At 49.8% G+C, this 209,752-nt stretch overlaps 2 protein-coding genes and 4 non-coding genes across 7 annotated transcripts; 3 read left to right on the forward strand and 3 right to left on the reverse strand.

Moving 5' to 3' along the window:
* Nucleotides 1-4,767: 4,767 nt before the first annotated feature.
* Nucleotides 4,768-162,822, reverse strand: LGR6 (leucine rich repeat containing G protein-coupled receptor 6). Its single transcript, XM_038749426.1, has 18 exons — nucleotides 162,623-162,822; nucleotides 128,323-128,394; nucleotides 124,764-124,835; nucleotides 114,669-114,740; nucleotides 81,281-81,496; nucleotides 68,532-68,603; nucleotides 40,597-40,665; nucleotides 39,077-39,148; nucleotides 38,738-38,809; nucleotides 36,296-36,364; nucleotides 35,148-35,219; nucleotides 34,099-34,164; nucleotides 30,533-30,604; nucleotides 29,331-29,402; nucleotides 27,225-27,350; nucleotides 22,098-22,285; nucleotides 15,687-15,767; nucleotides 4,768-6,098 (listed from the first exon to the last, which is right to left on the reverse strand). The coding sequence occupies exons 1-18, from the start codon at nucleotides 162,820-162,822 to the stop codon at nucleotides 4,831-4,833; spliced, it is 2,931 nt and encodes a 976-aa protein (XP_038605354.1). The 3' UTR covers nucleotides 4,768-4,830.
* Nucleotides 31,597-31,733, forward strand: LOC119931239. The gene has a single exon (XR_005452091.1). It is a non-coding gene; the product is annotated as a small nucleolar RNA SNORA7 (small nucleolar RNA).
* Nucleotides 71,853-71,990, reverse strand: LOC119931218. The gene has a single exon (XR_005452073.1). It is a non-coding gene; the product is annotated as a small nucleolar RNA SNORA7 (small nucleolar RNA).
* On the forward strand, nucleotides 120,119-120,255 carry LOC119931167. Its single transcript, XR_005452024.1, has one exon. It is a non-coding gene; the product is annotated as a small nucleolar RNA SNORA7 (small nucleolar RNA).
* LOC119931018 lies at nucleotides 124,369-124,506 on the forward strand. The gene has a single exon (XR_005451888.1). It is a non-coding gene; the product is annotated as a small nucleolar RNA SNORA7 (small nucleolar RNA).
* A 5,807-nt stretch (nucleotides 162,823-168,629) lies between the features above and the next one.
* Nucleotides 168,630-194,429, reverse strand: LOC119930631 (receptor-type tyrosine-protein phosphatase V-like). Of its 2 annotated transcripts, none has more exons than XM_038749167.1 (32): nucleotides 194,376-194,429; nucleotides 193,439-193,487; nucleotides 192,893-193,165; nucleotides 192,311-192,580; nucleotides 191,881-192,147; nucleotides 190,495-190,749; nucleotides 189,071-189,343; nucleotides 188,639-188,911; nucleotides 187,550-187,813; nucleotides 186,708-186,971; nucleotides 186,066-186,347; nucleotides 185,701-185,841; nucleotides 185,257-185,467; nucleotides 184,733-184,800; nucleotides 183,221-183,347; nucleotides 182,802-182,849; nucleotides 182,212-182,305; nucleotides 181,960-182,050; nucleotides 181,780-181,856; nucleotides 180,538-180,672; nucleotides 178,920-179,045; nucleotides 176,210-176,370; nucleotides 174,498-174,633; nucleotides 173,279-173,358; nucleotides 172,905-172,995; nucleotides 172,639-172,729; nucleotides 171,876-171,952; nucleotides 171,231-171,359; nucleotides 170,640-170,753; nucleotides 170,324-170,481; nucleotides 170,084-170,219; nucleotides 168,630-168,818 (listed from the first exon to the last, which is right to left on the reverse strand). In XM_038749167.1, the coding sequence occupies exons 1-32, from the start codon at nucleotides 194,427-194,429 to the stop codon at nucleotides 168,759-168,761; spliced, it is 4,875 nt and encodes a 1,624-aa protein (XP_038605095.1). In that variant the 3' UTR covers nucleotides 168,630-168,758. The 2 variants fall into 2 exon arrangements, with proteins under 2 accessions (XP_038605095.1, XP_038605097.1); XM_038749169.1 differs by having other exon boundaries at nucleotides 170,640-170,756; nucleotides 194,376-194,408.
* Nucleotides 194,430-209,752: the final 15,323 nt, after the last annotated feature.

The raw sequence follows: 209,752 nt of genomic DNA on the forward strand, positions 1-209,752 counted from the left end.
CCCAGGCTTCTGCTCTTTCCAGTAGGTAACTCTACTTAACTTGACTAGACAGAGGTTATCTGTCTACAAGACTTTCTCCAAACAATGCAATTCTCCAATGCCCTGCTATGGGACAAGGAAGATTCCGATGCTGGTGGTATCAAATATTTCTTTCTGCATCAGATATTTAAGAGACATCTATAAGACTGTGTAGAAAATACAATTGAGACTTTTTCCTCTTGGCTGGGTCATCACAGCACTAGTGCTTTGCACATAGTAAGCGCTTAATAAATGTCATTATTATTATTATTATTATTATTATTATTATTATGTTAGGAAATATATGGACAGTGTTAACAGCCATTGGAAAACGTTTAGTACACATTTACTATTCTTTTTATTTTGTTAATGATGTGCATCTAGCTTTAATTCTATTTGTTCTGACGATTTTGAAACCTGTCTACATGTTTTGTTTTGTTGTCTGTCTCCCCCTTCTAGACTGTGAGCCCATTGTTGGGTAGGAACTGTCTCCATATGTTGCCGACTTGTACTTCCCAAGCGCTTAGTACAGTGCTCTGCACACAGTAAGCGCTCAATAAATACGATTGAATGAATGAATGAATACGTCTCACTGGGCCATGCTGAAGGTTGCTTACTGACGGAACCCGCAGAGGCTCTGACCCCTCACCGCCCCCATCAAAAGATAAAACGGACCCCAATCCATCAATCCATTGATCAATCGATCAATCTATCCCTCATATTTACTGAGCACCCACAATGGGGAGCAGCATGCCTAGTGGCTACAGCCCAGGCCTGGCATTCAGAAGGTCCTGGGTTCTAATCCGGGCTCCGCCACTTGTCTGCTGTGTGACTTTGGTCCAGTCACTTCACTTCTCTGGGCCTCAGATACCTCATCTGGAAAATGGGGATTAAGACTGTGAGCCCCACGTGGGACAACCTGATTACCCTGCATCTACCCCAGAGCTTAGAACAGTGCTTGGCACATAGTAAGCGCTTAATAAATACCATAATTATAATCCCAGAGAAGCAGCGTGGCTTAGTGGCAAGAGCCCGGGCCTGGGAATCAGAAGGCTGTGGGTTCTAATCCTGACTCTGCCACTTATCTGCTGTGTGACCTTGGGCAAGCCACTTCACTTCTCTGGGCCTCAGTTACCTCATCTGTAAAATGGGGATGAAGACTGTGAGCCCCACGTGGGACAACCTGATTACCTCGTATCTCCCCCAGCGCTTAGAAGAGTGCTTGGCACATAGTAAGTGCTTAACAAATACCATCATTATTATTATTGTTATATGCAGCAAAGGGCGGAAGGCAAAATTAGGGCAAAAGTTTGGGAAGGGGGTATGCATAATTCAGCCTTTCTTTTTCCAGTACCACCCTCAAGCACCCCATTCATTCATTCAATCGTATTTATTGAGCGCTTACTGTGTGCAGAGCACTGTACTAAGTGCTTGGGAAGTACAAGTTGGCAACATATAGAGACGATCCCTACCCAACAGTGGGCTCACAGTCAAGAAGACTGTGACCCCAGACCCCAGGACACAAAGAGGAATTTCATCAAGAGCAAAGTCCATTTTGCCCATCCAGTCCAGCTCTGAGGGATGTTCCCTGGGTTCCTCAAGCAAAATAAGCAGTTCTTGGAGCTGTCTGGGCTTGCTCTTCCTATCTCCGGAGCACCTCTCACCCCACCGACCCTCCTCTACCCACCATAGGGAAGCCAAACCTGACAGGATTCAGGACCAACCCCCGGGAGGACATTCCAGCCAGCCGGCCCCTTCTCAAATCCCTCAAGCAGCCCTCATTCCTCTGCTGGCCCCAGATGCAGTGGAAAAGGGTTGCTTGGACACACGGGAGACTTCCGTGACATTTTATTATACCAAGGAATCCAAATATTTACATCCCAATAATGCTTATACTTTACACAACTGGGGAGGGGATTAAAAGTCAGAGAGGATACAACTGGGGAGGGGTTGGAATTAAACATCAGGGAGGCAGAGAGAACAGAACAGAGGTAAGTTACCCTCCACTCCCTCCTTCTCCCTGCTACAAGCCCTCTGGGCAAGAGGACAGGTGAACAGGAGCAACATCAAAAGGAAGGCCAAGGAACCCAGATGATCCCAAAATGAGAAAATCCAACCCTGGATCACAGAGGCACAACTAATTCCCCAACAGCCATGGGCAAGAATTTACCCTGCGTGTTGAAAGACAGAGTCCGCATACTGTGTATTGATTTCCTGAACACGAGCTAGGTCTATGGGGAGAGCGGCATTACCTTGTGAGGCCACAGGAAGCTTATATGTGTATATATGTTCCTGTATATATGTATATATGTTTGTACATATTTATTACTCTATTTATTTATTTATTTATTTTACTTGTACATATCTATTCTATTTTATTTTGTTAGTATGTTTGGTTTTGTCTCCCCCTTTTAGACTGTGAGCCCACTGTTGGGTAGGGACTGTCTCTATATGTTGCCAATGTGTACTTCCCAAGCGCTTAGTACAGTGCTGTGCACACAGTAAGCGCTCAATAAATACGATTGATGATGATGATATGCGAGCTATCACTTCAGAAAGAGCAACATTGTCTATGTGGGGTCGATCCCTCGCGCAATAAGCCATCAGGGCTGAGAGAAACAGAGACAGAGCTGTGACCACCCCCACCCCATCCCGCTGCAAGAGATGGGAAATCCCTTGAACACGGGAAAGATTCCCCAAAGCAAGAGACTCTAGCCCAGTTTGACCCTTTAGTCCCAATCTCCCAATAATAATAAAAACAATAATAATAATAATCATTCTGGTATTTGTTAAGTGCTTATTATGTGCCAGGCACTGTACTAAGCACTAGGTGGATACAAATTAATTAGGTTGGACAGAGTCCATGACCCACAGAGGGCTCACAGACTTAATCCCCATTTTACCGAGGCACGAAGAAGATAATCAACTCCCACATGGGGTTCAAAGTTGTAATCCCCATTTTGCAGATGAGAGAACTGGGGCACAGAGAAGTTAAGTGACTTGTCCAAAGTCTCACAGCTGACAAGTGGCGGAGCTGGGGTTTGAAGCCATGACCTCTGACTCCAAATATGCTACTTAACTCTAAGCCACTAAGCAAATGCCCAAATGTCCCCTAGGGTAGTCCTAAAATGCCTTCCCCAAAGAGCTGAGGCCTCAAATCTGAGTTCAGCTGGTGCTGGATAATTAGGGCTAGCCGAGCTGGAAGAGATCACACACTAAACGACGCGGGAGTCAAGACTGCTTCCAAGAGTGAAACAGCAGGGAGATCAGCTGCGCTTAGTACAGGGCTCTGCACACAGTAAGCGCTCAATAAATACGATTGAATGAATGAATGAATCAGCTGCTCAATCCATTGGACTTCTCTTTCTACTGAAGCTCCCATTTCCTGGCTCTGGGTATGATTGGGGACAGAGACCAGCCAGGAGGGAGAAACTTGGTAGACAGCTTCTTGAACTGAGAAGCCAACCTCCTGAGTTCTATGCTGCTCCTGACTTGTGTGATTTGGTACAAACCCTTCCCCTTCTCTGTTCCTCAGGTCCCCCAACTAGGCAGACTAATCTTTGCTTCTCTTTCTCTTTCCTGGAGGTGGAACACAGGGGAAGGAGATCACTTTGGGTAAGTGCTTTGAATTCCCTGGAGGATCCATGTGACGATGAGTCACTTTAATAAGGGACATGGGAAAGTCGCTGGAGGTCATGACGAAGACCTGGACCTAGAAGAGGGCAGAACATGGAGTGGAAGAAAGGCCCAGCTAGGGCTGGCAGGGAGTGCAAAGGATCACCACAGGAGAGAAAGAAGAAATGTCCCGAGCAACAATAATAACCATGGCATTCGTTAGGCACTTACTATTTTGCCGAGCACTGCACTAAGTGCTGGGGTAGATCTAGATAAGCAGGCCAGACGCAGTCCCTGTAGCACATGAGGCTCACGGTCTAAGTAGGAGAGAGAACAGTTATTTGATCCCCATTTTGCAGATGAGAAAACTGACACAAGGAGGTGAAGTGACTTTCCCAAGGTCACATAGTAGGCATATGGCAGAGCCAGGATTAGAACCCAGATCCTCTGACTCCCGGGCCTGTGCTCTTTCCACTGGAGACACATCCCAGGCAGGGAGTGAGGCTGTAGGCAAGAAAGGACAACCTAAATCCATTCCATTTCTCCCTTTGGGATATTCTAGAGGTGGTGCCAAGATGGGGGAGAGGATCTGGGGTTCCAAAACAGACAGCACACCCCACACCCTGTTGCTCCCTGTGTGTCTCCCTGCATCTCTGGCTCAGGACCTGTTCTGGTCATCCTTAGGGGTCCTCCATTCCTGTCACACTTACCTTCTTCCTCTTAATGATGGTGGGAGCTTCTGCGGAGATGAAGCTCAGTTTACTATGGGTTCTGCTTGAGTGTTCTTTGCCCAGCCTAATCATGAGGCAGGAATTGCAGCTGCTTCCCCACCCTATCCCAGGATCTCACCTGAGAGTCTGGTGGACTTCCTGGCCAGAGTGTCTGTGTCCTTTTTCATGTGCTCTGCAGGCCAACTTCTTCTCCCCCTTCAGTGGTAGGAGGTCTTCTCCCTGAGGCATATTAGCACCTGTTTTCTGACTACCCTCCTGCAACGTCCTCCTCTAAGGAAGCATGGAGGATGGGACTTGGGGTCAGACAGGAAGAGAGGAGCTCAGGCACCTAGACTGCCCGAGCATGGACCAAGGCCAGACCACATGGTTTTCTTTGGGTTTTATTTATTTAATAAGCAGCGATTGTACACAGAGAGAAAAGAGCCCCAGGACAGGGAGAGAGATGGAGGAGGTGAGGAAGTCGGGGTTATAAATGCGTGGTGAAAGCTGGAAAAGAGGGCCGGACACCATGGCCGAGGCTCCCGCTCCCTGGCACCGCCCCCTCTGCCACCAACAGCAGTTCTTCTTCAGTGAGGTGGGCCTGGGTCCCAGCAAAAGGGCTGCCCTCCAGCCCCAGAAAACGGCCACCCTCCAGCCCCAGAGTGGGGCCGGCCGGCTGCTGGCAGGATATGAGGGTCATTGAGGGGAAGCTGTAGGGCTCTAGGCCAGCAGGAGCCCCCACCCGGTGCTCCGGGGCCTCCAGAACGAGATTGATGTCAGAGAAGGCGACCAGAGCTTGGGTGGAATCGCAGGAGCTCTTCTCCAGCTCTTCTGAGGTGAAGGAGGGCAGGCCAGAGGCCCGGGCCCTCAGCAGTAGCAGCAGCAGCAGCCTAAGGTCCTCCCGAAAGTGTGGATTGAAGAGCAGGTAGAGCAGGGGGTTGAGGCAGGCGGGCAAGGGCAGCACCACGAGGAGGACTGACTTGATGACCTCGGGAGTGACGGGGAAGAGGTTGAGCATGGAGGAGAAGCTGAGGAAGGCCACCGGGCAGTAGAGGAGCCCGTCGGCAAAGATGAGCCAGGCCACGTGCTTGACCATGGCACAGTCCCACACCGCGTCCATGTCTCCCCGGAGCAGGTCGCAGTAGAGCTTGATGTAGGCGCCGGTGATGATGAGAAAGCAGAGGGAGTTCATCATCACCAGGGCCACGGCGAAGCCCAGGGCGGCCGGGCGGCCCTCGGGCAGCGAGTAAGGCAGGCACAGTGGGGAAGCCCCATATTCCCCGATGGACGACAGCGGCAGGGCCGCGGCCAAAGTGGCCAGCGCCAGGCACACCAGGGCTCCGGCCTTCACGCTGCCCAGGGAGGGAGTCTTCCCGTAGGCCCGCACGCAGGACACGGAGACGCTACACTGGACCGCAGCCAGGGTCAGGAGCAGCACCGAGGCCTCCGAGGCCAAGATGGCCAGGAAGCCGGTAGCACGGCAGCCCAGCCCGGTCTCCCAGCGGGCCCCGTACTGGGCAAACTGGCCAAAGGTCAGGGCGTCCACACAGGCCAGCACGCCGCAGGAGAGGCCCGTCAGGGTGTTGACCCCCGCGAGGGCGCCCACCACAAACTTGACCGGGGACAGGTGGGCCGGAGCGGCGAAGACGGCCAGCAGGACCAGCCCGTTGCACAGCACCGAGAGCAGCACGATGGTCCAGACGCCCAGGCGGATCACCCAACTGTCAAACAGGTGTTCACAAGGCTTGAAGGGTCCTGTGGGGGACAGTGGCCCAGAAGGGGGCCGGGGCCAGAAGAGACAGTTAGATTCCAGATGTGGTGGTCGAAGACAACTTTATAGAATCACCATTCCACTCAGCAGAGGCTCAAACATCTGATGCTCCATCACCTGTGAGTGGGATACCCTCTCTGTGGGCATTTTCTCAGCTGGCCCAAGTTGTGAACCTGCCTTTTCTAGCTCGTTGTGGGCAGGGAACATGTCCAGCTCACTCTCAGCTTCAAGGCTCTCCATCACCTTGCCCCGTCCTGGAATGCTCTCCCTCCACACATCCGTCAAACTAACTCTCTTCTTCCCTTCAAAGCCCTACTGAGAGCTCATCTCCTCCAGGAGGCCTTCCCAGACTAAGCCCCCTTTTTCCTCTCCTCCCCTCTCCACTGCCCCCCCCGCCCTACAAAGCTTGTATATATTTGTACATATTTATTACTCTATTTTACTTGCACATATTTACTACTCTATTTATTTTATTAATGATGTGCATATGGCTATAATTCTATTTATTCTGATGATTTTGACACCTGTCTGCATGTTTTGTTTTGTTGTCTGTCTCCCCCTTCTAGACTGTGAGCCCATTGTTGGGTAGGGACCTTCTCTATATGTTGGCGACTTGTACTTCCCAAGTGCTTAGTACAGTGCTCTGCACACAGTAAGCGCTCAATAAATGTGATTGAATGAATGAATAAACAAATGCTAATTCTGTTGTACTGTGGTCTCCCTAGCCCTTAGTACAGTGCTGTGCACATAGCAAGTGTTCAATAAATACCATTGATTGATTCCCTTGGCAATGCCCCCACTCTGGGGCATCCACAACAACCCTCTCTCTAGGCTCCAGGACCACCCTTTCTCTCTGCCTAGCTAAGGGCCCGTCTCTCTGATTTACTCCATAGCTTTCTATCATGCACTTGTAGTTCACAGTTTTTGCTACGCTGTAATCACTAGTGAGCTACTCATTTCTAACTAGCTGGGACCTACCTTTAAATTCTGTTGCTTCCCCCACCTTTAATTAATTTTAGTGTCTGCCTCCCCAGCTAGACCCTAAGCTCCCTGAGGGCAGGGATAATGCCTACCAACTCTATTGTTCTCTTCCCAGAGCCTACTATAGTGGTCCACACTCAATATATTAGGATTGATTGACTGAGTTACTGGCCTAGTGTACCTCAGTCTCAACCATCTCACTGCCAGCCTCTCACTCACATCCTGCCTTTGGCCTGGAATGATCTCCCTCTTCATATCTGACAAACTCTCCCCCACTTCAAAGCTTTAATAATAATAATAATTGGCATTTGTTAAGCGCTTACTATGTGCAAAGCACTGTTCTAAGCGCTGGGGAGGATACAGGCCGATCAGGTTGTCCCACGTGGGGCTCACAGTCTTAATCCCCATTTTACAGATGAGGCAACTGAGGCCCAGAGAAGTTAAGTGACTTGCCCAAGATCACACAGCAGACATGTAGCGGAGTTGGGATTCAAACCCATGACCTCTGACTCCAAAGCCCGTGCTCTTTCCACTGAGCCATGCTGTTTATTGAAGGCACATCTCCTCCAAGGGGCCTTCCTTGGCTAAGCCTTCTTTTCCTTTTCTTCCACTCCCTTCTGCGTCGCCCCAACTTGCTCCCTTTATTCATCACCCACCCCCAGCCCCACAGCCCTTCCGTATTTATCTGTCATTTTTATTTATTTATATTAATGAGGCTCCCCGCCAGACTGTAAGCTCACTGTGGGCCGGGAATCTGTCTGGTATATTGTTCTATTGTAGTCTCCCAAGCACTTAGTCCAGTGCTCTGCACACAGGAAGCCCTCAATAAATGCGATTGACTGACTGATCGACTGGATTCAGCCCAAACCTCCGAGCCAGCAGCCTCGGGCTTCAGCTTTTCCCTGGAGCCTGTACGAACTTTCAGGCCACTGTTTCAGGCTTTGACAACTTGCGGCCCACAGACACTTACTGGTGGCCGCTCAGCCGCCACCGCTCTTATCCCTGCTCCAGATCCCAGTCACCTCCTGGGCCTGGTCACTCTCTCCAATCAACGTCTCCCTCCCTGAGACAGCTGTAGCACCCGAGCAGAGGATTCATTCATTCAATCGTATTTATTGAGCGCTTACCGTGTGCAGAACACTGGACTAAGCGCTTGGGAAGTACAAGTTGGCAACATAGAGAGACGGTCCCTACCCAACAGTGGGCTGAGAAGGTTCCTCTGCTGCAGGGAAGAGAAGCAGCACAGGCAACAATGGCCCTGGTCCCCTAGCATGCCCCTACCCTCCCACCCTGAGGGCCACGGCCTGGCCACTGCTCGCTTTAATAGTAATAATAATGATGACATTGGTTAAGCGCTTACTTTGTGCAAAGCACTGTTTGAAGCACTGGGCACTGTTCTAAGTGCTGGAATAATAATAATGATGGTATTTGTTAAGCGCTTATTTTGTGCCAAGCACTGTTCTAAGCAATGGGGGAGTTACAAGGTAATTAGGTTGTCCCATGTTGGGCTCACAGTCTTAATCCCCATTTTACAGATGAGGTAACTGAGGCACAGGGAAGTTAAGTGACTTGTCCACAGTCACACAGCTGACAAGTGATGGAGCCGGAATTTGAACCCACAACCTCCCAAGCCCGTGCTCTTTCTACTGAGCCACAAGATGTGCTTTAGCATTCTACTTATTCATCCACAAGTCTGTCTTCCCACTCTCTTCTTCTCTCAACTGTAATCCCCTCTCTGTACTGTAAGCTCCTTAATAATAATGGTATTTGTTAAGTGCTTACTGTGTGCCAAGCACTGTACTAAACACTGGGTTAGTTACAAGATATTCAGGTTGGACACAGCCCATGTGGGGCTCACAGTCTAAATAGACAGAGTAGGATTTAATCCTCATTTTACAGATGAGGAAACTGAGGCACAGAGAAGTTAAGTGACTTGCCCAAGGTCACACAGCAGACAAGTGGCAGAGCTGGGATTAAAACCCAGATCTTCCGACTCCCAGGCCCACTTTTTTTCCACTAGGCCATGCTGCTTGTACTTCCCAAGTGCTTAGTACAGTGCTCTGAACATAGTAAGCGCTCCATAAGTACAATTGAATGAATGCTGCTTCTCTGTGGGCAGAACACATCTACCATCTCTGTTGTATTGGGTTCTCATTCCGGCTCCACCACTTGTCAGCTGTGTGACTTTGGGCAAGTCACTTAACTTCTCTGTGCCTCAGTTACCTCATCTGTGAAATGGGGATTGAGACTGTGAGCCCCACGTGGGACAGCCTGATCACCTTGTATCACCCCAGCGCTTAGAACAGTGCTTGGCACATAGTAAGTGCTTAACAAATGCCATTATTATTATTATTATTATTGATGTACTCTGCGCTCAGTATGTACTCAGTAAATATCATTGGTTGACTGATTAATTCTTCCCTCTATCTGTCCTATAATAATAATAATGGTATTTGTTAAGCGCTTACTATGTACCAAGCACTGTTCTAAGTGCCAGGAAAGATGCAAGGCAATCAGGTTGTCCCACGTGGGGCTCACAGTCTTAATCCCCACTTTACAGATGAGGCAACTGAGGCACAGAGAAGTCAAGTGACTTGCCCAAGGTCACACAACAGACAAGTGGTGGAGCCGGGATTAGAACCCACATCCCCTGACTCCCAATCCTGTGCTCTTTTCATTCATTCATTCATTCAATCGCATTTATTGAGCGCTTACTGTGTGCAGAGCACTGTACTAAGCGCTTGGGAAGTACAAGTTGGCAACATATAGAGACGGTCCCTACCCAACAAGCTCTTGCCGCTAGGCCAAGCTGCTTTCCTAGTATCTAGTACTTTAATGTCTGACTCTTCTCCCAGATCGTAAGCTCCTTGAGGGCAAAGGATGGTGTCTTCTCACTCCATGACTTTGGGCGAGTCGCTTCACTTCTCTGGGCCTCAGTTCCCTCATCTGGAAAATGGGGATTGAGACTGTGAGCCCCACGTGGGACCACCTGATCACCTTGTATCTCCCCAGTGCTTAGAACGGTGCTTTGCACATAGTAAGCGCTTAACAAATACCATCATTATTATTATTATTATTACTCTCCCAAGAGCTCAGTACAGTGCTCTGCACTGGATACCACGGACTGATAGATTAACCAGTCACAATACTGAGCTTTGGGGCCTGAAGGAGTTAAATAAAGTTTCCAAAGGGGCTTAACTTCCTCTCAGGGAGTGGCCTGTGTTTGGGAAGAAACCGATTCACTAAATAGTTCTCAGCCCAGATCCTCTAATGACTCATCTTGTGAAGGCTGAGTGAGGAGAGAGATTCCCCCACCCTTGTTCCAGTTGTGGGGTCAATCAATCAATCGTATTTATTGGGCGCTTACTGCGTGCAGAGCACTGTACTAAGCGCTTGGGAAGTACAAATTGGCAACATATAGAGACGGTCCCTACCCAACAGTGGGCTCACAGTCTAAAGGGGAGGCAGGCCAGTGTCCAGGGTCCCTGAGATGAAGGGATCTCAACTGGGGGCTTTCAGGACAGGACAAAAGGAGTTTAGGTGTTTGAGGAGCTGGTTCTGGTGCTTGAGGAAAATTGAAAATCCCCGGACTTCCATGTCTGGTGTGGGAGTTTAGAGAGCTGGCAATGTGCACACGCCTGGGATTGCGGCACGATAGAGAAGCCCCCTCCCTGCCTCTTCACCACACCACCGTCTGAACACAACCTGGTGGGATGCCAGCGTGGCTCAGTGGAAAGAGCCCGGGCTTTGGGGTCAGAGGTCATGGGTTTGAACCCTGGCTCCACCACGTGTCTGCTGTGTGACCTTGGGCAAGTCACTTCACTTCTCGGAGCCTCAGTTCCCTCATCTGTAAAATGGGGATGAAGCCTGTGAGCCCCATGCGGGACAACCTGAGCACCTTGTATCCCCCAAGGTATGCACCTTGCTTTGCACATAGTAAGTGCTTAACAAATGCCATCATCATCATCATCATGCCAAAAAGAGGGTCTCAACAGGACCACGACCCTGGCTCAGGCTCCTCAGTGGATTCTTTTTCCCTCGCTCCCAGAAAAAAATCAACCTATTCTGGAGCATTAAGTAAATTAAAAAAAACCCTCAATCAATCAATCATATTGAGCGCTTACTGTGTGCAGACCACTGTACTAAGCGCTTGGGAGGTACAAGTTGGCAACACATAGAGACGGTCCCTACCCAGCAGTGGGCTCACAGTCTAGAAGGGGGAGACAGAGAACAAAAACCAAACGTATTAACAAAACAAAATAAATAGAATAAAAGACTGGGAGCCCCACGTGGGACAACCTGATCACCCTGTAATATAATAATAATGGCATTTGTTAAGCGCTTACTAGGTGCCAAGTACTGTTAATAATTATAATAATGGCATTTGTTAAGCGCTGGGGGGATACAAAGTGATCACATTGTTCCACATGGGGCTCACAGTCTTCATCCCCATGTTACAGATGAGGGAACTGAGGCCCAGAGACTGTTCTAAGCGCTGGGGTAGATACACCACGCTGCTTAGGAGAAGCAGCGTGGCTCAGTGGAAAGAGCCCGGGCTTTGGAGTCAGAGGTCATGGGTTCAAATCCCTACTCCACCAATTGTCAGCTGTGTGACTCTGGGCATTTCTCCGGGCCTCAGTTCCCTCATCTGTAAAATGGGGTTGAAACCTGTGAGCCCCCCGTGGGACAACCTGATTACCTTGTATCCCCCCCACCCCCATACTTAGAACAGTGCTTTGCACTGCCTCTCTGTCCCTCTAAGTAATGAGCAGGTGTTCCCAATCTTCCTCTGCCTCATTACTCTGGTTAATCAGTCAATCAATCAGTGGTATCTACTGAGTGCTTACTGCATGCAGAGTACTGTATTAAGCACCCCGTAGAGAATACAACAGCTAATTCTGTCGTATTGTACTCTCCCAAGTACCAGTACTTCCTGTATGGTCCAGCATACCTGTATGGTATGCTAGAAGCAGCATGGCTCAGTGGAAAGAGCCCGGGCTTTGGAGTCAGAGGTCATGGGTTCAAATCCCAGCTCTGCCAACTGTCAGCTGTGTGACTTTTGGCAAGTCACTTAACTTCTCTGCACATAGAATAGAATAGATATGTACAAGTAAAATAAATAAATAAATAGAGTAAGAAATATGTACAAACATATATACAGGTACTGTGGGGAAGGGAAGGAGGTAAGATGGGGGGGATGGAGAGGGGGATGAGGGATTAATCTGTAAAATGGGGATTAAAACTGTGAGCCCCCCCGGGACAACCTGATCACCTTGCAACCTCCCCAGCGCTTAGAACAGTGCTTTGCACATAGTAAGTGCTTAACAAACACCATTATTATTATTATTATTATGATAGAGCACGAGCGTTGGAGTCAGAAGGTCATGGGTTCTAATCCCGCTCAGCCATTTGTTTGCCTTGTGGCCTTGGGCAAGTCACTTCACTTCTCTGTGCCTCAGCAGTTCTCTCATCTGTTAAATGGGGATTAAGACTGTGAGCCCCACGTGGGACAGGGACTGTGTCCAAACCAATTTGCTTGTCTTCACCCCTGCGCTTAGTACAGTGCCTGGCACATAGTAAGCACTTTGCATCAGCCTCCTCTCTGATCTCCCACCCAACTGTCTCTCTCTGCTTCAGTCTATACTTCACTCTGCTGCCTGGATTATCTCTGTACAGAAACCCTCTGGGCATGTCACTCCCCTCCTCAAAAATCTCCAGTGGCTACCAATCAACCTACGTATCAGGCAAAAACTCCTCACTCTCGGCTTCAAGGCTGTCCATCACCTCACCCCCTCCTACCTCACCTCCCTTCTCTCCTTCTCCAGCCCAGCCCGCACCCTCCGCTCCTCTGCCACTAATCTCCTCACTGGGCCTCATTCTCGCCCGTCCCACATCTTTCCCCTGGCCTGGAATGCCCTCCCTCTGCACACCCACCAAGCTAGCTCACTTCCTCCCTTCAAGGCCCTACTAAGAGCTCACCTCCTCCAGGAGACCTTCCCAGACTAAGCCCTATTTTTCCTCTCCTCCTCCCCGCCCCCTGCCCTACCTCCTTCCCCTCCCCACAGCACTTGTATATATTTGTACAGATTTATTACTCTATTTTACTTGTACATATTTACGATTCTAATAATTTTGTTAATGATGTGCATATAGCTATAATTCTATTTGTTCTGATGATTTTGACACCTGTCTACATGTTTTGTTGCCTTGTCTCCCCCTTCTAGACTGTAAACCCATTGTTGGGTAGGGACCGTCTCTATACTTTGCCGACTTGTACTTCCCAAGTGCTTAGTACAGTGCTCTGCACACAGTAAGTGCTCAATAAATATGAGAAGCAGCGTGGCTCAGTGGAAAGAGCACGGGCTTTGGAGTCAGAGGTCATGGGTTCGAATCCCTGCTCTGCCACATGTCTGCTGTGTGACCTCGGGGAAGTCACTTAACTTCTCGGAGCCTCAGTTACCTCATCTGTAAAATGGGGATGAAGACTGTGAGCCCCATGTGGGACAACCTGATCCCCTTGTATCCCCCCAGTGCTTAGAACAGTGCTTTGCACACAGTAAGCACTTAACAAATGCCATCATTATTATTATTATGATTGAATGAATGAACAAATACCATAATAATTATTATTATAGTAAATGCTCAATAAACAAAATTTATTGATTGATTACAATACAACAGAATGGTAGGCACGTTCCCTGCCCACAATAACCTTACAGTCTAGAGGGGGATGTCACAACCTCTCTGAGCCTCAGTCTCCCACCTCTTTGAAATGGGGAGAATACCCGCTCTCTGCTCCCCGTTTCTACAACTCCACTCCTGGAGGCAGAAAGTTTTGATATAAGACCAGGTCACATACATCCCTGAAGAAAAGGGGCTGAGAAATTCAGAATCTGCCACTCTCAGTCAGTCAGACAATCGTATTTACTGAGTGCTTATTGTGTGCACAGCATTGTACTAAGCGCCTGGGAGAATACAACACAACAAACATAACAGACACATTCCCTGCCGACAAGGAGCTTGTGGAATCTGCAATCCTAGAGCTGAACTCTCCTTTCCACTGCCTTCTTCCATCTTTTATGAAAGCCTTTTTAGACACTCTTGGGTTCAGTGACTTTGGGGACCTTTGAAATGACCTATTCCCCTTCCCCATTCAGTGGTTTCTTAGGAGAATCTGGCTTTCAGAAGCCAAATTCTGAATCCTCATGTCACCCCCCGACTTCAAAAATCTCCAGGGGTTGCCTATCAATCTTCGAATCAAGCAAAAACTCCTCACTATTGGCTTCAAGGCTCTACATCCCCTTGTCCCCTCCTACCTCTCCTCCCTTCTCTCCTCTTGCAGCCCATCCCACTCCCTCCGATCCTCGGCCACTAACCTCCTCACTGTGCCTCATTCTCTCCTGTCCCGCCGGCTACCCCCGGCCCACGTCCTACCTCTGGCCTGGAATGCCCTCCCTCCTCACATCTGCCAAACTAGCACACTTCCCCCCTTCAAAGCCCTACTGAAAACTCACCTCCTCCAGGAGGCCTTCCCAGACTGAGCCCCCCTTTTCCTCTGCTCCTCCTTTCCTCCCCATCGCCCCTACTCCTTCCCTCTGCTCTACCCCTCCCTCTGCCCCACAGCACTTGTGTATATATGTACATATTTATTATTCTATTTATCTTATTAATTATGTGTCTATATCTATAATTCTATTGATTTACATTGATGCTATTGATATCTGTCCACTTGCTTTGTTTTGTTGTCTGTCTCCTCCTGTCTAAACTGTGAGTCCGTTGGTTACGGATTGTCTCTGTTGCGGAACTGTACTTTCCAAGCGCTTAGTATAGTGCTCTGCACACAGTAAGTGCTCAATAAATGCAGGTGAATGAAGGAATGAATGAAAATAAACTCGACGGGGGCAGGAAAATTTGGATTGCCTACAGTTCTCTGATCTGGCACCTGGTACCGCCGGGAAGACAGGGCTCCGGGAACCTGGAGGAGGCGTCCATCTGGGAAATAGGCTGGGGGATCTGCCCCATCTGGGTCCAATACCTGCCACAAGCCTGTTTTCTAATCTAAGACAGTGGCTCTTGTCTTCCCTGAGTGAGTTTAGAGAACATTCGTAGTGCAGGTGGCAGTGGATTTTCATATTCTCTGAAGATAGGACAAGAGGCTTAAGTGGCAGCTGGATAAATTTAGATCAGACGTGAGGAAGAGCTGTCTGAAGCATCCTCTTCCCAATTCCCTCGTCCCCCTCTCCATCCCCCCCATCTTACCTCCTTCCCTTCCCCACAGCTCCTGTATATATGTATATATGTTTGTACATATTTATTACTCTATTTATGTATTTATTTTACTTGTACATATCTATTCTATTTATTTTATTTTGTTAGTATGTTTGGTTTTGTTCTCTGTCTCCCCCTTTTAGACTGTGAGCCCACTGCTGGGTAGGGACTGTCTCTAGATGTTACCAACTTGTACTTCCCAAGCGCTTAGTACAGTGCTCTGCACACAGTAAACATTCAATAAATGCGATTGATGAATTTTCCTCCTCCCTCCCACCACACGCAAATCTCCAGTCACCAAAATCTCGTGCTCAGCCTCTCACCTGGACTTGGACTGCACTGGACAGTGGGGTGCAGCTTGGAGTCCTCCATCTCCAGTTGGAAATCATCCAGGTCCAGGTCATCTGGGTGGGAAAAGGAGAGAGGGGGTCAGTCTCCCCTTAAATTGTCTGCTGTGTGACCATGGGCCTGTCGCTTAACTTCTCTGTGCCTCAGTTTTTTCAACTGTAAAATGGGGACCTAAAACCTCCTCTCCCTCCTACCTATGGAGTGAACCTATGTGGGACACGGACTGTGCCTGACCTGTTTATCTTGTGTCTACCCCAGCGCTTAGTATGGTGCTTGGCACATTGAAAGTACTTAACCAATACCAGTTATTAATAAAACTGTGGTATTTGTTAAGCGCTTACTTTGTGCCAGACTCTGTAATAAGTGCTAGGGTGGATACAAGCAACTCGGGTTGGACATGATCCCTGCCCCATGTGGGGCTCACAGTCTCACTCCCCATTTTGCAGATGAGGTAACCGAGGCCCAGAAAAGTGAAGTATCTTGTCCAAAGTCACACAGCAGAAAAGTGGCAGAACTGGGATTAGAATCCAAATCCTTCTGATTTCCAGGCTCATGCTGCTTCTGTGCCAACTCTGTACTTATGAACTCAAGAGTACCTCTAGCCCTTCTGCACATATCTATTAACATAGCCTGCTATTTAAGCACTCACTCATCTATGCATCCATCTCCTTCTCCCTCCTTTCTCTGAATTATTTTAGTGTCTGTTTCCCCTCCCTAGATAACCTGCTAGCTAGGCAACATAGCCTCGTAGAATGAGCATAGGATTGGGAGTCAGGAGACTTCAAGTTCTAATCCTTGATTTGCTGTGTGATTTTAAACGAGGCACTTAACCTCTCTGAGCTTCAGTTTCTCATCTAATACAGGGATAGACCCTGCTCTTTCTACTTCTTAGATTGTGAACCTGCTGTAGGGCAGGGAATGCATCTGATCTGATTGTCCTGTTTCTAACTCGGTGCTTAAAACAGTGATTTGACTACTAATAATACCACTGATAAATACCATTATTATTACTTTTATGGTTCATAGGCTCCCTGAGGGCAGGAATCACGTCTATTACCTCAATTTTATTCTTCCAAGTGCTTAGTGTAGTGCTCTACCCTCAAAAACTACGATTAATTGATTGACTGATTGATTGAAATGGGAACCCCGGACTTCTGGAAGGCAAAGGTCTGTGGCTAGACTCTCTGAAGATAAAGAGAAGTAATGTCAGGGGAGAGTGAGTGAGAGACTGATTGACTGATTGATTGGTTTTCCTCACTCTCAGAAAGAGCTTTTTCTTCCAGAAACCATTTTGTGGTCCAGAGAGCTAGTTTTCAAAGCCAAGATAGTCCTCTAGGCCTGCAATAACATTTCCCTTAACGTGACCATTCCTGCTATGGGGCCACTAATGATCAATAAATCAATCAATCAAATTTATTGAGCACTTACCATGTGCAGTCTGCAAGCTCATTATGGGCAGGGAACATGTCTGCTAATTAGTCTCTCCCAAGTGCTTAGTATAGTGCTCTGCACATAGTAAGCACTCAATAAATACCATTGATGGATGGATTGACTGATAGATTGCAGAGCACTATTTTAAGTGCTTGGGAGACTCCAATATAACAGAATTGGTAGATATGTTCCTGGCCCACAGTGCGCTCATAATCTAGTGGGGAGACAGACATTAATTTAAATAAATGTTGTGGATATGGACATAAGTGCTGTGGGGCTGAAGGAGGGGTGAATAAAACACGCAAATCCATGTTCAAGGGTGATGCAGAAGGAAGTGGGAGAAGAGGAACAGCGGGCTCAGTTGGGAGGGCCTCTAAGAAGAGATGTGCCTTCAATAAGGCCTTGAAGGTGGGGAGTGTGAAGGTCTGTCGGATATGAACAACAACAACAACAGTAATGGTATTTGTGAAGTGCTTACTATGTGCAAAGCACTGTTCTAAGCGCTGAAAGGGGAGCGGGAGTTCCAGACCAGAGGCAGGACATGGATGATATCCCAGGTGGGTACTAATAGAGAAATGGTGCCCTTGTCTGGACCAAAGCTGGGGTTAGGAATCCTTGAGTCTGGGATGACGAACTCCCTTAGGGCCTCCACAGCTCCATGTTGGGTAACAAACCACCATCAAACACCACCCCTCGCTTCACTTCTCTATGCCTCAGTTCCTTCATTTGCAAAATGGTTATTGAATACCTGTTCTCCCTCCTAGACTGTGAGCCCCACGTGGAACAGAGATTTGCTTAACTTGCATCTACCCCAGTGATTAGAACAGTGTTTGACATGTAATAAGCACTTAATACATACCATAATAATAATAATTATTATTGTCACTCCTTGTCAATCAATCAATCACACGGTTGATTCTTGTGTGAAGAATATTATGCTTGGGAGAGTACAATACAACAGAGTCGGTAGACATGGCCCCTGCCCACAAGAAGCTTATAGTCTAGAGGAGAAGTCATTCTTTGTCACACAATATTTTCACCTCCTTTGTATATTCTGGGCACTCAACAGCCACAGAAAAACTCAGAGAGAACATTCAAGAAGTTGGCCAAAGACCCAGAAAGACATCCCAAGTTTACAAAGAAAATTGGGAACTCAAAAGAAACACTGAGACGTAACCGCCCACTCAGGACTCTGGACTCGAGGCAACACTGTCAGGCATCCTAAACTGGCCAGAATTTCCTCGAGTTTTGAAAATCAGCAAGGCGTTTCAGATGAATCTTGGCAGCCTAAGGGCTCTCAGAGATAGGATGAGCTCATGTCCTGCTGACACCCAACATTATAAATTATTTACTTATATTAATGTCTGTCTCCCCCCTATAGACTGCAAGCTCACTGTGGGCAGGGAATGCATCTGCTAACTCTGTTGCATTGTACTCTCCCAAGTGCTTGGTACAGTGTTCTGCACGTACTAAGCGCTCAATAAATATCATTGATTGATGTGCACCATTGACCAGATTACAAGTTTTTGCCCTGACTCATGTCTTTGTTTCCCACCCTGCAAAAGTGGTGACAAACTCTATTACCTCACTTTCTCTCAGGGATACTGGGGGAAAAAAAAAATCGAAACTGACTGCCAAGATTGAAAAAAGAGGAAATGGACTGAAGCGAAAGCAAGAGAAAGTTCAGTTAAACAGGAAGGAGAACTTTCTGATGAGACACCAGAAAAGGCAACCAAGAGAGGCTGTGTGGCATCTCCATCCCTGGAGAGCTTTCAAATTAGGATCAACATCTGCCTGACCTGGATGATTTAAGTGTTCACCTGCCTTGAGACAGGGGGCTGAACCAGATGGCCTGGAAGTCTGAAGATTCTGTGACTAGGTATATAAAGAGAAGGCTGATAGAGAACCTAATAAATAGTCAAAGAGGGTTATTCCATGGGGTGTGGTAGTAATAGTAGAAGTAACAGAAGCAGCATGGCCTAGTGGAAAGAGGATGGGCCTGGGTGTCAGAGGACGTGGGTTCTAATCCTGACTCCGTCATATCTGCTGTATGATCTTGGGCAAGTCACTTAAAATCTCTGTGCCTCAGTTACCTCATCTGTAAAAATAGGGCTCAAATCCTACTCTCTCCTACTTAGACTGTGAGCACCATGTGGGACAGGGACTGAGTCCCACCTAATTAACTTCTATCTACTCCAGGGCTTAGAACAGTGCTCGGTACAAGCGCTTAGTACAGTGCTCTGCACACAGTAAGCACTCAATATGTACAATCGAATGAACATAGTAAGAACTTAACAAGTACCAAAATAGTAGTAGTAGTAGCAGCAGCAGCGTTTTTTGAGTGCTTACTGTATGCAGAACGTTGTACTGTGTTCTGGGAAAGAATTCACAGGTTGGAATTAGACACCATCCCTGGACCTCAGGGGACTCCCAGTTCAAAAATAAAAAAGTGGGGAGAGTGGACTGGTGACAGACGCATATGGAGAGATGAAACAATACAATAAGACAGCATGTGGACATGGACAAATGAGGAAAATAAAAACATGGTGATCGTCTCTCCCCTGAAGTCAGAACAAGAAGAACTGGCTGTAAGGCTGCCATAAAGAGCAATGCAAATAACTGTAAAGACAAACTTCCTGACAGGGAAAGCTGCTGTTGGACTGTGGGAACTGCGACTGACTGAGGTTGTGGATTCTCGTTCCCTGGAAATCCATAAGACCAGGAGAGACTCCCAACCAGGTGAGCCAGGGGCTAAGGCCACCTTGCATGATTGCAGAAGGGAAGGGGCTGACTTGGAGAGCCCTTCCCAGCCCCCAGTTTTTCTCTTGGAGTCAGGAAGTTGCCACAGAATAATCGTGTTAAATCCTTTCCAGGCAGATCCACCCCCATCCTCCACCTCGGCTCCAGGCCTTTCAATAGGAGCCAAGTAGAAGAAAGACCCTTGGGCTACTGGAAATTATGAAAGGCTAAGAGTCAGGAAATGACTCTTCAGGTCCCAACTCTGTCCCCAGGGTGCTAAGTGACCTTGGGAAATGTACTTACCCTCTCTGGCCTTTAGTTTCCCCTTTTGAAAAACGGTCCAGGAGGCCTTCCCAGACTGAGCCCCCTTTTTCCTCTCCTCCCCATCCCCCCCGCCCTACCTCCTTCCCATCACCCCCGCCCTACCTCCTTCCCCTCCCCACAGTACCTGTATATATGTTTGTACAGATTTATTACTCCATTTATTTTACTTGTACATATTTATTATTCTATTTATTTTGTTGATGTGCATCTAGCTTTATTTCTATTTAGTCTGATGACTTGACACCTGTCCAAGTTTGTTTGGTTGTCTGTCTCCCCCTTCTAGACTGTGAGCCCATTGTTGGGTAGGGACCGTCTTCATATGTTGGCAACTTGTACTTCCCAAGCACTTTGTACAGTGCTCTGCACACAGTAAGCACTCAATAAATATGATTGAATGAATGAATGAATGAAATTCCTGCCCTTCCCTGGGTGGCCTAGGTATGAAGAGAAATGGGGAAACTGAGGGGAAAGTGCTTTTGAAAACAACAGTGCCTTAGATGTTGCTGTGGAGAGTGTTACTGTTACAGGGAATACTCAGTGCATCAGGAAACCAAAGCCCTTCCTCTAAGGACACAAAACCCCCTCCATATGCTGGGGGTGCAGGGATTCTTTGAAATGCAACTTCAAAAACAAAATACAGGGCAGGGACTGTAATGGGTTGAGACAGACACGAGGAGAGGACCAGACGGGATATTAAGTAACTGCTCTGAAAGGGGAAAGGAAATCAAAGCTGGCCGAAATGCCACCTCCTGGCTTCTCTCTCAATGGCTCGTCCACTCCTACAGGAAACGCCCAGCCCCTGCTCCAGCTCTGGACTCTGGGATCCTAAGCCTCGTTGTTCTCGGGCCTTAATACTGGCGGAAAGTTTTACCTACAGACAGGAAAGTTTCCACTCTTCTCTCCAGCCCTGGGTGGGGGCGGGGGAGAGTTTTGTAGAGTCCAGGAAAATCCCCAGGGATGGATACCTGCCAGGTCTGACACCAGGGCAGGTCTCGGGGTCGGACAATCAGAGCTGGAGGGGGCAGAGAAGAAGTGGGAGGGGGCCTGAGTCATCAGGGTCTCTCTGACACTCTGAGGCCTCACCGTTTACCTCGGAGGGAGTCTAGGCTGTTCTCGGGGACCCAGTTGCATTAGCTCTGGGGAAAAGATGTCAAGTAATTCGAAATTCCTTCTAGGTACTTTCACTGCACATGGTTTGGATTCCTTCCAGTTCCCTTTTTTACACTAAGGCTTTCTCTTTTGCTCTGTTCCCTAATTGCACAAAGACGGCTCTCTGTCGAATCTGGGAGAGCATCCTCGCTGGTACCCTGCCTTCAGAAGGCTCACGCTCCCATGCAAGGCCAGAGCTCAAAGGGTGCAGCATTTAACCTGCTTGGGATGAGCCCTTCCTGAGAAACTGAGCACTGTTGTGTTCCAGAGTGTCGCGTGGGTACAATTTCTCTGTCCTTGGCCTGGACCAAGAATCTGAGAAGTGTTCTAAGCAATGCTCCCTGTCTCTCTTCACCTCCTTCCTTTCCCCCAGTCTTCTGCTTCATTTCCTCCAAGTAATGTCCGAGACAGCAGGACAGCCCTCAGCGAGGCCAAATACCGTGAGTAGGATGAACGTTATCACTCAGGCTCATTTCTGAAATTCTCTGAAGAGCTCATAGCACTTTTCAGACCTAATGTCCCCAGATGAAAGTCAGGGAGGCAGGATGCCATGCTTCATCCCTAAGGCGACGCTCTAGGAAGGGCAGTACCAGACCTGCGGTCCCCTGGGGCATGCCCTGGCCCCTGTTCTAGGATATTAAACCCACCACGTGGCCTAGCAGGAGGTCATAGACTCCTGAGAAGCAAAATGTTCCAGGCCGTCCCCATCCCGGCTGGTTCCCAAAGGTTCTCATCTCACTCACAGTGATTTTCGGCATGACTTGCCAGGAGGCCTGATGTCCTCTTTTGGGCCTCCTCCTCTTCTTCCTCCTCCTCTTCCTCCTCCTCCTCAGGGTTTAGGTCATCAGACTCCCACTGGCTCGAGGTCTTGAAGAAGCCGGCACAGACCCCGTATGCGCAGCACTGATAGGCGTATGGGACCTCCAGAACTCTGGACATGGAGACAATGAGAAGAAGATACCTAGCCTACTGTTGAAGTACTCTCTTATTCATTTATCCATTTTTAAGGGGATTTGTTAAGCCCTTAGAATGTGACAGAAACTGCGCTGAGCGTTAGGTCACATTCTAGTTAATCAGGTTGGACACAGTCCACACCCGATATGAGGCTCGCAGTCTTAACCCCATCTTATAGATGTGGTAAATGAAGCAGAGAGAAGTTAAGGGACTTGCCCAAGTTCCCACAGCAGATCAGGCAGAGCCAGGATTAGAACCCAGGTCCTCTAGCTCCCAGGCCCATGCTATTTTCACTAGGCCAAACTGGTTTTCTGAGGATCTTTTCCATTCTTGTCATAACTCTCTTTTTCCTCCTCATTGTAAATCATTTGGGATTGACTGTCTTCCCCATCAAAGTGTGAGCTTCTTGAGGGCAGGAATTGGGTCTTTTATCTCTGAACTTTCCAAAGTGATTAATAAGGTTCTCTGCAGACAGGAGGCACCCAGTAAATACTATATGATTGTTTGATCAGCAGGTGGTGGGGTGAGACCCTAGAGCTCTTCCTACTCTGGCCAAACTGTCAGCTTTCTCACCCCACCTGACTGTAACCTGCGGTGTGGAGGCAGCCCCTCAGCCCTGAGTCCTCCCAGCCAAAAAGCTGTGCTGTGGGGAGCAAGTCAGAGAAATCCTTTGAGTCCTTTAATACTAATAATAATGATAATAATGGTATTTTTAGGTGCTATGTGCCAAGCACTGTTCTAAGCGCAGGGGTAGAAACAAGGTAATCAGGTTGTCCCATGTGGGGCTCATAGTCTTAATCCTCATTTTGCAGATGAGGGAACTGAGGCACAGAGAAGTGAAGTGGCTTGTTCCATGTGGGGCTCACTGTCTTAATCCCCATTTTACAGATGAGGGAACTGAGGCACAGAGAAGTGAAGTGGCTTGCCCAAGGCCACACAGCAGATGAGCGGCAGAGACAGGACTAGAACCCATGTCCTCTGACTCCCACCCCCATGATCTTTCCACTAAGCCATGCTGCTTCTCTGTGGGTAGCCATCTACAAGACTCAAACAGAGAAGCAGCGTGGCTCAGTGGAAAGAGCACGGGCTTTGGAGTCAGAGGTCATGGGTTCGAATTCCGACTCCACCACGTCTGCTGTGTGACCTTGGGCAAGTCACTTAACTTCTCTGCGCCTCAGTTACCTCATCTGTAAAATGGGGATTAAGACTGTGAGCCCCACGTGGGACAACTTGATCACCTTGTATCCCCCCAGTGCTTAGAACAGTGCTCTGCACATAGTAAGTGCTTAATAAATGCCATCATTATTATTATTATTATTATCTCAGAAGACTGGACCCAATAACCCTGCTCCTCTCCCTTGATGCTAGAGAAGCAGTGTGGCATAATGGATAGACCACGGACCCGGGAATCAGAAGGACCTGGGTTCTAATGGCCACTCCACCCCTTGTCTGCTGTGTGACCTTTGGCAAGTCACTTCCTTCTCTAGGCCTCAGTTACCTTGTCAATCAACCAATCAATGGCATTTACTGAGCACTTATGTGTAGAGCACTGTTCTAAGTGCTTGGGAGAGTACAATGCAAGAGAATTAGCAGACACATTTCCTGCCCATAATGAGCTTATCTGTAAAATGGGGATTAAAACTGTCAGCCCCATGTGGGACATGGACTATGTCCAACCTGATTGGCTTTTAGAGCTTAGTTCAGTGTCTGGCACACAGTAAGCGCTTAACAAATACCATTAAAAAAAGGGCAACAAGGATTTTTCCCAGTATCCCCCGGTATTTTTCCCAGCTTCTCTACATGAAGATTCTCTCCAAGAGTTAAATCTGGGGTGTGGGGGTGGCGGGGTGAGGGGGATGTCTGAGACTGGCAGAGCTCCACTTCCAGCAATGGAAACTTCTTCAGAAACTTCAGTGTGTCCTTTCAAAGAAGCGGTCAGCTCTCCTGGCAGGTACGACCTTGTGACGGGATTAGGAAATTCTATCTTCTCCAAAATGTGCTTTTGCTTTAAGCCAGAGAGCCTGGTTCTGCAGCTTGAGCTGTGTTTACGGACTGACTTCCTCCTGGAGACTCCAGACTGCAGTCTGGTACCCAAAGGTGGGGTGTGTGGTGGTGGTGGGTGGGGGGAGGGGGGAGGGGGTGCGTGTGTGTGTGCACGCGCATGTGTACGTACATGCGTGTGAGTGTCAAGCAGTGTCCAGAATCGAGCTGAGTTCGGCCCAGGTGTTGGTGTCTCTCTCTAGAGAAAGTGGGGAGCCAGGAGAGACTGTGGTTGGAGAGAGCGGGATGGGAAAGGGCAGACGGGAGCCCTTGGTTCTGAGGGAGAGCAAGATGGGGAGTCTTGCCCCTTGTCTAGTCACCCAAAACTGGTAAGTGTGAAGTGAGAGATGGAGGGCTGGCAGCACAACTGGCAGTGCCACCCCTGGCCCAGGAGTTCTGAAGTGGAGCCTGGACAGCCGAACCTAGACAAGGCTCCCTTATCTGCCACAGCAGGGAATGAGCCCTGTAGGGAGAGGAAGGGGGACTTGAAGCTTTGTGCGGGGGAAGGTTAAGTTGAGAGCACTTACTTCAGCACATTTTTGACTTTAAACCAACATGCAATACCATGCGAATCAGAACCACTAGATCTTTTTTTTTTTTTTTAAGTCAACAGCTGAGACATTTTCTATCATGGGACTACAGTCCCATTCCTCTTCTCTGGAGAGCTCAAAGAACTTTCCTACCTTCAATCAATCAATCAATCGTATTTATTGAGTGCTTACTGTGTGCAGAGCACTGTACTAAGCACTTGGAAAGTACAAGTTGGCACTTCAGTGCCTTCCTCCTGGAGGTAAGGCCAGGGCAAGGATTGTGGAAGGGGTAATTACCCCAAAGGGGCACCCAGACATCTGGAGGAACGGAATCTTGGCATCCGGGTCCCCAGCCCAGCCATCTTTCCTGAGCCACCTTCCCTCTCCAGCCTGCCCTCCACCCTGCCCTGTGGGTGGGCAGAAGCTGTGGGGAGCTACCCAGGAAGGGTCGGTAGCTACCTGCTGCCAATTCGCCAGAGTCCCACCTCTGGCTCATGAGAGATGGTCCCTAGTACCCTCGCTGGCGCAGGCTGGCTTCACTGCTTAATTAATGCCCCCACAGTAACCTCATTAATCTGTAGCAGACAAGACCTGGGCCACACAAACTGAATTTACTGTAGGAAGCCTGGATGTCATTAGCTGGGACTGGCTTCTAAGAGTGTTTTCCACTCATCAGCGCCCGGGGCTTTCGCCTGCTTCCAGGGCTCCGGGGCCTGCATGCCGATAGAGCAGAGGTGCGCAGTGGTGGAATGGAGTGGTGGGAGGGGGAAGGCTAGCCCGGTGGGGGCTGCTGTGCAATGTTTCTGCACCGAACTCCTCTCACTTCCCCCACCCTGAGTGCCAAGTAGCATTCAGCCACTATTTCCCTCCCCATGGTCTCCAAATGTTCTGATTCCCAGGGAACATTTAGGCTGGGGCTGGGGTCAGTTCAGCCCAGAATTCTCAAGATACTCATGCCTGCATCTGTCGGTAGCTGCAGGGAGGCTGCTGCATTGATTCTGGGAAGCAGCATGGCCTAGTGGATAAGAGCACGGGCCTGGGACTCAGAAGGACATCTCGACTCTGCTACTTGTCTGCTGTGTGACCTTGGGCAAGTCACTTAACTTTTCTGTGCCTCACTTACCTCATATGTAAAATGGGGATTAAGACTTTGAGCACCATGGGGATTAAGGACTGTGTCCAATCTGACAATCTTCTATCTACCCCAAGCTCTTAGAACAGTGCTTGACACATAGTAAGCTCTTAACAAATACCATTATTATTATTATTCTGAGCAGCCCTCCCACTCTGGGGGAACCAGATCACTGTTCTGCTGGCCGAGGGAAGCATGGATGGGGGCAGCCAAGGAAAGGAGTTAGGAAGAGAAGTGTCTCAGACTGAACCAAAATCTTAGGCTCCCTAGCATGGCATTCTCCAGCCAACAGCCTGTGGGTTTGTTTCTGGCTCCATTTTGGACAATCCCAGTCAAAGGTCCCTTAGTCGGTGTTGGTGGCGAAGGATTGAGGGGCAGGATGGGAAGGATAGGTAGCCCCCTCCAAAGTATGGCTGATGAAACAGAGCTTCCGTTGTGCAGCCTCAACTGCTTGCATTGCCCTCCTGTCCCTCCCCATTCCCTTTCCTTCAGCCACCCAAAGCCCTCAGCATCCCAAGAGGAAGCCCTGTCCCCACTGTGGCAGTGTTTTGTTTTTTTGATGACATTTATTAAGCACTTACTATGTGCAAAGCACTGTTCTAAGCGCTGGGGAGGTTACAAGGTGATCAGGTTGTCCCACGGGGGGCTCACAGTCTTAATCCCCATTTTACAGATGAGGGAAATGAGGCCAAGAGAAGTTAAGTGACTTGCCCAAAGTCACACAGCTGACAATTGGTGGAATCGGGATTTGAACCCATGACCTCTGACTCCAAAGCCCGTGCTCTTTCCACTGAGCCACGCTGCTTCTCTGCTGCTTCTCTAAGTGGAGTGGTACAGAAAAAGCAGGAAAACACCTAAGACTGAAGGCTGATGCCCAGCAGTGGGGCAGGGGCCAGAGGGAGGGAAAGATCCTAGATTTGGGGGCACAGGACTGAGCTGCCCACCAGTTTGGTGAGCCCCACATTAGAGTGGATTCTCCTGGCAGCCAAACTCACCGGGGCTCAGACTTTCGTCCTCGCCCTTTCCACTCTATACTGCTGCTACCACAAGGAGTTTACCTCTCCCAACAGTCTCCCAACAGAAACAGCAAATTTCTACCACTCAAAAAGGCAGACGTGAAAGCAAAAGAGTAGGGACTCCTGGAAAGTAAAGTCTCCCGGGTGGCGGGAGAGGGGCAGCCCATCTATAAATCTGCTTCTGGCCCGTGCCCTTACCTCATCTTAGGGAAGCTGTCCTTGGAGAAGGCTTCGGAGAGCGCGGGGTTCCCTTTGAGCTTCAGGTGCATCAGGCCACTGAGGCCGGCCAGAGGGAGGGTGGTTAGCTGGTTGTCTGTCAGGTCTCTGGTATGGAGAGAAGGAAGTACACTAGGATTCAGGCCCCCTCAGGGAAGACCAAAGGCCCTACTCAGGCAGCAATTAGCCAGTTCAAACTTACAGAACTCCTCTCACTTCCCTCCCTAACCCTGCAGATTCTCCTCCCCCTACACACTACCCCTTCCACTCCCCACCAGTGCATGTGCTTCTTGACACTCTATCTACGCTCCTGCTGCCTTCATTTCCCCTTCTCCCACTCCCTTCTGCATCACCCTTGTACTTGGATTTGTACCCTTTATTCCCTCAGCCCCACAGCACTTTTATACATATCAAAATTTATTTATATTAATATCTAATATGTAATCGATATATAATATATAGATTATTAATATATAATATATAGTGATCAGTATATAATATATTATTAATATATTATATAGATATTAATATAATGTACATTGCCCCATGTAGGCTGTAAGCTTGTTGAGGGTAGGGAACATGTCTATCAACTATTACATTGTAATAATAATAATGATGGCATTTATTAAGCGCTTGCTATGTGCAAAGCACTGTTCTAAGCACTGGGGAGGTTACAAGGTGATCAGGTTGTCCCACAGGGGGCTCACAGTCTTAATCCCCATTTTACAGATGAGGTAACTGCGGCCCAGAGAAGTTAAGTGACTTTCCCAAAGTCACACAGCTGACAACTGGTGGAGCCGGGATTTGAACCCCTGACCTCTGGCTCCAAAGCCCGGGCTGTTTCCACTGAGCCACACATTGTACTCTCCCAAGAACTTAGTACAGTGGTCTGCACACAATAAGCACTCGATAAATACCATTCATTCATTCATTCATTCAATCGTATTTATTGAATGCTTACTGTTTGCAGAGCACTGTACTAAGCACTTGGCAAGTACAAGTTGGCAACATATACAGACAGTCCCTACTCAACAGCGGGCTCACAGTCTAGAAGGGCTCACAGTCTAGACAACAAAACAAGACATATTAACAAAATAAAATAAAAAGAATACAATAAAATACAACTGATTGAATGGATTGCAAAGGTTCATCTACAAACAGTCTGTTATCATCATCATCAATCATATTTATTGAGTGCTTACTGTGTGCAGAGCACTTGGGAAATACAATTTGGCGACATATAGAGACAGTCCCTACCCAATAGTGGGCTCACAGTCTAAAAGGGGGAGACAGAGAACAAAACCAAACATACTAACAAAATAAAATAGTCAATAGTATTTATTGAGCACTTACTGTGTGCAGAGCACTGTACAAAGTACTTGAGAGAGTACAATATAACAACAGACACATTCCCTGCTCACAACAAGCTTAGAAGTAAAGGGACAGAGAGGCATAGGGATTTGCCTGCCATCACAGAGCCGGTCAGGACAGAAATTTCAGAGCTTCAGGGCCTCAGTACCTCGTACCCAAAGAACTCACTGAAACCCAGGCTGTGGGGCTTGATCAGGAGGGTCCAGGTTATCCCTGGATCCGAGCCTTTCCCCCCGCCCCACCTACACGTACAAATGCAGGGAAACCACAGTGATATAGGCTTCCCCCTGCCCTATCAGAATGAAGAGGGTCAGACAAGGACAGCAGCCACGGAAATATACAAGGTGATCATCGTCAATTGTATTTATTGAGCGCTTACTGTGTGCAGAGCACTGTACTAAGCACTTGGGAAGTACAAAGATGGCTGGAGAAGGCTGAAGAGTTGGCAAATTCGGAGCGGGTGAGATTTTAGTGACACGGTAGGAGGCTGCTCTCCGGACGAGGGCCCTCCGGACTGTTTATCTGGTCTCCTTCATGTCAGGAGGCATGGCCGGTTGACTGATTAGCCAGGGCTCTGCCTCACATACTGACGGGGGACAAAATATTCACACGTGTTCCCTTCAGGAAACTGCTCCGGGTTGCCGGGTCTGGAGCCCAACCGGAGCCCCACCATCCAGTCCTGGGGGAGCGGGGAGAGGCCACAGCTTGTCTACTTACAGTTTGATGAGGGAGCGGAGGGTCAGAAAGGCTTCAGGGTGGACGGAACGGATGGCATTCCAACTGAGGTCTCTGGAACACAGAGGAGGAGCATCAGGATGGGGAGTGGGATGGGGAGCTGGGGCTTTGCGGCAGGAAAGGGAAGCTGCTGGAGCATCCCTGCCCGCTGGAAGGGGCATTGTGGGGTTCTGTGCCTCCCAGGGGATCTGTTTGGCTCTGGCTCACCTGGACTACCAGATGATGGCATTTATTAAGCGCTTACTATGTGCAAAGAACTATTCTAAGCACTGGGGAGATTACAAGGTGATCAGGTTGTCCCACGTGGGGCTTGCAGTCTTAATCCCCATTTTACAGATGAGGTAACTGAGGCACAGAGAAGTTAAGTGACTTGCCCAAAGTCACACAGCTGACAGTTGGCAGGGCCGGGATTTGAACCCATGACCTCTGACTCCAAAGCCCGTGCTCTTTCCACTGAGCCACGCTGCTTCTCTAAGGGGTGGGACTGGGGAGCGCAGCTGCCCTGAGGCCCCAGGGGTCATGATGTCCACTGGGGTAATGGTTTAAAAAGTCTCTTGTCTAGAATTGTGGACAAGAAGTTGGTTATGGGGTTAGGGGCATGATGGGCATGTTGGCCACCACCCATTCAGCTACTGACTACCTGCACTCCTAGTTCCCAGGAGGAGTGGGGGATCCTTTTGTGGTACCATGGGGCTGCCCAAGACTTTTGTCTGTGTGTTGGCATGTAGGACGCACAGGACTGTAGGTATGTGTGTGTGAGATTTTACTGTCTGTGTCTCCCACTAGATTGGAAACTACTTGAGGGCAAGGATTATATCCATTAACTACTGTACTCCCCCAAGTCTTTAGTACAGGCTTGACTGATTGACTGATTGATTGAGGGGAAGGTATAGGCCTTGGTGGGGGAAGAGGAGAGGGTGGTGGGGAGAGAGAGTGTGAGAGTAAGGATGAGAGAGAGGGCAAGCAGTGAGGGATGGATCCCAGACTTTGGGGAGTCTGCATTCACAAATCCATGCTGCTGGAAGGTGAGAGAGTAGGAGGGTGAGTGAGTGTGTGTGTGTGTGTGTGTTGGGGGGTTGATGAGGGAAATGCACACACATGTATTTCCTCTCCTTCCGCTCCCTTCTCCCAGGCCCCCACCCTTTGGCTTAAAGAGCAGAGAGGGAGGGGGAAGGAGTACTCACAGGGCCCGCAGAGCGTCCAGCTGTCCAAAGGTGTCGGCTCGGATTTCCCGAATCCGATTGTGCTGGAGGCCGCTAGGGAGGAAGAGGCCAGAGTGAGCAGAAGCGGGAGGAGGCTCTATAGGCCACGCTGCCCCCCGGCTGGAAGTGGCTAGAAGAGAGATCATGCGCTCCCATCCTGGCCAGAGAAGAAAGGGTCCGGGACTGTGGAAGTCACCCAGATTAGCCCTAGTAGAGGAGTATCTGGTTTCCTCGGGGAAATGGATCAAAAAAACAAAGCAAAAACCACTACCTGCAGCTCAACCAGGCCCCCAGGTCACTTCTCTAAGCCCTTCAGCTCCCCTCTCCCCTTTCTCCTGGGCCCCAAACCACAACTCTCCTGGGGCCCTGACCCCTAGCTCAGGTAGGGGTCGTTGCCTGGACAGATGATTTATTGATCCAGGCTCCCTTCTTCCCCTTCCATCCTCTCCAAGGAGGGGAGCCAGAGGGGACCTGAGGAGGACAGGAAGAGGTGAGAGTGCCTCAGGGTGGCCAGCAGGAAGCCAAAAGGGGGCACTGAATGGTGAGCGATCAGTTCATGGTTCTAAATCATTCATTCAATCGTATTTATTGAGCGGTTACTGTGTGCAGAGCACTGTACTAGGCGCTTGGGAAGTACAAGTCAGCAACATCTACAGATGGTCCCTACCCAACAACAGGCTCACAGTCTAGAAGGGGGAGACAGACAACAAAACACATAGACAGGTGTCCAAACCGTCAGAATAAATAGAATTAAAGTTATATGCAAAGATAGAAGTAGAGATAGAAGTACAGTGAATAGGATGGCATTAGAGGAGTGATATATTTAGGCTAGTTTGTAGTAGGAAATCAGATGGATTTTAGAGAAGTTGTCAGTTCTATGGTTCTGGGTCTCCCTTTGGGATTTGGATGAGGATCAGGATAGGCTGGTGAGTCCAAGCAGACCGTAGGTGCCTGAGGAGATGGGGTGGGTCCAGGCTGCAAGGGGGCGAGGTTTTGCTTGCTCTGCCACAAGTCCAAGGGATTAGCTCAGCTGTAGGCCACCTATTCCTCTCTCAGGATCGCACCTGGAGAGTTTTCATACTCTAGCAGTTTCGACTACGGGAGGGAGAGTCAAGCGGAGGCCTGTCCATTCCATTCCTGGCCTGGGTAGTGGCTAGTGAGTGGAAGGCAATCTGCTTCAAGCCAAAACTTCCCTGTGCTGGGCAGCAGCGGCAGGGGAGAGAGTCGAGAGTGAAGACTCGAGTTTACCACATGGAAGGAGGCAATGATAAACCACTTCTGTATTTTTACCAAGAGAACTCTATGGTTACACTATCAGAATGAATGCAGATGGAGGTGGGGCGTTCTGGGAGAGAGGTGTCCATGGTGTCGCTACAGGTCAGAGACGACACGACAGCATAAGACGAGACAAGGCCACCTATTATCCTGCTCAGGATATTCTTGAACTGATGAAATATTGAACTGAACTCCTCCCTCCTCCTGGGAGAACCGGAGCAGAGCCAGTCTCCTCAGAACTCCTGCCAATGGGTGTGGATCCCCTGAGGCTTGGTCTGACCCCAGCGCCAGAAGTGTGGGGCCCCTACCTGTTCTGACCTCACTGTCGATGGGCCGGGTAGATCCCTACGTGTGCCCGGCCCATGGGTTCTTCAGTGCCTGCCCAGGTGCCATCAGGACCCTGAATGAACCCAATTAGGTCCAGGCCCAGGGTTGGAGACTCCCCTATAAGTCACCGGGAGAGCCAAAGTGTTGTGAGTGAGAATGCTATGGCATACGTGTGCTAGTTCCCAAGTTGGATGATTTCAGGGAATGCTGGAACTCTAACTCTCAGCAGTCCTGAGCAGAAGTAATTCCAGAAGTGAGCCTGGACACCTTATGGTCTGGCTTGGGCTCTGTTCTGGTCAAATTTGGCATGCCCGGGCTGGCTGGGCTGGGATTGGGGAGGGCCAAACCAGGAGCAGTTTGGGACTGAGATGGCCTGGATTGATTTAGATTTCCAAGCCACTCAAGACTCTAATACAGAGGTTCATGTGTCCATGGTAGTCCCCGTGGGCTGCTGGGACTTGCAGACCCAGTGAACATACAAGGACTTCTGTGAATGCTCTATGGACCAAGGGGCTGCAGTGATGCCCAGCCTAGACAGGTCTGATAAGAGAAGGGGATTGGGCCAAGGAAATATGGTCCACACCAGCCTCGTTTCCATGAAACCAGGCCTTTTTTTTTTAACTTGGACAGTAAAGAACAAGTGACCCCGCAACATTTGACTCAAGGTTTCTGACTCCCTGTCAGGTATTTGGAGGACGGAAGGGGAGAGTGAGCATAGAAAGCAAGGTTCAGAGCTAAACATAGCTTACATTATACTCTCCCAAGTGCTTACTACAGTGCTCTGCACATAGACAGTGTTCAATAAATATGATTGATTTATCCAGGCACTCTCTCAGCCTCTGCTGGCTCCTCTGCTGCTTTGCTAAGAAAAGTTGGGAGGAAATAGAAGAGGGGCACGTCTCTTAGAAAATCCAAGCCATCTCCTTCCCTAGACAGCTTTAAGGCCAAATGGGACTCTCATCTTGGGGACCTTTCATTCATTCATTCAATCGTATTTATTGAGTGCTTACTGTGTGCAGTGCACTGTACTAAGCACTTGGAAAGTACAATTCAGCAACAGAGAGACAATCCCTGCCCACAGCGGGCTCACAGTCTAAAAGGGGGGTACAGTCCAGGTACAGGTACCAGGGATACCAGGGATAGCTACAGTCCAGCCTAGAGGCAGGAGGATGGACAGAATGCCCCTTGAAAGACCCAATCAGGCTGGGTGCCAATTTTTAAGAAACCAAGGTGTTAGTCCAAAAAGAGTGACATTTTCCAAGCAAGATTAAAAAAAAAAAACCTTTCTAGCATCTTGCCAGTTGTTAGTCTCATTATGCCTTGCATTTGTAGAGTGCTTTTTAATTTTTCCAAGGGGGCTTTCACATCTATTATCTTTTGATCCTCGCAGCATCCCTGTGAAGTACAGTGAGGCAGTTGCTGGTCTCCCAATTTTACAAGATGAAGAAACTGAGGCTCAGGGAACTTAAGAGACCCACATAAGATCTCCTAGCAACCAGGTGTCAGAGCTGCGACTAGGACCAGATACATACTGTCTCTATAGTAAGCTACACAGTCATGCTGGTCTTGGGAGCTGGGAGGAGTCCTCCATCCACTTGCCCCTGTGTGAGGAGCTGAGGAAACTGGTAAGGTGTGAAAACTCCCTGTGTTGCTGCTCAACCCCACTTCCTCCCCACAATGCCCTCAAGGGCTACTGAGGACAAATGAGATGGGTTCGGTCCCAGGAGGGCCCTTGAGCTTCATTCATTCTGAAAAGTCAGTGGGTAAGTGGAGCAAAAATATTCCCTCCAAAACAGTGCCAACTTTGCCCTGGAGCCCCTGTCGCCCTGTCCCTCATCCCCGTAGCTCCCCCTCCCCTCCACCTTCTCTCCCCTCCCAGGTTCACTTCGCCAGCCTGGCCTCATGAGGCTGAGCCTCTTGCTCCCTCCTTCCTGGATCCAACTCACATTTCCTCCAGCTTCTGACACCTGCGCAGGCTGGGCAATTCCTCGATTTGATTGTGAGAGAGTTCACTGCAGGGAACAACAAGGATAGGAGATTAGCCAGAGGGGGGAGTAGGGAGGGGAAACACTCTGGAAAACTGATCTGGCGAGGGGAAGCAGCTCAGATCTCCCCGCTCTGCAGCTGGGGGCAGTCCGGGGCCTCAGGGAGATCCATTCCCCACACACCTGACGCTTTGGCACCAATTTCCACCTTCATTTCCTTGTGCAAAGTGATTTCCTCGCATTAGACATGGGTTCTTCCCTCCCGTCACCTGCTAAACCAGCCTAGATGGTCACTGCTGCAGCAGGCAAGCCTAGGAGTGCCGAAAGAGAACTCGGGAGCTCCTCCGTGCTGGGCCAACCTGACAGGAGCCAACCATGTGAATCACGTGGAGAGGAATGGGAGTTGAGGAGCATTTGAGGTCGACAAGCAAGTTCTGTGCATAATAACATGCAAGCCACCCTCTTTCCTTTTAGAATCAAAGGTTCAGGCCCTATTTGCCCCAGTTCTGAAGAGCCTTTCGTGCTCAAACCAAATCAACAGAAGTGATTTTTTTTTAATAAACTATCTGTTAAGCTCTTACTATGTGCCAGGCACTGTTCTAAACGCTGAGGTAAATGCAAGATAATCAGATTGGACAGTCTTTGTCCCACATGGGGGGGTCACAATCTTAATCCCTATATTGCAGGAGTAACTGAGGCACAGAGAGGTGAAGTAACTTGCCCAAGGTCAAGTGACACAGCAGACAAGTGGCAGAGCCAGGGTTAGAACCAAGGTCCTTCTGACTCCCAAGCCTGTGCTCTATCCACTGGAATGTGCTGCTTCTTGTGATAATTTCTGGTTGCTACTTTAGGAGCCCCCAGGTGAATTATTAGCTTAGTGGTAGATTTGGTCCCAAGGAGAGAAGAGATTGGATCTGGAAGCCATGGTTCTAGTAGCAGCAGAACAAGACAGTGCCGGCCTGTGGACCACAAGTGGAGAAGCCCAAGGGTGGGGCGCGTGAAGTACTCACAGGACACGAAGTCTCGGGAGCTGCAGGCACATCGCAGAGGGGAGTAGCCGGATTCCTGCCCTGGTCAGAGTCCTAGGGGAATGGAGAAAAGACCAAGGGCGTTGACAGGATTCCAATAACAGGGCTCTCCCCAGCCCCCATATCTGGTCTGGTTCTCCCTCCCTCCATCTCCCCTTCCCTGGCACTCTGGATCTGATGGTGATGAAGGAGGGTGGGGTCCAGGGGCAGGTGGCATTGCAGCAGGGAGAGGCAGGGCCATGGGGGAACCATTTCTGTTGCCCAGCTTCCCCTGGAGTGGGAACAAGTCCACTGGATGCCCAGAGCCAGGAGAGAAAGGTCTCTGGCAACCTCTCTGGTCTCTGAGTAGTGAGCCTCACCACAATGACAATCCCTAAGGTAGGAAAAGAATGCCACATTCAGAATTCCCGGAGAGCTCCTGGGCCCAGAGGGCCTGAGCTGGGGGAAGTGGGAGAGAGGATTAGAGGAAGTCTGAGAAAGGATAAGCCCATTAGCAGTTTCAGGCCTGGTACAGACAATGTGTCCCTTCCAGCAGATGGCCTGGAAAAGCCAAAGGGCAGTTATATTTTCAGGCAGAAAAGGAAATGTCGCAGGTGTCCATCTAGATTTTGTCCTGTCCTGCAGCCTCCTTCCCAAACCCAGAGTCCTCAGTTGACCTATTCCCCTCATCGAGGGAGCTCAGGAACCAGGCCTGACTAGAAAAATCCTCAGGTGAGTATTGAGTAAAAGAGCATAGAAACAAAGACCAACTTCTCCCCCACTTCCCCCACAATTCCTGAAGACTAAGAAAAGTAATAAGTTGTCCGGAAGCTGGGTGGAGGAATAGCCAATCTTCCCCCGCTGGCCTCTACAGGGTCCCAGCTCCAAGCCAGCAGTGGGGGCTTAGGGGTTGAGAGGTCAGACTTTCATTCCTGACAATCCTGGGGGTTTGGGAAGAACAAGATGGGAAGTTCCTGCAGCAATTTCAGGGCTGGGAGATAGGGTGTGAGGGAGCGAGGAAGAGGCCTGATCGGCCAGCAGGGGAGACTGGGGCTGGGAGGGATCCTGACTAGCCAGGAAGAAGCCAGTCTGAAGCCAACGTTCAGGTGCTGAAAGAGGTGGGAGATGGGGCAGTGACAGCTTCCACTCACAGGATCTCCAGGCTGGTGGTGCCTTTCAGATCTGGGAACTCTCGGATGTCAGTTGCACTGTTCAGGGACCTGGAAAGAGATGGGAATGCACTCAAATGAGCTTCCTGATTTCCCGCCTCGGGTCATGCCTGGGGTAGGAACCCCAGTCCCTTCCCCAAAACCACAAACCCCTCACCCTCCGTCAACCCCCATGGGCCAGCTGAATTTGAGCAACAGAAGTCAAGGCTGGGTAGATCCTGCCAGTCATTGTCCAGGATACACGGGGCCTATGTAACCTGGGGGCTTGGGAGAAACTGGAGGAAAAAGAGAGGGTGGGCGGATAAAAAATGAGAACGTTAACCTTAAACGAAGAACAAACAAATGATCCCCCAAATGACATGGCTATTAGCTCCTCTGGTTTCACAAGAAACAGCTCCAGCACTTTTCAAAACAGGACTCTACCTCTGGAACCAGTAGAAGGGATTTCCTGGGGCTGATCCCATGTCAACAAACTGGGGGCTAACTGGGGATACTGGGAACAATGGGAATCCAGTTGAGAGATGGGGCCTCCCTGGTGCTTGATTACTTACAAGGGCAGACCTGGGCTCTGGGCCAGAGGTAGGTTTAGGAGCCTGGGCTGGGCTCAAAGGGAGTTTAAGACATTTGAAAGGAAAGAGATTTCAAAGGAACAGGGGCGCTCCCTTCCCGCCGGGCATCTTTGGCTGACCTGGAATAGAGAAGCTACAGCTGGCGAGAGGAAGCCTTGCTCCGGGAACCCCAGAGGACTCAACCCAAGCCCCGGAGGACCAAATCCTGCCCAGGCAATCCAAACCAAAGCATTCCCTCTCCAGCCAGTCAAGCCCACTCACCACCCTCCAAACTCCGGGCCACTGCCTGAGCCATTTCCTGGCATGCCACCAAACTGGATTCCTCCATCGCTTCAAAAATCCTCCAGGAAGACTTCCTACAGTAAACCCACCTATCACAGTCCCTCTGCTCCCCTCAGCTCCCCTCCTAATATTTCTGGATCTTTCTTCCTGTTATATGCCATTTAAATTCTTAATGCTTTTACGTTTTACATCTCAGTCACTTGCACTTTAAGTCTACTCCCATGAGTCTGACTGAAGTGCCAAATCTGGAAGAGTTGGGGGAGGATGAGGGAGTGATGAGGGGCAGTAGGTGAGTTGGTCATTGGGTTACAGCTTTTGGGGTGGCCTGCCTCTCTCCCTACCCCAGAAAGGAGACCGATAGAGGCTGGAAGCTGTCTCCCTGTCTCAACCTCAGTGGACAATTGGTGTCTTGGACCTTGCCCACCCCTAGCCTCAAGACAGGCTGCTTCCCAGCCCCAAATAGCTTCCATATCAGTCTCCCAAATCTTGTGAGTTTGCACCTACATTTTCCTCTACCCACCCGGTGAATGTGCTTGTGTGTCTACAGGTTTACCTCTTGGCTGCATGTGTGTGTTTGTGTGTCCACCTCCCTGGTCCTGTATTAATTTATTCATTCAATTGTATTTATTGAGCGCTTACTGTGTGCAGAGCACTGTACTAAGCGCTTGGGAAGTATAAGTTGGCAACATATAGAGACGGTCCCTACCCAACAATGGGCTCACAGTCTAGAAGGGGGAGACAGACAACAAAACATGTGGGCAGTTGTCAAGTCATCAGAATAAATAGAAATAAAGCTAGATGCACATCATTAACAAAATAAATAGAATAGTAAATATGTATAAGTAAAATAGAGTAATAAATCTGTACAAACATTTTTCCATGTCCACCGCCTTCCTGCCCCTGTGCCCACATTTCTCTCTGTGAACATGTGTGTGTTTATGTGTGTGTGTATGTCTACTTCCCTGCCTTATGTCTAGGCCTCTGACTTTTCCCAGGGCTCCCTTTCTCGGGAGTCCCCTTGGTTGAAATGAAAAGTTGTCACCACTGAGTCCGACAATGTTTTTTCACATCTCCCCAGTTAGACTGAGTTCTTCAAGAGCAGTAGCTGAGTCTTATTCCTCTTTCCCAGTACATTCAGAATAGACTGGTCATTTGATTGGTTCCATGACGGTTAAGACTGGCAGATCATCATCACCATCAACCGTATTTATTGAGCGCTTACTGTGTGCAGAGCACTGTTCTAAGAGCTTGGGAAGTACAAATTGGCAACAGATGTCAATCATAGGGGAGGCAGCACCATGTTGGGTCATAGTGACTCACGACTCGGGATTGGTAGAATTGATAGGATGTCCAGACAAATTCGTAAACCAACCAAACACCTCTTACGCAAATCATACCCCTGTCATGGACTGATCTGACTGACAATCCTTTAGCTTTTTGTGACTCTGCCAAGGGAAGAGAGGGGCTCTACTGGGGAAAACAGAGCCTCAATGGGACAGTGAGAAAAACGAGAGACAAGAAGGAGATGAGCCAACTTGGCCCCACCTTTCCAAAACCCAAGAGTCCAACTTACAGCGTGTGAAGCTTGGGCAGATCCTGGAAGGCCGACTGCCCCACAAACTGGATTGGATTGTCATAGAAGTGGCTGCAAGAGAACAAATCCTCTCAATTCATTCCCTCTGCCCCCGACCAAACATCTTTTCTGATGGACTGGATTGATCTTCCCTGGCACTCACCAGTACCAAGGAGAAACCAGAGGGTGAAGGGGACTGGGGTGGAAAGGGGGAGACCCACCCAGGGGCTGAGAACTTCCCTGGGGGGAATCTCTGGAAACCCGGATATTTGGGCAAGGAGTTTCCCCCATGTCCCCATCCCTCAAACCCCTTTCCCCAGGGGAGTTTCCAGTTCTTACATGGTCTGCAGTAATGGGTTCCCCACAAATGCCTTCTCAGGGATAGCTCTGATGTTGTTGTTATGGAAACCCCTATGAGAGGACAAACACGGAGACACTGAACAACTTCACCTCAGAAAGATTTCCCACAAGAGGAAAACAGAAATGAAGAGGTAGGGAAAGAAGAGGGTAAGGGCAAGAGAGGTGAAGAGTGAGGAGAGAGAAAGCATGGAGAAAGTGAAAGATGAGCAAAGAAGGGAAGAAGAGATAAAGATGCTGATCTTGTTATTCAAAGCAAAACAGAAAAAGATCTCAGGTAAAAAGTACAATCCTAAAAAACAGCTATATGCAAATAAATGCACATTTCTCTCTCACTTGTTCAAATATTCCTCCATGGAGAAAGGTGAATCCAACCTCAAGCTTAAGGTAACGGTAGGATAAACTTGATCATGATGATATCAACAATACCTTGGATAGTCACAGTGCTTTTATTTTTCCAAGATCACTTGTACATTAATGACCTCATTTTGCCCTCACAACATCCTTGTGAGGCAGCTATTATTTAACTGAGGTTAGGGGACTCACCTGCAATCACACATTTGATCAGTGCCTAAGTTGGGGACTAGACCCCAGGCCCCCTGATTCCCAGACCTATGCTCTTTCCAATAGACCACATCCCTTTCAATACACTTGTCCAGTTTGATCCCAGAAGTCTTTGCATGGTGCTCTTAGCAAATAACGTATATGGAGGCCCATAGGGTTGGACGCTCCCTGTCCGGAAGGTCAGCAATTTCTAGGATGCTAGGGAAGCTAGATGAGCTTCCTAGAGGTGGACTTCGGAGATTGGTGAGATCTTGTGTGGCGTCCTTGGGGGTGGGGTCCAAGGACAGAGCGGAGATGGAAGGAGCTGTTCAGCCAGCAGCCATTGGTTAACAATTTCTTCCCTCTGGGGATGGGTGAGGCATCACATGGGCAACTGGATCAAAGCTCGGATAACCTCTGGGGTAGTCCAGGGTCTCATGGCAAACCCCAGGCTCTTTCCCCGTCCCCACAAGTACAGTTCATGGTGCTGGAAGCCCATTAAGGGCCAAGATGATTTCTTGTGAGAGGAGATACTAAAGGCTCAAAGTGATGCCCGACTGTCCTTGGCTTTCCCCTTCTCCTCCAATTCTTCTCCCCCCATGCTGGAGAAGGGAGAACCAGGCACAGACATGGCCCCAGCACAGGTGAGGCCAGCCTCTCCACATCCTAGCTCTGGTGTGTGGTCCCCCATGATGGAAAGAAAGAATCAAATCCAGGTTCGGGAGGCCAGAGGCCTTTCTCCGGATGACACACAAATGTGGAAAGTTGCACTAATGATGTCTGCAAGCATTTACTCTCGCATTAGAGAACCAGAGGGGAGTTTTACAAGAAGCGTGGGGTTGATGGGGCGAGGTATACCCAGGAGCTCCCCCTGCATCCGGCCCAACACCTCCCGGAAGACTGGCCTTTGTCAGAATTAAGGGGACAGATCCGTGAAAAGTTTAAAGAGAGACTCTTACAATTCCTGGAGTCTGCTGAGCGTCCTAATGGCCACGGGAAACTCCAGAAGCTCATTATAATTCAGGTCTCTGGAAGGCAAGAGCAAGGCAGTCATTAGAGGGGAAGCTTAACAGAGCATGTCAGGTCCCAGAGAGATGGAAACTTGGCCATTAGGGTCGGGAGGAATGGGGTTTCCGACTTTGTGGATCCGGTCACCGGGGGCTGGAAAGAAAAATATAAAAAAGTCTATACACCTCTGAATCCCCAGGTTACATTTCTGCCTGAGGTATATCTCCCTCACCCTGCTGGGGAGATGGCCAGGAGTTAGGCTGCTTCAGAGCTCTGGAAAAAATCTTCACCTACAATATGTTTACTGGATGAGTTACCTTAAATTCATTTTTTTATAATCAAACTCATCTTCCTTCCTAAATCTTCTCTTCCTAACGTTGCCTATCTCTATCAACAACATTACTGTCCTCCCTGGTCCAGCAGCTCACAATCATGGTGTCTTGAACTCCTCTCTGTCTTTCACATTCCACACTTAGCCTCTCTCCAAATCCTGCCACCTTTTTTCCCTACAGTACTTCATGACTCTCCTTCTTTCTCTTCACCCCGACTGTCAGCTCCTTGGCTCAAGTTTTTTTCACTTCCTGGTTGGATTTCTGTAGAGGTGTCCTTCAGAGTAATAGTATTTACTGAGTGTCTGTTGGGTGCAAAGCACTGGACTAAGCACTGGATAAAATACAAGTTTGAGTATTAGACATTGCCTGTGTCCCTGCTACCTCCCCAAGGGGCTCACGGTCTGAGAATAGGGAGAGTTAGGGGACTATATATATATACATATATATATTTATTTATTTATGGCATTTATTAAGCACTTACTATGTGCAAAGCACTGTTCTAAGCGTTGGGGAGGTTACAAGGTGATCAAGTTGTCCCCCTGTGGTCACGGTCACGGTCTTAATCCCCATCAGTAGCATTTATTGAGCACCTATTGTGGGCAAAACTCTGTACTAAGCATTGGGAGAGAACAATATGGTAAAGAGATATGATCCCTGCCTTCAAAGAGCTTTCATTCTGGCAGAAACAGACTCTAAAATAATTTACAGATAAGAGGAAGAAGGTAAAGGGGATCTGTTCATGTGCTTAATACTAAAAATAATGATGGCATTTATTAAGCACTTACTATGTGCAAAGCACTGTTCTAAGCACTGTGAAGGTTACAAGGTGATCAGGTTGTCCCACGTGGGACTCACAGTCTTAATCCCCATTTTACAGATGAGGTAACTGAGGCACAGAGAAGTGAAGTGACTTGCCCAAAGTCACACAGCTGACAAGTGGTGGAGCCGGGATTTGAACCCATGACCTCTGACTCCAAAGCCCGTGCTCTTTCCACTGAGCCACGCTGCTTGGGTAATAGGGTATGGTTTTCTGGGTCTTCTCCCCTCTTCAGTTTAAATTACCTACAGTTGTAGGTATCTATCATCTTTCTAAAATCAGGTTGCCACATTTCTCCATGCCTCAGAACCCTTAATGGCTACCCATTTCTTCTCACATGAAACAGAAATTCCTAGCCACTAGCTGCAATCCATTAATGACCTGTACTGAGTGGGAAGAGCACTGTTCTAAGCTCATAGGAGAGTACACAATAGTAAGACACAAGTTCTCTTCCTTTAAAGAGTTTACAGTCTTATGGGGGAAACAGGCAAAACTGATTTACAGTTAGAGAAAGCTAGAGGAGGTACATGGAGCATGAATGAAGCACTCATTCATTCAATTGTATTTATTGAGAGCTTACTGTGTGCCTAGCACTGTACTAAGCACTTGGCCTGTACAATTCAGCAACAAATAGAGACAATTCCTACTCAGCGACGAGTTCCCAGGGTAAAAGGGGGAAGAAAGACATCAAAAAAAGTAAGCAGCCAAACACATTGAGATAAAACAGTGGAATAAGCAATCAGTCAATGCTATATATTGAACACATACTATGTACAAAGCACTGTGCTAAGCGCTTGGGAAAGTACAATATAAGAGAGTTGGCAGACCTGTTCCTTGCCCACAAGAAGCTTACTGTCTAGAGAGGCAGCGTGGTCTAGTGGAAAAAGCATGGGCCCGGGAGTGAGAGGACCTGGGTTCTAATCCCAGCTCTGCCACATGTCGGCTGTGTGACCCTGTGACATAGCCTCAGCATCGGTTAACTTCTCTGTGCCTTAGTTATCTCACCTGAAAAATGCTGATTAAGACTGTAAGCCCCATGTGGGGACTGTGTCCAACCTGAGTACCTTGTATCTCCCCCAGTGCTTAGAACAATAGTTGGCACAAAATAATAATAATAATAATAATAATAATAATAATAATAATAATAATAACGGCATTTGTTAAGCGCTTACTATGTGCCAAGCACTGTTCTAAGCGATGGGGGAGATACAATAATAGTAATAATAGCATTTATTAAATGCTTACTATGTGCCAAGCACTGTTCTAAGCACTGGGGGAGATACAATAATAATGGTAATAATGATGTCATTTATTAAATGTTCACTATGTGCAAAGCACTGTTCTAAGTGCTGGGGAGATTACAAGGTGATCAGGTTGTCCCACGGGGGGCTCACAGTCTTAATCCCCACTTTACAGTTGAGGTAACTGAGGCCCAGAGAAGTTAAGTGACTTGCCCAAAGTCACACAGCTGACAGTTGGCGGAGCCAGGATTTGAACCCATGACCTCTGACTCCAAAGCCCGTGCTCTTTCCACTGAGCCACGCTGCTTCTGTAACATGTAATAAGATGTAACATGTAATGTATGCTTCTGTAACATAGTAAGCACAGAACAAATACCATAATTATTATTGTTCTCTGCGCCTCAGGTACCCCATATATAAACTGGGAATTAAAGCTGTGAGCCCCATATGGGTCATGGACTGTGTCCAACCTGATGTTCTTATATCTACCCCAGTGTTGAGTATAGTGCCCGGCACATAGTAAGTGCTTAAAAAATACTATAAAAAATAATTGAATGTTCAGATAAATATATTCATGAAATATGTATGTATTTGAGTGTTGAGGACAGGATTCAATCAATCAATCAGTGGTATTTATCAAGCACTTACTATGAGCAGAGCACTGTACTAAGTGCTTGGGAGAGTAAAATACAATAGAGTTAGGAGAGTTTCCCTGCCCACAATGAGTTTACAATTTAGAAGAAGCACAAGACCTGCTGTGTGCCCATGAGCAACTTTATTTCCCCACCTTGAAACACATAAGTTTTAAGGTTGAGTTAAGTCTGATACGACTGGTTTAAAATGAATTATTGGGGAAGGCTTCCCGGAGGAGATGGTCTTTTTGCGCAGCTTTAAAGATGGGGTGAGCTGCAATCTGGCAGATTTGGGGATGGAGGAGGTTCTAGGCTGGAGAACAACATGAGGTAAGGCAGAGTCGGAGGGCTTTAAGACAGTCAGCCATCGTCTCCTTATCACTCTCTCTTTTCAATCCACTCAAGTTCACGTTCTTTGGTCATTCCAAACAAATGGTCTTACTCTAACTTGCTTCCAACAGCTTCATCTCCAACCCACTGCTATTACTTTTCTGCTATTAAAATACCCTCTCCTGTAGCACCGTCACACCACAATTCTCTCTGCTTTCAAAACCCACCTAAAAGTCACTTCCCTAATAGGCATTCCTTGACTAATTCTCCATCTACCTGATTGTACCACCCCATTCGTAGTACTACTATTACTACGAACCGTATTAATAATAATAATCACTGTGTACTTGTTAAGTGCTTGCTTTCGGCCGAGCACCGTACTAAGCCCTGGGGTAGATGGAATTCAAGCAGTGTGGGCTAGTGTAAAGAGCTTGGGCTGGGAGTCAGAGGGCCTGGGTTCAAATCCCTTCTCTCCTTCTATATCCCCCCCTGCACACTCTGCTCCTCTGGTGCTAACCTTCTCCGTGTACCTCGATCTTGCCAATCCCGCTGTGGACCCCTGGCCCTCTTCCTACCTCTGGCCTGGAGCACCCTCCCCGCTCAAATCCGCCAATCACCCTTCCCCCCGTCAAAGCCGTACTGAAGGCTCACCTCTTTCGAGAGGCAGTGTGGCTCAGTGGAAAGAGCCCAGGCTTTGGAGTCAGAGGTCATGGGTTCGAATCCCAGCTCTGCCATTTGTCAGCTGTGTGACTTTGGGCAAGTCACTTCACTTCTCTGGGCCTCAGTTACCTCATCAGTAAAATGGGGATTAAGACTGTGAGCTCCCCATGGGACAACCTGATCACCTTGTAACCTTGCCAGCACTTAAAACAGTGCTCTGCACATAGTAAGCACTTAATAAATGCCATTAAAAAAAAGGGGCCTTCCCAGACTAAGTCCCCCTTTTCCTCAGCTCTCTCTTCCTTCCGCATCACCTCGACTCTCTCCTTTTACTCTTCCCCCTCCTCCCTGCCTCACGGCACTTATGTATATTGATGCCTGTTTACTTATTTTGATGTCTGCCTTCTCCCTTCTAGACTGTAAACCTGCTGTGGGCAGGGATTGTCTCTATTGCTGAATTGTACTTTTTAAGCACTTAGTACAGTACTCTGCACACAGTAAGTGCTCAATAAATATGATTGTATGAATGAATGAATGAATGAAATCCTGGCTCTGCCACTTGTCTGCTCTGTGACCTTGGGCAAGTCACTTAATTTCTCTGTGCCTCAGTTACCTCAACTGTAAAATGGGGATTAAGACTGGGAGCCTCACGTGGGACACAGGCTGTACCCAAACTGATTAGCTTGTATCCACCCTAGTGCTTAGTACAGTGCCCAGCACATAGTAAGTGCTTAACAAATGCCATTAAAAAAATCAGATAATAATAATAATAATGGCATTTATTAAGCACCTACTATGTGCAAAGCACTGTTCTAAGTGCTGCGGAGGTTACAAGGTGATCAGGTTGTCCCACGTGGGGCTCACAGACTTAATCCCCATTTTACAGATGAGGTAACTGAGGCACAGAGAAGTTAAGTGACTTGCCCAAAGTCACACAGCTGACAAGTGGCAGAGCCGGGATTTGAACCCATGACCTCTGACTCCAAAGCCCGGGCTCTTTCCGCTGAGCCACGCTGCAGATCAGACACAGTCTCTGTCCTACCCGGGGCTTGCAGTCAGAGTGGGAGGGAAAACAAGCTTAGAATCCCCATTTTACAAGTGAAAAAATTGAAACACAGAGAGGTCACTAAAGTGTTTATCCTAGTTCTAGAAACATATATCTAGCCATCTATCTATAAACAGATCTTCTGGTTATTAACTGCCAAATTTTTTATTATTTCAATATTTTCTCTTACTCCTTTACATATTATAATTGAACTATTTACGTCCTCTTTTCTCACCCATTGTACCCCAAGTTCCTTAAGACTGGGATCCTTTCCTTCACTTCTTCAGTGTGTTTACTCCTTCAGAAGCTAGTAGGACCTGATTATCTTGTATTTAACCAGCACTTAGTACACTTCTTGGCACATAAATTGCTTAATACCACTAATTATTATTATGATTATCAGTGCAATCAATTAATACCATTATTGAGGGCTTTCTGGAGGCAGGGCACTGTATTAAGCACTGGGGAGAGTATGACAGATTTTGAAGATATGATCCAAGTTCTCCAGGAATTTACAGCCTAGCCAGGGAGACAGACCCAAAATAATTTAGAAAAGAAATATGAGTGCTTAGACAAGTGCTGAAATATAAGTAGGGTAGAATTCTGCAAACAGTAAGTGTTTAAATACTGGAGACGATAATGGGAAAAAGTATTGCCCAGTGGAAAGTACAGAGGCCTGGGTTCTAATTCTAACCCCTCCACTTGCCTGCTGTGTGACCTTGGGCAAATCACTTCACTCCTCTGGGCAACAGTTTCCTCATCTGTAAAATGGGGATTCAACACCTGTTAATAATAATTGCAGTTTTTATTAGGTGCTATGTGCCAAACATTGTACTGTTATATGCTGGGGCAGAATCAAGATAATCAGTTCCCACATGGGGTTCACAGTCTAAGTAGGAGGGAGAACAGCTATTGAATTCCCATTTTCCAGGTGAAGTAACTGAGGCAAAGAGAAGTTTGGTGACTTACCCAAAGTCATATAGCAGGCAAATAGAGCTGGAATTAGATGCCAGGTCCTCTGAATCCTAGGCCTACACTCTTTCCATTTAGCCACACTGCTTCCCTGTTCTCCCTCCTACTTCTATGAGTTCCATATGGGACCGGAGTTGTGTCTGACCTGGTTATCTTCTACCTACCCCGGCGCTGGGTAGAGTGAAAAAACAAAGTGCTTGGCATGCAGTAAGTGTTCAACGATTACCACAGTCATTATTGATCTTTGTGAAGCTAGAACCAAGCCTGAGATTCCAGAAGACTGTGGTGTCAGGTGGTTTTTTGCTTTTTTTGGTGTTCTCTTCAGTATCTCCTGCCATTTGCTGCATGCATAGTGGCAAAGAGGATCTGAGCAGAAGGAACTTGCCTTTGGTTTGTTTGGTGTTTAAGCGCACAGAAATCTTCCCAGCCTGAACTCCTTTGTTGCCGACATCCCCTGCACCTAGATCCTATTTCTCTGTATCCCCTTCCCCACCACACTGTCCACCTCCCAGTCCCTGCATCATTTTTCTACCAGAAAAAAAAAAATGAAACAAAAACCACTCTTGATTAGACTCTGTTTAGCCGTTCCTGGTACCAACCTGTGGGCTGCCCATGTGGCTCCTGCCCAGGGAGGCAGAATAGGACCTCAGCTCTGGAAATGATTCAGGAAGGGAAAAACTGGGAGCTCAGCTGTGGAAACCATCTTGGGAAGCCCTCAGGATCCCAATGAATAGCATTCCCCCTGCCCAGGTCAACCTATTAAAGGCATCCACACCCAAACTTTCCAACGGAGAAGGTTCTCAATGAGAGGGCGTGGGGACCACGTGGGGGCTCTTTAATGAGAGGCTAACTTAGCAGGTTTTGTGGGTAAATACCATGTTAACGCCAGCATAATGACAGGCTCCTTCAGATTAGTGGGTTATTATGCTTAATAGACCCCGCCGGTAATTACCACATAACCTGCACAGTGGTTAGGAGAACCGAGACAATAGTCTGCCAGCAATGGGCTGGGTAATTGGCGTTTAACTCTCCTGTCACTAATTACCCTATTACCCTCACATTCCCCTACTATTCTCTGGTAATTACTGCATAACCCCCTTTCTCGGGCAGCACACTTTTTTACACAAGTTATTGGACCTGATTTCAACCTTGAAGGCTAACCTTCTGTAATGCGGACAGGGGCTCTTTGGAGCGGGAAATGGGTTGTTAGGCAGCTGTTCTCCATCACCACCCAGGACAACATGAGAGGAATTAGATTTCAGAAGTAGTAATGTTACTTATGAGTACCTACTGAAGGCAATACACTGGACTAAGCACCTCTCTGCCAACAGGGCACTTACATTCTAACGGAATGCAAGATCTAGTTGAAGTAGTAGCATTTATTGAAAATTCACTTGAGTAGCACACTCTATGAGGCACTTTGTCCCCTGTCCACGAGGAGCATACACTCTGAGAGGGGAGAGAAACATACAGATACTTAGAACTATAGCAAGCTTTGCGCCTCCAATGCCAACCTATTCACTGTACCTCAATTCCTTGCCTATATCCTTCCTGGAATGCCTGGAATGCCCTCCCCTTTATATACAATAGTTCACCACTCTCCACATCTTCAAAGCCCTATTAAAATCACAACTCTTCCAAAAGGCCTTCTCTAAATCCTCATTTCCCCCTACTCCCTCATCCTTCTGCGTCACCTGTACCTTTTAGCACTTGATATTTACCTCAGTCCCATAACATTCTAGGCTGTGAACTCACTGTAAGCAGAGTATTTGTCTTATATTGTGCTCTCCCAAGTGCTTAGTATGGTGCTCTGCACACAGTAAGCACTCAATAAATATGATTGACTGACTGATTTATTTACATGTAAGTAATTGATTTTTATGTCTGTTTTCTCCTCCAGGCTGAAAGCTCCTATGGACAAGGATCATGTCTACCAGCATGGCAGAGTGGATAGAGAACGGGCCTGGGAATCAGAAGGTCATAGGTTCTAATCCCAGCCCCTCCAGGTGTCTGCTGTGTAACCTTGGGCAAGTCACTTCATTTCTCTGTGCCTCAGTTACCTCATCTGTAAAATGGGGAGTGAGACTGTGAGCCCCATGTGGGACTGGGACTGTGTCCCTCTCGATTTGCTTGTAACCACCCCAGCGCTTGGTATAGTGGCTGGCACACAGCAAGCGCTTAACGAATACCATAATTGTGATTATTATTATTACTAACTACGTACACTCCCAAGCACTTAGTAAAGTGCTTTGCCTTGCCAAAAAATGTTCACTAAATACCACTGACTGATTGAAATACATAAGGGGTGCTAAGGCAGGGTAAGTTCATAACTTGTACTTCCCAAGCTCTTGGTACAGTGCTCTGCACACAGTAAGCAGTCAATAAATACGATTGAATGAATGAATAAGTGCTGGATTTGGCAGAGGGGGTTATATGGCTCAGGGTGCTGGGAAATTAATGAGGGAAAGCCTGTTGGTGGAGATGGGATTTTAGGAGAGATTTGAATGTGGAGAGACCTGTGGTCTGTCTGATGTGGGGATGGAGAGAGTTCCAAGCTGGAGAAAAACCTTCAGCAAGGAGATGAGGGTGGAGAGTCGAGAGCTTAGGCATCAGGAAGGACATCCCAAACTGAAGGAATGGTTATTTAGCACTGTTCTCATCTCTGTTGTTACCAGTCCCTTGTTTTTTGTTTTTCTTTCAGTAGTATTTGTTAAGCACTTACTATGTGCCAGGCACTATACTAAGAGTGCTGGGGTAGAAACAAACTAATCAGATTGGACACGGTCTCCACCCCACATGGGGCTCACAGACTCAATCCCCATTTTACAGAGGAGGTAACTGAGGCCCAGAGCAGTTAAGTGACTTGCCCAAAGTCATACAGCAGACAAATGGCAAGGCTGGGATTAGAACCCAGGCCCTTCTGACTCCCCGGACCATGCTCTATTCATTCATTCAACCGTATTTATTGAGCATTTATTGTGTGCAGAGCACTGTACTAAGTACTTGGGAAGTACAAGTTGGCAACACATAGAGATGGTCCCTATCCAACAATGGGCTCACAGTCTAGAATGAGACAGACAACTAAACAAAATATGTGGACAGGTGTCAAGTCGTCAGAACAAACAGAATTAAAGCTAAATGCACATCATTAACAAAATAGAATAGTAAATATGTACGAGTAAAATAGAGTAATAAATCTGTACAAACATATATAAAGGTGCTGTGGGGAGGGGAAGGAGGAAAGGAAAAAGGGGGCTCAGTCTGGGAAGGCCTCTTGGAGGAGGTGAGCTCTCAGTCAACTCTATCAACAGGCCACAATTCTTGTCTTCTGCAGTAAATTTGCCAATATTCTTCATCTGCATGTAGATTTCTATTGCGGGGAGGGGCAGGAAGGGCACCTATTTCTAGAGTTCTCGCCTCTATTTTCCCCATCCCCCCCTCTCCAGTCCCAGTGCTTGGTGGTGCCTCCCGAGCCCCAGTTGAAGCGAGAGCTGTGGGAAGAGCCCTTTTGGGGACGAATTGAGTTCCCCAGTGCTCCCTTCCCTCCCCAAACAGACACTTGATGACAGAGTCGGTTTAATGGTCTTGACTGTCTTGGGGAAAACTCTGACACACAGACAGGTTCGGCAGCCAAGAGAATGCCACACCCTGCCCCTTTCTCCAGCAGCCTGCTCCCTCTATTCAAGAACAAAAGGAGACATTTACAATGCTTTTAACTCCAACTGGAAAACGCATTCACGGCTTTATAAGTCTATTATCTTTAACAACCTAGATCAATCCCAGGCCGATGAAGACTTAATTGTTCTCATGCTCCCAAGAGCTGGAGCCGGGCAGGTCCGAAGCTGAGCCACGGTGTCCTGATCCAAGGAAGAACCCATCAACCCTCTGTCCACAGCTGAATCTCAAGCCACGAGTAAACCTGGCTGATCCTCCGCCTTGTCTCCACCACTATTTCTGAGTAAATAATTTAGGATTGACTTGGAGAAGAACCAGATGTCAAAGTCATTGGAGAATCCAGGAGCAGAGAATAATAATTGTAGTGGAACGCGTTAAGCGGATTCTACGTGTCAAGTACTGGACTAAGCGCTGGTATATTAGCAGCGTGGCTTAGTGGAAAGAGCCCGGGCTTGGGAGTCAGAGGTTGTGGGTTCTAAACCCAGCTCCACCACTAGTCAGCTGTGCGACTTTGGGCAAGCCACTTAACTTCTCTGTGCCTCAGTTACCTCATCTGTAAAATGGGGATTAAGACTGTGAGACCCACATGGGGCAACCTGATTACCTTGTACCTTCCCAGTGCTTAGAACAGAGCTCGGCACATAGTAAGTGATTAACAAATGCCATTATTATTATTATACAAGAAAATCAGGTCCCATAGTCAAGTAAGAGGGAGAAAAGGCATTGACTCCTTATTTTGCAGATAAGGCACAGAGAAGTTAAGTGACTTGTTTAAGGTCACACAACAGGTAAGTAAGTGATGGAGTCAGGATTAGCACTCAGGTCTTCTGATTCCCAATGCATTGCTCTTTCTACTAGACTACTCTGCAGTTGCCCCCCCCCCCCCCCGCCCCAGGATAAGATACAAGCCCAGATTATTGTTTTCTAACACCTGTTCTCCAAACCCCTTTATCCCCTAACTGCACCCCCTCAACCACAAACACACATCCCCAAACCATGCAAATTACTCAGAACACCTGGTCTAAGGCAGGCAACCGGGTTTTCCCGAACTGGATTTTTCACGTGAAAATCTCACTGTGGTTGTGGTTCTGTAAAGGACAGAGTCGATACTTAGCTAGTTGCATAAGCCAGTGGTACATGGGTCATTGAGATGCATAGCTAGTCCAGATAGATTTTGAGCTCTGGAGGGAAGGGATGAACCTACCTACTCTACTGAACTTTCCCAAGCATTTAGTGCACACTTTAAGTGTTCAGCAAATATAACTGATTGATTGATTGGGGCTTGAACTCAACCAACTGTATTTATTGAGTGCTTACTGTAGGAAGAGCACTATGCTAAGTGCTTGGGAGATTAAAATACAACAGAGTTGATAGACATGATCTCTGCCCTTGAGTTTACAATATAGTGAGAAAGAGATGTTCAAATGAATTATAGGTAGGGGAATAAACAGTGTAAGAATATATTCATATGTGCTGTGGGGCTGGGAGTGGGTTGAGTATCAGAGTAATTATGGGGTGCAGACCCAAATGCATAGGTGATGAAGAAGGGAAAGAGGATGGAATGAGGAAGTGAGAGGTCAGTCAGGGAAATCTTCTTGGAGAAGACTTAATATTAGTGGAGTTTTAAAGATGGGGAGAGTTGTGGCTTAACAGACATGAAGGAGGAGGGAGTTCCAGATAGGAGGGAGAATGTGAGCCAGGGGTCATGGGTGAGAGAGATAAAACTGAGGTACAGTGAGTACATTGGTGTTAGAGAAGCTAAGTGTGCAGGCTGGGTTGTAGACAGAAGACCTGCGTTCTGGTAATGGGTCTATCATTTACATAATAACGATGATGTTTGTTAAGCGCTTTCTATGTGCAAAGCACTGTTCTAAGCGCTGGGCAGGTTCTAAGGTTGTTCCACGTGAGGCTCACAGTCTTCATCCCCATTTTACAGATGAGGTAACTGAGGCACAGAGAGTTAAATGACTTGCCCCAAGTCACACAGCTGACAATTGGCAGAGCTGGGATTTGAATCTATGACCTTCAACTCCGAAGCCCATGCTCTTTCCTTTGACACACGCTGCTTCTCTTAATAATAATGGTATTTGTTAAGCATTTACTATGTGCCAAGCACTGTTCTAAGTGCTGGGGTAGATACAAAGTAATATGTTTGTCCCACATGGGGCTCACAGTCTTCATCCCCATTTTAACAGATAAGATAACTGAGGCATAGAGAAGTGAAGTGACACCCAAATTCACACAGCAGAGAAGTGGTGGAGGCAGGATTAGAACCCACGACCTCTGACTCCCAAGCCCGGGCTCTTGCCACTAAGCCACGCTGCTGTGTGACTTTGGGCAGGCCACTTAACTTCTCTGTGCCTCAGTTTCCTCAGCTGGAAAATGAGGCTATGATACCAGTTCTCCCTCGTACTTAGACTATGAGCCCCATGGTAGGGGAGGGACTGTATCTGCCTTGATTAACTTGTGTCTACCCCAGTGCTTTGAACAGTGCTTGACACAACACGTAATGAATACCGTTAAAAAAAATCATTAATTTATCAGGAGTAGACCATGCAAGGGCAGAAAAAATATGCCTTCTGCTTTATTTTGACCTGGTCAAATACTTGTCAGAGTATGGTGTCCAGTTTTGCCCATCCAACTTTGAAAAAGGACTTAGAGAAATTAGAGAAGGGCCAGAGAAGTGCCATGGAGCTGAAGAGATGGCTAAGAGAAGCAGTGTTGCCTAGTGGACAGAGCATGGGACTGAAAGTCAGAAAGACCTTGGTTCTAATTCCAAGTCCCCCACTTGTCTATGTGACATTAGGCGAGTCAATTAACTTGTCTTGCCCCGGTTCTCTCATCTGTAAAATGGGGATTAAGACTGTGAGCCCCATGTGGGACAGGGACTGTGTCCTATCTGATTAACTCATAATTACCCCTGAGCTTAGAACAGTGCTTGGCACACCATAAGCACTTAACTAACGCCATTAAAAAAGAAAAGATGACCTAGTGACTAAGTCTATGAAGGGCTTTTATGTAGAGGAAGCTGACCAATTGTTCTCCACATCACTGAAGATTAAACAAAAGAAAATAAGTTTAAATTGAAGCAAGATGGAGTTTGGTTAGACACAAGGAAGAACATTGGAACGAGGCCCCCAAGGAAGCTGTAAACCTCCCTTCCTGAAGATGAATGGGAGCCACCTGTTCTAGGTGGGCTTATACCAGGGATTCCCAATAGAGGTGTGCTGGGGGAGAATGCTGGATGTAGGGTGTGATGGACATGATTAAAATATATGTTAGAGATCTTTATTCCCTCAGTTAGGATCCACTGTATATTGGGAGCAGGGTCATCAGGGAATTCAAGCATTTTCCTAGGGCCTGCAGTGAAGCCTCCACTCTTCCTGGGAAGAGGGACGAAGAGTAGGAGTTGCTGCCTGCTGAGTTTCTCCTCTGTGCTGCCCCTACCATGTCCCTTGATATCATCATCAATAATAATAATAATAATAATAATAATAATAATAGTAATAATAATAATACAGTGCCAGGCACTGTACTAAGCACTGGGGTGCATAGAAGCAAATCAGGTTAGACACAGTCCCTGTCCCATGTGAGGCTTACAATCTGAATCTCCATTTTACAGATGAGGTAACTGAGGCCTAGAGAAATGAAGTGAGTTGCCCAGGTCTCACAGCAGACAAGTGGTGGGGTCAGGATTAGAACCCATGACATTCTGACTCCCAAATCCTACTCAGAAGCCCTGCCCAGAAGCCCGCTGGGCCCTCCTCTGAGATAGTCCAACCCTGCTTTTGAGAAAAGATTTCTTTTGACACAGTGGGGTGAATTTTTAGTCAGATGTCATTCTTCACAAGAATCCCTTTTCACTTTATACTGCTTTTTTGGCCCTCAATTATTTTAATCTTTCCCTTAGGTCTTCGAAAACCACCCCCATAAGAAGAAGGGATGACTAGATGGGTGAAGAAGAAATGAGTATTTGATTAAAAGGAATGAAACGTCTCCAGCCTCATGGGTCTAAGTGACATAAATAAAAAGAGACAATCAGTTTCTCTATACTGACTTGACTTTCTCTGTAGTCAGGGATTTTTAGCATTGTTGTTTTCAGATTCAGTTCCATACTTCCAAATTTGTCTTGGAAAATGTATGGCAACAATCTGAAATGGACACTGCTCTTTTTAATTGAAGTAAATGTGCATCAATAGCAACAATACTTACGTCAAATCTGTCACACTGAAAGAAAATATTTGATTTAACAGAGCCTTCCTGATACATTGTGGGTGGGGGGTGGGGGGAAGGAGCCTTGAGGAGATAGGAATTCCCTGTCTTCGTCCCTCGGATTAGTCGATTCAAGCCCAGGTGGGAAGGATCCTTCTTTCCCATTGGCTAGAGGGGCTGCGAGAGCCCTCGGGGAGAGATTGTCTTCAAGCATCTGGGTATGCCCCATCTCTCTGCCATCTCCCACTCCACCCAGGGAGAGACTCCAACCTCAAATATTTGGTTCAATCAATCAATGTCGTATTTATTGAGCGCTTACTGTGTGCAGAGCACTGTACTAAGTGCTTGGGAAGTACAAGTTGGCAACATATAGAGACAGTCCCTACCCAACAGTGGGCTCACAGTCTAGAAGGGGGAGGCAGAGAACAAAACCAAACATATTAACAAAATAAAATAGAATAGATATGTACAAGTAAAATAAATAAATAAATAGAGTAATAAATACGTACAAACATATATACATATATACAGGTGCTGTGGGGAAGGGAAGGAGGTAAGACGGGGGGGATGGAGAGGGGGATGAGGGGGAGAGGAAGGAGGTTCAAACAAGCTGCTTCATTCTGGACCCGATGGCATTGGGAAGAACTGCCAGATGAAGAATTCCAGGCACCTATGCATTTAAGGCTGGGTTTATTCATGTCTCTCTATTGCTTTAATAGTGTTTAGGGAATGGGCGGTGGCCTTGACAAAGGATTTCCATGGGAATTGCCCTCATTTTTGCTATGCTGCACCACTTCCACCACCATTATCACCACACTCTATAGAGGGCCAAGAATTCCACCAGAGTGATTTCAAATTCACTTCTGAGCCACTGAGATGACCGCCGGATTAGTTTCTGTGTGGTGAAGAGTCATTCAGAAATGAGGTGCCCTAAAAAAAAGGGAATTCATTGGCTAGCTCTCATCTGGGTGTCCATCCGTGTGCCCTGCCTTTGTGTGCTCGTGTTGGAGTTTACCACAGCTGGTTTCCTCATCATAGCTAGCTCCTATTAACTGGGGGGAGCAGCAGCAAGGCACTAGGGCAGCTGGTGGCCTGGGCCTGGAGAGATCCGAGCCCTGAAGGCAACTGGAGCAAGTTGGGGGGAGAGGGAAGGGACAGGGACAGAAAGCGGGAGAGAGAGAGAGGGCTATTCTGGTTGAATGGAATAATAATAATAACAATAATGCTATTTGTTAAGCGCTTACTATGTGCCAAGCACTGCTAAGGATTGAAGGGAGTGTGAAGGATAGAGGAGAGGAGGAAAGATGGAGAAAGGAGAGGGAGAGAGAGGGAGAAAGAGATAATGAATCTTCCATTGTTCCATTGCAATTGCCCTGGCAACAAGAAGAGAGAAACCCTCTCTGAGCAAAAGCTTCATTCAGGACTTAGAACAGTGCTTGCCACATAGTAGCTGCTGAACAAATTCAATAAAATAAATATGGAAAGAGAGGCAGGAGGTGAAAAACAAGGCAGCTCCAGGCACTATAACAAGGGACAGCCTTTTTGTGAGTTGGATGAGGCCAGAGCTGAGGATTCCCCAATGACCTTTTCAGCCTCACACGCACTCCTAGGTGAACTTCACAGTGGTGTGTACTTCAGATATGAAGGGCAACTCTATATAGGCAGCCACCCTCCTGGGGAAATCAATCGATTATTGGTGCCAAGAGCTTGGAAAAGCACAATCTAACAGCTGGTAGATGCAAACCTTGCCCATAAGGCGCTTACAGTCTACGGGGGAAACCATCTCTATCTCTGGACTCTCTCTATAGGAGTCCCAATCGATCAATCCATCAATGGTATTTATTGAGTGCTTACTATTTGCAGAGAGCTGTACTAAGCATTTGGGAGAGTACAGTGGAATTAGCACACACAGTCCCTGCCCATAATGATTGTACAATCCATCACATAGGGCACTGTGGGAGTCTGGAGGGGCCTGGATAATTTCCGGCCCCCAGTTCCTTCCTGCCACCTCACTCCCAGGTTGGTTTCAGAAACAGCTGGCGGGGGTGTCTGGGTCTGAAGGAGAGTTTGGAGCTGACAGCCTGGCCTGGTCCTCCATAGCTGTGGGGAGAGGGAGCTGGCATAAGGAGCCGCAGGCTCACGGGCCACAGCCACCACCCGCTGGGTGCCAGCATGTGGGGGAAGGTGGATGGCACCACATGCAGCTGGAATGTTTTCCAGCGTGTCATGGTCACAGAGCTAAAGGTTTCCTGGATGGGAGGTTCAATTTTCTGCCTGTTAAGAGCTATTAGTGGTTCTGCCGGGGGAGCCAAAGTAAGGGAATTATATGGAACTATAAATTCCTCCATATGCCACAAAACCCCACAAATTTGCAGCTAATAAACCCACAAATGCAGAAAGAGTAGAAATTGGAGAGGGGACAGTTTTTCATTACTATGGTCCCATGGGGAAGTGCCATCCACTCCAAAAAAGCTTCCTCTCCACCCCACTGGTCTTGCAACTGGGAGGACAAGAGAACAGAGCTCCAACTCTCAATGGCCTCCAACTCAAGTGTGAGGGCTGCCTGGGGGCAGAGATTCCTTCTGCCAGGCACATTGCCGGAGAGAGCTAAGGCCTTGGCTGCCCTCTCTCCACAGGCAACTTTCCAGGCTCCATTCATGAATGGGGCCTCCATTCACAAATGACGGAACTAGCTGGTGAGGTTGGTAGAGGGGCAGGTGTATTGAAAGAATCTGGATGTGGAGAAGAAAATGCAGAGGATCAGTATCACAGAAGGGAATGCAGTGTCTGGGCTGAGTCGTTGGACTTTGACTTCCATGGCTAGTGGGAATATATATAATGTGTATATCTATGCTCTCTCTCTCTCTCTCTCTCTCTCTCTCTCTCTCTATCTGTTATTTATTTATTTATCTATTTATTTATTTATATGAATGTCTATCTCCCCCTCTAGACTGTGAGCTCACTGCGGGCAGCAGTGTGTCTGCTCTTATAGCATACTCTCCCTAGTGCTTAGTACAGTGTTTTGCGCACAGTAAGCGCTCAATAAATACCACTGAATGAATGAATGTGAGCTGGGTCCCTGGAGCTGCTTGTCCCTCTAGACTGTAAACTCATTATGGGCAGTGAACCTGTCTGCTAATTCTGTTGCACTGTACTCTCCCAAGTGCTTAGTAAAGTGCTCTGCATATAGTAAGCACTCAATCAATATCTCTGATTGATTGATTCTGGTCAGGAAATGGTTTCTGGGTCAGGCTGCTGGGCTTGGGGGGCAGAAGAGACTGCTCCAGAAAGCTCTGTATTATGGAGGCGGAAGCATGGGACTGGATTTCAGGTCCAGAGCAGTTCCCCCCCAGTCCCAGTCCCCACAAGCAGAAAGTGGGGAAAGTCACAGGAAGTTCTCCACCTGAAGGCAGCGGAGGTCCGGAGAAGTCCCCAGGAGACCCCATGTCCTACATTCCCTGAGGGAAGTGTGGGTCTTTCTGAACATTCCTAGAAGTCCAGGTGATGAGTCTGTGGGCCTAGGATATTCAGTATGGTATGGGACCCCCAGAGCAGGTGGTTCTGTAGCTTAGCCCCCTACTAGAGGACCTGGAACTAACTTGGTGGCCTCAAAGGACCCGGAGTCTAGGGTCATTCAGATTGGGTCAGATTCTGGGGGTGCCTTGGGCTGCTCTTTTCCAAAGCAAACCCAGATGTGGGTTTGCTCAGGATCAAATTCATTTCCTGCACTGAACAGACACAGCCACTGATCGGATCCAACACACACTTCCAGCTCCAGCTGGACATCAACTCTCAAGGACCATTAGTAGCCCCTGGATACCCTGGGAACTTCATCAGAGTCAATCCCAAAGATGAAACTGGCTCTTGGGGACAGGGATGGGCTGGAACTGGTCCTCCCTCTGGGCCAGAAGCAAATTGTAGGGGGTGGGAGGGGTCCTTCTCTACTCACCACTTTGACTGCCCAATGGAACTGCCTCCTCTCTGCGGGGGAAGGGGTGGCAACCCAGACCTAATAAGGGCAACTGGGAACTCTGGGCAGTTTCAGGTACCTGGCGGGGACGGGGGAAAGCAGGTTATGGTTCCAGGTGGCCAATCCACACTCCTGAAGGAATGAACCCATCCTGAGCCAGGCCGGCCCCAACGCAGCAAGGAGAGAACAGAGGGCTGATGAGAGTTTGGTTCATCAGAGTTTGGTTCATCCCTTTGGCTTCCTGTGCTACCACCATAGAATTTGAGAGGCAGGACCCCAACCATGACAAAGGGAATGCTTACACGGGGAATACTCCAGTCTGAGTTCTCAGGCTAATGAATGGAGAAGACTGGTCACCCCTGGGGGATGGGCGAATGCTCACGTGGGGAATACTCCAGTCTGAATTCTCAGGCTAATTAATGGAGAAAACTGGTCACCCCTGAGGGATGGGGTGAGACCAACAAGGGGGAAAGTGATATGGGGCAAGGAAAAAGGCAAAGAGGGGAAGGAAAGAAGGAGAAGGGGATGGCAGTACTTACTTCTGCTATTCATCAGTAGGCCCAGTCGGCTAGACCATACCAGCCAGCTGTCCTTCCATTGGGCTCTGGATGATGGGGGCCAGACTGCCATAACCCAGGTAGCAGAAGACCTGAAGGTAGTTTCAGGTAGTTTCCAGAGCATGGCAGCCAGGCCCCCAATGCCTGAACTGTGGGGAGGGGACAGAGGAAACACTGGCAAGGCCCAGGAAGTGTTGGAGACTTCCAGAACAAGCTTTGGACTCGAGCAGTCACAAGTCTAGACTGTGAGCCCACTGTTGGGTAGGGACCGTCTCTATATGTTGCCAAGTTGTACTTCCCAAGTGCTTAGTACAGTGCTCTGCACACAGTAAGTGCTCAATAAATATGATTGAATGAATGAATGAATGAACTGGCAAACAGTCCGGCTGCATCTCCCCTTCCCCTTTCTTCCTGGCTCACTCCGCCACCCCGACATGTGATCCCTCCCATCAAGCATCTCAGCTAAGCTTCTTTTTTTTTTTAGGGGACAAAGATTCCAAAAAGCCTAAAGTAGGAAGCAGGGCAGACCTTAAATTCTCTGGACCGTCTTGCCTAAGGCAGGATTGGCTGATCACCTCACCTATGCTCCTACCCCCCAGGTGCCCAATAGTGTTTCACTAAGTGTCTTGTGGAAATTCTGGTGATGGAGGAGGGACCACCCCCTTCTTAAACCTGCTGTAGTGACATTCCCCACTACATACGCCCTTCCTCTCTGGGAGAAGAAGCAGTGTGGCTTAGTGGAAACAACAAGGGGTTGGGAGTCAGAGGACGTGGGTTCTAATCCCAGCTCTGCCACTTGTCTGCTGTGTGACATTGGGCAAGCCACTTAACTTCTCTGTGCCTCAGTTACCTCATCTGTAAAAAGGGTATTAAGATTGTGAGCCCCATGTTCGACAACCTGCTTACCTTGTATCTACCCCAATGTTTAGAACAGTGCTTGGCACTTAGTAAGTGCTTAACAAATACCATGAAAAAAAAGAGGAAATAGGAAAGTCCTCCTTCTTGTTAGCTTGTCAGGATGAGGCACCTGCTTTGGGTTATTGCTTGGGCTTTCAATATCCTCAGCAGGCTGGTCCAGAGGCAGCTGAACCCTGGGCTGAACTGGTCACCATGTTCAGGCCACCACCTCTCCTTGGAGTGGAACAGGCAGAAAAAAAGAGCAAAAAGCCAAACAAAAAAAATAATAGAAAATAAAGCCCAAGTCAGGGAGAAACCCCAGGCTGGTCTGGTTTCTGTGAAGATGGTGGAACCTGCCGGGACTCTGAGTTTCACTGGAATTGTGGGAACGTTTTCCAGACAGCACTATTGTTATGGTTGAAACGTTCCATGGAAACAGGCAAATCTTTGTCTTTGGGGGAATGTGGCCCAGGAGGAGGTTTTACATGGTATGTAAATTATTATTTTGTAGGGAAAGAAAGAGAATTCTAGAAATTCCTGTGTAGTATTCCTCCCAACACAGGCTTAGCTTGCTCCCCCAGCATTCTGTCCTGATTGGGAGCTGGAGCTGGGGCCAGAAAGTCTCTGTTCTCACCAGTGATGGGAGCTTCTTTTAGGATCGAGGAAGATCCCACAGGCCAATGTGGTTCCAATTGTGTTTGATTTGTTTAATGGGGTTATAATGAGGCTCTGAGATTGCAGATCAAGGGTGGGGGAGGGAGATCTGAACACAGGCCTCCATCACCTTCACCCGCCGCCAACCCAGGAAGGGATGCAGGCCTCCGTGATGCCCCTGGGAGCAGCGTGGCCTAGTAGATAGAGAACAGGCCTGAGAGTCAGAAGGACCTGGGCTCTAATCCAGGCTCCTCTACTTGTCTGCTGTGTGACTTAGGGCAAGGCACTTTACTTCTCTGTGTCTCAGTTACCTCATCTGTAAAATGGGGATTGAGACTGCGAGACTGTGAGACTGTGCCCAAGGTCACACAGCAGACGTGGTGGAGCCGGGATTCAAACCCATGACCTCTGACTCCAAAGCCCGGGCTCTTTCCACTGAGCCATGCTGTGAGTCCCACGTGGGACAACCTGATCACCTTGGATCCCCCCCAGCGCTTAGAACGGTGCTTCGCATGTAGTAAGCGCTTAACAATTGCCATTATTATTATTATTATTGTTATTATTATTATTATTATTTCTCCTAAGGGGGGTACTGACAGCCCTACCTTATACGGGTGAAGAACCCAGGGATGTGACATCAGCCACCTGATGCTGGGCAGGTCTGTACTTGATGTCATGGGTGCCATTTGGTGGACTACGTGGATATTGTGCAACTCTAAAACATTTTTTCGGGAGGACCCCTGAGCCCTTGACTTGCTTCAGAGCCTTAATGCCACCTTCCAGGTCAGTGTGAAGTCTGGCATTGCATCTGAGCTGTGGAACTTGCTGGCAGAAGCAGGAGTGGAGGAGGCCTACAGTCCAGAAATGTATATATGGAACCAAGAGTGCCTGATGCAGTAACGTAACCAGACAGGGACAGGCCACAAGAAAAGTGGGCTGTCCCGGATAAAGCTGGATGACTGACTAGCCTACTTTCACCTGCGGTCACCTCATCCGATCCCCTGTCTCTGGGCAGGGCTGTACCATGCTGAGCCTGGACTATGGAGAATCCCTCCGGTTCTCAAAGATCTCCTGCCAAAGAGGTGCTGCGGCCTTCCTCAGGGACCCACGGCATGGTCCCGCAAGCTTTCGTCGTCAGGCTTGGCTCAGCCCTCAAGCTCTCCTGCTGCTGTAGTGATTGTTTAGCCCACAGTGGAGCTGGAGAATGGCCAAGGCCACTTTAGCCCTAGGAAATAAGGGCAATTATCTAGGGCCTTGAGGGAGACGCCCTGGCTGAGAGCCAGTACGATTCCACTGAGCGTGGCTCAGTGGAAAGAGGCCGGGCTTTGGAGTCAGAGGTCATGGGTTCAAATCCCGGCTCCGCCAATTGTCAGCTGTGTGACTTTGGGCAAGTCACTTCACTTCTCTGAGCCTCAGTTACCTCATCTGTAAAATGGGGATGAAGACTGTGAGCCCCCCGTGGGACAAGCTGATCACTTTGTAACCTCCCCCAGTGCTTAGAACAGTGCTATGCACATAGTAAGCACTTAACAAATGTCATTATTATCATTATTATTATTATTCCCTTCCCCTCCCTCCTGTGCTCTTAGCCCAGCACACAAGTGGCAGCAGACAGACGTGTGTACTCTAGATAATTCGTTTCTCTAATAATCTTCTCAGTGTACCTCAAACTCATTTACATCACTGCCAACCCCTTGTCTATGTCTTCCCTATGGCCTTCCTTCCCCTTCAAATCTGACAGACCACCACTGTCCCCCACTTCAAAGCCTTATTCAGATCACTTCTCCAAGAGACCTTCCCCAACTAAGCCATTTTCCCTACTCCCTCTCCCTGCTGCATCACCTGTGCACTTGGATCTGTCCCCTTTAAGCACTTGATATTCACCCCATCCTCAGTCCCACAGCACTTTCGTACACGTGAGTAACTAACTGTAATGTCCGTTTCCCCTTCTAGACTGTGAGTTCCTGGTGAACAAGGAACATGTCAACCAACTTTATTGTACTGTACTCTCCCAAAAGCTTAGTACCTCATCTGTAAAATGGGGATTGAGATTGTGAGCCCCATATGGGACAGGGACCGTGTCCGACCTGATTTGCTTGTAACCACCCCAGTGTTTAGTATAGTGCCTGGCACATAGTAAGTGCTTAACAAATACCACAGGAATAATAATAATTATTATTACTTTTTTCTGCACACAGTAAGCATTCAGTAAATACCACTGATTGATTGATGTAGGAAAGGGAGGGAGGAAGCAAGCTTGGAGCAGAGGAGTCCCCCCTGCCCCGAGCTGTGTAAACCCAGGGGCCACCAGGATCTTAAAGAGGGGTTGGGAACAACTAGTTTCCATCTTCAGCAACTAACCTTCAGAGATCTAGAGACTGTAAGCTTGTTGTGGGCAGGGAATGTGTCTGTTTACTGTCATATTGTGCTCTCCCAAGCAGTGTGCTCTCACCTGTAAAATGAGTATTAAATCCTCCTCATTATAACTTCGACTGTGAGACCATTGTTGTGTAGGGACTGTCTCTATATGTTGCCAATTTGTACTTCCCAAGCGCTTAGTACAGTGCTGTGCACACAGTAGGCGCTCAATAAATACAATTGATGATGATGACTGTCAGCCTCATTTGGGAGAGGGACTGTGTCCAACCTGCTTGTCCTGTATCTACCCCAGTGCTTAATACAGTGTTGCTTAATACAGTGTCTGGCACATAATAAGCATTTAACAATACTTTAAAAAAAATTGGAGATACTTGTGTGAGTGCTCACCGTTCTTAGGGCCCTTGCCTCCAGAAGGAGAAGATAAAGAGAAATGAGATAATGATAATTATATTAATAATTCTTTGAATTTGTAACAGCATTTTTATTTTTGCCAGATACTTTCTTATCAGTTATTTCATTTTGCCTTCATTTCATCCCTGTGAGGTAGGTCTTATTATCCTCACCTTATGGGTGAGGGAACTGAGGCACAGAGAGGTGGTTTACCAAATGTCACCCTGCAGACCTGTGGTAGAGTTGGTATTATAATTTAGGTCACCTGACACCCACGCTCATGATCATTCTACTGAAATACAGGAAGTTGGACCTTTTACCATCTTTGTCCCCCGAGGCATTCTAAGCTGAAAGAGCATGGGCCTCGGAGTCAGAGGACCTGGATTCTAATACTGGCTCTGCCACTTACCCGCTGCATGACCTTGGGCAAGTCACTTCTCTGTGCCCTGGTTTCCTCATCTGTGAAATGGAGATTCAATTCCTGTTCTCCCGCCTACTTAAACGATAGGCCCAATGTGGGACATGGACAGTGTTTTACCTGATTATCTTGTATCTACCCCAGTGCTTAGCACTTAGCAAATGATTAAAAATGGCATTATTATTATTATTATCATCATCTTCTACCTCAGAGACCTGTATTTCTGTGACATTATATGCTTGAGTTTAAAAGCAATCACAGTGACAAGCAAAGTAGGGACCACGTGGAAGTGAAGGAAAGCAACAGACCTTTTCTTCAATTGCTGGTGACAACGTGACCTGCTCTGCTGACCTCCCATCTCTCTGTGTCCTCTCTTCAACTTCTTAACCATCCATCCACTACCTAGTGCTCCAATCCTCCTCGCTGCCCAGAATGGGGTGAACAATCTCCCAGAGTTATTTTCTTATGGTATTTGCTAAGTGTTAACTATGTGCCAGGCACTGTACTGAGCCATAGGGTAGATACAAGATAATCAGGTTGGACACAGTCCATGTCCCACGTGGGACATAATCCCCATTTTCCAGATGAGGTAACTGAGGCACACAGAAGAAGCGGAGAATTGCTGAAGGTCACACAGCAGATATGAGGCGGAGCTGGGAATAGAAAGAAGGTCCTTTGATTTCCAGGCCTGAACTCTATCAAGTGGGCCATGCTACTTTCGAGAGCATCTCTGTATCACTTCTTGTCACCACTTCCTGCCCACTGCATCAGGGAGCAATCGCTCCCAAATCTAAATTTCCCAACGAGTGGGGAGATACTGGCTGATGCTGAATAGAGATCTCCAGATGTTGAGTGCCCTTGAAACATCTGGAAAAATGCGATAAACATTGGAGTTGAAAAGCTGAGAAACTGGGGCACTTCAAGTTCCCTCTACGATGGAAGGCTCAACCAATCAATCAATCAATCAATCATATTTACTGAGACCTTACTGGGTGCAAAGCACTGTACTAAGGGCTTCGGACAGTATAATACAATAGAGGAGGTAGATACGATCCCTGCTAACTTGAAGTTTACAGACTCGAGAGGGAGAAAGACACTGAAATCATTTACAGAGAGGGAAAATGGGAGCATATAAGGATGCATATAGAAATGAATTTCTGCTGGGCACATCAGCTCAATGGTCAAGATCCTTACTCTGAGCCACAAGACCTGGGACCCCAACAAGTTGGATCTGGGCACCTTGCATCCTCCCCACTGGAAAAGCAGTGGCTCACTGGCTTGAGACCTCTACCAGTCCCCATCACTCTTTGCTGCTCTGGAGGGAGAGCACTGTGGGGAGTGGATGTGAGTATGTGTGAGAAGAAAGGGAAGAGCCTGGCCTAGGGAAAATAGCACTGGCCTGGGAATCAGGAGACCTGGGTTCTAATCCCGGCTCTGTCTTTAGCCTATGTGACCTTGAACAAACTGATCGATGGCATTTATTGAGCACTTACTATGTGCAGAGCACTGTTCTACGCAGTTGGGAGAGTACGATACAACAGAATTAGCAGACACGTTCCCTGCCCATAATGTGCTTAATCACTTAACTTCTCTGTGCCTCAGTTACCTCATCTGTAAAATGGGGAGTAAGACTGTAAACCCCTCGCGGACTGTGTCCAACCTGGTGAGCTTGTATTTTGTACTTAGCACAATACCTGGCACATAGAAAGTGGTTAACAGAAACCATAAAAAAAAAAAAAACTTAACTTCTCTGGGCCTCAGGTTCCTCATCTGTAAAATGGAGATAAAATATTTATTCTCCTTTCCTCTTAGACTCTAAACTTCGTGAGGGACAGGATATGTGTCCGATCTGCTTATATTTAATCAAGCGAAGTAGTCAGTAAAGTTCTTGGCACATAGTAAGTGCTTAACAAATATCACTATGGAACTGGATTTTCCCAGTAGTTTGGTACAGAACATAGTAAGCACTCGATATACACCATTGATTAATTGACTGTGGGGAGCATGTGTTCCTGGAAGTGTGGAGGTGAGAGGATGTGGTTGGGCATGAGTGTGAACATGTGGGTGTGGATGTGAGCATAAACACATGAGAGTGCGGGTGGATGGGTAAACCAGCATATGTGTGTGTGTGTGTGTGTGTGTGCATGCGCACGCACATGCGTAGTGGATTCACACCCTCGGGTGAAATGGCTCAGCGCCATTCTGAGATCCTAAGAGGAGTCTGGAACTGGAGCCAAACCACAGAGCGGGCCTGCGGCTGTTTGATCTTCCCTTCTGTTGTTGGAGATGAGAGGGAGATGTCTAAGTGGGGGAGATTTAAGGGGCCTGCAGGCAGAAAGCTCCTTCCAGGTAGAGGCTCACATGAAAAGCTTGGGGCGTTATGACTAGGGAGAGAGACTTTTCAGTGTGCCAATTATGCAACAATTAAAGAGGTTTGAATATCGCTTTTTTCTCCTTTTCTTCTCCCTAGTGCCTTGTTTCTCTTTAGCACCCACTTATCCTGCTGGGGTCCGCATCCTGGACACAACAAATACTCTCAGGGAATGGGGGGGAAAAGCAGACATTTGCTTTCTTTCCTCCAAGATCAAACATTTGGGGAGACCCACTGGCTAGGGTGGGGTGACCGGTGTCTGGTGGGGAGGGAAGCATGATGAGAGGGGCTGGATCTGCCTCCGGAAGACAAGGAGGGAGGAATCAGGAGAAGAGAAGTAGGGGAAACTCCACTTCTCCCTTCTCTGGGCCTCAGCTTCCCCAACTATGGCGTGGTTTTGGGGCTGGGCTGCCCTCACTGTCTCATGTCTCTCTGAGCAGCGGGGATCCAGGGTATGATTAGGGAAATGATTGGTCTGTAATTAAACCAGGGCGAGCTCCATCAAAATACACTCTGCCTCCATCCAGCAGCTAATTGGAAGGGAATTAGGCAACCGGCTGCAAGGAGCCGGGTGGTCTGGGGGAAGGCTTAGTACCTGAACACCAATACAGAAGGCCAGTGCTTTATCTGACTTTCCAGGAGTTCCATGGAGAGGTGAATCCCCATGGTTGACAAATCACCTCTCGGATTCAGGAGGTGCTTTCTTGGATCCTTGATGAGGTCTCACCAACAGAGGCTGGGAGCTGATAAGCTCCATTTCCAGATTTGGAGCCAGAAGCTCAGAGAGGTCAAGAGATTAGCACAAGGGCACACAGCGTAGCCAGGAGTGGACGTGAGGCTGATGGGAACTTTTTCCTCTGCTCAGTGGGTGAAAGTGAGCAAGTGGCAGGCTTCCCTGATGCTCTAGGAGGATCCAGGGCAGGATCTTCTGGGAACATCGTCAGCATTCCACCTGCCTAAGGTGAGCCCTCTTTTCATTCCTAGAAATGCCCTTTGGAACTGAAGCATCTGGGTGGGGGCTAGGCCAGGACCATCACAGTTGCTATAAAGGGCCCTCTCATCATCAGTCATCATTATCATTAACGATATTTATTGAGCACTGGCTATTTGCTCTCCTGCTAAGAGAGAGTTCACTCTGCCATTTAGCTCTCCTAGGGGACAGTTCATCTCCTAGCCCCTTCCAATTTCATATTTTTTAAAAAACCCTCAGCATGGGAGCCACAGCTCTTTGTCGGCAGGGAGACAGACAGTTGGATGGATGGGCAGGCCAACAGAGAGCAAGACTGATGGGGCTCGTGGGGGAGATGGGGCCCAGGTTGGGTCATTCCTGGGGAGTGACTGGCTGCCCTGCCTCGGGTTTGGGTGGCCTGCAAGTTGTCCTTTCAGGTGGCAGGCCCAGGGCCCTAAGAAATTTTTCCCTCTTCATGAACCCAACCCTGATATGATGACTGCTCCAGAGGGCCAGAAGCTTCTTCCCCCAACAATCCCACCAGAGCCCGAGTCTCCTCTCCATCGTTCATTCCCAGAACGTGAGTCTGTCTGTCTGTCTGACTCTTGCTCTCTGACTCAGCTGGGGCTGGAGATATCAGGAGGAAATGAGCCTTGTCTAAAGAGATTTCTGTTCCCTCTGACCTAAATGCAAGACATAGGACAAACAGCATGTGAATCAGCACATACCTGTATGTAACCATCAGCTCCGACACTTTCTGTAGTTGGCCTGCAAGACTGGTTTGAACTCTCATTCATCCCGCAGGCTTGATCCTACTGTCAGCCTGCCCGGGTCATTCCTGGAGAGTGGCTAACTGCCCTGTCTCAGGCCTGGGTGGTCTGCCTGGTGTCCTTTCAAGTGGCAGGCCCAGAGGCCCTAAGAAACTCTTCCCTCTCCAAGAACCCAACCCAGATTTGAAGACTGTTATTCAGCCCTGCCCCAGCCTTCTCTCTTCTCCAGGCTAATCATCCCAATCTCTTCTGCCTAGCAATCAATCAACCAATATTATTTACTGAGCACTTAATGGGCAGAGCGCTATCTGGGAAGCTCTTATTTTCCAACATCTGCCTACATTTTTATTGCTCTCTCCCATTATAGACCTGGAGAATTCAGACACCCAGTTTCCAGTTCCTACAACCATCCTGCATCCCAGAAAGACCATCCTATCCCCCCAGGGATGTGCATGGACTGAAACCAATTCATAAACTGTAAGAGCCTCCTGGAGAAGGGACCCTGCCCGGAGGCTGAGAGGCACCAGTGCCCACGAGCTAGGCTGGCTTCCCCTTCAGAAATCTCCATCCTCGGGCCCCTCCCCAGAGCTCAGAGCCCTGCAGGGTGACACTCACAGTGTCTCCAGGTTGTGGAGTCCTTCAAAGCTGTTGGTCCCCAGCCATCGGATGCGATTGTTGTGGAGGTGCCTGCCAAACAAGCCAGAGATGAAGACACAAGGTCATTTCTGTCCATTTGAAAGTCTATTAGAACTCAACTTGCCCAGGAAAACCCCAGTATCCCTTTACTTCTTCTGAGTAACTCAGCAACTTGTGTATTTCTGTCAATCAATCACTTGTGTTTTGTGCATGTTTCTGTTTGATGAGGAGATGGACGGGCAATGATTAAAGATTTTTGAGGAGTGGGAAGATATGGCCTGAACTTTCTTGAGAAAAATGATCCAGGCAGCAGAGTGGACTGTGGACTGGAGAGGGGAGAGACAGGAGGCAGGGAGGCCAGTGAAGAGGTTGATGACTGCATCAGGATATGCAATCGAGGCAGGATATGATAAGTGCCTGGACCAGCGTGGTAGCAATTTGGGTAGAGAGGAGGGAGCAGATTCTGGAGATGTTATGAAGGAAGAACGGACAGGATTTGTTGACAGACTATCTGGGTTGAATCAGAGAAATGAGTCATGGATAATGCCAAAATTATGGATTTCTGAGACTGGGAGGAGGTGGTTTTGTCCACAGTGATGGGAAGTCAGAGGGAAGACACAGTTTGGGTGGGAAGATGAGGAGGTCTGCTCTGGTCATGTTAAGTTTGAGGGTTTGGCGGGACACTATGCTGTAATGTCTTGAAGTCAGGAGGAAATGCGAGATTGCAGAGAGAGGTAGAGCTGGAGAGGAAGACTTGGGAATCATCTGAGAATACATAGTAGTTGAAACTGTTGGAGGGAATAAGTTCTCCAAGGGAGTGGGTGTAGATGCAGAGTAGGAGGGTACACAAAACTGAGCCTGTAAGGACTCCCGCAGAGGGTGGGTGGCAGAGGAAGAGCCAGCAAAAGAGAAGCGGTGTGGCCTCGTGGAAAGAGCACGGGCCTGAGAGTCGGAGTTCTCATCCCAGCTTTGCCACTTGCCTGCCATGTGACCTTGGTCAAGTCAATTAACTTCTCTGTGCCTCAGTTATGTAATCTGATTAAGGCCGTGATCCCTATGTAGGGCATCTATGTCCTATGTATATTAATGTGTAGGAACTGTGTCCAGCACGATACGTTTATGTACATGTAGGAACTGTGTCCAACATGCTGTGAAGCAGCGTGTCTCTGTGGAAAGAGCACGGGCTTTGGAGTCGGAGGTCACGGGTTCGAATCCCAGATCTGCCACATGTCTGCTGTGTGAACTAGGGCAAGTCACTTAACTTCTCTGAGCCTGTTACCTCATCTGTAAAATGGGGATTAAGTCTGTGAGCCCCATGTGGGACAATCTGATCACCTTGTATCCCCCCAGCGCTTAGAACAGTGCTTTGCACATAGTAAGCGCTTAACAAATGCTACCATTATTATTATTATTACCTTGAATCTACTCCAGCACTTAGTACAGTGCCTGGTGCACACAATAAGCGCGTAACAAATACCGTTTAAAAAAAGAATAGAGAGAGACTGAGTAGGAGTGGCCAGAGAGGTAGAAGGAGAACCAGGAGAGGACAGTGTCAGTGAAACCAAGGTTAGCTAGCATTTGCAGGAGATCACAGTGGTCGACAGTGACGAAGGGCTCTGGGAGGTCAAGGAGGATTAGGATGGAGTAGAGGTCACTGGATTTGGGAAGGAGGAGATCATTGATGATCCCTGAGAGAGCAGAAGCTAGATTGGAGGGGATCGAGGAGAGAATTGGAACAGAGGAAGGTGCAGACAACTCGCTCAAGGAGTTTGGAAAGTAATGGTAGGCGAAAGATGGGGCAATAACTGGAGGGAGATGTGGAGTCAAGGGAGTTTGTTTTTTTTAGGATAGGAGAGATATGAGCATGCTTGAAAGCAATGGGAAAGAAGTCACTTGAGAGTGAACAGTTGAAGATGGCAGTCAGGCACTCAAGCAGCTCTGTTCCGACCTAACCTCGCTAATCCCTAACTACAACCAACACCCACACTTCGCTCCTCCAACCTCCACCTGTTTACTGTACCTCGATCTCATCTGTCCTACTGATGACCCCTTTCCCATGTGTTCCCTCTAGCCTGAAATTCCCTCCTCCTTCATATTCAACAGCCACCGCTGTCCCCATCTTCTTAACCTTACTAAAATCACACCTCCTCCAAGAGGTCTTCCCCGACTAACCCCTCATTTACCCAACTATCCACCCTCCTTTCTGCATTATCTGTGCACTTGGGGTCTGTACCCCTTATGCACTTTGATTTTCTCTCCATCCCAAACCCACATCATTCTTAAGCACTCTAATACTCCATCTCCACAACACTTACGTACAGATCCTTAATTTTAATGCCTGTGTCTCCACTAATCTGTAAGATCCTTGAGGACAGGAATCATGTCTACAACTCTACTGTATTGTACTCTCCCATGGACTTAGTGCAGTGCTTTGCATACAGTAAGCGCTCAGTGAATGCCAATGATTAGTTGATTGATCGACTCTTCCTTCATTCCTATTTATTGAGCTCTTACGGTGTGCAGAGCACTGTACTAAGCGCTTGGAAAATACAATTCAGCAATAAATCTTCCTTCAAGGGAATGATCTTCCTTTAAGGGAGCTGTTTCAGGACTACCTCTCTGTCATCCTGAAGATGCTGAGGGCTGGTGGTTTTCTCCTCCCTCCTCCTACTCTCCTCCTCTCTCCACCAACTTGGCCGCAGGTTAGGGCCCTTTACTTTAAAATTAAGGGTGTGGGGTGGGGGTTGGGAGAGGAAAGTGGAGATAGGGAACCTGGAGACACAAGGTGGAAAAGTTTTAGCCCAATACTTATTCCAAAGGGATGAGAAGATAGTGGAACAGCCTGGAAAAGCACAGACCTGGGAGTTAGAGAACCTGAGTTTTAATCCTGACTCTGCCACATGCCTGCTGTGTAACCTTGGGCAAGTTACTTAATTTCCCTGGGCTTCAGTTACCTCATCTGCAAAATGGGACTTTGATACCTGTTCTCTTTCCTGCTTAGACTGTGAGTTCTGTGTGGGACAGGGACTGTGTCTGACCTGATCATCCTGCATCTTCCCCAGCACTTAGAACACTCTTGTCTTGTGCCGTTGAGTCATTTCCGACCCATAGCAACACCACAGACACGTCTCTCCCAGAACGCCCCACTCTCCATCTGCAATCGTTCCAGTAGTGCATCCATAGAGTTTTCTTGGTAAAAATACGGACGTGGTTTACCATTGCTGCTTTCTGCGCAGTAAACTTGAGTCTCCACCCTTGACTCTCTCCGATGCCGCTACTGCCCAGCATGGGTGAGTTTTGACTTGTAGCAGATTGCCTTCCACTCGCTAGCCACTGCCCAAGCTAGGAATGGAAAGGGTAGGCCTCTGCTTGACTCTCCTTCCCATAGCTGAGACTGTTAGGGTACTGAAAACTCTCCAGGTACCACCCTGAGAATTTAGAACAGTACTTAACAAATTCCATAATTACTGGTGTAGGAAGGGGGGGAGAGAGCAGGCCTCCTCAGAGCTCCCAATGGTCCCAGACACGTGGGGAGAGAGTGACAGAGGCAAGGAGGCACCCAATCAGAAGGAGATGAGTCTAGTCCTTAGAGTCTCAATTGTTCCATGGACTTCCAATGGACCTGTACCTCAGTCTACCAGTATCAATAGCATTCATTGAGAACCTATTATGTGACGAGCTCCATTCTGGGACCCTACTGTGTGAAGCAGACTTTTGTTAGGCACTTGAGGTAACATATAATGGAAGTGAAAAGGTAGCTTCTTCCCTTTAGGAGCTTCTAAAATATAATGGAGACTGAGTTCTTAATTTTTGAGTGAGTGAAGTGTTACAAACAAGAAACCCAAGTGAATGAATCAATAAATCACACATGAACAGATTCATCCCTGTGTGCTTAGGTGGCTAATGGGGTGGGCTGACCAGGGAGGAGGAAGGATTGAAAATTAAAGGCTCTTCTCTCAGAGCTCCCAACTCCCATGCCTGGACTCTCACCCTTAACTCCTTGCCCTGCCCCTGACACCGACCAAGCTTACTCCCAAGAGGCATAATAATAATTATTACTCTATTACCCCATTTCTGCTATACCCTATTTCTCTATTTCTCCTATCTCTAGTCTATTTTAATGCCTGTCTCACCCTGTAGACTTTTAGCTGCTGTGGGCAGGGATCACATCTATCAGCTCTGTTGCAGTGTACTTTCCCAAGCTCGTAATACAGTGTTCTGCCCACACTAAGTGCTCAATAAATACTACTGATCAATAATAATGGTGGCATTAGTTAAGTTTTTACTATGAACCAAGCTCTATTCTAGCACTGGGTGAGGTACCAGTGAATCAGTACAGACAGTCCCTGACCCATATGTGGTTCGCAGTCTAAGCAAAAGGGAGAACAGGTACTGAAACTACATTTTACAGGTGAGGGAACTGAGGCACAGAGAAGTCAAGGACTTGCCCAAGTTCACACAGCAGGCAAGTGGCAAAGCCAGAATTAGAAGTCAGGTCTTCTGACTCCTAGACACAGGCTCTTTCTATTAGGTACCACTGCTTTTAGGGAATGAAGGTGGTTGAGGCCTGGTGACCCCAGAGACCCACCCGACCATGATGGATTCAGGAAGCCCATTTCTCTCAGGCCGGGGAACAGCTGGAGGACACACATGACTGTGACTCCCAGTGAGTGGGGAAGGCACTATCGGCTGGGCCCACTCCAGGCCCTCAGCCTGGTCTCCCAGCTGAGTGAGCAGCTCCATATCTCCCCGGGAAAGGATCACAGCCACCATTCTTGCTTCATGAGACACTCGCCTTCAATGCCCCTGGACCGAGATCAAAGTTGGACACCAATAGGGCCCCCCTCAGCTGGCGGGGACTGGAGAGCAAGGAGCTGCAAACAGCTTAAAGAAATTTCATGGGCCGTCATGGCTAGGAGATCTGATTTCACCATTTGCCACAGATCAATGGAGCTCATCAAATGGCCCACAGGGGAGAAACAAATTGGGCCGGGCTGCTTAAAGGATTGGGTTCTGGAGCTCAGGAGAGGCCAGGCTTGGGCTGGCAGCAGAAAAAGCTTGAATCTCTCCACTGGGCCCTGAGAAGGGAAATCTCTCTTCCTTATGGCTGTGCTCTGCTCCGGATGGACTGGGTATAGACCAAGGACCGGAGCCCAAACACCTGGTGGAGAGTTGGACTCTGGCAGGATGTCAGGAGGAAGAGGGCCCTTTCTTCTCCCCTAGCCCAGGCAGCACCACTGACTGGCCAGGATAGTATGGGGGCAAGGATGAGAGGATGAGCCATGAGGGAGGAGGAGGCAAATTACTGGACTCTGAGTCCTGGATTCCAGATGCAACATGCAGAGGTATATACCTTTTCCCACACCCCATTGGCTTCTTTTCTCCCCACTGCCCTCAAACCCCGATTCTGGATGAAAGCTCTGATTTCTACCTGGCTTCACCCTCCCTCCCCACCTTAGCCTTTTCCTCCTTTGCCACAGGGCTCCAATCAGTCAATCAATGGTATTTACTGAGCACTTACTGTATGTAGAGCACTGTACTAAGCATTTGGGAGAGTACAGTATAACAAAGATAGTAGACATGGTACCTGCTCACAAGGAATTTACAGTCTAGAGGGAAGACAGACGTTAATATAAATAAATTACAGATGTGCACATAAGTAAACTTCCACCCATCCCTCTTAGAATCCATTGCCATGTCCCTGGTTGAGGTTCTGGTCACTTTATTTGCAGGCAATAGTAATCTATCAATCAATGATATTTTTGGGCACTAAGGGAAGCAGCTTGGCCTAGTGGAAAAAATATAGGCCTGGGAGACAGAGGGCCTGGGTTCTAATCCTGGCCCTGATGCTTGTCTGCTTTGTGACCTTGGGCAAATCACGTAACTTCTCTGTGCCTCATTTACCCCATCTGGAAATTGGGGATTTAGACTGTGAACCCTAGGTGGGACAGGGACTGTGTCTAAGCTATCTTGAATCTAGCCCAGCACTTAATGTGATGCCTGACACATAGTAAGCACTTAAATACGATTAAAAAAACTCAAAGAACAAACAAAAAAACCTTACTCCATGCAGAGCACTCGATTCAGCATTAGGGAGCATTCAATACTGCTGGACTCCCATCCTCCAGCCCCTCCCCACTCAGAGCATCCTGTAACCACAGCTAAAATCCCCCTCCCCACGTTGCTTCAGCCACATCTTTCCCCTGCTGCCGGTCCCGAGTGGTCTGTCGCCTTTCCACTTCACATTCAGACATCTGACTGTGACCCCAAAGTGCCCCATCAGTCCCACCCTCCCCCATCTCTTGTCTTTTCTCCTCTCGCTCCAGATCATCTAGCAGCAACGGTGGCAGCAGCTGCAGCGGCATTTTCCGAGGACTTACTAGGGGCAGAGGGCACTGAGCTGGGCACTTGGAACATAGATCAATCTATGATGGCATTTATTAAGCACTTACTATGTGCAAAGCACTGTTCTAAGTGCTGAGGTGGTTACCAGGTGATCAGGTTGTCCCACGGGGGGCTCACAGTCTTAATCCCCATTTTACAGATGAGGTAACCTGAGGCAGAGAGAAGCTGAGTGACTTGCCCAAAGTCAAACAGCTGACAAGTGGTGGAGCCGGGATTAGAACCCACAACCTCTGACACCCAAGCCCGTGCTCTTTCCACTAAGCCACACTGCTTCTCTTTACTACTACTATCAATCATATTTATGGAGTGCTTACTGTGTGCAAAACACTGTACTAACTGCTTTGGAGAGTACGATATATCGATGTAACAGACACATTTCCTGTCCACAACAAGCTTAGTCTAGAGGACAAGCTTGCTATAGCAATAATAATAATACTGATAATAATAATAATGGCATTTATTAAGCGCTTACTATGTGCAAAGCACTGTTCTAAGCGCTGGGGAGGATACAAGGTGATCAGGTTGTCCCACGGGGGGCTCACAGTCTTAATCCCCATTTTACAGATGAGGTAACTGAGGCCCAGAGAAGTGAAGTGACTTGCCCAAAGTCACCCAGCTGACAGTATTTGTTAAGCATTTACTACGTGCCAAGCACTGAACTAAGCACAAGGATAAGTCCAAGATAAGCGGATCGGACACAGTCCTTGTCTCACAGGGGGATCACAGACTAACGTAGCTATGACTTCCACCTGGTTGGGGGAGGACGTCCTCAGCCCCAACCCTCTTGACCGGTGACGTCTCCGGCCAGGAATCTGCCTCATCCTGCTTCCCAGCTGTTCCAGGCCCCTCTCCCGCAGGTGGTGGCTCTCCAGTCCGGGAAAGGGAATTAATTTTATGGCTGTGGCTAACGTCCCGTGACCCCCCACAAGCACACACAGTCCCGAAAGAGAAGAGTGGGAACAGTGGATAGGGCAGCCTTGAGAGCCTACTGGAAAAGTATCCCCCGAGAAGCAGCAGGGCTGCTTGAGGGCAGCTTGGGGTCAGAAGCTGCCTTCAACTCAGGCTCCTCCTCCTTTATTAATGATGGCATTTATTAAGTTCTTACTATGTGCAAAGCACTGTTCTGAGCACTGACAGTGTGATCAGGTTGTCCACGTAGGGCTCACAGTCTTAATCCCCATTTTACAGATGAGGTAACTGAGGCATAGAGAAGTTAAGTGACTTGCCCAAAGTCACACAGCTGACATATTTATTACTCTATTTATTTATTTATTTTACTTGTACATATCTATTCTATTTATTTTATTTTGTTAGTATGTTTGGTTTTGTTCTCTGTCTCCCCCTTTTAGACTGTGAGCCCACTGTTGGGTAGGGACTGTCTCTATATGTTGCCAACTTGTACTTCCCAAGTGCTTAGTACAGTGCTCTGCATACAGTAAGCGCTCAATAAATACGATTGATGATGTTGAAGCGGCAGAGTCAGGATTTGAACCCATGACCTCTGACTCCCAAGCTCATGCTCTTTCCACTGAGCCAGGCTTCTGGCCCTGTTTTCCCAGGCTCTCCCAAGGAAGAGTCTTCAGCCGATTGTTCCAGTAGAAGCATGTGCTTGGTTGGGGTTAGAAAGATTTGGGGTGGGCCTGACCCACCTGGTTCTCTGTAGCAGTATGGCTCAATGGAAAGAGCCTGGGCTTTGGAGTCAGAGGTCATGAGTTCAAATCCCAGCCCTGCCAGTTATCAGCTGTGTGACTTTGGGCAAGTCACTTAACTTCTCTGTGCCTCAGTTACCTCATCTGTAAAATGGGGATTAAGATTGTGAGCCCCACATGGACAACCTGTTCACTTTGTATCCTCCCCAGCGCTTAGAACAGTGCTTTGGACATAGCACTTTAAAAATACCAAAATTATTATTATTGTTATTACTCTCTTCCCAATCCCCCGGCCCCTCACATGATCTTTTTCCTCTCCTTCTCCCCATCCCCCCGGCCCTACCTCCTTCCCCTCCCCACTGCCCCTGTACATATGTTTGTACAAATTTATTACTCTATTTATTTTACTTGTACATATTTACTATTTTATTTATTTTGTTAATGATGTGCATTTAGCTTTACTTCTATTTATTCTGATGACTTGACACCTGTCCACATGTTTTGTTTTGTCGTCTGTCTCCCGCTTCTAGACTGTGAGCCTGTTGTTGGATAGGGACCGTCTCTATACGTTGCCAACTTGTACTTCCCAAGTGCTTAGTACAGTGCTCTGCACACAGTAAGTGCTCAATAAATGTGATTGAATGAATGAATGACTCTGGGTGGGAAAACTGAACCCTCTCTGCTCACTTCTGACCCTGCCAGGAGCCTTGAAGAGCAAGACTTTTTCCGCAATTTCTGCCACCTCCTTTCTGTGATTCTGACACACAAGTTCCTCGCAGGAGGCAGGCCTGACAAATTCCTTTGTCTACTGTGTGACCTTGGGTAAATCACTTCACTTCTTTGTGCCTCAGTTACCTCAGCTGTAAAATGGGGATTAAGACAATGAACTGCACATGGGACACAGACGGTGTTCCCACCTAATTATCTCATATCTATCCCGGCACTTGGTACAGTGCTTGGCAGATACTAAGAGCTTTTTTAAACGGTGTTTGTTACGTGCTTACTCTGTGCTAGGCACTATACTAAGCCATGGGAGAGATACAAGCTAATCAGTATGGAAAGAGTTCAGATCTCACATGGGGGCTCACAGCATTAATTCCCATTTTACAGATGAGGTAACTGAGGCACAGAAAAGTAAAGTGGCTTGCCCAAGGTATACAGCAAAGTGGCAAAGATGAGATTAGTACCCAGGTACTTTCTGACTCCAAGGCCCATGGGACCTACTTCTCAAATGCTTAACGAATACCATTTACAAAAATTCCCATGATGCTGGGCCACCCGAAGGACCATCCAGGGGGCAAGACCCAGAGAAAAGGGAGTTTCCAAGGTCAATGATGGGGTCTCTAGGGGCAGGGCAGGGCTAGAGTTGCTCTCCATCCACTTATGCCTATGTATTCTTCCAGCACATGGTACATTGAAAGCACTTGATTGATTGACTAATTGATTGACTAATAAAGTTAGTGGGCACCAAGCAATTTTCAAATGTCCTCTGGTGTAGCCAACCTTGTGGGGAGTCCTTGGATGGCTGTGACCTTCAGGAGGCCTTCCCAGACTGAGCCCCTTCCTTCCTTCCTCTCCCCCTCATCCCCCTCTCCATCCCCCCATCTTACCTCCTTCCCTTCCCCACAGCACCTGTATATATGTATATATGGTTGTACATATTTATTACTCTATTTATTTATTTATTTATTTATTTATTTTACTTGTACATTTCTATCCTATTTATTTTATTTTGTTGGTATGTTTGGTTCTGTTCTCTGTCTCCCCCTTTTAGACTGTGAGCCCACTGTTGGGTAGGGACTGTCTCTATGTGTTGCAAATTTGTACTTCCCAAGCGCTTAGTACAGTACTCTGCACATAGTAAGCGCTCAATAAATACGATTGATTGATTGATTGTGACATTTCCTCTAGACAACAGCAACTGCAATCTCGTTGATGCCTGAGTTCGGATTATGGAGTGACACCCACCCAACCTGTTTGCCAAGCATCCTGGAAAGCTCTAGATCCTCAAGACAGGCACAGCCTCTTTTCCTACCCCCTCTCCTCCTCCCCAGCTCCCTTCCAAGATTTGCTCCTGAGCTCATATTCTGCATATGGCCACTTTGTCCTGCCTCAGATACATCAGGAGTGGTCGTGAGTGATGGTTGAGTTTTTACAGCCCGTCCCCTTCGTACCCAAGCTGGGCCTGAGCTTACTAGGCTTATGAACAATGGAGCCCAGACAGAAACCTGGTTATTTTTGGAATGAGTCCAGGAGCTCCGAATTTTCAAAGTCAGCTTGTTTCGGTTGTCACTGTGCCAGCCTCAAAGGACAGAGGAGGCAGAGACCTTGGCTCCCAGGACTCAGATATGGCTGATGGAGGCCCCTAGGCACAGGGTCCTTGACCCCTAAAGATGGGCTGTTGGAGGCCCTTGTGAATCAATGGTTCCATAACCCTTGGCTCACCCTTCAGGAAGGCACTTAAGGCCTAGTCCCAGTGGTGAGGACAGGAGAGACCTGAACAGGGAGGATGCCCTTCTCTGCCACTCCCAAGCCTGCCACTCAGCATACAACTGAACCTCAAGTTTGAAAGTTTTGGCTAAATCACCTGCCCATACTCTGCCATTCACCAGGCTCTGCCCACTTCCCCACAGGGAGAGGGTGGTGGGAGTCTGTGGCAGGGTCCTCTCCCTTTCTTCCTTCTGGGGGCTTCCCAAATGGCACCTTGGTGCCTGCCACTAGAAGTAACACATCCCAACTGGCCCCGGGGTGCAGTCTGCCTCGTTCTCACCCCTGCCAACAACAAGTCCTGCCCACCCTCCCAAATCCTCCAAGGTTCTGCCAGTGCCATACCACGGTCCTGAAAAGGAGCAGGAGATACGTCTCAAAGTTCTAACTTGAAATGTTTTAAATCACCAATGCCCAACTGAAAACCAGTTTGTTTTTGTTGTACCTAGTTCACAGGGCAGCCAGGGCCTGGGCAGCCCTCTGTGGAAAAGCATCTTTGAGCCTCAGTCTCCACACCTGTAACATGGAGCTCATTCCCCATGGTACTCCAACCCTTCCAATGTGGGGAGAGGAAGGGATGGGATGGGATGGGGGCAAATCATCAAACATACTGAATTCCCAGGGTGAGGGCTAGAAATCCCTGGGTTCCGCAGGGATACCTTACACGTTCCCGAGCCGTTTCAAGGGGTAATTAGTTTGTAACGCAGAGTAATTACCCATGACCTCCAAGCCCTTGGTAATTGCCCTTGAACTTACCACTCGGCTCTGAGCAATTAGCAGTGCACTAATTTGCCCTCTGAAGTTCCCACTGAGAAGACAGAGCTCACCGAGAGTCCCCTATTAATGCAAGGGATGCTATCTCCCACCTAATTACCCTGGCTGTGTGCTTCCATCTAATTACAGGCACTGCTACGCCAGACCTGGGCCGTGTGCCTCACTATCCCCGCTCACAGGATGACGTCCCCAGGATTGGCTTCTCCCCCTCCGCCACAGTGCTGGGAGCTGACAAGCCGGCTGGGATCAGGGAGCCCACTTTCTATGCCCACACTTGACTTCTGTTGCTCCTTCCTCTTCAAGGATGGGGCAGGCCGGACTGTAGAATGACACCAGAATAGTCCAAACTCTTTGGAAAAAGGAGAGATCAATTCCACACATGTCATTCTGCCTAAAAGTCACTCTCTATCTTTGGATCTCTTGGGGAAGAAGCTTGTACTTTGGTACTGCATCGAGTTGAAAGGTGGTTTCTTCCAAGAGATTATCTCGATTTAGATCCAGACCATTATTTAAATTATTTCTGGTTTTTAAGGAAGGTGAGTGTGAGACTATCCTGATGCCATCAATCATCTGAACTTCCACAGCAACTTCCTGTTAAAGAGCCCCAAGTATTTCCACATCTTTTATCCCGTTTGTCCTCCCAACATCTTTATGATGCCATCATTCCTCTTTTTACAGATGATGACTTTGAGGCCCAGAGAAGTATTTGCCCAAGGTCACAGAGTAATAATAATAATAATGACAGCATTTATTAAGTGCTTACTATGTGCAAGGCACTGTTCTAAGTGCAGGGGAGGGTACAAGGTGATCAGGTTGTCCCACGGGGGGCTCACAGTCTTCATCCCCATTTTACAGATGAGGTAACTGTGGCACAGAGAAGTGAAGTGACTTGCCCAAAGTCACACAGCTGACAAGTGGGGGAGCTGGGATTTGAACCCATAACCTCTGACTCCAAAGCCCAGGCTCTTTCCACTGAGCCATGCTGCTATAGAGTACAGCTATAGTAACGGTAACAACACCAATAATAATAATAATTGTGGTGTTCGTTAAGTGTTTACTATGTGCCAAGTACTGTAATAAGCCCTGGAATAGATACAAGGTAATCAGGTCCCACATGGGGCTCAAGTCTAAGTAGCAGGGAGAGCAGGTATTGAATCCCCATTTTGCAGATGAGGGAACTGAGGCACAGAGAAGTTAAATGACTTGCCCAAGGTCACATAGCAGGTATGCGGCAGGGCCGGGATTAGAACCCAGGTCCTCTGACTTTCAGGCCCGTGTTCTTTCCAGTAGGCCACACTGCTTCTTAACAGTAGAGTTGATGAGAGAGCCCGGGCCTCCAGACCTCTAGCAGAGAGACATTTCCAAATGGGCTTGTATCGGTGGCCCCGTTCGGAGTGTGTGGAGGGAACTTACAGCACTACCAGGCTGGTGAGGTTCTGAAAGGCGCCGTCGGGGATGTGGCTGATTTGATTGAGTGCGAGGGTCATGGCCTGCAGAGCCGGGAGGTTGTTGAGGGCCTCTACGGGGATCTCTGTCAGGGCGTTGTCATCCAGCCACAGGTGGCGGAGGGAAGGAAGTCCCTCAAAGCTCCTCTCGGGTACCAGGGAGATGAGGTTGGCATCCAGGCGCCTGGGGAGGGAGGGGGAGAGAGAGAGAGAGAGAGAGAAGGAGAGAGAGAGAGAGAGAGAGAGAAGGAGAGATGAGCCCAGTCCCACTCAAGGCTGTAAGCTCTTTGTAGGAAGTATACATGTCTACCAACTCTGGGGTACTGTACTCTCCCAAGTGCTTAGTACAAGGCTCTGCTCGCATTAAGCACTTAATAAATACCACTGATTAATTGAATGGGGCTAAGGAAGGTATTAAGGCACCTTGGAGGAGGGTGCATGGAATGGGTGGGGCAGGATGAGGAGGCGAGGCCTACAGCAGGAGTCAGAGGGAGTCAGAGGTCATGGGTTTGAATCCCGGCTCCACCAGTTGTCAGCTGTGTGACCTAGGGCAAGTCACTTAACTTCTCTGAGCCTCAGTTCCCTCATCTGTAAAATGAGGATGAAGACTGAGCCCCACGTGGGACAACTTGATCATCTTGGATTCCCCCCCCCCCCAGTGCTTAGAACAGTGCTTTGCACATAGTAAGCGCTTAACAAATGCCATTATTATTATTATTATTACAACAGCAACTCATTACCTATCATCAGGTTCCTTCTGGGACATCTGCCTGCCACTTGGCATATTTGCACTATCACTCTGACATAACTGCGCTCATTGAAGGCAGCTATTGTCCCTTTCTCAGATTTCTCCTTCCCCACTCCCCCCAACCCTTCCTCTCTCATTCTCTTGCCCCCCTCCTACATCCCCACAAAGCCCATGAGGTTTGATGCTTCTGAGCTGCTGCCTCCAGCAGAAGAGAGCACTTTCCTGCTGCAGTGATTACCCCAGGGTTTTTGAGCACCAGGGACAGAACCCTCTCCTTCCCTCCTCTCCCTCCCTCTGTGGAAGATGCCCCACCCCTACCCAGCTGTGGACAATGTGACTCTGCTGCTGCTAACGAACCTTTCCTGAGAGCCCTGGGACCAAAATAATAATAATTATTATTATGGCATTTGTTAAGCGCTTAACTATGTGCCAGGCACTGTACTAAGCACTGGGGTGGATACAAGCAGATCGAGTTAGACACAGTCCCTGTCCCACGTAGGGCTCACAGTCTCATTCCCCATTTTCCAGATGAGGGAACTGAGGCCCAGAGAAGTGAAGTGACTTGCCCAAGGTCACACAGCAGACTAGTGGAAGAGCCGGAATTAGAACCCACGACCTTCTGATTTCCAGGCCTGTGCTCTAGCCACTATGCCATGCTGCTTCTGAGCACTCTCTTTTTGCTCAAAGCCCTCGCAGTTGAGTACTGGAGGGCGACTGGATCCATTAGTGAGCAGCAGACATACGTCCAAACCGATATTCAGCTGTGATGAGAGGGAGGAGTTAATAATAATTATGGTACTTGTTAAGCACTGTTCTAAGTGCTAGGGTAGATAAAAGTTAATCAGGTTGGACACAGTCCCTATTCCACATGGGGCTCACACTCTTGCTTGGCACATTATTATTAATCCCCATTTTACAGATGAGGGAACAGAGGCACAAAGAAGTTAAGTGATTTGCCCAAGGTCACACAACAGATGTGGCAGAGCGGGGATTAGAACCCAGGTCCTTCTGATTCCCAGGCCCATGCTCTAAGCCACACTGAAGGAGGGGAGTGGGACACAGATTGGGTTGCCAGGTTGGAGGGTGAGTGAGGTTAACCACAAAAAGCTACCTGGAGGAGAGGACTCTGAGGAGTGACATAAAGGCGGGGGAGGTGAACAAGCACAGGAAGGCCATTCCACACACCAAGGGGCAGAGGCAGGAAAGGGAGGACAGTGCAAAGGCTACAAGAAATCCATAGTTTTCCAAGTATCTGTGACAATGATCCTTCTAACCAGTTATCCTCTCATGAGATCTTGGATTTGATCTTCCCTCAGGGTAAGTTCCCATGCTATCCAGGCTAGAGGGTGGGACTTCCAGGAATTGGTGATGCCATGTTTTGATCCCATAGGAAGGGAGGGCTGGGGAGAGCTAATGAGCTCCCTCCAGCCTCCAGTAGAAGGGCGGGCAATGGCACCAGTGGTCTTTGGTCCAACCCTGCTTTCCAAATCCAGGGAGACTCCAATTTCTATCTGCGTGCTTCTTCTTTGGCAGCAACCCCCACTCCTTTGCTTAGGTAGGGGAGAATATTCAGATGGGATCTGGCTTGGCAGGAAGAAGAGACCAATTATACCAATTAAGCCCCTAAAAAAAAATCAACAACCCCCAACAGCTCTTCCCTTTCTTCAACGTGGGGCTTCGGCTTCTTAAGTGATTTCTATTATGATTTCTCCCTGTGGTAATTGGGCAGATTAGTGGGTGAGCGGGGCTCACAGACCAGTGCTGGCTTGCTCTGTCTCCTCGGAAACATTTTAACCTCTCTCGTGCCAAATTACGCCCCCACAATATCTGTCAGCCAGGTGCTGGGGGTGACTAGGACCCCCTCTGCCCCCCGACTAACAGGGGGTGCCAGTTTTCCTGCCCCTGGGCACTTGAGAGCTCCTGGAATGCAGAGAAGGATGGGTAGTAAAATGGGAAACAGAAAGAGCCATGCTCCAAAACAAAATTCTACTGCAGCAAGAAAGATTTAGATGGGAGGAAGCGCTTACTGACTATGTCCGGGGAGGTTATGGAATCACCTTCCCTAGATATCTCACAGAATAGGAAGGAATTCTCCTTCTCTCTGGACAGTAATGTATAGTCCTATCTGGTGGCAGGGAGAGGGACTAGATGGATGATCTTTTGTGGTTCTTTCCAATCTAAGTCCTCTCACTGTGCTACAGAAAAACATTTTGTGGGTTCCTTCTTCCCTTCCCTTTTGCCTTCTAATCCCTACTATCTGGTGTGCCCAAGGATCAAGTCTCCAACTACATCAAAATACAAGAAATATGAGGAAGAATATGTGGAACAGGAACCAGTGATGCAGGGCTGCTGTTTCCATAATAAGCACAATCCTGGGACAAGCCAGTAGGATTCCAGCACCATCATCATCATCATCATCATCATCAATCGTATTTATTGAGGGCTTACTGTGTGCAGAGCACTGTACTAAGCGCTTGGGAAGTACAAATTGGCAACATATAGAGACAGTCCCTACCCAACAGTGGGCTCACAGTCTAAAAGGGGGAGACAAAACCAAACATACTAACAAAATAAAATAAATAGAATAGATATGTACAAGTAAAATAAATAAATAAATAGAGTAATAAATATGTACAAACATATATACATATATACAGGTGCTGTGGGGAAAGGAAGGAGGTAAGATGGGGGGATGGAGAGGGGGACGAGGGAGAGAGGAAGGAAAGGGCTCAGTCTGGGAAGGCCTCCTGGAGGAGGTGAGCTCTCAGTAGGGCCTTGAAGGGAGGAAACAGACCGAGGAGGTCTTCCTCCCTTTTCCCCCCCAGGTACCGGCCAGAGCCTGATTAGAGTCTCGTGGCTAGTCCTGGGCTCTGTAATGTCTGGGAACAGCAGTTTGGGAAGAAGCTTCAGAAACTTCTGGGGAAGCAGTGTGGCCCAGTGGATAGAGCACGGGCCCAGGGGTCAGGAGGACCTGCATTCTAATCCTGCCTCTGCCACTTTTCTGCTGTGCGACCTTGGGCAGGTCACTTGGGCAGTACTAAGCACTGGGGTAGATACAAGATAATCAGGTTGGACAAAGTCCAGTTCCCACAGGAGGCTCACGGGCTCAATCCCAATTTTACAGATGGGGTAACCGAGGCACAGAGAAGTGAACTGACTTGCCCAAGATCACACAGCAGACAAGTGACAGAGCCAGGATTAGAGCCAGGATCCCAGCCCCGTCATCTTTTCACTAAGCCACACTGCTTAGTTCTGCAACAGTGCTCTCATTCCCAGATTAGGGTCTCCACCGGGCTTCTTCTCGTTCTGGCTCATGAAGAACGCCCACATGGCAATTTGATTTCTTACAAGACTTCTGGGCTTTGGGGCAAGCAGGGAAAGGGAGCTAGGATCTTAGGGGCAGAATGGAGAAGCAGGCCCAGAGATGGATCACTTTCAATCCATCTCAATCACTTGCTCAATCATATCTATCAATCAATCAATCAATCAATCAATCGTATTTATTGAGCGCTTACTATGTGCAGAGCACTGTACTAAGCGCTTGGGAAGTACAAATTGGCATCACATAGAGACAGTCCCTACCCAACAGTGGGCTCACAGTCTAAAAGGGGGAGACAGAGAACAGAACCAAACATACCAACAAAATAAAATAAGTAGGATAGAAATGTACAAGTAAAATAAATAAATAAATAAATAAATAAATAGAGTAATAAATATGTGCAACCGTATATACATATATACAGGTGCTGTGGGGAAGGGAAGGAGGTAAGACGGGGGGATGGAGAGGGGGACGAGGGGGAGAGGAAAGAAGGGGCTCAGTCTGGGAAGGCCTCCTGGAGGAGGTGAGCTCTCAGCAGGGCCTTGAAGGGAGGAAGAGAGCTAGCTTGGCGGATGGGCAGAGGGAGGGCATTCCAGGCCCGGGGGATGACGTGGGCCGGGGCTATCGAGCACTTAATTTGCGCAGAACACAATATAGCAGAATTAGCAGACACATTCTCTGCCCATAATGAACTTACAGTCTAGAGATGGGGTGGAGACAGACATTAACATGAAATCACTCAGTCACCTTGCCCCCTTCTATCTTACCTCCCTGCTTGAGAAGCAGCATGGCTTAGTGGAAAGAGCACTGGGTTGGGAGTCAAAGGACATGGGTTCTAATCCCACTTCTGCCACTTGTCAGCCATGTGACCTTGGGCAAGCCACCTAACTTCTCTGTGCTTCAGTTCCCTCATCTGTAAAATGGGGATGAAGCCTGCGAGCCCTATGTGGGACAACCTGATTACCTTGTATCTACCCCAGCGCTTAGAACAGTGCCTGGCATATAGTAAGCGCTTAACAAATACTGTGATTATTATCATTATTATTATTGTTACTATAACCCAGCTCTTCTAATCGCAACCTACTAACTGTACCTCAAACTCAACTATCTCACCACTGACCTCTTGTTCACATCCTGCTTCTGGCCTGGAACGCCCTCCCTCTTCATATCCAACAGATGTTCACTCTCCCCACCTTCAAAGCCTTATTAAAAACACATCTTCTCCAAAAGTCCGTCCCCGACTAAAGCCCTTATTTCCTCTTCCATTCCTTTCTGCATTGCCCTGGAACTTGTATTTGCACCCTTTATTTATCCTTCCCTCTACCTTACAGCACTCATGTATCCATCCATAATTGATTTATTTATATTATCTGTCTACCCCTCCAAACTGTAAACTCACTATGGGCAGGGAACATGCCTACAACTCATTATTTTGTACTATCCCAAGCACTTAGTGCAGTGCTCTGCATAAAGTAAGTACCCGATAAATCAATCAATCAATCGTATTTATTGAGCGCTTACTGTCTGCAGAGCACTGTACTAAGCGCTTGGGAAGTACAGGTTGGCAACATATAGAGACAGTCCCTACCCAACAGTGGGCTCACAGTCTAAAAGGGGGAGACAGAGAACAAAACCAAACATACTAATTGATTGATTGACTAATCCGCCACTGATCACTGAACACACTGAGGATCCAGACTGAGAAGGGGCTCTCATCACTGGGTATTTCTGCCACCCCTGCACAGAGGCCACCTATTTTGGGGCCTCCAGTCTTTGTTGAGGGTGCTTCAGAATCCAGATTTCTTCTCTATCATCTCCTGCATCTCCCTCCGGTAAAACGATGAGGGGAGAAAGCGGAGAGTATACTGAGGGAAGGTTGGAAGTGAAGAATTGCAGCCAATTTGAAAATGTTTTTTGTTGTTTTCTTCTTCTTTTTTTTTTTTTTTGAATAGTAGGAGCCGTTGGTTGCCTGCAGGGACAAACAGCAAAGGCCCAGTACCTGCCAGAAGAGGAGATTTCCTGGCACAGAATGCTTTGGCAGCTGAAAATCAGAAGGGGTGAACACCCAGGGCAATGAGAGACACATGGAACAGGGGGGCCCTCTGCCTTTGATTTCCTTACCTGGCTTCAATAGGAACATCCCACACCCGGATCTAAAGTTACATAAGTTTTCAGGCGAGTAGCTTGGAGGTGGAAGGCTTGGGTCCTGCTAGGCCTGCAGAACCTCCAAGTGCACGCACTCGGGGCCTGCCCTCAAGACGTCTACAGTCTAAAGCAGACCATGCAGATCCAGGAAAGCTTAAGAAGGACCTTAGGGCAACTGATCCAACATCAAATACATATAATTGGACAAACTAATGAATGAAGCAGTTAAATTCTGTAAAAAGCCAAGGGAATCTCAGTGGGTGAGGAGAGGTGTGGAAGCTATCTGTACAGACAGACTGGGGTTGTAGTGTTTGTTAAGCGCTTACTATGTGCCAGGCATACTTAGCGCTGGGGTGGATACAAGCAAATCAGGTTGGACACAGACCCTGTCCCACATGGGGCTCACAGTCTTAATCCCCATTTTACAGATGAGGTAACTGAGGCACAGAAAAGTGAAGTGATTTGCCCAAGGCCACAGCACACAGGTGGTAGAGTCAGGATTAGAACCCTTGACCTTCTGACTCCCAAGTCCATTCTCTATCCACTATGCCATGCTGCTGTTGAGGGGAGAACACTTCCTTTTCCAGTTAGTCTGGGAAGATTTCCTGAAGAAGGTGGTATTTTAAGAGTTTAACTATGTTAAACTATGCCCATTGGTAGGAGAGGATCCTTTCCTCCTTCCTTCTTAGACTGCGAGTCCTGTGTGGCCAAGGAGCTGTGTCGGTTCTAGTAATCTTGAATCTACCCCAAAGTTTAGCACAGTTTTTGGTGCTTAGCAAATGCCAGCATTAAGGTTCAGATGGGAGAATCTTAACACGTTAGGGCTATAGAAGTAGTAGTATACCCAACAAAAATAACTGCAGCATTTATTCGCCTCTCACTCTGTGCCAAGCACCATTTTAAGTGTTGAGATCGACACAAGATAATCAGGTCAGAAACGGTCCCTTTCCCGCTCATGTCTCACAGTCTAAGAGGGAGAGAAAACATATATTGTGTCCCCATTTTACAGATAAGGAAGCTAAGGTACAGAGAAGTGAAGTGGCTTGCCCTAGGTCACACAGCAAGCAGGTGGCAGAACTGGGATTAGAACCCAGGTCCCCTGACTCCAAGGCCCATACACTTTCCACTAAGCCTCACTGCTTCATCTACATTTTTTTTTGTTTTTTTCTAAATGGTACTCGTGCTTACTATGTGCCAAGCACTGTTCTAAGTGCTGGGGAAGCTATAAGATAATCAGGTTATGCACAGTCACAGTTTAAGTAGGATAGAGTAGAACTTAAACTCCATTTTACAGATGAGCTACCTGAGACACAGCGAAGTTAAGCTGAGGTTACAGCATGGCTCAGTGGAAAGATCAGGGGCTTTGGAGTCAGAGGTCATGGGTTCGAATCCCGGCTCCGCCACATGTCTGCTGTGTGACCTTGGGCAAGTCACTTAACTTCTCTTAGCCTCAGTTCCCTCATCTGTAAAATGTGGATTAAGACTGTGAGCCCCACGTGGGACAACCTGATCACCCTGTATCCCCCCAGCGCTTAGAACAGTGCTTTGCACATAGTAAGCACTTAACAAATGCCATTATTATTATTAAGTGATTTGTCCAAGGTCACACAGAAGACATGTGGCATAGCCTGGATTAGAATCCAGGGCCTCTGTCTCCCCTGCCCGTGTTCTTTCCACTGGGCCATGCTGCTTCTGTGAGCCCCATGTGGGACAGGGACTCTATCCAACTTGATTTTCTTGTATCCACCCCAGCGTTTAGTACAGTGCCTGGCACATAGTAAGTGCTTAACAAACACCACAGTTATCATCATTATTATTATTATATACTTGCAATATATTAAACACTCAGAGAGGGAAACAATCTGTAGCATAATTCTCCTTGTCAATTTCTTTTGTGCCCTGCCACAGGGAGCCCCAGAAGTCATCGGGATCCAGACCCTGCCACCAGACAGGAGAATGCCTAAATCATTCAGGAGAGATGGGAGGCCCATCACATCCAGGGAGGAGACCCACTCTTCCCCACGATAGCCTGTCCAGTGACTAAGCCCCTTGATGTTCCTGAAGTTTCCCCCGACTCTAACCTCACTCTCTCTCGCTGCAAGAGCACCCAAGGCTCGTGTGGATTGAGGATGTGATGTGGCATCAGTTAAGAGGGCAGTCGTGTCCCCGCGTGTCTATCGGACTCTGAGGTGAAAGTACCAGGTTGGCCCTTGCCAAGAGTGAGCCGCTGTCCTTCCAGCGCGGAGCTCTTGGCCAGACATTAATTGGCCCCAAAAGGCAATCAAATCAATGCTTTTCCTGTTGGAGCTCATCTTAATAATAATAATAATGACATTTATTAAGCGCTTACTATGTGCAAAGCACTCTTCTAAGCACTGGGGAGGTTACAAGGTGATCAGGTTGTCCCACGGGGGGCTCACAGTCTTAATCCCCAATATACAGATGAGGTAACTGAAGCACAGAGAAGTTAAGTGACTTGCCCAAAGTCACACAGTTGACAATTGGTGGAGCAGGGTTTTGAACCCATGACCTCTGACTTAAAAGGCCCAACTGAGTCACCTCCTCTCTCATCACCGGACCTAAGCGCCTAGTGGGAATTTAAGCAGGGGGTGATGTCACTGCCCAGAGCTCATTTGTACGCTGGCCTGATCCATGCTGGCCAGGGGAAGAGGAAGCAAGATCAAGAGAAGCAGCGTGGCTCAGTGGAAAGAGCACGGGCTTTGGAATCAGAGGTTATGGGTTCGAATCCCGACTCCACCACATGTCTGCTGTGTGATCTTGGGCAAGTCACTTCACTTCTCTGGGCCTCAGTTACCTCATCTGTAAAATGGGGATTAAGACTGTGAGCCCCATGAGGGACAACCTGATCACCCTGTATCCTCCCCAGCGCATAGAACAGTGCTTTGCACATAGTAAGCGCTTAACAAATGCCAATTATTATTATTATTATTATCAAGCAAGGGTCTGTCTGACCTGTTTGATGCTTCTCCTTTCCATCTTGGAGGCCTCTCTAGGTGCCACACTTCCAGTCAGGGCCCCTTCTTAAACTTGTTGCTTGGAGCCGGCAACTGACTTGCAGCAGGGAGGAAGTAGGGTGGCCTAGTAGAAGGAGCAAGGCCCGGGGAGTCAGAGGACCTGGGTTCTAATTCCGACTCTGCCCCTTGCCTTCCGTGTGACCTTGGACAAGTCACTTCAATATCATCATCAACAACAACATCAGTGGTATTTATTGAGCGCTTACTGTGTCCAGAGCACTGTATTAAGCACTTGGGAGAGTTCAACAGAGTTGGTAGACACTTTCCCTGACCAAAATGAGCTTACGGTCTAGATGGGGAGACAGACATTAATATAAATGCATAATTTAGAGATATATACATAAAAGCTGTGGGGCTGAGGCGCATATCAAATATTGAAAGGTTGCAGATCCAAGTGCATTTCTCTGGGCTTCAGTTTCCTCATCTGTAAAATGGGGATTAGATACCTGTTCTCCCTCCCACTTGACTTTGGGACAAGTACTATGCCCAATCTAGTTCCCTTGTATTTAATTTAGAGCCTAAACATTTCACAAATACCACAATTATTATTAGGGATTGGCAGAGGTGGCTATCCTGTCACAGACTTGCTACACTTTTGAATTTGGTTAAAGAAATAGGAAAACAGGAAAGTGACATTATTGGTATCCAGAAAGAGCTCCCACCCAAAGGAGGAAGTTGGATATCTGCTGGCTATTCCCTGTGGTTTTGCTACAAATTGTGTGGGAATATTGTAGTAAAATTCCCCACCATGGAAGCCAACAGTATCCTTAGCATCTGTGGGATTCTCATGCACCTTTACGGGCAGGGAATGTGGTTACCAAGTCTGCTACACTGTACTCTCCCAAGTGCTTAGTACAGTGCTCTGCACACAAATGCTCCAAAAATACCATTGATTGATTGATACCCCTGTGTTTTTCCTCCACTTTTCCCTTCTGCTTCCCTTCCAGAAAGCCACTGCCCTGTGATTCCCGTTGTCTTAAATGCAAGGTATGTGAAAGGTGACTCTTTCCACTGCAGCCAAGGGGATGCAAAGTAGAGGTTACCTTGTCCCCTAAAATGTTTCTAGGAAATCATGGAAACTGGCACACCAGAGCTTTTAGGAGGTGTTGGAGGTAGAGTGGCCCTTCATCCGATTTTACACCAGACAGTCTGGTTTTCCTCTGGGCTGCCCCTTGTCTGATAGAGCTATGGGACTAGATGTCTTTAGATCCAGTATTTTAAGTACCCAGCCTCCATCTGCCTAGGCTTCTTCCACCGAATTCTTGTAGCCATGTTCACAGGGACCTGGGAATAATACTAATGATGTTGGCGTTTATGAAGTGCTTACTATGTGCAAAGTACTGTTCTAAGCACTGGGGAGGTGATCAGGTTGTCCCACGGGGGGCTCACAGTCTTAACCTTCATTTTACAGATGAGGTAACTGAAGCACAGAGAAGTTAAGTGACTTGCCCAAAGTCACACAGCTGACAATTGGCGGAGCCAGGATTTGAACCCATGAACTCTGACTCCAAAGCCCGTGCTCTTATGCAAAGGTTCTGAAACAAGTAGAGGGGGTCTGGGGTCCTGTCCCCTTCCTCCACCTCTCTGCCAGAGAAAGCTCTAGGAATAGGAGAACTTCTGGGAAACATTCCAGATGATGTTATTAGTATGATTTATTTAGCACTTACTATATGTCAAACACTGTTCTAAGAGCTGTGATTTCTTTTCACTGAGGGCTCATGAACACTCATAACATCCGGTGATACTCGACAAGTGGGACCTGTAGTGCTGTCACCCGCCACCATGGAGAAGCAGCATGGCTCAGTGGAAAGATCACGGGCTTTGGAGTCAGAGGTCATGGGTTCAAATCCCTGCTCCGCCAATTGTCAGCTGTGTGACTTTGGGCAAACCACTTAACTTCTCTGTGCCTCAGTGACCTCATCTGTAAAAATGGGGATTAAGACTGTGAGCCCCACGTGGGACAACCTGATCACCTTGTAACCTCCCCAGCGCTTAGAACACCTGTCTCCATGTTTTGTTTTGTTGTCTGTCTCCCCCTTCTAGACTGTGAGCCCACTGTTGGGTAGGGACCATCTCTATATGTTACCAACTTGTACTTCCAAGCGCTTAGTACAGTGCTCTGCACACAGTAAGCGCTCAATAAATACGATTGAATGAATGAATGAATACTATTACCACGAACAAAGCCCCCTCTTCCCTCTCCCTTCACATCCTCCCAGTGCTCTCTATCTTCTCTGTTCTTCTGCCCCTACCCCCTCAGCGTTTGTCTACAGACAGATAACACCACTCACTGAGCACCACACCCTCCATGTTCACTATCTCTTGAGCCTTTCAAAGAAAGGATGCTACCATTGCTCTCCTGTTTGTAACAGCATGGATTCGAACCTGATCAGGGCCAGAAATCTCGAAGCCAGCCTGGCCTAGCCAGGGGACCCAGCCACAGTGTGGTAGCTGAGCCTGGTGCACCAGTATCCTTAGAAGTGAGCTGTGGCCCACATGCAGTTTGGCCTTGATCACTTATGGTTCAGTGACATCCTGCTGTCCCCAAGATGGACCGGGTGGACCCCACCAGTTTGACTTTCTGCTGACCCTAGAGGAGACTGGAAGCCTTGGGACCTGAGAGGTGAGCCTAGCTCAATGCTGGGCTCTAGCATATTCATTCATTCAATTCATTCAATCATATTTATTGAGCGCTTACTGTGTGCAGAGCACCGTACTAAGCGCTTGGGAAGTACAAGTTGGCAACATATAGAGACGGTCCCTACCCAACAGCGGGCTCACAGTCTAGAAGGGGGAGGCAGACAACAAAACAAAACATATTAAAAAAATAAAATAAATAGAATAAATATGTACAAGTAAAATAGAGTAATAAATATGTACAAACATATATACATATATACAGGTGCTGTGGGGAGGGGAATAGACACCTTGCCACTGTTTCTCAGGGGATACTGTCTCCAATGTCCTCCAATCCTAAACCTCCTCCATCCCTCTTTTTTTAATTGGTATTTGTTAAGCACTATGTGCCAGGCACTTGACTAAATGCTGGAGTAGATACAAGTTACTCAAGTTGGACACAGTCTGTGTTCCAAATGGGCCTCTCAGTCTTAATCCCCATTTAATAGATGCAGTAACTGATGCACAGGACTTTTCTAAGGTCACACAGCAGAGAAGTGAAGGAGCCAGGATTAGAATCTGGGTCCTTCTGACTTCCAGGGCTGCACTCCACCCACTAAGCATGTGGTTTATTCACCAGTGGGACTCTCATATACCACTGTGGGTCTTTGACACTACGGACCTTCCCCTTCCTCCTGGACTCATTATTCAACCTTGACCTCACTAACACTCTTCTCTCCTGATTCTTCTCTTTTCTCTTTTCTCTTCTCTTCTCTTCTCTTCTCTTCTCTTCTCTTCTCTTCTCTTCTCTTCTCTTCTCTTCTCTTCTCTTCCCTTCTCTTCTCTTCTCTCCTCTTCTCTTCTCTCTCTCTCTCTCCCTCTCTCTCCACTTCTCATTCTCCCTCACAGGCTCCTCCTCTGCCTCCCAGCCCCTAACTGTGGAATTCCCTCATGACTCAGTTCTGGGTTCCCTTCTCTTCTCCATCTACACCCACTTCCTTGGAGAACTCATTCACTCCCACCTCTGCACAGATAATTCCCCAATCTACCTCTCCAGCCCTCACCTCTTTCCTTCTCTGCATTCTTGTATTTTCTCCTGCCTTCCGGCCGTCACTTGATATTCATCCCAACCTCAGCCCCATAGCACAAGTATATATCTGCAATCTATTTATTTATATTAATAAATATAAGTCTGTCTCCCCCTTTAGACTGCAAGCTCCTTATGGGCAGAGAACACATCTACCAACTGTATCACACTCTTCCAAGTGCTTAGTACAGTGCTCTGCACATAGTAAGCATTCAATGAATGCAATTGATTGATTAAAATGGTCAGGGGTGGCCTGGAAGGTTATAGGAATTCTTAGGTATTGGGGCATTGAAGTTCTGAGCATCACTGCATTAAACTGAGCATCTAGACTGTTAGCTTGCTGTGGGCAGGGAAGGTTGTATTGAACTCTTCCAATCACTAAGTACAATGCTTGCACATTGGAATGAATGAATGAATCTAATCAGGAATACCAAGGAGTTCAACCTCTGGATACCTTGAGCTTCAGCACAGAAGAGCTCTGGAAGAATGGCTGGGAAACTGGGGGAAGATTTCTTAAGAATCTGGGGAGATTTCTGTCTCCCCCTTGCACTCCTCACATCAGATCCTCCCTGTTTCCTTTGAGAACCACAAGTCCATGTCCCTCTGGCTCAACAGAGATAAGGCAGGTTGAGTGAGACGCCTCTCTGCACTGATCCTGCAGCTCCCTTCTCATCCCCGGGGCTCTGCTCCAGTTCTTCTGGCTCCTCCATGCGTTAATCCCTCCCCCGAAGTGCAGCACCTGGGGCCTATCCCCAATTTCCAGCTGTGTGCAAGTGGCACATCTGGAACCCATTGTCCCACTCTTTGGCCTGACAAGGAGAGACCAGAGACGGGAGGGGATGTGGCTGGGGTTGGAGGGCAGAGTCCCCAGGGCTCTTGGAAAGGCCCAGGGAGAGGGGGAGTTTAGGGAGGGGTTTATACTTGCAGGGTCATCGGATCAGCAGACAGGGGGGAAATCCTAGGATGAGTAGGGGGTTGCCAGAGAGGCCGGAAAGGAGGTGTGGGATACCGGATACAGAGGCCTGGACTGTAAGGACGGCAGAGATCTTAAATGATCTCAGGGGAGGGAATTCAGGCTCAGAACGGAGGGATGAAAGATGGATGGGATTCATGGAAGTTCGTAGGAAGTGATGGGATGAAAGATTAGATGGGATTGAGGGCTGGGTCTTTTAGGGTGGGGGGAAATCTAAGAAAAGTCTGCCGGGAAGTTTTTGGCAAGGAACAGTATGAGAGAACTTCCTGTCAAAATGTGGGGTGAGACCGAATGAGGCTGGGAGTCTTCTATCCTGAAAAGCACGTAGTGGTCAGGGGGTATGGAAGGAGTCTAAGCTAAAGGCTAACCTCTGGAGGGTCACCCCAAAAGTCTGGAGATTATCATCAAGGAAAGCCGATTGAGTGTCCCACGGAGGACAGACTCTTAGATTTCTTCTCTCAGTAGTCCAGAGCTATCCACCAAAGTCTTTCCTGACTGGCTACATCCCTAATCACATCCCAACAAACTGCCTGTCCAGGACAGGGCTGACTGGGTCACAAAGGGTTGCCTGATGCTGGGCATTGACTTCGTCATTCCCACTTTGCTGGCAGCCCTGGGTACCTTTCTTCTCCGGGGTAAAGCAATTTTATCAGTTATGATTTATGCCCACTAATAAAGTCCTTCCCACCTCACTGTCAGCTGTGCAACAGATCAAAGGTGGGATATTAAAATTCAGGCAGTTTCTGCTAGCTCCTGAGGCAAATCTGATTCCCATTCTCCCTTCCATCTGTCAGGGGAATTTATGTGCCTGTAAGAGCTGTGGGTGGCAGGAGAAGCTCTTCTTTTGTCTACATCAAAGACCTCTGTACCTGTGCATTCCTCTAAGTCATTCCTCAGGTTTTAATCATGAGCAATATATAAAAGTAATTGTCTTCCCCCTAGGTAAACTGGGGGAAGAGATATATGGATTTCCCATCAGACCCAGACTTGCAACAGGGTGGGGGTCCGAAGTGTGACAACAACCTCTGATCTTCAGTGACTGTTAAAGGTCATCTCATCCATACCCCTGCCTTAGAAGCAGCAGGGGGATCTTCCCATCTGTTAGACTGGGCTGAATAATAATAATGATGGCATTTATTAAGCACTTACTATGTGCAAAGCACTGTTCTAAGCGCTGGGGAGGTTACAAGCTGATCAGGTTGTCCCACGGGGGGCTCACAGTCAATCCCCATTTTACAGATGAGGGAACTGAGGCCCAGAGAAGTGAAGTGACTTGCCCAAAGTCACACAGCTGACAATCGGCGGAGCCGGGATTTGAACCCATGACCTCTGACTCCAAAGCCCGGGCTCTTTCCACTGAGCCACGCTGCTTCCCAATTCCTTTCTCTCATAGGCCAGAGTCCCCTCAACGATGGAGTTGGGGTTCTCTGGCCTTTAGATACCATTCCAGCTGTGGGGCTTCAGTGTTCAGGAGCTTCAGGTTCTTATATTGTACTCTCCCAAGCACTTAGTACAGTGATTTGCACACAATAAGTGCTCAATAAATACAACTGAATGAATGAATGGATCTGGTCTGGTCACTTGATCTGGTGGTTCCTGAGAAAACTAGACAAAATCAAGCTGATCTAGGTCTTCTAGACTTACCTGTGGGGATTCTGCATTCAACCCAAACTCCAAGGTCCTTCTGATTCCGGATTGGATTGGACCTTCCCTCTCCCGGGGCACAGGCCTGGAATCTAGGGGCCAGAGTGGGACCCTGTGACTGGGCTGGGCCGGGGAGGGGCATTCTGAGATTGTCCCCCTTACCTACGGGCAGAGGCAGCCGCCTTAACTGGAAGTTAGAATTTCCAGGGCCTTTTTCTAGCCCCGACTCTGACTTTCAAAGGTGTCCTGAGGACACCTTCCCAATCAACAGAACACGCTTACCTCCCGTGATGAGCAGAATACTGTACTAAGCACCTGGGAGAGCCCCACAGAATGAGTAGATACGATCCTGACCTCAAGAAGCTTTATATTCTAGTTGTATAATTCACCCCTTGGGCTGTAGAAAAGGAAGCAGAAGTCTCAGGGTTGACCACCTGTTCTTTCTAGTCTAAGAAAAAAACATCTCACGGCATTTGATAAACTCACGAGAGATACTATGGGGAAGGAGATGGTATTTGGCCAGGGATCAGAGATGGGCAGCAGACTTCATTCATTCATTCAGTCACATTTATTGAGCGCTGTGTGCAGAGCACTGTACTAAGCGCTTGGAAAGTACAATTCGGCAACAGAGACAATCCCGACCCAACAGCGGGCTCACAGTCTAGAAGGGGGGGTGGCAGTAGTATTAATGGGGTGGTGGTAGTTTTGGTGGTACTAGCAAGTAGAGATCTAGGGGGGCTCCGCTCGTTGGGGGGAACCCCACACCGTAGACCAGATACCCGTTGTGGGTGGGGAATGTGTCTGGTTCTATTGCCCTCTCCCAAGTGTTTAGTACAGCACTCTGCACGGGGTAAGTGCTCGATAAATAAGACTGGATGAACGTGTGATCGGCGGGATTTACCGGGGCTGGCTACAGCCGGAGCGCTGTACTAAGCGCTTGGGAGAGTCACGTTCCCTGCCTCTGACCAGCTGATAAGAGTCAGGGCGGGCATTGATAGAAATAAAAAAACTGACAGTGTAGTGAGTGCCATGGGGTATGATTGAATGAATGAGTCAGGGACCTAGGTTCCAATCCCAGCTCCATGAGGCAAGTCTACATGTTTTGTTTTGTTGTCTGTCTCCCCCTTCTAGACTGTGAGCCCGTTGTTGGGTAGGGACTGTCTCTGTATGTTGCTGACTTGTACTTCCCAAGCGCTTAGTACAGTGCTGTGCACACAGTAAGCGCTTAATAAATACAATTGAATGAATGAATGAATGAGAAGTAGGAGTAGTGATAATAATAATAATAATAATGATAATGGCATTTGTTAAGCGCTTACTATGTGCAAAGCACCGTTCTAAGCACTGGGGCGGATACAAGGTGATCAGGTTGTCCCATGTGAGGTTCACAGTCTTAACCCCCATTTTACAGATGAGGGAACTGAGACTCAGAGAAGCTAAGTGACTGATTAGACTTCCCTAAATCAACCAGAAATCCAGGGGACCCAGTCTGGGAAGGGGAGGATAAGCATTTAAAAGCAAGAGTGGAACTCTTTTCCAGGGCTTGTGCTCCTGAAAGTCCCGATGGATAAGGCCAAGGCCTCTCTGCTTACTGAAACCTGTAGTCGAGTATTACTGTCTCATTTCAGCATGACGCTCAGATCCCAACAAGGCAAGAGCAGAGAGGTGAGGTTTGCTCAGCAGTGACCCCAGTTAGACAGGCCCAATCCCCTTGTTTGGGCACAGATCTAGGCCCACTTTCCATAACCATTCTCCCCAAAACACACGATTCAAATGGACCCTCACAAATAGAAGTTTCTGATAGTCAGTGCCCAACCTGACTCTCCTAGTCAGGTCTTATTGCTAACAAATGCTCCTTTGGCCACCTTGTGTATCCTGCCAGATATCCCCAAGACTGCTCTCAGGGAATAGCTGGGCCCTTCTTTCAATTCATTCAGTCGTATTTATTGAGCATCTACTGTGTGCAGAGCACCGTACTAAGCGCTTAGAAGAGTGCAATAAACAGACACATTCCCTGCCCAAAATGAGCTTTCAGTCTAGACGACGAGACCCTTGCTCTGATGACTTGTCATCTCTGGTCCTCAGGCTCCTGCCATCCCTGCTCCTTGAAGATATGTCAGCTGTCCCTGAAGTGCTCATTCTGGCTCAACCTCACCCACCTGCCCGCGGCCTTCCTTCCTCAGCCTACCCAGCGAGTCCAGGCTTTTCCTGAAGCTGAAGAATGATTGGGATCATGGTGGCATTGTTTGCAATCATCCTGAATCCGACCCTCTTCCAGTCAGGAGAGGTCTGGAGAGGGAGTCCAGTCAGCAGAAGGGCACCTGGGATTTCAATTTCCTCTTATACCTAAAAGGCAGCTCAACATACCACATTAGTATGGAACAGGGACAATAATAATAATAATGGTATTTATTAAATACTTACTATGCACCAAGCACTGTTCTAAGCTCTGGTCATTCATTCATTCATTCAATTGTATTTATTGAGCGCTTACTGTGTGCAGAGCACTGTACTAAGTGCTTGGGAAGTCCAAGTTGGTAACATATAGGGATGGTCCCTACCCAACAGTGGGCTCACAGTCTAGAAGGGGGAGACAGAAAACAAAACAAAACATTTTAACACAATAAAATAAATAGAATAAATATGTACAAATAAAATAGAGTAATAAATATGCACAAACATATATACATATGCATATGTATATATGTGTAATACATAATAATAATAATAATTTGGTGTATATATAATGGTGCAATTATAATAATAATTTTGGTATTTGTATTTGTTAAGTGCTTACTATGTGCAAAGCACTGTTCTAAGCACTGGGAAGGATCCAAGATGATCAGGTTGTCCCACGTGGGGCTCACAGTCTTAATCCCCATTTTACAGATGAGGTAACTGAGGCCCAAAAAAGTGAAGTGACTTGCCCAAAGTCACACAGCTGACAAGTGGCAGAGCCGGGATTTGAACCCATGACCTCTGACTCCCAAGCCTGGGCTCTTTCCACAAAGCCAGGAAGGTAATCAGGTTGTCCCAAGTGGGGTTCACAGTCTCAATCCCCATTTTATAGATTAGGTAACTGAGGCACAAAGGAGTGAATTGACTTGCTCAAAGTCACAGAGCTGATAAATGGCAGCGGGATTAGAACCCACAACCTCTGACTCCCAAGCCCGTGCTCTGGCCACTAAGCCACACTGCTTCTCAAGGCACCAGAACACCTTAAACCTGCCTCAGGGGGAAAATGAAAGAGTGGAAGGAACTAATTCTTTCCTTCCTTGCCCCTGAGTGGCAATGCTGACCCTGGGGAGTCTGGATTATTGCTGTTTGGTTATAATTTGCCATAATATCGCATCCAATTCTCCCGAGATCTAAGTTCACTTCTGATAGGAAGTTAGGCACTTTGGGAGGAGCATTAACTCTTTAGAGTCCACCAGGAGATCCTCACCCTGGGCTTCAGGGCTGTCCATCACCTTGCCCCCTCCTACCTCACCTCCCTTCTCTCCTTCTCCAGCCCAGCCCGCACCCTCCACTCCTCAGCTGCTAATCTCCTCACTGTACCTCGTTCTTGCCTGTCCCGCCATCGACCCCCGGCCCACGTCATCCCCCTGGCCTGGAATGCCCTCCCTCCGCACATCCGCCAAGCTAGCTCTCTTCCTCCCTTCAAGGCCCTACTGAGAGCTCACCTCCTCCAGGAGGCCTTCCCAGACTGAGCCCCTTCCTTCCTCTCCCCCTCGTCACCCTCTCCATCCCCCACAATCTTACCTCCTTCCCTTCCCCACAGCACCTGTATACATGTATATATATTTGTACATATTTATTACTCTATTTATTTATTTATTTTACTTGTACATATCTATTCTATTTATTTTATTTTGTTAGTATGTTTGGTTTTGTTCTCTGTCTCCCCCTTTTAGACTGTGAGCTCACTGTTGGGTAGAGACTGTCTCTATATGTTGCCAACTTGTACTTCCCAAGCACTTAGTACAGTGCTCTGCACACAGTAAGCGCTCAATAAATATGATTGAAGATGATGATGATGATGTTAGTGCCTGGTTGGCACCTAGGCACCATGGTAGGCAGCACACATAAACAGTCCTTTAAAACTTAAAAGAGTTGATGGTCTTCCCTAAGTGTCTAACTTCCTTCTAGATATTTAAAAAAGGCTAGGGTTGACTCAAAGCCCGGTGTGGAAAAGTTGATCTGCAATGGAGGAATGCAAGTTCTCCCTGGAATCAGATGTTGGGTGGCAGCGCCCATTAGGAATGCTCCACTGCTTCCTCCCAATCCATCCTGGAGCCTCAGTGGGTGGGACTCTAGAGAGCAGCCAGGTTCAGAGCTGGGGAGGGATGGGGCGGGGGTCACAGGCCCTGCCCTTGCCCCGGCTCTCCTTGCTCCTGCATGCCCCAGCCACGCCCTTCCTCTCCCCTTGTTGTCCTACATTCATTCACTCAATCATATTTATTGAGCGCTTACTGCGTGCAGAGCACTGTACTAAGCGCTTGGGAAGTATAAATTGGCAACATATAGAGACGAACGTGAAGAGAAGCGGCATGGCCTAGTAGAGAAAGCACGAGGCCTGAGAGTCAGAAGGATCTGAGCTCTAATTCTGGCTCCGTTCCTTGGCTGCTGTATGATCTTGGGCAAGTCACTTAACTTCTCTGTGCCTCAGTTCCCTCCTCTGCAAACTAGGGATTAAGATTGTGAGCCCTATGTGGGAAAGGAACTGTGTCCAACCCAATTATCTTGTATCTACCCCAGCACTTAGTACGGTGCCTGGCGCATCATAAACACTTAACAAATGTCACAATTATTATTATTACGGTGGCAACTGCCCAGACCTTCATTCTCCAGTAGGGCTTAGGATTCTTAAGGCGCAGGCCTCTGCCCCAGTAGCTCTTCCTCAGGAATGGCCCTGCCTTTGAGAGTGTTGGGTCAATATACTCACTCAGACCCTGAACTTCCCCCAGCTCTTGGATTTCCCACCAAGGATCTCGCCCTGTCCCTTTTCCTGTGCTTCCCCCCATAGTACAGATGGAGAAATAGAAACCCAGCGGTTGGACTGCTCACCCATCGTTACCTAGCACAGGAGTGACGCCAGGAGGAAACCCCAGGCCTCCCACCTCTCTCTCAGCTCCAAGGTCTTCCCACTCAGCCAAGCCTCCTTGCTCCAAACCCTGGTCTTGCCCTCTAAGTTAGCAGGAGAGTGCCTCCCCCACAGCACAGATGTTCCAGAGGGGAGTCTGTTATCCAGACCCTCCAGCTCCACAGATGTGCAGATGAGAACATATGGGGGCTTGGCAAAGGGTGGCGGAGCCTGGAGGGGGAGAGGGTGCGGCTGCTTTGGCCTGGCAGGTGCTTATCCCATCAGGAAGGTTTAGGACTCTGACCTAGGCACCTGGACTCAGAGGCAGCACAGTCAAAGGACCCACCTGGCAGGGGAAAACAAGTTCTGGGATCCAGTGTGCCATCTCACTGTTTTTTTTTTTTTCTTTTAATGGTATTTGCTGAGTGCTTACTATGTGGCAGGCACTGTACTAAGCACTGGGGTAAATACAAGCTAATCAGGTTGGACACAGTCCCTGTTACGCTTGGGGCTCACAGCCTTAATCCCCATTTTACGGACGGGCTAACTGAGGCAGAGGAAAGTGAAGTGACTTGCCCATGGTCACACAACAGACAAATGGCGGAGACAGGATTAGAACCCAGATCCTTCTAAATCCCCGGCTCATGCTCTGTCCACTAAGACATGCTGCTTCTGATCTTGCCAACGTGGGTGCTTTTTTATGGTATTTGTTGAGTTTTTGCTCTATGATGGAGTTGAGATTAGAACTCACGTCATGCTCTTTCCACAAGGAAGGAAGGGCCAACTTCCCGGCCTCTTCTCTATTTCAATCACTGGGCTGGTGAATTTGGGATCTTTGCCCTCCTTAACCATGTTTCCTGTCTCTTTCCATTTCAATCCCCTGTTAGATTGCAAGCTGCTTGAGAACAAGGGTTGCAGCTCTCACTTTTTAGACTGTGAGCCCACTGTTGGGTAGGGACTGTCTCTATATGTTGCCAACTTGTACTTCCCAAGCGCTTAGTACAGTGCTCTGCACACAGTAAGCGCTCAATAAATACAATTGATGATGATGATGACTTCATCTCAATGCTCCCCATGCACTGAGCACAGTGCTCTGCTCACAGAGATGCTCAGTGAAGTCTGTTGATACTGATGATGGCATCAGGCTGCTCTCTCTTTGTGCCCTCAGACTTAGAGCACCTTGGCTCTCCTCTCCAGGTGTGGTTTTTTTGTAAACTCAAGCTGCTTCTCTCTCGAGGCATATATCTCTGTTCACTTGCATCTAGGAGCGACTGTTCATCATTCATTCAGTCATATCTATTGAGCGCTTACTGTGTGTACAGCACTGTACTAAGTGCTTGGAAAGTACAATTCGGCAACAGATTAGGAGACAGTCCCTACCCCACAGTGGGCCAGCTCTTCGTGGACTAGGACTAAGTCCCCTCCTTCCTCTATCTTTATGCCTAGCACAAAGCTCTGCCCTCAGCAGGTGATGATGACGATAGCATTTATTAAGCGCTTACTATGTGCAAAGCACTGCTCTAAGCGCTGGGGAGGTTACAAGGTGATCAGGTTGTCCCACGGGGGGCTCGCAATCTTCATCCTCATTTTCCAGATGAGGGAACTGAGGCCCAGAGAAGTGAAGTGACTTGCCCAAAGTCACACAGCCGACAACTGGCGGAGCCGGGATTTGAACCCATGACCTCTGACTCCACAGCCCGTGCTCCGTGAGTCCGGACCCGGGCGGGCGGTGCCCTTCCTACCCCTCCCTACCCGAGAAGCAGCATGGTATAGTGGATAGAGCCCGGGCCTGCGACTCAGAAAGTCATGAATTCCAATCCCGGCTCTGCCACAACCCTGCCGTGAGACCCTGGGCAAGTCGCTTCACTTCTCTGGGCCTCAGTGACCTCATGTGTAAAATGGGGACTGAGAATGTGAGCCCCTTGTGGGACAGGGACTGTGCTGAACCTTGATTAACTTGTATTTACCCCAGTGCTTAGAATAGTGCTTGGCACATAATAAGCTAACAAGTACCATAATTATTATCTCAAATCCCAGCCCCGCCAACTGTCAGCTGTGTGACTTTGGGCAAGTTACTTGACTTCTTTGTGCCTCAGTTCCCTCATCTGTAAAATGGGGATTAAGACTGTGAGCCCCACGTGGGACAACCTGATCACCTTGTAACCTCCCCAGTGCTTAGAGTAGTGCTTTGCACATAGTAAGCACTTAATAAATGCCATTATTATTATTATTATTATTATTATTATTATCATTATTATTATTATTATTATTTCCACTGAGCCACGCTGCTTCTCGACCAATACAGAGCACGGTCGGGCTCAATCTCTGGCAGCTGCTGTGTCTCAGGGGGAGGGTGGTGAACCGCTGGGGTCACTCACTCCTTCAAGTGCCCCTAGCTAACTGGTCTCTGGAAGTTTGCCTCATCCACTCCCCACTCCTCCCGCCGCAATAACAGGTGGCACCAGACCCGGTCCAGACATGTGAGTTGGATGGGCAGGGCTTCTCCTCTCCAGGCTCCCCAGGAAAGACTTCCAACCTTGTATTCCTCCCCAGATTCCCAAACCCTTCTCTGAGCCTGGGAGATTGACCCATCCACCCCTCCTGGACTGCATCTCCCCCTTCAGACTGTGTCTCTCCCTCTAGACTGTGGGCTCACTGTGGACAGGGAATGTGTATCTTTATTGTTAAACTGTACAGTGCTTTGCAGCATGGCATAGAGCACAGGATAGGGAGTGAGAATGTCGTGAGTTCTAATCCTGACTCCACTACTTGCCTATATGGACTTGAGCAAGTCACTTCAATTTTCTGTGTCTAGTGGGATTGAAATTGTGAGCCTCACATAGGGCAGGGACAGTGTCCAACTCTATTTTCTTGTAAATAACCCCAGCAATTAGTACAGTGCCTGGCACATAGTAAGCGCTTAACAACTACCATCGTTATTACTATTATTATCATCATTTGCATTCAGTAAGTGCTTGATAAATTTGATTGAGCAAACGAATTAATGAAAGAATAAATCATCCCAGATGTGGGGGTGGGCATTTTTCTTTGATTTCCGAAGTCAGAAGCTGGGTCCGGAGCCAGACGGTGTGAAGACACCTCCGCTGACTTGGAAGCGGCTGGTCTAGGAGGAATGGAACACCTCGGTGCTGGGGACGAGGGGTCCCAGAGGCCCATAAAATGATTTCCCTTCCAAAATGCAAAAACCAGAGACTCTGGAGAAGGCCCTAAGGCTCAGTTCCGCGATGCCCCAGTCAGGCCACAGCTTGGAGCTGCTCCACGCGGCCTCACGGACATTCCACACTCCAAGCCCACGTGTTGGCAACTGGGGCTCTGAAGGCTCATAAACCGGTGGAAAATTACTCGGAGTCTTGAAAATCCTCCCGCCTGCAGACCCGTCTTCTTCCTCTCTGAGAACGACTAGGGGCTGAGGGTGGGTCTGGACCAGCCAGGGCGAATCCCTTCTTGGGACCGCTAACTTCAAATGATGATTCCACCATTTGCCCAAGGATGAGATGAAAATCTGGCTGAGGCCTTTTACCCTCCACACCCTCAGGCCCGGGCCGGACCATGCCCACCCAGCCCAGCAGACGGAAGCTTCTCCCGTTCCTCTCCAACAGTAACCTGTTCCTTCCGGGAAGTTCCAGAAGTTTTTCCTTACGTTTAACCTCAACCTTTCCAGCTGCAGTTTCAGGCCCATTTCCTATTTGGAAAGTCAGTCACGTCAGCTTAGAGCTAGGAATTGAATCTCAGCTTAGAGCTAGGAATTGAATCACAGAATTGGATGGGAGAGAGGGCCCAGAGAAAACCTAATGGTGGACAACTACCCAGTCCTGGCTTGGTCATGCAGCTCAGGTCGGATACCAAGAGGATTCCCAACCCTCAGCTGCCCGACTGGACCTAGGGCCAGGAAAGAGCACAGAAGACTTCAGCATAGCTTCACTGATGCTGGGCTTCCTCTCTACCTAGCAACCTGAGCAAATTCCCATGCTGTCAAGTGGAACTTAGGACATCCTAAGGGCAAGGCTCCCGGGGATAGGTGACTTCCTGAGTGATGTCACTAGAGGACCAGGTAAAGATGGAGCTTTGCGGCCAATCATGGCTGCTTCCTAGCATCCCTCTGACTCTAGAAAAGGTCAGGTGCTGTGAAGCCCCTGGGCAACGGCCACAGGTTGTCTGAAACTGGCCAGCCCCAGCTGCACTGTACCCTGCAGTGTGTCTCTCTCACATGCATACACACACATACGCTGGCTCAGTGGTGAGACCGCCCCTCTGGCCAGCAGAACCCCTTTATTTTCTCAGTGGGTAGCAACCACCCATTGGATTTTCATCTGGGCACAGTTACACACATGCCCCAAATTACTCTATCGACGGAGAGTCCAACTCCGAGCTGGTTGGCTCCCAAGGAACCCAGGCCTCTGGGGCCCTCCCACCCGGCTCAGGCCTGGGCCTGCAGTAGCAGCCGGGTCTCACGCCGGGCCCTGGAGGTTCACACCCAAGTTGGGGAGGCACATTCCAGCAAGTTGGGGGACCCTCCGCCGAGAACTGCCCTCGGGGCCTCTGGCCGCCGAGACGCGGCCGAGCTCCAGTCGTAGGGACGGAAGGCGGAGGCGAGCTGGGGTCCGGGGGCCAGGGCCAGCGCAGACGGGTGTCCGCGAGGCGCTTGGGTGGTCTCCCCTGGGCCTGTAATCCACCCAGCCCAGAGCTTGGAACAGACGCCAACACCCAATCGGGGCCTGGGACCCAGACGTTGGCTGACACTTTCTTGGCACCCCAAGAAGGCAAATTACCCCGTGCACTCATTCCCGCCCGCTGCAGGGGTCTGCTCCTCATGTTCGGCTTCGTGAGCGGCTCGGAGCCACCGCTGCTCCAGCCGTAAGTAGCAATCAGCTCCCGGAACCCGGGGGAATCCAAATAAAGCAGCGTATAATCAGGACATTAAAAATAGTCGGGCCTTCTGTGTCTCGTGCCGTGGCCTCTCTGGGTTCCACCGGGTGGGCAGGAGGCTGCGGACCAGGAGAGATGGGCTAAGCCCACTGGGGAATAGCAAGGCTTACTAGTGGAGAAACTGACCCAGAGGATGAATGGCAGAACTCCCTGGAGGTGTGGGGGGGAGAAATGGAGGGCAAAGAGGGCCCAAGCGCTTAGTACAGTGCCCTGCACACAGTAAGCGCTCAATAAATATGATTGATGATGAAAGAAAGTTCCCGAGGTCATCTCTTCCATTCCCCAATCCTTTTTTTTTAAACACAGTATCCAACTCCCAGGGATGGCGGGTCACCCATCCCACCCTCTCACTCTAACCCCAATCCTTCTCACTTCACCACTTTAGGAATCCTTGAAATGCCAAAGACCTCACCTTCCCTCACCCCAAAACCCTAACCCCATCACATTAAAGGGCTAGGAGGGATCCAGTTATTGGACACACTCAGGAAAGATGATCATGGTTTGCTCTTCCTCGATCTGGTGACAGGCAGGAAATTCAGATGCAAAACTGCCCCTTCTAACCCAGATCCCCAGGGAATTGTCACTGGGAACCGGATTTCTTGTTGGATGTTGACTTTCCCAGTTGCCCCACTCACAGGCCCAGGGAGGAGAGGGTGCTGAGGAGTGGAGCCCAATTGCCCTGGGTATCCTCACAGAGGGTACTTGTACATAGCTTGTACTTCCCAAGCACTTAGTACAGTGCTCTGCACACAGTAAGTGCTCAATAAATACGATTGAATGAATGAAGAGGGGTTGTGGGTGCCATAATTCCTCTCTCCCACCCTCCCTCCAGGTGGGTACTCGTCACACACATTCACTGTTGCCATGCCCTTGGAGGAGCTGGAATGGATGAGGGAGAGCTGAGCTCAGGGACCATGACACCGCCAGTCCTACCACCACTTCCCATGGCAGCTCCAACAGGTGGACAAATGTGGGGCAAATGTGCTAGAGAGTCAGAAGGTCTTGGGTTCTAATTCTGACTCCACCACTTGTCTGCTGTGTGACCTTGGGAAAGTCACTTAACTTCTCTGGGCCTCAGTTACCTCATCTGTAAAATGGGGATTGATGCTGTGAGCCCCATGTGGGACAGGGACCGTGTCCAACCCAATTTGCTTGTATCCACCCCAGCACTTAGCACAGTGCCTGGTACATGGTAAGTGCTAAATAAATACTATAAGTAGCCATGTGATCATGGAACAGACCCTCTGAGCTCTCTGGCCTTTCTCCCCAGAACCTCAACTCTTCACCTAAAAGAGGGTCTCATCCTTCCATGGCAGAACAGGGAAGACCCAGGACCGGAGGGTCTGGGCAGCATATCAAACATCACCCAGGGAATAGTAGTAGTAATGGCATTTATTAAGCACTTACTATGCGCAAAGCACTGTTCTAAGCGCTGGGGAGGTTACAAGATGATGAGGTTGTCCCACGGGGGGCTCACAATCAGGGGCGGACTCTGCCCAAAGAGGGCCTGAGATCCCATGGAACCCCACGAGACTCTCTTCCTGCCCTCGGCTTTCCACAGCTTCCTTCCCCTCAGAGACAGGAGGCCAATGTGTTTTAGATTTGATTTCATTTTGAGGAGGGTGCAGGGGGAGGAGTATATATGCCTGTGGGGACGGGAGGGGAGTGTGTGCACATGTGCTTGAATTCAAATTTCAAGTTTTGAACCCAGCACTGTTACCGATTAATTTCCTCAATGTGACCCTGAGAGTCCATGTGGTTGCCCTTGGTAATTATCCATTTTCCCCCTAGGGTGCCTGGGCTTTTCATGTTTCTCCACTCCCTGCCCCTCCTCCACACCCCAATTTTCCCATTGTGCTTTTTGATTTCTCTCAAGGGACTTCTGGTTGGCAACTCTCTCCGCCATCTTGTGTTTCCCCCTCCCCTCACCTCAGACCCACGTTTCCTTTTAACTATTTTTCACTTTTCCATGTGGTCTCCCTGACTCTCTCCCCCTCCCCTGGGCCCAGCCTTGCCTCTGTTTTCCCTCCATGGCTCTACTGGCTTCTCGTGGTTTCCCTTGGCCTCAGCTCAGACTTGACACACAGCTGGCGTCTCCACCTCCCTCCTGCTCCAGGGAGCACGTGCACCCAGAGTTTGGGGGAAGACTGTCACTCCAGGTGGTTTCCTGCCAATCCCTGGGCCAAACCAAACAGCTCATGCCTTGTGTTGGGCTGTGGGCATAAAGGAGGGCCTGGAAGTTGACAGTCCTTCTTATAACTCTAACCTTAATCTCGCTTGCTTCAACTCTTGCATTCCTTGCTTTGCCGGCAAGAAGAAGCAATAGGAAGTGGGCGGGGGGGGTGGGTAGGGGGATCCTCAAATGCCTCCCCTGCTGTCTCTTCCCCTTAATTCTCCCAGAAGCTCAAAGGGAAAATTCCTGGTCTGGAAGCAGAGTGCTTTTGACTGCCTGTTCCAAGGAGAGAATAATAATTATGGTATTTGTTAAGCACTTACTATGTGCCAAGCACTGTTCTAAGCGCTGGGATAGATACAAGGTAATCAGGTTGGCCCATGTGGGGCTCACAGCCTCAATCCCCATTTTACAGATGAGATAACTGAGGCATAGAGAAGTGAAGTGACTTCCCCAAGTTCACAGAGCAGACAAGTGGCAGAGCCGGGATTAGAACCCACGTCCTCTGACTCCCAAACCCGTGTCGTTTCCACTAAGCCACTCTGCTTCTCTAAGACAGGGCACTGGAGTAGGCAGGGGAGCATCCAGCCCACTCCAGATTATCTAGCTGGGGTTGGGGTGAAGGAGTTGGAAAGTCCAACTCCCCATGTGGGGGCAAAGCTAAGACCCTCTCCTCAACCCTGGCTCTCAATCCCAGCTCCGGATCACTGTGGCTCTGGCAGACTCCAGGCCCGAGTAGACAGCAGCTGGTGTTGAGGTTGGGGGCTACTTGCTCTTCAGCCTATGAACTTCTTGTTCTGTGAATCTCCAGGGCCTGGTAACTACCCAATGTCATAAAACTGATGAAGACATTGGCATATTAATGGACACTGAGATGCGGGGGTGCGGAGCACAATCTTCTGATCATATGCCTCCCTTTGTCAGTCATGCATTCCCTCTCCCAGGCTCCCCCAGGGCCAGGAGAGGGGCCTCTGCCAGGATTTACCTCACCTTGGCATTAAGTAAAGAGTAACCCGATCTCTTGGTTCGTTGGCACTCGGCAGCAAGGAATGACCCTAGGGGAAACCATCCCGTCCCTGAGCAGCTCAGCCCTGACTTGGTGCCAGCCAGGGTGCGGGGGTTGCGGGGAGGAGGGCAGGAGGGAGAGCGTGTGGAGCTGGGGTGCTAACACGTTCCAACACCTCCCGAGGGCCCCGAGAAGAGAAGCTGCCCTCTGAGGGTCTACGGAAAGGAGGCCACGGGCTTATGGCCCATACACTCTAGTGACGAGCATCCTGGGAAACCCCATGGGTGGCACAGATAGCCTCCCCAACCTTGGAGAATGACATTTCCAGAAGGTAGCGCCTGTAATGTGCCTTCTATCATGGGTCGGCAGGGAGACTAGCACGCTAACTACTTGTAGGACCCCATTCTCCCTCCTCCAGGAAGTCTTCTTGGAGATATCCCTCTCTTCCCTCTCCTCTCTCTCCTCGAGCCAGTCCTCCACCTCAACTCGAATCCGCTAGTCCAGCCTGCATCTAACCTGACTCTTGTTTCTACTCCAGCACTAAGTACAGTGCTAAGTGTGGGAAGCAGCATGGCGAAGTGGCTAGAATACAGGCGGGGGGTGGCTAGAGTCAGGTGGTCATGGCTTCTAATCCCAGCTCTGCCACTTGTCTACTGTGTGACCTTGGGAAAGTCACTTCACTTCTCTGGGCCTCAGTTACCTCATCTGCAAAATGAGGATTGAGACTGTGAGCCCAACATGGGACAAGGACTGTGTCCAACTGGATTTTTTTGTTGTTGTCTGCCTCCCCTTTCTAGACTGTGAGCCTGTTGTTGGGTAGGGACTGTCTCTATATGTTGCCGACTTGTACTTTCCAAGCGCTTAGTACAGTGCTCTGCACACCATAAGCACTCAATAAATACGATTGAATGAAAGAATGAACTGGATTTGCTTTTATCCACCCCAGTGCTTAATACAGTGTTTGGCTCATAGTAACTGCTTAACAAATGCCATAATTATTACCTTGCCTGCCATTAGTAAGCATTTAACCAATCCCACAGTTATTATTAACTCAGTTTTGTCAAACCTGGATTTATCTGGGCTTCCCGATATGGACTGTCTGTTTGTGATTCACCCTCCTCTCCCTGGTTCAATTAAAAGCCTGTTCCTTCCCTAACCTGTGTCTGTTCTCTAACATGGACCTCAAGGTGATGGGGCTGGAAGTCCAGATTCCCAGATCCTGCCATGAACTGGTTCACTAGTCCCCCACATGTGGAGCCTCAGTCTACCTCGCCACCTCTACCACCTGGATCCAATTATGTACATACACAGCACTTACACCCACAGCCATCTGTAATATATTTTAATGTCTAGTCTATAAGTTCTTTGTGGGCAAGTATCTTGTCAACCTACTCTATCATACTGTACTCTCCCAAATGCTTAGAACGGTACAAAGTGAGCATTAATTGATGGAATGAGTGGGGTTTCTCTAAGGGAGAGAAAAGGTGATTAGGTTAAAAAATGGGACCTGAGGAAGAATAAGGTAATGAGGACTATCCAGCATGAAGAAGAGAAAACTGAGGAAGTCTCACCAACAGTTCTCCATCTAGGAGAGGTCATTATACAGAGAAGGGGAGCCAGCTGTGTCTCTCTCCCCTGAGGACTTGACAAAAGGAAATATCTTGTACTTCTTGAAAGTGAAGGATGTGAGATACTGAGATGGGGGCCTGGAAGGGTTGGGGGTGGGTGGGTAAGGGGGCAGGAGGACAGAAACAATGTGGTCTAGTGGATAGATCATGGGTCTGGGAATCAGAAGGACCTGGGTTCTAATCCTGGCTCTGCCACATGTCTGCTGTGTGATCTGGGGCAAGTCACTTAACTTCTCTGGGCCTCAGTTACCTCATCTGTAACCGTGCTTAGAACAGTGTTTGGCACATAGTATGTGCTTAATGAGTTCCATAATTATTATTATTAGGGGGCAGGGTTTTCCTGTATATCTTGATAAAAAGGCAAACCACCCTTTTGCCCCACTATCTGGCTTGGCTGAGGTTTTCCACAGTTCTGTTAGGAGGCAGGAGGATGGACATCATGACTTTGGAGGGAGTGTGGATTGTTGGCTTTCAGAAAAGTCCAGAGGCCTACCGGATCCCTAGGATTCTCTCTCGCTGGTAAACGTTCATTCATTCAATCGTATTTATTGAGCGCTCACTGCGTGCAGAGCACTGTACGAAGTGCTTGGAAAGCGAGTCCAGTGAGGGACCAGGAGCTCCCTTAGAGAGGTTCTAAGAAGAGAATGGGTCACTTCAGCTGTTCCAACAAGGCTGAGGCCCTGGGTGTCCAGTATGCCCTGGGGCCACCTGGTTGGGTGTGGTCCAGCTGACTGCCTCATCTCCCTGCAATGTTGTGTCACCTACTGAGACAGGCACAGAGGTTGAAATTACCCCCCACCGCCCCAGGGCTGTGCCCCGCCTGCCTCTCCTTGATCTTTGATCTCCTGACGCCTAATGGACAGCCCTGTGATCCTGACTCTGTGGACGTCACTGGGCAGTCCAGCCCTGCACAATAGATGGTTCTGGGCCAGATTCATTCATTCATTCAATTGTATTTATTGAGCGCTTACTGTGTGCAGAGCACTGTACCAAGCACTTGGGAAGTACAAGTTGGCAACACACAGAGACGGTCCCTACCCAACAACGGGCTCACAGTCTAGAAAGGGGAGATAGACAATAAAACAAAACATGTGGACAGGTGTCAAGTCGTCAGAACAAATAGAATTAAAGCTAGATGCACATCACTGACAAAATAAATAGTAACTATGTACAAGTAAAATAGAGTAATAAATCTGTACAACATATATGCAGGTGCTGTGGGGAGGGGAAGGAGGCAGGGCAGGGGGATGGGGAGGAGGAAAGATATACTACCAAATCCCTGGCTGCAGGTAACTGCCAGGCTGAAGAGCTCATTGAGAGCAGGGGCCCCAGGGAACACAGGCAGGAGAGAGAAAGAGAGCGAGAGTGAGCCCCTTCTAAACTACTATGTCTGAAGGAGAGCAGAGTGCCATGGAGCACAGAACAGAAGGAAGGGAGCAGCCAAATGGGCCTCTTAAGATGTTCACAATAAGCGCTCAATAAATGCAATTGAATGAATGAATGAATGAATGACACCCAAAGCTGGTCGAGGAATCGGAGCCAGGAGAAGCAGAGACAAAAGCAGCTGCAGCAGAGAGGAGAAGAACCAGAGTAGGAAAGGAAGGGCCTAGGATAAAGGTACCCTTGCAGGAGTGGCAGGAATTCTCCCATCACAAGCCTTCACTGTTGGGTGGGTCCATTGCCTTTCCCTTCTCAGACAGCCCAGCAGCTGACCACCGTGCTCTATCTCTTGGTGGGATGAGGGGAGGGTCCTGGAGGGCTTGAAAATGGTGACCAAAAGAGTGAAACCATCTTCAGGTATTTTTTAATTCCTCTCGCCCTGGGCAAACCTTGGCGACTGGGGGGGGTCAAAGTTCCTAGCCTAGAGAAGAGGCAGACACCACAGACCGAGCAGCTCCAGTCCCTCCTCATCCCTGGACAGTGCAGTCCTTCTCCCCACTCCCAATCAATCAATCAATCAATCGTATTTATTGAGCACTTATTGTGTGCAGAGCACTGTACTAAGCGCTTGCGAAGTACAAGTCGGCAACACATAGAGACAGTCCCTACCCAACAGCGGGCTCACATGCTGGCCCTCTCCAGAGGCCACTGGGAACAGGGTCATAGCCTTTAGTCCCAAGTACCCAAGACCTACGCTCCTAAAGTAAATGTCCAACATCTATCACCCCCATACACTTCACCAATGCCCTCAGCCCCTGCTGGCTCAGACTGGGCTGGTCCAGGCTAAGGGGGGGCCTGAAGGGCTGGGCCTAGGTCAGCTCAGAAGCGATGGAAGCTCTGAGTAGGGAATCAGGGAGGGGAGTCACGGCAGGGGAATCACAGGAGTTCTTGGTGCAGATAGTGACTGGTCAGAGTTAGGGAAATAGGCCTGCCCAGGAAGTGGGGGTGTCTGGGATGAGGTCTCTAACACAAGCCAGACCCAGCCTCGGCCTCCCAGACTTTCCCGCTTCTGAGGGCGGAGTCAGTGCCCAGACACACCAAGGGCAGTGGGGAAGAGCCAAAACATCAGGGCGGGTTCCGATCCCAAAGGTGGTGGGAAGGTCAGAAGCGGGAGGAGGGGGAGTCAGCCCCCACAGGGCCTTTGCCAGGACTTAGGGCCGGCATCCTGTCTACCCCATGGCTAACCGCTGGTCGCTGGGGTAGAACGCCCCATCCTGGTGGTCCACACGGGGAGCTCTTGTTCCCACATTTCTCCTGGGAGCACGTTCCTTCTCTGAAAAGTGTGCAAGCCACTGGGCACGTGCACACACGCACACATGCACCCCCACACACCAAAAACAAAGTAATTGTGCTGAACCTCATCTCGGGGGAGTCGAAAAGAGAGCTGGAGTGAGGTGTGGGGGCCAGAGGGTCCAGGACAAAGGGAGGGCCATATGACTCAGACCCAGGGAAGCCGCCCGCCCCAAGACACGCCTCGCCGGAGCTCAAAGTGTCGGGGCTCTAATGACTTACAGAGACTGGAGGTTAGGAAGCTCCCACAATGCCTCAGCAGGGATGCGGCCCAGCTGGTTATTCTGCAACATCCTATAATTAGAAGAGAAAAGGGTTTTAAAGACAGATACACACACACATACACATACACACACACACACACAGAGAACACAATGAGGTTTTCTTCCTTTTCCCCCTGGCCCCACCTCTCCCTCCCCACCATGGGGACCCAGGGCCCGCCGCTGAGGAGCCTGGGGCGGCTGCCCCTTCATTAGCAGATGGGATGACATGGTGTAAGGGGAGGGGATGGATGGCTGGGGAGGGGCAGGCATCTCCTCTCTTATCTGGGGAAACAAAGGGTTTGGTGGTAGGGTCCCTGCATTCTGGCATCTTTCTGGGATGAGGAGCTTTTTAAGGGAGCAAAAACAGTGCTGGGTGAGGCATGATTCCTCTAGCCACCTCCTCATTAAACAAGGAATGTTGGATCTATGTATCCCCCACCATGCTCCAGATTTCAATTTCCCCACCTATGACACTGGCAAAGGGATGTTTTTTATTGGGGCAAAGAGACGGAAACGTTAGGAAAGTCTTTTTGGCAACTTTCAGCTGCTGGCTTCAGCCTCCTCTCCCTCCCCTTCTGGATTTCTGGAGCAGCCTACATGACAAGCAGCATGGCCTTGTGGATAGAGCATGAGCCTGGGAATTAGAAGGACTTGGGTTCTAACCCCAACTCCACTCCCACCTGCCATGTGACCTTGAGCAAGTCATTTAACTTCTCTGTGCCTCAGTTACCTCATCTGTAAAATGGAGATTAAGACCATGAACCCCATATGGGGCATGGATTGCATCCAACCTGATTAGCTTCTATCTACAGTGCCTGCCACATAGTAGGCATCTAAATACCATGAAAAAAAAATGATCATGCTTTCCTCCATCTCCATTATGGATCAGGGCTGGCAGCTGAGGGATGCAGCTGGGTAGGGGGAAATGGAGGAATGGCAGGGGTGGGAATGACAACAAGGAGAAAGACAAGGAAGATGAGGATAAGGACAAGGAGGAGGGAGAGGAGGAGGAGGAGGAGGAGGAAAGGGGAGGAGGAGGAGATTCCAACCAGTTGGGTTTGAAGAGGGTTCTTACAAGTGGGGGAGAAATCAACTCATTTTCTTCCTGCAGGCCCCTCTCCATGGGCAGCCCCTGCTGACCTACTGTGCCACTCCTGCCCCAAACATCATCATCAATCGTATTTGTTGAGCGCTTACTGTGTGCAGAGCACTGTACTAAGCGCTTGGGAAGTACAAGTTGGCAACATATAGAGACAGTCCCTACCCAACAGTGGGCTCACAGTCTAAAAAAACCTGTCCCTCCCTCCTTTGTCCCCTAGAACCTGGGTGATACCCAGCCTCTGAGTAGACATGTGGCCAGTGTGTGTCCATGGGACATGTGTGAACCTATGTAGAGTTGGACAACATCATATGCTTCGTTTATGCTAGTGTGTGGGGTTGGGGGGGGCACTTGGAAGTGTGAAATACTTGTGTCAGAGCATGTGGAGAAGTATGGAGAGAGAGAAGCACAAATGGGTGTGTGAATGAGGGGCATGTGATGGGGCAGTGTATGGTGGTATGGGCTAGCTTGAATCATGTTGGATGCAGGAGCATTTGTGGGTATGTATGCGTGTTTCCTTGTTTGATTGTGTCTCTGGCCTGCAAGCGTCTAAGTCTATGCACTAGGACATCAATATCTGCATGCATGGTGGTGGGGAAGATGGGATGGACTGGAGTCCTTGGAGCACAGAGCAGAATGCAAAGCACAGAGCACCTCTAAGGCCTCATATCGGAGACGGAAGCAGATAGAGTAGGAACCTGGGAGGGCTGTGGCCAGGGAAAGGGCCAGTGGGAGTCAAGAGGGGCTAAAATGGCATTAAACTATCTTCATCTCACAGACTCACCATGTCAAGTTTTCAGGATATCAGGCCAATTCTGGGTGGGAGTGGGGAGACTGGTAATTTATTTTAGGGTCTGTCTCGCTGGAGAGCCTGCAGACTCCTTGATGTTAGGGACTATGTCCACCAACTCCACTGAACGCTCCCAAACAGAGTACAGTGCTCTGCACAAAGCAAGTGCCCAATAAATACTACTGATGGATGGATGGATTGATTGACAGATTAACAGGAGAGGGGATATCTAAAATGACCTCTCTAGGAGGTGGGGCTAACTGGCCAGGTTAATGTCTTCACTTCCATTCCCATGGGCTACTGGCAGTTGAGCACCGATCAGTTAGCCTGCCATGAACCTGAGCCTCTGTCTAAAGCCACCCCAGGGCCGAGCTAAGGAACCTGGGGCAAGGGTCACCCACTGCAGGCAGCTTCTGTGCTATTTTCTGCCCGGCTCCAATCCACTCTCCTGCCTCAACTTCTCCCCTCTAGAATGTAAGATCATTTTGGGCAGTCAGTCAGTCGCAGTGTGGCTCAGTGTAAAGAGCACAGGCTTTGGAGTCAGAATTCATGGGTTCAAATCCCGGCTCCGCCAATGTCAGCTGTGTGACTTTGGGCAAGTCACTTAACTTCTCTGGGCCTCAGTTCCCTCGTCTGTAAAATGGGGATTAAGACTGTGAGCCCCCCGTGGGACAACCTGATCACCTTGTAACCTCCCCAGCGCTTAGAACTGTGCTTTGCACATAGCAAGCGCTTAATAAATGCCATCATTATTATTATTAAATTTATTGAGTGCTTACTGTGGGACAGCACCATACTAAGGGCTTGGGAGAATACAATATAACAGACAGGTTCCCTACCCACAGCAAGCTTCCAGTCTAGAAGGGCAGGGGACAGGTCTACTATTTCTGTTGTACTGTACTCACCCAAGCATTTAGTACAGTGCTCCGCACATAGTACAACCTCAGGTTCTCCCCCTCCATCCCCCCCGCCTACCACCTTCCCCTCCCCACAGCACCTGTATATATGTTTGTACAGATTGATTACTCTATTGACTTTACTCGTACGTATTGACTATTCTATTTATTTTATTTTGTTAATATGTTTTGTTTTGTTGTCTGTCTCCCCCTTCTAGACTGTAAGCCTGCTGTGGGGTAGGGACCGTCTCTAGATGTTGCCAATTTGTCCTTCCCAAGCGCTTCGTACAGTGCTCTGCACACAGTAAGCGCTCAATAAATACGATTGAATGAATGAATCCCCCCGCCCTACCTCCTTCCCCTCCCTACAGCACCTGTATATATGTTTGTACAGATTGATTACTCTATTTTACTCGTACATATTTGCTATTCTATTTATTTTATTTTGTTAATATGTTTTGTTTTGTTGTCCATCTCCCCCTTCTAGACTGTGAGCCCACTGTTGGGTAGGGACCGTCTCTATATGTTTCCAACTTGTACTTCTCAAGCACTTAGTACAGTGCTCTGCACACAGTAAGTGCTCAATAAATACGATTGAATGAATGAATGAATAGTAAGCACTAAAAAAAAATACTACCGAGAAGAGGGAGGCCTCTCTTGGGCTGGGGGCCACACTGGATGACCCACTACACTCTGGAGGCAGAGGAACGGTCAAGGTGAACCTGTTGAGAGATGTTCCAGCATCTTCTCCTGTTAACCTCTTGCAAGCCGCCTCCAGTGATCTGTCCCCAAACCCTCCCCGAGGCCAAGCAGTCCCCACTGCCTCCCTTCCCACCTCACCCGCTGCTGGCACCAGAGAGAAGGGCTCTGACTTCTTCCCCTTACGTTGATGCAAGACCCAGCTCAGAAGACCAGGGGATGATGCTGTAGTAATGCTACCAGACCATCAGGCAGGTGGACAAGCCAGGGGTATTGGTGCTGTGCCTTGTGCTTCCCCACATCACTAAGCAAATAAGCATCTAAGGGAATCACTCCCCACACTCCCTGCTGTGCATCCTGTGAAGTCTGCCAAGGAGGAATCACAGGGCCCTGCAGCATGTGTCCGACAGAATGTGCTGGGGACGTCCAGAAGGCTCAGGGCCAGAGGCTCAGTGCCAACATCTTCCCTGCCCCTCCAGCTTCCAGTTCTCCAACTCTCTTCTTTCTGACTTTCCTCCCTCCTCCTAGACCTCACCTCCCCATTCTTCTAACTACCCAAGCCATCTTACCCAGAAGCCAACACACCTCAGCTCTCTGATGTCTCTTCCTCCTCCTCCTCCTCCTCCTCCTCTCACTCTGGGAGGCCCCAGACATGTCACCCAGCTCCTCAAAAAGCTCCAGTGGTTGTCAATCCACTTCCACATCAAACAAAAACTCCTCACCATTGGCATTGAAGCACTCCACCACCTTGTCTTCTCCTACCTCACTTCTCTACTTCTACAACCCAGCCTGCACACTTCGCTCCTCTAGCATCAACATTCTCATTGTGCCTCGATCTCGCCTAACTCACCGCTGACCACTAGCCCATGTCTTGCCTCTGGCCAGGAACACCCTCCCTCCTCAAATCCAACAGATAATTACTCTCCTCCTTCAAGGCACATCTCTTCCCAGACTAAGCCCTGCCTTTCCTCATCTCCCACTCCCTTTGGTGTTGCCAGACTTGCTCCCTTTGCTCTTCCCCCCTCCCAGTGCCACAGCACTTATGCTCATATCTGTAATTTATTTATTTGTATCAATATCTGTTTTCCCCCACTTTAAAATGTAAACATGTTGGGGGCAGGGAATCTGTTTATTGCTGTATTGTACTCTCCCAAGCACTCAGTACAGTGCTCTGTACAAAGTAAGTGCTCAATAAATACGATTGACTGAAAGAATCACCTCATCCATTCCTAAGGCTTCCCCTAGACCTACAAAGCAAGCTTTCAATAAATACAACCGACTGACCACCATAGTGCCTGAATGGCATCTAGACATCTTCCTTATCAATCTGCGGCATTTATTGAGGACCCTCTGTATGTAGAGTACTGTACTAAGCGCTTGGGAGAGTACAATACAACAGAGACCTAGTCCTTGCTGCCAAGGTAATTATAGTTAGGGGAAAGGCTACTTAAAGGAGTTGAGGAAATGAGGGCTTAGTCGGGGAAGGCCTCTTGGAGACGATGTGATTTTAACAAGGCTTCTGAAGGTAGGGAGTGATCGTCTGTTGGATATGAAGAGAGAGGTGAGGGAGGGGATGTGCCCAGTGAAAGGCAGGATGGTTCTACATCGAGGAATGGTTCTTCATTCTCTATAATAGGCCACTCAACTGGCGCTATCTTGCCCTTATCTTCATCATCATCAACAACAATCATTGATCGCACTCTGTGTTCAAAACACAATAGTGGGGGCTTATAGAGTATTTAGGGCCTAGTATGATGTCATGTGACTGGGAAACTTAGATTGCAGTATAGCCTTGGGCAACTCAGTCAGCCCCTCGGGGCCTCCATATCTTCATCTCTAAAATGGGGATAAAATGAGTGACCTTGTTCTCCCTCCCTCTTGTACTGTGAGCTCCATGTGGAATAGAGACTCTGCCTGATCATCCACACCTCTCAGGGTCGTACCTGGAGAGTTTCCAGTACTCTACCAGTCTCGACTATGGGAGGGGAAGTCAAGCAGAGGCATACCATTCCATTCCTAGCTTGGGCAGTGGCTAGTGAGTAGAAGGCAATCACCTACAAGTCAAAACTCACCCATACTGGGCAGCAGTGGTATGAGAAAGAGTCAAGGGCAGAGACTCAGGTTTACTACATGGAAGGAGGCAATGGTAAACAGCGTCTATATTTTTACCAAGAAAACTCTATGGATACACTACCAGAATGATTGCAGATGGAGGTGTGGCATTCTGGGACAGATGTGTCCATGGCATCGCTATGGGTTGGACCTGACTCAACAGCATAAGACAACAACTGATCATCTATCCAGATACATAGCTTAATACTATTATTACTATTACACCTAGCTTGGCTAGAATTCATGTTTTGGATAGCAGCAGAATAAAAGCATGTTCTTTTATTCAGAGAAGCAGCATGGCTCAGTGGAAAGAGCCCGGGCTTTGGAGTCAGAGGTCATGGGTTCAAATCCCAGCTTCGCCAATTGTCAGCTGTGTGACTTTGGGCAAGTCACTTCACTTCTCTGTGCCTCAGTTACCTCATTTGTAAAGTGGGGATGAAGACTGTGAGCCTCCCGTGGGACAACCTGATCACCTTGTAACCTCCCCAGCCACTTAGAACTATGCTTTGCACATAGAAAGCGCTTAACAGATACCAACATTATTATTATTATTATGACAACATACATCTGGATACAAGTGTGATGCAATACCAAAATAATCAGTTGTGCAGGCACATCCTTAGACTCAGGGTGTGTACTGCACCGCAGGTTTTCTTTAGCTCAACGTCCTGCAAGGAGAACAGGTTGTAGATAGAAGTTTCAGACACAGACCCAACCTTCAAGTAACTTATGACCTAATAAGCAGAACACAAAGCCAGGAGTCCGAATTGCTGGTGTTCTGCCCCAACTGAACCTGGGACTGGATTCCCCAGTCAGCTCTACAGTGGCAAGACACAAACTCATATATCCCCTTGCCTCTTGCTCAGACCCACCAGGAAATGCATGGAATGGGAAAAAAGCACTTTCTTGAGCCCCCCAAAAAGAAATTCAATGCTCATAGATTCATCACTTAGGTCTTGTAAAGTAGCTGGTTTCTGGAGCCCTCCCCCTCTCCCCCTGGTCCCCCTCACCATCCCCCTCATCTTACCTCCTTCCCTTCCCCACAGCACCTGTATATATGTATATATGTTTGTACATATTTATTACTCTATTTATTTCGCTTGTACATATCTATTCTATTTATTTTATTTTGTTAGTATGTTTGGTTTTGTTCTCTGTCTCCCCCTTTTAGACTGTGAGCCCACTGTTGGGTAGGGACTGTCTCTATATGTTGCCAACTTGTACTTCCCAAGAGCTTAGTACAGTGCTCTGCACACAGTAAGCGCTCAATAAATACGATTGATTGATTGGAGCTCCTCTCTATACACTGTAACCAACCCCCTCTCGGAGGACTTACAGACTGCAGTTCTGAAGCAGCTGCCCCAACCCCAGCTTGGAAGATCCTGCCTCTACACGAGGGATGTGGCTTCAGTGAGTGGGAGGGGAGACAAGTGGGCTCACCTGGGGCAACCCAGAGCCAATTGGCTTTCTGACTGTGGGTCCAGAGCTGGTCCAGATCCAAGTGATCCCTTAAACCTGTGGACCAGCAGTTCCTGAGGGATGAGCCACTCACCCCACTGCAGGAGGCTCCTCAGGATACAAGAGGTTGTTTTCTTCCCCCTACCTGAAATTAATTTTAGTGCCTGTCTCTCCCACTGGTTAGAAAATTCCCTGAGGTCAAGTATCACATCTTCTAAAGCTATTGTACTCTCCCAACTGATTAGTCTAAACAGAGTAAGCATTCAGTAAATACAGTGATTGACTGATTGATTCATTGGTCCTAAGATCCCTGGGAACAAGGAAAGCAGCATGGCCAAAAGGAAAGAGTACGGATCTAGGAATCAGAGGACTCTAATCCTGGCTCTACTACTTGTCTGACCAGAAGTCACTTAACTTCTCTGTGCCTCAGTTTCCCCATCTGAAAAATGGCAATTAAATACTACTCTCTCCTACTTAGAATATGAGCCCTGTGTGGGACAGAAACTGATTATGATGACGGCATTTATTAAGTGCTTACTACGTGCAAAGCACTGTCCTAAGTGCTGGGGAGGTTACAGGGTGATCAGGTTGTCCCACTGGGGGCTCACATTTAATCCCCATTTTCCAGATGAGGTAACTGAGGCCTGATTATCTTGTATCTACCCCTGCTCTAGGTAAAGTGTGTGGCAAATACTATTATTATTACTTTCCCAAGTACTTAGTACAGTCTTCTACACACAGTAAGTGCTCAGTACCACTTATTGACTGATTGGAGTTTCAATACCTGTCTCCCTCCTCCTTAGACTGTGAGCCCTATGTGGAGTAGGGACTCTTTATCTATCCAAGTACTTAGCACATAACAGTTGCTTAATGACATTATTTATTATTATTATTACACTTAGTTTGGCTAGAACTCATGTTTTGGACAGCAGCAACACTTTAGAGCCCTGTATCTGCCCTGATTATCTTGTATCTATCTACCCCAGCACTGAATATAATGTTTGACACATAGTGAGCCCTTAACAAATACCACAATTACTGCTATTATAATGTAGTTTCTGTCTGCCTAATCCAGGGGGATGGGGAAAGTCTCGGAGGAGCAAGGGTCCACCTCTGAACCCCTGCTGGACCTAGCTATTTCCTATCTCCTTTAGTCTTCCACTTCCTTCCTCAATCTTAGCAGACTTGTTGAGGATTTGAGAAGAGCTGGCTGTTGGCAGAGGGTAGGGCCGGAGGAGGGGACACTTAATCACCATATCTGAGTCTTGTTTGGATCCTCCTTTCCCACTGAGAAGAGGACAAGAGGAAATGGGCTAAGACTAGAGAGGGAGGGATTGAGGTTAGGCTTCAGAAGGAATTGCCCAACCGGGAGCAGTGGGATGCTTAGGACAGGGGACTGAGGGAGGTGGGGCACCTCCTCCCCAAGGTTTTAGGCAACAACAGACCCTCCCCTGACCCCGACTGGCTTCTGCCCCTGGCTAGGTAGGATGGGTACAGCCCTGGAATCAGAGGACTGGACAAAGTGACCAGATAGTCTCTGAGTAACTCAGGGTGAGGCTCCAAGCTGGTTCTCAGCCTTAGGCAACTAATGTGTCCTCCAAGCTGCACTCTTGTTTCCCCATCCCCAAGCATCCGCTTCCCCCTCCCCCCCTGCACATCCCCTCCACTCCCCAAGCTGACGGCCCCACTTGTGGAAATGGGGTGGGCAGGTTGCGGTTTCACTCCGGGCCTTTGATTTATTGCCTAATGCGGGTGGAGAAGAAAGAGGCAGCTCATCCTTAAGCCCCGAGACTTAGGGACGGGACTCAAACCTTCACATCTTCAGAAAGCCTAGTAAACATCGCTTCGCTCTCTAATCCCGGGGCACAGGCCCATGCCTGTACAGGCGCAGAGAAACTCCGCCAACTCTGGCATTTGCACCATTGCGGTTGGAGTCAAAATGGCCCCCTGAGGCACCAAACGGAGCAGGGGGGTGGCGAGGGAGGAGGACAGAGGGAAAGAGAAGGAGAGTGAGAGAGAGAGTGTGTGTGTGTGCTGGGGGGAAAGGGTGGAGAAGGGAGGGAGGGCTGTGTTCAAAGATGAGCAGTGGTGGAGGTGAGTGGAGGGCTTGAAAATTCTCCCCCTGTTGCTTCTCCGAATCTTATCATTGTTTCAGGTCACAAGTGTTATAAATTGAGTGGTATGATTCACCTGCCCCTGGCCATTTGTATTGATCATTTTGCTTGGAAGAGTAGACAAGGAGAAGGGGAGGAAACAGAATAGAATTCTTATTTTCTGGGAGCCTTAGTCTTCCCATCTGTAAAATGAGAGTCATATTGCTCTCAGAAGTAGGTTATATGGAGCGCATAGTGAAAAAACAAAACCTGGCCTTCTCCATAATTCCTTCTCAAATCCCACTCCTTCCACTTTATCCCTCCTTGCTCTTTTAACAGCCACAGCTCAGCGAGCAACAGAAAGAAGGGCAGCAAAAGAATCACTTCTCTCTCCCCAAGGAGCCTCTGGCCTGGAGTTTCTATTTAAAGCAGCAAAGTCTGTCTCTGCCCTCCATGTCTTAGGTGAAAGTGCCAGAAGACAGAGAGGAAAAACCCTGAAGTAATGAAAGAATCTCCTCTCAGGGTCACATCTGGAGAATTTCCAGTACTCTACCAGTCTTGACTACAGGAGGAAGAGTCAAGCAGAGGCCTACCCATTCCAGTCCTAGCTTGGGCAGTGGCTAGCAAGTGGAAGGCAATCTGCTACAAGTCAAAACTCACCTGTGCTGGGTAGCAGCGGCATCAGAGGAGATTCAGGTTTACTGCGTGGAAAAAGGCAGTGGTAAACCACTTCCATATTTTTACCAAGAAGACTCTATGGGTACACTACTAGAATGCTTGCAGATGGAGGTGGAGCACTCTGGGAGAGATGTGTCCATGACGTTGCTATGGGTAGGAGGCAACTCGATGGCATAAGACAAGACAGTGAAAGGATGTGGGCACACAGGTGAGAACTGTTGTTACTTACAGAATTTTCAGGCTGAACAGGCCAGAAAATGCTTGTCCTGGGATTTGGGAGAGGTGATTTCCTGAGAGTCGCCTGAAAATCAGAGGAGAAGGAGAGAAAGGATTAGCTGAGGTGAGAGGGGAATTTCAACTGCTCCCATCTCAATCTCTGCTTGCTAGCCACCCACCTCTCCCCCAATCCACTGGCTTGAGTCCTTCAGTCCCCTTCTCCCTTAGAGTTCAAGAGCTAGCTGAGAACACATCCCCGCAGTGATCTCACTGACCCTCACTATATTCCAGAGGGGCAGGAAGGGGGCAGGGATTAAGCCCTTCTGCTGGCAGATTGACTAGCTAAGAAACAGAGTCATTAAGTAACTTGTCCAGAATCACCCAACACAACAAGACTGGTGTCAAAAATGGAATCCAGGTCTCCTACTCCCAGTCCAGAGAATTTCCTATTAAATGATGCTGCTGTCTGGGTTCTCTTTAACCCTCACTATTCAAAGTCTCCCCAAAAGAACTTAGAAGTTTGGGGTCCAAGACCAAAATGCAGGAACTGGAAGAGTTGATCTGCCTCCTTTCCTGAAATTGAGGATTTTGAATGTAAGCCTGAATAGTGAGTACTGTAGAAAAAAAAGAAGAGAGATGGGAAGAGAGAGAGACACACACATTTTCCGATGAGGCTGGAAGCCGGAGAGAAAGGAGATGAAGCCAGCCTGGGAGAGCTGCAGGGGGTGAGCTCTAGAAGGCCGAAGGGGAAAAGAAAACAGGCACTGATCCTCCATCCCCCTTTTCCCTCCTCCCCTGGCCTCCCAAATAATAATAAGAATAATGGTATTTATTAAGCACTTACTATGTGCAAACCACTGTTCTAAGCACTGGGGAGGTTACAAAGTGATCAGGTTGTCCCTCGGAGGGCTCACAGTCTTCATCCCCATTTTACAGATGAGGTAACTGAGGCCCAGAGAAGTTAAGTCACTTGCCCAAAGTCACACAGCTGACAGTTGGCAGAGCTGGGGTTTGAACCCATGACCTCTGACTCCAAAGCCTGGGCTCTTTCCACTGAGCCACGCTGCTTCTCTATGCCTTCACAGGCCTCCAGTCCCCCCAGACTCGGGAGTTGGTTGCCCCCAGCCTCGGGCCGCCACTGGCAGGGACAGCTCAGGGCCAGAGCTGGGATCTGGAAGCAGGTTGGAGCCTGCCCCTGGGAAGCCCTCACTCCCTGGCAGGCTCTGGTGTTTGTCGCTGGCCGCCAGGTGTGTAATTGCTTCCTTTGATTGTGAGTTCCCCTGTGGGGGCCACGGGGCTCCAATTTGGAGCAGGAGGAGCACCCAAGTTGTTCACGGACCAGATCTAACCCTCTCAGGAGGATGGGTGTGTCTATTCCAAACTCCGAGGAGGGAATGCGGGGGGAGTCTGAAAGAGGGCCATGCCGGGTCACCAGTAAAGTGCTCCGGGGAGGACGAGAGGATCTGGCAGAGCCATGACATCATCAAAGGATGGCTGAGCATGAAAGCCCCACCAGCTATTCTTCTAGGTTGGGCCAGCCTACCTGTCTACCCGGAAAGGGCTGGGGGTGTACAGGGAGGTGGAAGGAGTGGGACTATGTGGGGTAGGGAGTGGAAGTTTCTGGGCAGGATTACCTTGAAGGAGCATGCAGGTGACAAGCAAAAATGAAACGCTATCATTATCTACAGTATTTAATAAGCCCTGACCAAGGTTAAATACAAGATTATCAGACAGGACACAGCCCCGATCCCCCACACAGATAGTAATCTAAGAGGGAGGGAGAGCAGATAATAATAATAATAATTATGGCATTTGTTAAGCGCTTACTTGGTGTCAGGCACCAAGTGCTATACTAAGATAGCTTTGTCCCCTTCTATGGATGAGGAAACTGAGGCCCAGAGAGGTTAAAAGACATGCCCAAGGTCACTCAGTAGGCAGTGGCTGAGCTGGGATTGAGATCCGAGCCTCCTGACACCCAGTATTGGCTTTGGGTCCACAGCCTAGGACTCTTTAAGGTAGGCTGGGGCCTCCTTTTGAGCGGGGTGGGGAAGACAAAGGTCGGGCAGCTCTGAAAAAGACAAGAGAATGTGGACATTGAGGGGAACTGGGCAGTGGAAGGTGGGCTAGTAGGAGTTTTGTTTGGAGCCCCCAGCCCACATCCCTCAGTCCCCCAGCCTATGGTGAATTCTGATTCCCATCCTGCCATTCCAAATCACCTCTGACTATGCCCCTATCCCCCACCCTCACACCCATCTCTTGTGGTTTAAAGGCCTCCATGGCACCCAAAAACCCAGAAAATACATTCATTCATTTATTCAGTCATATTTATTGAGCACTTACTATGTGCAGAGCACTGTACTAAGCACTTGGGAAGTCCAAGTTGGCAACATATAGAGATGGTCCCTACCCAACAGTGGGCTCACAGTCTAGAAGGGGGAGACAGAGACCAAAACATATTAACAAAATAAAATGAATAGAATAAATATGTACAAGTAAAATAAATAGAGTAATAAATATGTACAAACACATATACATATATACAGGTGCTGTGGGGAAGGGAAGGAGGTAAGGCGGGGGGAATGGAGAGGGTGAGGAGAGGGAGAGGAAGGAGGGGGCTCAGTCTGGGAAGGCCTTCTGGAGGAGATGAGCTCTCAGTAGGTCCTTGAAGGGAGGAAGAGAGTTAGCTTGGTGGATGTGGGGAGGGAGGACATTCCAGGCCAACGGGATGACATGGGCTGGGGGTTGATGGCGGGACAGGTGAGAACGAGGCATGGTGAGGAGATTAGCTGCAGAGGACCGGAGGGTGCAGGCTGGGCAGTAGAAGGAGAGAAGGGAGGTGAGGTAGGAGGGGGCGAGGTGATGGACAACCTTGAAGCCCAGGGTGAGGAGTTTTTGCCTGATGCGTAGGTTGATTGGTAGCCACTGGAGATTTTTAAGGAAATGGCACCTCCCCCCACCTCAGTGCAGGGGCAGAGGAGAAGACAATGCCTAGGCACCTGGAGGGGAAATCAAGTGGGCGGACCCTCTCACTCCTCTCTCACCCCTCAACTCCCCTGAGGGCCCCTCCCTACCCAGGCTCAGTTCCACACCCAGGGCCAAGGGGTAACTAAGCTTGTGGAAGTCCTGAGATGTGGGATGGACTCTGTGCCCCTGCACCCAGAGCTCTAGGGTCCCCACTTGGAGAACCAAGGTATTTGGGGATGGGTATCTGAGGGCCAACCTGGGGAGAGGGAACTATTTTCTATTTCTCTTTCATCTGGGCTCCCTCCCAGCCAGAGGCCATTGGCAACTGGCCAAGAGGAGTAAGTGAGGGACCTCTGTCTGTGCCAGGGTTGTCTGCCACGTTAGTAACCGCCCTGTCCTGAGGTGGGATATGTGAAGTCCTAAATCTCCTTGAGAATTTGGCTCTCTTTCTCTCCCGGCCTCTTGCCACTTCCCCACAGCCAGGGATCCTCTCCCAGGCTCCCCTTCCCAGGCTTGGAGCTTCCCAGAGCAGGGGGCGGGCCCTCAAAGTTGCCCCTTCCTCTCCTCTGCCGCCCCAGGCCAGACAACAGCGGGCAGTGACGACTTACAGTTCTTCCAGGAACCGCAGGTGATGGAACAGGCCAGGCTGGAGTTCAGTGATGTTGTTCATGCTGAGATCCCTGTGAGGGAGACACAAAAGAAAGAGTTGGGCACTCGCTGCATCCAGTCAACGGCCTTTACCGAAAGCCAAAGGGAGGCAATGCTTCTGGACGGAGGATCGAAGGACCGGGGAACGAGGACTCTGTTCTCAGTACTGCACAAACTCAAACCTAAAGCAAGCGAGATTCATACAACACTAATGAGAGCCGGCTACGCTGAAGATGCAAGATGCACACAATGGAAACAGAGAAACATTTTTATGGAGATAATGATGATGGTTTCTGAGGAAACTGGAGTGACCATCGCAGTGTGAAGGGGGAGGGAGGGGCATGAAGGAGACAGGTCTTTCATGGAGTTTCGAGGCCCTGGAAGTCTTCCACCCCACTCTCTGCCCCCCAGTTTGACTGCCCTGAGTACCTGTTGTTGCAACGAAAAACAGAGTGGACTGGGAAGGGAGACAGCCCACAAATGACACAGGATATCTCACGTACCAAATAATGGACTGGGAATCAGGTCTTTGGAGCACTGTTCCCAGCTCTATCGCCACTTTGCTTTGGAATAGTTCCTTTGTGACTCAGTCTCCCTAAATGCAAAAAGAGGGGGGAATATTTCTGGCATCTCTCTTCCTGCACTTCCTCCTTTTCTGGAGATCTGTCAAGACAGCTGGGCTGCAGAATTCGCAGCACCCTTAGATTGGGAGCTCCATGGGGGACAGGGCCTGGGTCCAACCTGATCATTCTGCCTACGCCAGTGTTTGGTACATAGGTGCTGAACGAATGCCATCATTATTAGTCTTATCTTCCCTGTTGTTGTTATTACAAGAAGAGACTTACAAAAAATCCATAGTAATATTGCGCTTTATAGATTATACTGTTATATTGGATGTGTAATACTATCATATATCCAGGTTTTCTTCCCTACACTGCTCCTTATACCTGATGGCAAATGGCCAGACTTTCACAGATATTTCCATAATCTTCAACAACTGCAGGCCGAAGAGAGCCCTAAGCATGAAGGAACGATCCTCTAATAACAATCACGACCCTATATCAACAACGACCTCAGAATGGGATTGGACAGTATCCAGAATGGATTTCCTTTCAGGCACCCTCCTTAGGAGACAAAAAAACCTAGGACAAGAAGGTTCACAGCAGAAAGGAACTTGTATTCAAAGATAGGAACTTGGAAGTTCATTCTAAACAAAAGACTCTCTCTCTCTCAGGAGTGCCCCAGTAAACCAGGCATGCATGCATGTCTTTTTGTTTGTTTGTTTTATTTGTTTTATGGCATTTCATTCATTCATTCATTCATTCAAACATATTTAATGAGTGTTTTATGTGTGCAGAGCACTGTATTAAACGCTTGGGAAGTACAAGTTGGCAATATGTAGAGACAGTCCCTACCCAACAAGGGCTCACAGTCTAGAAGGGGGAGACAGACAACAAAACAAAACATGTGGACAGGTGTCAAGTCATCAGAACAAATAGAAATAAAGCTAGATGCACATCATTAACAAAATAAATAGCATTTAAGTGCTTACTATGTGCGAAGCACTATTTTAAGCGCGGGGGTAGATACAACTCTATCAGGTTGGACACAGTCCCTGTCCCACATGGGGCTTACAGTCTAAGTAGGAGGGAATAGGATTTAATCCCCATTTTACAGTTGAGGAAACTGAGGCACAGAGAAGTTAAGCGACTTGTCCAAAGTGGCACAGCAAGCAATTGGCAGAGCCGGGATTAGAACCCAAGTAGGCCACGCTACTTTTCAAACTTTGGTACTAAGTTGCTAACTTTTTATCTTTCTCTGTAACAGAATGGGTAGAGTTTGGAGGAATCTGAAGACGTGCCTCTAACCATGCATTTCTGGACTGTATTATAACTTCATGGGCCTCTATACAAGTGTTTACCTGCTTTATGGGTATATGACTGTTAGGGTGGGTTCCTATGTTTATGTACTAGGTAACAGGGTATCCCCTAGACTGAAGTTCCCTGTAGGGAAGGGAATGTGTCTACCAACTCTGCTGTATTGTTTGCTCCCAAGTGCCTACCCAGCGCTTAGAACAGTGCTTTGCACATAGTAAGCGCTTAACAAATACCGTCATCATTATTATTATTATCATTATTACAGTGCTCTGCACACATAAGCACTCAAAAAATACCCCTGATTGATTGATGGATCTGGGTAGCTCTATATCATTATACCTTCCTCTATGTTTCTAGGAATCTGTGTGTATAACTTCATTGTGTGTCTTGTGTGTTGTACATCAGTGTTGTCTCAGGCATTTGGACTGTAAGCTCATTCTGGGCAGGCTATAATCTATAAACGTGTCTGTTTATTGTTATGTTGCATTCTCCCAAGCGTTTAGTGCAGTGCTTTGCACACAGTAAGCGCTCAATAAAAGTGATTGAATGTATGGATGGATGGATGGATGGATGGATGGATGGATGGATGGATGGATGAATCTCGATTTTTGGAAGTATCCCATCTCTGCTATGTGTCTGTGTGGTGCTGGTGTATCTTTCTGGGTGTATTTGTGTGAATAATAATAATAATAGTAATGGCATTTGTTAAGTGCTTACTATGTGCAAAGCATTGCTCTAAGCACTGGGGCGATACAAGGTGATCAGTTTGTCCCACGGGGGGCTCACAGACTTAATTCCCATTTTACAGGTGAGGTAACTGAGGCTCAGAGAAGTTAAGTGACTTGCCCAAGGTCACACAGCAGACATGTGGCGGAGCCAGGATTCAAACCCATGACTTCTGGCTCCCAAGCCCAGGCTCTTTCCACTGAGCCACGCTGTGTGAATGACTGCAGGGCTGTATGGGTCCTCCCTACAATGTGTCTCCAACCATGTGTTTGTGTTTATACATTTCTCTGTGTATGAAAGGCTGTATCTGCTGTGTGGGTTTTGTGTGCACGTGCGGAACATCTTGGTACCATACACATTTTGGTTCTCAACTTCCAAGCAGCTGTTGTCCACTGGAGGGTAAAGCCCTGAAACAGACCACCAGAATGGCCGCCGCCACCACCACACAGCTTCTCCTCCTGTGAGAAATTCACTTTCTCCGAGCCCGGTGGGAGACTCCACGCCACAAAGAAACCCCACGCTTGGTTTATTTTTGTTGCTCTGAAGGCAGACTGGGGTTTGGCTCACGGGGGACAAGAACACATTTTGGAGCCCAGCTTCCATCTATAAAAAGACTGTTTAGTCTCAAGCCTTTTATCTTTGATAAGGCCTGGGCTCATCTCCCCACAAGCTTGAGGGGAAAGAACAGTCAGAGTTGGCCTGTCTGCTGACAGGCTGGGGGGTGCACAGGCTAAGGGGAATGACCCTGAGATGAATGCAGGCGGAGGGGTGTACAAGCTGAGGGGAATGTCACCAAGGAGAACCCAGGAAGATGGGTGCACAGGCAGAGGGAAATGCCATGGAGAGAAATGCTGCTGAGGAGGATGCAGGCGGAGGGGCCCATGGGCTGAGGGAAATATTACTGAGGGGATTGCTTCCAAGGAGAACACAGGAAGAAGGGTGCATGGAAGAGAAGTGTCACCGAGGGGAATGTCACTGAAAAGAATGTCACTGAGGAGAACTCAAGGAGAACGTAGCCTGAGAAAAATGTAGGTGGAGGGGAACACAGGCCAAGGGAATGTTGCTGAGGGAAACAACTCTAAGGGGAATGTCACTGAGGGGATCGACATTGAGGAGAAAGCAGGCGAAGAAGAATGTCGCTGAGGGGAATACCACTAAGGGAGGCATAAACTGAGGCAAGTGCAGGCCGTGGGGAACGTCGCTGAGGGGGAGAATGGCCAAGGCTGATGGCGCCCTCTAATCCAGAATGTCTCTTCCCGCCTTTTACCGGGAACCCGCTTCATTCCCGTGGCCTCCCTCCCCCGCCCGGCGACGGTCCCCGGGGGCCTATCCTGCCCTGACTCTTACCCTCATGGAGTTGGTGAGGTGCGGGAGATTTGCTGAAAACGATTGATTCTAAATATTTACCTTGAGCGTTTCCCAACGTGTATACACAGGAAAACCAAGCGGGAGTTCAAGGAGAGCCGTCTCATGTGACTCAGAGTTCATAACTCACCTGTCCCTCAAGGGGCTCCCTGCTTTCTCCGCTTTGAAGTCATTCTCCTTTCACAGCATCGCCTCCCTTGCCTTCCCGATTAGCAAGTTAATTGTTCTTTTCGAGGTAGAGAGGAACAAGGAGAATAAATACCATTTCTCCCTCTCCCCGCCATCCCCCCGGCCCCTCCTCAGATCCGGCGTTAAGACAACACACAAGACTCGGTTTCTGCGCAAGGAGGGGCCAGCCGAGATGGGGTTTCACTGTGAGGGCGGTGGAGGCCGAGGGCACTGGCTGGGGGGCCCTGGCCCGGCCTCAGCGCCACCGCCACAAAAGGATGAGACAGGCAGGCGACGAGAAGGGGACCGGGGGTCTGATGGTGGTGGTGATAATTGGGAGGGATGGGAGCCTGCTGACGTGGAAGGGGAGGGAGGACTTGGATTTCAAAGCTGAGCGTCTCAAAGCTGAAGGCCTCCAAGCCCCCCAACCCCTCCCCATCCCCTTGGGAATGTTTCATCCAACAGGCCCAGCAAGGGGTTGCACGGCTGAACATGCATCCACCCTAATGTGATGCTTCTGGGGAGCAGAAAGACTGCCGCTCTTTTGGGGGGGCATTGGGCCTTCTGAAGGTGTATCTCCAGTCTCGGGGTGACTGAATTGCACTGGTTTTGTGTAGGGAACAGGGACAGATCAAAACCTAGGGATGTACCAGGAAGCCAAAGGGACAGGATGGGTCACAAGCTGAATGAATACATTGGTGTGGTTATGTGCTTGGTAATATATTGGTTAAGCGTGTGTTTCATCGCTTCGGTGGGCACTTGTGCTTAGAGGGAAGCGCTGTTGACTGTTGGGTAACAAATCTCTCTCAGCCCTCCCTGTAGCCCTGGTCCATTTTAAAGCGCTTAGTACAGTGCTCTGCACATAGTAAGCACTCAATAAATACGATTGATGATGATGAGAAGGCATTTCAGAGCTGAGAATTGTCTCACCAAGTGGTAGGACTGAAAGCCAGGGCTCCTGCCTTTTAGTTCATCTAAAGTCCCAGACCTCCTATTCCCGGTTCTATGCCCCAGTTTCCGGCTCAGGTCTGGTTCCCACAATGGAAAAACTAGGAAGACACTGGATTGCTAACGCCATCTAATGGCCCTGGGTAGTGGGGCTTCTCCAAATGCCCGCCACCTTGGGCTTGGTGGTTTTGAGCGGACAGTTCAGCACAGTTGGGGAGCTGAGCAAGGACAAAACCCAAAAAGGTGCCATGAAATGCAATAACAAAACCCAAAAAGGTGCCATGAAATGCAATAACCAAAGCTACTCCTCCCCAGGTAGCTATGTGTGTTGCTGGGGTAGTTGCTTGAACTCAGTTAATAATACTTATGGTATTTATTAAGCCCTTAATATGTACAAAGCACTGCACTGAGCTCTGGGGTAGATACAAGATAATCAGGTCGGACACAGTCCCTGTCCCACATGGGCCCATGGTCCAAGTAGGAGGGAGACGGCAATGAATTCCCACTGAGGAAACTGAGGTGCACAGAGAAGTTAAGTGACTTACCCAAGTTCATACAGTAGACAAGTGGCAGAGCTGGGATTAAAACCCAGATCCCCTGACACCAAGTCCGTGCTCTCAAACTCCATGCCCATTGGACAGCCTGGAGAGATAAGGTGATCTGGGGAAAGGTGGTTGAAGAACAGATTCAGCAAAGTGGACAACTGCCTGGGGAAGGGCCCAGCTGAGTGAAGGGAGAGGCCAGATGGTGAGAGTGATTGAGAGAGATCTGTGATCTGGGGGCTCTGGAAGGGAGGAGGTAGTTAAAGGAATTGGGCATGTTTGGCCTGGAGGAGGAACGATCCCATGGTGGGCAGGATTGTCTTCCTCAAGCCCCTGGAAACCCTTTTAGCGGCTTCTCTCCTCTCTCCTGATGACAGAGCTAGAGGAAATGGGTTTAAATCTTAGCAAGTGAGATTGCGATTTGGTGTCATGAAGAACTTTCAGGCTGTAAGAGCTGCTGCCCATGGGAACAGACCACTGAGTAATAATTTGGAGTTAAAATATCAATTTTGGCCTTAATTAGCTGGATATTTTCAGCTTCACCCCACCGAAAAAAACCAGCCATGTGCCTGAAATATCCAAATAATCGGAGACTATGGGTGTTTATGCTTTAATAGCTTTAGTAGCATATTGTTTGTATTTGAGGCCCGACATGGGGACATACCCTGAAGAAATCAGGAAGACAGAGCCCCCCTAGTGGAACTGTTGGCTTAACCAGAGGGGGCACCAGGGGTCTTGTCTGACTTTTAATTAAGTCTTTGGTCCCCATCCCCGAGGGGTTCCAGGCCTACCCACCTCAGATGTAGGCGAGATCAATCAGGCAGGAGCTGAGATTTCTTTGTTAGTCTCAGAAGATGGTAGGACAAGGAGGGGACAGCCCCCGGCTAAGGAAGGAAAACTTTCTGGCTAAACATTAGGAAAATGTTCTGTGTTCCTTGCATGATGAAGCAACCAGACCACCCAAGGATGTTGATGGGCGAGGCTGCATCACTGTGGCGATGGGGTTGAGGGAGGGGGTGGAGCAGTGGGAACAGGTTTGATAAGAACAAGGATGTTTTGAGGAGAGGCTCAAAACCAGAGTCAGATTGGGGCGCCCGGTGGGCCTCCCAGCAACAGAAGAGGAGGCCATGGTTCTGGATTTCTTTCCCCATCATCTGCTCTCCTTTCCCTAATTATCCAATTTGCTCTTCAGGGTTCTCCTCGGTCTGAAATCTGTGCTGAAGGAAGGAATGGGGAAAGGAGAAAGGATGGGTAGGGAAGAGGAAGACCCGAGGCTCTGTCTTCCCTCATGGCCTCCTTCACCCCAAATCCACAGATGGCAAACCATAGGAATTCAGCGAATTCCAGAGTTGCTAGGGCCCTCCCAAATCCTTCTCAGCAGTAGGCAGGATTACCCCTACCCCTGTTTTCCTATTTAGCTCTCGCCATCCAGAATTTCTTCCTTAAGTCTCATCTCGACCCCTCTTACCTCATTTCAAAAGCTCATTTCCTCTAGCACCTCTCTAAGAGAGAATCACCAGTCAGTACAGGTCTTGAGAGAGCCTTTTGCAGGCTTGAGGAAGAAAATCATGAACCCCTTTAGCCTCAGCTTCCCCAATATGAATATTCTCAATTCTTTCAAATACCCCTCAGAGAGTTCATTCCAATCTGTTGGCTAGAGCAACTAGCCATGTCTCTCCCACCCCATAAGGCCGCCATGATCTAGAGTGCACAGAGTGGCTTGGCATCAAGTTTGAAAGGGAGATGAGGGTGGATAAGGACTTTGGAATTCTTCATCAGCCCAGCTGTTGACTGTTTAGAGCCTGAAGGGCCTAGACAAGGGCTCAGAGCCTCAGTCCCTGACTCTCAGCATCTTGGTTTATCCCATTTGTACCTAGGAGAGTCTCTTTTCTGCTTCTCTTTGGTTCTCAGGATCCATCAAAAAGGTGAATAAGATTCTAAGCAGAGAACTGTTTGGCAAATTAATGCCCACAGACACCCAGGGAGCTCTCCAGAGCTTTTTTTTTTTTCTGATTGAAGATGTCAAGTCTCATGGTGACTATTTTTCCATATGTCCTGGGAGGGTAGCAAAAATGGATGCAAACCTTTGATCCTTTCTAAGCTGCATAAATGGCCAGAAGATTACCTTTGGCTGCTGTTTCATGGTCTCTCTGCAGGACCAGTGCCATTTTTGAATCTGCCCCTTGTGTCCTGATCTTCCCAGAGGCTTTATCAAAGTAAAAGAGCCAGACCATTCCCAATCGTCATTCCTGATTGCTGAGGAGCAGGCGAGTCCATTTGCCACATTACCTCGGCTCTGCTGCCTCTCCTGAAGATGTGCCACACTATGTCTTAAGCCATTTCTTTCATTCTCCTTGCATTGGGCCACCCTGTTTCAGTTTCTTTCTTTTATTTAATGATACTTGTCAAGTACTTACTATGTGCCAAGTACTGTTCACAGCACTGGGGTAGATACAAGATAATTAGATTGGACACAGTCCCTGTCCCACATGGGGCTTATAGTCTAAGTAGGAAGGAGTAGGATTCAATTCCCATTTTACAGATGAAGTAACTGAGGTACAGAGAAGTTAAGTAGCTTGCCCAAGGCCACCCAGCATACAAGTGGTGGAGCCTTTGAATCCCAGACCCATACTCTTTCCACTAGGCCAAGGTGCTTCCTAGTTACTCTGCTGTCATCCAGTCTCTTTGCACATCCTGCTCAGCGGAGCTGGGTTGTGGCAAATCAGGCATGACAATGAATCACAGAACCTTCAGTTTGGGCTAAAGCTTGATGCCACATTGTTGCCAGCCTCTGTCCAACAGTCTCCCACTGGACAAGGGAGAGAGAGCTGAACTCCAAACCCTCTGATGAGAGCCATGGATGGGACCCAGAAGCCTGGATCTCAACTCCAGCATTCAGGGTCAGGCCAACTCCCTGCCTACGGTCCAGGATCCTTCAAGGGGAAACTTCAAGATCCAGGCTCACACACTTGTATAAGCTCATGTAAATGCACACGCACATTCTTGTACACACATGAACATTTATGGGTACCAACAACCATGTGGATAGATCATGCCCTTATACACAGACGCGAGTCTGCATTCACCCTCATAAACAGGGCGGCCACTGATGGTACTTTGGGCAAAAGGACGTGTCTTTACCGATCCGGAAGTAACAGACGTGTGCTACGTCACATATGTGATACAAGTACAATGTAATCCAATGATAATAATAATGATGATGGTATTTGTTAAATGCTTACTATGTGCCAAGCACTGTTCTAAGCACTGGGATAAATACAAGGCTATCAGGTTGTCCCACTTGGGGCGCCCAGTCTTGATCCCCATTTTACAGATGAGGTAACTGAGGCGCAGAGAAGTTAAGTGACTTGCCTAAAGTCTCACAGCTGACAAGTGGCAGAGCCAGGATTAGAACCCACGACCTCTGACTCCAAAGCCCATGCTCTTTCCATTAAACCATGCTGCTCCTCATATGGAACCTTTTTTTGAAAATCTGTAGAACCTGGAGTGTATCTCCACAGGGCTCTCCTCATCCCTCCCTTGCTCCAGAGCTTTTAGGTTTCCTTTACGTGTTTCTGCAAACAGGAGCACTCTTCTGAAGCCATGGCATTCAGCAGCAGAAGCTAAGAAAGAGGGAGGCTGGGAAGACTGAAGTATAAATAACAGATATAAATAAGGGCATCTGGTGCTCCAAAGGATAGAACATCTGAAATCTAGACTTTCTGGTGTAAAACTGTGTGAATAGGCACTCATGGACAAAGCTCTGAGGCCAGCGCTGAATCTGTCTGCTCCAAACATACTCTTGGGTGAGTCAGGACCTTGTTCTGCTCCAGATCCTCACACCTCTTTCCTGAGTCCACACTGGGGACCCTTCCAATCCCACCTTTCCCTGACTGGTCTGGAATCCTCCTTCTCAGAGTCCAGGGAAGAAAACTGGAAAAGAGCCTGACTCGCAAATGCTGAAATCTCCCGTCCTGCCCGCCTTACTTACCTCTCCCGAGTGGGCCTCTCCCAGGACATAGCAACCCCTTTTCCCAGGTCTGGAGCCAAGGGGGCCCCGAGGGGAGAACCAGGTGGGACTGGGGGACCGGGGGGCCTGGACTGAGCCCTTGCTGCCGTGAGAGAAAGCAAAGGGGGCCGGCGGGCAGGCGGGCAGGGTGTTTGCATTGTGCTGAAACCACAGCATCCGCTGCTGCCAAAAGCCTGTTTGTTCAGCAGAAGCTCCGGCTTTCACAGGATAAATGGGAGAGGGGGTGGGGATGGGTGTGTCTGGGGGAAGAAAGGGAGAAAGGGGTGAGAGAAAGGGACATTTCCAATGGGCCCCAGGTGGGCCTGCTCACATCAACACAAAGGCTGTGTCTCTGCCCTCTTTCACCTAGTCTGCCAAGGGCCTTCCGGGCAGCCAAGTTAATTCAATCAATGTATTCACTCAGTTTTATTTATTGAGCACTTACTGTGAGCAAAAAACTGTACTAAGCATTTGGGAGAGTACAATAATAATAATAATGGTATTAATGGTAATAATGGTATTTGTTAAGCGCTTACTATGTGCCAAGCACTAATATAACAATAGAGCAGCAGCGTGGCTCAGTGGAAAGAGCATGGGCTTTGGAGTCAGAGGTCACGAGTTTGAAACCCTGCTCCGCCACTTGTCAGCTGTGTGACTTTGGGCAAGTCACTTCACTTCTCTGGTCCTCAGTTCCCTCATCTGTAAAATGGGGATTAAGACTGTGAGCCCCCCGTGGGACAACCTGATCACCCTGTAACCTCCCCAGGGCTTGGAACAGTGCTTTGCACATAGTAAGTGCTTAATAAATGCTATTACAAAAATAGACACATTCCCTGCCCACAACTAGCTCACAGTATTTACTGAGTACTTACTGTGCGCAGAGCCCTACACTAACAGAATTGGTAGAAATGTTCCCTGTTTACTGTCTAGAGGGAGAAATTAGAGTCAAACATCCACTCGACTCTCTACCCACACTGGGGGTGAATGCTTTGGACTGAGGTTGGAAATGTCCGTTCAGGGCTTCCTCAGAGGGTTAACTCCTATCAGAGTCCTCCCCAGAGCCCAGAAACCTTCCTTTTAGTCATATACCACTTGGGGCAAGTTGGATGCTGAATCCCTAACTAGCATTTAATAATAATAATGATGGTATTTGTTGAGTGCTTACTAAGTGCCAAGCCCTGTTCTAAACGCTGGGGTAGATACAAGGTAATCAGGTTGTCCCACGTGGGGCTCACAGTCTTACTCCCCATTTTACAGATGAGGGAACTGAGGCACAGAGAAGTTAAGTGATTTGCCCAAAGTCACACTGCAGATAAGTGGTGGAGTTGGGATTAGAACTCATGACCTCTGACTCTCAAGCTCCTGGTCTTTTCACTAATTTCTCATAGTTCAAAAACTCCAACCATTGGCTTCCAGGCTCTCCATCAGCTGGCCCCTCCTATCTGCTGTCTTTTCCCTTCCTGCTCCAGCTCCTGCTCTTCGTTCCTTCCAAGCAAACATATTTCCTAACTTAACCACTGCTCATGCCTTTCTTTTGTCTAAATCTTGCCCTCCATCAGCTTCATCAAACCACGTGCCTGCCCATTGTCAAAGAACTTCAAAAAGGACCCTTCTTCCAGAAGGCCCTCCCTGATTGATTGATTGATCGATCACTCCCTCCCTCCTGGTCATTCCATCTCATAAATTACCTCACCTCTTATGTGTCGGACCATTTATTTCTTATTGAGCGATTTATTCATTTGTGATTATCATTTTTATAGTAATGATGGTATTTGTTAATTGCTACTATGTGCCAAGCACTGTTCTAAGAGCTGGAGTAGATACAAGGTAATCAAGTTGTCCCAAGTGGGGTTCACAGTCTTAATCCCCATTTTACATTTGAGGTAACTGAGGCACAGAGAAATTAAGTGACTTGCCCAGAGTCACACAGCCGACAAGTGGCGGAGCTGGGATTAGAATCCATGACCTCTGACACCCAAATCCATGTTCTTTCTACTACTACTAGTACTACTACTACTACTACTACTACTACTACTACTACTACTACTACTACTAATATTGGCACTTATTAAGCACTTACTATGTACAAAGCACTGTTCAAAGCACTGGGGAGGTTACAAGGTGATCAGGTTGTCCCACAGGGAGCTCACAGTCTTAATCCCCATTTTACAGATGAGGGAACTGAGGCACAGAGAAGTTAAGAGACTTGCCCAAAGTCACACAGCTGACAATTGGCGGAGTCGGGATTTGAACCCACGACCTCTGACTCCAAAGCCCATGCTCTTTTTACTGAGCCACACTGCCATGCTGCTTCTCAGTCTCTCATTCTTTCAGCTATTGAAAGTCCAGCTGTGTGTGTGTGTTTTTCTTCCCCATTCAACTGTAACCTGTGCGAAGCAGTAATAATGTCTTTGGCTTTTTCTGCAAGTTCTCCACATACCTAGGGCACTGAACAGGCCAAAGTAAAAAATTGCTCAGGAGATATGGACCACTAGCCCCACCTCCACGGTAACTGTGGTAAACCTGATTTCACGAAATCATCCTGCCAAACTCTATTCCTGTTCAACTTCTCTGGGCTGGGCTGGGTTTCCACAAGACAGTCCTCAGAGTCATGTCAGTCAGGGGGAGGGATGGTGAAATAGCACATGTCAATCATGTGTAACCCTGGAGGCAACTGCCCCTCCTGTGATCAGAGTTTCCAAGGTGGATGGGGGTCGGGACTCTAAACAGTTGTGTGGTGACCCCCAGCCAAAGGGTTTGCTCTCTTTCTTGGACTCTGGTCAGCTACTGCATACTTCCTCCCCAATAAGCAGCAATTCTCCTGGGAAAACCCTTGCTTATGGATTGGCAAACTGGTATCCATCATCTCTAGATAACAGGTCAGATTCCCCCTAGAATCTTGAGGGGAAAAGCAGCCTGCTTATGTGTCTCTGCAGCTAATATACAGTGGACAGTATAAATTGCTGCCCATTATGTTTGAGGCCATAGCTCAAGTTCTTGGCTGGCAAGCCAGCAGAGCAGGGACCCTGTCTCTCAGTTATCTCTTCCCTCCTCCTCCTTTGCCTCTCTGCTTCCCCTTCCCCCACACCTGTCAACCTCTCCCATGATCCTACTTGCTGATGCGGATGCAGAGAGAACTGTATCTCTCTGGAGAGACAAAGGGCTGAAAGAGGCTAGAAGCAAGAGAGAGAGTGACAAGAGTACAATGGGGCCTCATCTGGGCGGAAACTCCGGCTCATTGTCCCAGCCCAGGAGAGGCTGTGCCCGCTCAGCCCGTTCCCAGAGGCTCCAATTAAAAGGGCATGACCTGGGACTCCACGGGGATTTCAGTTAGTCCCCGGGCCCGGGGAAAGGATCCAAGGAAAGGGTGGGACAGAAAGGGAGTCAGAGGGAGCCCATCTCTCCACCAGAAATTCTCCAGGGCTCCTGTGCCGATCCTACCAGTCCCACCCCTAGCCAACATCAGGGGTCCCGAATGGCTTGGGAACAGCCAGGATGGCAGGAATTGGTGCCAGGCAGGTAGGAGCCATGTGTAAACAGCAGCCTTTGATCGTCGTCCTGACTATTGCTAAAGACCTCGGACAAGTCACTATTCTTCTCTAGGCCTCAGCTTCACCATCTATTCATTAAGGAGGCAAGTTCCTGCCCCTCTCGTCTCCTGTGGGAGGAGAAATGAAATTCTAGACTCCTGTTGAGGTTAAGAGGAAAGGGACTAGATTATAATTTTGTCCTTTAGAAGATGAGTGACCCCTGAATAGCAGGGGAATTTTCCAATCAAAGCTCCACCCCATCCCGAGATCGTACTCTCCCAAGTGTTTGGTGCAATGAACTGCATACAAGCGCTCAATAAATATGAATGATTGATTGACTGATGGAGTTGTGTTTCCCAGTGATCCCCTGGGGAGGGTCCACATCTCTCTCTCCTCTGTTCCCCTTGCTGTGGGCTGCCGCCCCAAAGCTGGGCAGCAGCCATCAGGGATCTTAAATTATATATTATAAATTATTTATTTATATTAATGTTTGTCTCCCCCTCTAGACTGTGAGCTCATTGTGGGCTTGTGGGCAAGGAATGTGTCTACCAACTCTGTTGTATTATACTCTCCCAGGCACTTAGTATTCTGCACATAGGGTTAAGGCTGTAAGCCCCACGTGGGACAGAGACTGCGTCCAACCTGATTAGCGTATATCTACCCCAGCATGTCTACGGTGCCTAGCATTTAACAAATACCACAATTATTATTAGTAGAAGTAATAGGAGAAATAAGTACTCCATAGTAATAATAATAATAATGGTATTTGTTAAGTGCTTACTATGTGCCAAGCATTGTTCTAAGTGCTGGGGGGTTACAAGGTGATCAGGTTGTCCCACATGGGGCTCACAGTCTTCATCCCCATTTTACAGATGAGGTCACTGAGGCCCAGAGAAGTGAAGTGACTTGCCCAAAGTCACACCGTTGACAAGTGGCAAAGTCAGGATTAGAACCCATGACTTCTGACTCCAAAGCCCATGCTCTTTCCACTGAGCCATGCTGACCATTGATTGATTGATTGATATGGGTAGTCTGGCTCTCTTCCCCATTCCCTACCAGAACTCCCTGGATCTCCTCCCAATATCCAAGTTCACCTTTGGGAAGACCAGGTCTCTTCCCACTTGGGGCTCTATTCATGGTGCCAGTTCCCAGAAGCCCCTCTGGAGGAGGCTTTCCCTCCCATCCCTCCCACCCCATGCTCACTCTGCAGAAGCCCTGGCTGAACTGGAGAGACCCTCCTTGCTCCTCTGCCCCTTTGTTCCTTCCTCCTCCTCCCAACTGCCTTTAGCCCTATTCCTGCATATCCCCTAAAGTGTGGACCCTTCAACTACCTGCACCACCTACTGCCCCCTCAAAGAGCCACTGGGCATCTTGGCTGTGAATTAGACTCCACTTTTCCCAGACTTGCCCCCTCTGCTCTCCCTGATTCCAGCTCCTCTGCTCACCCCAGCCTCAGCCCGAGCCCTCTGCTTGCCTGGCCTTGGCTCCTCTGCTCTCCCTAGGCCTGACATATCTTTTATTATTAATAATAATAATAATAATGGCATTTATTAAGCGCTTACTATGTGCAAAGCACTGTTCTAAGCGCTGGGGTAGATACAAGATAATCACGTTGTCCCACGTGGGGCTCACAGACTTAATCCCCATTTCCTAGATGAGGTAACCGGGGCACAGAGAAGTGAAGTGACTTGGCCAAAGTCACACAGCTGACAAGTGGCGGAGCGGGATTTGAACCCATGACCTCTGACTCCAAAGCCCGGGCTCTTTCCAGTGAGCCACGCTGTTTCCTTCCCAGCCCATGAACAGTTCAACACGGCACAGGTCTGGGAGTCAGAAAGTCATGGGTTCTAATCCCGACTCCGTGACTTGTCTGCTGTGTGACCCTGGGCAAGTCACTTAACTTCTCTGTGCCTCAGCTACCTCATCTGTAAAATGGGGATTGAGACTGTGAGCCCCGTGTGGGTCAGGAACCGTGTCCAACCTGATTTGCTTGTATCCACCCCAGAACTTAGTACAGAGCCTGGCACATAGTAAGAGCTGAAAAAATACCATAATAATATTATTATTATTATTTTATTATTATTATTATTATTATTATTATTATTATTAACAGCAATCCTAGGGCCTCTCTGCCCAGAACTTCTTCCTTCCCAGATGACACCTGGGGTCTCTGATCTCCTGTCCAGCAGCTGACTGCTCCTGTTCCCAGCCGGATCTGGAGCCAATCTGAGCTTCAGCTGTCCTTCCTGGGACCCTTTCCGGGAACTCTTCTGAGTCTTCCTGGTGTTTTCAGAACTGGAGGTAGTGGGGGAGGGGTGTGAGGAAAGGATCCTGGAGGATTTAGTGTGGATGGGCGCACCCAGCCTGGAGGAGGGAAGGCTGGGGTGGGGAATGGGGAAAGGAGTCATAACCAACATCAAACTTCTCAGGATTATAATAGGAAGTTTAGTTCTCACTTTCCACTGAGGCCAGAACTGTAGTAAATGGGCTGGAACTGCAATAGGAGGGATCAAAGTTAGCTCCTAGGAGCTTCTTAACAGATGATGGGAGACTCTCCAGAGCAGGTGGCTACAGAGGCTGTGGACTCTCTTCCCCTGGGTATTTTTAATCAGCTTGGCACCCATCTGACTAGTGAAGGGCAGTCCTTTCCAGAGACAGGGGACTAGATAGAATGACCTCAGGATGGGCCTTTTGACCTGAAGCATCTAAGCCTCTAAAATCTTTCTGGCTTAAACATCTCTCCAGCTTCCAAGTGAATTGCCAGCAGCCAATCTGGAGCTCCTGAACTAAAAAAGTTAACTTAGAGGGGTGGAGAGGGGAGAGAGAGAGAGAAAGAAAGAGAGAGAGAGAGAGAGAGAGAGAGAGAGAGAGAGAGAGAGAGAGAGAGAGAGAGAGAGAGAATCCTACTTCTGTCTTCAAAACTTTAGGGTGATTCCAAGTCCTCGGCTATGTGCAGGCAGATAATGGTTTTAAAAAGAAAGGCCAATTTAGAAAGATGAGGTTTTGGATACAGTGAATCCTTAGGTCATGGTGTTCAAAGGCTGAACCCCCTGTATTCTCTCTCTCTCTCTCTCTCTATTACCCACGCATACAAACTCACACACACCAGACGCACATTCACACCTTGCTTTAATGCTGCCTCAAAGTCTCCCATGTGTCCCATCACCCAAAACCTTAGTGGCCTGCTTCCCTAAATGTCCTATTCTGTGACCATCTGGCCGATGCTCTAATGTTCTCTCTCAGTTCTCCCTGAGGGAGGGTCAGGGGGCTGGCAGGGTCGGGGGAGACCCCAGGTCTCAGCATTCAGGGCCAGGGAGTGGGGGTTGGCATGACGGTCTGCTTGCCCGGGGGGCATGGGCATTCTCCTTTCTGGCTGCTGAACACAGTTAAAGGGGGGGCCTTGTTCTGAGCCAGGCAAGGCTTTACAGTTCGGGGGAGGGGTGGTGATGGCAAGCTTGGGGAGCCGGGCAAAGAGTGGGTAAGTGGTCCTTGGACACAGATCAGCACTACAGGCTGCCGAGTTTGAGATCTCAGAGATCCAGCCCCCTGCTCTGTCCCCTCACTCTGTTCTCTAAGCAGGAGGTGTGTTCTCCTTCTGGACCAGAAAAATACTGGGCATAAAGGAATTCATTCATTTGTATTTACTGAGCGCTTACTGTGTGCTCTGTACTAAGCGCTTGGAAAGTACAATTCGTCAACAGATAGAGACAGTCCCTACCCAACAACAGGCTCAAGTCTAGAAGAATCTAATGCCTTATCAGACCAGACGGGGGACTGCCCTGTATGAAATCGGATGACTGGCCACTGGGATGTGCAGGGAAGGGCATTCTTAGAGACACGGAGACCCAGGGGATTTCAACTTCTTGTCACTCAGATCATCAGCTAGGGGAACCAGGATTCAAAACCAAAACACCCAGTTCTGAATCCTGAAGTCCAGAAAGGTGGAGGACCTCACCCCTGGGGCCAATGTCGGTTGGTGGCAGACCTCCACATCCCCTCCAGGAAACTTGTAGCCTCAACTGGGAATTCCCACAGGCCCCCAGCAGCCAGAAAACATAACTTGGAACCCCAACAGCTTAGCCCTGAGGCCTCACCTCGCCCTGAGGCCTCACCCACCCCCACAGGAAACAGCCCCTGCCTGGATGTGAATCAGCCTATCCTAGGAGGGGAGGGGAGAGTGTAATCTAGTTGAGAGAGCATGAGCCTGAGAGTCAGAAGGACATGGGTTCTAATCCCACTCTGCCACTTGCCTACTGTGTGACCTTGGGTGACTCATTTATCCTCTCTGTGTCTCAGTTCCCTCATCTGTAAAATGGTGATTAAGAGTGTGAGCCCCATGTGGGACAGGGACTATGTCCAACCCAATTACCTTGTATTTACCCCAGGCCTAAAACAGTGTCTGACATATAATTAGTGCTTAACACGTACCATAAAAAACAGCCAATTACCACTTGGGCACAGCCAGGACTGTCCTCCTCACTGGCTCTGCTCTTTAGTCCTGGAGGACTAAGGGTTTCCTCTCCAGGGGCCAGCTGATGCTCCCCACACCCTTCTTCCCAGCTGAATGCCTGTGGTTGGCAGGACCAGGTGGTCGAGGGACCCCAGACCCCACCCTGGGGACAGAATGAGGAGAAGGCCTGAGGGACCGCAGAAGGGGATACTGGTGGTAGGTGTCACTTCTCTTCCCCATCATGGCCCACGTAGGGTGTGCTACACCCGGCGTAACTCTGGCACTTCCCAAACTCTGCCAAGGCTGGGCAAAGGGAGGGAAATCCCTTAAAGGGGGCACCTGGGGGCTGGAGAACTGAGCTCCATCCTCACCCCCTCACACCACAGGCTAAGGAGTCCTTCCTCCCTCTTTCCCTCACCACGTCAGTCTGGTCAGCCTGAGGGGTGACTCCACCCCCTTCCCTGCCTTCCTTCCTTCACACTAGAGAAAAACAGGAGAGATGCTTGAGGGCCAGGATCCCAAGAGGCCCTGCAAATTTCCATGATGCCAAGGCAAGGAGTGGAGCTCCAGGGGTCATAGGAAGTACTTCTCGGGATCAATGGGATCCTGTAGGATGACAGTAAGGTAGGGAATGGAAGTAAAGAGGTGGGGTTGGGCAGCCGAACCTTTTTCCCAGAAAAGGATGGGCTATGACGGTTGTCAGAATCACACCAAGGTGTGGAGAATGAGGTTGGGTAGGGTGAGTGGCTGGGTGGAAGAGGGCTCTGGATTGCAGGAGGTGAGGAGGGGAGGGAAGGAGCTCTGGAAAGCGAGTGGGAATCTAAGTGAGTCTAGATGGAAGACATTTTAAATAATTTCCCCAAGGCCAACTCCAGCATTACATGCTAATTGCTGATGAGGTTGGAGCTGGTGTCTGCTATGGTATCAATCCATCAGTGGTATATGTTGAGTACCTACTGCAGAAATAGTAGTAGTAGCATTTATGGAGTGCCCCCTTGGTGCTCAATAAATACGATTGAATGAATGAATGAATGAATGAATAAAAATATTTATAGCCAGAGTGGTCAAAATAAATAAATTGAACAGGCATGTGCACATGACACTAAGGAGGATGTAAATAAGGTCCTATGAGCTAGAGTTGGCTGAAGGAATGATAAGGCTCAGGGGCTTGGGAATCAATTGGGAAAAGCTGGCTAGAGGAGGTGGGATTTCAGAAGCGAAGAGAGAAGAATAATGTAGAGAAGAGAGGCTACACAGTCCTGCCCCACTGTTCTTGTTTTGTTTTTTAATGGCATTTGTTAAGTGCTTACTAGATGTCAAGCACTGTTCTAAGTTCTGGGATAGATATAAGATAATCAGGTAGGACACAGTCCCTGTTCCATATAGGGTTCACAGTATAAATCAGAGGGAAGAAGATTTAATCCCCATTTGACATATGAGGTGACTGAGGCACAGCAAATTTAAGTCACTTGCCCAAGGTCACACAGCAGAGCCAGGATTAGAACTTAGGTCCTCTGGGTCCTGAGCCCCTGCTTCTTTCCACTAGGCCACTCCACTGTTCCCCTCCACCCCACTGCAGGTGACCCCTCAAAGGCTCCCCAACCTGGCCACTGGGCCTGGACCAGAGACCCTAACTTCACTTGGCCCCTCAAAAGTGACCTTTGGAGGGCACGGTCAGGGGCTGAGAGTCTCCGAGGGAAGAGATTGCAGTCCCCAATAAAACCCCACCCTGGACACCACATGGACATTTGGTGCTTGAGATCAAAGAAAATTCTGTCCCAGGAGGTAAACAGAGGAGCTGGCAGGGAAGACAACAAGGAGAGGATGAAAATGGGTGCAGGGGCCTGGGAAGCCCTGGGACTCTGGGAAAGTTTGAACATCGGAAAGAATAGCTGAATTTAGGAATCCAGGTTTACTCCCTCCCCACAGAGAGGTTCAGGACCGGTCCCTGATTTGGGGGTAAAGTAGCAGTAGCAGGATACTCATCCCCAGCAAGGCCCTTCAGGGCTTGGTCCTCCCCTGCCACAATCCCCACCTGAGTTTGGGGTAAATCCACCCTGCAGATAACTCCATCTTCAGAACTGGCTTTAAGGGGTTTAAGCAATCAATCAATCAATGGTATTTATTGAGCACTTACTGGGTGCTGAGCACTGTATTAAGCGTTTTGGAGAATAAAATTCAGAGTTGGTAGACACATTCCCTGACCACTAGGACCTTACAGACTGGAGCGGGAGACAGGCATTAATATAAATAAATAAATTTCAGATATGTACCTAAGTGCTGGAATAATGAGGGTGGGGTGAAAATCAAATGCTTAAAGGGTGCAGATCCGAGCACAGAAGTGAGAGAAAGTAGAAGAAGTGAGGACTTAGTTGGAGAAGACCTCTTGGAGATGTGATTGTAATAAGGATGTGAAGGTGGGGAGAGGGGTAGTCTGTCAGATATGAAGAGGGAGGGAATTCCTGGCTAGAGGAAGGATATGGGCTGTGAGATAGATGAGATCGAGGTACATTGAGTAGGTTAGCATTAGAGGAGTGAAATTTGTGGGCTGAGTTCATTCATTCATTCAATCATATTTATTGAGCGCTTACTGTGTGCAGAGCACTGTACTAAGCGCTTGACTTGTAGAGAAGCAGTGTGGCTCAGTGGAAAGAGCATGGGATTTGGAGTCACAGGTCATGGGTTCGAATTCTGACTCAACCAATTGTCAGCTGTGTGACTTTGGGCAAGTCACTTCACTTCTCTGGGCCTCAGTTCCCTCATCTGTAAAATGGGGATGAAGACTGTGATCCCCCGTGGGGCAACCTGATCACCTTGTAACCTCCCCAGCGCTTAGAACAATGCTTTGCACATAGTAAGTGCTCAATAAATGTCATTATTATCATTATTATTATTATTATTCTCTGGGCCTCAGTTCCCTCATCTGTAAAATGGGGATTAAGACTGTGAGCCCCCTGTGGGACAACCTTATCACTTTGTAACCTCCCCAGCACTTAGAACAGTGCTTTGCACATAGTAAGCGCTTAATAAATGCCATTATTATTATTAGTAGTAGTAGTAGTAGTAGTAGTAAGAAAGCAGTGAAGTAAGGTAGGAAGAGGCAAGCTGATTGAATGCTTTAAAGCCAATGGTAAGGAGATTTTGCTTGATACCACGGTGGATGGGCAAAAACTGGAGGTTCTTGAGAAGTAGGGAGATGCGGACTGAGCTTTTTTTTAGAAAAATGATTGGGCAGCAGAATGAAGTAAGGACTGGAGTGGAGAGATACAGGAAGCAGAGAGGTTAGTGAGGCGGCTGATACCGCAGGGGACTAGTTGTCTGGCCCTAGATGCTGCTTGATCCCAAGGAACCTCAAGGTATTTTGGATGTTGCGGGGGTCTCTGCCCCTTCGTTTCCAGGTGCTCAGACCAGCAGCACAAACCCCAGGTGGGAGAGAGGACTCTGAATCTTGCCATCTCCCCGGGATTGGTAGGTTCAGGAAAGAGCTGGAGTTGGTGTTGACTCTCTGCAGTCACCATGGACAGCCTAGGGCCCTCAGAGGTCCGGTAAGCACTCATTCATTTTTGTGCAGAGCACTGTACTAAGCACTTGGGAAGTACAAGTTGGCAACATATAGAGATGGTCCCTACCCATCAATGGGCTCACAGTCTGGAAGGTGGGAGACAGACAACAAAACAAAACATGGAGACAGGTATCAAAGTCATCAGAACAGATAGAATTAAAGCTAAATGCACATCATTAACAAAATAAATAGAATAGTAAATATGTACAAGTAAAATAAATAAAGTGATAAATCTGTACAAATATATATACAGGTGCTGTGGGGAGGGGAACGAGGTAGGGTGGGGGGCCAGGCACTGTACTACGCGCTGGGGTGGATACAAGCAAACCAAGTTGGACACAGTCTCTTCACGACGGAGCTCAGGGTCTCAATCCCCATTTTACAGATGAGGTAACTGAGGCACAGAGAAGTGAAGTGACTTGCCCAAGGTCTCTCAGTAGACAAGTGGCAGAGCCGGGATTAGAAACCATGACTTTCTGAATTCCAGGCCCGTGCTCTATCCACTATGCCACGCTGCTTCCCAGAAAGGATAGAGCCGCTAGTTTCTGGCTCCCCGACAGGTCCTGACCAGAAGGGACACAGGCTAAGTTAGTGCCCTGGCATAAGGGAGGTGGGGGCCGGGCAAGAGATTTGCTCTCCCCACACTGTCTGTCCTGTGGCCCCGAAGGGTCAGGGCTCGAGCCTAGGCCTGAAAGAGGGTCTGTTCCCCCTGTGCAGAGGAAGCAGAGGAGCGGGCTGCCCGGTGTCCCCATTCCTGTGTTCTCACCGCCTTTTGTCTCACACAATAGTCTCCTCTCCCCCTCACCTCCCGATCCTCCCTCTAAAGGCACAAAGGCGGGGGATTGGTTTACTGGCTCATCCTGGCTCAAGACCCACAGTCCCAGGACCCCTACCCACACCACTCCCCACTTCCCGCCCCCACAGCTGTTCCGGATGCTGGGGAGCAATTGATCGCTTGATCGGAAGGGAGGAGGAGCCTTTTTTGTCTACCTGCCTGCTCCTGAGACAGCCAGATGAGTTCCACTGGAAGTGGGAATGGAACCCAGACATCCTGCTCCTGTCCCTCCTGCCATTCACCAGCCTCTAACCTAGAACATCCTCCCTGCTTTGCCCAACCACTTCCTTCCCCTCCTTCAGAACCCTAAAGCCCCACTACCTCCAAGAAGTCTTCCCAGATTAATCCACCTGGTTCCTGTCATTCCGATCTCTCCCATAACCCCTTAGTATTCGTGTGCAACTCTGAGGAGGATGTGTTTACTTCTCAACTGTGTGGTCCTTTTGACTCTGTAAATGTTTTACTGTCACACTACACAGTACTTGTGTTTTGTGTTTCTGCTGTATTTACGTGGCTGACTCTACCCTGCCTGGAAGGCAGTGTCAATTCTTCTTTCCTTGGTCTGTGCCACCTGCAACCACAGTACCCACAGTAAATCAAAACGTATGTCCATACCTAGTGCTGAAAGGAAACTTCTTCTTCCAAGGAAGCACACACTCCAGCCCAGATGGAGAGACATGGAAGCTACTCTTACTACTCAAGAAGGAGAGCCCATAACCTCCTTAGGTCACCCATTCCAGTGTCTTTTTTTCCCGGTATGTCACTTCATCACCTCACTCCCTCCTGCTGCAACATCAGCCCATCCCCTCTAGTTCTGTGCCGAAGAGGACAAAGCGGAAAGAGTTGACAATCATCTTCCCTTCAAGGACTTAAAAACAACGGGGGTCCCGAGCTCTGGGTCCCCAAACCTCCATATTCTTCTCTGGCCTTCCCATTCCTCCAACCCAGCCTCCAGGCCTCTTCACTAGCCTCTGTCCCAAACCAAGGAGAGCAGAGGAGCAGGGTGGAGCCTCTGGCCTGAAACCAGAGTCGGAATCAGCTCTGCAGCAGATAGCATGGTGATGGGGGCCTCAACCTGGGGGATGAGCAGCCCCCACCTCTGTTTCTGCAGGGGGTTGGCTGGGGTGAGGGGATAGAGGTGGGACGCCCATCCTGCTGAGTGGGTTAGGATAGACCACAGGGAGAAGGGGGCAGGAGGCCCATTACCTTGCTGTAACCTAGAGGGTCCCAGGGCCCCCTTCCAGCTCCTCCTCTCTCTGTGCCTGGGGCTCTGAGCATGATCTCATCTCCACTGAAATCACACAGAGTGGGTTCCTCCCCTCTTCTCACTCCCCTTTCTCTGCTAGTCCTCCCCTCCACCCCCAGCTCTGCTGTCCAAAGGGGCAATTGCCCCCTCCGCCCCAACGGCTCTCCCGGGGACAGTCTGCCCTCCATCCAGACAGGAAGGAGCTGAGACTCCAGGACACCACAGCTCTGCTCCTCTGGACTGGGAGGGGGGGGACAGCCAGGAGCCCTCTCCCCCTCTTCTCCATGGGCCTGGTTTCTCTAGTACTGGTCTGGTCTGGGGTGCCAGTAGTTCTATCCCATTTGGGGCTCGGGAATGCCACTCTCCTGACTGTCCTCAGAGAAGAAGGTCTGGGGAGGGGCTATTAGCTGGGCAAGGGTCAAAGCTGCACAACAGCAGAACAGGCAGCTACAGCTACTGCTATGGAGGGCCAGCTGCCAGACAGAAAGGAGAGGGAGATCGTGGCAGAACCCGAAGCCTCCTCCAAGCTTCCCCACTCCTCTCCCCCAGCTCCCCCAAGCTCCACCTGACAACTGACAGAACTCCCGAAAGAGAGGGGCTTTCGGGACTCCCTTGCCACACCAACTTCTCGGGGTTTGGGGCCTCAGGAAAGTGTAGAGGGAGGTCAGGCCAAGATTTCAGGGCTGGGTGGCTAGTTTGCCTGGCATTAGCCTCTTCCCCAACTCTGAGCCTCCAGAATTAGAATTAGGAGCTGTGGTGAGGAGAAGAAACAGGGGGCCTCTCTCTCAGCTGCCGCTTCCCAGCCCAGAGACAAGTGGGAGCCCACCATGTCCTGGGACCATGACTGGCAGGCTGGGCCGGGAAGGGGCCAGGAGGGGAAATGAAGTGTGGGGAGACAGAGGAAACCACAGCTTCCTAGGTGTAATGCCCCCAGGCAGCTGGTCTCCACCTCCCCCTGCTGCCTAGCCTGGCAGAAAGCAGTGCTAACTCCATAGCTCTCCCCTGTCCACCATGCCCTCTCACCAGCTCTAAAACTGCTCCCCCGTTTCTGACTAAATTTGTCCTCTCCCTGGCTTAGGCCAAAAGCATTGAGACCCTAGGGCTCTGTCCCGCCTCAGCAGAGGTTCCACTGGTCTGACTGGGGGAGACATCAGGGCTGCAGGAAAGGAGGGGGCACAGGCTCACGATTAGGGTGCGTTCCCTAGCACTAAGGTGCTTTGGGCTTTGGGGTATGGCCTAGTCTAGTCTGTCTCTGGACCCACCCTAGGATTTCAAACCACCTGACTGGCAGCCTCCTAGATCTCCAGGGGGATGTCCAGAGAGGGGAAGAAATGGATTCCAGGTCACGCAGCACCCGAAAAGGATGCCACCTCAGTCCTCCTATCCTCGGCTCATCCTGATCAGTCCCTTTTCCAGTTGGTCCTTAAACCAAGAGACATGGGCACGGTCTTCCCCCGTGAAAGAAGTGGGAAGTGTGGGGCTGGCAGGGGTGGGATCTGGAGGAAGCAGAAGGTCTCCGACTCCCAGGCATGGACTCCCTCTGTTCCCCCAGGTGCTCCCTGGGCCGCAGGCTGGGCCCGGGTGAGGCACAGCCCGGAGAACCAGGTGGGCGCCAGTAGGGAGGCAGGGCAAGAGGCTCCCTCCCCATTCCTGCAACAGCCTTTCTTCTGAGCCGCCGCACCCCGCCCTGGCCCGCCCTGCACCCGCTGCCAGGACGAAGACGTTTCCTTTTTCGCTCGCTCGGGGCTTTGTTTCCTTCTCAGAGACCCAACGGTTCCGCCCTGCCTTCCCTTTGAACTCAGAGGTTTTCTCCCTGCCTCCGGGCTCACCCTCCGACAGACAGGCCCAGCTCCCTTCCTCCTGCTCCGGAGCGGAGCGGAGCTAGGTTGGGACGGGAGGCCCCTCTGGGTGCTGCATTCCGAGAATCAATCAATCAATCGTATTTATTGAGCAATTACTGTGTGCAGAGCACTGGACCGAGCGCTTGGGAAGTACAAGTTGGCAACAGGTAGAGACGGTCCCTACCCAACAGCGGGCTCACAGTCTAGAAGGGGGACACAGACAACAAAACTAAACATATTAACAAAATAAAATAGAATAGCAAATATGTACAAGTAAAATAGAGTAATAATAATAATGATGATGGCATTTGTTAAGCGCTTACTATGTGCAAAGCACTGTTCTAAGCTCTGGGGGGATACAGTGTGATCAAGTTGTCCCACGTGGGGCTCACAGTCTTAATCCCCATTTTTACAGATGAGGTAACTGAGGCTCAGAGAAGTTAAGTGACTTGCCCGAGGTCACACAGCAAACTTGTGGTGGAGCCGGGATTCGAACCCATGACCTCTGACTCCAAAGCCCGGGCTCTTTCCACTGAGCCACACTGCTTCTCTACAGTACAGTAATGAATCTCTACAAACATATATGCAGGTGCCGTGGGGAGGGGAAGGAGGTAGGGCAGGGGGATGGGGAGGAGGGGGGAGAGGAAGGAGGGGGCTCAGTCTGGGAAGGCCTCCTGAAGGAGGTGAGCTCTCAGTAGGGCCTTGAAGGGAGGAAGAGAGAGAATGGCTCTTCCCCACTAGCCACCCCGCTCCCAAGGCCGCCCCCGTCTGCCAGCCCTCTCCCCCAACTCAGCCACCCAGAAGAGAACACATCTCTGGATGGCTCCCTGCTCCTGCCCCCCGGGGTCTCCTGACAGGGGCCCACCCAGAGAGGTTTAGCCATTTGCTGGAGGTCACACAGAGAGAGAGCTGGGCCTGAATTCCTCAGTAAGTCCTAACAGTAGGAGCTCAATAAATATGCAAACGTCTCTAAGAGGTGTGGGGCTGGGGGGGGTTGCACTCTAGGGGATGCCACTGAAGACAGAAATAGCCCTCTGATTGGGGGGTTACAGAAAACTGGTGTACTTCCCAAGCGCTTAGTACAGTGCTCTGCACACAGTAAGCACTCAGTAAATACGATTGATGATGATGGAGCCAAATGTCAACCAAGATGGCACCCGCTCCCCCATCCCTCTTCTTCTGGCACGTGGCAAAGAGCTACTCCCTCTTGCTGGTGGTGAATCTGGCACACTGCATTGCTCCTCGCCATCGCAACCATTCATTCAGTCGTATTTATTGAGCGCTTACGGTGTGCAGAGCACTGTACTAAGCGCTTGGAAAGTACAATTCGGAAACATATCGAGACAGTCCCTACCCAACAGAGGGCTCGCATTTTAGTGTTTAACTGCTACAGTGCTCCTCCACCTGTCTCCAATCCCCTCAAGATTGAGGACCGGTGTCTAATTCCCACCCATGCAACCTTTCCTAGTGTTTAGTTCAGTGTTCCGCACCTAATAAATGCTTAGTAAATAATATTTACTACATATGTACATATGTATAGTGAGTTATTGATGTTTCATCTTTTCTTCTCATTTTCCACCAGCGCTTAGAACAGTGCTTTGCACATAGTAAGCGCTTAATAAATGCCATCATTATTATTATTTAGCACCTCGTGCCCCTTTCTTCAGCCTTGGCTAGCAGGGTAGAAGCTGGGGACCCGAAGGACCAAGTAGGGTTATGATGGGGAATTCTGGACCGGCTTTAGATCATCCTTGGCCCGTAGATCCTGGGAGATGAATCAGGAGCTTGGGATACCGAACCAGCGCTGTAAACCTGTGAACTAGTAACTCCAAACCCACAGTTAGGGCCCAGAGACCCTTCATTCCTCTCCCCCTCGTCCCCCTCTCCATCCCCCTCATCTTACCTCCTTCCCTTCCCCACAGCACCTGTCTATATGTATATATGTTTGTACATATTTATTACTCTATTTATTTATTTTACTTTTACATATCTGTTCTATTTATTTTATTTTGTTAGTATGTTTGGTTTTTGTTCTCTGTCTCCCCCTTATAGACTGTGAGCCCACTGTTGGGTAGGGACTGTCTCTATATGTTGCCAACTTGTACTTCCCAAGCACTTAGTACAGTGCTCTGCACACAGTAAGTGCTCAATAAATACGATTGATTGATTGATTCAATCAACTACGATCAGTAGTATATATTGAGCGCTTACTCTGTGCAGAACTCTATACTAAGCATTTGGGAGAGTGCTGTAGAGTTGGTAGACACAGTCATGGAGTTCACAGTCTAGGTCTTCAGCCAACACTGATACCCAGGCGACGGCCAGGTTGGTTTTGCAGATCCTAAGACAATGAGGGTGGGTTGGGTTACCCCCTGTAACCCAGAGTCTTCCCGCACCCATCTCCACCAGTTCCTACTGGTTATAGGGTTTCAGTACTGTTACACGGTACTGGGGGACAGCCACTCTTTCCAGCAGCCCATGGGGCAACTGCACAGGGCAGCACACCTGAATCTTTGCTCCAAGCACACTTCCAGATTGACCTACCTCCCTTCTGGTCCCAACTTTCTTTGGATGCCACAGTCCAGGGCCAGGATGAACCCTATTGACCCCAAGCCCAAATTTCTGGGTGATCTGGGCTGAACTGGTTCTGACCCAAACCCAGGGAGATCAGATTCAAACATTCATGGTCCCGATCCCAGGGTATCTCGGGACGAGCTGCTGTGGCACTTGAGAGTTGTCCCACATTACTGAGCTGCTTCTGATGGGAAAAGGTGAGTGTCCAAGGAGGAGTTGGGGCGGGAGCAGGGGTCAGAAGCAGAAAATCAACTTCTCATCTCTCAGCCTTTAGGAACGATTGCACCTGCCTCTGAGGATCAGCAGAGCTCACCAAGTCCCAGAAAAACATTCTAACAAAACAGAAACATCTTGTGTATCCCTGGGCTTTCACTGCCCCCAGGCTCCCATCTTCCATATTTCAATGCTTAGAATAGTGCTTGGCACATAATAAGCGCTTAACAAATATCATCATTATTATTCCATGACCCTGTCTCCAAGCACTTTCTGCCCTTTATTTCCTAACAGGTTTTTCCATGTGTCCCAACCACCTAAACCTCCGAGTCTCAGGCTATGCCCATCCAGACAGGGAGGAGTTCTCATTTTCTTACTTACGTATCAATTCACCCTGCACATTTCCAAGTGATGATAAACTCAAATCAAGTCCCCAAACTCACAGTTGCCTCACAAAGCATAAAATGCTGCAAACAAAGATGAATGCTTCAGATTTCGTTTTCCACCAAGCCACTCTCCCCTGCTAAGTTAGACTGCGGCCCCTCTGGTTTTCTGGAAGTCACCACCCATGTCTGTCCTGAAGAGAGTGGGCAGCCACTCGTCTCCTTAAGAGAAAACAGGTTACACAGAAGCTGCGGTGATTGAGGATAGATATGATGAAAGAACTTCCTGTCTATGTAGTGGGTGATATGCTGGAACATGTGGCAGTGTGTTCCCATATAGAGATGGGGACACGGACAACGTGACTGCTGAAGAGACCACTGACCTTACAACTGAGAAGTGACAGAAGAAGAGATTTGGGATTCCAGGGAAAGCCTGGAGGCCAGTCAATCAATTGATGAATCAATCAATTTTAGTTATTGAGAACCTGAGTGCAGATCACTGCACTAAGCACTTGGAAGAGAATAACATGAACAAGACTTTTTCTGACCCCAAGGAACATACCTCTAATGGGGGTGGCAGTCTGACAGAAACGATTTGTAAAACTATTCTGGAGTGGAGACGAATCAAAAGGAAAACTGTGTAACCCTGTTCCGGGCCTGCCGCCCCTCTTTTTTCCCTGCCACCAATCCTCGATTAGTCAGCAAGTCAGTCAGTCAATCGTATTCATTGAGTTCTTATTGTGTGCAGAGCACTGTACTAAACCCTTGGGAGAGTACAATATAACAATGTAACAGACATGTTCACTGCCCACAATGATTTTACAGACTAGAGGGGTCGACAGACGTTAATATAAATAAATAAAAAGGTCTCAGAGCTCTTGAAGGCCCTGAGGGTGCCTGTCATTGGAAGGTGAGCTCCTCCAGGGTCTTGGTGACCACCCGTGTTCAGCGACCTGGATTGCAGCCCTCTTCAAGATTAGAGGGCAGCAGGAGCTGGAGGGAGGGGGAGGAGTCAGGACCATCAACCTCTGTCAAGTCACAGCTCTTGTCCAAATTTCTGGTCTTCCTGTGAAATTCCAAGTATCAACTCAGAATCTGTAATGCCCTCCAGAACTGCTCTTTCTTCTTCCCCAACCTCTTCCCTTCCTTCCCTAAGGGTGAACAGTGATAGACCCAGGGGAAAGAAAATGCCTTCTCTTTGGGAAACGTGAGCTACCAGGAGTAAACTGTTCCCTCCCCATACCTGCCCACCACCACACCATTTCTCTCTCTGGTCCCTCCATTCTGGACATAATCTCATCGGACATCTCCCCCTCCCCCAAGAGGACATTTGGCACCAACAACCTCCTTTCCTGGGGAAACTGAGGCCCGAAGGACAGATGCGAAGATGATTACCTGTCTTCTCTTTTCAGATCTTTGTCTCCTTGTCCCAAGAGCTATTTCAAGATGGTGAGAGCCTTTCCCTAGGGATTAGTCCACAGGAGTCCACACTAAGAGTCTCCTCCCAAGCCTTTGGCCAATGGGCCTGCTGGGCTTGGAATGGGGCACTGTGGGAGTTGCTGCTTGGCAGAATCAAGGCACAGAGCCAGAGGGGGTGTCAAAAGTTGAACTTGAATTTCTTAGTGCCAGGGTGTTTCTTCTCCCTGTAAAATGCCCTTCAAAAGAGTAATAAGGTCATGGGTTCGAATCCTGACTCTGCCATTTGTCAGCTGTGTGACCTTGGGCAAGCCACTTAACTTCTCTGTTCCTCAGTTACCTCATCTGTAAAATGGGGATAAAGACTGTGAGCCCCAAGTGGGACAACCTGATCACCTTGTATCCCCCCCAGCGCTTAGAACAGTGCTTTGCACATAGTAAGCACTTAACAAATACCACCATTATTAATAAATCCTCCTTTTATTCATGTGTTTCCCATTTTGACCTCCTCTCCAACACTCCCACATACACCTCTGGCCCATCTCCTCCATGGATTCCTCCACCATGGACCCAGATGACTAGGTGTATTATGTCCTAGAGAAGCAATGTTGCCTGGGAATCAGAGGCCCTGGGTTCTTATCCCTGCTCTGCCACTTGCCTGTTGGGTGACCTTGGGCAAGTCATTCAACTTCTTTGTGCCTTAGTTCCCTCATCTACAAAATGGGGATTCAATAGCTGTTTTCTCTCCTACTTAGACTGTGAGTCCCATGTGGGACCTGATTCTCTTGTATCTCTTGTACTAACCCACAGCTTAGTACAGTGGTTGGCACATTATGAGTGCTTAACAAATACCACAATTATTACTATGTGCAAGATTTTCTCAATTTCTAGGGTTCATTCAGTGATCTAGAGACTCCCTTCATAGTAATCTTGATTCCTCTTCTTCTTTCTGGTCTCTCCCTCCCCTTCCCTTCCTCCCTCAGGGTCTTGCTTCTTGAGGGTCCCCCAAAGGATCTGGGAGGAGATGAAAGTAATAATAATACTGTTCTAAGCGCTGGGGAGTTACAAGGTGATCAGGTTGTCCCACGGGGGGCTCACAGTCATCATCCCAATTTTACAGATGAGGGAACTGAGGCACAGAGAAGTGAAGTGACTCACCCAAAGTCACACAGAGGACAATTGACAGTCAGGATTCGAACCCATGACCTCTGACTCCAAAGCCCGTGCTCTTTCCACTGAGCCATGCTGCTTCTCTGGAAAGTGAACCAGGAGTCTCACATTTCTCTCCCCCCTCCACCCAACATCAGGATCCCCGGGTATTTGTGAGATTTGAACCCAGTGGCATTCAAACCCGTTAACTTCCTGGATCCCGAATTCAAGGGGAAGAACACTTGTCTGTGACCTGAAATGCCTTCAACAACCCTCCATGGCCAGTTTTCCGAAACCAAAGCATAAAACATTGCCAGACCAACTTCCTCAGGTTCTCCTCCCCGTGTTAGACTGCCCAGCCCCTGGTTTCCTGCCATGGGCCTGCTGAAGCTAAGCACTAAACCAATCATGTGGCATGGAGACCTGCTAGAGACAGTCCCGTTTGAACCCAGATCTGCCTCCCAGAGGACCAGGGGAAGTAAAGAAAGGAAGCTGGTGTCCTATCATTCCAACCAGTGGAATGAACTGACTAATAGGAATTTGGGCCCTTGACGAAACATTAAAGGAATTGGGATTATTTAACTTGGAGAGGAGAAAGGTGAGGCACAAAAGCTGTCTTGGAATCCGTGAAAGGCTATTTCTTTCATAAATGAATGACTTTTTCATCCTCCGCAGGAACGAGTGTAGGCTGAAGTTGCAGCAAGGAGGACTGACGTTAGAACCAAGGGAAAGATTTCTGTACCAGTTTTCCCCTCCTTTCCCAGGTGAAAATTTCCTGCTCCTGCCTGCAAGAAGATCTAGAAAAGGGGTCAGAGACTTAGGAGAAGAGAGCCCTGGGTGAGAAGGTAGGATGCCCAGAGACCCGCTTGCCAGAACCTGATTCTACCTCTCCATGGCTCAATTTCCTCCTCTGGAAAATGGGCACCATAGTACTGTAATGTTACTGGTTAGTTCTGATTCTTAATGGATGGCTAGTAATCCCACTCATCAGCTCTGCCTCAGCTGTTTCTCCTCTAAAAGTGACTCTCCATATGGCCAGGGTCTGTATGGCTTCCTAGCCTGCTCCTGGCCTACTCCTGTCCTACTTCTGCCCAGCCTCCCAGCCCTTGGAAAGCAGGAGAAGCTGAGTGGGAAATATGGGCCGGGACAGGAGTTCCAGGAAGGTGACAGTTCATGAAAAGCCAAGGATGCCCCTGGAAGGGGCCACAGCTAGAAGCCAGGGAACGGGCTGGGGCCGGGGACCTTGGAGAGAAGGCAGTGAGAGGTCGATGCCAACCCCCAATATTCTCCATCTTCTCACTAGTTCTCAGTCTCCCGACATTTACAACTTTCCCACCTCCACTTCCTCACACAACACTTCTTCATGGTATTTGTTAAGCATTTATTATGTGCCAGTCCCTGCACTAAGCGTTCAGGTAAGTGCAAGATCATCAGTTTGGACACAGGCCAAGTCCCAGATGGGGCTCACAGTCAATCCCCATTTTACAGTTGAGGTAACTGGGGCACAGAAAAATTAAATGATTTCCCCCAGGTCATGTAGCAGGCAAGTGGCGGAGGTGGGATTAGAACCCAGGTCCTTCTGACTCCCCAGCCCATGCTCAATCCACTATACCACTCTTCTCTAATTTTTAATCTTTAATCTAATCTTTATTCTTTCAGACTTTAATTTGTCACCTGGGCAGGCAGGGTGGCCTGGAGCCTGGGAAGGCAGAGATCCTTGCCTGGAAGGGCAGGAAAATGTGGCGGCATGTACTCCTTGCCACTCACTATCCCTCTCCATCCTCTCCTGCCACATCTCATAACCCTCCCCTAAACTGCATTACCCTTGACCCCTGGTCTTCCCCACAACCTCCTTCTGGCCCCCTGCCACCCTAAAATTGTTCTCTGCTCTTCCTCCGTCATCTCACAATCCCCCCTGCCACTCCGCAATCCTCCTCTCCTCCATCTGCCATCCTCCAATTCATCTCTGTCCCCCAACCTCTCCACCATCCCCCTCTGTCAACTCACAACCCCCTGCCACCCTGCAATCCCCCTCTCCCATCTCACAAACCCCTCTGTCATTTCCCACTCCCCTCTGCCACCTCACGGTCCCAGCTCCAGCTCCATTCATTCATTCAATCATATTTACTGAGCGCTTACTGTATGCAGAGCACTGTACTAAGTGCTTGGGAAGTACAAGTTGGGTGCCCCCGGGCTAAACAGAATCCAGCCCTTCCCCACTTTAGGACAGGTGGGTTCCTGCTAGGTCACCCCTCTCCAACCTCTGGGAACTGCCCTCTCTTCCAGGGCCTCCCACCTGCCCTCAACTCCCTCTCATCCTATCCACCCTCAAATGCTAAAAATGGTTCTTCAACCTCAGATCCAGCCCATAAATTAGTGTCCCTCCTGGGCTATGACTTCATAGGGATCAGAGGGGTCCCAGAGGAGGGGAAGTAACTGCTAGGGATCCCAAGGTGGCTAACCCCCTTGCCCAATTCCCACAGTGAGGGGAACTGGGGAGACTTGTCTTACCCAGCTCCACCTCCTCCCTGCCCCAGCTCTGACCACGATCTGGACTCTGGGTCCCAGGCAGATGCCCACTCTCCTCCTCCCCCAACCTCCCTCCCTCCCTAGAGCTCACCCACCCTGCTTCTAGATTGTGAGCCCAATGTTGGGTAGGGACCGTCTCTATATGTTGCCAACTTGCACTTACCAAGTGCTTAGTACAGTGTTCTGCACACAGTAAGTGCTCAATAAATATGATTGAATGTCCAGCAGCCTTTGCCTCTCCCCGAAAAACAGCCCAAGGCAGGGCTACGGCACTGGCCAGGGCCATGTCCCTCTCAGCCAGGTCCCCAGAGTACCTGGGCAGCCGCAAGCATGTTGGTTCCCGCCCCTGCCCTGCCTCCCCGTCGAGCAGGGAGCCCAGCTCGGTGGACAGGTAGGACCAGGGCAGCCAGGACTCCACAGCTGGATGGACTGTGGAGAATTAGGGTTTTCTGGGGATCCCCCAACTTATTACGCCCCGATATATTCTGGCCCCAACACACACACGCATACACACGTACCCCAGCAGAAAAAGCACCAAGCCCCACCTCCAACCTGAAAGGGAGTCTAGAGGATGCCAGCCTCCCTCTCTTCAATCCTCCAGTCCATCGGCCTGGGGGCCCCTTTCCTCATCATCCCCTTCCACCCCACCCACCACCACCAGGTCCACCACAGCAGGCTCCTTCTGGCTTCTGAGGAATCCACAAGAAGAGGAAAGAGCTGCTGGGACTGGGAGAATGACAGAGGGTGGTTGAGGAAGGGATGTAGGGATAGAGACAGCATGGGGTCTGCCCTGCCTCCCACCACTCCCATGGCTGGCCTGCCTGGTACCTGGGGGGAAAGACAGACCCATCAGGTGAGTCGGAGCGGCAACAGGGAGGAAATGACAGCTCTACTCACAGGTAAGCTGTTAACGGGTTCAGGTTCCTTGGCACAGCAGAAAGCCCCTGCTCCGCGCAATCCACCGACAGCATGATGCCATCCTCCTCGCAGTGGCACGGCGGGGGGCAGGCAGGGGTCGTGCCCAGCGCCAGGGCCCCGACACACCAAACAGCAGGACAGAAGAGCAGAGTCCAGAGCCAGGCCAAGCTGGGCATCATGGGGTACCCCGTGGGGGTCCTGGCACCAGATGGCCACGGGTACAGGTGGCACGGCTCCTTGCCCCCTCCCACCTCCCCAGCTGGCTCCCCCTCGGGCACAGCAGCTCCTCGGAGAGGTAAAGATGCAGTCAGAACGGGGCAGGCATTGTGCTCTGATCGTGCTGATTGAGTTTCGCTGGCGGGGCTTGGCAGGGGAGGGAGATACACACAGGGGAGGAGTTAGGAAACTTTCTACACTCTCCCTCTCTCCCCCTTCTCCCTCCTTCCGAGCTGGCAGGAATTTCATTCAAAGAAAAAAAAAAAAACCAAACAAATCGGGCGCCTGAGACCTGCACTTGTTTGGAAACACTACACCAGGGAGGGGAGAGGAAAGGGAGCCCTGCGTGGTGGGCCAGCCTCCTGGGGCTTGGCCAGTGAGGTCAACATTATGGACTGGGACTTTCTAGGTGGGTGATGAAGTGGCCCTTCCCCACCCCCTCTCTTCTCCTCAAGGATCGGGCAGCTGGCCCTTCCCGGCACCCCGGCGTCTGCCATCCCAAAGGGGCTCGGGGGATTCAGGGCAGGTGGAGGGATCTGCCCATAGTGGTGCCCAGTTGGGAGTCAGAAATGGAGTACTGGAGTTCCCACTGCTGGCACCCCAATCCTTTCCTGAAGGCCCAAGGCCAGCTGGGAATGACTCCGTGGTCCTGCCGGAGTTCCTTCCTGCCTAGATTCCTGCCGGAGACCCCTTGCCCTGAAGAACCTGGCCAGATGGATTGGCTCTGGATTCCTTTTGGCCACTGTGAGCTGATTGGGGCATGCTCATTTGCTTGTCACTGTCATCTAGTTCAAGTCAAACCCCCAGAACTGGCCTCGCCTTCTCCGTTCTCTGGGTCCCCAGCCCCCATCGAGGACTGCAGACATGGGGGTGGGTCCTGAAGGGCACTAGGCCCCAGGCCAGCTGCAAATACTTTCTGCCCCTGAGCCCAAGCCCTTGTTTCAGCTGGCTGTAAGTCGATGTGGGAGGGAACCTGTCTACCAGCTCTGTTAAATTGTACTCTCCCAAGTGCTTAGTGTGGCTTAGTACAGTGCTCTGCACACAGTAGGTGCTCAATAAATACAATTGCTTGATCAATTGAGAGACTCAGTGGACCAACTGGGGACTTTTCCCTTAGTGCTATGTCTTTGGGCAACTCCTCTCCTCCATCTGATCCTCCCGGGCCAGGTTTTCTTAGGAAAAAAATCCCAGGAATTCTTTAGGCCAGACTTCTCCCTATTTTCCTCTGAAGGCCTCCCTCCCCACCACATTACATCTACCCTTACCATCTTGGCTCTACTCCCGTTGATGATAGTACAACTTCCGCTGCCCTTCCCTCCTTGTCTGCCTTGATCCTCTCTCATCCCTGCACCATTTCTGATTTTCCCTGGGCCAGTGGGTGAGGGGGAAACTGAGGCACAGAAGTGGTAAGCAGCTGAGACAGCAGCTAGCAGAGATGGAGATGGGAAGAGAATCAGACTCAAGCTGGGTTCCCAGTGCTCTGGTCCCAGGGGGAGTGGAAGAGAGGTGTCCAGGAAGAGTTCGAAGGAGAGGGAGGGGGGCAGAACAAAGCTGGCACTGGGCCTCCTTCTCGATGGAAAGGTGGCAGGGAGGGAAGGAAGGTTTTACAGCAGGAGCAGCCCTGTCACAGCAAGTGGGAAGCAGCATGGTCTAATGAAAAGATCCTGGGCCCGAGAGTCAGAGGACCTGGGTTCTAATCCCAGCTCCTCCACTTATCTGCTGTGTGACCTTGAGCAAGTCACTTCACTTCTCTGTGCCTCAGTTATCTTTTCTGTAAAATGGGGATTAAGATTCTAAGCCCCCTATGGGACATGGACTGTGTCCAATCTGATTAGATTATATTTCTGGCATAGTGGACAGAGCATGGGCTTGGGAGTCATGAGGTCATGGGTTTTAATTCCAGCTCTGCTCCTTGTCTGCTGTGTGACCTTGGGCAAGTCACTTCACTTCTCTGTGCCTCAGTTACCTCATCTGTAAAATGGGGATTGAGACGGTGAGCCCCACGTGGGACAGCTGCGAAGCCATCTCTGGGCACTTCGGGGGGCCCCAGAAAGCAGGCCCTTCTGCTCTGATGTGGGTACTTGGTGGACGCACTTGTCAGCTATGTGATTTTGGGCAAGTCACTTCACTTCTCTGGGCCTCAGTTACCTCCTCTGTAAAATGGGGATGAAGACTGTGAGCCCCGCAGGGGGCAACCTGATCACCTTGTAACCTCCCAGCGCTTAGAACAGTGCTACATTCATTCATTCATTCATTCCGTCGTATTTATCGAGTGCTTACTGTGTGCAGAGCACTGTACTAAGCGCTTGGGAAGTAGGGAAGCAGCGTGGCTCACTGGAAAGAGCCCGGGCTTTGAAGTCAGAGGTCATAGGTTCAAATCCCGGCTCTGCCACTGGTCAGCTGTGTGACTTTGGGCAAGTCACTTCACTTCTCTGGGCCTCAGTTACCTCCTCTTTAAAATGGGGATTAAGACTGTGAGCCCCACGTGGGACAACCTGATCACCTTGTAAATTCCCTAGCGCTTAGAACAGTGCTTTGCACATAGTAAGTGCTTAATAAATGCCATCATTATTATTATCCAACACTATTTGTTTCTATCCACCCCAGCATTAGTACAGTGCCTGGCACATAGTAAGCACTTAATAAATATCATAATTATTATTATGTGTACCCCAGGGCTTAGTATGATACTGGGCACATAGTAAGCACTTAACAAATGCCATTAAAAAATTTATCTGTGCCTCAGTTACCCCATCTGTAAAATGGAGATTAAAGTTGTGAGCCCTACGTGGGACTTGGACTGTGTCCAACCTGGTTATCTCGTATCTAACACAGTGCTTAGTACAATGGTTGGCAAATAATAAGTGCTTAACAAATACGCTAACAAAAAAAGTCTGAGCTGTTGAGTCCAGATGTCTCCCTAGCCCCCAGTCCCGGCAGGGTCAGCTCTAGCTATTCCAACCTGCAGCACTGGCCCGTAGGACTCCAAGGACCCTCCTTTGTGCTGAGGGCTTATGCTGCTGCTTCCAGTTTCCAAAGGGACCTCCCTAGGCTTTGAATGAGTCCACATATTCAGAGAATCTCGGTGTCCGATCAGACCTGGAGAGATCCGAGAGGGAGCACCCGGCCCAGACACAAATGTCAGAGGGGAGAGGGTCCCCCGCCTCTCCCCTCCGCTCCTCAGAGTGGCGGGCACCTATTCCAAGCCACACTGGACACCCCAGGCCTGCATTCCCCTCTGTGCTGGGCTCCATTCCAACCTCTCTTCTCCAAGGAGCTCTAGGTGGATCAGGCTCAGGCTGGGACAAGAGGCCCTGGGGCCTGATAGTAGTCAGTTTTGGGGGACCTATCTGGTTTGACGCCTCCATTGCCGCTCTCCTCTTTCTGTCCTCTCTCTATACGGGCTCCTAGCCCCTTTTGACCCTCCCTCTCTCCCTTCCAAGCTGTGCAGCTCTCTGGCAATCTGGCTTTATGTGGGGCAGCCTTCCCAGTCCCAGACAGGCTCCAACCCAGCTCAGACCCAGGAAGGAGAGTTAGGGAAAACTGACCCAGGCTCGAGGTGTTGGAGGATCCTGACCCTCCCCAATACCTCTCTCTCTCTCTTCTCTCTTTTTCTCCAGCATAGTTGTTCCCCACCGTCTCTCTCTGTTGAGCACGGAGGCCCTGGTTCCGAGAGACTCTGCCAGGATGCGACCAACTGGCCAGACTCTGGAACCATCAACCTACATCTTGGCCCAAAGGGTGGGGAGGAGGAATGGGCATACAGGACTACCGTGGCCGCCAAACAGTTTGGCTCCTTAAACAATCCTTGCATGACCCCCCTCCCCTGGCAACCAGTCTGCCTTGGGCCCACGGTCCCCCAGGGAGAGCCCTGGTCTGGCCTTTCTCCCTCATTCAGCAGCAGCTGCCAAACTGTCAACCTTCTGCCCTCAGACCACAGGAGTCTGACCCACCCCCTTCCACCCAATCTCCCAGCAGAGCCTTGGCAGCTCCCTGGATGGGCAGTGGTTGGCTGTGGGTGGCCTCTGAGGAGGGGAGAAGGTGGTCAGCAGGTGGAGAGTCACTGTTGCTGCACCTGACTGCTCCCGAGCGAGGGGGGACTGAGGATTTTCAGAGAGGTTTGGGGGCTCGCTCCTGCTCCAAGCAGGGCTACGGCTACTGCCGGGGCCTGGCCTGGTGACCCTGGGCATTGGGACTTCAGCAACTTGGGCCCTGAGCATCTGGACCTCAATAACTGGAGGACCCGTTCAGTCCATGCTTCACCAATCCCCAAGAACCTCCAGTGGTTGTCCATCCACCTCTGCGTCAAACAGAAACTCCCTGTCATAGGCTTTAAACCATTCAATCACCTTGTCCTCTCTTCATTCCTTGCCTCTCTGATTTCGTACTACAACCCAGTGCACACATTTTGCTCTTCTAATGCCTGTCTACTCACCGTACCTCAATCTCATCTATCTTACCACTGACCCCTCGCCCATGACCTGCCTCTGGCCTGGAACTCCCTCCTTCTTCACATCCGACAAGACGATCACTCTCCCCATCTTCAAAGCCTTATTAAAAACACATCTCCACCAAGAGGCCTTTTCCGACTAAGCCCTCATTTCCTCTTCTCCCACTCCCTTCTACATCTCCCTTGCACTTGAATTTGCACGCTTCATTCCCCCCCCTCAGCCCCAAAGCACTTATGTACGCATCTGTAATTTCATTTATTTACTTATATTAATGTCTGTCTCCCCTTCTAAAATGTAAGCTTGTTGTGGGCAGGGGAACATGTCCACCACCTCCGTTATATCATACTCTCCCAAGTGCTTAGTACAGTGCTTTGCACAGAGTAAGCACTCAAAAAATACCATTGATGATGATGATAATGATGACCAGTGTCAGAGTGGGGTGGGGCAGGAAGTCATGCAAGTCCTTATCTGCTTTGCTAAACTGTCCAGGGAACAGCCAAGCATTACCAGGTGGGGTGAACAAGGGTTGCAGTAGAGAGGGCCTTTTAGGACAATGTAAGCTCCTTGTGGGCAGGAAATGTGTCTACTACTATAACTCTGTTATACTGTACTCTCCCAGGTGCTTAGTACAATATTCTATACATAGTAAGCTCCCAATAAATACCATTAATTGATTGATTGGAGCCTCAGCCCCCAATAGTGGCTCCCATTCACCAGTCCTAGGAACGGGGAGGGGAGCAGGTCCAGCCTTCATGGGGTCTCACTCCACATGCCTGTGGCCTGCCAGATCCCAGGAGGGGCAAAGGGCATGAGACTGAGGGGTACAGCCTAGCCACGGGGCCAGGGCTCAGAGGGCAGTGGGGAAGGGGGAGGCAGGGCCGGTCAGGAAGGAGAGAGTCTTCCCACAGCATCCACAGCCATAACTTATTCATTTATATTCATATCTCTCTCCCCCTCTAGGCTGTAAGCTCACCGGGGGCAGGGAACGTATCTACGAATTCTGTGACATGGTACTCTCCCAAGCGCTCAGCACAGTGCTCTGCACAGGGAGCACTCAATAAATGCCATGTATTGATTGATTAAGAACACCCTCACCCCCTGCCACCAGCCCAACAGCTAGAGGAGGCAATTGTGCCCCAGCCTCCACCCACTGCTGCAGTCTGGGATGCTCTGGTACCAGGAGCAGGGGTGACAGTTGAGTTAAGGGCAAAGGGATAGGCCAAAGGCCTTGGCTGTGAGGCTCACCTGGTCAGGGGGCTAATGTTCCCCCCCGCCACCCTCATCTAGCCTAGACAGAGAAGACACCGCCCAGACACCACTCCGACAGATCTCTTTATTCCTGCGCCGGGAAGTTTGGAAGCTCTGAGCTGGGCATGGCACAGGTCAGAGGTTGGGAGAGATGCACAGCAACACGGATGGGACACTGCCCTGGCCTTTTCCTCGCCTTTTCATACGGGTTGTCCGGTCAGGGCACTGTGGACACAGCTGTAGAGGTACATGTACTGCGCCTGGGGGCAGAGAGGGGCAAGTCCTCCGCTCAGGCCTCCCCTCCCCGCCCTTCCATCCAAGAGGGCCGGAGGGCTGGAGGAAGGGGTGGGAGACAGGCAGCCCTCTCCCTCACTCCAAGGGCTTGTTCAGCACAAGCGGCATGGCTTAGTGGAAAGAGCACGAGCTTGGGAGTCAGAGGTCGTGGGTTCTAATCCCGACTCCGCCGCTTATCAGCTGTGTGACTTTGGGCAAGTCACCTAACTTCTCCTTGCCTCAGCTACCTCATCTGTAAAATGGGGATGAAGACTGTGAGCCCCACGTGGGACAACCTGGTTACCTCGTATCTACCCCAGAGTTTACAACAGTGTTTGGCACATAGTAAGTGCTTGACAAATGCCAACATTATTATTATTATTGTTATTATTATTATTATTATGTTCCTCAGGGCTGGGTTGGTGGGAGGCCTGCGGGGCTCCTGGCAGCCGGGACGGGGAGGGGTGGCCGGCAGCACCACCTTGCGGCAGAGAAGCGGTGCTGCAGCCAAGAGATTGAGTCCACTATCACTTTACCATTAATAATGATGGCATTTATTAAGCGCTTACTACGTGCAAAGCACTCTTCTAAGCGCTGGGGACGTTACAAGGGACGTTACAAGGTGTAACAAGGTTACAAGGCCCTACCTAGAGCTCACCTCCTCCAGGAGGCCTTCCCAGACTGAGCCCCTTCCATCCTCTCCCCCTCGTCCCCCTCTCCATCCCCCCATCTTACCTCCTTCCCTTCCCCACAGCACCTGTATATATGCATATATGTTTGTACATATTTATTACTCTATTTATTTATTTATTTTACTTGTACATATCTATTCTATTTATTTTATTTTGTTAGTATGTTTGGTTTTGTTCTCTGTCTCCCCCTTTTAGACTGTGAGCCCACTGATGGGTAGGGACTGTCTCTATTGCCAATTTGTACTTCCCAAGCGCTTAGTACAGTGCTCTGCACACAGTAAGCGCTCAATAAATACGATTGATGATGATGATGATCAGGTTGTCCCACGGGAGGCTCACAGTCTTCATCCCTATTTTACAGATGAGGTCACTGAGACCCATTAAGTGACTTGCCCACAGTCACACAGCTGACAATTGGTGGAGCGGGGATTTGAACCCTTGACCTCTGACTCCAAAGCCCGGGCTCTTTCCACTGAGCCACGCTGCTTCTCTATTTCCACCATTTCCACACCCTCCCCGCCCCCGCAACCCCAGCCCACCCCACGACCCCCAGCTCTCACCAGCGTCGGGGTCATAGAGCGGCAGCCCTGTGCCAGCCGCAGGACCACACTGAAGACATCCACGGTGCCGTCTTTTCCAGCCTGATGCAGCAGCAGCTCCAGGGCTAGGAGGGTCCCCAGCTGAGCCAGTCCTGAACTGCAGTGAGGGACTCTTGTCAGCCTCGCCTCAGGGCTCCCTGGGCCTGGATACCTGGGCCCTCAGGGCTGGTCCCTGGTGGGGGTCGGGGGTCGGGGGTCTACCTTGCATGAGCGAGGAGAGTCCCAGGCTTCTTGTCCTGCAGGCTGCACTGGAGCACGGCTTCCAGAAAGTGGGGCAGGGCATGGGCTGGGGGTTCCCTCCCGCTTTCCCAGTGCAGGAACTGGAACCGCCACAGTTGCCGCTCCTTCCCCTTCTTCTCCTGGGGGATTGTCAGGCCATGAGTGGTGATCAGCAGGGCAGCCACCCTGCTTTCCCCATCTCTGCCCTACCCTCCACCTCCTGAGCTCCCACAGGGGCCCCTTGTTCCCACCGCCCCACAGTCTCCGCTGGGCTTCCCCGTCCCGGCCCAGCACCTACATGTTTGATCCAGAGTCGAGAGCAAGGCCACTCCACCACAGCCACCTCTGCTTCCCACCGGACTGTCAGCGCCTCAGTGTGGATGGGCCGACCCTCCAGGGGGTACCACTCCTCCTGCAGAGACCCCAACCCTCCTCATTGTCCTCTTCAGTGCTCCCTCCAGGCCCCCTCAGAGCCCGCTGAACAGTCGGCCCCTCAGTGTGGAGGGGCTGACCCTCTAGCCGGGACTGCTCCTCCTGCAGAGACTCCTGCCTTCCTCAGTGCCCACTCCTGGCCTGCTGGCAGTCAGTGCCTCAGTGTGGATGGGCCTCCAGAGAGTACCATTCCCCTTGCAGAGACCTCCCCACCCTCTTCAGTGCCCCTCAGAGCCCCCAGACCCAGCCTAAAGTCACTGCATGGGCCCCATTGGGCTGGCTCCGCTCTTGGCCCTGCTCCTGGCCCCGCTGACCCCCCTCAGCTGATCCTGACTCCCCAGTGGGCACAGGGAGATGAGGACTCAGACATCGCGCTCCCACATTGGCCTCCAGAACTTATCGGCTTGCACCGAGACTGCCAGTGCCACACAGCCCTGCTCCCGCTGACCCCCCTCACCTGATCCTGGCTCTCCGGCGGGCACAGGGAGATGAGGACGCGGACATCGTGCTCCCACACCAGCCTCCAGAACTCATCTGCCTGCACCGGGCCTGCCAGCGCCAAACAGTCCTGGCCCAGGGCTCCACCCTGAAGAGGAGCCTGGCTCAGCCCAAGGTTCAGGAGTGGGGTTGGGGATGGGAGAAGGGGCAGGGGCGAAGGCTGGGATGGAGGATACGGCTGGGCCTCTAGTAACAAGATTCCCTTGAAGGTGTAAGGTGGCTTTGATTTTTCCAAAAGGCAGTGGCATCAGCTCCCCCTCACCCCATCTCCATGCAATAGGGAGCATCAGGGCATGCTATCCTCACTCAGAGGGGCCCGGAGGCCCAGGGATGTTAAATGACTTGGCAGTGGTCACCCAGCAGACCAGAGTGAAGCTGGGATTGGAACTCAGACACCTGGTTACCAGACCTGAGCTCTTTCCACCAGACCAGACAGCTCACCCCCTTCCCAGGCCTGGTCAGCCCCAGCATGGAGGTAGAGCGGGGGCTCGGGGTGGATGTGGGGGGGAAGGGGAGGGGATATCTGGCAACCAGTCCAGGGTCTGGGGGTAGTGATGGGGAGAAGGGAAGGAGGACAATAGCGATCCAAGGAAGACAATCTCACTGGGAAGAGCCAGGCCTGGCCCAGTTCGGAGAGAGGTCCCTGCTCCAGCCGAGAGAATTGAACACGGGAACGGTCATCTGCAGAGAAATGGGGTGGGGTGAGGGGGCACTGCCTTTTACTGCCCACAGCTCAGACCACCAGGGCTGACCACCCAGTCCCCATGGCCGAGTTTCCCACACAACACTCCGATCAGGTCTGGCTGCCACTCAGGGCTCTCCAGGGCCCCAGTCTAATTGCTCAGTGTGACTTAGTGGTGAGTGCACGGGCTTGGGAGTCAGGAGACATGGGTTCTAATCCCAGCTCCACCACCTGTCTGCTGTGTGACCTCGGGCAAATCACTTAGCTTCTCTGTGCCTCAGTTACCACATCTGTAAAATGGGGATTAAGACTGTAAGCCCCAGTGTGGAACAGGGACTGTGTCCAACCTGATTACAGCACTTAGAACAGAACTTGGCACATAGTAAGTGCTTAACACTTACCATAATAATAATTATTATTATCAATAATAATAAACGTGAGCTTCTGCCGTCACCTCTTCTAGGAAGTTTTCCCAGATTCTTCTTCTGACTCTCCCACTGCCCACCCAGTCCCCTCCTTCCAGCCCACCCACTCCAGCTGAGACATTTGAGTCTGTCCTAATTGCCCTTTAAGACTATCAGCATCCGTAGGCCAGGGGCTGGGCCTGCTCCCTGAGCCAGGTACAGAGCTCAGGCCTCAGAGGGCTCGGGGGCATCAGAGGGGCAGGGGAGTATCCCACACTCACAAGGCAGGAGCTGGGAGATGGGGTTGCTTGGCTGGTGCCCAGGGCAGGGTGTCCCAGGATCACTGTGATGCTTGAGTGCCTCCAGGAGGTTCTAGGGAAGGGAGAGATGGCACAAGGGCTTAGCCCGGGTGGGCACTGCCAGCCAGGGACAGAGGGGCCTATGAAGGAGAGGAAGTGGGTGAGATCCCCTCAGGCACCAGGCAGGTGGTCGGGGGGGAGAGGGCGAAGCAGGAAAGATGAGCCCATGCCTTGTGCCCGTCACCCACCTCGTATTCCCTCAGGAAGCCAGCGTTGGCACTGGCCGACTTCTTGGCAAACTGCTGCAGGAAGCTCTTGGCTGCGATGGGGCCGGGGGAGCTGGGAGACAATGGGGAGAGTGAGATGCCAAACCTGACCTCCCCCTCCTCCCGGGCCTCCTGACCCTCCCTCCTCCAGCTGCCCCCATCCCTCCTCCCCTCCCACCTCCTTGCCCAAGATTGAGTGTCAGCACAGGGATGAAAGAGACTGTCAAGGGCCTCTGCCATGGCCCAGAGAGGGAAACACTGGCGGGCAACAGCCACATCCGCAGACCTTTGAGGGGGGAGGGAGGAGGGGTGGGTTGGAGGGGGCCGGAACCTGGCAGAAGGGGTGGGAGGGTTACATTTGGGACACGGCCAGTTTGGCTTGAGGCTCCTCGGAGATCTTGTCCAAGAGACAGCTGTGCAGGAAGATGTACTGGGCCTGAGAGGGCAGAAGACAGCCAGGTAGCGCAACTTCGTTGGGTGACCCGGCTCCCCCTCTTCTGGTGGGCTGGCAGAGGGGGAAGGGGGTGGGAGGAAGAGCCAGCAGGGTCACGTTCAGAAAATAATCGAACAGCTGGTGCAAGAGCCAGGGAAGGGGCGGGAGTCAGTCAGTCAATGGAATATATTGAGAGCCTACTGTGTGCAGAGCACTGTAATAGTAATTAATAATAATTATGGTATTTATTAATCACTTACTATGTTCCAGGCACTGTTCTAAGCGCTGGGGGGGGGGGGGGGGGGTTGGTGGTGGATACAAGCAAATAATAATAATAATAACTGGTATTTGTTAAGTGCTTACTATGTGCCAGGCACTGCACTAAGCTCTGGGGTGGATACAAGCAAATCGGGTTGGACACAGTCCCTGTCCCACGTGGGTCTCACAGTCTCAAGCCCCATTTTACAGATGAGGTAACTGAGGCACAGAGAAGTGAAGTGACTTGCCCAAGGTCACACAGCAGACAAGTGGCGGGGCTGGGGTTAGAACCCACGACCTTCTGACTCCCAGCCCCGTGCTCTATCCACTATTTTACTTGTACATATCTATTCTACTTATTTTATTTTGTTAGTATGTTTGGTTTTGTTCTCTGTCTCCCCCTTTTAGACTGTGAGCCCACTGTTGGGTAGGGACTGTCTCTATATGTTGCCAACTTGTACTTCCCAAGCGCTTAGTACAGTGCTCTGCACACAGTAAGCGCTCAATAAATACGATTGATGATGATGATGATGCCATGCTGCTTCCCCATGCTCATCTGTACTGAGCGCTTGGGAGAGTACCATATAACAGAGTGGGCAGTCGACCACTCAGGGGCCCCTGTGCAATAGGACTGCAGGCCCGGGGAGGAGGGTGCGAAAAGCAGCAGCCTCGCCTGACTCCGCTTCCCCCTCTTCTGGCTCTGCCTCCACCTCAGCAGGCTCCCCCTCCTCCCCCAAGTTGGCATTCCTTGCCCATCTCCCCCAGCTCCACTCCCTCCAACCCCTTCTTGACCCTCTTCTCTCCTCTCCATCAGCCTCCACGCCACAGTCTCCCACCACCGTCCCCCTGCGGTCCGACCCCCGGCCGTGGCGCCCCGCTCTCACCAGGGTCTGGATCATGAGGTAGCGGTGAAGCCGCAAGGTGTACACGGTGTTGAACACATCCACGGTCTTCTCCTCTTCCAGCTGCTGCAGGAGTCGCGCCAGGGCGATGAAGGTGCCCGTCCGGCCCACGCCCGTGCTGCCAGTTGGGTGGGGAAGGTGAGCAGGGACACCCACCGCCAACACACCCGGCTCCGCCGTGGCTCCAGAAAGCAGCCAGTAGACCTGACTCCAAGCTGGACCTCCCCTCCCTGACCCGGCAGGGGCTGGGCGGACTGGGGGACGAAGGGGAGAGGCAACAAAGGGGCACATAACTGAGGTCTGAGGACAAGAAACTAGCCATCTGGCCATCAGGGGAGCCAATGTCCATGGTGTCATTTGTGGCAATGATATGCAAATCTAGACTGTGAGTCCACTGTTGGGTAGGGACCGTCTCCATATGTTGCCAACTTGTACTTCCCAAGCGTTTAGTACAGTGCTCTGCACACAGTAAGCGCTCAATAAATACGATTGATTGATTGATTGACCGCTGAATCCAACCTTGGGTAAATCACTTCTCTGGGCCTCACTTACTTCATCTGTAAAATGGGGATTAAGTGTGTGAGCCCCAGTGTCCAACCTGATTAACTGGTATTTATTCCAGTGCTTAGAACAGTGCTCGGCACATAGTAAATGCTTAACAACATAATTATCATTATTGTTAAGTGCTAACCACTTAAATGGGGATACTAATTACACGTGCCCCACTGATTATGTGTAAATTAACCACACAGGCCTGCACGTCTATCCCCACCCTTGTGCCTCTCCTCCCCTCTCTTCCTGAGCCTCCTAAGAAGCAGCGTGGCTCAGTGGAAAGAGCACGGGCTTGGGAGTCAGAGGTTATGGGTTCTGATACTGACTCTGCCGCTTGTCAGCTGTGTGACTTTGGGCAGGTCACTTAACTTCTCTGTGCCTCAGTTACCTCAACTGTGAAATGGGGATTAAGATTGTCAGCCCCACATGGGACAACCTGATCACCTTGTATCCCCCCAGCGCTTAGAACAGTGCTTTGCACATAGTAAGTGCTTAAAAAATACCATCATCATCATGACCATCATCATTGTGGCCCTTCCAATCAATCAGTCAATCAATAGATGGTATTTATTGAGCACTTACTATGTGTAGAGCACTGTAATAAGAGTTTGGGGAACTACAACAGAGTTGGGAGACGCAATCCCTGCCCACAATGAGTTTACAGTCTAGAGAAGGAGACAGACATGCAAATAAATCATGGCTATGTATACAATAATTCTGTTTTTTGTTAAGCACTTATGAAAGTGCTACGGGTGGGGTGATAATTAAATATTTCCTAGGCCCCTTCCCAAGCCCCAGCTCCTCCATCCAGCTCAATCCCACTTCCCACCTCCCACCTCCCCTGCGTTTCTTTATGGTATTTCTTACTATGTGACAAACACTATTCTAAGCACTGAGGTAGGTACAAGTTAATTAGGTTGGACACAGTCCCTGTCCCTCACGGGGCTCACAGTCTAAGTAGGAGGGTGAACAGGAGAGGCACAGAGAAGTTAAGTTGACTTGCCCAAGGTCACACAACAAGCAGTTGGCAGAGCCGGAATTAGAAGTCAGATCCTCTGCTTCCGCGAGGCCCTTGCTCTTTCCACCAGGCCAGACTGTTTCCCCTTCACAGTGCCCAACCCCAGCCCCACCCCGGCCCTTACCTGCAGTGCACCAGAGTGGGCCCGGCCCCCGCAGCCACCCGTCCTCGCTCCCGCACCAGCTCCACGAAGGCCATGATGGAGCCAGTGGACTCGGGGAGGCCGTGGTCGGGCCAGGCCGTGTACTGCAGCTGCTGCACCTGCCGCTCCCGCTGCTGGGGACCCTGCCGGCCCAGCAGACAAAGTGAAATAAAGCCTCCTCTTCCTCCTCCTCCTCCTCTTCCCCCTGACACTCCACCTGCAAGCCTTCCCACAATTTGCCCCTGGTGCTGTTTTCACCAGGGTGCTCATGACATTGATTAGATGCTTAGTATGTGCCAGACACCGCTGAGTTCCTGGAAGGGACAAGATCGCCCCATCAGAAGCAGTACCCAGCTCACTTTTCATGTCCTTGGCTTCAGCTTGGGCATTTGATGTTGTGTTCTTTCCCATTAGAGGAGCAGTGACACCTGTCTACTTGTTTTGTTTTGTTTTCTGTCTCCCACTGTGAGCCCCTTCTTGGGTAGGGACTGTCTCTATCTGTTGCCGAATTGTACATTCCAAGCACTTAGTACAGTGCTCTGCATACAGTAAGCACTCAATAAATATGATTGAATGAATAAGTAAGCGCTTAACGAGTACCATTAAAATAAAAGAGAGAGATGACTCCCCCTGACATGATGATAGGATGAACATGACAGCGTGTTCCCTCTCCAAAATGAGCTTACAGTGTGGAGGGGGATACAGACAGTAATATTAATAAAATGGATTTGTCCGTAAGTGCTGTGGGGCAAGTCCAAGTGCAAGGACAATGCAGAAGGGAGAGGGAGAAGAGGAAATGAGGATTTAGTGGGGGAAGGCCTCTCGGAGTTGTGCTCTTAATTGGGCTTTGAAGGTCGGGAGAGTGATCATATGTTGGATATAAACAGGATGGGATTTCCAGGTCAGAGGTAGGACTTGGACGAGAGGTCGGTGGTAAAATAGATTGGAGAAGCGAAGTGTGTGGGCTGGGTTGCAGTGGAAAATCAGGGAGGTAAGGTAGGAGTGAGGGAAATTGGTTAATTAATTAATTATGGTATTTGTTAAGCACTTACTGTGTGCTGAGCACAATTCTAAGCACTGGAGTAGATACAAGGTAGTCAGGTTGGACATAGTCCCCGTCCCACATGGGGCTCACAGTCTTCATCCCCATTTTACAAATGAGGTAACTGAGGCCCAAAGTCACATAGCAGACATGTGGCAGAGCCAGGATTAAAACGCACGTCTTCTGTCTCCCAAGCCCCCAGGCTCTTTCCACTAGGCCATAATGCTACTAAGTGACTTAAAGCCTATAGTAAGGAGTTTCTGTTCAATGTGGAAGCGGATGATCAACCACTGGAGGATCCTGAGGAGAGGGGAAACACGGAATGAATGGTAGAAAAATTATCCAAGCAGCAGAGTGAACCATGGACTGGAGTGGGGAGAGATAGGAGGCAGGGAGGCTGATTGAGTAATCAAGACAGGATAGGATAAGTGCTTGGATTAACATAGTAGCAGAAATGGTGGATTTTGGCTGATATTGCAAAGGTTGAACCAAAAGGATTTGGTGACAGATCGAATATGTGGATTGAATGAGAATGCCAGAGCACAGTGCTGCTGGAAGCACATAGCGGCGGGGGTGGGTGGGGTGGGGTGTGTATGTGTGTGTGGAATTGGGAGGAGAGAAGGTATGTTGGGGAGATACTAGATTTTCTTGAGGTGTCCCTCTTGCTTCTGAGTTTGAGATGGACAGGGAGGTTGTATGATAACAATAATAGTAATAATAATAGCAACAGGCAAGTGGCAGAGACAGGATTAGAATGCAGGCCCTCTGACTCCCAAGCCCATGCTCTTTCCATTAGGTCATGCTGCTTCTCTTGTCTGCTGTGTGACCTTGGGCAAAACACTTCTCTTCTCTGTGCCTCGTTTTTCTCATTGGTAAAATGGGGATTAAATCCTACTCCTTTTTACTTAGGCTGTGAGCCTCGTGTGGGACAGGAATTGTGTCCAACCTGATTATCTCGTACCTACCCCAGAGCTTACTGCAGTGCTTGGCATCTAGTAAGGGTTTAATAAGTATCATTTTAAAAAAAAATTCTCACATGATTCAACCCAACCAGGTTTGGCCTTATGCTGGTCTGACCTGGCTTTTCAGGCTTAGGACCCACTCTATTGGATCTAACCCATGAAGAGCTCTCCAGGGAGGGTCAGTCATGGAGCAGAAGGCCACCCAGCTTACCCAACATCTTCAAGTAGCCTTGTAGTTAAGTCCTAGGCCTTACCAGCCTGCCCTGCTCTGTCTTCCTCATAGGAGCAGAGAGTAAGAGGAACTGATCCCTTTCCACTCTGGAAGAGTGATATCTTTATAGCCAGAGGAGTGGGCAGGTGGTTATCTGCAAGGCTACAGGCCTTGTAACCACTAAATAGGAAGGGAGAAATAATAGTCTAGTGGAGGGTTTCTAGCCTCAGCTGTACCCCAGACTCACTGAGGGCAAGTCATTTCCATCAGTCAAGTCTTGATTGAGTGTCTACTGCCTGTAGGGCATTGTTCTAAACTTCCAGAAGAGGACAGCTAGAGGCCAAAGGCACAATCTCTGTCTGCCCTGGAAAACTACAATTTAACAGGAACGACGGACACGAAGTAGGAGAGTCTCTCCCTGGGCCCATGTCCCTTCCCCACAATTCCCCAACTCCTTTGTTGCCCCAGGACACTTACATAGAACAGCTGAAATTCCCGGGTTGTCCACTCCTCCCCAGTGACCTCGGCCAGGAGGCGGATGGTGATGTGACCGAAGAGAGCAGGGGTGGCAGCGTCAGAGGGCCAGTAGTGCTCACAAAGCACCTGTAGGGTGGCAGCCGGGAGAGTCCAAGAGAAAGGGGTAGAATCACTGGTCTCCTCCTCCTGGGGCTTGGGTAGCCTCCGTTTCCAGGCTCATTGTCCCTTGGGCCGGGCCCAGCCCAAGCCCACTCTAATCGCTTTCTGCTGCTTCATCTGCTGCTTTTCTCCTGTGCCTTGGCATTTCCCCCTCCCCTGACACTCCCTGGCATTTCCCTCTGGGAAACCCGCCCAGATTCAGTGAATTTGGAAGCTCCCCCATAGGACAGGGAGGCAATTGTCCAGTGTCTTGTTGGGTGAATCTGGTTTTCCCCCAAGAGTGAGAGGGTAAAGAGGGAAAAAGTTAGTATTCTGCCCTAAACCCAATGACTTCAGGAGGTGTTCCCCTAGACTCTTCCTGCAGGGAACTGGCTTCATGGTGATTCGCCTGAGCAGCAAGGTAGAGTAGCCTTCTGGCCTTCTGTTGTGTCCTCCTTGGCCCCATTTAAAGTTGTTGAGGTTTGAGGTTTTCTTTGCCCCTGGCTGTGTTTGGCCCTGAAAATGATCTGAATGTGTGATCCACAGCCCTGTTGGAATCTGGAACCTGGGACACAGCTGGGTGTGTGGATCGCCTTGATCCATGAGGTGTGAGAATGAAGAAGATTGGACACCCAGAATTCTCCAACCTCCTTCTCCTTCCAGAGACCTTCTGAAATGACTAATCCCGTTGTGTCTGGATCAGCTTTTGCATTATTCCTGTCTGCTGATCCCTCTTGGGTATGGGCCCCAAGCGCCCTCAAGGAGAGGTGTAAAGCCTAATAATAATCTTTAATTGCTCATCCTCGGGGAAAAAGCTGGGCTGGGAGTAGGGGACTCCTGGCTTTCTGAGTGACCTCTCACCCATATTCCATCTTTATTCTGTACTTCCTAAGCACCTGGTACAGAGCACCTTGCCAAGTAGGTACTCAATAAATTCTTCTTGTACTGCTGCTGCTACTACTATTACTATTACTACTTCTACTTCTAGACTGTGAGCCCATTGTGGGCAGGGATTGTCTCTGTTGTTGAATTGTACTTCCCAAGCGCTTAGTACAGTGCTCTGCACACAGTAAGCTCTCAATAAATACGATTGAATGAATGAATTTTACCGAGCAGAATGTTCCTTAGTCTCTCCCTTCTCCCAGGTTCGGAGTTGGGGATGATTAGGGGGAGGACAGAATGAAAAATTGCCAGTGGGCTTGGAGCAGAAATTATGAAAAGACCCATTATTAACCAAAAGCAGCCCTAACCGCTGCACACAGCCATGCAGCAGGGAACACACAACACACAGGAACACACGTGTTCTGCATGGTCGAGATCAACCGTCAAGTGACTGCCTTTCAAACATACTTCCAGGCATGAAAAGATTTTGCCAGCGGGGCCTGCGAATAAGGTCAGCACTACCCTGTGTCTACCCAGAGCTGCCATGCTCCATCTCTTGGTGTTAGCTCTGTGGGGAGCAGGATTGAGGATCACTCACCCGCCCGTTTTCCATGCCCACAGTCAGCATGACGACAGTGTTGACCTGCTGCTCCCACACAAGCCGCCAGAAATCTTCCAGGGTCTTTTTCAGGGGGCCCTGGGTGGCAATGAATTCCTGGGGCCGGGTGTAGCCCTAGGGGTGTGGAGACGCCCACATGAGCACAAGCCCAGGGATAGACAGAGACTCTCTCTCTTTCTTTCTCTCTCTCTCATTTAGGTCCCCTCTGCTCCCCGTTAATTGGAACCCCCTTATGCTGTGGCTAGTGGGGTGGTCCCAGAGAGCCTGACTGCGAAGTCTGTTCACCAGAAGCCCACTTTCCCCTGGGTGGGCAAGAAATGTGTCTACCAACTCTGTTGCAGTGTACTCTCCCAAGCACTCAGTACAGTGCTCTGCATAAAGTAGGTGCTCAATCAATACTATTGATTGATTGGGTTGGGGGAGACAGAGGGGGCGTATGGAGCATCAGGGGCACTAAGCAGGCAGGGCCCGGGACTGGCTTTAGGAGAGTGCCAGCCTCCATGGGTCGGGGGGAGGAGGGTGGGGCAGGAGAATCTTCCTCCCTTCCCATAGCAGGAAGAAGAGCAACTGGGGGCTGAAGGAGAAACATGTGATTTCCACTCAGAGTTACACCACTAGATGTGGCCCATGACAGAGAGGTCTGATACCCAGGCAGAACAGTCCCAGGGAGAACACACCAAAACCTGTCTACCTTTCTGTCATCTATCTATTTTTCCATCTATCTTTCTTTCCATCCATCTATCCATCTCTCTGTCTACCTACCCATCTATCTATCTATCCATTTACCTATCTATCCATCTACTTACCCATCTGTCAGTGTACCTACCCATCTAACTACCAATCTATCTATCCTTCTGTCTATGTATCTATTTATCCACCTATCTATTTACCAATCTATCTACCTATCTACACACACTCTTCAAGTATGACGGACATATATGTATATATGTGTGCATATATAGTTGTATATATAGTTGTCCTTCATACCAAGAAGGCACCACAGATGGTGAAATACATCAAATACTACAGGTATCCACTGAGCAGACAGATGAATAGGAATGTCAGAGCATGCTGTGACTCACGCATGCCACACAGGCCGACATTACAAAATATCTGCACAGACACTCGACAGGTGCACAGCAAGGAAACACATTATCCTAAAGGGGCCCTCAGGCCTGTTGCAGACGGGTCCTACAGGATGTGTGCCCAGGCAGCACTTACCGGGATGAAGTTGGCATTAATGTAGTCTGAGTTGGGCTCGTCCTCCAGCCTGCTCAGTCTCACCCGCGAGTGGTCATCTGCCAGAGGACAGGGGTGTTCCCAGAGCACAGCCCCCACCCCCGTCCCCCGATCCCGCCGTCGGGGCGCAGAACCCTCCACTTCCAACTGGCCGGCACTTACAGGGAAGCACGTGGGGATAGCGGTTCTTGGCAGTATTGGCAGGGAGCTCTGCCTCCAACTTGGGCTGCTCCTTGCCCACTTCCTTCAGCTCCTGAGGAGATCGGCAGGTCGAGGAGCACTTGGGCTGATACCGTGCTGACTCATCCGTAGGAGACGGGGCCCTGAGCCAGGCAATCCAGGACCCTGACTCTTCCCCCACTTCCCCGGGCACAGGGCCTGCCCGCCCAGGAGGAGAGGGGCAGACACTCTCACCTCAAACTCCTGGAAGAAGGCATAGTGGGCACTGGCGCTCTTCGCATCGTACGTCTGGCGGAAACTCTGGATGGGGATAGGCCGGTGGATGTGCCTGGCGGTGTGGAAGGGAGAAAGGCAATGTTAAGCCAGTGTCTGGTTCAAGGAGAGTCACCCTCCCTGGGGGATATTCTTGAATACCCCCATCCCCCTCCTCCCCCTTCCTATCCCCCCCACCTTACTTCCTTCCCCTCCCCACAGCACCTGTATATATGTTTGTACATAGTTATTACTCTATTTTACTTGTACATATTTACTATTCTATTTATTTTATTTTGTTAATATGTTTTGTTTTGTTGTCTGTCTCCCCCTTCTAGACTGTGAGCCCACTGTTGGGTAGGGACTGTCTCTATATGTTGCCAACTTGTACTTCCCAAGCGCTTAGTACAGTGCTCTGCACACAGTAAGCACTCAATAAATACGATTGATCGGGTAGGGACCGTCTCTATATGTTGCCAACTTGGACTTCCCAAGCGCTTAGTCCAGTGCTCTGCACACAGTAAGCGCTCAATAAATACGATTGAACGAATGAATGAATGAATCACACTCACCGAAGGTTGAGGGTAGCCATCTCTTGAGTTAGGTTCCTCTTCTCGGCTCTGAAAACAATCAATCAATCAATCAATCCCTCTGAAAGGGGAGAAAGGGGGAGAAATCAAGGAGCAGCTGGGAGGGGCCGGAGTGGGTGGGGGTCAAAGAGGCCTCACCATGATTATCAGCATCATCACCATAATCATTATCATTAATAGTATTTATTGAGTGCTTACTATGTGCAGAGCAGGGTGCGAAGCACCTGGGAGAGCATGGGAGAGTTGGTAAACATGTTCTCTGCCCACAGTGAGCTTACACAAACTCTCTTAGTCACCCAGGCCATTTTAATGGTCCCTTATGAATCTAACCTCAATCCTTCCTGCTGCACCAGTGGTCCGAAGGAGAGCCAGGCCACCCACCCCCTCCCTGTTGGCCTCACCTCTGCCCCGACATTTGTCTCCAGTAGAGCAGACCCAGCACAGCACCAACTGTCAGCACACAGCCTGCCACGACTCCCGCTGCCACCGGGAGTGGCACGGATGCCACCGAACTGCTGGCACGGGGCTCTGGAGAGACCAACGGGGAAAACATGGGGCTGGAAAGGGCGGCAGGGCTAAGACATTTCCACTAAGGGAAGCCCAAAGCATCCAGACTGGGGCCTACTGGAAGTAATTTGTGGCTAAAGCCCTATCAATAGATCATCAGTGGCATTTATTGAGCCCTTACAGTATGCTAAGCGCTTGGGAGAGTACACTATAACAGAGTTAGTAGATCCCGCCTCTGCCACTTGTCAGCTGTGTGACCTTGGGCAAGTCACTAAACTCCTCTGTGCCTCAGTTCCCTCATCTGTAAAATGGGGATGAAGACTGGGAGCCCCACATGGGACAACCTGATTACCTTATATCTACCCCAGCGCTTAGAACAGTGCTTGGCACATAGAAAGTGCTTAACAAATGCCAATATTATTAGAGAAGCAGCGTGGCTCAGTGGAAAGAGCCCGGGCTTGGGAGCCAGAGGTCATGGTTCAAATCCCAGCTCTGCCACTTGTCAGCTGTGTGACTTTGGGCAAGTCACTTCACTTCTCTGTGCCTCAGTTACCTCATCTGTAAAATGGGGATGAAGACTGTGAGCCCCACGTGGGACAACCTGATCACCTTGCATCCTCCTCAGCGCTTAGAACAGTGCTTTGCACATAGTAGGCGCTTAACAAATGCCATTATTATTATTATTATATATTCCCTGCCTACAATGAGCTTACAATCTAGAGGGGATCACTGAAGAATCGGCCTTGGACTCCTGGCTAATTCAGGTGACCCAGCCCCTCCTGGGCCCTGAGATGGGGCTCAGGGCCATCTTGGAATTGGGACAGGTCCTCAGTTTCCTGCCCCAGCCTCCAGAACATGCCACTTCTACTCTCCACCGTAACGGAGCAGAGGGGGCAGAATTTGCTGGGTCAACAGAACAAGAGCTGACCAGAATTTGTCACAAGACACTGGGCCTCACCAATCAATCAATCAATCAATCGTATTTATTGAGCGCTTACTATGTGCAGAGCACTGTACTAAGCACTTGGGAAGTACAAGTTGGCAACATATAGAGACAGTCCCTACCCAACAGTGGGCTCACAGTCTAAAAGGAGGAGACAGAGAACAAAACCAAACATACTAACAAAATAAAATAAATAGAATAGATATGTACAAGTAAAATAAATAAATAAATAAATAGAGTAATAAATATGTACAAACATATATACATGTATACAGGTGCTGTGGGGAAGGGAAGGAGATAAGATGTGGGGGATGTAGAGGGGGACGAGGGGGAGAGGAAGGAAGGGGCTCAGTCTGGGAAGGCCTCTTGGAGGAGGTGAGCTCTCAGCAGGGCCTTGAAGGGAGGAAGAGAGCTAACCAACAGGCCCTCTGCCTAACCTCCCCTTCAACAGCTGCCTCCTTACCCGAGAAGGCCGTGAAAGAGACGTCAGGATCCAGGTGGTCGTACCTGGTGAAGGCTGCAACGCTGAACCTGGGGCAAAGAGCCCAGGCATCAGAGACCCAGAATGTAGTGATGACGACCATGGCGTTTACTGAGCCTCTGCTACGCGCGGAACACTGTGCTCTGGGCTAATCACAAGGAAAACAGATCTTCTGGCTACAGGCCTATCCCTACAAGACACTCCAAGCCAGATGGAGATGGGCAGTCCCAGGGCAGCAAGGCCCACTTGTCCTCTGTCATGCCAACAGGTCCTCTGCTCAGGCAGTGCCCCAAGCCCTGCTGCTTCATTCTCCCCTCTACTCCCAGGACTTCTCCCCAGGGGGCAGAGAGTGGTGATAGACCAGACAGGAAGAGGAGGAGGAGGAGAGAGCCTGAGGAAGGAGAACAGAAGAGAAAATTGAGACTGGGCAGAGCTGAGGGCCAGGAATCCCCCTTACTATGGCACTGCCCCATGGCAGTCCGGCCCTGTGAGGCTCTGGCCCTTACCTGTACTGGATATCTGGTTTGAGCCGCCCATTGCAGGTATGCTTGGTTTGACCGCAGTCCTCTGTGCCTACAGGCACCGTCCAGGAGCGAAGGGCTGCCCGGGGACCTGGCCGGAAGGGGTTGGGGAGCAGCAACGCCAGATAGGAGTCCTGCCCCCCATAATAGTGGTCGTACCAAGTGTGAGAGATGGCTTCGCGGTGCGGGCGCAGAACTGGTCAGGTGCGGCCGGGGGCAAGGGAGAAGGGACACAGACCGGTCTTATGGAGGGTAGTGGTACCCCTCCTCCACGTGCCCCCAGCCCTCTCCCTTCCATCTGCTGCCAGCCCCAGAATGCTGTAGAGTCTGGCCCAGAACCCCACCGTGTACCACCCCTGTGCCTGGAGGCAGGCCCCCGACATCCCTTATGGGGCTCTGACTCCAATGCCCCCTCGCCCTGAGCCTCACGGGTGGTGTTGGTGGTAGCCACGATGCCATAGAACTGGATGTGCCTGTCCTCCTCGCCAAACATGCCAGGTGTGATCACCACCCCGGCTCCGGCCTCGGGCTCCAGGCGGGGAGCGGCTGCCAACTTGGGGGGTTGCCAGGCTGGGGGCAGAGAAGAGTTCAAAAGCCAGACTGGGTGAGGGAGAGAGAGAGAGAGGGAGACAGACAAAGTTGCAGGGGAACGTGGGAACGGGCAGGGGATCACAGGATCCCCAAGACTGCCGCTCTGGGACCTGATGCTGGAGTGCAGGCCCAGGGAAGTGTGCCTTGGGAAGGGCTGGGTCTGCCAGGACAGGAGGGCAAGAGTTCTGGCACCAGGCACCTACCTTCCGTAGTGGTAGTGCACAGCAAGGTAACCGTCCGGCTCCACAGCCCATTTCTGCCCAGGATAGTGAGGCTGAGACGGTAAGAGGTGGCAGGCACCAGATCAGACAGCAGGAGGGCAGCCTGGGATGTATTGGCATAGAAGACAGGGACCTCCGCCTCCCCAGTCACCAGCTGCTCTGCTGCTACCAGGCAGGTGTCCACATCGCCCGTGGGCACTGTCCAGTTCAGAGTCAGGCAAGTAGCTCCAGGCTGGCACTGTACATCCTCCACTGGGCCCGGCTCTGAAGATTAAGATGCTCATCACTTGGTGGGCAGAGCTGGCCAGATCAATCAATAATATTTATTGAGCGCTTACTGTGTGCAGAGAACTGTACTAAGCTCTGGGGAGAGTACAATACAACAGAGTTGGTAGACACTTTCCTGCCCACAAGGAGCTTAGTCTAGAAGAGGAGACAGACATTAACATACACAAATAAACAATGGATCATGGGGGAAAACTAAGCTAGGCATCAGAGTCTAACTGGCTAGGTACTGGCTATGAAATGAAGGAATGCCCAGACCAGGAACCAGTGCCAACTCAAGACTGGAATGTAATGCCTGCACATTTTTGTGGGCCTCCCCCTTCGGCAATCCCAACCTACCAACAGGCAATACCACCGGGCCAGTGGTGGCCCAGAGCGGCCCGGCCTGGCATAGCACAGAGAGGGAGACGTTGCGTCCGGGGGTGAGCCCTCGCAGGACCAGATTGGCTTGGCCTGGCTGCAGGGGCTCCCTCTGTGGGGAGCCCCCAGGCTCCGAAAACCAGGCCTGGCAGTCCCCCTGCCCCGAGGTCTCAGCCCAGCCCAGAGACACCACTGCACTGTCGCCTTGCATCGCCACCGACAGCTCTTCGGGGGCCAGAGGAGCTGTGGGCAGAAGAAGAGGGAGACTCCCTGAGCCCTCCCTGGCAACCACCTTCTTCATACACCCCGCTGCCTCCCTACAAATCACCCTGGAGACCTGCTCTCACACTGGCCCTTCATAGGGGAGCAAATGCAAACAGGACACAGAGAAGGGAAATGAGCGTGTCCCAGAGCTACGCAAACAACTCAGGGCTCCAACCTCTCCGGCCCCATCAGCCCCAGAATCAGCTGTCACGACTGGCCTCCCAGTTGTTGCCAGGCGGGCAGAGGTAGCCGTGAGCAGCCCGGAAACAGCCGTTTGGTTGGATAGTGAATGCCAGGACAGACCTGCCAATGAAGCCCGGACTCCTTGCACTCTCCCAAGTGTTAGGTGCAGTGCTTTGAACACAGGACGTGCTCAATAAATGCTTTTGATTGATGGATTGATTACCCTTCTGCCTGCACAGATCCCTGACTTGGTTTCTCCAGATTGGAACAAGTTCATGCTACCTCCTTTTCTGAGGGAATTCAGAAAAGAGTCTGGAGGAGTTACTGGAAGCCTCGTGGTCCCCCTCTTCCCTCCATCCCAGTGCCCCACTCACAGGTCCAGGTGGTGATGTTGGCTGCTGCGACACGGTGGGGCCCTGCCTGGGAGCTGACTTCAACCTCATACTTGGTGCCCGGAGTCAGCCCCAAGAAGTTGGCGATGACCACTTCTGGCCCCACCTCCTGGGTGTCCACCACAACTCCCTCCCGGTGCAGGGTGATGTGGTAGCTGCCCCGGCCCCCAGGCGCCTGGCCCCAGGACACCTGTAGGCTGGTAGGGCCCTCACTGCTCACATTCAGGGCCACTGGTGGCAGGGGAGCTGTGAGGGAAGAATAGCAGGGCTGAAGGTCAGAGGGCAGCCCCTCATCCCTCCATCCTAACCCACAGCCAGCATAGCGTTGGGGTGAGTGCTACAGAGTCCAAGGTCAGTGTGCCCCAAGTTGAGGAGGGGCCACCGGTGGAGAAACCAAATGAGATGCCGGGGAGAACTTTCTGCCAAGGAAGGTTGAGAACCGGTGGAAGTGGAGAGGATGCTGGATAGTGGCAGAGAGGAAGCTAGGTGGAGAATTCCCATCCATGGGAATCTTTCTCATTTGAAGAGGTTCCTAGGCCTAGGCCGACCCTGCCTGGGCCTAGGAACCTCTGCAAATGAGAAAGATAATAATAGTAACAATTATGGTATTTGTTAAGCAATTACCATTTGCCAGGCACTTTACTAAGCGCTGGGGTAGATACAAGCTACTTGGGTTGGACACAGTCCCTGTCCCACCTAGAGCTCACAGTCTTAATCCCCATTTTACAGATGAGGTAACTGAGGCACAGAGAAGTGAAGTGACTTGCCTAAGGTCACACAGCAAAGTGAGGCAGCGGGATTAGAACCCATGACTTTCTGACTCCCGGGTCCATCATCTATCCACTATGCCAAGATACCAATGGACGGGAGGCAGGGGGATGGATGAGAATATTGAGAACAGACTGGGTACCTCCAGTGCTGGGCACCAAGAGGGCACTCGATCAAAGAGGTCCCCTGGTGAGTCCGAGAATCCTGGAGTCCTGGGCCCTCCACCACCTTTCCCTGCTTCCCCTCGTGCCCTCCTGCCAGGCCCTGGGAGTCTAGCCCAAGTTTTCCCACCAGGTGACTCACGTGTCCAGTGGGTAATGTTGTGGGCCCAGGCCCGGTAAGCTCCTGCAACGGCCCAGGCCCTCAAGCCATACTCCGTACCCGGCTCCAGTCCCCTGAAATTGTGTTCAGTGGCATTTCCCGGAAGGATGAGGTGGTGGACGACGGTGCCTTGGGGCAGCTGAGACAGGGTGAGGGCATAACTCTGGGCTCTGCCCATCCTCCAGAGTGCCTGCAGAGCTGGGGCTTCAGGGCTGCCCACGTTGGTCAGGGTGAGGTTCTCTGGGGCCTCGGGGTCTGGAGGAGGACCGTGGGGTGGGTGAGTGCCAACGGACCCTGCCTCCTGGCCAGTACAGCAGAGTCCACTGACAGACCGTAGTTGGAAGGGGTGGCCGTCAGCGCCGGGGTTTCAGAAAGAGATCAGGAAAGCAGGATTAAGGGGCAGGCTCCACTCACATGTCCAGCCGGTGGTGTTGGCAGCGACTCCCTCCTCCGGACCCCTCAAGACAGCCAGCTGCACCATGAACTCCGTGCCCAGAGGTAGCCGTGCCCAGGAGAAGCTCCGGGTTGCAGGGCCCAGGGTAAGCTCCGCCTCAAGCCTCGGGGGTGCCAGCTGGTACAGACGCAACCGGTAGCCGTCGGAGTCCCCGGAGGGCGGCCCCCAGCTGGCACGCAGGACAGGGGGCCTCTCCTTGCTGCTCAGGCTAAGGTTCGAGGGAGCTGCTGGGGCTGAGGAGGCAGAAAGAGGCCGGATAGAGATTCCCTCCCCTTCTCTACCCCCCGGATCCTCCACACAGAGACCCCAAGATGCTGCCAAGGGTCAATGGAGCAGAAGGAAGGGGACAGGGCCTCTCACAGGAGGCGGATCTGAGGTTCCAGCTCTAGAAACCCTGGCAAATCATGATCATTTTTCTACCAAAACGTTCAGTCCGCGTTTCCCCACTCCTCAAGGATCTCCAGTGGTTGTCCATCCCCCTCCGCATCAAACAGGAACTCCTTACCATTGGCTTTAAAACACACTGAATCACCTTGCCCCCTCCTCCCTCAACTCACTACTCTCCTACTACATCCAGGCCCAAACACTTTGCTCCCCTAATGCTAACCTTCTCACTGTGCCTCAGTCTCTTCTATCTCACCACCAACCTCTCACCCATGTCCTGCCTCTAGCCTGAAATGTCCCCCTTTTTCATATCCGGCAGACAATTATTCTCCCCACCCTCAAAGCCTTACTGAAGGTATATCTCCTCCAAGAGGCCTTCCCTGACTAAGTCCTCATTTCCTCTTTTCCTACTTCTTTCTGCATCACCCCGACTTGTAATGATGTGCATCCAGCTTTACTTCTATTTATTCTGATGACTTGACACCTGTCCACATGTTTTGTTTTGTTGTCTGTCTCCCCCTTCTAGACTGTGAGCCCATTGTTGAGTAGGGACCTTCTCTATATATTGCCAACTTGTACTTCCCAAGCGCTTAGTACAGTGCTCTGCACACAGTAAGCGCTCAATAAATATGATTGAATGAATGAATGAATGAATGAATGAATTCTCTAACCACCCCCTTATGGGCCCACCGCATTGATGTACATAACCGTAATTTATTTATTTCTATTAATCTCTGTTTCCCCCTCTAAACTGTAGGCTCATTGTGGTCAGGGAATGTATCTTTTTATTGTTATTTTGTACTCTCCCAAGCACTTAGTACAGTGCTCTGCACATAGTAAGCACTCAGTAAATACAATTGAATGAATAAATGAATGTGTCTGTTATATTGTTGTGTTGTCCTCTCCCAAGTGCTTTGTCCAGTGCCTTGCACACAGTAAGTGCTCAATAAATACTATTGATTGATTGATTGACACCCCCCCTCCCTTAACCCAGACTCACCTTCCAGCCAAATGTCTGTCCATGCCGAGGCTCTTTGGGGCCCTGCCAGTGCTACGAGCTCCAGGGTGTAGTGTCCCGTGGGCAGCGGCCCTGGGAAAGTGGCATTGAGGGCACCGGGTCCCAGAGAGATGTTGCATTCAGCTTGTCCCCTCAGGTAGAGCTGGTAGCCCTCCCTCCTGCCTGGCCCTGCTTGCCAGCTCAAAGAGAGCCCAGGGGGCTGGGATGTTGGCACTAGGTCAAGCGGGACAGAGGGATCTGTGGAGAGAAAGAGATGGAGTGGTGTGGAGCCAGGGAAGGAACAGTGGCGAGGTTGAGTCAATTTGGCTTCGGGGACCAGATCCCAGGCAAGGCTGTGGACTCCGGAGGCACCAGTCTTACTGACTGAGTGATAATCTTGTCCTCCAAATCCTTTCTTCTCCTGGGCATAAGCCTTTGCCATAGGGGTGGCAAGCCCTAGATTTTACCAGGCCAGCAGGCACTGGAATCTGGATGCCACACTTTTTTTAAAAATAGAATTTCAATCAATCAATCGATCAATCAATCGTATTTATTGAGCACATGCTATGTGCAGAGCACTGTACTAAGCGCTTGGGAAGTACAAATTGGCAACACATAGAGACAGTCCCTACCCAACAGTGGGCTCACAGTCTAAAAGGGGGAGACAGAGAACAGAACCAAACATACCAACAAAATAAAATAAATAGGATAGAAATGTACAAGTAAAATAAATAAATAAATAGAGTAATAAATATGTACAACCATATATACATATATACAGGTGCTGTGGGGAAGGGAAGGAGGTAAGATGGGGGGATGGAGAGGGGGGGCGAGGGGGAGAGGAAGGAAGGGGCTCAGTCTGGGAAGGCCTCCTGGAGGAGGTGAGCTCTCAGCAGGGCCTTGAAGGGAGGAAGAGAGCTAGCTTGGCGGAGGGGCAGAGGGAGGGCATTCCAGGCCCGGGGGATGACGTGGGCCGGGGGTCGACGGCGGGACAGGCGAGAACGAGGTACAGTGAATTTCCTAAGCACTTACTATGTGTTAGGCACTGTACTAAGCACTGGGATAGATATGAGATAATCGGGTTGGATGCTGTCCGTGTTCCACACGGGGCTCACAGTCTCAATCCCCTTTTTACAGCTGTGGTAACTGAGGCACAGAGAAGTTAAGTGACTTACCCAAGCTCTCACAGCAGGTATGGGGGCGGAGCTGGGATTGGAACCCAGGTCCTCTGGCTCCCAGGGTCATGCTCTTTCCACAAAGCCACGCTGCTTCACTTACCAAAAGGGCATCTCTTCCCACCCCCTCAATACCCAGGGATGGTGCCCACTGATCCCCCAGGCCCAGTCCCCCATACCCTCTCCCGAGGCCCTTCACCTCATGGACACTCACAAGTCCATTCTGTGGCGTTGGGTCCTGAGGCCGTCAGGGGACCAGAGGTAGCTCTGACTTCCAGGTGGTAAGGGGTGCCCGGAGTCAGGTGATTGAAAGTGTAGTTGGAGACGCCCCGCTTGGCAACTGCACTGTGGTTGGCACCACCCATGAGGTCAGTGAGGATGAGATGCATCCAGGTGGCCCCCTCCGCTCCACTCCAGGAGGCTTGCAGGGCAGTGCTACTGCCTCCATGGTGCAGTGCCAGGTGTTCCGGGGGCACTGGATCTGGGATGGGGAAATTTCAGGTAGGACACAGGGTCATGGAAGAACGGAAGCAGCTTGGGCACAATTAGGGTAAAGGGGAGTGGTGTGCTTAAGGCTGGGCACTTCAGGAGCCCAGGGAAGCTTTCTGGCTACCTTCCACAGCCAGGGCCCGAGACCAACTAACCTGTCCACTGGCGGACGCCAGTGCTGGCATGGAGCTCCCCGGCCCAGGTGGTGACCCGGAGGGCGTACTCGCTGCCTGGCAGGAGGCCATCGAAGAGGAAGGAGAGGGTGCCCGGTGGCACCGAGAGGTTCCGGGCTAGCGTCTGGGAGTCCAGGTGGTAGAGAAGGAGCTGGTACCTGTCCTGCTCCCCAGGGGCAGAGCCCCACGTAGCTTCCAAGGCAGCGGGGTCCCCGGGTCTGTGGAGCCGCAGGAGGCTGACGGGCATGGGGGCTACACCGGAGAGGGAGACACACCCACTGGGGAGGCCTGACCTGCTGAGGCTCATTTCCTCTCCGGCTCCCAGCCCAAACGTTCAACCTGGGTCTCGGTCTCTTCTGGCAATCCCCCTCCCAGGCCTGACCCTGGGCTCTTGGAGGGACAGAAAGTTCAAGATACTCTGCTGGGCTCCTTCCTGCCCTCCCCCAACTCTCCCCGAATCCTCTGGTTCTGATGCCCCCATTAGGGCTTCCCTGCTCCCCATCCCTCTGCCCTCTCAGTGGCCTTGCCCCAAGGGCCACTTGCCCCTCCCCAGAGGTTACTCACTCGTTTGAGCCATGACACTGTGGGTGGCATTCCGTCCACAGGGCAGCACCACAGTCGTCTCCAATTGGAAACGGGCACCAGGTGGCAGATCGTGGAATTCGAAACCAGTGGCATTGGGGCCGGCTCGGCCCTGCCACTCTTCCGGAGAGCTGTGAGTGCCCAGGCGGGTGAGGCGGAGGGTGTAGCCAAGCCCCTCGGGCACTGGCACCTCCCAATTCAGGAAGAGGCTAGGGGGGCGGCCGTGGCTGCTGACTTGCATGTGCAGGGAGAGCTCTGGGGAGAGGGATGGAGTGGCATGTGAATACAGAGCCCGAGGAGACCCATCGAAAGCAGACAGGGTGGAAGCGAAGGGCATGGACCCTCCAAGAGGAGGAGAGGCTGACCAAGTCTGAACAGATTACCTTCTTCCCTAGCACTTAGCCCAGAGCTGGGCACAGAGTAAGCACTTAACAAATACTGCAGTTAATGAGGCACCTGGAATGGGTAGCCTGGCACTCTGCCCCCCCTAAAGGGGCCTACCATCCAGAGGGGCCGCTGGGCACCTACCTGTATCCTTGACCACTGTGGGCCCCTCCGGGAAGCTGCATCCATCTTCCTGTGGGAAGGATGTGAACACGAAGGGCATAGAGGGTGAGGTGGGCATTGAGGGTTTAATGGGCAGAAGGCAAAGAGGGTGATGTTGGCATGGGGGGCAAAGTGGACACGGAGGGTGAGTGAAGCAGGCATAGGAGGGAGGGTGAGGTGGGCACGGGGAAAGGGTGAGGTGGGAGAGAGGGAGGGCGAGGTGGGCACAGAGGGTGAAGGAGGCAGGAGGGAGGGTGAGGCGGGCACAGAGGGTGAGTGAGGCAGGCTTGGAGGGTGGGAGAGGTGGGCTCGTTCATTCATTCAATCAGTCGTATTTACTGAGCGCTTTCTGTGCGCAGAGCACTGTACTACGCGCTTGGAAAGTGCAATTCAGCAACAAAGAGAGACAATCCCTGCCCACAACGGGCCCACAGTCTAGGCAGGCATCAAAACAAGTAAACAGGAACGGAGGGTGAGTGAGACGGGTTTGGGAAAAGGAAGAGACGGGCACGGAGGGTGGATGAGGTGGGCTAGGGGAGAGGGTGGGGAGGGGGCACGGAGAATGACGTGGACACGGAGGGTGGGTGGGACGGGCCCGGAGGGGACCCCACCCCGGAGCTTGGGCTCCTCGGTGGGGAGGCTCGGCAGGATGGGGCCGGATCTGGGACGAAAGTGGGCCAACCCCGGGGCGCTGGGCGGGCACACAGGGCAGTGCCCGGCGTCGCCCCTCCGGGCCGGGGGTCCCCAGGGGTCCCGGAGGGAGGGCTGGAGTGTCAGCTTCCCTGAGGTGCTCCTCCGGGTGGGAGCGGGCTCGGGGTGAGCCCTAACGAGGACCAGCCTTGGGCCCGGGGCAGGAGGGGCGCGGCCTAGAAAGCCGGGGTTCCCTCCCCCCCGCCCCCAGCCCAGGGTCCCCCCTTACCGCGGCCAGGGCCCCCAGGAGGCAGAGCACAGCAGTGAGGAGCGGGGCCCTCATCGGAGAGGCTGCAAGGCAATGTTGGGCAGTCCTGGAGGTGGAGTCCGCTCCTTCCTCCAGCCCTTCCTCCTCCCCGCCTTCCTCCTCCACCTCTCCTTTCTCCCCCTCTCCTTTTCCCCACCTTCCTCCTCTCTTCCCCCATCCTTATCCTCTTCTTCTTTCTCCCCCTCTCCTTTTCCCCACGTTCCTCCTCTCTTTCCCCCATCCTCCTCCTCCTCTACTTTCTCCCCCTCTCCTTTCCCCCACATTCCTCCTCTTTCCTCCGCCTCCTCTTCTTCTTTCTCCCCCTTCCTTTTCCCCACATTCTCGCTCTCCCCCTCTCCTTTTCCCCACATTCCTCCTCTCTTTCCCCCCTTCTCCTCCTCTCCTTTCTCCCCCTCTCCTTTCCCCAACATTCCTCCTCTTTCCCCATCCTCCTCCTCTTCTTCTTTCTCCCCCCTCCTTTCCCCCACATTCCTCCTCTCCCCCCTCCTTTTCCCCACATTCTTCCTCTCTTTCCCCCATCTTCCTCCACCTCTTCTTCCCTTCTTCTTCCCACTCTCCTTTTTTTAATGGCATTTATTAAGCGCTTACTATGTGCAAAGCACTGTTCTAAGCGCTGGGCACTGTTCCAAGCGCTGATCCTCGTATCCTTCCTCCCCATCCCATCCCTTTCCCTCTTCATCCTCTTCTCCATCTTTCCTCCCCGACACCTAGCCCCCCTCCCCATCTCTCTTCACTGCCTCCCTCCTCCTCTTCCCTCACTGGAGCAGCTGCGGGACAGACGGCAAGAGCTCTGGCCAGTGGCGAAGACACCGCCGCAGCCCAGCCCACGGCCCACCCGGGAGCACGCCCCGCAGCTTGCCACGCAGCCCAGACCACAGCCTGTCCCCCAGCCTGTCCAGGAGCCCGTCCAAGAGCCCACCCCACAACTCATCCTGCAGCCCATCCATAAGCCCACCCGGGGGGGGGGGGGGGGGGGGGTGTTAATCATAATAATAATAATAATTATGGTATTTGTTAAGTGCTTACTATGTGCCAAGCACTGTACTAAGTTGTGGGGTAGATACAAGGTAATCAGGTTGTCCCTCGTGGGGCTCATAGTATCAATCCCCATTTTACGGATGAGGTAACTGAGGCACAGAGAAGTTAAGTGACTTGCCCAAGGTCACACAGCCGACAAGTGGTGGAGCCGGGAATAGAACCCTTGACCTTTGACTGCCAAGCCCCTGCTCTTGCCATTAAGCCATGTTGCTCATCCCACCTCTCGCCATGCAACCTGCCCATCAGCCTGCCCCGTCACCTGTCCCACATTCCATAATAATAATAATAATAATGATGACATTTGCTAAGCGCTTACTATGTGCAAAGCACTGTTCTAAGCACTGGGGAGGTTACGAGGTGATCAGGTTGTCCCACGGGGGGCTCACAGTCTTAATCCCCATTTTACAGATGCGGGAACTGAGGCACAGAGAAGTTAAGTGACTTGCCCAAGGTCACACAGCCGACAAGTGGTGGAGCCGGGATTAGAACCCTTGAACTCTGACTCCCAAGCCCCTGCTCTTTCCACTAGGCCATGTTGCTCATCCCGTGTCTCACCATGCAGCCTGTCCATTCATTCATTCAATCATTCATTCATCCACCCGCCATGTCACCTGTCCCACATTCCATCCCACACCCTATCTTCACCCCATCTGAAGCCTGCCCCGCAGCCCATGGAGTAGATTAGGGCTTTGGCCACTGCTGGGGCTCACAGGGTCACTCTGCTGGGAAGGAGGGTGCAACTCTGACCCCTCCCTTGAGTGGCTGGACCAGGGCTGGGCTCTGGGCCATGAGCCTGGCTTCTGCCAAGGCCCTGACCTCTCATGAGCACAGAAGGTGAGGCCTTCCTGGTTGTGTGCGGTGCACCAAAGTGCCCGGCCTGGCTACGCATACTGTGTCCAGGGTGCCCGGCCTGGGTGAGCGTGGTGCTCTGCAGGCTGCTTATGCAGTGGGAGAATCGCCGCGCAAGGCAATGGCAGGCTCTCCAGGGCACTTTCGCCTGTCCAGGGTTTCCAAGAGCACCGGTAGAGGGGCTTCCCCTCAGCCCTGCCAACTGGGCGGCTGGGATGAGTCCCCTTGGGTCACACCGGGTTAAGGTAGGGAACCTCAGGACTTCCCCGAGAAAGCTGGTGGAGGGAGAAGAACTGTCTTCTGCCCCTGCTCACATGCCACCATCTGCAGTGAAGATGGGGCAGCCCTGAGCCCCTAGTTCTCTCTTTCTCAATTTCCCCCACCCAGATTTCCACTATCCGAAATACTTCCTCCTGCCTGGGAGAACCCACCTGGCTGCTTTGGCACTGACCCCGTCCCCATTGGGGCTCCTGGTAGGAGCCGGGCCCCTGGGGAAAGAGTGGGAAAGCCAGGAGCAGCCCCACCCCATCCAGGAGCCAGCTGCACCGCAAGAAGCCCCTTCCTCAGAAGAAATACCTCTTCCTCAGGAGAGATGCCTCTTCTCCCAGGAACCTCCAAGCGGCCGCCCCCTCGAGTGGGGAAGAGAGTTTTGTTCTATCAAGATGGGAATGTCTCTAGACTGTAAGCCAGTTATGAGTAGGGAATGTGTCTGTTTATTGTTGTATTGTACTCTCCCAAGCACTTAGCTCAGTGCTGTGCACGAAGTAAGCGCTCAGTAAATACGATTGAATGGCTGCAAAGAGTCGACTTTGGGGACTGGCTGAGGGATTTGGGATTCTAGGGATATAGGAAGTTTATGAATGCCACAGGATTAAAAATTCCAGTGGATTGAGATGTCTGCAGGAACTGGGAGCTTGTGAAATTAAGTCCAGAAGGAAGCAGAGCCTCAGTGGTAGGTACAGTCCGGACCCGATCCACCCAAGGCTCAGGGCCTTTTTCACCCAGCCCGCTTTTCCTCCAGGCTGGGAGCCGCCTGGCTCCCCATCTCCCGTCATGAGCTGGGCCCCTTCCCCTCCCCCTCACCCCAGTCCCCAAACCTCAGAGCTGCCCGCCGGCCGGCCCGCCCCCGCCCCTGCTCAGCACCGCTGGATCAGGGCCTGGAAATTTAGGAGCTGCTGACTCATCAGATTTTCCAGGCCACGGTGGAGGGGAGGCAGGCGGCAGGGAAGGGAGGAGCACCCCGGCCTGCTTGGGTTGGGGGCAAAAAGGACTGCCCGAAGAGAAGCAGCGTGGCTTAGTGGAAAGAGAACGGGCTTGGGAGTCAGAGGACGTGGGTTCTAATCCCGGCCCCGCCACTTGTCTGCTGTGTCACCTTGGGCAAGCCACTTCACTTCTCTATGCCTCGATTCCCTCATCTGTAAAATGGGGATTAAGACTGTGAGCCCAAACGTGGGACAACCTGATTACCGTGTATCTACCCCAGTGCTTAGAACAGTGTGGCACATAGTAAGCGCTTAACAAATACCATAATTGCTATGACTAACTCCTGCCCTCTCTGTGACTGCACCTAACTCCCTCATAGCCTCAGTTTACCCATTTGAAACAGAAGAGTACCGGAGGAGTGGGGGAGGGGGAGTGATAGGGGAACTCATTCCTGCTGGGTAGTGTTTGGTCTTGGGCACTGGATGGAGGGGCCATGAGGGGCATAGTGCTTTGCACAAAGTAAGCACTCAGTAAATATAATTGAATGAATAAAGGGCTCTTCCCAGGGCCCTACTGTCCAAGATGGGAGCAGAACATAAGGGGGTGGGCGGGATGGACCCGACATCTTACCCTGGCCTCCGAGGTACAGGGGGAATTTCCTGCTGGACATTCACCCATTGGTACGGGAACTACTTCCAAGGGCAGCCTGCCTTGTTCGTGCCACCAATTTCTTGGAAAGACTTTGGGCACATAGCTCTGCTGCTCTCTGCCTAGCACAGGGCCTTTCCCTCTTCCCCCTACCCTCCCACCCTACTCTGCTACTGGAAAAAGGTGGGCAACTCTGGGGCACTGGCAAATCGCACCCTCAGGCAGGCAGATCCAGATGAGCCACAGCGAGCTAGGGACCGCTCAGTCTTTTTGGCTTCTTAGAGTATCCCCGCTGCGCCAGAGTCACGTGGATCTCTTGAGCTGTCGGTCACAGCCCGTCCAGCCTGGGGTACCAATTCCTGGCCTCAGGCCTGAGAGGAAACCCAGTGTCAGCCCTGGTCAACCCCGGTCCCAACAGCCCTTGGAAGATGGGCGGCTACTGGGCTGGGGGCTTCCCAAACCAAACAGTCCCTGAGCACGTGAACTCTCCCCCACACTTAAGGCCTTGAACCAGTCAGTGCCCTCCCGGATCTCCAAAGTCTCTCTTTCTGGGTGACTGCCCACAAAGGTGCCTAGGGCCAGCAGATGGCACTCTGAAATCAACCAGGCGAGCCCAGACACTGGCCCCCGGGTTAGCCCTTACCGAGTCTTTTGGTTTTCTAAAAGGGCAGAGAGCAATCAGAGGCACCATCTGCCCTGCTCTTCATCCACGCTCTTCCACACACAGCCCCAACTCTCAGGACAGAGTACGGTCCTCTGAGACACCCCCCCCCCCCCCCCCCGCCCAGGGGCCCATGAGAAGTCTCTTCCTCCTACTCTCCCTCCTCCCCTCAGACTGGCTCAGCAACCTGCGATCTAACATAGATTGTAGCTTGGGGTGGCCTACTATCGCACGGCAAGTGGGCATCCGGGAAAGTAGCCGGCAGCCAGAAGGGGACTGTCTTCCTGGGCCCTTAAAACCCCTTCTCCTCCCCTTCATTCGGCCATCTACCCTACTAGGCTGAATCAGGACCCCAGACCGCCCTGGCTCCCAGGCTCTGCTCTTAGTTCAGGGTAGTTCAGCTGCAAGCGAGGCGCCCAGGCTGGGTGGGAAGAGGCTCTCCTTCTCTCCTCTCCCCTACCCTGTCCAGGATGAGGACCATGCCCAAGGGCACATGTGGGCACCACTCTACCCTGGGAACCCCAGGGACACCAGACTCCCCATTCCCGCCCCCGGCCCGGCTCACCGTCCCGACTCCACGGCCCGCTCCCGGAAGAGGCCTCCCTGCTCTGTGGATCTCCTTCTCGCATTATACGGGACAAGTCTCGGCGAGTGGGAGGGGTGGGGAGTGGCTCGGCCTTGGCTCACCCAGACTCCTACTCGGACCCAGACTGGCAGCGGGGCCGGGGCCAGGGGAGGGACATCCCGGGCCACAATGACACACATCAGTCTCTCCATCTGCAGGGAGTGGGAAGGGGCACCGGCCTCAGGGCTCTGGTCCGGCCCCCCACCCTTCCTTTCATTTCTTTAGGGAGAATCCAGAATCTTCTCAGCAGCTCCTCCTGCCTCTGAGAGGAGCATCAGGACCCTCAAGGGGTACCTAGCCCGTGCTGCGTGCCCCGTTCCACTGCACCCGGTTTCCGGGGAGGAGACTGGCACTGAGCGCTTCGGGACAGCCAACGGATGAGGACCCAAGCGCCTGAAAGCAGCTGGAAGGGTTTGGAGGGAGTAAGGCCAGGACCTGGAAACACCAAAAACTTCAGGATTTGTGGGGGAAGAAGGGCAGAGGCAGACAAAGCAGCATGACATGATGGATATGCACAGGTTTGGGAGTCTAAAGTCATGGGTTCCAATCCCGGCTCCACCAATTGTCTGCTTTATTTCCTTGGGCAAGTCACTTTACTCCTCTGGGCCTCAATTACTTCAGCTGTAAAATGGGGATTGAGATTGTGAGCTCCGTGTGGGACAGGTACTGTGTCCAGCCCAATTTGCTTGTTTCCTCCCCAGTGTTTAGTACAGTGCCTGGCATGTAGTAAGCACTTAGCACAGTTGTCATTATCATTCAGCTAGTCCCTGGGTGACACCCAGGCTGGGAAGGGGAGAGCATGGTCCAGCAGGCCCTGGACTCTGGTCTGGTCCAGCGTGGGAAGTTCCAGGAGTGTCTGTCGGATGGCAGAGTCCAGGGAGTGGATCTCACACAGACTGTAAGAGAAATGGTAGGTCAGAGAGCGGGAGGTCAAGTGAAGGACACCTTGGGCCCTGAGAAGCAGAAAACTCAATCAGTGGTATTTATTGAGCACCACAGAACTAGGCACTTGGGAGGGTACAGTGCAGCAGAGAAGCAGCATGACTTAGTGGATAGAGCACGGGCCTGAGTTCTAATCCCTGCTCTGTCACCTGTCTGCTGTGTCCATGGGCAAGTCACTTAACTTCTCTGTGCCTCAGTTACCTCATCTGTAAAATGGAGATTAAGAGTGTGAGTCCCATGTGGGACAGAGATAGTGTCCAACATGATTGACTTGTACCTACCCTAGTGCCTAGAAAAGTGCTTGGCACATAGTAAGCACTTAACAAGAACCATAAGAATGATTACTGTTATTACAACAGAGTTGGCAGATATAATCCCTGCCCACAAGGAGCTTACAGTCCAGAGAGGGAGGGAGACATTAAAAGAAATAAATCCTGGATGTTGGGTGGATTAGGGTGCTGTATGGACAGAGAGATCCCCAAGCCTGGGGACTGCAGCACTCCTTCCAATCATTCATTCATTCATTGAGTATTGAGTATTCATTGAGTATTTATTGCGCGCTTACTGTTAAGTGTTTGGAAGAGTACAATACAGTAATAAATAGTCACACTCCCTGCCCACAATGGGCTTAGAGTCAAGAGTGGGGAAGGCAGGCACTGATACAAATAAATAAAATAATAGATATTACACAAGTGCTGTCCTTCCAGCACTTGCAAGTTTATTCATACCCTTCTTCATCAGCACTAATGTTATCTAAACACCATCAATTGCAAAATAAACTATTCTGACGGTTCGATTTGTAAACAGTCCCATCTGTCTCCCACCCTAGAGCATAAGGGAATGTGTCTCGTGTATCTGTTGTACTTTCTCAGAGGCTTTTAGTAGGGACAGTGCAGTGCAGCTTGTGGATGCTCTATAAATACTTTTACTACACTGAGGAGGGAAGTAGGGAGACAGAGAAAAATCAAAGCTCAGACCTGGACAGCCTTTCTTGTGTCAGACAGACAGACAGACGGGGCCAAAATTCTTCAAAATCTTTTTAAATATGACGATTTTCTCTAGAACTTTCACATTAACCGACCCCCTGGCATGAAATGCCCCATTTTACAAGGGGCATTAAATCATTTCCAGTTGCCTAGGCTCCCAAACCATTGCCTGTTTTCAAAAAGAAGCAGCCCTTGACAAGAGCCTCATGGTGGCTTCTCTGCCTCACTGACTTCAGGTGAGATCGAGTCAATTCCATTTGAGGAACTGCTTGACCTGGAGCCACTAGGCTTGGGGAAAGGGTTAACTAGAAGGCCAGCTGGAAGCCTTTGGTTGGGGAAGATTGGTTGAGACAATAGGGACCCCATGCACAATGTTTTGCTTAAATTTAAGAAGGGAGTTCAGGTATCTTAAGCAGCTATTAGAAGCCTAGAAGCTTATGAAATATTGTCTTTTAAAGTTACTTGTTAGGCTCTTACTATGGCACTGTACTGGGAGGTGGGGTTGATGCAGGATAGTCAGACTGGACGTGGTCTCTGTCCCACATTGGGCTCACAAGCTAAGAAGGAGAGAAGCAGGAGGCTTAGTGGATAGAGCACGGGCCTGCTCAGAAGGTCATGGGTTTTAATCCCTACTCTGCCACTTGTCTGCTGTGTGGCCTTGGGCAAGTCACTTCACTTCCCTGTACCTCAGTTACCTCATCTGTAAAATGGGGATTGAGACTGTGAGCCCCACGTGGGGCAGGGACTGTGTCCACCCTGATTTGCTTGCATCCACCCCAGCTCTTTCTACTATGCCTGGCACATAGTAAGCGCTTAACAAATACCATAATGACAATACTAATAATAATAGGAGGGAGTAGGACTTAATCCTAAGGAGAAGCAGCGTGGCTCAGTGGAAAGAGCCTGGGCTTTGGAGTCAGAGGTCATGGGTTCAAATCCTGGCTCTGCCAATTGCCAGCTGTGTGACTTTGGGCAAGTCACTTCACTTCTCTGGGCCTCAGTTCCCTCATCTGTAAAATGGGGATGAAGACTGTGAGCCCCCCGCGGGACAACCTGATCAGCTTGTAACCTCCCCAGTGCTTAGAACAGTTCTTTGCACATAGTAAGCATTTAATAAATGCCATTATTATAATCCCTAATGAGAAGCAGCATGGCCTAGTAGATAGAACCCAGTTCTGGGAGTCAGAAGGATCTGGGTTCTAATCCTGCCTCTGCCACTTATCTGCTGCGTGGCAAATCATTTTAGTTCTCTTTGCCTCAGTTACCTCAGCTGTGAAACAGGGATTAAAACTGTGAGCCTAACATGGGACATGGACTGTGTCTGGCCTGATTGGCTTCTATCTCCCGTAGTATCTAGTGCAGTGCCTGGTAATAATAATGATGGTATTTGTTAAGCGCTTACTATGTGCAAAGCATAAGTGCTTAACAAATACCATTGAAAAAAGAGGCTGGACTCCATGGAGCCCAAAGTTCATAGTGGAGTAGACGAAAGGACCTACTTTGGACTTGAATAGGCCGGGTAAACTTTTCTTGGATAAATGTATATTTGATTGTACATTTGATTATTTAGTCACCACTCTATTTGCAAATACATTTATGTCTGTTTTCCTTGTGACAGTATAAGCTCCATGTGGGTGGGAAACGTGTCATGTACTTCTGTTGTCACTTTGGCTTGAATAGGCTGGGTAAACTTTTCTTGGATAAATGTATATTCGATTGTACATCTGATTATTTAGTCTCACTACTCTATTTGCAAATACATTTATGTCTGTTTTCCCTGTGACAGTATAAGCTCCTTGTGGGTGGGAAACGTGTCATGTACTTCTGTTGTATTTCCCAAGTTCTTACAGCAGTGCACTGCCCTGGGTGAGCATTCAATAATAATAATAATAACAATAATAATGATGGTATTTGTTAAGCGCTTATTATATGTCCAGCACTGTTCTAAGAGCCGGGGTAGATACACGTTAATGAGGTTGGACATAGTCCCTGTCCCCCATGGGGCTCACAGTCTTAATTCCATTTTACAGATAAGGGAACTGAGGCACAGAGAAGTGAAATGATTTGCCCAAGTTCACGAGCAGACATGTGGCTGAGCCAGGATTAGAACGCAGGTCCTTCTGAGTCTGGGCCCATGCTATGTCCATTAGGCCAAGCTGCTTCCTCCTCTTCTACTGAAGGAGCATGGTGGCCTGGTAGAAAGAACACAGGCCCAGGAGTTAAGGGACATGGGTTCTAATCCCAGCTCTGCCACTTGCTTGCCATGTGACCTTGACTTTTCTGTGACTCAGTTTCCTTATTGGTAAAATGGGGATGAAATACCTATTCCTCCTCCCTCTCATACTGAGCGTCATCAATCAATCAATCAATCAATCAATCATATTTATTGAGCGCTTACTGTGTGCAGAGCACTGTACTAAGTGCTTGGGAAGTACAAGTTGGCAACATATAGAGACGGTCCCTACCCAACAGTGGGCTCACAGTCTAGAAGGGGGAGACAGAGAACAAAACTAAACATATTAACAAAATAAAATAGAGTCGATATGTACAAGTAAAATAAATAAATAAATAGAGTAATAAATATGTACAAACATACATACATCTATACAGGTGCTGTGGGGAAGGGAAGGAGGTAAGGCCGGGGGGATGGAGAGAGTGAGAAGGGGGAGAGGAAGGAGGGGGCTCAGTCTGGGAAGGCCTCCTGGAGGAGGTGAGCTCTCAGTAGGGCCTTGAAGGGAGGAAGAGAGCTAGCTTGGCAGATGGGCAGAGGGAGGGCATTCCAGGTCAGGGGGATGACGTGGGCCGGGGGTCGACGGCGGGACAGGCGAGAATGAGGCACAGTGAGGAGATTAGCGGCAGAGGAGCGGAGGGTGCAGGCTGGGCTGTAGAAGGAGAAAAGGGAGGTGAGGTAGGAGGGGGCGAGGTGATGGACAGCCTTGAAGCCGAGGGTGAGGAGTTTCTGCCTGATGGGGGACAAGGACTAAGTCTGACCTGATTATCGTGAATTTATCCCAGTTAGATTACTATTACATAGAACATAGTAAATGCTTACCATTATTACTGCCCTAAAATTGTTGAAATGTTAGAATTTTGTTTAAAGCAGAGAGTACTGCCTTTTGTAAGAGGATTTTATTGAGTATTTTTTTGCCTAATACTGATGTGACTTCGAATTGAGAAGCAATGTGGATAGATTGTTCTCTGTCTTCCCCTTCTAGATTGTGAGCCCACTGTTGGGTAGGGACCGTCTCTATATGTTGCCAACTTGTACTTCCCAAGCACTTAGTACAGTGCTCTGCACACAGTAAGCGCTCAATAAATACGATTGAATGAATGAATAGAGCATGGGCCTGGGAGAGTCAGAAGGACCCGCCTTCTGATATGGATCTGCCACTTGTCTGCCGTGTGACTTGGGCAAGTCACTTCACTTCTCTGTGCCTCAGTTACCTCATCGGAAAAATGGGAATAAAGGGCGTGAGCCCCACGAGGACATGGACTGTGTCCAACCTGATTAGGTTGTATCTACCCAGCACTTAGTACAGCACTTGGTACATAGTAAGTGTGAAATAAACACCACTTTTTAAAAAAAAGAATTTTAAGAGCCATGTTTATTAAATGCTGATCTCCCTGTGTCCCCAGCCTCTCCCCATGTCCCTGTTCCGCATGACAGCCGGATCGTCTTCTTGCAGTGTCGGTCTGCAGACATCTCTCTGATCTTCAGGAGCCTCCTTCTCCCTCTCCTTCAATCAACCAACCAATGGCATTTTTCTGAGAGCTTACTGTGGGCAGAGTACTGTACTAAAGCACTCAGGAAAGTACAATTCAATAGATTCGATAGGCAAGATCCATTATGGGCAGGGAATGTGCCTGCTAATTCCATTGTATTGTACGCTCCCAAGCATTTAGTACAGTGCTCTGCACATAGGAAGGTCTCATTAAATGCCATCGGTTGACTGGTCCCTGCCCAAAAGGAGCTTACAGCCCCCAGGCCAGGAGTGTGCCCTTCAAACAGACTTGAAGCTTTGGTTCAAGTCTTTCCAGCAGCTCTCTCCATCTTGCATATCAACTTTCCTCAATCAATCAATGGTATTTATTGAGCACTTACTATGCGCAGAGCACCGTACTAAGCTCTTGGGAGCATACAATATAACAGAATTAGTGGATCCCTTCCCTGCCCATAATGCGCTTACATTTTTGAGGGGGAGACAGACATTAATATAAATAAATACCTTATAATATGTAATTTAAAGCTATGTACCTAAGTGCTATGGGATTGGGGGTGGGGTAAATACCAAATACCCAAATGCCTCACCCAGTAGTCCCCAGCTCGCACTCTCTGCATCTCCCAAATTCATCTTCTAACTGCATCTCATTCGACCCTGCTGCCTCCTACCCTCATTTGTGCTGCTCCCGCAATCTAGAAATCTCCCCCAACCAAAATCTGCCAGACCACAAGTCTCCCCATCTTCAGAGCCCTCCTAGAAATCCCACCTCCTCCAAGAAGGGCTTCCCTGATTAGCCCACAACATCCCAGTCATGTCAGTCCAACACCTGACATAATAATTATAATAATACTGATAATGGTACTTGTTAAGCACTTACTATGTGCCAGATACTGTATTAGCACATACCGTATTTTCTGAGAGCTTACTGTGGGCAGAGCAAATTAGCACGGGGGTGGATACAAGCAAATCGAGTTGGACACAGTCTCTGCCCCACATGGGGCTCACAATCTCAATCCCTATTTTACAAATGAGGTAATTGAGGCACAGAGAAGTGAAGTGACTTGCCCAAGGTCACACAGCCATCATGTGGTGGAGCTGGGATTAGAACCCATGGCCTTCTGACTCGCTACGCCATGCTGCTTGGGCACTCATGTACTTCAATCCTGTTCTCAACACTCATGCATCGATGAATACCTTTTTATGTATTTATATAATTCATCTGCCCATTCTGTTACTGCTTCAACAGTTTGCCAGCTCTGTTGTGTTGTACTTTTCCAAGCTCTAAGCACAGTGCTCTGCACATAGTAAGCACTCAATAAATATCAGTGATCGATTTGGTCCTGATGTGTCTGAACTGCTTCCTCCTTTATCCTTGTCCTTCTTCCTGCTTTTATGATCTGTGAAAATTTTGGAGCTTACCTTCCTGCTAAGCTCCTCGGGGTCAGGAAGCAGGTGTCTTACTACTGTTGTTCTCTTCCGAGCACTTAATACAGTAACTAGCACTTAGGAGGCCCTTGATAGATACTATCAAGTGACCGATTGATTGAAATACCCCACTTTTTGTGTTCTTTCACCTCCATTAACAGGTCTCTCATTAGTCTGAGTAAAAGAGTCTACATTATTAGTAGCTGCCTTTGATTGTCTGCTCCCAAGCTTGTTGATAATCGCACTAACTGGGAAAAAAATGGAAAGTCCATCAGACAGACAGCTACATTTTGGTCCCAGGGCTGGCCTAGACATCACCATTTTTAGGGCCATTTCCTAGTCATTTCTCAGTTTGTTGGACGGTTGGAGGAAGAGGAACACCTTGCAGTTTAATAATGGTATTTATTAAGCACCTACTACATAGTAGTGCAAAGCACTGTTCTAAGCGCTGGGGAGGTTACAAGGTGATCAGGTTGTCTCACGGGGGGCTCACAGTCTTCATCCCCATTTTACAGATGAGGTAACTGAGGCACAGAGAAGTTAAGTGACTTGCCCAAAGTCACACAGCTGACAATTGGTGGAGCCGGGATTTGAACCCATGACTTCTGACTCCAAAGCCCGGGCTCTTTCCACTGAGCCACGCTGCTTCTCTGGTGATTCTCTAGTTTGGGAGAACGCTAGCTGGAGGTAACTCTCAGCACTGAGGTGAAGGCTGGAGAACCCTGATTCTCACAATCCTGGTTGTGCAGTCTAAGGTCTGGTCTATTGGCATAGTGAGCCCAAAGTGATGGGAGTTGGGCCCAGCCAAGAAAACCCCCTAGAGCCAGCCAAAACTTCACACCCACCCCCTCCACCTTCTCCTCCTCCTCTTCTTGTCTTCCTTTGCTTCTTTCCTTCTCCTCCCCTCTTCTTCATTCTCTCTTTCTCCTCTCTTCTCTTCCCTTTTCCCTCCTCCTTTCAAAGGGCTCCAATCTTTGGAATTCTCCTTGAACTATTACATCAGGAAATCAATCAATCAATCATATGTATTGAGCGCTTACTATGTGCAGAACACCGTACTAGGCACTTGGCAGAGTACAAAAAAATTGGCATCTTGGTGGGGAAGCAGATCCTACAAGGGGAGGAGTGAGGTGTGATTCAGAGCCCCTTTCCCCAAGCCAGGATAGGAGGTTGGGGGTGGGAGTGGGGGAATGAATCCTACTTTGTCAAAGCTAGATTTCCACCCGCCACTTCCTCCCTGGAGTGGAGAGTCAGTAGTTTGTCCAAAAGCAAAAAGCAGTAAGTTCATCCTCTATAGGCAGTCAAGCCAGCTTTAGTGGGCATCCCAACAGAAGCAGAGAGGAATAAGGGTCTTGACGGATAGCAAGTGGGCTCCAAAACAACTGGAAAACCCGGCCCGAGATCTCCTCAGTTGCGCAACTCTTGTCCCCTGGCCCTGCCTTGCTGCCCACGCACAAACCACGGCCTGCTCAGGACCTGGGTGGGGGCTCGGAGCCATGGAAACCTAAGGGGATGGGGGAGGGGGGAGAGGGGGAGAATCTCTTGCCCACTTCCTCCTCTCCTCCCACCCTACAGCAACCTAGCTTCCTGCCTCTGATAACCATCAGAAGCCACTGGTCTAGCGGGGAGGGCTCATCAGGCTAGATCCCCTCAGTCCCAGGAGCCTGAACTGTGGTTGTCCTCCTCCTTTTCGCCCTCCACTTCCTCCCCCTCCTTCTTCTTCTCCTTCTCCTCTTCCTCCCCCTTTTTCTCCTCCCCCTTCTCCTCCTCCTCTTCCCCCTCATCCTTCTCTTCCTCCTCCTTCCCCTCCTCCTTCTCTTCTTCCTCCTTCTCCTCCTCCTCCCCCTCCTCTTTCTTCTCCTCTCCTTCCTCCTTCTCCCTCTTCCTCCTTCTTCTCCTCTTCTTCTTCCTCCCCCTCCTCTTCCTCCTTCTCCTCCTCCCCTTCTTCTCCCCTATCCTCTTGCTGCTCCTTCTCCCTCTCCTTCTCCTCCCCCTCTTCTTCCTCCTCTCCTTCTCTTTCCCCCCTCCTCCTTTCCCTCCTCCTCCCCACATCCTCCTTCTCCTCCTCCCCCTTCCTCTTTCTCCTCCTCCCCCTCATCCTTTTTTCCTCCTCCCCCTCTTCCTCGTTTTCCTCCTCCTCCTCCTCCTCCTCCTCTCCTTCCTCTTCCTCTTTTCCTCCTCCTCCCTACACTGATCCAGACTGGGGAGCACCCAGCCTCTGAGCTCTCTGATCCAGTTGGGACTGGGGATAGCTGAGGTCTGCCTCCGCCTGCCCAGGATCTGGATCTAACCCCCTCTCCCTCAACCCCAATCCCCCAACCTCTCCCTGCCCTCCAGATAGAGCATAATGGAAGCCCAGTGACAGATAGCCCACTGACCCTGGCCCTGCTGGGGCACTCTGATGTTGCTGGGCACTCTGATGTCCCCACTCCACCATTTGTCAACTGTGTGACTTTGGGCAAGTCACTTCACTTCTCTGTGCCTCAGTTAGCTCATCTGTAAAATGGGGATTAAGACTGTGAGCCCCACGTGGGACAATCTGATCACTTTGTATCCCCCCCCCCAGCGCTTAGAACAGTGTAAGTGCTTAACAAATATATTATTATTTTTATAAGAAGCCTCCCCTGATTAACTTTTTACTCTCCCCACCCTATTCTCTCTCCTTTGTGCATCATCTAAGCACTTGATTCTGTACCCACTAAGCACTATGATACTCACCCTACCCCCACAGCACTTACGTCTTGCCAGCTGTGTGACTTTGGGCAAGTCACTTAACTTCTCTGTGCCTCAGTTACCTCATCTATAAAACAGGGATGAAGACTGAGAACCCCCCATGGGACCTCCCCAGTGCTTAGAACAGTACTTTGCACATAGTAAGCGCTTAATAAATGCTATTATTATTATTACTATTATGTCCATAATCTTATACTCTGTTGCTTTCCCTATCTGTAATTTATTGTGCTGCCTGTCTCCTCCACTAAACAATAAGCACATTGAGGGCAGGGATTAGGTCAACCAGCTGCATTGAACTGAACTCTCCCAAGTGCTTAGTGCGGTTCTCTGCCCACTGGAAGCACTCAATAAATGTCATTGACCGTCTAGATGTCACACTTGCACCAGTGCTGGGAGGAGAGAGGCATGATGCTTTGAGCACCCATCTAAAAAGAGTGCCCAGGCAGGCCTTAGCAGGAGGTAGTGAGGTCCAGGTTTAGAGAGCAAGTGGTCTCCCTGTGGCTACG

The sequence above is a fragment of the Tachyglossus aculeatus genome, chromosome 7 (assembly GCF_015852505.1).
Source record: "Tachyglossus aculeatus isolate mTacAcu1 chromosome 7, mTacAcu1.pri, whole genome shotgun sequence".
Taxonomy (NCBI): domain Eukaryota; kingdom Metazoa; phylum Chordata; class Mammalia; order Monotremata; family Tachyglossidae; genus Tachyglossus; species Tachyglossus aculeatus.

What these genes read in the sequence shown, in the direction of transcription:
- LOC119930631 (XM_038749167.1), bottom strand. Translation starts at nt 194,429, where the DNA reads ATGAGGGCCCCGCTCCTCACTGCTGTGCTCTGCCTCCTGGGGGCCCTG. An exon ending in CACAGTGGTCAAGGATACAG is followed by an intron (nt 193,166 to 193,438) that starts GTAGGTGCCCAG and finishes CCCTCTCCCCAG; the next exon opens with AGCTCTCCCTGCACATGCAA. An exon ending in GCTCTATGACCCCGACGCTG is followed by an intron (nt 168,819 to 170,083) that starts GTGAGAGCTGGG and finishes CTCTGCCCCCAG; the next exon opens with GCGCAGTACATGTACCTCTA.
- LGR6 (XM_038749426.1), bottom strand. Translation starts at nt 162,822, where the DNA reads ATGATGCCCAGCTTGGCCTGGCTCTGGACTCTGCTCTTCTGTCCTGCT. An exon ending in CTCAGCAGACTCCAGGAATT is followed by an intron (nt 39,149 to 40,596) that starts GTAAGAGTCTCT and finishes GTCCTCTCATAG; the next exon opens with GGGTTTCCATAACAACAACA. An exon ending in AACCCATTACTGCAGACCAT is followed by an intron (nt 38,810 to 39,076) that starts GTAAGAACTGGA and finishes GTTCTCTTGCAG; the next exon opens with CCACTTCTATGACAATCCAA.